This window comes from Amblyraja radiata, chromosome 24 (genome assembly GCF_010909765.2).
Source record: "Amblyraja radiata isolate CabotCenter1 chromosome 24, sAmbRad1.1.pri, whole genome shotgun sequence".
NCBI classification, from domain to species: Eukaryota; Metazoa; Chordata; class Chondrichthyes; order Rajiformes; family Rajidae; genus Amblyraja; species Amblyraja radiata.
The window spans coordinates 18356770-18571541 of NC_045979.1; the positions used below are offsets into that span (position 1 = coordinate 18356770).

The window sequence follows — 214772 nt, forward strand, 5'->3', positions numbered from 1 at the left end:
ACAATTCCTGCATCCAGTTTCCAAGCCTTTGGCTAGGATGACTATCAACAGCTGCCGTAGGGTCTTTTAAATGCATCCCTCCTGCAATAAATCACATGCAACAATTCCTGCAGTAAGTTTCCAAGCATCCGCCCGCAGCGTGGGAGAGGAGAGGATGATTGACAGGTCCCCCGGACCCTCTCGCAGGAGGCAATGCCAGGAAGCATGACGTAATCCCCGGAACTGCATGGGGGAGGGGGGAAACTGCCTGATGTCACTGCGGCAGAGGGAGGGTGACGGTCAATGGCGCGTGCGCAATGGCCTGACGTCACTACGGCCGCAAGAAGAGTAAGGTGGGGGGAGGCTCGAAAACCGGCGGTTGCGCATGCGCTGTTGGGGTAGGCATGGAATCGGTCACGCGGGCGCGGGACGCGCGCTGCCTGACGTCACGGGAGAGGGCAATGAGCTTGGAGTTGCAGCGCCGGCAGCTGCCTGTCGGGGGCGCGCTTTGCTGGGCGCGGGGACGCGCACCGCTTGACGTCAGGTGGGGAAGCTGGAGCGCGGGCGGCTGTCAGAGGCGCGCACGGGCGGGTTGCTGTCGTCGTCGCCGCTCCGGCGCGGCCGTCTCTCCCCTCCCTCAGCAACCATGGCGGAGCTCGGCTGCAGGTCGTGACTGGTGGCGCGCACTTAGCACTTGTTTTAAACAAGGCGAAAGGAAAAAAAGAATAAGCAACCTTTTCATTTATTCTCTACATTAATTATTTAGTTACCTCCCCCCTCCTTCGCTTGCTCGCTCGGCTGGGCCTGACCTCCGCCGCCCCGGGTCTCTGCACCATGTCAGGAGTCAGGCCGCACTACTACCGGCAGGAGTTGAACAAGACCATCTGGGAAGTGCCCGAGCGATACCAGAGCCTCTCGCCCGTCGGTTCCGGCGCCTATGGCTCCGTCTGGTACGTGTCTTCGCTTGCTTGTTTTAAACATTTATTTACTTCTCGCACTAGTTGCACAAGGAAGAAAGTTGTTCAAAAAAAACATTTTTTTGCAGCAGCAGTAGGTTCTACTTTGCAACCTCACTGGGCCCAGAAATGTGTCCTTACTGTTTGCATTTTTGACCCCCGAAATATGTCCTTAGTGTCTGTATTCGCCCTCTGAAATGTCCTTAGTGTTTGCATTTTGCCCCCCGAAATGTATCCTTAGTGTTTGTAGTTTGCCCACCCTAAAAATGTCCTCAGTGTTTGCATTTTTGCCCAAGAAATGTGTCGTTAGTCTTTGCATTTTGCACCCCCCGAATTATTTTGCATTGTACCCCCCCCCCCCCCCCCCCCCCCCCCCCCCGAAACGCCCTCGGTGTTTACATTTTGCCCCTGACATGCCCTCGGCGTTTGCAATTTTGGCCCCGAAATATTTCCTTAGTGTTTGCTTTTTTGGCGTGTTTAGATTTGTGCATGCTCTACACCAATGACAATTTTGCAAACAGTCATTGCATTAAGCGAAGGTTGTTATCAACTCCCTCCGTTCTAAATGAAAGAAGGTCGGAAGTAGGTTGCTCGGGAACATGTTGCAAAATAAATCGGGTTCTCCTGGTCTAATGACTGCTTCAAGTCATGTTGCAACAATAGCGCGAAGTAACCAGATGCTGGCCAGAGTATGTAGTTTCTTTCGTGATTGAATCAGAGATGTGATCCAAAAGCAGGTTAAACTTTCAAAGACAACACTACAAAGGTTTGTGATATTGCCCCGAACCCGGCTGCATTAATTTGGACAATCAAGCATTAATGTGATTTTATTTTTCCTTGTTACTTCTTGACACTCTTGACTCTATCAAGGCTTTATTTCTTAGTAGAATTGAATAGCATTAACATTTTCTTTCTTGGGAATCAAATTGTAATCTGCTGGTTATCAATGATTTAGCTTATTAAAATGTTTCCCCTTTTTTTGGGAAAGCACCTACATTGTTTGACGGTGGTTTGTAATTTGCTTGGTTTGTGTTTGGCAAGACTTGTTTTTGTACCTGGTGTTTTCTGTAGGTTTCTGCCAGATTGGTTGTGCTACCTGATAAATTGAACCTATGTTTTGAACAGGCAAAATTGGTTCACATAATTAAGTTTTACATTGAGGAATCCTGCTGATGCCAATGAATGCTGTGACAAAGTTGCACAAATGGTGTGACAAAGTTGCACAAATATATTATTATTTACATTAGTACATACCCTACAATACAGTTGGACAGTAGTCAAAGCAAAGTAAAACAGAATGGGAATGTGAAACAATGCTGACAAGTGCATGATAGGTGACGCAGCATCTGTGGAGATGGAAACGTTTGTTATTGCTTCTAGTCGGCGAGCTGTTCTGATGAAAGGTCTGTTTTTTCAGCAAAGATTTTGCCGGACCTGCTGAGTATTATATAATTGGACACATTTGTTCATTACAGTAATGAGTAGAAACACTTTAACAGGCTGGGTAATAAAATAAGATATGGAATGGCAATTGGGTGTGCTTTTAAAGCCTGTGATTTTTAAAGCTTTCAACTACTATTTGGAGGTTGTTCATCGGAAATGTGAAGTTGAGGTGAGAAGGTGCAAGTATGGAGAATAACCAATTCAGAAGATTTAAAAAATGTACACATTCAAGACCCTAAGTTTTATCAATTTGGATATTTGAGGAAGTTCTTAACCTCTGCAGTATTTCTAAATGTGAAATATTGAATCATGAAATATTTTAATTTACCAATGCTGCAGGGTTTAAGAATATAAACATTTATAAAACTTAAAATTGATGATAAAATATTGGTGGGCCATTCAATTTGCTTTATTTTTATGAACAAATTGTTTTGTATGCAAATTCATTTGTTTTGAATGCTTTTATCAAATGATTGAAGAAACATACCATAGTCAATGATTACTGCTGTTTATCACAGTAAGTAAATAAGCAGCAATTAATGGTCACGTTTTCACATAAGATAGTTGCAGTTTGTTTCCTGTGGCGTAATGTTAGTACACCAGATTTATGTATTCAATTCCAAAAAAATCACATGATCATGAGATAATCCAGTAAGACCCTATTTAAAAATTTGCAGTTGTTGGATTACGCAATACATCTGCTCGTGTTAATTCATTTTCATACTTGCTAACAAGCTGATGCCAGTCATTTCATAAACAATATTGAGATGGAATCTTTTTTCAGATGCTGCTAATAAGTCTTTCCAATTTATCCAATGTTATGACTATTAAAAAAAAATTCAATACTAAGAAAAAGTTATCTTAGTTTAAGCACCAATTTGCAATTTTTTTCCCCTGATTTTATATAATGGCTGTTATAATCCTCCAACTATAGTTCATGAGATGCAAGGAACTGAAGATGCTGGAATCTTAAGCAAAACACAAAGTGCTGGAGTAACAACAGATCAGGCAGCATCTGTGGAGGGAATGAAGAGGTGACGTTTCAGGCACCTTGTGCGATGCCAAACAGCTTTACATTTACACAGTGTCATTAAAGCAGGTGTTCCAATGTGTCATGTAAATAGAATACCAAAGCGCAGTGTAAATGGGGGCACTCGGAAAGATGAATTTTGGAGTGTATTTAAAAGTAAGGATGTGAACAGACTTGGCAGAGTATGAATGGCTCAAGGAATATTATCTTTGAATGAGAAGCAAAGAACAAATGGGAAAGTGCATGACAGAATGTAGCGCTGAGCTTTGGATGAGTTGGAAAAAAGTGGCGTATCAGAGACCAATATCGAAAACGTTAGTGGAGCCAAATCTGGAAATGCAAAAAGGATTTTTGGTAATGCCAAGTGTATACATTGAAGAAGGCTGGAAATAATTTAAAAAAAATTGCTAGGATACAAATTTGCTTCTGTGAATGGCAAAGTCTGCTTTGAACTGGTATATGAAACAAGCAAGTGAAATTTATATTAGCTTAATTGAATTGAATTGAATTGAATGCCTTTATTGTCATTCAGACCTTACGGTCTGAACGAAATTTCGTGCCTGCAGTCATACATACAATCATACAATAATAACAACAATAAACACAAATTAACACCACCACAGTGAGTCCTCCAAGCACCTCACTGTGGTGGAGGCAAAAATCTTAGGGCTGCAGTCTCTTCCCTCCTCTTCCCCCTCTGCGCTGAGGCGATACCCCACCGGGCGATGGTAAATCAGTCCCGCGGATCACCGAACCCCGCAACGGGTCGGCTCAAACACCGCGGCCCGGGGTGGTCGAAGCTGCCGCCCTCCAGTCCAGCGGACGCAGCCACTGGCCCGCAGCTGAACCCCGGACTCGGGTCACCGCCGCCAGAACGCCGTCCCAGCCACTGGAGCACCGTTCCAGCCCCGAGCCGGATCGCCCTCACGTGAGTGACGTTCCTCCCTCGGGCTGGGCCACTCCGACGGGAGTGCCGTTCCACCCTCGGGTTGGGCCACTCCGACGGGAGTGCCGTTCCACCCTCGGGCTGGGCCACTCCGACGGGAGTGCCGTTCCTCCCTCGGGCTGGGCCACTCCGACGGGTGTGCCGTTCCTCCCTCGGGCTGGGCCACTCCGACGGGAGTGCCACAGCCCCTCACGGGAGAGTCTCGGCCCCTCGCCAGGCCGTCCTCACGGGAGCGCAGTTCCAGCCCCGAGCTGGGCCGCCCTCACGGGAGCGAGCCCAGGGCGAGTCCTGACAGGCTGCCTCCGGAGTCCCGAGGTCGCCAGCTCCGCCATTAGGCCTCAGCGCAGACGGTTAAAGTTTCCATCGATGTGCTAATGGCACTCCTTGGACTTGTTATTAAAAAAAAGATTTTCCTGTTTCATCTGTTTATCCACACATCAAAAAGGATAATGATGCTTGTAGTGTTCAAGGTGATGGTCCTATTCCAGAGGCTACCATAGATTAGGCAGTTGCATTAATGCAATGCAGGGTGAATGCAGTACTACATTGATAGATGCTTTTTTTCCACGCTTATTGTGTGCTCAGCCTCTGCAGAATGATTTGGACAGTTTTTGTGAAAGTTCTCCCAGGTGAGTCAGTGTTGCCAATAGATTCTCTGATCATCTTCTTTACCTTGCGAGCTCTGATGTGGAAATGTGCCGTTACACTTCCTATATTGCATCAGTAATTATACTGCAGAAGTTTTGTTGAGTGTAAAGTGATTTGTGATGTCCTGACATCATGAAAAGTACAATGGAAGTGTAAGTACCTAATTAGTTTAAATTATTCTTAAATGTATATATTTGGATGACTGAAAATCTGTCTATTCGTGTAGGGCTGATTTGATTCACCTTTTTACCAATAAGAACCTGCATGATGTCAGTGCAGACCAATGTAATCCTGTTCTATCTGCAAATGAGTTTAGTTTAGTTTTTAGTTTAGAGATACAGCGTGGAAACAGGCCCTTTGGCCCACTGAATCTCCACCGACCAGCGATCCCCATACATTAACACAAGCGCGTGCACACACACACACACACACACACACACACACACTTTTGCATTTACGCTCAGCCAATTAACCTACAGACCTGTCCATGAGGTCACGGGGAGAATGTACAAACTCTGTACAGACAGCGCCCATCGCCAAATCGAACCCTGGTCTCTGGCACTACAAGCACTGTGCCGCCCGGTTAAACCTAGAGAATTCAGTTAAAACTATTCAAAACCATTTTTTTGGGTTGAACATTACATACGTCAGGCTGTTATCATTGACTACAGCTCCGAGTTCAGACCCATTATACTCTCTAAACGTAGCAAACGCAGGGAACTGAATCTTTGCTCATCCCTACGCAATTGTATCCTCGACTTCCTCTTCCGCAAACCTCAATCAGTACATAGAATAATAACTTCCTCAATGACTTATCAGCAAAGGGGTATCTTAAAGCTGCGTGCTTTCTTTATACCCATGACTGTGGCCAGACACTGCTCCAATGCCATCTTTCAGATCGTCGATGATACCATTGTTGTTAGAAGAGATAGAGGACAGGCGGGAGACTAATAATTTGATTGAATGGTACCACAACGTTAGCAAGACCAAGGAGCTGATTGTTGACTTCAGGAATGAAAAGCTGAGGATCCACTTCGAAGGCAGTTAATAAAAGCACTTATATTTAATTGGGCGAAATGACTGACCTTGATTTAATTCTCATCTTTTATGTCATCCTAGATTTTTGTGTGTAATAGGGGGGTTGCACGTAAGGTCACTGGGTCATAGGTTCTTGACGCACGGAGCCGCTCAATCCATCTGGGGGACATCCGTAACTGTGTGTTACTGGGGCACGTAACGTATGTGTTATTAATGCAAGAAACGCGTACTTTCCTACATGTTAAAAACCGCCAAAATGTTGAATTTTTGCGCTGTAAAAAAATTGTGGAAGTCGGGGTAAGTGAGAGACATGCATCCAACTTCAAAATTTCAAAAGTGAAGCGAAATGAAGGTAAAGAGAAGCGAGAGCTGAAGGGACTTCAACAGCTAAAGTGCTTGGCGAACATTGGCTGTGCAGATATCGGAATTAAAAATATTGGGAATTATCGCGTTTGCTCACTGCATTTCATCAACAGTAAGGCATTATTTGTGTTTTTTCTTGATTCCTTTGGTATCTAAAAAGTCTCAGAAGTGATAAATCTGGCTGTAAATTTTTCTTCAGATGCGTTTTCAATTCGTATGTAAAAACCCACTTGAGAACCATGGGCGATTTAAAAAATTTCAGCCGGATTTATCACTTCTGAGACTTTTTAGATACCAAAGGAATCGAGAAAAAACACAAATAATGCCCTAGTTGATGAAATGCAGTGAGCAAATGGCCAATGTTCGCTAAGCACTCTGGCTATTATTGTCCCTTCAGCACTCGCTTCTATCTACCGTCATTTCTCCTCACTTTTGGAATTCTGAAGTAGGCTAAATGTCTCTCAAATTATCCCGATTTCCATAATTATTTACAGCGCAAAAATCGACAATTTCGGCGTGTTTTAACGGGCCCGCTACGCTGGAAACAATGGTAAGTGCTTACCTGCAGTTCATCGCGTTTACTCCAGTTGGAGTAGCGTAGCAACAGTACGGGTCATGGGTCGTGACCCGACTGCCGTGAAACCTCCCTATTGGTAGCGAATCCACTGTACCCTCATCTGGATAAGAGTGTTGTGAACTGAAATCATATTTGACACACATAATGGATTTGTCCAGTAGACCCTGGTCACGTCCTGCTCTGCCATCCTCCAAACTTCATGTGTTCCTTTTGCTACATTGAGTATCTGGAAATAAATGCTACGGTTCATGGATTTATAGTGGAGGTAATAGCAGTGGTAGCCCTGGTATTTCACAACTGTGCTATTGTTACTCGTGTAATGTTGCTACAATGTGTTTTAGCTGCAGAATGGTCTGGGATAACACACAATTTTTACCTTTTTGGAAAAATAAACCTGTGCTTAGTTGTGAAGATTATAATTGGTCCATTTTAGTAACACTATCTACACGTAGAATTTAAATAAATCACATTTGCACCTTTTAGCATCTTGCATTTGAGTTTATACTTTCAAAGCACATGATCTCTTGACTCTCAAGCTTGTATTTTATGTCTTTAGCATAATAATATATCCATAGTTCTTTGGCACATTATCAAACATAATTTGCCTGTAAATCACACAATGATGTAAAAGGACAGGTGTGAGAGGCAAGTTTAAAAACAGAGGTAACTTCAGAGTTTGGCACCATATCAGCAGATAATTTGACTTTCAGTGGAACAGTAAAAGTCCGGAAGAAATAAAGACTGACATCTTAAAAAAAAAAAAAGTAGCACATGCTTTAAAAGGTTCCAAAGAGTTTTAAATCCATGGTATTCTTTGAAGTGGTCACTGGTGTAATGTAGGACTGAATATGGGCAATTTGTACACTGTAAGCAACTGTAACGAGTAACATGATGACTTTTTCCAAGTCATTAAAAATCGCTTGGAGTAATTTTCCTGCTTTCCTTCAAAGTAGTCTTTGGAATTTTTTTTGCAAGCAGTTGAGAGAGCAGACAATACTTGTAATAAATGTCTTAAATTATATGACTGCATGTTTGATAGTGTAGTACTCATTCAGAATATGTTGGCATTTTTAACAAAATGTTTTGAGATGACATGGAGAACAGGATTTGAAAGATCTTTGGTGGGGAGCGTTGTGGGTTGTTGTCAAACAGGAGTGGATTGAAAGTGTTGGGGATAAACTCGGGGTTCGAAAATAAGTTTATAAGAATTTTAAAATCAACTAATTGATAGACTCGATTTGTCAGCTGAAAATAGGTGAACAATACCGGTTGAAAGTCAGAATATAGCAATTATTGAACAATAAACATATTACGAGAGGTACTAGACAAGGCAGTATCTATGGAGGAAAATGGACCAGTGACATTTGTGTCAGGGTCCAGTCTGCATAGTTACAGTGAGGCGGCAGCTGGCGCAGGGAGACAAAGGTGAACATAGTGGGGTCTAACTTATGTGGTTGCCTGTGGGAGACACCTGCAGAGAATGAGAACTGAGTGGTGGCCGGGTGACGCGAGGGGTGAAGGTTCACGGGTCAATAATCGAGGAGTCTGTCGTAGGCCACCGGAGACCCTGAAGCAGCCTGTGGCTTGTTTAGATTGTGCATCGCTCCAGGGCGCCGAGCGTGGGGATCGGATACGGCCTGCAAGAACACGGACAGTGGAGGACGCCAACAACTTGGCTTAGCCAGGCCAAATCTGCAACACTGCCTGGACAGCGGGCTCTTATGGCCAAGTCGAGTACTTGATATTTGAAATTATATCTGGAGAAAAGGAATAGGTGATGTTTCGAGACGCAAAACATCATCTTTTCTTGTAATTAAATCCATGCTCTGTACCCCAGTCAGGTCATCCGAGTTGTTAATGCTCAGGAAGTTGAAGCAGTTGCCTCTTTCTCACTGAGTCACCAATGAAAACTGATTCAAGTCTCCTGACTTCCCCTTCTAAAGTTCTTTCATTCTTTAGGGAACAGGGATTCCCCTCTTCGACTATAGATGAGGCTCTCACCAGGGTCTCTACTATATCCCGTAGCTCCGCTCTCACTCCCCATCCCCCCACTCGTAACAAGGACAGAGTCTCCCTTGTCCTCACCTTCCACCCTACCAGCTGTCACATGCAACAGGTAATCCTCCGACATTTTCGCCACCTACTACGGGATCCCACAACTGACCACATCTTCCCATCTCCTCCTCTTTTGGCTTTCCGCAGAGACTGCTCCCTCCGTAACTCCCTGGTCAATTCGTTCCTTCCCACCCAAACCACCCCTCCCCTGGTACTTGCCCTTGCAACGGCAGGAAATGCTACACTTGTCGCTTTACCGCCCCCCTCGACCCCACCCAAGGACCCATGCAGTCTTTCCAGGTGAGGCAGAGGTTCATCTATTGCATCTGCTGCTCTAGGTGTCAACTGCTCTACATCGGTAAGACCAAGCGCAGGCTTGGCGATTGCTTTGCCCAACACCTCTGCTCAGTTCGCATTAACCAACCTGATCTCCTGGTGGCTCAGCAATTCAACTCCCCCTCCCATTCCGTATCCAACCTTTGTCCTGGGCCTCCTCCATGTCCAGAGTCCCGCCGCAAATTGGAGGAGCAGCACCTCATATTTTGCTTGGGCGGTTTACACCCCAGCGGTATGAACATTGACCTCCAATTTCAGGTGGTCCTTGCTTTCTCCCTCCTTCCCCTCCCCTTCCCAGCTCTCCCACAGCCCACTGTCTCCGCCTCTTCCTTTCTTCTTCCTGCCCCCCCCACCCCCACATCAGTCTGAAGAAGGGTCTCGACCCGAAATGTCACCTATTCCTTTGTTCCATCGATGCTGCCTCACCCGCTGAGTTTCTCCAGCATTTTTGTCTAACTTCAATTTTTCCAGCATCTGCAGTTCTTTCTTAAACACTCCCCTTCTAAAGTCAATGGTTAGTTCCTTGGTCTCCTATGTATACTTTTTCCAGGTGAAGGTTTTAGCAGTAGGGAGGGTGACTCGATGTTTAATGAAATGCGTAACATTCTAATATTGGAAGAGGAAGTAGGTTTCTCCCAAAGATATTCAAACACGGGACGACAGATGGCACAATGGGCTAAGTGTTCGGCTGGCAACCGGAAGGTAGCTGGTTCGAATCCCGCTTGGAGTGCATACTGTCGTTGTGACCTTGGGCAAGACACTTCACCCACCTTTGCCTGTGTGTGTCCTTGGGCAAGACACTTCACCCACCTTTGCCTGTGTGTGTCCTTGGGCAAGACACTTCACCCACCTTTGCCTGTGTGTGTGGATGTAATTATGTGAAGCACTTTGGGGTCAATGCAAGTTGACTAAAAATGTGCTATATAAATAAAATTAAAAAAAAAAAAAAAAAAAAAAAAAGTGCCTTGGATGTGAGAGTTGAGATGCGGGTCATTATATTCTCACTAGGGTGAGGGAACTAGTTTTACTGAAGTTAATGGTCCAACTTCAGAATTGGAGAATTTTTTATCAAAACTTGTCTTTTATATATCACCCCATCTTTCTTTGCAACAAGTTCACTCAAAAGCTTGTAAACCGCATGTGGTTAGTTGTTAATGAAGTGGCTGAGCATTTTCCTTTGACACTGACCACAAAAGTATATATGGCTTAACTAGCCTTCTGATTGTGTGGGTGTGGTGAAGAGAGAAGAGATGAGCCCATGGAGCAGAAGGATATTCTTTGCTTTCAAAACTGCTATAAAAACTTTGGCAAATAGTCCAAATATTACCGTGTGCCCGAGCTGGATTTCATTGTCGAGAAGCTGGAAGAAGATTGGACTTTATTGCCTTCCATCACAGTGAGGAATGTGGGGAATCCGCTGTGGTGGATGTTTGTGTTAACTTTTATGTAGTTGGGTGTCTTGTTGCTTTTTTTAGTATGGCTGTATGGTAATTCGAGTTTAACTGTACCTTAATTGGTACGCGTGACAATAAATTGACCTTTGAACCTTTATTTAAAATATTCACATTCATTCAGATTTATTTAAATATGGATGTTTTAAAGTTCAATTATTACTATTCAACAAATAAAATATAAAACATTTCAAACATTTACAATTTGAGAAAAAATTGAAATAAAAATGTAAAATTGCACACTTGATATCTTGTAGGTATGTTACAAATATGGCGAGTTTAATAGCCTGATGGCTGTGGGGAAGAAGCTGTTCCTGAACCTGGATGTACCAGATTTCAGGCTCCTTCCTGTACCTTCTGCCTGATGGCAGCGGAGAGATGAGTGTGTGGCCAGGATGGTGTCGGTCCTTGACGATGTTGGCAGCCTTTTTTGAGGCAGCGACTGTGATAAATCCCCTCGATGGTAGGGAGGTCAGAGTCGGTGATGGCCTGGGCAGTGTTTATAACTTTTTGCAGCCTTTTCCGGTCCTGGACTCTCAAGTTGCCGAACCAAGCCACGATGCAAACAGTCAGCATGCTCTCTACTGTGCACCTGTAGAAGTTCGAGAGAGTCCTCCTTGACATACCGACTCACCGTAATCTACTCGGGAAGTAGAGGTGCTGATGTGCTTTCTTTATAATTGCATCAGTGTGCTGGGACCAGGATAGATCTTCAGAAATATGCATGCCCAGGAATTTGAAGTGCTTGACCCTTTCCACCATCGACCCGTTGATATAAATGGGACTGTGGGTCCCCATCCTACCTGTTCCAAAGTCCACAATCAGTTCTTTGGTTTTGCTGATGTTGCGAGAGAGGTTATTGTGCTGGCACCATTTGGTCAATCGGTCGATATCACTTTATACTCTGATTCGTCCCCATCGGTGATACCTCCCACAACAGTGGTGTTGTCGGGGAATTTGATGATGGAGTTCGCACTATGTCTGGCTACGCAGTCATGAGTATAGAGTGAGTACAGCAGGGGGCTGAGCACACAGCCTTGAGGTGCTCCCGTGCTGATTGTTATCGAGGATGACACATTTACACCAATACGGACAGACTGTGGTCTGTGAATGAGGAAGTTGAGGATCCAATTGTAGAGGGATGCGCAGAGACCCAGCTCTGAGAACTTGGTAACCTGCTTGGAGGGGATGATGGTATTAAATGCCGAGCTGTAGTCAATGAATAACAGCCTGACATGAGTTTTTGTTGTCCAAGTGGTCCAGAGCGGAGTGGAGAGCCAGTGAGATTGCATCCACCGTTGATCTATTGTGGCGGTAAGCAAACTGCAGTGGCTCCAGGTTTTTGTCGAGGTATGAGTTGATTTGCACCATGATCAGCCTCTCAAAGCACTTTATCACCACAGACGTTAGTGCCACTGGTCGATAGTCATTGAGGCACATCACCTTGCTCTTCTTGGGCACCGGTATTATTGATGCCCTTTAAAGCAGGTGGGAACCTCAGACCTCAGAAGTGAGAGGTTGAAAATGTCTGTAAAAACTCTAGCGAGTTGGACCGCACAGGTTTTTAAAACAAGCCCGTGTATACCATCAGATCCAGGCGCTTTCCGAGGGTTCACCCCTCTGAAGGATCTTCTGACGTTGGCCTCTGTGACTGTACCGAAATACCATCATGGCGAATGGGGGCTCGGGAAGGCAGATCAGTGTTCTCCCTATCGAACCGTGCTTAGAATGCATTGAGCTCGTCAAGGGGTGATGCTTCGCTGTCATTTGAGCTGCCTCCTGATTTTGCCTTGTAGGAGGTGTTGGCATTCAAGCCCTGCCACAGTTGCCGAACATCCGTCTCATCCTCCAGAGCAGAAGTCCCTTTTGGCCTTTTTGATGGCCTTACCAAGGTCGTATCTAGACTTCTTGTAGACCTCTATCTCCAGACTTGAATGCCCGGGATCTGGTCTTCAGAAGAATGCGGATCTCATGGTTCATCCAAGGTCAGGAAGCACTCACTTGGGATGCAATCCTCCACACATTTCTTTATGAAGTCTGTAACGACTGTGGCGTATTCAGTCAGGTCCGTTGCAGAGTCCCTGAACATTGCCCAGTCTACAGACTCCAGACCTGGAGTTGTCCCTCTGTGCCCCCCCCCCCCCGTACAGTCTTCACCTCTGGGGGTGCGCTCTTCAATTGCTGCCTGTAGGCAGAAAGAAGCAGCAATTCCGTATGATTGGATTTACCGAAGGGCGAGGGATAGAGCGATAGGCGTCTTTGATGGTCGTGTAGCAGTAGCTGAGGGTGTTTGATCCTCTGGTGCAGCAGGAGACATATTGGTGGAAGTTAGGGAACGATTTCTTCAGGTTGGCTTTGTTGAAGTCTCCGACTATGGTGGTAAATGCCTGGGGTAAGTCGTGTGGTGCTTGTTGACCACGGCGTGCAGCTCTCCCAGTGCCAGATGGACATCTGCCTGGGGAGGGATATAGACCGCGGTCAGGATGATGGAGATGAATTCCCTCGGTAGGTAGGAGGGACGGCACTTCACAGCTAGGTGTTCCAGGTGTGGAGAGCGGGAGTTGGATAGGACTGCCACGTCTGAGCAACATGCAGAGTTGACCATGAGGCAGACGCCCCCTCCTCTCCCTTTCCCAGATGCCAGTACGGTCCATGCGATGGATGGAGAAACCTTCAGGTTGGATGGCTGTCTGGGGAGCTGGGTGTAAGCCATGTCTTTATGAAACAGAACACAGAGCATTCCCTCACCTCATTCATATTTGCGTGGTAACCAGGATGTTACTTACAATATAGGCAATATTTAGGGATTGAAACATCTGCAGTTTTTTACTTTTTAATTCCTTAATCTATTAGCCTGGTTCATAAGTGTGTGCCAATAAATTTAATCAATGTGTTTTATTAGCCTGATGTTAGTATGCATACCTCCTTTGGTATTTCAACAAGTATCAAATCCTGACCAAAATAATACCCAAGGCTCCAAAGTAATAATTGTCAAGATATGTGTTACTGCTAATTTAGCAGCAAATATTTTATTATTTATTGCCTATCCTATTGTACTTAATAAATCCATAAGTGAACACACCACATTACTAAGAAACCACACAACATGGTTAATAACTATTTTTGTAGTAATTTCTTTAATTTATTGCAGCCATGACTGTAATTATTTCATTTGTTGAAACAAATTCAGAACGATAGTTTGATAAGTTTTAAATGATTTGGAATTGTAAAATTTCTCAATTTTGATAATTTCATAAAGTTTATTGGACAATTAAAAAAAAAGTTAAGGAGTCCCTCTGGCCATTGCATTTATTTAATTACTTTGAGCAAAGAACCAAGGGTTGTACACTGTTACCCTGCTTATCGTTAATCTGCAAAATGTTCATTTGCTATGACGCTCTTGGTCCTAGTCCGAACACACAGATTAATTTAACCACTGCCCCGTCTCCACCGGATCGCTCATTAAAGCAGTCTTCAAATCTGGTGGTGTGTGCTGCTCTGCAGGCAAACTGACGTGAAATATTGCCTCGATTTGTGTTCCCTCAGCAATGAAATGGTGATGGTGTCGCCACATGGCATGATGACCACCAAGCTAATGTGCAGAATATGCTTGTGCCAACTGCTGTTTGGACAAGTGGTACAGCTGTTCATTGCTTAGGTGTGATGCCCGGGGCATAATCCTGGTCAATTTAGTAAGTATGGCCATTGTTGGGGACTGGAATTGGCTGTTCCATGTACAACCATGTTCTCTCACTGCCTCCTGATGGATATGATAGAAACTATTGTCTACCTCTTTGGCTGCACAGCTCTCCTGAGCCTCGGAATCTTGTTGGTAATATGCCCAGAAGGGGAGATGCCGTTTTTCATCACACCTCATAAGGATAAAAGGGACCTTGGGACCTGACAATCTGTCAGCACATGGAGCAGCCACTGCTAGTCCACAGCTAGTCTTTCTCTTCCCCTCCTTGCCACTCTCCCTTGGATAATGCAGATGGGGTAAATTGCTATTACACAATTTCTTTTGTGTACTGCATTAGGGGCTTGTTTGATAATTTGGAAGCCTTGTTTTAGAGACTTGCTAGGAAATGTTTAGTAAACACATTCAGAGAACTAATCAATATTGATACTCAATAAATGTACAGTAAAATCCTGATAATCTGTCTCTCCATTTCGGAAATTCAGATGATTAAGTATCTGGCTATCAAGGTGATGTTTCCTGTGCTCCCCTCCCATGCACTGTGGCCTGGCTCACATGCCTCCTTCACACAACCTGGTGTAAAGTAAAACTAAAATACTATGAAAAGAAGTGAATTGAATGCAGGTTGGATCAGAGAAATAACATTCACAAATCCAGAACATCTGCTGGTCTGGTGCCATCAAAGTCCAGTGTGTACTGCATTGAGTTTTACTTTAAAAGCATACATTTGGACAAATACTTTGTGCTTCTTGGTTGTCTTTCTGTCTTTGTCAGCTAAATCTTGGTTCTGTTTCCAATTGCTTGTGTATCAAGCTACTAAAACTGCTTGAGCATATTGGGTTTGCTCATTTGTCAAAGTAATTTGTTCATGAATGTCTGTGCATTTCCAGAATTAGATGCTCTTTGTTTATTAGAGAGCACTAATGACCAATTGCAAATTCTTTTGAAGTATAATTGACTAACTGTTTAATTACGCACACATTTTTATGAGGAGAGAGATAAGGAGCATGTTTAATTCCAGCTATAAACTGTAACCCCTTCTGGTTTACATGAAACCTATTGGCGTTTACATAATGTGTCTGTCCCGAGTTTCATGCACAAATCAATCTTATTTAGAATAAAGGTATATGGCCAATCTTTTGGGGATAAGAGCAATCGTGTGCTGTAATTTGCATCTTTCTATCCCTTTGGTAGCAACTTGTATTTAAGGTTAGTTTAGAGATACTGCAGGAAACAGGACCTGCGGTCCACCGAGTCCGCACCGACCAACGATCCCCGCACATTAACACCACCCTACATACACTAGGGACAATTTTACATTTCTACCAAGCCAATTAATCTTCAAACCTGTACGTCTTTGGAGTGTGAGGAAACCGATGATCTCAGAGGAAACATTCACATGTCACAGGGGGTACAAACATCATACAGACATGCACCCGTAGTCAGGATCGAACACTGGACTCTGGCGCTGTAAGGCAGCAGCTCTACTGCAGCTCTACTGCAGCTCTACTGCTATGTCACTGTGCCGCCCATATTTCTTTAAAATGTACTTGCTCTGTTTTCATGCAATGTTGAAACCAAACTTTATTGAGGTTTCATCATCAGAAGCATTATATTTAAATATACAATTCAATCCTAATGTTGATGTGAATTCATGTTATAGGAGCAGAAATATGTCATTTGGCCCATCAAGTCTACTCTGCCATTCAATCATGGCTTATCTGTCTTTCCCTCTCAACCTACCCCCCTCCCCCCCCCCCCTTCCCATTCAACTGCCTTCTCCCCTGACCCCCGTACTAATCTAGAACCCATCAATTGCCACCTTAAAAATATCCGTTGACTTGGCCTCCATGGCCTTCTATGGCAATGAATTCTACAGATTCACCACCCTCTGACTAAAGAAATTCCTCCCCATATCTTTTCTAATGGCATATCCTTTTATTTTGAGACTGTGGCCCTAGATTCTGCCACTAGTGGAAACATTCTCTCCAATTCACTCTATCCAGGCCTTTTGTGCTCTTAGAGTAAAGAGTATGCATTTGAGATCTGAAGTAAGGTTGAATATGGGCAAAAGATTGTTGCAGAATGGGTACTTTTTTGTGCCACTGACCCGTAATTTAAAAAAAAAAATTGTCAAATGGGTGACAATTTTTGCCCAAACTTAAAAGTTAAATTGTGGTTAATAAGCCTTTTGTTATTTTGTTATAAGCAAATTATTGCTGAGTACAGAATATTGTGCAGAGATCTTAATGGTTAAATTGTTAATATTTTTTATCATTTATATTGTCGTACAAATAGAGTTTTATTTGTATTTTTGTAGTTCTGCTTTTGACAATAAAGCTGGTGTTCGAGTGGCAGTAAAAAAACTTTCCAGACCATTTCAATCTATCATTCATGCAAAACGAACGTACAGAGAGCTGCGATTGTTGAAACATATGAAACATGAAAATGTAAGTATTTACAAAATGTATCAAATTAGATTCAAGATTCAATTTAATTGACATGTACCAATTAAGGTACAGTGAAATGTGTTACAAATTATATTCTGACATTTCAAAGTAACTGAAAAAGGAAACATTTATATTTGTGCATTTGATCAAACATCATGTTCATTGGTGCCATGGAAATGGCAACTTCATTGCTAAATGTAACTTTGTAAAACATTTATTTTTGAATTTGAAAATTTGTAGTCTTTAGTCAACTTTGTTCCAGTTAACATTGTGCCATAGCTTGTAATGGGGAGATTTGGGTGTTTACTGATACATAGTGAAATTGTTTGCAGTCACTGTAATATGAAACTGATAAAACAACTATGTAGTTAAATGCAGAAATCCAAGTGATTTCCTGCTCCTCCAAAGGTTCTGCTATTTTGCAAAGTTCTCTGGTGTAATTTTGAGAAATCATAAACTGAAAATAAATTTATAAACAACCTTGCTAGCATTCTCCTAAAGCACCGTAAAAATTATGGGGTTTTTTGCTTAAATTATGTGCAACTTTGTTATTTAATCTAAACAAAATTTAATTGAGTAGTCTATTTCGATAAGTATTTAAAATGCCCCAATCAAAATAAAACCCACAAGCAAAATGTTGCATATGCCAAATCGAACCTAAGATATTAACTTTCTCTTGCCAGACTTGCTGAATATTTTTTTAATTTTGGGTTTATTTTTAGCGTTTTAAATGTTTTCCTCCAAAGTTGATTTTCAGCTTCTACCTTTATTCATACCAATCTTTACTTCCTGCTTTGTAAAGTGATTAGTTAAATATTGTGCGATTTTCCCTCCTCTGTTTGCAGTCTGGTAATTCTTCACGGTGAATAACTGTTAAGCTTGTTTTGATGAGATCGCTATTTGAAACTAAAAGCGGTGCCTGACAGCCCCTGGCATTGGAAAATATCGAAATCCACACCAGAGGTCACTGGATCTATGCTTTTCAAGATCAACAGTGAACACTGCTGTTGATTACAAACTCAGGACTCATGGCTTGGCTGAAATTAACTTAATACAGATCATTGGGTTTAATTTAGTTGCTACATAATTGAGAACAGCTAATTTTTTAATATTGTGACTGTTACATGTTTGTATCTGAATCTTCTTCCTTGACCACCACCATCTACCCAAACTAACTTGATTGGCAAAATGTTATGGTGGCACCGATTTCCATAGTACAGGTGGTTAACTTAATCAAATATTTATAGAATCATGTCATTTTGATCGTTGTGCTCTTTCAATGAGCTCTTCAATTAATCCCACTGATGTACTCTTTCCCCAGAGAACAGCGGTTATTTCCTGCATGCACATCAACTTCTCTTTTTATATTTGCAATGGAATCTTATTTTCAACCCATTCAGTGCATTGCTGATCATGGCAAGTTTCTGCATTTATAAAAGCCTCCTAATTCTTATCAGTCACCTTAAATCTTAATGTTTGCTTCACAAATCGTACTCCCATCCATTGACTCCCTTTCTCCGCTCCTTTACTGTGGCATCCTTTCATCCCTACCTGTCCTCCATAGTTCCCACTATTCGGTAATGGTGTGCCTGAAATTGATTTATCTGATAATCTGTAAACCAATGATACCTAAAAATCCATACAACATAGAACCATACAGCACAGGAGCAGGCCTTTCATCCCACAATGTTTGTGCTGAACATGATGCCAAGTTAAAATGATCTCCTCTGTGTGCACCTGTTCATTATCCCTCCCTTCTTCATATCTGTATATCTATCTATTGCCTCGTGTATGCCCCTTTTGTATCTGCTTCCACCACCATTCCAGGCCGCGCATTCCAGTCACTCGCCACTCTATCCAAAGCACAATCTTGCCCTGCTCATCTCCTTTTCACTTTGCCCAGCTCACTTTAAAGCTATACCCTCTGGTATTTGGCATTTCCACTATTGGTGAAAGGTTCTCACTATACCATCTATGCCTCAGAATTTTATATACTTCTATTGGTTCTCCCTTCAAACTCTGATGCTCCAGAAAATCCAAGTTTGTCCAACCCCTCCTTGCAAATAATGCCATCGAATCCATGTCTTGCATATAATCCGTGATTGAGCATTTACAATTTTCCATGGTCAGATATTCAAAAAATTGTCTGTGCACAGAAATTGTTCATTACCTTGGTCTTAAATTTGAATCATTCTTCCTGATTGAAACATCTCGGGTTTAGTCCCTTGACCTAGTTTTAATTTTTTTTATATATAGGTGATCGGCCTGTTGGATGTGTTCACACCAGCTATGACTTTGGAAGAGTTTACAGATGTGTAATTATGCAACTTTATAAATTTGTCTTTTTGCATGGCTTTATACATTGTGAATGCTTTTACGTCATCCTCTTCCTGTTCCATCAATTGACAAAAGATTAATATCCATTATTTAAGAGTTACCAGAACTGTAAATAGAAGCTATTTCCTGTGTGGAATTAGCTCTGAGTAATCATCTAACAAATGAATAATATAAAATAATGGAAAACATTACTAAATTTTCCTTCTGATTTTATTTTTAGGGAGAATTGTATACGCCATTCTTATAATTAAAAACCACCGTAGTACTCTTGCAGCAGAATTCTGTTCACTCTTAACATAATTGATTTCAGAATTACAATTGATTGCATCCCAATAAAATGGTGGTTTGATCGCATTAGAATCAAGTGATGATAAATTGATTTTTGAATGTGTAAGCATTGTAAAGCAGAGTGATCCATCAGGAGAAAGGTAACATAACTGAAGCTTATTAAAATTGTTGTTCAAGCTGTCAAAACATTTGTTCAGATTATGAGCCATGAAGCCTTGTTTCGGTGGCAAAAAAAAATCACACATCTGAAGTGTAATGAAAAGTGAAGTGGGGGAATTTGACCTGGAGTTTACAGACTAGCTTGCTGTCAGCATTCTTCACTCACCCAGGTTCACTTTTATAAACCTCAGAAACACCAGCATTGACAATCTTAGAGACAATTGGCCAGGCCCATAGCGGAAGTAGGGACTGAACCATGTAATGGTGGCGTGTAAGTTGGTCAAATGTTCCAGAAGGCTTTTGACGACAAGCAAAGCCCACTGAGAGTCTGTCTGAAGAAGGGTCTCGACCTGAAACGTCACCTTTCCTTCGCTCCAGAGGACTGGAGCGAAGGAAAGGTCTGGGCCCTGCAGCATATGGCAGTTAAGTGATGTTCCTTTGAAGACTGCTCCACAGTTAAAGACCATTAAGGTTCCTTTCCTTGAGTGACACACCCCATGGTGAGGGATGTATCAGAGTTTTCCATCACTTTGATTCAGCTGGTCCACTGGTACCATTTCAGCATAACCATTGTCAATCATTTCTGCGAGGAAAGAGAAATTTCTTATTCTTGCCAAACCTGCGTTTCAGGCTCTGGATGAGCTGGTCTGCAATGCAACGATTATTTGGCATGCTGACGCTTTCTTGTTTGAAAGATAAGTCTAGACAATAGTGTCCATCTATCATCTTTGCTGAGTGATTCATAATATCCAAGAACTTTACATCTTCCCTGGATATTTGTTCTGTTTCCTCGCGGGTTCTTTCACTGAAGTCGTGATTGAACTGCGAGACCAGTAGCTCCTCTAGGTTTACAATGAATTTTCGATTGACAGCAGCAGCAGGGCAGCCATTTTCATCCCTGCTTTCGTTGTCTCTTCTCAGGGGATCATAGATGACCCATCCCGGTAGGGCCCTCACGGCGTACGGTCCATCGCCTTGGCTGTTGACCAGCTCCCAAGGTTCCAATACCTTTGAAGCATTTGTCCCAATAAGTAGGTCAATACCAGAGTCTATTTCAGGAATCTTGATATCCTTCAAGTAAGGCCATTGTATCAGGTCTTCCTGTCTGGGAATGTTTAGCTGGGAAACAGACATGGTCTTATGTGTGAACACCTCAGATAGTAGTTGTATTAAATCGTCTTTGTCCAGACTAGATCTTTCCAAACCTGAGATATGATGACTGATCACAGGCTTCATTGGGTTCATGGTACGCAAGATAATATTGGTCTTTTGTCCTGTAATGTTCAGCCTTCTCATCAAGCTCTGTGTGCAAAAGGTAGATGAACTTCCTTGATCCAAAAATGTGTATGTTTGCAACACTGTGTCCCCCTTGTGGCTCTTTACCTGTACTGGTACAATGGAGAAGATGCAGGTTTCGTCATCTGCCCCAATATGCCTACACACATGAGACGAGGGAACAGCATTACTCACAATTGGAGTCTCATTCTGTTCTGTACGCTCTGGCTTCTCTTTGTTCTTTTGTTCAATGTGCAGTATTTCAGGATGATTTTGGTTGCACACATCACGTCAAACGACTCTTGCAGTCTTTGCTCGTGTTCCTATCTTCAAACATCCAAAGCAGACTCCTTTCTCCTTGAAGAAGTCTATCAATAGACAATAGGTGCAGGAGTAGGCTATTCGGACCTTCAAGCCAGCATCTTGTGACTGAGCTTTAGCTTTGACCACAGTTCACTACCCCTTTAAGACTCGTTGACGTAAAAGCCTTATGCCGGTATTTCAAACAACTGATATCGTTCTGATTCTCAAGCTCACTTCTCAATTCTCCTTTTTAGTAGCTGTTTTCCAATACAGCTTATCAAATATAGCTTGTCCAATAAAACTTAATGCTGTACGTACTCACTCTCCCTGTGCTTTGGCTTTCGAGGATTCCAATCTCCGTTAGATTAGCGCAGGTGGCGATCTTGTCCTGTTGATCGGGAAAGGCGGTGTTACTCTTGTGAAATAAAACAATCCTTGTTCTGTTTGAATGATTCGCCAGCTCCAGTTTCACTCATAGACCTAGCTCTCACTTAAATATAATGGAAATTTCCGCTTCTTCCAGTGTCCAACTTTCCGTTGCCATTACTACACGGGTAAGTAGGAGTGTTCTTACGCTGACCAAATAGAACAGATTTTCCAGTTGTTATTTCCACTGGTTCTTTATTGAAGTAGTTGCACAGACAAAGAGATGAACATACCAGGTTTTCCTTTTCTGCACACAAGTTGTAGCTAGCTGTTCTCCCTGGTCTGATGAGAACTGTATGCTCTCCCTCCCTGTGCCTGGTCTGCCCCTCCCATCTGTGCATCTAATGGCTGCCCCCAAGTGTCCAAAATAATACTGCAAGATATATCCAGACAAAATAATATAATATGCCAACAGTAGCTAGCCTAAACATAAATGGCTCCTACAAACCCCATGAGATTTGAGATAGGCAGATTTTGTGACCTGCCACTGTGGGCTAAATATATGACTTCAGTGGTCAAATGAAGGATTTCCACCCATTCCAATCAGTTCTTAGATTTAATTCTAAGTGTTACAAAGTGTTTTTAGCTTTTAAAATAAATTATTCTTGAAATAGAGAAAAAATACGGATGAAAATAAGGTCTGTTTAAATATATTTAAGCTCATATATCCTTTGAATGCTTAATTGCCAGAGTGTGGGTATTTCTTTGTATTGTAGATTATAGCTTGAAATCATTTTTATTGTTGTACTTTGACTTCAATGTTTTGTTCACAGGTATTTGGTAACACATCTAATGGGAGCAGATCTAAACAATATTGTTAAATGTCAGAAACTCACAGATGACCATGTACAGTTTCTAATATATCAGATACTACGGGGCCTTAAGGTGAGTTCATCTCCACAATGAGTTTAGTTTATTGTCACATGTACCGAGGTACAGCGAAAAGCTTTTGTTGCGTGCTAACCAGTCAGCGGAAAGATCATGCATGATTACAATCGGGCCATCCACAATGTACAGGGAAGGGAACAACTTGAATAACATTTAATATTTGGTAAAGTCTGATCAAAGATAGTCCAATGGGCTCCAATGAGAGATAGTAGCTCAAGACTGCTCTCTAGTTGTTGGTAGGATACATGCATAGATACATAGACAATAGGTGCAGGATTTGGCCATTCGGCCCTTTGTGCCAGCACCGCCATTCAAAGTGATCATGACTATCATCCACAATCAGTACCCTGTTCCTGCCTTCTCCCCATATCCCTTGATTCTGTTAGCCCTAAGAGCTCTATCTAACTCTCTTTTGAATGCGTCCAGTGAATCGGCCTTCACTGCCTTCTGTGGCAGAGAATTTCACAAATTCACTACTCTCTGCGAAAAGGTTTTTCCTCATCTCACTTCTAAATGGTCTACCCCTTATTCTTAAACTGTGGTCCCTGGTTCTGGACTCCCCCAACATCAGAAACACGTTTCCTGCAACTAGCATGTCCAATTCCTTATTTTACATGTTTTTATAAGATGCCCTCTCATCCTTCTAAATTCCAGTGAATACAAACCCAGCCGCTCAATTCTTTCATCATATGACAGTCCCGCCATCCTGGGACCTCTTGAACCTACGCTGCACCCCCTCAATAGCAAGAATGTCCTTCCTCAAATTAGGAGACCAAAGCTGCACACAATATCCAGGTGTAGTCTCACCAGGGCCCTGTACAATTGCAGAAGGACCTATTTGCTCCTATACTCAACTCCCCTCATTATGAAAGCCAACATGCCATTAGCTTTCTTCACTGTCTGCTGTACCTGCATGCTTACTTTTAAGAATGGTTCAATTGCCTGATAACGCCTGGGGAAAAAACTGACACTGAATCTGGTGGTGTGCATTTTCATACTTCTATAAATTTGTCCAATGGGAGAGAGGAGCGGAGGGTGACCAGAGGGAAGATACGTCCTTGATTATGCTGGCATCGACATTGATTATGCTGGATTACAAGGCACCGTGATGTGTAAATGGAGTAGATGAAAGGGAAGATAGACATAAAAAGCTGGAGTAACTCAGCGGGACAGGCAGCATCTCTGGAGAGTAGGAATGGTTGACGTTTCAGGTCGAGACCCTTTTTGGAGGTTGGTTTGAGAGATGGTCTGGTCTACATCCAAAATTCTCTGCAATTTCTTGTGGCCTTGGATGAAGCTGTTCCCAAATAATGATGTGATGCATCCTGATAAAATGCATCATACGGTGGATGGTGTGGTATTCGTGCCTTTTGTCAATTTGATCCCACCATCTGCACTAACCATAAACATGCAAATCATCTTTAAGGGCCTGTCCCACTTGGCGATTTTTTCGGCGACTGCCGGCATAATTGACTAACGTATCGGGTCACCGAAGAAGTTGCGGCATGATACGGCGGTGACACGGCATGACGACGTATTGACGTGCGGCGTTTCCCCTAGTGTCACAACTTTTTTTTGTCGCCGCTGGTTTTTGAAATGTTCACAATCTTTCGGCGACCCTGATACGTCAGTCAATGATGCCGGCATTAGCCGAAAAAATCTCCAAGTGGGAAGGCCCATTTTGGGCACACCTTCTGCTGTTTGATTGAAAAAAACTGAAGTAAGTTGATGGTAAACAGTATAACCCAGGATCTGTTACTGTAAAATGGGACATTTATCCCTAGTGTGTCTATGCTGTCTGGTTAAATTGAACACTCAGTTTTCAGTCCAATTTTCCAGTTTTGGTTTGACTATTTTTTGTATCTGGCACAATCATTTAATTAGTAGATTGCAAACACTGTTGTTGAACAATATAGCAAAATAATTCCTAAAAAGAGTGGTTATGATCTCTAATATGGTTATGAGCCAACTAAAACAATATTCATGCTTTGGGGCTTATGTGATATGTATGTTACTTGCCACTTAATACAGACAAAAAGTCTCTATGTCAGTTCTTGACATTCATTGACATTATTAATCCTGGATCTCCCACTGATTTTGCAGCAAGTGACTTTTCTCCTGACTTTCTCAATGGTTTTTATCCTGTCTACAAAGTTTGAGTATGATGGAATATTGTTCACGTGCAAGGACAATAGTATTTGTAATGACATTAGAAACGGCGCAAGCAGTTCATTTCATTGATAGCCACCCTAAATGTTCACATTCTTCATCTTTTGCTCAAGATTCCATTATCTGCAGTTTCTTGTCTCAGCCCTCATCACTATTCTGGATCAAAATCTTCAAACCCTCCCTTTTCATCATCATGATAGTACGTTCACCATAAATTCTATCTAGAAAGCACCTTCTCACTGTCATTTGGGCATGAGTGTTAGTGTAAATGTTGTCCCTGCCAGTTTCATCCACATCCCGAGTATGAATCAACTTGGTTTAAAATTTTCAGTTGCATGGCTTTCACATCTCCAATTAACTAACACTAGTCCCTTTGAGAAAAGAAGTGAAAGCAAATGGTTGCTTGCTGCCTTTAAAATTATTATTACAAGTCTTCATTATAAATAATATCTTGTTTTAGTATTTAATGTGTAAAATATAGTTTGATTTTAAAACTTAAACAATACCTAATTTTGCTTCTTTACAGTATATTCATTCTGCAGGAATCATACACAGAGTAAGTAGTTTGTATTTTGAATGTATAGATTTGTGTTTACTGCATACTCTGGAAATATTATGAAAATAGAATCCTTAGTGCTTAAAATTTGGGAGTTCAATAGACTTGGTACGCTGGCATTTACAGTGTTTAAGGCGCTGAAATTTCCAGAATAAAACTTTTGCTTAAATTTAAGATCTAATAAATATCAGTTATACCAAAGTTCAAGGGATTGATAGTTATCATTTCATCTAACAATGCAGACTCGTTCTTGTGAATTTTGTTGTTATGCTTCTATGGAAAGTTGACGAGGGAAGATTCATCGCCAATTAGCCTTTTGATTAAACAAAACAAATGCCAATTGTAATTATAAATGTAAATCAGCCAAGGCATACTGAGAAGTTGTTTGAATAGCCACTATTAACCGAATTGTTGTAGTCTACATTAACATCTATGAACCAAACTTGCTGGGTGGAGGAGGGGGGGAATCTTCAGTTTTCCATCTCCTTACTGATGAACTAAACCAGAAAAATTGCCAGACTACGTTCTGTCCTTGAGGTTGATATTCATTGCCATTTCCAAGATATCCAAAGCTTGTATAGTGTCGTAATTACAAACAGGACATTATCCCACTATTAGGCCAGTTTGGCATTCATCAGTTGAAGCCCATTAATTAAACTGCCCCAAAATCTATACTCACCGATACATTTTCTGTGTATTCAGTTTGGAGTGCTTTTTTCCCCCCCCCAATGGAAATGTCTGGAAAGCTTTAAGTAATCTTTCTCAAACTGCATGTTCAATGCATGAATTCTGAATATTTTGAGCAATCTACAATGTAGCTGAATAATAGATTATTTGAAATTTGTTTTGTCTGATAGGATTTAAAACCCAGCAATCTTGCAGTGAATGAAGATTGTGAGCTGAAGGTAAAGAACTACAATATTTAACGTATTTCAATTATTGGAACCATAAAGTAGAGAATGTCTATATCTGTTTCTAAATGGATAATTGGATATAAGATTACTTGCGAAATGAAATTAAGTTATTTTGATTCCCTTGACCATAATGCAGAGATTTTTGTTGTTGTTTCCAAATGGATAATTGGAGATGTAATTACATGAGAACGGAAATTAAATGTTGATTAAAGAAAAACTCTTTGATTGCTTGGAATCTTTCTTACATTTTTTAGTGGATTTCACTCCAGAAGAATCATTTATGGAATAAATTGTTTTGATCAGCATGTGCTGCAAGACGCTTCTCCCACAACGAATGCTGCTGCAAACCTTCGTAGTAATGTTAAAACCTTTGCAATAGATCATCATATTAGTGATTTGGTTGTAATAACTTACTGCATTATACAAGTCATTTTTTATTTTATCCTTTCCACTCTTCCTCCATCTTCCGGAATATCCCAACCTTTCAACTAACTACAATGTCATTAGAAAAAAAATATTTTAAAATAATTATTTGGATTGTATACCGAGAACTTGCCTAACACTACCAGCCTCATTATCTTGTAATAATCTTGTAACATTAGGGTCACAGAAGCAGCCCTCCACAATCCTTCACCAACTTGTTAACGACTTGATCATGTGGGTTTTAATGTTTTGGACATATTTTCCACTTGTAGGGTCTTGTGAAAGGTCTACATTATGTATAAGTCTGCCCTTGTCAATGGGTTTATTTATTTTTCTCAAGAGAACTCTATGAAATTAATCAGACAAAATCTCCCAGCAAATACTACCTCTGATCCATTGCTGCCTTTCCAACTGTAGATTAGTCCTGCCCTTCAGTATTTTTCTGTTTTCCTATAACTGGCACTGGACTGGCTAGCCTATATTTACCTAGCTTTTCTCCTTTCTTTCTTGAATTGGCAGTAAAAAAAATGTTTACGCTTTTTACTAATTTATTGGTCTGCATAATACATCAAATTGGTAGATTCTGTATAAGTCTACAGAACCAAGCAGAGCCAAGCAGAGCCAAGCAGAGCCAAGCAGAGCCAAGCAGAGCCAAGCAGAGCCAAGCAGAGCCAAGCAGAGCCAAGCAGAGCCAAGCAGAGCCAAGCAGAGCCAAGCAGAGCCAAGCAGAGCCAAGCAGGAACCAAGCAGGAACCAAGCAGGGCCAAGCAGGAACTAGCCAAATTGGTTTAGTAGCTGATAACTGCTCTCCATCCCCAGGCAGTATAACACAAATTTCCCATTGTGGATGTATCAAATTACTACCTAAAACTGAGATGAAGAATAAAATTAGTTCTTACAGAATTAGCGGTGCGGGAAAAAAAAGATAAATTAATACAGTTTATCCTTACTGGACACAAATGCAAATGACATGGCTTCTGCCTTACTGAAAATCGCAATACAGATCAATTTCTAAGATTGCAATCTCATGACTCGCCAAACGTCCAATAACATTAGTATGAAGTATGACAAATCAGATTTTCTGAATGTCCTCTACCCTCTTCCTTGATCTTTTGAATGAAAACTTTAAACACACTTCAATCTGCTTTTTCGAGAGTTAAAGGCTTTCAGTACTCTTAATGAGTATGCCAATTATATGACTCCTATTCCTGGCAATTTGGGTGTGAGCCTAATTTCTCCAATTTTCCAGCACATGTTAAAGTAACTCATTTGGGTGTGAGCGTATTTTCTCCAATTTTCCAGCACATGTTAAACTAACTCATTGAAAGGGGGATAGTGCTTGTTGTAAGAAACTAAATGTTTTTCCAGCAAAAGCATTGGTAGATGATGAAATATTTATTTTAAACAAAATTATTTTATTCATTTTGTGTTAGATCAATTCTTTTTACATATGGTGCTCTCTAATATAAAAACATAGTTCAATGCTAACTCAATGCTAGCATATATTTCAAGAGGGCTAGTATACAAAAACAGGGATGTAATGTTGAGGCTCTGTAAGGCGTTGATAACGCCACATTTGGAATATTGTGAGCAATTTTGGCCACCATATCTGAGGAAGGAAACCTCCTCTTCCAAGAATGATCCCAGGAGTGAGTATGTTAACCTATGATGAGCATTTGTCGCACTGGGCCTGTACTCACTGGAGTTTAGAAGTATGAGGGGGGACCTCATTAAAATATACAGAATAGTGAAAGGCTTGGATAGAGTGGATGTGGAGAGGATGTTTCCACTAGTGGGAAAGTCTAGGACTGGTCATAGCCTCAGAATTAAAGGACGTTCTTGTAGGAGGGAGATGAGGACAGATTTCTTTAGTCAGAGGTGAATCTGCGGAATTGTTTGCCACAGAAAGTTGTGGATGCCAAGTGAATATTTTAAATTCAGAGATAGATTCTTGATTAGTGCAGGTGCCAGAGATTGTGGAGAGAAGGCAGGAGAATGGGGTTAGGAGGGACAGATAGATCAGCCATGATTGAATGGTGGAGTAGACTTGATGGACCAAATGGCTTAATTCTACTCCTATCCCTTATGGCCTTATAGTTCGATCAATTTTCCGAAGTTATTTTCTGATCTCATTTACATTGATTTTTTACTTCAGTTGATTACTTTCAAATGCTAAGATTTTTTAAACTTTTGCTATGAAATGACATGAGTCTGTATACACAATTTAGTTTTAGTTTTTAGTTTAGAGATACAGCGCGGAAACAGGTCCTTCAGCCCACCGAGTCCGCAGCGACCTGCGATCCCCGCACACTAACACTATCCTACACACTAGAGCCAATTTTACATTTATAACCAAGCCAATTAACCTCCAAACCTGTGCGTCTTTGAAGTATTTTGATTTCCAGAGTGGCTTCTTTGTGATTTTTTTCCCCTCCTTGGCCTTCTACAATTCAATAAAAAAAATCCTTTATTTTTGGTTCTTTAAAATTCTTATAAAATATATTCATTTTATCATTGTAGATTTTGGACTTTGGATTGGCTCGTCATACAGATGATGAAATGACTGGATATGTAGCCACAAGGTGGTATAGAGCACCAGAGATCATGCTAAATTGGATGCATTACAATCAAACTGGTATGTTGCATCAGTCTTCTTGCCAATTGGTTTCTATATTTCATTTTGTGTCGTTTCTAATAAACTGAAATAATGGACAGGGTTTTACCTCTTTCTCACAAGGGGAGAGGACTTTGAATTATCCATCTCCCACTTCTCGTTTATGTGAAACTACATTGCCTCTTTATCCCAGACAAAAAAACACTTACTATTTGTGTTAATTATTGAAACTGCTGGCAAGAGGCTTCTGACTACTTGTAAGATTAGTCTTTATTTTTGTAGAAGTATTTGGTTGCCAAACCAACCAAGTCATGTTTTAACAAGTCTGTAATTGCGGTTTTCTCCAGTGTGTTCGACATAACTCTTTGGAGCAGTAACCTTGTATTTTTCAAAAAGGGTTCACAATTTGGTCAATCAATACTGGTTTCAACCACATGGACCTGCATTGTAAGATGTTAAGTGTATTTTTAAACACTGAAAATCTGTTTAATTTTTTCTATGACTGATTTTTGCGACAGGTTTTTTGATGAATTTTGTTGATTGCTGACACTTGTTTTAGTTCCTTTGATAATTTTTCCACTATTGCCTAAAGCTTGTAACCACTTTTTTACTGTGCCAATTAAAATAAAACGTTATCAAATTAATTTAAGTTGTCAGACTGATTGGCATTAGACAAGCCTGGCACAGTTCAGAATCTGCACCAGTGACAGAACCTTACAGTTTTCAATGTAAAGGAAATACAAATTTAGAATATTAATTGAATTGAATAAATTTTATTAGCCAAGTATGTATACATACAAGGAATTTGCCTTGTGCTTTGCTTGCAAGTAACAACACGATATACAGTAGACAATTTAAAAAATGAAACATTATATAATGTAAACATGTGAAGAATTAAATAAAATACCAGAGCACAAGGAGGTTACAGACCGTTGAGTACAACCACTGCTCGTGGAAAAAAGCTGTTCTTATGTCTGGCTGTGGTGGCTTTGATAGTCCGGAGTCGCCTTCCAGAGGGAAGTGCTTCAAAGAATTTGTGGCCAGGGTGAGAGGGATCAAAGATGATCTTACGCACTCTCTTCCTGGCCTTTGCAGTGTACAGTTCGTCAATGGGGGGAAGGTTGCAGCCAACAACCTTCTCGGCTGATCGTATGATGCGCTGCAGCCTCCAGATGTTACGCTTGGTGGCTGAGCCAAACCAGACCATGATGGAGAAGGTGGGGACAGACTCTATGATGGCAGTATAAAACTGGACCATCATTGCCTGTGGCAGATTGTGATTTCTCAGTTGCCGCAGGAAGTACATCCTCTATTGGACCTTTTTGACTGAGTTGATTGTGGCCTCCCATTTAAGGTCCCTGGAGATAATGGTTCCAAGGAACTTAAATGACTCCACAGATGTGTCTGTGGTATTGTTGGTGAGGTTATATTACACAATATAAAGAATGTTTCCGTATAAAATATTTCTATATAAGAACCATTAAGCTTGGTTTCAAGTTGCATTTGTTGTACATGGAATCTAATATGGTAGAGGTTTTAAAAGTGAGGACTCGTGGATGGGCTGTGGATCAGGCAAAGGGGAACAGTGTGGGCTCCAAGGAGCATAAGTAGGGTGAGGGTGGGTTAGCAGGTACTAATTCTTTGCATTGACTTCAACTAACCAGTTTAATAACCTTTTTTCCACCTCCCCCCACTGTTGAAGGAGGTAGATTAAAATGTGAAGTATGGTAAAATGTGTTGTGTCCTTTTAATATGGTCTTCCATGGACCCAAATACTGAATGTCTTCTCTCTATCTCCAGTTGATATTTGGTCCGTTGGGTGCATTATGGCGGAGCTACTGACAGGGAAGACTCTATTTCCAGGCACTGACCGTATCCTTGTTTTATTTAAAAATATGCTTGATATTTTTGTGTATGGGCAGGACAAAGATTTATGCTTTGTTTTCATAAGATACAGGAGCAGAATTAAGCCATTTGGCCCATCAGGCCATCGAGTAAATGTATGTTATTCCCTCAGTAAAAGTGTTTTATTGAATATCTGCCCATTAAATTGTCAATAACTTGTCAATGTTGCATTTAATAATTGAACTATTTTCAAATGTGATTTAAATATTTATTTTACCATTGTGATCAAAGTTAATTTTAGCAAACAGAAATTTGTTTTCATGTTCCTCTGCATCCGAGTTTGAATCTTGATTTTAAAACAAATTTTCTCATTTCAAAATATTTCATATCATCCCCATGAAATGAGTTTCAGGTGCAATATTTATTTTAAAAGGGATGTTTTGGGAACTAAGTTACATCGTTGCTAACCTTTTGGTAATTACTCTGCTGAAACGAATTTTATAAATGCCGTTTCATGTGTACAAGACTAATGTTGACCTGCTCCAACATGGAAATACTATTGGAAAAGGTAGAAATCTTGTTGGAGACCCATCTGGCTAGTTGCACTCAAATTCCATCTAATCCAGAACTCAATTCAAAGTCAATTTTATTGGTCACATACACCTGAAGGTGCAGTGAAATGAATTTGCCAGCAGCGATACACATTAAAAATAACACACAATACACAATAAAATTGAACACAAACATCCACCACAGCATTCTTCACTGTGGTGGAAGGCAACAAAGTTCAGCCAGTCCTCCTTGTTCACCCGTGGTCGGGGCCATAACCCCTCCGAAGTCGCCGCTACAGACGGCCGGATGTACAGGCCCTCTCGTTGGGATGATTGCAACTCCGACGTCGGGACGGTCAAACACACTCCGTGGCTTGGAAGTCCTGAATCGGCACTTTCCTACCGGAAATGATATGATATCATGTATATCATGTCTGATTCTTGCCCGTTGTTAAAAGGCTGATCATCAACAGGAAATGTAATCTAGTATCCTCTGCCTTGTTTTCAAATTCATTTGACTCTTCCCTGTTCCTTTTTCCACCTGTAATTTCTGAAGTAGTGTTCTTAATCACAAAATATCACGCTCATTTGACAATTTTGAAAACATTTTGGCTTCTATTGGCGAACAGTTTAAAAAAAAATAGAATATGGCGATAAATCTTCACTTTTTTGATTGAAAATTGGTTTGCAATACCTTTCTAAACATGAATTTTTGTTAAGAATGGTATTAAGTTACTTTTTTCCAAATATAATACCCTTATAGTCGACTACTATCAAAACAAGCAAGCTAATAATGCTTTCCTGAATATTGGCTACTCCATTGGTTTTTATAAAACCTTTTGTCAATTTGTGCTAATGCCAAATATTTATGTTTTGAGCGAAGGTTGATGGAAAAAGGAAACTTTTTAAAAACTTGTGCGCAATTTGATAGTTTAAAAATGTGCAAAAATAGTTAATTTTGGCATGCACATTATCGAAAAAGTTATTTTATCGTGTTTTAAGCAGTTCTACCTCAAAGTACATTAAAAATATTTGAAATTATTTTAATTTTACTTTGGTTCTTATGGTGGTATAAGCTCCTTTCAATAAGGTTGTTAAATGGTTAACCCATGTGATTACTTTACAAATAATGGTAATTAATTATAGTTGATCTGTTCCTAAAAAAATATACTTCTTTTAATGTATATGTAACAATACAAATTGTTTCAGATGGAAGTTTTTTACTTCCATGTTGTACAAGATTTTTTCCAATCCAGACGGACCAAATTCAACAAATTCAATAATAGAGCTGTTTGCCAAATAAAACTAATCTGTGTTCAGTCATGATACCTAAAATTGTTTCAAAGAAAATGAAATTCCATTTCTAAGATTATCCTTTGTCTTGGTTCTGCCTTCTTGTAACTGCATTCTGTCTACTCCATTGGCTTAAATTACAGGTCTTGTACACTTTCGAGTGCAATAATAAACAAGTGACTTCAGTTCAGATTTCTATTGGAAAAATACGTTTCTGTGGGCATTGTTTGCTCATGAAAACTCTTTCATGCTTTCTTAACTCTAAATGCCTCTGAGCTTTTCAGCTTTTGACATTTTATATTTGAATTTCTTTACACAATTATAATATTTAGTATTTGCCTAGGAAACTGATCAGTTTGCGAGATTTTTTTAAGTGGGCAAGTTGTTCATAGTATATGGGGTACTTTTTCTCATTTTCTTGTTGTGATGGTGTGGTAATTACATATTTGCATTTAATCATATTTATCTTGATTATTGAATGATTCTATAAATTGCCTATCGATTAAATGATGTTTACATTATTCTGATAACAATTATTCAAATGTTTGAATTTCCTTTTATCAAACTGCTATATTTTTGTGTGCTGGAATTGTATTGAAATACTTTTCAGATGAGCTTTAATTTTTTTAATTTAAATGTTTGTTAACACTTTATGCATGAATCCATGCTTTGCTGCTTTGGAATGTTTTGCATGTAATTATTTTCTCAATGCACATTAATTCTTGATTTAATCTTTATTTGCTCAGAAGAAAGTTTGCAATTGCTGCTTCACCTGTGCAAGTCACAGAACTGTTAAAGGAAAGTGGCCTTGTATTATAACTCAGTGGTTATTTATACTTTGCATGAGCCCATAATTTCATCTGTTCCCACTCATGCTTTGTGTTTTGTCTTTACTAACCTAATCCTGCACAGACAAACATTTCAACTACTAGCTAGAACTCTTAATGCTTATACCCCAAGAAAATTAACAGCAGGTTACCTTTGAATGCAATTATAATCGAACTTGCATGTTGAAAGTAGTATTGAAGGGCTGAATTCAGGTTTAAAGTTTTATGAAGCAAAAATTAGGCAGGGTATGATAGTCTAACATTAAATGTCATAATTAAATTCACCAATAATGATCTTCATTTTTTTTGATAGTTCAATAAATTAGCTCACTTTTAAGATATTAAGGGTTAGAATTATATCAAATGAGTTGACTGCAAAGATGTTGCAGAGCATGTATTGAGGTGATTTATTTCCAAGTTCAGTTTTCAGTCTGAACACAGAGCTTTTCTCAGCAAAGATAATAGATCCAGTAATGCTGATGTCTGGTTGGAGAGGTGTGTTGGTTGGGGTTCTTGCTCTTCATCAAGCCGATATTGTAAATAGGTACACATACATGGAAATTAAATGGCAATGGTCAGGCACTAAAGATTGAAAAGAAGGCATGTTAAAAACTACCAAAGAATGGACAATAGTGCAAGTTATGTAAGCTAATCATGCTGAATGGAACTGTATGCTAACCCAAATGAGCACCTTAAACCTATTTTAGTGTGATTCTAACATTTAATGGAAGAAACAATTAATTCTGTAGTTCATAAAATAATACTAATAACAATGATCAAATTTTGAATTTTCTTGTTAAATCAAATGGGATTTAAAATTATGCCTCACAGATCCTCTTAACTTTTTTATGGGACACTTTTTGATAATCTACTACTTGCACTCTGCTTCTGTTTAGTAAAAATCTGGTTTGAATTCTTGATACATTGATTAATATTGTGACCTTGCTGCTTCACTAATGTGCACTTTCAATTCCTTTTCTGATGCTGCAGAATATAAGCCAATATAATGTTTTTTGTTTCAAATATTCAAAGGAAATGTACAGTAAACAGATCTATTTACTGATCATGGAGATTACTTCAAATAAATGTAGTAAATATACAATATTACATAATGTAAATATTACATTATATGTGAATAATGTAAATATAATATTTGGAGTGCAAACCTTAAGGATTTATTTTTGACGATTTCATTCAGTTATAAAATTCAAGGTAAACTGAAGTGTGCCTTAAACCATGTTTAATCTCATTTGAGACACCTGGAGTGTAATACTTAATAATTTCAACCTTATCACTGGAATGGATTTCCCAAAAGGCAAATATTAATAATATCTAGTTCTGTGTTAGTTTACTTTCCAGTAGTAAGATTTTACATTTCTCTGATATCCAGTTTGTGGTTGTTTCAAGAACATAAAGGTCCCCAGAAGGTAGGAAGGTGGAGAGAAATATGAGACTGGAGTAAAGTGTGTCTGAACAGGATATTTTTATTTTGCCTCTAGTTTAGAGTTGTATCGGTGATATGAAAATAATTCTACGATGAAACGGTCTTTCAAATCCTGCAAACATTTGTACGGGTTACCCACATTGGCTGTCACTTCTAATCAATATGGATAAATAAGGCAAAAATATTGGTTGATCAGTTTAAAGCCAAACTTCTACAAATAATTTAAAGCATTGGAAGAACCTGGAAATTCTATACTCGGAGAGGGATACTTCTGTCGTCATTAATCAGATCGGAAATCTTCAATGCATACTTTGAAATAACTTCATTGTTAAACTGTATGCATGTGAAACTTGACAAAAAAATAAAGGGCGGATCCAAAATCACGATCTGATCTGATTAGTAGATAATACCAACTGGTGTTAATTGAACTTACTCCTCTAACATGTTAATAACTAATATTGTTTTTAATTAAGTAGTTACTCCAGATAAGACTAAATTCTACTCGTAATTGAATTGTGCTCCTGCCAATACAATTTAAGAAAATCAAAACTTTCAAAAATTGACAAAGCATGAGCAAACAAATGTCACCTATGATGAGCAGGACATTGGCTGATGATGCCTTTAAACTCCATTATCGTTACAACTCTAAAGTACATGGGCCGTTTTTGTTATAACCTGTCCCCTATGTTTTCCTTTATGTTACAATGTTAGATATTGATCAGTTGAAGCTAATAATGCAGCTCGTCGGAACTCCAGGGCCAGAACTTTTGATGAAAATATCATCTGATTCTGTGAGTTGATGTATTGCCTGTACTTTCTGCTGGTGGTTATTGACCACTCCTGGTAAATTATTTCTTGCAGTGCTTCAAATAAAATCACCAAAGCACAGATTCACCAACATTGATTGGCACGGTTTGATTTACTTAGAGGTGTTTTTTTTGTTTGTTGATATGATTTTAGTTAATGCAGAAATAGTTTTGTAGGTGATGTTTTAACATATTCTATAACAAGCCAGAATTAACAAAACTTTTCGATTAATCTTCACTTTTGCTAAATGTGAGATTTGGTGACTCGTAGATTGTTTGTAATTTGCTTATTTGAAGTGCTCTTTACCCTTAAATACAGTAACATACATTCAACACTAACAAATCTAATGCCATAGCATGCCTCGTGGATATCACTGCTATCACCCTTCAGCCTTGCATGTTTATGTCTTTTATTTTCCTCTGCAACCTTTGTACATTCTAATGTAGCAACCAGCAGTACATGAATTTTGCTAAAATTGTTATTTAAGTGGATGAAAACAGTTTTCCAAACTTGAGTATCCTTTTGACAAATGGATAAACGCCTTGACCTGGGCGTTTAAGATATTAATCAGCTTCAGCAGATCATGAGATTGACAGGAACGCCTCCAGCATCCTTAATTAACAGGATGCCCGGCTATGAGGTGAGACAGACAGGCTGTCAAATGAGCTCCTTGTGGGGGAGGCATATTGATGTTGTGTATTTTCCTTGTGTAAATGGAGCACTTATCTAATGGTGTCAATGTAGTGATGAATAGATGCCAGTTATTTGTGTCTGGAATGATGTCGTCTATTTCCCTGTAAATTTGGGTAAAATGCTAAATTTGACTGAAGATTTTAATCTATCAACGATGCATAAGTTGTTTGTGGGCTGGAATATCCATGTGGGTTTTCTAAGGTCTAAGTAGTGTTCTACCATTTGACCAGTGTTCATGTTAAAGCGACTCTGAGAGTAGCGTGGCGGTTAGGTTTGCAACAACCAATTAGGTGTTTCAAATCGCTATTTTTATTTCTAACATCTTGGGCACACGAATAGCTATTATTCTACACTTTTGAAGCTAATTTGTGATAGAAAGAGCAATTTCGAGAGGAGGGCTTTTTCTGGCTGCTTTCAGTTTCAGGCATTTTGTTATTACAACCAAAAGTGTCATTTGAAGGAGGTGATTTTTCTCTGGTTTATGCTTCCTTGGGCATTGAGTATCTTTTGCTATGGAGGCAATAGTAAATCATTTAGTTTGTGTAGTCTAGTCGGTGCAACGCAGCTCTCGTCACCATTTTAAATGTCTTAGCATTTAGCCAGGGAAGTGTTTTGTATGAATATTTAAAATGTAACCCCTTTCAGAAACTGAACACAAGATATTTAATTTTAGAAAGACCATGTGCATCCAAGAATGAATGCAATAAACTTATCCACTATCCATAGTTCTTTGTAAATTTAAATATGCCAGGGAATAAAATTGTACATTTCTATTTTTACGTGCGGTGTCAATGTATTTAAATTCCTGTGATTAATTGCAATAATTAATCTATTAAACTTAGGCCCTGCTCACTAGAATGCTGCTCTGGCTACCAGATCTGCCAAAGCTAATAGTAATTGTGATTCTGTCAAAAATAACCAAGAAGTGTTTTTGACCAATTTGTACCATGATATTTATCAGTTCCTTCTTGCAGCATTAGAGCCAAACTTTATTCCCAAAAATGCTTTATTCCATTTATTTAGAAATGGGAGATGAAAATACTTGTATTGAAAGCAGGCGTAATCTGGATTTGGTTTGATCAAGATTAATTGAAAAGTTTGAGGAAATACTATTCATTGTCCTTTCGTCTGATTTAACAACTTTAATTTTATGTTCTCTTTGTAGTCTGAAATCCATCAGCGATAGATTGATTAGATCATATTCATGAAAATTCCTAAACTACCCGTGAGCCTTGTCCAGTTAGGAGTAGTAAAATATCTGCTTATCCCTAGTGCATACCACATGGATAATGGCTCTATCATTGTGACTAGACACCTGTAATCCCTCCCAATACAATATACTAGTACTGATGTAAATATCCCAATTGTTGATCAAGGGTGGAGGGGGTGGATGGAATATTTTGATGTAATCCCTCTTAATTCTTGGGTGTTTGAGACCATTTCCGAGTATCACCTTAACCAAGTGAAATCTAGAAAAGTGTTGCTTACTGTATAGTTGATCAGTTCTTGAACTGACACAGCTTTCTCATAGAAGCAGGCATTTAAAGACTAATTGATGTTTTAGTTTACTTTTTTTAAAGATGGAGCTAATTCAGTATATAAATATTGTGCATCTAAGTAATCATAGCCAATTAATCCGGCACTCAAATACACCTGGACTATTTCCGACACTTCCCTACCATTCCTTGACCTCACTATCACCATCGCAGGTGATAGACTTCTGACCGACATCCAATATAAACCTACTGACTCCCATGGCTATCTGGACTACACTTCTTCCCACCCTGCTTCCTGTAAGGACTCCATCCCGTACTCCCAATTCCTCCGTCTACATCGCATCTGCTCCCAGGATGAGGCTTCCACACCAGGGTATCTGAAATGTCCTCATTCTTCAGGGAACGGGGGCTCCCCTCCTCCACCATAGATGAGACTCGCACCAGGGTCTCTTCCATACCCCGCAACACTGCTCTCTCCCCATCCCCGCACTCGCAACAAGGGCAGAGTCCCCCTAGTCCTCACCTTTCACCCCACCAGCCGTCACATACAACAAGTAATCCTCCGTCAGTTTCGCCACCTCCAACGTGACCCCACCACTCGCCTCATCTTCCCATCTCCCCCCATGTCTGCTTTCCGCAAAGACCGCTCCCTCCGTAACTCCCTTGTCAATTCTTCCCTTCCCACCCGTACCACCCCCTCCCCGGGCACTTTCCGTTGCAACCGCAAGAGATCCAACACCTGTCCCTTTACCTCCCCCCTCGACTCCATTCAAGGACCCAATCATTCGTTCCAGGTGCGACAGAGGTTCACCTGCATCTCCTCCAACCTCATCTATTGCATCCGCTGCTCTAGATGTCAGCTGATCTACATCGGTGAGACTAAGCGGAGGCTGGTCGATCGTTTCGCCGAACACCTCCGCTCGGTCCGCAAGAACCAACCTGACCTCCCAGTGGCTCAGCACTTCAACTCCCCCTCCCATTCCCCCATCCGACCTCTCTGTCCTGGGTCTCCTCCATGCCCAGAGTGAGCAACACCGGAAATTGGAGGAACAGCACCTCATATTCCGCTTGGGGAGTGCATTCTGCGGGCATGAACATTGAATTCTCCCAATTTTGTTAGCCCTTGCTGTCTCCTCCCCTTCCTCAGCCCTCGGGCTGTCTTCTCCCATCCCTCAGCCCTCGGGCTCCTCCTCCTTTTTCCTTTCTTCTCCCCGCCACCCCCCATCAGTCTGAAGAAGGGTTTCGGCCCGAAACGTTGCCTATTTCCTTCGCTCCATAGATGCTGCTGCACCCGCTGAGTTTCTCCAGCATTTTTGTGTACCTAGCCAATTAATTGCTTGGCATGGCTTTTGATCCAGCACTTTTACCTTGTTTTACTCCACCTCCAAGAATTTATCCTTAGTCCCCACTTGTTTATCATCAAAAGATTGCTGCTAGAGTCACTATCCAAAATAGTGTCAGATCCCACTTGTACATTGACACATCCAGCTAATTTGACCCGCCTGGCTCTAACTTGTCACATTGCTTGTCTGGGAGAAAGTAGTGAATGAGCAGAAATGACCTCTGGAATACATGGAATATTGGAATACAGAAGAAATTTTCTTATGTCTGTAGATTGCATTCCTTGAGCATATTCTCCCTGCCACTGATAGAGGTTGAATGAAATCTTGCAGTCGCATTTATAAGTGTAATGACAGTTCACACTATCACTAAATCCATTGCCGTGCTATGCATCAACACATGACTGCATACCAAGTCCAGGTGTTACTGAAGACCTATTAAGTTATTTTGAAAAATTAAAACTCTGACTTCCTTTATTTTACTTTCTGTAAACTCGTGTTTTTGCAAATCTCTTGCCCAAGCCCAGTTTTGCTTGCTCCCATTTTCTCACTGGGTCACCAGGCGGCCACGAAAAGTGTTTTCTGTTTTAGAATTTTGGTCTTTGGTTTCTAATACATTTGTAGCCTTGACCTTCCCTAATGTCATGTTGCGCTACAGTTCTCAGATATTTGCTCTTTTCCAGTCCAAGCTTCTTGGGCATCCTTAGTTTAGATTCCCCATTGTGTGTATGCCTTCAGTTTCCAAGGGCATGAGCTCTGGAATAATGAATTTAAACATTTTTTGCCTTGCTCTCTTCCTTTAAGGTAATCTTTAAAACCTAACTCTTTAACCAACTTTAGTCATTCCACCCTAATGTCACGTTAATCGCCTTGGTGTCAAATTTTGCTCCAATGTCATTTTTTTTTAAAATGTCCTCCAGGCAAAAGGATTTGAGTATAGGAGCAGGGAGGTTCTACTGCAGTTGTACAGGGTCTTGGTGAGACCACACCTGGAGTATTGCGTACAATTTTGGTCTCCAGACTGATTCCTGGGGTGTCAGGACTTTCATATGAAGAAAGATTGGATAGACTTGGCTTGTACTCGCTAGAATTTAGAAGATTGAGGGGGGATCTTATAGAAACTTACATAATTCTTAAGGGGTTGGACAGGCTAGATGCAGGAAGATTGTTTCCGATGTTGGGGAAGTCCAGAACAAGGGGTCACAGTTTAAGGATAAGGAGGAAATCTTTTAGTACCGAGATGAGGAAAACATTTTTCACACAGAGAGTGGTTAATCTCTGGAATTCTCTGCCACAGAAGGTAGTTGAGGCCAGTTCATTGGCTATATTTAAGAGGGAGTTAGATGTGGCCCTTGTGGCTAAAGGGATCAGGGCGTATAGAGAGAAGGCAGGGATGGGATACTGAGTTGGATGATCAGCCATGATCATATTGAATGGTGGTGCAGGGCCGAATGGCCTACTCCTGCACCTATTTTCTATGTTTCTATGTAACACAGTAACTTGTTATATTAAAGATGAGCAGTGATTATGTTGTATGCATACACAAACTAAATGGAATGGCTGGTAAGGCGTTCCATTTAGTGTTAACTTTAAGCCAAAAATCATCAAAAGATTCAACATTATTGTCCCGTTACCCCCAGGGTAATTAAGCATATTGCCCTTTGGTAATTGTAAATGCATTAGACTGGAACAAATAAGACAAATATTAGCATAAATGTGTAATTATCCTGGAAAGTCTTTGTTTGCCAATGGCAATTTCATTTTTAATATTAGTAGATTTAATTAGTTTTCCCATGTAAATTTGTCACAACTTTAAAGAGATAGTTGGGGACAGCTGTTAATATGTCCCATGGTATATCTCAGTTGCATTATCAAACACAATCTTACACTGAGCCATTATGAGAAAGTAGGGAAAATAACTGGGATCCTGGTATGAATTTAGTAGCTGAAAGTACAGCTGCTACTGTTGGAGCAATTCAATTTGTGGATGATCAAGAGACCAGAATTGGAGGAGCACAGTAAACTCCAATTCAATGTATCTGAAGGAGATTAATGTTAGAGGGGCAACATCTTGGAAGAATTTAAAAGCAGACCTGGAAATAGTGACCCAAACTTTACTTAATGCAATGTAGGCCAGCAAGCACAATGGCGATAGATAAAAGGACCTTGAGCTGTAGGATTTCGGCAGCAAAGTTTTGGAAAGACCAGAAAATTAAGGCACGAAGGTTCAAAGGCACCTGGCCCGGAAGATTAACACGCAAAGGATCTGAGACTTGGTACCCTTTGCAATTTTACAAGGATGTGGCAAGAACAGAAAAATGATTGCAGTAAATGGAATGGAAGGACTGCTTAAAGTGAGAATAGGCTTGAGTAAATAGCATGCGAGACTCATGAGCAGATTAACCTCAAAGAGCATGAAAAAGATGAGGAAAAATCGGAAAGTTTGTCTAGGACAGAGGAGAACTTCATAATTTGGGCTAGTGGATAAGGGCATGACTCCAGATACCGAATCAAGAACTTTTTTGTGTATCTTTTCACCATTTTCCCTTTGACTCAAATTGAATGGGTACTCTAATCTTTGTATGCATGGTAACTTCTTGGCAGACTCTGGTTATGGTTGCCCATTTTACTTCTCTGCATTATCACCACCTTATCTCTTCAACTTTAAATTCCCAAACTTCCATATTGGGTTTTAAACTAATCTCTGGATCAATAGACCCAGAACTCCAGCAGCTACTCCACTATATTTACCAGTATGTTACTAAATTTAATTTTATTTACATATTTTGTGAAAAGTTGCTCCTTAAATTGATTTTATTACATTTTTTTTAGAAGCACAGCAGCTGAAAGGTATTAACCTACTCTTGGTATGTGACCTTCATGTGGGCAGCGAGGAAGAATTGTGAAATATAATCAAAGTCCTGGAACAAAGCGCGTTGTTGATCTGCATACATACCGCTTCAAAAAGCTCACCTCAAAAATTGTGTCTCCGTTTTTAAAACTAAGATATTCCCAGTTAGCATTTGGAAAATTGCAATCTCCCAGTACAATAATCCTATTTTTGTGTAGTTCTCTGATGTAAGCTTTTATATTTGTTTCTCTATCTCCTGTTGACTTGGGAGATCAATAAATTAACATTATCCCTTTGTTCGTAACAGATGAAGCATCTTTGAAAAGAGAAACACAAATTAACTTTTAAAAAGTGTAATAAGCAAAATAGATTAATTCATTGATTTAACATGTGGTTCTATGATATTGTTGCTATCGTTGCACTATGGATGAAGGACAGGCAGGACTAGTAACTCGGCATCCCAAGATGTAGAATTATCAGGCGAGAGCGTGGAGTAAAAGGGAAGGAGGTATGGCACTGTTGGCCAAAGATGGCATTAATTGAGTAATGAGGGAGGCAATCGACTTCACTTTACACTTTAGAGATACAGCGTGAAAACAGACCCTTCAGACCACTGAGTCCATGCCAACCAGCGAAGACTCCCCAACACTAGCACTATCCTGCACACAAGGAACAATTTACAATTTTACTGAAGCCAATTGGTCTACAAACCTGCATGTTCCTTGAGTGTGGGAGGAAACCGAAGTACCCGGGGAAAACCCATGTGGTCCCAGGGAGAACGTAAATACTCCATGCAGGCAGCACCCATAGTCAGGATCGAACCCGGGTCTCTGGCGCTACATCACTATGCTTCCAAGAACGCATTTCATGAGGCCATACGGGTAACGATTAAGAACAAAAGGGATATTGTTGCTATGTATTGATCTCCCATCAGTCAACAGGAGAGAGAGGAACAGATATATAGACTTATATTAACTGTCTGGCAATTGTACTATTGTACATGCAATTTCAATTTCCCGAATGTTAACGGGGATTATCTTGGTTTTAGTGCCTCGGAGGGGGGCAACAATGTTTAGGTGTGTTTAGGAGAGCTTTTCGAAGCAGTATGTAGATAGATGAACGGGGAAGGAGTATTACTAGACTCTACCTTGGGGAATGTAGATGGCCAAGTGGAGGGAGTGTTAGTTGAACTGCTGGAAATTTGGGCATTCCAGATTTTCTTGATAAATAACCATTTTAATGATTCCTAAATGTTTGAAATTTACTCTTTGTGAATACGGTATGATTTTTCAAGTTTTAAATATTTCACAAATTCAGAGCAAAATGAACAACATTGTGGTTTGATCTGCACAGATAGTTCTGATAGTTACATATTTGGTAGGTAACTACAAACTAATTGCTTTTCCTTTAATATAGAGTTTTGATTGTTTGCAAAGAGTGTGCAGTGCAGAAACTGTTCTGTCATGATCCAAGCATGATTTGTATGCCTGTAAAAGAACAGAAACAAATCTACAGTAGTGATGTATAGATTATTATTTATACCGAGATTAAATATTCACATTTTATGTCTTCAGGCAAGAAACTACATCCAATCTTTGCCGCACATGCCAAAACAATGCTTTGAAGATGTATTCATTGGAGCTAATCCTCAAGGTACATATATTTTTAATATCCATATATCCATATATTGAATCATTTTTGGGGATCTGGGCAATATTGGCATTTATTGGCCATTGTAAATTGCCTGGGGAAGGTGTGTATGATTGTAAGCTACAATTACTGGAGTCTTTTTGATGATCAATCTATGATGCTGCCAGGGAGGGAGTTTTAAGATTTAGTCCCTGCAACTCTAAAGGACCAATGACATATGATGGCTGCAGTCGTTGAAGGTGACAAGACGAGGATCACTACAACCTCATGTGGGGGGGATCAATAAAATCAGGATGCCATGCAGCTTGGAAGCGATACCTTATCTTGTACATCCACTGCACTTGCCCTTGAGGGTAGTGATTGAGTTTGGAAAATTCTGTTGGAATAGCACAAGAGAGTAATTGCATTTTATAATGCTACACACTTGGCTATGGTCCACCAGTAATAGAGAGAATGCATGTTTATGTTGGGTGATGGGATGCCAATTCTCTGTTGTGCCTCACGGGCATTGAAAAAGCTTTGGGCTGAGAGAAAGTGAGCCAGAAGGCACCCATGTACCTCTGACCTGCACTTGTAGTCATGGTATGTATGTACTTGGGCCAGTTGACTTTCTGGTGAATGGAAACCATCAGGATGTTGATTATAATTTTTTTTTTTTTTTAAACAGTCTGATGCTGGAGTAACTCAGCGTGTCAGGCAGCATCTCTGGAGAATATGGATAGGTTACATTTCAGGTTGGGACCCTTCTTCAGACTGATAGGATATTGCTGATGATATTAATGTCATTGGATGTAGGGTTGGCTGGCTAGATTCTCTCATGTTGCAAATTGTCAGCATATATTTTCGTATTCAACAGGGTTCTTCATTACAACATTTAAATAAATTGGAAGTAATTCCTGTTTTCCAGTATTGCCACATAGGAGGTGTAGAAAGAAAGTGTAAGAGTAAACTGGATCATCCCAAAGTTGCTGATGGTGACAGTTTTTAGTTTCTTTGCCATGGACAACAAATACTAGGTCCAGGAAGCATTGTTTAAGCAATGGCGTTACCTCATATCACTTCAATTGGCTTTACAATTTGTTAAAAAATACTGGGCTAATATTGAATGTGATTGATCCAACTCGGGTCCAGAGCTACCTTTTTGTTTAATTGTGTAGAAAAAAGTAATATCTGAGAAATATTTTTAATGGATAAGTAATGATTATTTTCCTTCTTCATCTATCACTACCATATGAGCAAAACACCACCAATAGATTTTACTTCAAAAAAAGATGATGCTGGAGCAACTCAGCTGGCCAGGAGACCATGGAGATGGCCCCGTCACTAAATGTCACATAGGTCCCAACCTGAAGCGTAACCTATCAATGTTCTCCAGAGATGCTGACTGACCCGCTGAGTTACTCTAGCACTGTCTTTTTTTGTAAACCAACAATTCATTGTTTCTAGATTTTACTTCAACTCTGGTGGTTTTCTGAGACAAATTTGATTTTTGGAAGCAGTGTTAACTTAATGGGTCTAGCACCTCACACCATTAACCACTAGTAGATGTAGTAAATTACAAGGAGAGTATTTTTTTAAGATTTAAAAAAATTCTTTCACCTACATGGTTCATCTTCAAGGAGAAGGCAATGAGAAGATTCAAATGATGTTAATGTATTTCACATGGGTGCTATTTCAATGGTAACATTTAGCTTGCTTTTGTTAAAAAATGTTCATGTAATGTAGCCATAATTCAATGATTCTTCATTGTCACATGTACCTAGGTGCAGTGAAATGCTATATTTTGAATTCAACCTGGTAAAGTCATACAGTAGACATCACCTGGGCAGCACACGAGTGCCACGTTTCTGGCACTGACCAGCATGAAGTGTGAATACTTAATTAAAATAACATGCCTGTAATGCTGCAAATGTGTCTTTTTCATTTGTTTTGCATACGTAGCTGTGGACCTCTTGGAGAAAATGCTTGTGCTGGACACAGATAAGAGAATCACAGCAGCAGAAGCCTTGGCTCATTCTTATTTCTCTCAGTATCATGACCCGGATGATGAGCCAGAAGCAGATCCTTACGATCAGTCTTTTGAAAGCCGCGAACTTGAAATAGAAGAATGGAAAAGTAAGTGCAACGGTTATTTTTAATGAAATGTTACTTGAAACATTATACTACACACTGAACATTTTTTCTCGTTTATTATATTGTTTACAGGGTATTATGTTCACATTTTCTGTTGAGCTGCTGCAAGTAACAATTTCATTGTTCTGGCTGGGATGTATGACAATAAAATACTCTTGAGATCATCAACTTTTATGAACAAAACAGTGCTGGAGTAGCACAGCGGATCACGTGTCATCTGTGGAGAGAAAGGATAGGTGTCGTTTTGGGTTGAGTGCTGTCGGACCAAAGGGTCCTGACCTGAAATGTTGCCTATTCATTCCCTCCACGGATGCTGCCTGACCCATTGTGTTACTCCAGCACTTTGTGCTTTGGTCAATATTCCTGCAGTTCCTCATGACAACTTTTGAGTTCCTCCAGAAGTTTGTTTTTTGTTCTGGATCAAAGCACTGCAGTTTTTTGTCAGAACCTTTATGCCGTCATTACTTCCTTTATTTGTTGCTTGTTAATTGGACGGATGAAAATCTGACTTTATTTTGAATTGGATTGCATCCAATAATGGAAAATCATATTGATCAATGAGCTCGAATAGGTAGGCCTAATGACTGACATACCATATTGTGTAATTTTCCTGGAAAAAGAGGCCATTCTTTGCCATGAATAGAATTGTGCTGAGATGCTCTAAGTTGTTGCAGGACTTGTGTACCTATGCAAACCACAAAATGCTGGTGGTACTCAGCAGGTCAGAAGGTATCTGGAGGAAATCGACCCAACATCGCCTGTCCATTTCCCTTCATGGATGTTGCAAGAACTGCTGAGTTTCACCAACATTTTGTTTCGCTCAATATGTCAGCATCTGTAGTGTCTTGTTTAAATGTGGCTAGTTTCAGAAAATGCAGACATGTTTCAAAGAAGGTATTGGGAAACTAAAAAATATATTTATGTGTGTGTTTAAAATCTGCACCCAATCATAGGCTTCACATGTGGAATAATATTTTCCTGGCATATAATACCAAATTGTTGCTGGATCGGTTGTCACCCCCTGGACTGCACTATTTAGTGCTGATATTTATATTTATCCAACAATGAAGTTCTTCCATGCTAACTGAAATGTCCAAAAATCCCTTAAATTGTTTGTCATTAAGATACTACGGGTGGGAGATACTGGCACGCAAAGTTGGCCGTGGAAGGCATCCATGGGAATGGGTCTGTCGGCTCCAGCCGGGCTGGAGTTCCAGAGACCTGGCTGCAGGGGGCAAATTTGACCCGCCGATCGGTGCAGAAGTCCTGATTAGGTCGAGATCTAGGCCCCACATTTGTGGGGGGGACCTCTGGGGGAATGGGTGGATTTTGTTTGGATTAAAGGGGGATCCGGACCACCAGTTGCTGCAATAGGATGATTTCACGAAAGGTCACTGGAGCGTAGATCCGCACCCACGTGACCGAAAATTTTAACTGGGGGACAAGCGTCACTTCCGGTACATGTTAGTGAATGGGAAAACACGCACTTTCAAACCCGTTAAAAACATCGAAAACGGCCAGTTTTTGAGCTGCAATTTACTGTGCCAGTCGGGGTGACCGTGAGGCACAGCTACCTAAATTTACAGTCCAAAAAAAAGGATAGACAATGTGCACAAGAACGCCATGCACGTGCAACAAGAAGAGAGTATTAAAGCAGATTTGGTTGCAGCTCAAGCATCTATCGCTCTGCAAGTTGATGGCGTTCTTGTGCACATTGTCTATCCTGCTCACAGTGGGTGCCCAATCAGGATTGTTGACATCATTCCATGCTGCAGGCTTGTCTGTTATTAGATGATAAATAAATAAATAAGTAGTTTGGGTGATTGTGCAGGCTTTAAACAAGAAACATTGAGAAATATATTTTGGCAAATAATAAAATGTCCTGCTTTTGTCCAACTAACAGCTGACAATTATCCCATTCTTTAGCTTGCATCTCAGTAAAATTTATTTCCAAACGCATTGATAGTTTACGATTATTTAAATGGTAAATGGAGCTTCAGAAGCGTTTTCATTTTGCATGTTAAAACCCACCTGAGAACCATGGGCGATTTTGCAATTTTACTGACGGATTTTTAACTTTTAATACTTTTCATATAACAAATGAATAAAGATAAAAAGTCAATAATGCCTTACTTTTGATGAAATGCAGCGAGCGAACGCGATAATTCCCGATATTTTGGATCTTTAAATCTCCACGGCAAATGTCCGCTAACAACTTCCGCTGTTTTTACACCTTCAGCTCCCTCTTGAATTTACCTTAGTTTCTATCTTTTTTTTGGACTGTAAATTTAGGTAGCTGTGCCTCACGGTCACCCCGACTGGTACAGTTAATTGCAGCTCAAAAACGGGCCGTTTTCGATGTTTTTAACGGGTGTGAAAGTGCGTGTTTTCCCATTCACTAACATGTACCGGAAGTGACGCTTGTCCCCCAGTTAAAATTTTCGGTCACGTGGGTGCGGATCTACGCTCCAGTGACCTTTCGTGAAATCACCCTATAATCAATGATATACCTTTCATTGATTATTTATGTGATATTATGATACCACATAAATATCCATTATTTCCTTTGAATGCTGGTTTCACAATCTAGGATCTGAATTTACACTAATGTCTGTTCTACTGGACAGTACAAAATATGAATCTTCATTCTGTTTTTGTTTGTGCTTCAAATTAATCTCAAGATATTTAAGATTATGCTCTTTCCTGTTCAGGACTAACCTTCGAAGACCTGATAAGCTTTGTGCCGCCGGAGCTAGTCTCTGAGAGTATGGAGTTGGAATCATGAAAACCTTTTACTACCATAGATTTTTTTTATCGCATCACTGTGAGGACTTGACCAGTTCCAACATTATCAAGTGCCTATCAGGGTCTTGATGACAGATTGTTTATGGGTGAGGGCAAAAATGAAACTTTCATAATAATTATTCTACATCCTGCATGTTTTGCTAAATCCTGGGCGACTGCCAACTGTTTGTATATTGCCATTTTATTCCACTGTGAACTCTGTTTGCTAACAAGAACTTTTGCAAGCACTGGTAAAAATTTATGTATTTGTATGCCTTATTTTCAGAATTGCATACTATTTTAAATGTTTAATTATATGTACAAAAGTCACACACACATCTAAAAACATGCAAGCAGTAATTGTTACATTTATATAAAGTACAAATGGGATGTACATTAATTCATAGATGTATTTGCTGTTAACAGCATAAGAGGCAATTGTTTTATTGTAATTTCATTTTTGAAACCTACTTGACTGTTCAGCAATACTATTACATACTAAAAGAGTGCATGTTTAATTGTTTATAAGGGATTTGGAATGGGAATGTCATGGCACAAATTCAAAGGTGTAGGTAAATATACATATTTGTATTAATATACTTCACCACTCTTGTACTAGGTTCAGTAGAATTATATGAAAAATATTTTCATAATTACTCCAGTTCTATGTACCTCAAGTTCTTGTTGTAATTGGGGCGTGACTTACCATGTGTGATATTGTAGTGAGACCATACAATAAACTATTCTGAAATAAATTCAAATGCTTTTTCAAAAATAAGTAGTTATTGTGTCTTGGAAACTGTAAAAATGTTTTCTTCATCCAAAGCAATGTAATTTTGATGAAAATGAAATGTGATTTGATTCAGTCATTTCATGGAAGATGTATGTTTTGAATAATATTGCTTAATATCATATGTTCATTATTGATGACAGCATTAGTCATTCCTTTTTTAATGATGTTCAGTATGTGTACAATACAAAGGTAAATTAAGAGTAGTCTTTCCACACCTAGATAAAATTTTAACTAATAATTCTCCTGTTCTCCATGATGAAACATCACCCAAATTCTTTTCTCCAGAAAAGTTGCCTGACCTGCAGATTTGCTCCCGCATTTCGTATCCATCTAAACCCATCATCGAAGGGATCTACGGTAACAGCTCCTCAAAAGGCAGCTAATATCATCAAAGATTAATCACTTTGGCCGCACTCATCTCGGTCCTACCATCAGGGAGAAGGTACAGGAGCCAAAGAACGGTTACCTTCAGATTCAAGAACAACTTCTTGCCATCAACTAGCAGGCTCTGGAACCACCTTACACAATGTTACCTCGGCACTAAACTACCATGGACTTTGTATGAGGTTATACTTATACAAAGTCCATGTACTTTGGCTTGCATTATTATGGGCTAGTTACCTAGTATAACTGGTAATTTATTGAATTGTTAATTGCATATTTATTTGTTGCTTTCAATGGTACTTTATTGTCACGTACCTAAGTACAGTGAAATTATTTGTTTTTGCATGCCATCTGGTAAAATCATACAGCAGACTTCACTTAGTCTGTACAGAGTCTGCCTCGGTCAAGGGTACCTGACCTGTGGTAAATTTACCCCCAGAGGGTAGATTTTGCCTACCCAAGAGGTAAATTTGTTGATTCTGGATTTGTACATATTTTTTCTGGTTGGCTGAATGTGTTTGGTTCTGGTATTTGTTCATCATTAGTTGTTCATAAATAAGTGAAATAACATTGTTACGTGCTATTAAAGTTGCCAGGGGTAGACGGGACGAAAAAGGTTGGGAACCCCTGGCTGAAGTGAAGTCTGGCACTGACAAAGTTACAAAAGGTTCTTCAAACAGTCTTGTCTCGCAGCAGGAAACCAGGTCCTTTGATCTCAACCCCCCCCCCCCCCCCGCACCAGGTCCCTCCATGATCTCAGCAGCTTGTGTCCCACTGTTGGTGGCCTGCTCGTTGGGTCGTTCGACTCCATGGCGCATCTTGGGAGCTTTTTGCTGCTGCGCAATGCATCTCGCATTCTGTGGTGCGAGAGCCAGACCTGCCGTTGGAAAGGTCCGTGGCTCGCCGATTCCTTTTGCAGCGCATGGCTCGACGGGATCTGTAAAGCCGTAGAGGTATGAATTTCATTGTTCCATACCAGGTGCATATGACAATGGAACATTCTTGATACTCAATTTCAAAATCTTCCTTCGTTCTTGAATCATCTGCCAATGTATACAGTTCCCTGCTGTCTAATCTGGTTATGAGTTCGTAAAATACTACAAAATGTTCTCTCAATATTTGATAACAATCCGTTCTGTCTAATCATGTTGCTGAAATTCCTCCTGCTAGAACTAGTCAAGTAAATTTGTTGTCATTCTCTCCATTGCCTTCCCTGCATATTATTCTCTACATTTATTTATAAATTCCACGTTTAGCTAATGCAGTCAATCTGCCTTGTAGATTGCAGGGTTTTCTCTGGGTGCTCTGGTTTTGTCTCACTCTATAGATGTGTGGGTTTGTAGGTTAACTGGCTTTGGTAAAATTGTCCCTAGTGTATAGGATAGTGCTAGTGCACAGGGTGATTGCTGGTCGGCATGGACTCTGTGGGCTGAAGGGCCTGTTTCTGCACTGAACACCTTAAAGTTTAAAGTAAAGTCTTGATCACTTCTGGCTGCACTGTATTAAACTTAATCTATTGCTTATTTACTCATTCTGCGAGCATATCTCTGCCACACACACTATTACCATTCTCTTTCTTGTTTACCACATTTCCTGCTATTTTGTCTTCTACATATTTGGGAAATGTTATCTTGCATTTACCATCTATAAATCATAAATGTAATCAATTCATAAAAGGACTAACCCCTGGGGAGCATCATATTCCAGTCTGGGAAAACAAATGTTTACGATTTAGTTTCTGCTTTCTGCCTTCAAACCTATTTCACATCCATGTGACCTTTTACAGTAATGTTTGGGACAAAGACCCATCATTTATTTATTTGACTCTGTACTCCACAATTTGAGATTTGTAATAGAAAAAATCATATGTGGTTAAAGTGCACATTGTCAGATTTTAATAAAGGCCATTTTAATACATTTTGGTTTCACCATGTAGAAATTGCAGCTGTGTTTATAATTTCAGGGCACCATAGTGTTTGGGACACAGCAATATCATGTAAATGAAAGTAGTCATGTTTAGTTTTTTGTTGCTTATCCTTTGCATGCAATGACTGCTTGAAGTCTGTGCTTCATGGACATCACCAGTTGCTGGATGTCTTTGGCGATGCTCTGCCAGGCCTGTATTGCAGCCATCTTCAGCTTATGCTTGTTTTGGGGGCTAGTCCCCTTCAGTTTTCTCTTCAGCATATAAAAGGCAAGCTCAATTGGGTTCATATCGGGTGATTGACTTGGCCACTCAAGAATTGACCAATTGTTGCTTAAGCAGTATGTTTGGGATCATTATCTTGCTATAGAATGAACCACTGGCCAATGAGTTTTGAGGCATTTGTTTGAACTTGAGCAGATAGAAACATAGAAAATAGGTGCAGGAGTAGGCCATTCGGCCCTTCGAGCCTGCACCGCCATTCAATATGATCATGGCTGATCATCCAACTCAGTATCCTGTACCTGCCTTCTCTCCATACCCCCTGATCCCTTTAGCCACAAGGGCCACATCTAACTCCCTCTTAAATATAGCCAATGAACTGGCCTCAACTACCTTCTGCGGGAGAGAATTCCACAGATTCACCACTCTGTGAAAAAAGTTTTCCTCATCTCGGTCCTAAAAGATTTCCCCTTTATCCTTAAACTGTGACCCCTTGTTCTGGACTTCCCCAACATCGGGAACAATCTTCCTGCATCTAGCATCTAACCCCTTAAGAATTTTGTACGTTTCTATAAGATCCCCCCTCAATCTTCTAAATTCTAGCGAGTACAAACCGAGTCTATCCAGTCTTTCTTCATATGAAAGTCCTGACATCCCAGGAATCAGTCTGGTGAACCTTCTCTGTACTCCCTCTATGGCAAGAATGTCTTTCCTATAGAATGTGTCTATACACTTCAGAATTAATTATGCTGCTACCATCAGCAGTTGTATCATCAATGAAGATAAGTGAGCCAGTACCTTCAGCAGCCATACATGCCCAGGCCATAACACCCCTACCCACAGTGTTTCACAGATGATGTGGTATGCTTTGGATCTTGAGCAGTTCCTTCTCTCCTCCATACATTGCTCTTGCCATCACCCTGATATAAGTTAATCTTTGTCTCATCTGTTCCCAAGACCTTTTTCCAGAATTGGTTGCTCTTTTAAGTACTTCTTGGTAAGCTGTAACCTGGCCATCCTATTTTTATGGCTAACCAGTGGTTTGCATCTTGCAGTGTAGCCTCTGTATTTCCGTTCATGAAGTCTCATGCGGACAGTGGTCATTGACAAATCCACACCTGACACCTGAAGCGTGTTTCTGATCTGTCAGACAGGTGTTTGGACATTTTTCTTAAGAATTATTCCGTCATCAGCTGTGGAGGTGTTCCTTGGCCTGCCAGTCTCTTTGCGAATAGTAAGCTCACCAGTAGACAATGCTGGAGAAACTCAGCGGGTGAGGCAGCAATTATGGAGCGAAGGAATAGGTGATGTTTCAGGTCGGAACCCTTCTTCAGACTGAAAATAAACCTGAAGAAGGGTTTTGACCCGAAACGTCACCTATTCCATTTCCCCAGAGATGCTGCCTCACCCGCTGAGTTTCTCCAGCATTTTTGTCTCTCTACGATTTTGCATCTGCAGTTCTTACTTAACCAGTAAGTTTACTAGTGCTCTCTTTCTTCTTAATGATCCAAACAGTTGATTTTGGTAAGTCTAAAGTTTGGCTGATGTATCTAACAGTTTTATTCTTGGTTCTCAGTCTCATAATGGCTTCTTTGACTTTCATCGACACAACTTTGGTCCTCATGTTGATAAACAGCAATAAAAGTTCCAAAGGTGAAGGAAAGATTAAGTGCTGAGAGCTCATATCTGCATTAAGGAGACATTTAAACACACCTCAGCAATTCCAAACACCTGTGAAGCCATGTGACCCAAACATGATGGTGCTGTGAAATGGGGGGACTATGTATAAACACAGCTGTAATTTCTACATGGTGAAACCAAAATGTATAAAAATACCCTTTAACAAAATCTGACTCTGCACTTTAACCACATGTGATTTTTTTTTTTCTATTACAAATCTCAAATTGTGGAGTACAGAAGCAAATAAATAAATTATGGGTCTTTGGCCCAAACATTATGGAGGGCACTAATTCCATGCAGCTGAATATACAAGGAAGGTGAAGAATTTAGCCTTAGGGTACAAGATACGGATATTTGAGCTGCAGTGGTAAGACTTGGATGCAATGCCAGCAAAAAATAGGCTGCTCTGGCAATAGTGGAAACGATGTGTCAGCAGTGTAGCCACTTGATGTGTAAGTAATGTGCTGAAGCCACAAATGGATGATGGAAATGCAAGGACATGTAGATGCATAAGCTGGGGTGCACAATAGATTTTGCCTCCAAGATTGGCCAGAGCTCTTTTCGGGACCCTTCTTCAGATAATGGAAATGCAACATGTTCATCATTCAATTGAAATCGTGGTTTTACTTGTCTTTAAGTGAAAAGCCAAAGCATGCAGTCTGAAGAAGGGTTTCAACCCGAAACGTTGCCTATTTCCTTTGCTCCATAGATGCTGCCTCACCCGCTGAGTTTCTCCAGCATTTTTGTCTGCATGCAATACTTGTTGCATTTGGCATTGAAGCTGAGCGCTTGCATGATGTAGGCTGTAGGGGATGCTCACACAGTTCTTGCTGTAGTGAATGCAGCCTCTTAAATATATATTGCAAGGTGCAAACATATCTGAAATGGCAGGATAATGTCATGTTTCTCTTTTTCAAGAAGATCCAATTACATGTTTATCAGGAAATAGCCTTGATCTAAAATATCAATCCTGCAAAAATGCAGGATTATCCAGGTTAACCTGATTAATGCCAACTTTTACGGTTAGTTTAGTTTATTGTCACGTGTACTGAGGTACAGTGAAAAGCTTTTGTTGCGTGCTAACCAGTTAGCGGAAAAACATTACATATTACAATTGAGCCGTCCAGTGTACAGATATAGGGAAAGGAGGACTAGGTCAATTCACTCAATGACTTCCCCATCACAATTCTCTGACATAGAAGGTTCCAAAGATTAATGACGGGGAGATTTTTTTCCTCATCTCCATCTGTAATGGGTGATCATTTATTCTGAAACACTAACTAGGGAATAAGCAGCTGAGAGGAGGAGCAGCAATGGAGACTCAAAACTGAATCTTTAATGTTCGGGAGTGACTGCTCCAGTGGGTATGATAGGAAGGCAGGTACGAGTGGAGCGGTTGTTTTGGGAGAAGCTGTGTTGAGGTGAAGTACTCTGAGGGTAATTGTTAAGGCTTTGACTTGAAGCGTTGATGAAGTGGATGTGTGGAGGTAGAAGGTAAGATAAGGTAATGTTTCATTTTCCCACCAGTTCTTTAGTCTTGGTCCAGTTGGAATTGCTGGGCATTGGTATGCTCCTGCAGGATGTGGGAGATCAGGGAGAGCTCCAGTGCCCCTGAGGACTACCTACACCTGTGGAAGATGCATTCAGCTGCAGCTCCTGGCTGACCGTGTACAAGATATTGGTGAGGCCACACTTGGATTGTGTTCAGTTTTAGCCAGCCTGTTGTTTAAAGGATATAATTAAGTTGGAAAGAGTACAGAGAATTTACGAGAATGTTGCCAAGACTAGAGGGCCTGAGCTATAGGGAAAGGTTCAGAGGGCTAGGACTCCATTCCTTGGAGTGCAGGAAGATGAGGTGATTTTAATGAGAAGTGTAAAATCATCAAGGGGATGGATAGGGTGAATGCAGTCTTTTACCCGGAGTAGGCGAATCAAGAACCAGAGGACATGGGTTTAAGCTGAGGGGGCAAGATTTAATAGGACACTGAGGGACAACTTTTTTACTCTGAGGGTGAAGGGAATATGGAATGAGCTGTTGGAGGCGGTAGTTGAGGCAGGTTCTATAACAACATTCAAAAGATTCTTGGACAGGTACATGGATAGGAAAGGTTTAGAGCTTAGATGGGGCATCTTGGTCGGCATAGACGATTTGGGCTGAAGGGCATGATTCTGTGCTGCATGACTATAACCTTTGAGATATAGGCAGACTGGTGGAGGCTATAAAGGATGGTGTAAGGAAAATTATTCCAGGTTGTATGTGTAATCAAAACTGTTCTAGACAGAAGTTAGTTATTCATCACATTTATGAGCAATAGGACAACTTTCCAGCCCTTTTTTGTTACGTTTTGTTGATGTAGATCATGCCAGCCAGCTGCATAGAGGGCCCCACAAAAAGCAATGAGATGGGCATTGGTCTATTGTCACATAGATATAGTGAAAAACTTTGTTTTGTGTGCTATCCAGGCATATACCACCATATAATGAATTCCTATGAGGACAATTGTGAAAAAAGGGTAAAATAATGAGTGCAGAATAGTGTTTACGCTAAAGAAAATGCTAAGTCTGCAACAATGAAAATTGGGTGATAGAGCTCCTTAGTTTATGAGAAGTTTAGTTAAAAGATACAGCGGAGAAACAGGCCCTTCGGCTCACCGACTCTGGGCCAACCAGTTATCCCTGTACACTAACGTTTAAGAAAGAACTCCAGATGCTGGAAACAAACTCAGCGGGTGCGGCAACATCTATGGAGAGAAGGAATAGGTGATGTTTTGGGTCGTGACCCTTCTTCAGACTGATGTGGGGGTGGGTGGGAAGAAGAAAGGAAGTGGTGGAGACAGTGGGCTGTGGGAGAGCTGGGAAGGGGATGGGAAGGAGGGAGAAACCAAGGACTACCTGAAATTGGAGAAGTCAATGTTCATACCGCTGGGGTGTAAACTACCCAAGCGAAATATGAGGTGTTGCTCCTCCAATTTGCGGTGAGACTCTGGCCATGGAGGAGGCCCAGGACAAAGGTCGGATTCGGATTGGGAGTTGAAGTACTGAGCCACCGGGAGATCATGTTGGTTAATGTGAACTGAGCGAAGGTGTTGGGCAAAGTGATCGCCAAGCCTGTGCTTGGTCTCAATGATGTAGAGCAGTTGACACCTAGAACAGCGGATGCAATAGATGAGGTTGGAGGAGGTGCAGGTGAACCTCTGCCTCACCTGGAACGACTGTTTGGGTTCTTGGATGGAGTCGGGGGGGGGGGGGGGGGGGGGGGGGTAAAGCGACAAGTGTAGCATTTCCTGCGGTTGCAAGGGAAAGTACCAGGGGAAGGGGTGGTTTGGGTGGGAAGGGATGAATTGACCAGGTGGTTATGGAGGGAGCGGTCTCTGTGGAAAGCCAAAGGGGAGGAGATGGGAAGATGTGGCCAGTGGTGGGATCTCGTTGGAGGTGGCAAAAAGGTTGGAGGATTATTTGTTGTATGTGACGGCTGGTGGGGTGGAAGGTGAGGACAAGGGGGACTCTGTCCTTGTTATGAGTGGGGGGATGGGGAGTGAGAGCGGAGCTACGGGATATGGGGTAGACCCTGGTGAGAGCCTCATCTATAGTCGAAGAGGGGAACCCCAGTTCCCTAAAGAATGAGGACATCTCCGATGCCCCGGTTTGGAACACCTCATCCTGGGTGCAGATGCGGCGTAGACGGAGGAATTGGGAGTAGGGGATAGAGTCCTTACGGGAAGCAGGGTGGGAAGAAGTGTAGTCCAGATAGCCATGGGAGTCAGTGGGTTTGTAGTAGATGTCGGTCAGTAGTCTGTTACCTGCGATGGGGATAGTGAGGTCTAGAAATGGTAGGGCGATGTCGGAAATGGTCCAGGTGTATTTGAGTGCCGGATGGAAGTTGGTGGTGAAATGGATGAAGTCAGTGAGTTCTACGTGGGTGCAGGAGGTGGCACCAATGCAGTCGTCAATGTAGCGGAGGTAGAGTTCGGGGATGGAGCCATGGTACGCCTCGAACAAAGATTGTTCGACGTACCCTACAAAGAGGCAGGCATAGCAGGGGCCCATGCTATGCCTTGGATTTGGAGGAAATGGGAGGAGTCAAAGGAAAAGTAATGTTATCCTACACACATTAGGGATAATTTACAAAAGGCAAATTAACCTACAAACATGTACGTCTGAGCACCTGGAGAAAACCCACTTGGTCACAGAGAGAACGTACAAACTCCGTACAGATAGCACCCTAGTCAAAATCAAACCCAGGTCTGATGTATTCAAATTAGATGAAGCTCTTAGGGCTAACGGAATCAAGGGATATAGGAAGAAAGCGGGAACTGGGTACTGATTTTGGATGATTAGCCATGATCATATATTAGAGGCTTTGCTGGCTCAAATGGCCTACTCCTGCACCTGGTTTCTGTCGCTGGTGCTGTAAGGCAGCAACTCTACCACTGTGCCGCTTGTTCAAAAGCCTGACAACAGCAAGGAAGAAGCAGTTCATGACGGTTTGTGCTTTCAGGCTTTTGAATTTTTTTGCCTTGTAGGAGAGTGGAGAAGGAGGTATGACTGTGGTGTGAGTAATCCTTGTTCATTAAGTGTGCTTTCCTATTACAGCATGAAGCAGAGGTAGAGTCGACGAGGGAGAGGCTGGTTTGTGTGGATGGACTGGGCCGTCTTCATATCTTTGCACTTTCTTGCGGTCTTGGGCCAGGCAGTTGTCATGCAGGCTGTGATTCATCTGATACGTTGCTTTCTACTCTGTCTGCAGAAATTGCTATGAGTCATTAGAGACATGCCAAATTTCCTTTGTCTTTTGAGGAAGTGGAGGTGTTGTGCTCTTTGGCTTTAGCATCTATGATTGGTACAGGGGAAATTGTTGGTGACATATACGCCAAGGAACTTGAGTTTCTCGCTCATCTCCACTTAAGCACCATTGATGCAATGATGGGCACTGTCTACACTGCTTCTTCAAGTCAAATGATCAAATAGTCTGTTTTAGTAATTCTGGCTAAGAGATCTGTGTGGCAGGGTAGCACCACCTTGTGCATTTGAAATTCAACCGAGACTTTGTCCTTGTTTCAGGAGTGGGTGTTCAACCTTGAACCCTTTCAATAGACAATAGGTGCAGGAGTAGACCATTCGGCCCTTTGAGCCAGCATCGCCATTCAATGTGATCATGGCTGATCATCCCCAATCAGTACCCTGTTCCTGCCTTCTCCCCATATCCCCTGACTCCGCTATTTTTAAGAGCCCTATCTAGCTCTCTTGAAAGTATCCAGAGAACTGGCCTCCACCACGCTCTGAGGCAGAGAATTCCACAGACTCACAACTCTCTGTGAGAAAAAAAGCGTTTCCTCGTCTCTGTTCTAAATGGCTTACCCCTTTATTCTTCTATCTGGATTTAAGAGGGAGTTAGATGTGGCCCTTGTGGCTAAAGGGATCAGAGGGTATGGAGAGAAGGCAGGTATGGGATATTGATTTGGATGATCAGCCATGGACTCCCCCAACATTGGGAACATGTTTCCTGCCTCTAGCATGTCCAAACCCTTAACAACCTTATGTTTTCATTCAGACGTGAGAGGTCTACCAGCTCACCACAGTTGGTTTGTGTGTTTCAGAGAAGAAGCACACCCCAGACCATCACACAAACCAACCCCTCTTGCATTGACTCCATAGAAACATAGAAATTAGGTGCAGGAGTAGGCCATTCGGCCCTTCGAGCCTGCACCGCCATTCGATATGATCATGGCTGATCATCCAACTCAGTATCCCGTACCTGCCTTCTCTCCATACCCTCTGATCCCCTTAGCCACAAGGGCCACATCTAACTCCCTCTTAAATATAGCCAATGAACTGGCCTCGACTACCCTCTGTGGCAGAGAGTTCCAGAGATTCATCACTCTCTGTGTGAAAAAAAGTTCTTCTCATCTCGGTTTTAAAGGATTTCCCCCTTATCCTTAAGCTGTGACCCCTTGTCCTGGACTTCCCCAACATCGGGAGCAATCTTCCTGCATCTAGCCTGTCCAACCCCTTAAGAATTTTATAAGTTTCTATAAGATCCCCTCTCAATCTCCTAAATTCTAGAGAGTATAAACCAAGTCTACCCAGTCTTTCTTCATAAGACAATCCTGACATCCCAGGAATCAGTCTGGTGAACCTTCTCTGCACTCCCTCTATGGCAATAATGTCCTTCCTCAGATTTGGAGACCAAAACTGTACGCAATACTCCAGGTGTGGTCTCACCAAGACCCTGTACAACTGCAGTAGAACCTCCCTGCTCCTATACTCAAATCCGTTTGCTATGAAAGCTAACATACCATTCACTTTCTTCACTGCCTGCTGCACCTGCATGCCTACTTTCAATGACTGGTGTACCATGACACCCAGGTCTCGCTGCATCTCCCCTTTTCCTAGTCGGCCACCATTTAGATTAGACTCCATCTACACTTCACACTGCCCTCGGCAAGGCCATCAGCATAATCAAGGACCAGTCACTCCCTCTTCTCCTCATCTCCCATCAGGCAAGAGGTGTAGAAGTTTGACAATGCATATCTCCAGATTCAGAGATAATTTATTCTCAACTGTTATCAGGCAGCTGAACCATCCTCTCGTGAGCTAGAGAGTGGTCCTGACCTCCCATCTACCTCCTTGGAGACTTGATCTATTTTTAATTGGACTTTATCTTGCACTAAACATTATACCATCTATCCTATACCTGTACTGTGAACGGCTTGATTATAATAATGTATAGTCTTTTCACTGACTGGATAGCTCACAATAAAAAGCTTTTCGCTGTACCTCAGTACTCGTGACAATAATAAACTAAAGCAGGAATTGGATGTGTGGAATAGTTTATTCATAGGCTGTGAGGTACAGGAGTTATTGCCCCCGAACTAAACCATTTCGGAGAGAATTTAATCATCAACCACACAGCTCTAGTCTACAGCCCAGACCAAGCATGTACGGCAAATGGTTATGAAGGACATGACTGAATCCGACTAGGGACAAAATTACAATTTGCAGAAGCCAATTAACCTACAAACCTGCAACCAAGACAATGTTGCAATTCATCAACTCGCTAAAAGTCATTGTAACTTAATCTGTATCAGTCCACCACGAGAGACCCTGTCAAATACTTTACTGAAGTCTACATAGATGACGGCTACTTCCTTGCCCTCATCAATCATCTTCGTCACTTCCTCAATACACTATCATACATTGGTGCTTTGTTGCAAATAATTTTGTTTAAGGCATTGATTGCGGATTTCTGAATCCAGGTGAGATGGTTCATCGCCCCGGTACAGTGCACATGTCAAAGGTAATGGGCTCTAATAGTTTTATATTAGTAGAAAGTAGTATTATAAGTTCCACAAATATTGTGGCAGCACCAGTCTTAAAATTGATGTCTAACTAAAGCTATGAACCAACCAGACAGTTAGTAGAAACTAAGAACTGTTGATGCTGGTGTATACCAAAGATAAACTCAGTGCTGGAGTAACTCAGGGGGTCGGGCGGCATCTCTGGAGAAAAAGGATGGGTGATGTTTCTGGTGGGGACCCTTCTTCAGACCCTCCTTCACCCACTACTTTCAGTCTGAAGAAGGGTCCCGATCTAAAACGTCACCCATCCTTTTTCTCCAGAGATCCTGCCCAGCCCACTGAGTTACTCCAGCACTTTGTTTTTACCTGTCGAGACGATTACATGGACATCACGTCATGTTCACATTTTAAAGTTTGTTCTTCCACGTGTAATACCCTTTATATATATACACACACACAGAAGTCTTCTGAACCTTTTCATTAAAAGGGAAAAGATATTGAAGTCAAGCCCAAGCACGATGAATAGGCGGGTGGGTGGAGTGGCTGAGGTGAGAAACTAAATGATTGTGTGTTTGGTGATGGTGAAATAAAAGCCAACCCTTGCAGGGTGGCGAGCCAAGAGAAGTAAAGTTACACAGATGGGATTGATGCTGGTTAAGAGGGCTTGTGTATTGCAGGTCATCTAACTGGGGGAGGTATAAATGTAGGGAGACACAGGAGAATATGAGAGAAAAGAGTGTTAGCACTGTAGGTTAGAGACGCATCGTGGAAACGGGCCTTTCTGCCCACCTAGTCCACGCTGGCCATCAAACACCTGCCTGCACTAGTTCTATGTTATCCACTTTCTCATCTACTCCTTACACACTAGGGGCAAATTTCCAAAGGCCAGTTAAACCTACCACCCTGCACGTCTTTAGGATGCGGGAGGGAATTGGAGCACCTAGAGGAAACTCATGATCGCAGGGAGAATATGCAAACTCCACACAGACAGTGCCCGAGGTCAGGATTGAACCCGGGTCTCCGGTGCTGTAAGGTAGCGGCTCTACCAGCTGCGCCACTGTGCTGTCCAGTTGCTGGAAGTCGTACATAGAAATGCACATTGAAACAAAATAAATAGGCCAGGCAGTGTCTGTGGAGAGCGAAAAACAGTGAAAATTGCAGCTTGATGACTTTTCAGTGGAACTGGTCAGTTGGGACACAAACTAGGAAGTTGATCAACTTAAATTGACGAATTCAGTATCGTGTCGTGTTAAGGGGTCAGAGTTTTAAGCATGTTTAATTGTCATATGCCTTGGAACTCAAAGAATGAAATTCTTGTAAATTGACTAAATGAATTTTACTCCAGATGTTGTCTTTTTTGGGGGGTATAAACAAGCAGTGTCTGCATTTCCTCATTACAGAATTAAATTCTTGTTGCATCTTTACAGGCACAGAAAATGCAAAAACACGGCAGGTAAATAAACAATACATTATCAGTGTTTAAGAAGGAACTGCAGATGCTGGAAAATCGCAGACAAAAATGCTGGAGAAACTCAGCGGGTGCAGCAGCATCTATGGAGCGAAGGAGATAGGCAACGTTTCGGGCCGAAACCCTTCTTCAGACTGATAGGGGGTGGGGGGAGGCGGGGAGAAGAAAGGGAAAAAGGAGGAGGAGCCCGAGGGCTGAGGGAGAGGTAGGAAGGGGAGGAGACCGCAAGGGTTAACAGAATTGTGATAATTTATCAGTTCTCCTAGGAAGCTAAACCATAAATGATCAGTTCTCCTAGGAAGGTAAACCAGCCAAAGTATACAATGCACCTTAGTGCAAAGTCCATGGTAGATCATTGCTGAGGTAGGGTTGTGGTTAGTGGTTCATAGCTCATAGTTGAGGGGAAGACGTCCTTGAACTTCTCGGGCTCCTGTGTCTCTTCCCGATGGTAGCAGTGAGATGAATGTGTGGCCATCATGACGCGATGTTTGATGATTGCCGTCTTCAGACAGCGCTGCCTGCAGGTTTTTTCAATGGCTGGGAGGTCGATATCGTCCTGTGATGGATTGGGCAACGTCTGACACTTTCTGTACTTTAGAGATACAGCGCGGAAAGTCTTGAGTCTGCAGCGACCAGCGATCACCCAGACTAACACTACCCTACACACTGGGGACAATTGACATTTTTTTTCTGAAGCCATTTGACCTACAAACCCACACGTCTTTGGAGTGTGGGAGGAAACCAGAGTACTCGGAGAAAACCCACACAGTCACGAGGAGAAAGTACAAACTCCGTACAGACAGCACCCGTAGTCAGGATCGAACCCGGCTCTCTGCCGCTGTAAGGAAGCAACTCTACTGTTGCGCCCCCATCCCGCCCGCTGGCTGTGAACACTGAATGCAATACATTAAAATAGAAGGTGGTAAGTGATTTGTACTTCACATGGAAGGTGTTTGGGTATCTGAGGGAAGAGATGAGTGGGCAGGTGTTGGGTCTTTATATAGAAACAAAGAACTGCAGATGCTGGTTTATACCAAAGAGCAGGCAGCATCTCTGGAGAAAAAGTATACGTGACGTTTTCGGTCCGATACGTCACCTATGCTTTTCCTCCAGAGATGCTGCCTGACCTGTTGGATCTTTATAGTTTGATTGAAAGATAAAGCATGGAAACAAGGCCCTTTGGTCCACGCCGACCATCGATCACCCGTTCACACTGGTTATACGCTATCCCACTTTCTCATCGACTCCCTACAAATCAGTTGCAATTTACAGAGACCAATTAACGTACGAGCCTGCACATCTTTGGATGTGGGAGGAAATGAAAGCACCCAGGGCAAACCCATGCGGCCACGGAGAACGAACAGACTCCACACAGACAGCACCCAAGGTCTGCATCGAACCCATGTCTCTAGTGCTGTGGGGCAGCAGCTGTGACAATGGGCGCTTGTTGTCATGATGTTCCATGATGAAATGATGTACACTGTGGACAGCTTGATTATAGTCATGTATAGTCTTCCCGTTGACTGGATAGTACGCAACAGAAAGTGTTGCACTGTATTGGTACGTGAACCATAAACAGCCACTCCCTCTTCTCCTCTCTCAGTTCAGGCAAGAGGTACAGAAATGTGAAAACCCACACCTCCAGATTCAGGGACAGTTTCTTCCCAGCTGTTATCAGGCAACCGAACCATCTTATCACCAGCTAGAGAGCAGTCCTGACCTCCCACCTGCCTCATTGGAGGCGTTCGAACAATCTTTAGTTGGACTTTATCTTGCACTAAACGCTACTTCCTTTATCCTGTATCTGTCCAGTGCAAAGTCACTTTCCGTTGACTGGATACCACGCAATTAAAACATATTTTTACTGTACCTCGGTACACGTGACAATAATAAACTAAACTAAACTCTGAGATGGAGGGGTGTCTAGATAAGTGTTAGTGGTGGATGTGGAGGGCAGACTGAAAATTGGCAGCAAAAGTACAGTACTGTACCAATTCGCTGTGAATATGAATCAGTTGCTGAATAATCATGTTGACTGAATAATCATTTCCTTCGCCAGGCTGTGTTGTTGATTTACCGCCTAACCTGTAGAGCCATGCCTTCGGTGTCTGGGAGCTGCGAACATGTTCTTTCAAATGCTTGCCTTACCTTGTGACACACAAAACACAACACACACCCAACCCCCGGGGCGGGTCACAGCTTCCCAGGCAGGAAGCGATTGTTCCCATTACTTTACCATCACAAAACCCTCCTTGGATTGCCACTCCACTGCTCAAGGAGGCGGCGGAGAGTTTGGCAGCTTTTAAAACATGTGTGCTGCCAGTTATAATATCGAGAACACGCTGTGGGAAGTGCGGGGGAGGTATGCGAATCTCTCTCCCATCGGTTCTGGAGCCTACGGGACCGTGTGGTAAGTGCGTTCAGTAGGTGTGTGTGTGTGTGTACAACATGTGAAGACTTTGGTCACTTTGTAAGCAATGCAGGTGCAAAAAAACTCGAGCTAGTGTCCTCTCTGTGTGCAAATGAAACGGCGAGTATCACCACATTGGGTGAAATATCAATATTTGTTTCAATCTGCATTTTAACCAACAGCTCGGCAACTGACAGGCGGACGGGACTCAAGGTCGCAATTAAGAAACTCCATCGCCCCTTCCAGAGCGAAACTTTCGCCAAAAGAGCGTACAGGGAACTCAAACTTCTCAAACACATGAAACATGAAAACGTAAGTTTGGCAGCGACCCATCCGTCTGGCCCTTCGGCCCTTCAGGAATTATATCTCCTCGGCATTCTTAAATAACAAGTAAAGTTACAGGGGAAAAAAACATCGAAGACAAAACGAGTTTCAAACATCACCAGAGTCTCCTAAAACAAATTCTAGATTGCATTGGTTTATTAATGTCCCGCCCCTGAGGTGCAATTAAAAGGTTTTGTTTGCATGCTATCCGATTAAATCAGATTGAACATATTGGACACCAGGACAATCAAGTCATATACAAGTACAAAGAGAAAAGTACCAGAGCACAGAATATAGTTTTATAGCTTTGTAGCGTTACAGAAACAGAGAAAAAGTCCAGTCAAGAATGGGGTAGGTTGGAAGATCGGGACCACATCCTAACTTGTTAGAGGACCCTCAGTAGTCTTTGGGTGTTGCTGGCATATGGTAGCGGAGACCTGGGTTTGATCCTGACTATGGGTGCTGTCTGTTCAGAGTTTATCCTTTCTCCCTGTGACCACGTGCTCCAGTTTCCTCCCACATTCCAAAGACATGCAGGTTAATTGGCTTCTGTAAATTGGCCCTGGTGTGTAGGGAGTGGATGAGAATGTGGGATGTACAGGCCACCTAACAGTAGTGGTGAAGTTGGAGATGGTATCAAACAGGAAATTAGAAATGCGTGCGACAAAGGCAAAACCGTTATAATGGGTGACTTCAAACTACATATAGATTGGGTGAATCTTCCTTTAGTACTCTGGGACTCACTAGGGTGCTGTACAACTGTAGAAGGACCTCTTTGCTCCTATACTCAACTTCTCTTGTTATGAAGGCCAACATGCCATTAGCTTTCTTCACTGCCTGCTATACCTGCATGCTTACTTTCAGTGACTAATGAACAAGGACTCCCAGATCTCGTCGTACTTCCCCTTTTCTCAACTTGACACCATTCAGATAATAATCTGCCTTCCTGTTTTTGCCACCAAAGTGGATAACCTCACATTTACCAACATTAAACTGCATCTGCCATGCATCTGCCCACTGACTCAACCTGACAAAGTCACCCTGCATCCTCACAGTTCACACTACCACCCAGCTTTGTGTCATCTGCAAATTTGCAAATGTTACTTTTAATCCCTTCATCCAAATCATTGATGTATATTGTAAATAGCTGCAGTCCCAGCACCGAACCTTGCGGTACCCCACTAGTCACTGCCTGCCATTCTGAAAGGCATGCGTTAATCCCTACTCTTTGTTTCCTGTCTGCCAATTTTCTATCCATGTCAGTACCCTACCCTCAATACCATGTGCTCTAATTTTGGCCACTAATCTCCTATTCGGGATCTTATCAAAGACTTTCTGAAAGTCCAGGTACACTACATCCATTGACTCTCCCTTGTCCATTTCCCGAGTTACACCCTCAAAAAAAGCATAAGATTAGTCAAAGCATGATTTCCCCTTCGTAAATCCATGCTGACTCGGACCAATCCTGTTACTGCTATCAAAATTCCCTGTTTTCTCTCTCCCGCATTTCTTAAAAAGTGGGATAACATTAGCTACCCTCCAATCCACAGGAACTGATCCTGAATCTATAGAACATTGGAAAATGATCACCAATGCATCCACGATTTCTAGAGCCACTTCCTTAAGTACCCTGGGATCCAGACCATCAGGTCCTGGGGATTTATCAGCCTTCAGTCCCATCAGTCTACCCAACACCATTTCTTGCCTAATGCATGCTATCCAATCGGATGAGATAATAGTTTAGTTTATTACCACGTGTACTGAGGTGGAGTGAAAAGTTTTTGTTGTGCTAACCAGTCAGTGGAACGACAATATGTGATTATCATCTAGCCATTCACAGTGTACAGATGGACGATAAAGAGAATAATATGAATAACGCATAGTGTAAGATAAAGACAATAAGGTCTGATCATAGATAGTCTGAGGGTCTCCAATGAGGTAGATAGTAGTTCAGGACTGCTCTCTAGTTGTGGTAGGATGGTTCAGTTGCCTGATAACAGCTGGGAAGAAACTGTCCCTGACACAGGAGATGTGCGTTTTTACGCTTCTATACCTTTTTCCTGATGGGAGGGTGGAGAAGAGGGAGTGGCCATGGTGCGACTTGTCCTTGATTAAACACGATACATAAATACAATCAAGGCAAAGGAGAAGATACAGAGTGCAGAATATAGTTTTCAGCATTGTAGCGCATTGAAGATAGACACAAAGTGCAGGAGTAACTCAGTGGGTCAGGCAGCATCTCTGAAGAAAAGGAATAGGTGACGTTTCAAGATGGAACCCTTCTTCAGACTGGAAGTAGAGGAAGGAGGGAGGACTGTCAGGTTTATGGGGAGAAAGCAGGAGAAGGGTTGGAACAGCTTGGGAAAAGGCATTTCGGCCCACTTAGCCCACGCCAACCAACGTTCATCCGTCTACACTAGTTCTATGTTATAGAAACATAGGAATTAGGTGCAGGAGTAGGCATTTCGGCCCTTCGAGCCTGAACCGCCATTCAATATGATCATGGCTGATCATCCAACTCAGTATCCCGTACCTGCCTTCTCTCCATACCCTCTGATCCCCTTAGCGACAAGGGCCACATCTAACTCCCTCTTAAATATAGCCAATGAACTGGCCTCGACTACCCTCTGTGGCAGGGAGTTCCAGAGATTCACCACTCTCTGTGTGAAAAAAGTTCTTCTCATCTCGGTTTTAAAGGATTTCCCCCTTATCCTTAAGCTGTGACCCCTTGTCCTGGACTTCCCCAACATCGGGAGCAATCTTCCTGCATCTAGCCTGTCCAACCCCTTAAGAATTTTGTAAGTTTCTATAAGATCCCCTCTCAATCTCCTAAATTCTAGAGAGTATAAACCAAGTCTATCCAGTCTTTCTTCATAAGACAGTCCTGACATCCCAGGAATCAGTCTGGTGAACCTTCTCTGCACTCCCTCTATGGCAATAATGTCCTTCCTCAGATTTGGAGACCAAAACTGTACGCAATACTCCAGGTGTGGTCTCACCAAGACCCTGTACAACTGCAGTAGAACCTCCCTGTTACTATACTCAAATCCTTTTGATATGAAAGCTAACATACCATTCGCTTTCTTCACTGCCTGCTGCACCTGCATGCCCACTTTCAATGACTGGTGTACCATGACACCCAGGTCTCGCTGCATCTCCCCTTTTCCTAGTCGGCCACCATTTAGATAATAGTCTGCTTTCCTGTTTTTTCCACCAAAATGGATAACCTCACATTTATCCACATTATACTGCATCTGCCAAACATTTGCCCACTCACCCAGCCTATCCAAGTCACCTTGCAGTCTCCTAGCATCCTCCTCACAGCTAACACTGCCCCCCAGCTTAGTGTCATCCGCAAACTTGGAGATATTGCCTTCAATTCCCTCATCCAGATCATTAATATATATTGTAAATAGCTGGGGTCCCAGCACTGAGCCTTGCGGTACCCCACTAGTCACTGCCTGCCATTGTGAAAAGGACCCGTTTAGTCCTACTCTTTGCTTCCTGTTTGCCAGCCAGTTCTCTATCCACATCAATACTGAACCCCCAATGCCGTGTGCTTTAAGTTTGTAAACTAATCTCTTATGTGGGACCTTGTCGAAAGCCTTCTGGAAGTCCAGATACACCACATCCACTGGTTCTCCCCTATCCACGCTACTAGTTACATCCTCGAAAAATTCTATAAGATTCGTCAGACATGATTTACCTTTTGTAAATCCATGCTGACTTTGTCCAGTGATTTCACCACTTTCCAAATGTGCTGCTATCCCATCTTTAATAACTGACTCTAGCAGTTTCCCCACTACCGATGTTAGACTAGCTGGTCTGTAATTCCCCGTTTTCTCTCTCCCTCCCTTCTTAAAAAGTGGGGTTACGTTTGCTACCCGCCAATTCTCAGGAACTACTTCAGAATCTAAAGAGTTTTGAAAGATTATTACTAATGCATCCACTATTTCTGGAGCTACTTCCTTTAGTACTCTGGGATGCAGCCTATCTGGCCCTGGGGATTTATCGGCCTTTAATCCATTTAATTTACCCAACACCACTTCCCGGCTAACCTGGATTTCACTCAATTCCTCCAACTCCTTTGACCCGCGGTCCCCTGCTATTTCCGGCAAATTATTTATGTCTTCCTTAGTGAAGACGGAACCAAAGTAGTTATTCAATTGGTCCGCCATATCCTTGTTCCCCATGATCAACTCACCTGTTTCTGACTGCAAGGGACCTACATTTGTTTTAACTAATCTCTTTCTTTTCACATATCTATAAAAACTTTTACAGTCAGTTTTTATGTTCCCTGACAGTTTTCTTTCATAATCTATTTTTCCTTTCCTAATTAAGCCCTTTGTCCTCCTCTGATGGTCTCTGAATTTCTCCCAGTCCTCCAGTATGCTGCTTTTTCTGGCTAATTTGTACGCATCATCCTTCGCTTTGATACTATCCCTGATTTCCCTTGTTATCCACGAATGCACTACCTTCCCTGATTTATTCTTTTGCCAAACTGGGATGAACAATTTTTGTAGTTCATCCATGCAGTCTATAAATGTCTTCAATTGCATATCCACCGTCAACCCTTTTAGAATTAATTGCCAGTCAATCTTGGCCAATTCACGTCTCATACCCTCAAAGTTACCTTTCTTTAAGTTCAGAACCATTGTTTCTGAATTTACAATGTCACTCTCCATCCTAATGAAGAACTCAACCATATTATGGTCACTCTTGCCCAAGGGGGCACGTACAACAAGACTGCTAACTAACCCTTCCTCATTACTCAATACCCAGTCTAAAATAGCCTGCTCTCTCGTTGGTTCCTCTACATGTTGATTTAGATAACTATCCCGCATACATTCCAAAAAATCCTCTTCCTCAGCACCCCTGCCAATTTGACCACACCTGGAGTATTGTGTGCAGTTTTGGTCTCCAAATTTGAGGAAGGACATTCTTGCTATTGAGGGACTGCAGCGTAGTTTCACGAGGTTAATTCCCGGGATGGCTGGACTGTCATATGTTGATAGAATGGAGCGGCTGGGCTTGTGTACTCTGGAATTTAGAAGGGCGAGAGGGGATCTTATTGAAACATAAGATTATTAAGCGATTGGACACGCTAGAGGCAGTAAACTTGTTCCCAATGTTGGGGAATCCAGAGCCAGGGCCCACAGTTTAAAAATAAGGGGTAGGCCATTTAGAACGGAGATGAGGAAAAACGTTTTCACCCAGAGAATTGTGAATCTGTGGAATTCTCTGCCTCAGAAGGCAGTGGAAGCCAATTCTCTGGATGCTTTCAAGAGACATTTAGATAGCGTTCTTAAAGATAGCTCTTAAAGAGTCATGGGATATGGCGAGAAGGCAGGAACGGGGTACTGAATGTGGATGATCAGCCATGATCATATTGAATGGCGGTGCTGGCTCGAAGAGCCAAATGTCCTACTCCTGCACCTATTGTCTATTGTCTATCTATTGTCTAAAACAATGCTGTTCACTGTAGCACCATGCACGTGACTATAATAAATCTAAACAACACCTAATTTCAATGCATTTAATTATTACTGAATTAAAACACAATCATCATGCCATTCCATGGGCACTCATCCTTCCCACTGGACTGCTGAATTCAAGAGTCAAGTCTGTTCTCTAATGTTAGGTAAACATTGCATTTTCCAATTTTAGGTAACTATAACACCCCCCCCCCTCCCTTCCTCCACCCCACCCCTTTCCCACCCCCTGTGTCCCACTTGTACCTATGTCTCCCCAGCCCCTCCCCTTCCACCTACATCCTTTCCTCTAGCTTCACAATTCACAACACTTCAATCCTTTTGTCTGACACCTGTCTTTGTCCAACCATCTGCCTATCACCCCCCCCCCCCCCCCCCCCCCCCACTTCACCCAGTAATGATCTATTGCCTGCCAGGCTTTATCCTGCCCTTCCTCTTTTCCAGCTTTCATCCCACCCCCCACCAGGCAATCCATCTGCAGAAGGGCCTTGATGTCAAACGTCAAGTATACATGTTCTCCAGGGATGTTGCCTGGACAACATGGTCCTGTTGAGTTACTCCAGCACTCTGCGCCCTTTTTCTCTCTAGTCAAGAGTGTATAATTGTTATATGTACTGTGAACAGAACAGACTGTAGCACAGCAGGCCTGTAAACACAATAGCAGGTTCAGTGCAGGCTCAGCAGAGAAATCCCATACATAGACACAAAATGCTGGAGTAACTCAGCGGGTCAGGCAGCATCTCTGGAGAAAAGGAATAGGTGATGTTTCGGGTCGGAACCCTTCTTCAGACTGCCACCCTGAGCTGTGGGAAATCTAAAGCAGTACGTGGCCTGGATCAGAAATTAACTGAGCAGGGAACTGATCTTAGCCACATGTAGTGAGCTGGTTATGTGTGTCTACTAGTAGAGAGATACAGCAGAGAGAATGGGGTTGAGGGGGACTGCCTAATTTTGCTCCTATAACTTATGAACTTACTAGAGGTAGGAAACTTTGTTCAGACTGAAAAGTCTGAATGACAATAAAGGATACTTTACTTTACTCAAAAGGCCAGAACAAATTGTAACGCATCAGTTCCCTGGACAAGCTTGATTTTTTTACATCATAATCGTGTGTGTTGTTGATGCTGTTTTTCCAATTGCTTGTTTCGAATGTGAATGCCAACGAAATATCCAAAGGGGCAATTTGGCCAACGGCTATCAGGATGCATCCCAACTTGGTTTGGGAACAGCTCCATCCAAGACAGAAATAAATTGCAGTGAATTGTGGACGTAGCCCAGAACATCATACAAGCCAACCTCGCTTCCATTGACTCCATTTATACTTCACGCTGCCTCGGCAAGACCAGCAGCATAAGCAAGGACGAGTCACACCCTGGTCACTCCCTCTTCTCCCCTCTCCCATCAGGCAAAACATATAGAAGTGTGAAAACACACACCTCCAGATTCAGGGACATTCCTCCCAGCTGTTATCAGGCAACTGAACCATCCTATCACCAACTAGAGAGCAGTGCTGAACTACTATTTACCTCATGGGGGATCTCTGATCGGACTTTACTGGCTTTACCTTGCACTAAACGTTATTCCCTTATCATGTATCTACCTATACACTGTGAATGGCTCTATTATGATCTTGTATAGTCTTTCCACTGAGTGGTTAACAGGCAACAAAAGCTTTTCACTGTACCTCGGTACACATGACAATAAACTAAAACTGAACTGTACTGAAACTGGCTTAGACTGACAGTGGGTCAGATCGACAAGGCATCTACAGCTGTCAGAACCTACCCCCCCCCCCCCCCCTCCTCCTTCCTCTGCCCCCAACCCAATCTTCAAAGTTCTTGTTGGCACAACAAACTGCAGATGCTGGCTTACAAAAAAAGCACATGAAGTACTGGAATAACTCAACAGGTCAGGCAGTACCTCTGGAGGACAGGGATAGGTGACGATTCAGGTTGAGACTCGTCTTCAGGTTGATTGTACTATGGGGAGAGAGAACACTGGAGGAGAGGTGGGGGTTGCGACAAAACCAGGCAAGTGATGAGCAGTGACATCCATGTTCTCCACAGATGCTGCCTGACCCTCTGAGTTACTCCAGCACTTTTGAACTTTTGTTCTTTTGGTTTGTTCGTTTCTATACCTTTCATTCATTTGTTCCTTGTACCTTTTCACAACTCTAGTTTCCCTCTCCCATGTCTCTCAGTCTGAAGAAGGGTCTTGACCCGAAACATCATCTATTCCTTTTCTCCAGAGATGCTGCCTGACATGCTCAGTTACTCCAGCATTTTGTTTCTTTTGAGGGCTCCATCTTGAATGAATGGCTGCAGACTGTAAATATAAATATCTGTACAGTGCTACCTGGAACAACCACAATTATTCAAAGACATAGATTAATGAACAGCTAGATCTACTTTGAGAATTCAAAATCTATTATTCTCAATGTTCTTCCACCATTTTGATGCTCAATATGTAAATTTGTTATAGAATCATTGAGTCTTATAAGCACAGCCACCAAGATGTCCTATTTACACTAGTTCCACCTGCCTGTGTTTGGCCAATATCCCTCTAAGCCTGTCGTATCCATGTACCTGTCTAAATGCTTCTTAAACATTGCAATAGTACCTGCCTCAACTACCTCCTCCGGTGGCTCATTCCATACACCCACCACACTTTGTGAAAATTTTCAACTCAATTTCTGTACCTGTTAAATTCTGACCACAGTTTGCCACAATTGTTCATGTGAAAAGTTAATTGCAAAACTGTTCCTGCAGATTGTAATATGTGCTGGACGGTTTGTTAGTTGTGAAACAAACTCGGGAAGTGAATTCTAGTTATGTACGTCACCTCCTGTCAGCTGATTAGCTCAATAAAATGCTTCACTTACTAATGTGGTTTTTATTCTTGTGTTAGAAATCTGATGTATTCGGAGTCATCTGCATCAGATAATGTGTGGTAATTACCTACTTGCTCGAGAAAATTGCAAATAATATAGAACCTATCTGTACAGCACAGGAACGGGCCCTTCGGCCCACAATGTTTGTGCCAAACATGATGCCAAGTTAAACTGGTCTCATGTGCCTGTACATAATTCATATTCCTCTATTCCCTGCACATCCATGTGACTATCTACAAGCCTCTTACACATCACTGTCATATCTGCCTCCGCCACCAGCCTTGACAATACGTTCCAGGCCAAAACCACTCTCTGTGTGAAAAAAAACTTGCCCCGCACATCTCCATTAAACCTACCCCCTCTCACATGCCCTCTAGTGTTGAACATATCCACCCTGGGGGAAAAAAGGTTCTGACTGTCTACCCTATCTATGCCTCTCATAATTTTATCTGCCTTTATCGAGTCCTCAACCTCTGACATTTCAGAGAAAACAATCCAAGTCTATCCAACCTTTCCCTGTATCTGAAACCCTCTAGTTCAGGCATTATTCTGGTAAAGCTCCTCTGCACCCTTTCCAAAGCCTCCACATCTTTGCTGTAATGTGGCGACCAGAACTGTACGCAATACTCAAACACGGCCTAACCAAAGTCCTATGAAGCTGGATCATGATTTCCTGACTCTTCTATTCAGTGCCCCTCACTTCTATTCAGTGCCCCAGGCCTTTACTACCCTATCTATTTGTCTCCTCTTTGATGCCTGGTCTGGTTTGCTAATTGGAGATGAAGAACGCAAGGTGCTGGAGCAACTCAGCGGGTCAGGCAGCATCATCGCAGAACACGGATAGGTGACGTTTAGTTTAGTTTTTTGTCACGTGTACCAAGATACAGTGAAAAGCTAACTTTGTGTGCTAATCAGTCAGCGGAAAGACAATGCGTGATTACAATCATGCCACCCACAATGTACAGATACATGATAAAGGGATTAATGTGAATAACTTTTAGTGCAAGATAAAGTCCTGAAAAGTCCAATTAAAGATAGTCTGAGGTTCTCCAAGAAGTCTCTGGGGAGGTCGATAGGCTGCAAGTCTTGATGGTTGCAGTAGGCCTCACCGGTCGGGCCCTCGTGGCGCCAAGAATTGTGTCAGGATCCTTCTCCAGACTGATTGTAGTGGTGTGGTGGGGGGGTGGGGGCTGGTGGGGGGAGAAAGCTGGAGAACACTTGTTCCTTGTGGCTGCAATTTGGATAGTTGAGAACCAAGTCACCTGACATCGGGTGAACGCTGACTGAAAGAAACAGCTGAGGCGAGGATTTTGAAATGGATTTTGACAGCCAACAAAACATTCAAGTGTTGAGCGGCAGAATATCGATATTCATGGTGAAAGATATATGCCCTACATTGTATGTTTATAAACAACGGTCTCTGATCACCTAGTAACCTCCTGCATTTTCCACACACTTTGCCAATCTCCTTATTTAGCATCAAGCACAATCTCCATTTCAGTCCCCTGGGACTTTGCTGAAACGCAAGGCAGAATAATAGTTATCCCTGAGAACAATTACATTATTTGGGCGCAATGTCTCTTTGTCAAAAGTTGCAGCAGGATCTTGGCCAGGTGGGCTGAGAAATGGTTGAAGGAATTTAATAGAGAGAAATGTGAGATGTTGCATTTTGGAAAGTCTAACATGGGCAGGACTTACATTGTGAATGGTCTGTGAATGACTCTGGGGAGTGTTGTGGAGCAGAGGGGTTTAGGAGTGCAGGTACATAGTTCCTTGAAGGTGGCATCACGGGTAGATAGGGTGGTCAAAAGGTTTTTTGGCACGTTGGCCTTCATTAGTCAGAGTATTGTGTATGGAGGTTGGAAGGTCATGTTACAGTTCTCATAAATCGGTGGTCTAACCGAGGGGATGGAGCTCTTACTGTTACCAATTGTAATATTCTACATTTTAGATCTAAAAATGAAAAAGAATAACAACAGATCCCTGGGGCACACATCCAGCCCAAAGCATTGACATCTATTCATTCCAGCTCCATTTATTTCAAGACTTTAATGACTTCAGCTTTCCGAGCCCCCACTCCCTCATCTTTACTATGGATGTTCAGTCACTCTACACCTCCATCCCCACCAGGAAGGCCTTAAAGCCCTCCATTTCTTCCTCGACCACAGAACCATCCAATTTCCCTCGACTAGCACTCCACCTAGCGGAGCCGGTCCTCACCCTTAACAACTTCTCCTTCGACTCCTCCCACTTCTTCCAAGTCCAAGGCGTAGCTATGGGCACCCGCATTGGCCCCAGCTGTGTAGGGTACATTGAACAATCCCTGTTCCAGGCGTACATTGGCCCTATCCCCAAACTCTATCTCTGTTACATTGATGGCTGCATCGGTGCTACCTCCTGCACCTATGCAGAAATCATGGACTTCATCAACTTCACCATCAATTTCCATCCAGCACTTAAATTTACTTGGACCATCTCCGACACCTCCCTCCTCTTTCTTGATCTCACAGTCTCCATCACAGGAAATAGATTATTGACTGGCGTCTATTACAAACCCATTGACTCCCATAACTATCTCGACTGCACTTTATCCCACCCTGCTTCCTGCAATGACTCTATCCCCTACTCCCAATTCCACTATCTATGCCACATCTGCGCCCATCCGAGATGTCCTAATTCTTTAGGGAACGGGGGTTCCCCTCTCCCATCATAGATGAGGCCCTCACTCATGTCTCCTCGGTACCCCACAGCTCCACCCTTACTCCCTCTCCCCCAAGTGTCAACAGAAACAGAGTCCCCCTGGTCCTTACATTTCACCCTAGCAGCCATCCCATACAATACATAATCCTCCAAATTTTTCGCCACCTCCAACGGGATCCCACCACCATCAACATTTTCCCATCTCCACCCCTTTCCCTCTTCCGCAGAGACCATTCCATCCGTAACTCCCTGGTTAACTCATCCCTTCCCACCCAAACCACCTCCTCCCCAGGTACCTTCCCCTGCAACCGCAGAAGATGCAACAACTGTCCCTATACCTCCTTCCTCGACTCTGTCCAGGGACCCCGACAGTCCTTTCAGGTTAGGCAGAGCTTCACTTGCACCTCCTCCAACCTCATCTACTGTATCCATTGTTCGAGATGTGGACTCTTATACATCGGCGAGACCAAGCACAGACTGGACGATCGTTTTGTTGAACACCTTTGCTCAGCCCACCTGAACCTGCCTGATCTCCCAGTTGCCAAACACTTTAATTCTCCTTCCCATTCATACCCAGACCTTTCTATCCTTGGTCTCCTCCATTGTCAGAGTGAGGCTAAATGCAAATTGAAGGAACAGCATCTCCTATTTCACTTGGGTAGCTTGCAGCCCTGTGGTATGAATATTGATTTCTCTCACTTCAGGTAGCCCCGGCATTCCCTCTCTCTCTCTATCCCTCCCCCACCCAAGTCGCACCAGCTTCTCGTTTTCACCCAACAAACAGCTAACAAAGGCCTGTTTCCTTCCTCATCGTTACTTTTTTGTATATCTTTCATTCATTGTTCTTTATCTCTCTAAATCATCGTCTATATCTCACGTTTCCCTTATCCCTAACCAGTTTGAAGATGGGTCTCGACACGAAACGTCACCCATTCCTTCTCTTCAGAGATGCTGCCAGAACCTGAGCTTTTTGGGTCTGTTTTCCATCTATTTCAAGACTTGTTTTGGATACATTCGCAGGGTTTTGCAATTTTCTCACAAGCCCCTTCTCTGGCACTTCATCAAACTTCTAAAAATACTTCAACAAACATTCCATTATTTTTCTCTGTATATTCTGCTGCAGCTTCAAAAAAAATTGCCCTTGGTCAAACATAAGCTTCTGCAGTGGAGGTTATTGCCAATTAATTTAGCTGTTTACAAATATTATTACAGATTATGAATTCTAGCAACTTGTCCATTATTCCTTTGTTAACTTGTTTCCTTTTTAACATCTTCCCTTTTCACAAGCGTACCAATTGCAGTCATTCCATTCTTTGGCACAATTCCTATTTCCAGATTTGGAGAATTTTCTACTTTCATCCTTGTTAAGTATTTCCATTTTTCTACTTGTCTTTTTTCTCCCCATATTATCCCAAAGACTTCTCTCCCCTCCATTTTATTCCCCATGTTAAACTGAGGTAATTTATTCGATATTTCTAGGCTTCACAGTATGGGTTAATTGGTCTCAGTAAATTGCCCCTAGTGTGCAGGGAATGGATGAGAATGTGGGATAGCATAGAACTAGTGTGAACGAGTGATCGATGGTTGGTGTGGACTCGGTGGGCTGAAGGGCCTGTTTCCATGCTATATCTCTAAATTACACTTGAAATTAAAGCTTATTCGGGCAGCAGAGTGGCCGCAGCAGTAGAGTTGCTGCCTTACAAAGCCGGAGACCTGGGTTCGATCCTGACTATGGGTGCTGCTGTGCGGAGTTTGTATGTTCTCTCCGTGACCGCATGGGTTTTCTCTGGGTGCTTCACTCTCCAAAAATGTGTCGGGTGGACACGTAGATTAAATGGAGTTGGTAAAATTGTCCCTAGTGTGGAAGATAGTGCTAGTATAAGTGGTGTTCATTGGTGGTTGCTGACTCAGTGGGCTGAAGGGCCTGCTTCTGCACTGTATCTCTAAAGTCTAAAGTTATGTTTAAATAATTTGCAGAATTAGGGAGGGTTTGATAACCTGGAGTCCAGCTAGTCCACGTCAGGAGAGTGCTGTGGTCAAGCTGATTCATTTACACTATGCTTTGCTATTACATTAGATTCCACTGCAAGAAATGTTCACAGCACCTCATTTATTTTAGTTGCAATGTACGTACATACACAAGCGGCCCTGTATGAAACACAAGGGACTCTGGAGGCACTCAGCGAGTCAGGCAACATCTTTAGAAGAAATGGATAGGTGACATTTTGGGCTGGGACCTGTCTTGAGATTGGGAGGAATGATCCACCCTCGCTGAGTCTATAGGTGTTGTGGGTCAAACACAGTACAGTGATGTCCCAACTTATATGTTTCTAAATATTTGTCTGATAACAATCGACAGAGAAAGTTTTCATAACTGTGAGGCTCAACTGAATTAAATACTTTAGAGAACAAATAGCTTTTTTTCCCTAACACTTGCCGTAAGAGTGTTTTTTATCAGTCCAGGTGTTGTGGAAAGGAAATGTTTGGTGAATGAATTTATTGAGAAATATTTGGCAAAGATGAAGTTTATCCTGGCTTGCTTTCTTGGGTTTCATTAGCTTCTATCCATTACCCGAGAATAAAGGACAGAGTTCATAAATTCATAAGTTCCAGGAGCAGATTAGGCCCATCAATTCTACTCTGCCATTGAATCATGGCTCATCTATCTTTCCCTCTCGACCCCATTCTCCTGCCTTCTCCCCATAACTCCTGACACCCGCACTGACCAAGAATCTGTCAATCTCCGCCTTACGAATACCCAATGACTTGGCCTTCACAGCCGTCTGTGGCAATGAATTCCAGATTCACCACCCTCTGATGAAAAAAAATCCTCCGTTTGGTGTTCTGAGAATCCTAACAACACTTTCTGTCAAGCAGTAATTCTTTTCCTCCCTCCGACTTAATATGGAACTTAGGATTGAAGTGGAGTTGGCGTACTTGCTTGCATCTGAAATATTTCACCTCTCGCAGGTAAATCAAACCTGTTGTCCAATCTCTTCTGCATTGTTGCTGACTTGCCAGTGTGTGCTCTGCTCACTCTCTCTGCACGCTGAGGCCTGCGCGGACGAAGCCTTCTCCATTCCGATGAGAAGCCGGAGAACTGTGTCGATCTCCATGGATACTCCCTGACTTGCTGTACACACCCAATGTCTAGTGTGTTAATTTCAGATCTCCGGTGGCCTGAGAAGTATATTTCAATAAACCAGTTCTTTGGGATTGAATGTGTAGGAAGGAACTGTAGATGCTGGTTTTAAACCGAAGATAGATACAAAAAGCTGGAGTAACTCAGCGGGTCAGACAGTTGCCTGACCTGCTGAGTTACTCCAGCTTTTTGTGCCTATCCTTGCGATTGAAGGTGACGTAGAACATCGAACAGTACAGCACAGAAACAGGCCCTTCGGCCCACAAAGACCGTGCCGGACATGGTGCCTGATCTCCTCTGCCTCACATGATCCATATCACTCCATTTCCCTGCATATCCATGAGCCTATCCAAAGCCTCTTAAATGCCACTATTGTATCTGCCTCCACCACCATCCCCGGCAGCATGTTCCAGGCATTCACTACTCTCTGTGTAAAATAATCCTGCCCCGCACATCTCCATTAAACAATGATTAATTAATACTTTATTATCACGTGACGTCACAGTGAAATTCTGTAGGGATTTTGCACCTTTTCGCAAGAGGGGCTTTGAGAACATTTCGGGATGACGTGGTGGCACAGCGGTAGACTTGCTGCCTTTACACGCCAGAGACCCAGGTTTGATCCTGATCCTGACTACGGGTGCTGTCTGTACAGAGTTTCTACGTTCACCCTGTGCCTGCATGGGTTTTCCCAGGTGCTCCAGTCTCCTCTCACAAACACCGGCAGGTGTAACTGGTATAGATGGGACATGTTGGTCTGCGTGGGCTAGTTGGGCTAAGGGCCTGTTTCCATGCTGTTGACTCTCGGCTATTTTGCCCTTGCTGTTGTATCTATCATTACTGTAGAGAAACATAGAAAATAGGTGCAGGACCTTCGACCAGTCAGACATTCAATATGATCATGGCTGATCATCCAAAATCAGTACCCCGTTCCAGCTTTTTCCCCATATCCCTCGATTCCCTTAGCCCAAAGAGCTAAATCTTCCAGCATCGGCAGTTCCTTCTTAAACATTAAATCTATGAGCTTCACATGAATAAGGAACTTCATTGCATCCTTGTGTATATGACAGTAAATTGATCTAAATGTCCACCAATGTCCTTGAGGCTGATTGCCATTATTATCACTGTTATTACTGTGAGGGAAATGGCTGATCCCAATGCAGCAATTGTGGTGAGAGTCTGCCCTCTCGTGGCAACAGACGTTAGTGCCGATTGATAATGTTTTTACCCATCAGTGAAATTACTCCTGTCATCTAAGTATTTCCTAAACAATACATCTTAAAGTGGACACAAAGAACTGCAGATTAAAAAAGCTTACAAAAAAAAAAGGCACAATGTGCTGGAGTAACTCAGCGGGTCAGGCAGCATCTCTGGAGAACATGGTTAGGTGACGTTTTGGGTCGGAACCCTCTTCAGATTGATCTTTTTTGGATAGCATGCAAAACGCCTGATACACGTGACAATAATAAACTTAAACCTTCCCGCTTCTGCTTTTTAGCCCGCAGGTCAACTTGCAGGTCAGTGAGTTTGTAGGTTTTTCCTCAAGTTTACGAAATGTAATTCCCCCCCCCCACTCATAATTTCATAGTGCGTGAAAGAGATGTGACTAGTTTTTTAGCAACAACAAATTAACTCATTCCTAACACAGAATGAATGCTGGTTTTTACAGGAAGTTGGTAGAAGCTGGTTATTGTGATGGAGAACTTGCCTGAATAGTTTATTATTCACTTGCAGGTCATCGGACTCATTGATGTCTTCACGCCCGCAGTCACATTGGATGAATTTCATGATTTGTAAGTGTTCTGGAAATATATAAAGCTCACAATATAGTGATCAAAACTGTAACGAACCTGGTGTTACATAAAATCCGCCAACAAAGAAAGATCATGGAGACAGAATCATAGTCATACAGCATGGCACCAGGCTCTTCAGCCAAAGTTGCCCACGCCGACCAATATGCCCCATCTGCACTAGTCCCACCTGCCCGTGTTTGGCCCATATCCCTCTAAACCAGAGCAAATGATTCTAGTTGAGATGGGGCATGTGGGTTGGTATGGACACTTGGGCCGAAGTGGCTGTTTCCACGCTGTATCACTCTGACTCTGTGACTCTAAGAGCTTGCCATGAAGATTAGCTTCTAAGTTATGGAGAGTGCTGCAGTGCAGTGATGCCCTGACCTAAGTTTCTAAACATCTGTGTGATGACAATGGGCAGAGAAAGTTTGTGAGACTCTACTGCATGAAATAATCAAGGGAACAAAGAAGATTTTTTTCTAACACTTGCAGTAAGAGTTTTAAAAAAATCATCCAACCCCTGATGTGGAAAGGAAATGCTTCAAAAGCTTCACTTTCCTGTCCATCTACCCGCCCAAATGTCTTTTAAAAGCTGCCTCAACTACCTCCTCTGGCAACTCGTTCCATACACCCACCACCCTCTGTGTGGAAAAAGTCACCCCTTGGGTTCCTATGACATCTTGTTCCCCCCCTCGCCTGAAACCTATGCCCTCTGGTGCGTGATTCTCCTGCCTTAGGTAAAAGACTCTGTGCATTCATGCTATCCATTCCCTTCGTGATCTTTTACACCTCTATAAGATCACCCCTCAGCCTCCTATGCTCCAAGATATACATTCCTCGCCTGGCCAAACTCTCCCTACAGCTCAGGCCCTTGAGTACTGGCAACATCCTTGTAAAAAATCAGTTACACTGTCAACATCAACTGAGAGTGTATTTGATAGTGTTTGTGTAGTACCAGTTGAGTAAATGTTAGGTCCTCACAATTCTGCTCAATTAGCCATTCCATCCCCCTCCACACCTGGGTTGTGTACAAAGTGTTTAGAAGTCTAGACAAGTTATAGTTCTGGCACCAATTTAACATTCAGTGCCTGGAACCAATCCAGGCACTTGATTAACAAATAGTATGTATTCTAAGAGGCAAAACCACCAACCTCCCCACAAACTATCGTCAACAGAGGGTTCTTGGGGTCCAAATCCACAGATCCCTAAAAGTAGCAACACAAGTAGTTTGAGTGGTAAAGGGGGCATATGGTACGCTTGCCTTCACTGCTTGTTGGAGCACTGCTTGGAAGAGTCAGGAAGTCATGTTGCAGCTTTATCAAACTTTGAGCAAAACACAAAGTAGTCAGCGGGTCAGGCAGCATCTTTGGAGGGAAATGATAGTTAACGTTTCAGGTCGGGACCCTTCATCAGACTGATCGTAGAAGGGGGAAGAAAGCAGTTCTGGTTGTCCCATTACAGACAGTATATGTAAGCTTTGGAGGGTTATGGGGGATGCAGGGAATGGAGAGAAGTGGCTCATGTGCAGGTAGCTTAACTTGGAGTCATGTTCGGCATGACATTGTGGGCTGAAGAGCCTGTTTCTGGGCGTCACTGCTCTATGTTCTTAACTTCAGTAACTTGTTTCTGTAGACGGGCGAGCAGCAGGAACAACAGATTCAGAATTAGACTGTTCTTGATTTTAAAAAGTTCACTTGGAGCAGGAAAAACTCATTGACAATCTGGCCTTCAGGTTAAGGTTCAGAGAATTCCAATTTAATTTGATTCAACTTTATTGTTATTGCACAAATACGAGTACAGGTACAAGGAAATGCAGTTTAGCATCTGGTCAGAGTGCAAGATAGTAAAAATAAAAATACTGGTTAAACAATATGTGCAATGTGGTACATAGGCAAATAAATATATACAGATAGGAGAGTCTAAAGATAGCTAGCGTCGGGATTGTGAGTTCAGCAGGGTAATGGTGTTTTGGAAGAAGCTGTTCCTCAGCCTGCTTGTGCGAGACCTGAGGCTCCTGTACCGCCTCCCTGATGGGAGGAGGGCAAATAGTCCATGGTTAGGGTGAGGGGGGTCGATGATTTTCCCGGCCCGACTCAGACACCGTTTGCGGTGGAGGGCATCCATGGCAGGGAGCGGGGCACCGATGATGTGATGGGCGGTTTTCACCACCTGTTGCAGTGCCTTCCTGTCAGCTGTGGTGCAGCTGCTGTACCATACCGTGAAGCAGGTGGTCAGGATGCTTTCTGTGGTACAGCGGTAGAGGTTGGACAGGATCTGAGGGGACAGGTGAACTTTCTTAAGCCTCCTCAGAAAGTAGAGGCGCTGCTGCGCCTGTTTGATCAGTTTGGCGGTATTGAGGGACCAGGACAGATCCTCTGAGATATGTACCCCGAGGAATTTGTAGTTGGAGACGTGCTCCACCTCAGTCCCGTTTATGTGGATGGGGGTATGTCTGCCACCTCTGGTCTTCCTGAAGTCAACGATGATTTCCTTCGTCTTCTTTGAGTTGAGGACATAAAAACATAGAAACATAGAAAATAGGTGCATGAGTAGGCCATTCGGCCCTTCGAGCCTGCACCGCCATTCAATATGATCATGGCTGATCATCCAACTCAGTATTCTGTACCTGCCTTCTCTCCATACCCCCTGATCCCTTTAGCCACAAGGGACACATCTAACTCCCTCTTAAATATAGCCAATGAACTGGCCTCAACTACCTTCTGCGGCAGAGAATTCCAGAGATTCACCACTCTGTGTGAAAAAAGTTTTCCTCATCTCGGTCCTAAAAGATTTCCCCCTTATCCTTAAACTGTGACCCCTTGTTCTGGACTTCTCCAATATCGGGAACAATCTTCCTGCATCTAGCCTGTCCAACCCCTTAAGAATTTTGTACGTTTCTATAAGATCCCCCCTCAATCTTCTAAATTCTAGCGAGTACAAACCGAGTCTATCCAGTCTTTCTTCATATGAAAGTCCTGACATCCCAGGAATCAGTCTGGTGAACCTTCTCTGTACTCTCTCTATGGCAAGAATGTCTTTCCTCAGATTAGGAGACCAAAACTGTACGCAATACTCCAGGTGTGGTCTCACCAAGACCCTGTACAACTGCAGTAGAACCTCCCTGCTCCTATACTCAAAGGTCGAGGTTGTTGTTGGTACACCAAGCTGCCAGGTTCTGGACCTCCTCCCTATAGGCTGATTCAGAATCGCATTCAGAATTCAGAATCGCACAGGAACGATGAGACTGCCCAGCGGAGGTTGCAAAGGAGATTCTCCAGAATGTAAAAAAAAGGCAAAGTGCTTGAGTTACTCAGCGGGGCAGGCGTGCTGGAAACATGAATAGGTGACGTTTCTGGTCGAGACTTTTCTTCAGTGATTGTGGGGGTGGGGGGGAAAGAATAAGGCTGGAAGAGAGGATGGGCAGGGCAAACCTGGCAAGTAATAGGTAGATACAGATGAAGGAGGCGGTTTTGATAAGGCAGATGGTTGGACAAAGGTCCGAGATGAAAGGACAGAAGCTGAGAGACAAAAAGATTGAAGTCGCAAATTGGGAAGCTAGAGGAAGGAATATAGGTGGTAGAGGAGGGGTGGAAAAATAAGTGTGAGTTTAGGTGGGGCACAAGGAAGTGGAGGGGGGTGGGGTTAAGGGGATGAATCTCTGGTGAATATGGATCAGATGACATTTTGGGTCGTGTCTGAAGAAGGGTCACGATCCGAAAAATCACCTATCCATTTTCTCCAGAGATGCTGCCTGATCTGCTCAGTTACTCCAGCACTTGGTGTCTTTTTTTGTAAACCAGCATCTGTAGTTCCTTGTGCACGTTAGTTATGAGGAGATTCTGGTCGGGCTGGGCTCGTTGCCGTGGAGTGGAGAAGGCTGAGTGGCAACCTAATATAACATTCTGATGGCGATACATAGGAGAGATGGTAAAAATCCTTTCCACAAGGTTGGGGTTATGGTGTCACGGAGTCTCACAGCACGGAAACAGGCCCTTCAGCTCAACTCATCCGTTCTGACCAAGATGCCCATTTATGCTAGTCCCATTAGCCTATCTTTGACCCAAATGCCTCCCAACCATTCTCTGTCCAGACGACAAGGGCAAGAGATCACAGGGCTGAGAACGGAGGTTTAGAGGGAATCTGGGAGATTTATTTCACAAAGGATCTCTGGAGTCTGGAATCTTTTGCCTGAAGAGATGATGGAGGCAGATACCCTCAACATTGAAGAGCCATCTAAACAAGTCCTTGAATGGTGAAGGTGTGGAAGGCTACAGAGCTGATGTGGGTGGAAAGGCAGTGGAAACGTGGTAATTGTGTACTGTTTCAGCCTAATGCATTTTTATCACACTCTTGCACTTAAGAATGGTGGAACATTTAGACAGAGCTGTATGTAACTAAGTAATTTTACTGCTACAGGTGCTGTCTGTATGGAGTTTGTACGTTCTCTCCGTGACCACGTGGGTTTTCTCCGAGATCTTCAGTTTCCTCCAGCACTCCAAAGACATACAGGCTTGTAGGTTAATTGGCTTGGTATAAGTGTAAATTGTCCCGAGTGTTTGTAGGATAGTGTTAATGTGCAGGGATCACTGGTCAGTGCAGACTCGGTGGGCCGAAGGGCCTGTTTCAGTGCTGTATCTCTAAGCTAACCTCAACTGTACCTAAGTACATGTGACAATAAAATGCCATTGAACTATTGGTACACAAGGGGTCGTATGGACAATGTGGTGTGAAGGGCCTGTTCCTGTGCTGTAACACTGTGACTCACATGTGAACCAGATAAACTGTGGAGAATGAGAACCGCACCCATTCAGTTGCTAAGGGATGAGTCGTCTCTCGGTAAGTTTTATAACTTGTTTTCAAGCTGTGAATCAGTTTTGCAACCTGCTACATTAGAAGGAAAATACTGAATACTGTTTTTGGGCCATCAAGCTGCTCACACAGAGAGTGGTGAATCTGTGGAATTCTCTGCCACAGAAGGTAGTTGAGGCCAGTTCATTGGCTATATTTAAGAGGGAGTTAGATGTGGCCCTTGTGGCTAAAGGGATCAGGGAGTATGGAGAGAAGGCAGGTACAGGATACCGAGTTGGATGAACAGCCATGATCATATTGAATGGCGGTGCAGGCTCGAAGGGCCGAATGGCCTACTCCTGCACCTATTTTCTATGTTTCTATGTTTCTCAGTGATTGCTATTGCTCAGATCTTTCTGATCAATGATAGAAACTGGTGCTTGACACCTGAAACCCCACAGAATTGGAGTGAAGGAGACTCCTTTTAACATTAGCAGAAAACAAAGTGTTAGAGGAACTCAGCAGGTCAGGTAGCATCACTGGGGGGAATGGACAGATGGTGTTTTAGGTCGAGCCCATCGTCAGATTGATGAAGGACCCTCCGCAGGTGCCGCCTACTCCAGCACTGGGTTTTGTTCAAGATTCCAGCATCTACAGTTCCTTGCGTCTCCTTTAACATTACTAGGCTATGTCATAGAGTCCGTGCTTCAAACAGTGTGGAAACAGGCCCTTCGGCCCAACTTGCTCACACTGGCCAACATGTCCCAGCTACACCAGCCCCATCTGCCCATGTTTGACCCATATCTCTCCAAACCTGTTGTGTCCATGTACCTATCTAACTGTTTCTTAAATAGGATAGTTCCTGCCTCAAGAATCTCCTCTGGCAGCTCATTCCATACACCCACCACCCTTTGTGTGAAAAAGTTACCTCTCAGATTCCTATTAAATTTTTTCCCCTTCACCTTAAACCTATGTCCTCTGGTCTGATTCACGAATTCTGGGCAAGAGACTCTGTGTCCTGTATTTATGCAGACAATAGATCAGTACAGCACAGTAACAGGCCCTTCAGCCCCACGATGTATGTGCCAAACATGATGCAAGTTAAACTAATCTCCTCCGCTGTACATGATCCATATACCTCTATTCCCTGCATACCCATGTGTACATCTAAAACCATCATAAATGCTGCTGTCATATCTCCCAAACAGCAATTCTGTTTATGACCAGGAGTTGGCTCAATAGATTTCCACAACTGTATGCAAGCTAATATTCCCAGTTGGTTTCAACTGTGCAGTGAAGGCTCAGTATACTTATCCCACACTCTTTTATTTTTAGCTACCTAGTTATGCCATTTATGGATGCAGATTTGAGTAAAATCATGGGAAAACTGACAGACGACAGAATTCAATATCTTTTATATCAGATGTTCAAAGGCCTTAAGGTAGGTAACATAAGGTAAAGTTAACATGTTAGAAGTTTTGGAAAATGTATTTGGAAGCAGTGTGATAAATTTATAACACATTAAATGTTTGGACTCTTGCGTTTTTTGCTGAAAACCTAAACCATGTAATTGTCAGAGTACATGAATGGTGGGATTGTGAATCTTGTGAGTGGTTTATCATTGCCACCAGTGTGATGTCATCATTGCCACCAGTGTGATGTCATAATTGCCACCGATGTGATGTCATCATTGTGATGTCACCATTGCCACCTGTGTGATGTCACCGTTGCCACCTGTGTGATGTCACCGTTGCCACCTATGTGACATCATCGTTGCCACCTGTATGATGTCAGTTGCCACCAGCATGATGTTACCATTGCCACCAGTGTGATGTCACGGTTGCCGCCAGTATAACAACATCATTGCTGCCAGTATGGTGTTGTTGTGATGTCATCTGCCCGGTGTCACTGTGATGTCATCTGCCCGGTGTCACTGTGATGTCATCAGCCCGTGACACCGTAATGTCATCAGGCTGAGTAGGCTGCTTATAATAGATTCTTTATTCATAGCAATAAGGAAATTTTAGCTAATATGTTAAACCCTTTACAGAAAATTATATAATGCTTGGAATATCTCATGAGTAAGGTCAGAGTGAGTGACATGTCACAAATAAAATTTTTATAAATATGAAATCCATTATTTTTTTAAATATCAATGTACTGGTATAAAATTATTTTCTATAGGTCGGGGAGTTTACTGTGCAGGATTGTTACACCATTTAACATCCTACAACACAGGGAAACATTTTGCCAAGGAATTTTGTGGAGATGCAAATGTATTATTACCTGTGTTCTGATCATTTCAACGACAGACTGTGATGATAATTGCCACAAGGCAGTTTTTGAAGAGGAGCTGAATCACTGACTTCAGGATTTTGGCACTAAATTATGTGGAACTGGGCACGAGTGCCAATAGTTAGATGTCATCTATACAATTGCAACAAATAGGAAATTAGTTTTCCAGCCAATGCAAACCATGACCCATGATCATGAGAAAATATATTCTACTTATGGTCTTGATGTGTTGATTCCTAGTGGAAATCAATTCGTTAAAGGCAAAAATGTTTTTAGTAATCAGTTAAACGGCAAACAATTCTGCCCATTAAAGCAATTTTCTTACCTTTGGTGTAGATACATAGAAAATAGGTGCAGGACCTTCGGCCCTTCGAGCCAGCACCACCATTCAATATGACCATGGCTGATCATCCAAAATCAGTACCCCATTCCTGCTTTTTCTCCATATCCATTGTATTCACTTGAATTCACATCCAATTCTCTTGAACTCCACAGATTTACAACTCTCTGGGTGTAAAGGTTTTTCCTCATCTCAGTCCTAAATGGCCTACTCTTTATTCTTAAACTGTGACCTCTGGTTTTGGACTCACCCAACATCGGGAACATTTTTCGTGGATCTAGTCTGTCCAATCCCTTAAGCATTTTGTATGTTTCTGTAAGATCTCATCTCATCCTTCTAAATTCCAGTGAATACAAGCCCAGTCGACCCATTCTTTCATCATATTCATCCCGCAATCCCAGTTGTGGATTGGTTAACAGGTATTATAGAAACAAAAAAGAAAATAAACACCTGAGAAACACACAATGACATTTTGGTTTAAACACACTTTGTTTCATCTTATTTGTTTAGAGTATTCGGCTGAAGGGAAATTCTTCCACTGGCCATTTAGATTCGGGAAGAGCGATGGAAAGAATTTTTTACCAGAATGCCTGCAGGGATGTTTATAGATTATACCCCTCTTCCAAGTACAGTCAATTAATTGTATTGAATTTCCAAATGTAATTAAATTATGCCTATTTCATCTCTCCTCCTCATTAGAGGCTTCTACAATATTCATTTTTGACAAAAGGTGAATATGGAAATTGACTTAAAAATTCCAGTCACTTTTTTAAGTTTAGTTTAGAAATACAATCGGAAACAGGCTCTTTGGCCCACCGAGTCCGCACCGACCAGCGATCCCCACATATTTACATTACCCTACACCCACTAGGAACATTATACAATTTTACTAATCCAATTAACCTACAAGCCTGTATGTCTTTGGAGTGTGGAAGAAAACCGAAGGTCTCGGAGAAAACCCAAACTCCGTACAGACAGCACCTGTAGCCGGGATCAAACCAGGGTCTCTAGAGCTGTAAGGCATCAACTCTGCTGCTGTGCCACCATGCCACCCACCGTGTGCTCGTTAGCAAAGAAGAAAACAATATAACTGTAACAAAGGTCTCATTACTCTATTGCTTTCTCCCTTCTAAAAGACTGAAGGAATGAGGAGTTCACAATATATCAGATTGTGATTATGTAATTACTATGTGACAGAGCATGTTAAAGTATCAAAGCACCATATCGCATGTCAGTGCGAAAGTACGCTTTCATTATGCCTATTTTAATACTATACGTGCTCTAATTTCACAGTTGTCGTTTCTCAGTTAATGAACGCTATAAATAAATTTTTTAAAAAATTAAATGCTACAACAATATTTACGATAAATACTACTCATTTTGTTTCAGTATCTGCATTCAACTGGAATTATCCACAGGGTAAGTTTTTTTAACAGCCTGATTTTGATGCTATTCAGAAGAATATGGAGAAGGGTGGTATCACGTGGGTGAGGACTACATTTAGGTGCGTTTACCATGAAGTGAGAAAGTAGAATCCACATGCCTATATGGGTTGTATATTTCCGCTTCAGTACTGGAGGTGAAATGTGGTGAAGTGTTGATTATATTTGATGCTGAATGCACGGGAGAGTATAAAGCCCACTTTACTGATGTTAATATGTTATTGAGCCAGTAACTGTCTGAGTCGTGTCTATAGATGTAGTCCTCTGACTACGGGGTCTTGCATAAAGAACTCCAGTGAGTTTTATTCAACCCGAGTGTGTATGTGGTTTTCTGAAATCAGAAAACTGAGAGCATCTTCAACCACGTTGACCTAGAAATGTTCTTGTGCCAGGAAAGTGCATTGAATTGGTGGTTTGAAAGGGAAACTGCGGATGCTGGAATCTTGAACAACATTTGCTGGAGAAACTCAGTAGATCGGGCAGCAACTGTGGAAGGAATGGACATTTGTATTTTCAACAGATTAATTTAATATACAAACGTATGAATTAGGAGCAGGAACAGGGCACTAGGATACGAGCATTTATTTATTTTGCTGCCAGTAGGTGTGGCCTTGCCAAAGCTGGCTGCACACAGAAGTGGTTCCTTCACTGTGTAATGCTTGGACATGCTGGAAGTATAGTTCTATATCATCCCACTTTCACATCCAATCCCTACACGCTAGAAGCAATTTTACAGAGGCCAATTGACCTACAAACCCACACGTCTTTGGGATGTGGGTTGAAACCGGAGCACCCGGATGAAAACCACCCGACCACAGGGAGAACGTGCAAACTCCAAAAGGACTGCACCGGAAGTCAGCATCGAACCTGGGTCTCTGTTCCTGGATGTTTCCACTAGTGGGAGAGTCTAGGATCAGAGAACACAGCCTCAGAATAAAAGGACGGAGCTTTAGAAAGGAGGAATAATTTCTTTAGGCAGAGGGTGGTGAACCTGTGGAATTCATTGCCATAGATTGCTGTGGAAGCCATTCATTGGGTACTTTTTCAGATGGAGATTGACAGATTCTTGATTCGTATGGGGGTCAAAGGTTACGGGAACAAGGTAGGAGAACTGGTTTGGAGAGAGAGATAGATCAGCCATAATTGAATGGCGGAGTAAATTTGATGGGCCGAATGGCCTAATTTGTTCCTATGCCTTATGAACTTCTGAACATATGACGGGCAGAGACTAAACCCTGACAGTGAAACGCCTCCAAAAAGCTTTTGGTCAGCCAATTCCAATCCAGGATGTGGTGGACATTTTAAAATTTTGCAGACTGCGATTGAAAGTAGGATTCACATTGAATGACATTGTCCTTGTGCAGCAACAAGACATCAATGTGACATTCGCCTGCTGGTGACCGGAACAGCGGGGATGGTTTCCAATAGCAACTGCCTTATGGGTTCCGAAGCATACAAGCAGAATTGTGCACTGATTAAGATTTAGTGCAAATTGGACCTGCCTATTAGATTATACCATTAAAATGATTTGCTTGAAAAAACAATTATCAACAACACAGAAAATGGTGGCGCAGTGGTAGATTTACTGCCTTACAGCACTTGCAGCACCAGAGACCCGGATTCGATCCCGACTACGGGTACTATCTGTACTTAATTTGTATGTTCTCCCCGTGACCGCGTTCTCAGAGTGCTCCGGTTTCCTCCCGCACTCCGAAGACGTACAGGATGTAGTTTAATTGGCTTGGTATAAGTGTAAATTGTCCCTAATGTGTGTAGGACAGTGTTAATGTGCGGGGATCGGCGCGGACTCGGTAGGCCAAAGAGCCTGTTTCTGCGCTGTATCTCTAAACTAAACACAAATTCGATTTATCACTGCAACTTTACTAAATGGAAAGGTCCCCATACAAAACACGTCTGTTCATTCCTTCACAGATGCTGCCTGACCCGTTGAGTTTCTCCAGCAATTTGTGTTTAGCTAAATATGATTTTTCCAAATATATTTAATTTTGCTGATTACACATCAAAAATTATTACTTATGAGGTTTGGAAAATGATAAATCAGTTAAAAAATTCATTAGTTGGAGTTTAAAAGAAAAACGGCCAATATATAAAACTTGAAATACTTGAATGTAATGAATAGCACTTTAAACGACATCCATCTGGACCGTGCTGATTTGAAGCTACTGTTCTGCAATAATCCAAAGCAATTTAAATTGACATTTTTTTACGTGACATTTTCTTTGGTTTTTGACATTTCCATCTGAAAATAGTACATCTGGTTTGAATGTTCAGGTATTTGCAGTTAAGTTTTCATCGCCAATTTAGATTCAAGAGGGTTCATGTTAGTGAAGAGCAAAATCACCATTCAGCTTGTCATAGCTTCCGAGAATGGCTTTCTAGTTATTATATTGATCTTTTAATGTTAATTGCTTCCCAAGGGCAAAATACACTTCACAGAGAATAATTTACAACAGTCACACTGAAATGGGCTTTTTGGTATTGAGCACTACATTTAACATTTCTACGTAATTGATCATGGTTTAAAATTGCATCACTGTTAAATGTTAACCTAATACAAAGTAAAGGTCGTAATTATTGTATTGGTTAATTTATTTGATGTCTAGAATTAATGCTCTTTTATTTTGGTTTCTTAGGATTTAAAACCTGGCAATTTGGCCATAAATAAAAATTGTGAATTGAAGGTAATACACCTATTTTAAATGTAGCAGGAGAGGTGGGTGAGGGATTAGATTTAAATACCAATGCATTTAATCTCAAAGTATTATACTGTTATATTTTAGACCGGATAATCAGATATCAATTATAATATGAAAACAAGCTATTATGATAATTCAGTCCATGTTGCTGTTGTTCTCCCAACGTGTAGCAAACCAGAGATAGACACAAAATGCTGGAGTAACTCAGTCGGGCAGACAGCATCTCTGGAGAGAAGGAATGGGTGACGTTTCGGGTCGAGACCCGTGACATTTCAGGTCGAGACACTTCTTCAGAAGAGTGTCTTGACCCAAAACATCACCCATTCCTTCTCTCCAGAGATGCTGTCTGTCCCGCAGAGTTACTCCAGCATTTTGTGTCTATCTTTGGTTTAAACCAGCATCGGCAGTTCCTTCCTACACAGGTAGCAAACCAAATATTGTTTCCTGTATTTCCCATACCATACCATTCTCATTCCCCCAATGACTTGTCTCACCTAATTTTAATTGTTGACATAGTCTCTGTTCAGTCATTAATTCTGCAAACACATTCCATAGTTAGTTTAGTTTATTGTCATGTGTACTGAGGTACTGTGATAAGCTTTTGTTGCGTGCTAACCAGTCAGCGGAAATACAATACATGGTTACAATTGAGCCATCCGCAGTCTCAATCTTCTGTGTCCAATAATTTTTTTTCTGCTTTCTGCCCTAGTCCTCTTAAGTACAGTTTACATCCATAATCTTGATTGATACGTCACTGATAAATAGCTTTCTTCAAAAATCTGGGAGGGTATGTACGACTGTTGGTCTGACTTTAGGCACAAAATGCCAGACTAATTCAGCGGGACAGGCAGCATCTCTGGATAGAAGGAATGGGTGCCTTCAGACAGAAGATGGTCTTGACCTGAAGCGCACCCATTTCCTCTATCCAGAGATCCCACTGAGTTACTCCACTATTTTGTATCTATCTTCGGTGTAAACTAGCATCTGCAGTTCCTTCCTACACATGTTGGTCTGACTAGAGGGGTGACGGTGGAATATGGGTGGTGGGGAGTGCAGGGAATCGGGAAGGCCGAGATGGAAGAACTGTCAGATTTAACGGGGAGAAAGTAATATTCGTTTCTCTGTTTTCCACAAGTTAATTATAGCTGCTGGATGCAATAAACTAGCACCATGAACCTACAGCTGTGGTCTAAGAAGTTCATGGCAATGGGGGCAGGTGATTTAAGATTAGGAACTTGCGAGGTGCAGCTATTGGAGAAGGGGGAGCAGAGGGAAGATGGGCGGAGGGGAAGAGGCGGTGATGGGCGATGATTGAAGTTGAGAGAGAGAGGGTATCAACGGCAGGAGTTCAGCTAAGCACCTGGTCTTTGTGCTATTGCTAAACATAGACATTCTCTCCTATCACGTGTCCCACCGTGAGGGCCAATATCAACCACCACTATCTGTTGCACCAAATCCAAAGAAACAAGAAAGGCAGAAATCTTAGAATAAATTGTGCACACTCCTATTCTGCCCCCGGGAAGAAACATAGAAACATAGAAATTAGGTGCAGGAGTAGGCTATTCGGCCCTTCGAGCCTGCACCGCCATTCAATATGATCATGGCTGATCATCCAACTCAGTACCCCGTACCTGCCTTCTCTCCATACCCTCTGATCCCCTTAGCCACAAGGGCCACATCTAACTCCCTCTTAAATATAGCCAATGAACTGGCCTCGACTACCCTCTGTGGCAGGGAGTTCCAGAGATTCACCACTCTCTGTGTGAAAAAAGCTCTTCTCATCTCGGTTTTAAAGGATTTCCCCCTTATCCTTAAGCTGTGACCCCTTGTCCTGGACTTCCCCAACATCGGGAGCAATCTTCCTGCATCTAGCCTGTCCAACCCCTTAAGAATTTTGTAAGTTGTAAGTTTCTATAAGAAGCTTCTTGCTGTCATTATCACGTATGATGTAATCACAAATTCCAGTCCTTTCCGAGGTAGTTTGGAAATCTTGATACTTGCCACCATCAGACACTTGTAGAAAGCATTTTATCGCGATGCATCACAGCCTGGTTTGGGAACAGCTCCATCCGAGGCCGCAAGAAATTGCAGAGAGTTGTGGACACAGCCCAGACCATCACGCAAACCAACCTCCCTTCCATTGACTCTATCTACACTTCACACTGCCTCGGCAAGGCCAGCATCATAATTAAAGACCAGTCACACCCCAGTCACTCCCTCTTCTCCCCTCTCCCATCAGGCAACTTGAATGTAAAAACACATACCTCCAGATTCGGAGACAGTTTCTACCCAGCTGTTAACCATCCTACCAGTAACTAGAGATCTGATCTACTACCTCTCTCAGGACCATTGAACTATCTTTAATTGGACTTTACTGGACTTTATCTTGCACTAAACATTATTCCTGTTACTCTGTACACTGTGGACAACTTGATTGTACAGTCTTTCTGCTGACTGGTTAACACGCAACAAGAAGCTTTTCACTGTACCTCAGTACATGTGGCAATAAACTAAACAACTTATTGCAATTTGGTGGAAAAGCAACTTCCATTTGTGGAACCCGCACAGAGATTTGTGGAAAGTATCACTCAGCCTACTGGGAAATTGCACTGTCAGTCCCAGAACAGAAATTGATGGAAAATTGACTAAAATTCATCCGTGCTAAACAGGTGCTGTGCCATTGACCAGCCATATCACTGTCCAGGTATTTGTTCCAAGTCAATGAACATGTTTTCAGTAGGGTATTTAACCTTTCCAATCCAAGACTTTTACAGAAGACTGCAGTTTAGATTTCTATCTTCAGAGAATTTGCAGATAGTGATTCACTTCCAGATCTTTGACAATCTAATCTTATTCTGCTCATTAAACTTATTTTCATTGGTATTACATGTATTGCACTTATTACTGCAGTGGAATTCAATCTTTTTAACGGGGGGGGGGGGGGGGGGGGGGGGGGGGTTTCACGCAACAGCAGAACTCAGTATTTTGACATAATATTTAAAAGTTATAATGAAAAATGGTCCGATCATACAATTTATATCAGCTGGTATATTTGCTACTTGCACTTTATCAAAATCTGGATAAAACAACTATTTTGCTGTATCTGTTAAATTTAAACTACTCGATATTTCTGTAAATGTTCGTACATTAGGCTTGCACTTTTGTTATTTGTAAATTGTGCAAGGAGTTCTAAACTATTCAAATAAGAAACCAAAAATCGTTGACATTTTTGATGCTGACTCATTGTACAAAATTGCACCTCACCAACTCCACTTTTTTTCTAGTCTCCTGTTATGAATGCAATGAATTGGGTTTTAAAGATACCTATAATCCACACTCTCCATATATCATTCATCCAATGAACCTAGGCTTGTTCTTCGTGTCATATCTTACTTGGTTTTCATCACAGACTTTGAATGGGAGGAAATACTGGGTGGAAGGAATTAACTAAATTCCTTAAGTCTATTAGACTTAAGGAATTTAATTTGACTTAAATTTGACTTGAATTGACGAATTTAATAGACTTAAGGAATTTGAAGGAATAAGGGCTTATTCTGTGCCACTATTGACCTGTGGTTGGTTTGGCATGTATGCATATCTAGGTTGGTCGGATCTCAATTGCAATAAACTGATGCTTGCTGCAACATGCAACCTAAAACTTTTGGCCAAAAAAGTTGGAGGACTTCCTTGCTTATTATTTATAAAAAATGAAGCTGGTGTATAGGAACTTGAGGGGTGAACCTTTTTCACTCAGTGGGTGTTGGGTATATGGAATAAGCTACCAGAGAAGGTAGTTGAGGCAAACAGGCAATTATGGCAATGTAGCAATTTTAATGCATTGCAATCAAACATAGAAACATAGAAACATAGAAATTAGGTGCAGGAGTAGGCCATTCGGCCCTTCGAGCCTGCACCGCCATTCAATATGATCATGGCTGATCATCCAACTCAGTATCCCGTACCTGCCTTCTCTCCATACCCTCTGATCCCCTTAGCCACAAGGGCCACATCTAACTCCCTCTTAAATATAGCCAATGAACTGGCCTCGACTACCCTTTGTGGCAGGGAGTTCCAGAGATTCACCACTCTCTGTGTGAAAAAAGTTCTTCTCATCTCGGTTTTAAAGGATTTCCCCCTTATCCTTAAGCTGTGACCCCTTGTCCTGGACTTCCCCAACATCGGGAGCAATCTTCCTGCATCTAGCCTGTCCAACCCCTTAAGAATTTTGTAAGTTTCTATAAGATCCCCTCTCAATCTCCTAAATTCTAGAGAGTATAAACCAAGTCTATCCAGTCTTTCTTCATAAGACAGTCCTGACATCCCAGGAATCAGTCTGGTGAACCTTCTCTGCACTCCCTCTATGGCAATAATGTCCTTCCTCAGATTTGGTGACCAAAACTGTACGCAATACTCCAGGTGTGGTCTCACCAAGACCCTGTACAACTGCAGTAGAACCTCCCTGCTCCTATACTCAAATCCTTTTGCTATGAAAGCTAACATATCATTCGCTTTCTTCACTGCCTGCTGCACCTGCATGCCCACTTTCAATGACTGGTGTACCATGACACCCAGGTCTCGCTGCATCTCCCCTTTTCCTAGTCGGCCACCATTTTGCTTAGTTTATTATTGTCACATGTACCGAGGTACATTGATAAGCTTTTTATGTTGTGTGCTATCCAGTTAGCGAAAATACTATACGTGATTACAATCAAGCCGTCCACAGTGCACAGATACAGGATAAATGGAATGGGTTTAGTGCAAGATAAAGTCCAGTAAAGTCTGATTAAAGATAGTCTGAGAGTCTCCAGTGAGGTAGATGGTAGGTCAGAATTGTTCTCTAGGTGGAGATAGGATGGTTTAGTTGCCTGATAACAGCTGGGAAGAAACTGTAGATAGACACAAAGGTGCTGGTTTATCTCAGCTGGTCAGACAGCATCTCCAGAGAAAAAGGATGGGTGATGTTTCTGGTCGGGACCCGTCTTCAGACTAAAGGTAGGGTCGGGGAGGTGGGGTGGAGTGAAGAGCCGGAAGTAAGAAAAGACCAGGACCAATCAGGGCTGGCCATAAATGACCTCAGGCAGGGTGGTGCCCTGGTAGGCCCATTGTTGGCGAGGGAAAGTGCAATCTCAAAACGGATACAATGTGGCAGACTCTGGAACTGGTTAAATGACTAGGGTGGAGCAAGAAACTATCCCTGAATCTTGACAGACACTAGTTGCTGGAGTAACTCAATGGGCCAAGCAGCATCTCTGGAGAAAAACGATGAGTGGCGTTTCAGGTTGGGACTCTTCTTAAGGCTCAGTCTGAAAAAGAGTCCTGATCCGAAAGGTCACCCATCCTTTTTCTTTGGAGATGCTGCCTGACCTGCTGAGTTACTCCAGCACTTTGTGTCTATCTTTGGTATAAACCAGCATCTCCAGTTCTTTGTTTTTACCTGAATCTTGATGTTTGACATCCAGTTTATCAATGTTTAAAATAAATTATCCAAGGATTATCCAGAACGAAACGTTTGAAATTGGATCTGCATATTTGTAGATCATCGACTTTGGTCTTGCCAGACAAACGGATTCAGAAATGACCGGCTACGTGGTTACAAGATGGTACCGTGCACCTGAAGTCATCTTGAATTGGAGGCATTACACTCAGACTGGTGAGTCCTCATCACATCCCGATCACACAAATCATTTGTTCTCAGGCAAAAATGTTTGTATCACAACGCGATTAAACATTTATACTAAATCAATGCTATCTGCATTAATATGGGAACTAAAAACGCAAACTGTTGAGAATACAGAAGTAAGCCAATATCTAGAAGAACAAAGGACAGTAAGCCTATATCTCGGACAGAAAATGTATTTTTTACTGTCAGTGTTTTCGTTTTCAGAATTTGAGTGTTGGTAGATTTTATTACATAATAGTAAAAGCTACTTGAAATTGTTATTGAATATTATTATCCTTTAGTTTATAATTATTGTCACATGTACCGACGTACAGTGAAAAGCTTTATGTTGTGTGCAATCCAGACTGTACATGATTACGACACAAGCCGTCCACAGTGTACAGAATAAAGGGTATAACGTTTAATGCAAGATAATGTCCAATATTATTGTGTTCAGTAATGGTACTAAAATGGTTTGAAAAATACTGCTTGGTCAGCTATTGCTGACTGAGCAAAGTAATTTATTAGCAAAATGAAGCCAATCCCAGTGAATACAAGGCAAGGTTTAGGTGAGATTTCAAACGTCCTACTAATAAAAATATTTTACAAGAACAGGCCATTAAACTGAGATTCAGCGGCTCAGTGTTGCCCACAGCAAAGATTTGCAGCACTTCAGTGTTTCTCACTTACTGGAATCCTTAGGCACTGTTACTGTCATCGACATTGAAAATTTAGTCCGTTTGTTTTAGATATGTTGTCTTTCTTCATTGCACCCTTTTTTAAAATCCATTTTATCCCATACTCTCTCTGATGGCTGGATAACATTCGCTGCAATTACAGGACTCCAAGTTATTAATCCAATGCAGACCTTTTATATACACAAGACCAATAATAAACCACTTGAGTAACTGCTTTTGTTAATCTGCTGCTCAAATCCTAAATGGCCAATCTATTTGGGTGGCACAGTGGTAGAATTGCTGCCTCACAACGCCAGAGAGCCTGGTTCGATCCTGACCATGGGTTCTGTCTCTGCGGAGTTTGCACGTTGTCCCTGTGACCGCCTGGGTTTCCTCCAGGTTCTCCGGTTTCCTCCCACATCCTGAAGACACGCAGGTTTGTGGGTTGATTGGCTTCTGTAAATTGCCCCTGCTGGGTAGGGTGCAAAATTGGGATAACATAGAACCTGCGTACGGGTGAACAATGGTCAGGGTGGACTCGGTGGGCTGAAGGGCCTGTTTCCACACTGTATCTCTAAACTAAACTGCCTCAAACTAAATTCTGTTGATATGGATATCAAGATATTTTATATTCATTTTTAAAAGTCTGATAGGAAGATGAAATAAACTAATACACAAATGTTACATTCCAGCTTTCTCTAGAGCTGTTTTAAATATCCTCTGGATGTAAGAGACACTAACAAGACTGCTTTTATTACACATCCCTTATTTAGAAGGGAATAGGCCAACTTGAGGGAATTTATTTTTATAACTGAACCCACCAATCTCCTATCTATCCAGAGGCAGCCAGTTCATAAAGGGACCAAGGGGACTGGACCTCACTGTGAATGGATGGTGTGATTTTCTGAAGGAAAATCGACCGATGGAAATAATTCACCTCAGCGAGGCAATGTAGTCGAACCTGAATCTGTTGACACCAGAGATCTATTCTTTATGTATGCATTAACAGCACACAACATCTGATTCAAAATTCAACACAACAATTTTGTCAATTTTACAATAATTTAACAGCTTTCTCTATTGGCTTTCAATTTCAGTTGATATTTGGTCCGTTGGCTGCATTTTTGCTGAAATGATCAATGGCAGGACATTGTTCAAAGGAAAAGACTGTATCCTTTTATCCAGTTTTGCTGAAGTAGTTCACGATTACTTGAATAATCCAAATTGTCTTAGCCTCCCCAATAAAATATCTTAACTATCGCATGAAGCAATATATGACAAATTGTGGTAGGTTATTTATTAATCTCATACATTACAAGTGATAATGATAGAATCTACAATGTAAGCTTCTTTTAAATGTTATTTACAGAAATATCATCTTGTTAAGTATATCAACATGGTTGAGGAAGGGTTAGTAATGTAATAGAGTTGAACAGATCAAAAGGGAAACCAGGTTCAAATCTCTTGTAGTGCAATCTGAAGTATTGCAAAAAAGAAAAATGTGCCTGTAGTGGGATAACTAATAATATTGTGTATAAGAGTATGTGGCAGCACCTCAGAGAAGGGTGTGTGAAAGAGGCGATTGGTACAGGAGTCTGATAGCGGTAGGGAATAAGTAGTTTTTGAAGTATTTTTGTCCAAGCTTGCAAACTTCTCTATGCTCTCCCAGAAGAGAGAAGCAGGAAAAAGGAAAGGCTAGGGTGGCTGACAGGCATCTTTGAAGATACTTTCAACCTTCCTGATGCAATGCACTGGATGGAAGGAAGTGACACTGACAAGCCTGTGATGGACTAGGTTGTGTTCACCACTCTCTGTAGGTTCAGGCAGCCAGAAGCAGAACTGTTGCCATGGCATTGTTTCGGAATAGTTTCAGTAACGCATCTACAGAAGTTTGAGAGAATCCTTGTGGACATGCTGAATCTTCCCAGACTCTGAAGAAAGAAAATATGCTGCTGTGCTTTCTTGATCACCTCATCAGTGTGAAGGGACCAGGTTAGGTTGCTGGTGAAAAGGATGCTGAGGAACTTGAAGTGGTCAACTATCTCTACAGCAGCTATGTTGTGTTGACCTGGTTCTTTAGGTTAATAACCAACCCTCTTGTCTTGTTGCGACAAGGGTCTCAATCTCTTTCCTGTACTTTGTCCCATAATTGTTGTAGATTTGTCCGACAACAATGGTATCATTGACAACTTAAAGGGTGAATTGGCGTGATCCTTGGCCTTACAATCACGGGAGTGCACAAACTTGAGGAGCACCAGTGTTGATGGTCAGGTTGGAGGAAATGTTATGGACAATTCTAACTGCCAGATGTCTGCCGGTCAAGAAGTCCAGAAGCCTGTTGCAAGTGGATGCCCCAAGGCCTGGGTCCATAAGTTTAGGTGGGAGGTTCTTCGATATAATGATGTTGAAAGCTGAGCTCTATCAATGAATGGCATCCTGCCATAAGTGTTCTTATTGTGAAGTAGATCAGGAGCTGGTTGTAGTTCAAAGGAAATGGAAGGTAGACACAAAATGCTGGAGTAACTCAGCGGGTGAGGCAGCATCTCTGTAGAGAAGGAATGGGCGATGTTTCTGGTCAAGACCCTTCTGGGAATGGTGTCCTCTGTGGACCTATTCTCCCTGTACACAAATTGTAGATCTAGAGATCTAGATTGTGCAGGAGACTGGCATTGATATACACCATTACCAATCTCTCTAAGTACTTCCTTATGGTCTATGCTAGAGCAGTTAGGTGTTAATTATTGACACAGATCGCTTTACTCGGTCAACTGTGGCAACTGTGCTGAATTACCACTGTGTATTCACTGACTGCTGGAAATTGGGATATTACTGTTTAACCTGATTGTATTACTAATTATGGCCAAACATTTTAATGGCAATAATTGATTCTTAACCAAAAGAACCAGATCTAGATCAACTAGCACAGATTATGAAGATTACGGGCACTCCTGGGACTGAATTCATTCATAAATTAGAAAGCATTGAGGTAATGCAGCATTATAGACTTTGCATGGTTCACATTGTTCTCAGTTTAATACCTTCTGCAATACTTATTGCTAGCCTTTAAAAATGTTGGATTTTTGTAAGAGTGCAACATAGTATTAATCATTAAGTGTAATGTGTAAAAGTCTTTAACAGATGATGGGATTTTCAGTGTACTTGCGTTAATGTTGAGTGCTATTGCAAGGCTAACCATTGCAAGGCTACACCCTACATTTCCAAACATTCCCTGATTTGATATAGTTGATAAAAACCATTATAAAATGTACTTGGGTAATGTGGAACACTGAAGATACCATCAGTAAATGGACCACACACTCACAATACCAGTACAATTCACTCAAAATCAGTTCACCCATCTCCAAACTCAGTAAAACTCTGTTACTTCACCTGCTCGGTACTTTGATCTTGGACTGGCAGATTTTCAGCACAATTGGATATTACTCCCACTAATATCATAACACAGAGTCCTTGGAAATTGCAGATGCTGGAATCTTGAGCAAAACCCAAGGGCTGGAGAACCTCAGTGGGTCAGCCAGCAGGACTTTATGCATTGGGGTGCAGGAGGATGTGAGGTGATCCTACAGTGGTGTATAAATAAGCTCATGAGAAGAAATGCACAGAGTTGTTTACTCAGAGTAGGGAAACCATACTTAGGTGCACTGATAAGGTTAAAGTTTTTTAAGTTTTAGTTTTAGAGATACAGCATGGAAACAGGCCCTTCGAGCCCATGCCGACCATCGATCACCCATTCATACTAGTTCTATGTTATCCCACTTTCACATCCACTCGCTACACACTCAGGACAATTTTACAGTGGCCTATAATCCTACAAATCCGCACATCTTTGGGGTGTGGGAGGAAACTGGAGCACCCAGAGGAGACCCAGGGGGGTCACAAGGAGAACGTGCAAATGGCACAGAAACAGCACCGGAAGTCATGATCGAACCTGGGTCTCTGACGCTGTGAGGCTGCAGTTCTACCAACTGATCCATGGAGTGTAGGAGATGTGACCTGGTGAGCCAGATGTCGACCCATCGAGATTTATAATGGAAGAGCATATTATCAGACTTTTATTGTGATGGAAAACTTCGAGTGCATATTGCATTCAGGGTAATTCTGTCATCTTTTACACAGAAAGCAAGCACTGCTTGCAAAATTGGCCTGTTTGTTCATTGCTCTGAATTCCAGCATCATTGTGTCTGTAGCTGTTATGAGCACTTGGTCTGCATCCATGGCTTTGTTGAACATTTCTATGTAACATTCTAAATACTTTTTTTAGTGACTTTAAAATTAGACCATTCACCCAGGCTGTGATGCATCCCGTCAGAATACTTTCGACAGTACATCTACAGAAGTTTGATAGAATCCTCTTGGACATGTTGAATTTTCTCCTATGACTAAGTAAATAAATACGCTGATGCTGTTTCTTGATCACCCCATTGTTCTAAAGGGACCAGATGACAGTCTCACAGTCATAGATTTCCAACTGGCTCCAGAATAACATAAAATTGCTAATTTATCAGGTTTTCCAACATTATTTAAGATGTTTGCTTTCATTTTTAGGCTCGAGAATATATTAGAACTCTCCCCTATATCAAGAAAACAGACTTCTCTTTCCTATTGCCCAACACCAAATCTATAGGTAAGTTAATATTTTTCTTTCATGAGTGATGTTTGTTTAATTTCACAGATTTTTCCCTTCAACTGAGACTAACCAGTTGAAATTGGTTTTTTTTTAAGTTTAAAGTTTTATGCTTTGGTGAAACTTTTATGGTCAAAAGGGATAAAAAAAAAGCAGTGCAGGGCTTGTTACATTTGTAGTCATGCAGCCTATATATTCAGTGTCAGTGCTTCTGTAGATTAGTGGTGTTAGCACATTTTTGTGTACATGGTACCATTACCACTCGCGTGGCTCTCTGGGGTGATACAAACTTTAGGTGTTTGAGGGGCCTCAGTGTCCAGTGGCTGGAGGACCTTGGACTGCAGTCCTTCCCCACAAAACCTTTCGTAGGCTGCATCAGTGTGTCCCTTGTCAGCATTCCCTTATGGATGTCTCATTGTACTGGAAGATTCAGGCAGGTGCAAAGAATATCTTTCACTGAGTTGATGAACTTGCAGCAGGAATTGTTTTAGAGTGAACGGGTGATTTATGGTAGGATTGGACTCGGTGGGCTGAAGGGCCTTATCCCATGCAATGGATTAATCAATGATAACATGGCTGATGAAAATATTAAGTGCATCTTAGTGAAACATAGTCAAAATAATTATACACAGATGAGTATTTTATCAGCAGAAATGTTTTAGAATTGTTGTTCAATCCTGTATTGCATGCAAGATTGGAAAATATCTATATTTAAAGGTACAGTTATACATTTTCTCAGTCAGTTACATTTATTAGTGAAAGTATTTGCAGTGGATGCAAGCCATTCTTGGTCGTACGGGACTGCCTCTGAAGAGAGGAAAAATATACTACATCAGCAATTTGAGATCACTGGCTTCCGCATATATCATTGTGGAATATGAATCACATCTAATGATAAATTGTGAGTCTGTTTACAAACCAGGATATGGGAACCGTACACAACATAATTATGCAGAGATTAAGAATGGATGCTTTGTTGTTCCATCAGCTATTTTTTCCTATTGGGACTGAATGAAGAGAGAGGGCATCAGCTTATAAAAATTACACATTCCACCTTTGCACTCCTGCTCCTGTACTCTACTTTTCTCATCAGTTGTGTATTAGTTCTACTATTTAGATTTCCAGCTCGGACTAAATCACCAATGGTGCTCAATAAGGTTTTAGAAGAAATTGCACTTTCCTCAACTCGTTACAAGTAGTCACTCAACTTGCAGTAAAGCAGCTTTATTCTCTTGTTATGCTTATTAAAGATTACTAATAGTAATTACTTCTTTGCATTGAAGTGCAATGTTGTGGATTGATAGAATCCTGAAAATTCAAAGGTTTTATAAATGTTCAGCCATGATCACAATGAATGGCGGTGCTGGCTCGAAGGGCCGAATGGCCTCCTCCTGCACCTATTTTCTATGTTTCTAATTTTGTCCAAATTTGTCAACATTAACATTGCAAACAATCTAAACGATTTTAAGCTTGCAGTCACAAAACGGTCCAGGTTATACTGGTTACTGGGCCTCTCTATAATTCTCATTGGCAGGTTTTCCATTGAGAGCTCTGAGCCAAACAGAAATCAACTCCCACATTCCAGAAACATTTTCTGGCTGGTTAGCCCAAGGCATACTTAAAGTTGTTACAGACCTCTCAGAGCAAGGATACGTGTCATCCTTTAATTTCCAGGGTACTGGATGAAGCAATATGTAACATATGAGCGAGACAAGGCTGCATATTGCCAGAGCTAATGTTAGAGGTGCAGTATGGTGGCGCATCGTTAGTGTTGCTGCCTTACAGTGCCAGAGATCTGGGTTCGATCCTGACTTTGGGTGCTTGTTTGTACAGAGTTTGTACGTTCTCCCTGTGACTTGCGTGGGTTTACTCTGGGAAGCTCCAGTTTTCTCTCACAATCCAAAGACGTACAGGATTGTCAGCTATTTGGCTTGAAATTGTCTCTCTAATGTGTAGGATAGTGTTAGTGTACGGAGATCGCTGGTCGGTGCAGACCCTAAGGGCCTGTTTCCGCCCTTTACCTCTAATCTAAACTAAAGGTGAGGTCAGGGAGGAAACTCATGACAGCAGTATTTTAAATCTTTTCTACCTTCTCAAATTCCCTTTAAGACCCCCCCCCCACTTGCCTCAAATCACTGCCCTCTAGTTTTAGACTTCTCTGCCTCCAGGACAGAGACTGTGACTATTTATTTTATCTACACCCATGTCATTTTAAGATCACCAAGTGCATCATGTGCCAGAGGGAATAAATGCAGTCTATCCAGTCTCTCCTAACTAACGTCTGCCATCCTGATGAATCTCTCCGCCACACTTTCTAATATTGCCACTTCTTCCTGCAGTGGGGTGACCAGAACTGTACAAAATTCTTGGTGTGTCCAAAAAATAAGTGTGGTTAACCAATGTTTGTACAGCTGCAACATGATGTTCAAACTCTTATGCTATGTGTCTTAGCTTCTAAAGGCAAGTATGCCCAATGCCTTCTTTGCTGCCCTGTCCCACTGTGTCACCATTTTCAGGGAACATTGAACTGAAAACCCCAATATCTTTATGTACATCAGCACTCTCAAGGTCTCTGCCATTTACTGTGTATGTCCTGCCAGATTTGATATCTCAAAATACATGACCTCATAAATGTCTGCATTAAATTCTATCTGCCAACAATTCATCTAACTTTCCAGCTTATCTATGCCTGACTGTATCCTTTTCTGCTGTCTGGGACTCCACTAATCTGCACGTTGTTAGCTTATTTACTAATTTTAGTTTTAAAGATACAGCGTGGAAACAGGCTCTTCAACCCATCGAGTCCATGCCGACCAATGATCACCTTATACACTAGTTCTGTCCAACTCACCGGGAACAATTTACAGAAGCCAATTAACCTACAAACCTGCACATATTTGGAGTGTGGAAGGAAAGTGGAGCACCCAGTGAAAACCCATGCATCACAGGGAGAATGTACAAACTCCATACAAACAGCACTCGTAGTCAGGATTGAACCCAGATCCCTGGAGCCGTAAGGCTGCCACTGTGCCACCATACAATTTGAGCTCCTAATTTCCATCTAAATAATTAATGTATATATGTGGCAAACAACAATGGTCTGCACCCAATCTTGTGGTACATCATGGTTTTAGACTTCCAATCAAAGAAAACAATTCTCCCCCACTACCCTCTGTATCCTGATACCAAGTCAATTTTTGGATCAAGTTTGTCAATACACCTCTGGTTCCATGTGGTTTAATCTTCTGATTAATCTGTTGTGTTGGACCTTGTCAAAATCCTTGCTAAAGTCTATGTAAATCATAAGTAGACAAAAATGCTGGAGAAACTCAGCGGGTGAGGCAGCATCTACGCAGCGAAGGAAATAGGCAACGTTTTCGGTTCAAAACCCTTCTTCAGACATTTTCTATGTAAATCAGTCTGCCAACTCACCATCAAAAATCTCGGTTGGACATGCAAGCGATTTCCCCTGCACAAACGATGCTGACTCTTCCAAATCAATCCCTACCTTCTAACAGATCATAATTTCTTTCCCTTAGAATTTTCTCCAGTAACTTCCCTACTACTGCTGCAAGGTTCTTTAGCCAGTAGTTTCATAGTTCATCCCTGCCATCCCTTTTGGAATAAGAAGACAACATTTGCTCTCCTCCAACGAGGCTAACGAAGATGTGTAAAATCTCGATAATCTCTTTCCCTTTCTTTTCATGGTATCCTGTAATAAATCCTGTCAGGGCCTTCATTCGACTCTTTGTATTCCAGTAGGAATTTACGAGGACTGGAAACTTCCCCAAATGACACTAACAATAATGCAAAGCTCAATATTCCTCTCTGGTATATTTAAATGTGCCACTTTGAAAAATCAGAAATCTTGCTTATTCACAGAACAATCATTTTATCCTGAAATAATGTTATTTGAAATGCTAACATTCAAAGAGAACCAGGGAAACCTACGCAAGTAGAGAAGTCCTAAGATGCTAGGAATTAATTCTTGGAATTTGTTTACCCATTTAGTGTGAGTCCAATGAATATCAGTCCTTCACACGTGGGCAAATGGATATATTCCAGTGGGCAACTTGGTCAGTGTAGACACGTTGAGGTGACAGTTTGCATTGCTGTTATACTCTATGACTTGAGATTGACAGCCAGAATTGTGCTAAAGAAATACAGCCATTGGAGGATAATATAAAGCAACAATCAGTGTACTGTTACATCACGGCAAAACAAATGTACAGATTCAATGGGTTTTTTTTTTTAGGAACTCACAATGTTTGTGTGTTCCTCAAAAAAAAAAGATGCCAAAGTAGCAACAAGGGAGAAAAATCTGCAGATATACTATGAACTTAAACAATTAGCTAAGTTTTACTATAATAAACAAAACAATTAAAAACAAAACTGTCACCCAGACCATCTAATGTGGATCATCTTACAAAAAGCATTATCCATCGAGTGCTTTTGAGAATTCACAATTTCCTTGAAAATACTCTGAAAGATTTGCACTTTGAGATGAAAAAAAACAAGCTTTTCATTAATCTGCTAGTTATTCATCGTTGACATCAATCTGACTCATGGGAGTGTGATCTGCATATTTCAATTATCCTTGTAACTACTGTGACCTCGGGCAGCTCCTGTGAGCATTCCTGACATTCTTAACAGTGCAGTACCGCAACTGCAGAGAAATTGTTTTTCGGAGACTCACTAAACTTTACTGAATTTAGTTGTTCCTTGTCAGAAAAAAATAGAAAGAAAGAAAGACAAAACTATTTAAATATTTTAATAGAAAGATTTATTGACTTGTGTTTTTGCATTTCAACTATTGCTTAATCAGAACGAAGCTATACATTTCAGATCAAATGGAAGCTCTGAATTACACTCTCGTAGAGCATGGCCACTGGCATGTGTCCATTTGCACCAAGAATGGGAGGGTATTTGACATGCACATACAGTACCAGAGTTTTGCAGCATTTATTTAACTATTTGAAAGAGTTGCTGTCTAGCTTTTAGCTCCAAGTGTCAATGGTTTGATTTCATTCAGCTATTGAATGGGATAGATTTGCCATCATGATATCTTCAGACCAGGTAAATGTTCATGAGAATAAGATTAGTTTAGTGAAACAATCTCTTTATATGTGGTATATCTTTCCTTACTGGCAAACTATTAATTGCTAGTGCTTGTGGAGGAACGGGGCACAATGAGAAATTTGCACTCTATCTGTTCCTGAATACAAATTGAGTAGAAATCCAGTTAATTCACTAACTCAGCATTGAGTAATAGAATTGACAACTTAAGACAAACAAGATTGAAAAAAAAATCATTATCAAGATCAAGATCAAGCATGTTTATTTATCATAAGCACAGGATTTGAATGGGAACAATGAGATTTTTACTTGCTGTAGCTTTAAAGGCTCATTAAATGCAACAGCATCAAAAATAAATATACAATAAATTAGTTATTATTCCATATAAACTAGATGAATATAGAGCAAAAAGCTAAGTATGTTGAATTGAATTCCTTTATTGTCATTCAGACCTTACGGTCTGAATGAAATTTCGTGCCTGCAGTCATACATACAATCATACAATAATAAACAACACTAAACACAAATTAACATCCACCAGTGTATCCTCCAAGCACCTCCTCACTGTGGTGGAGGCAAAAATCTTAGGGCTGCAGTCTCTTCCCTCCTCTTCTCCCTCTGCGCTGAGGCGATTTCCCACCGGGCGATGGCACAAACAGTCCCGCGGCTCACCGAACCCCGCAAATGGGCCGGCTCAAACACCGCGGCCCGGGGTGGTCGAAGTTGCCGCCCTCCAGTCCAGCGGACGCAGCCGCTGGCCCGCGGCTGAACCCAGGACTCAGGTCATAGCCGCCAGAACGCCGTCCCAGCCACCGGAGCACCGTTCCAGCCCCGAGCCGGATCGCCCTCACGTGAGTGCCGTTCCACCCTCGAGCTGGGCCGCTCCGACGGGAGTGCCGTTCCTCCCTCGAGCTGGGCCGCTCCGACGGGAGTGCCGTTCCACCCTCGAGCTGGGCCGCTCCGACGGGAGCGCCATTCCACCCTCGGGATGGGCCGCTCCGACGGGAGTGCCACAGCCCCTCACGGGAGAGTCTCAGCCCCTTGCCAGGCCTCCCTCACGGGAGCGTCACAAACCCTCACGGGAGCGCCGTTCCAGCCCCGAGCTGGGCCGCCCTCACGGGAGCGAGCCCAGGGTGAGTCCTGACTGGCTGCCTCCGGAGTCTCGAGGTCGCCAGCTCCGCCATTAGGCCTCAGCGCAGAGAAAGGGGATACGACAAAAAAGTCGCATTCCCCCGAAGGGAGAGACAGCAAGCCCCGTTTCAACCCCCCACACAAACACAACCTAAAAACCAAAAACTTAACTAGACAAAACGAAAAAAAACAACACACAAAAGTAAAGACAAACGAACTGCAGGCGAGCCGCAGCCGTTCACCAGCGCCGCCACTTCCGGAGCAACCATAGTGTAATGACCACGGTGATTTGGTGCTGAGGTTGGGTTGCGGTTAGGTTAGAGTTGTGCAGATTGGTTCAAGAATTTATGGTGATGGGAAGAAGCTGTTCTTGAACGTGAATGCTTAATCTCCTCAAACATTTGAGGAAGTAGACAGTGGAAAATCTTTCTATTTTGATGGCATCAATGTGTTGAACCCGTGACAGATCTTCAGAAATGTGTACACCCAGGAAATTGAAGTTGTTGACTCTCTCCACCACCACCCTACCAATGAAGAAAGGCACGTGACCCCTCGGTTTTCCTTTCCTGAAGTCAACTATTGGCTCCTTGGTCTTGCTAGTGTTGAGAGCAAGATTGCTGTGCTGGCACCTCTCAACCAAATTATAGATCTCCCATGTTGGACATAAGCTAATCACAAATCAGGAACTCTTATCACATTTAAAATATCAATTACTCTGGGAATATATTGCACAGTAGTAAATGAAGCTGTTTATCCTTGGGAGTATTCTGGATTAAATTGTCCAATTATTATCAAACTTCATTCTTCGTCTTGCCTATGGTGTGCACAGCCTAACAAAACACTACATCTATTTGTTTGTGCACGTCGGGTTGGTTGCATTAGTCGAAACAAGGTGGACCACGTGAAGGTTGAAATTTCCCACCCCTTCAACTTCATTTAAGTATAAGTATTAGATTCAGATTCAATTTTAATTGTCATTGTCAGTGTACAGTACAGAGACAACGAAATGCATTTAGCATCTCCCTGGATTAGGTAGTCTAACTGCATTAATTTTCAACATGGACAGCCTGGATAGGATTTAATTTAAAATTATATTTTCCTATTGCACAGAACTGGTTCTGAAGAAGAAGTCTGGGCCCAAAATGTTAACTTTTACTCTTTCTACTGATAGTGCCTGACCTCCTGAGTGTTTCCAACATTTTTTGTTTCCAGTATCTGCAGCTTTTAATTCTGATACCACTTGTCACAGTATTCCTTCTCTACAGCATGCTTTCTATTTGCTTTTCCCTTAAAGAAAATCTAAGTTTGTCCAAATATTTAACACTTTGTGGTGAGGTTGTGTTCCATGTCACTTAAGTGGATGGTATTGTAGATAGTGAAGATGGTTGTCAAAAATTGCAGCAGGATCTTCATCGGTTGGGCAGATGGCCTGAGGAATGGTTAACGGAGTTTAATATAGAAAAGTGAGACATTGCATTTTGGGAAGTCAAACCAGGGCAGGTAATTCACCTACACAGTGAATGGTAAGGCTCTGGGGTGTATTGTAGATCAGAGGGATCTGGAAGTGTAGGTAGATAATGTAGTCAAGAAATGTTTCGGCACATTGCCTTCATCAGTCAGAGTATTGAGTATAGAAGTTGGGAGATCATGTTACAGTTGTACAAGACATTGGTGAGATCACATTCAGAGTATTGTGTTCAGTTTTAGTCACCCTGTTATAGGAAATATGTGTTAAGCTGGAAAGGGTGCAGAAAAGATTCAGAGGATGTTGCCAGGACTCGAGGGCCTGAGCTATAGGATGAGGTTGAGCAGGCTAGGACTTTATTCTTTGGAGCGCAGGAGGATGAGGAGTGCTCTTACAGAGGTGTACAAGAGGAATAGATAGGGTAAATGCACACAGTCATTTGCCTAGAATAAGTAAAACTAGAGCAAATAGGTTTGTGAGGGGCAACTTTCTTTACACACATGGTGGTAAATGTATGGAATGAGCTGCCGGAGGAGGTAGTTCAGGCAGGAACTAGCACGTTTAAGAATCATTTAGACAGTTACATGGATAGGATGGGTTTAGAGCGATAAGGGCCAAACGCAGGCAGGTGGAATTAGTGTAGATGGGCATGTTGGTCGGCATGGGCAAGTTGAGCCGAAGGGCCTCTTTCAGTGCTGTATAAAGACCCTGTCTAGCATCAAACCAGTCTTCAAATTGCAGGCTGGAGTGTCTGGGCAGATCTTGCACCCCTCCAACATCAAGAGTGGATCTAAAGCAAAATATTGGAGAGATATTAACCACCTTCCACTCTTATGGTACCACCCGTGGCTGAAGATGATGTAAATATATCTGCTGGGGCTCCAAATATTAACAGAACTGACTCTTTATGCAGAGGATGTAATTTATGGATGCAATTTCACAGAAATATTGGTAGAATGCTATACATATATTTCTGATGGTAACTTTTGGATTAAGAAGAGTTGAAAGTTCTCTCTTCTTTTAAAATATCAATGATTTCTCTTAGCATTGGACCTCCTGGACAAAATGTTGGTGTTGGATGCTGACAAACGGTTATCAGCCACTGAGGCTCTGAGTCATCCTTATTTTGAACCATTCAGAGACGCAGAGGATGAGACCAAACCTGAGCCATTTGATGATTCTTTGGACCAGTTGAAATTATCAGTTGATATGTGGAAAAGTAAGTGATTGTTGAATAGTTAGTAAGTAAGCTGCATCACTTCTTTTCATGTTGAGAAAGTATTTTCTTTTCTAAAACATATGCTGAAATATTACTTGATTTGCAGATTAACAAAAGCAAAGGACTATTTATGGATTTGTTCATGTGCTGATTAATTTATGGGATACTAACAACCTTAAAAAATGTCAAGGAATTATTCACAGGATACACAGAATTGTTTTAAGCTTGTTATTAATTAATGAAGACTTTGCAAATATATAAATAAATCAAAACCCTTGGAGGTAAAATGTTAAATATCTGTATGTAAACCAGAAAAACATTTAATTGATTACTGTTATTTTCAGGACATGCATTTCAGGAGGTGATGAGGTTTGTTCCTTTTTCAAGTCTAAACAGGATTCCGAAGGAAACACCACTGTAGCTCTCTGACCACCACTGACCCAACTCGTGTGTTGAATTGAAAATCCTAAATAGTACATGCACATTTATAAATGACAGAATTTCATCCATTTTATCTTTTGAACATTTAAATCACATGTATATGTTAATATTAACTTTAGTCGAATGTTCTGTACAATCATTGACATTAAGAGTAATTGATAGGAAAACTAGATGTGAATATAATTATTTCTATAATTTTGCCAAGATGTCCAATAAACAATGTTCGATGTATGCTCAATGGATTAAGCTTTTGTTTCCTTTGAACTTATGCAGACATAGGCTAATTTTCTGTGGTGACTATGGATAAGTTGCTCACAAAAACTACATCTCCACCATCAACCACAATAAACTGTCATTCCCTCTAATATTCTGGGTTGGGTCAGAAGTGTGAAGAACTAAGTTCTTGGCATATTCTGCTATCTCTACCTTTCTCTTTGCTTTGACTATTGTACTTAAGTCTGAACTGATTGTATATATGTATGGTATGTGTGATGTGTTTAGATAACACACAAAACAAAGCTTTTCACATACCTCAGTACACGTGACAATAATAAACCTAAAACGTAATCCCTGTTTAGATTTGCAACAATGTGTAAGAAGGAACTGCAGATGCTGGTTTAAACCAAACATAGACACAAAAAGATGGAGTAACTCAGCGGGACAGGCAGCATCTCTGGAGAGAAGGAATGAGTGACGTTGAGTTACCCCAGCTATTTATGTCTATCTTAGATTAGCCACAATTGGGTCAATTTATACCAAGCAAACCCTTCTGCTCTTGAAGCAGACATAGTGTCAGATGCATACACCTAACACACCTATAGGTCCTGTTTAAATGTCAGCAGTGTCCTACCTGATTCAGAGATGGTCATAAATAAACTAAAAATGCTGAAAACAACTTGGCAATATACAATTTAATTTGTAGGCGTTTTTAAGTAGAAATTATTAACTTTCAATCTTCAGAGACATTTGGGTGGCTTCCTAAATCAATCAGAAAGTTTATAAGTAAAAGCAGCAAGCAGTTAGAAAGACGAGCTCTATGTTGCCCTTCATTGCAAGAGTGAAGAAGAGCCCATCCAACACATCGTTGTCTAATTCCCTCCACAGATGCTGGCTTGCCTCCTGAGTTGCTCCAACTGAGTTTGTATTAGTTTTGAATGAACTCTGTGACAGTGTTTCCACAGCCCTGAGAGGTAGATTTCCAAATATTCTCCACCGTATGAGTTAAGAAATTGTTCCTTTTCTCAGTTATAATTAGATTGTCCCTTGTTCTCAATATGTTCCCCCAATATGGTCTAGAGTCTTCAGTAAAAGGATACATCCTCTCTGCATCTAGTCCACCAAATCAATAGGTCTTGCCTCATACTACTGAACTCCATAGAATAGGTTAATTTATTATTGTCAGATATACCAAGATACAGGAAGGAAAAAAATTGGTTTGCATGCTATCGTGTCAAAGAAAATACTGTACATGAAAACAATCAAGTTGAATGGATGAATACTTTATTATCACATGTGACAAGTCAGTTAAATTTGCTTGCATACCCAAGGTATACCCATAAAGGGCACTTACAAAGTTACAAAGTACCCCCGTGCCATGTACCCCTTTGTCCCCCCAGCCCGGATCCTCCATTGTCCATTGTTCTTCCCCCTCCCACACTGGGTCCCCAAAGGTCCAACATTTAGTACAAAGATATAACATTGAAGTTTGACAAAGTTCAATATCCCACTCTACTTGCTCTTGCCTTGTACAGTAAACTCACCAGCTCTGGGTTCAGTCCTGTGAATCTTTGCTGCACGCAAGGAGGCAAGAAAGTAAAGTGTGGTTTTACCAAAGCTCTGTAGAATTGTGATAAATTTTCCCTTCTGCTGTAATCCTATACTCTCGCTATGAATACCATTTGTTTTCCTCATCACCTGCTGAATGTACATGTTGGTTTTCAGTTCCTTGTGTACAAGCACACCCACCTCCCAACATGTAGTTAAGGCAAACAGCATTTCACCCTTTATTGTGAAGGGGTTTGTTTAAAAATAGGAGGGGTTTGTTACATTATGTAGGGTATTAGTGATGCCATATTTAAAATACTCTGCAGATTTGGGCTCCTTACTAAAAAAAACACTGGAGACAGTATAAAGATTCAACTGGGATTAGAGAGTTGTTCTGTTAAGAGACTAGACAGTTTGCAACTGTGTTCCTTGGAATTTGGAACAATGAGGTGTGATCCTATTCAAACATGTTGACAAAACATTCTCAATAGTAGATTAAAAAAAGGACATAAAGTACTGGAGTAAGACAGCATCTCTGGATGGATAGGTGACGTTTCGGGTTGAGACCCTTCTTTGATAGATGTTGAGAGATTCTCACTGACAATCAAGAACACCGGGACAAGAACACAGGGAAAAATAAAGGGCCAGTGATGCCTAAGGATTTCTTTACTCAGAGGGCAGTGAATCTCCGGAATCCTCTGCCCCAAAGAAAGGTGGCCAGATCATTAGATATATTTAAGGTGGAGATAGGTAAATATTTGAAAGATCTAGAAATTGTGGATTATGAGGAACTGGTACACAAGAGGCAAGGCCAGCGTAGATTAGCCATGCTCATATTGATCTGGTGGCCTACTCAGATATTGCTATTTCCTTGTGATTTTGTGTATTCTTTGCACATCAACAGTGTCCAATCTCACATCTTTTAATAAATAATTAGCTTTTTTGTTAAGTTCATCAAAGTGGAGGATCTCTCGGTTTTCTGCATTATATCCCATGTGCCAGGTTCCGGTCCATTTATTTAGCCTAAATGCCTCACTAATGTACATGTGAAAACATTGACTGTCCTATTCTCATCAATCACCTTCTTGATAAACTCAATCAAGTTTGTAAGGCACGGACTAAGCCATGTCCTAATTATTCCATTCCTAATTATCCCATTCATTTCCAAATCTGTCTTGGTATTTTTGTTTTTGTTACCGTTGACATTAAATCCGGAAAACATCACAGCTCCGATTAACTAATTGTATTTCTTAATTATCTATTTAAGCAAAATGCAACAGTGTGTGGAAATATGTAAACTGAAGCTTGTAATGTTTTCTAAAGCGCCCGAGGCAACGGGAATCTCATGAAAGGATTATAACTCAAATTGTAAACAAAAATGAGAAACTTGAAAAATATTTAATCCCTGTTTACAACTTGAAATTTAAACTATACTTACAAGAGAGATGATGCAGTGGATCTTTTACTTCATTAGTTAATTAAATATACTCCATAATTATTATTAATCTGATTTAATTTGGATGGAATTTGGTAGAAATGATTTTCCCTAGCTAATAACATTTCAAGCTGCGCGATGCCTATGTGTTGACATGCCAGCCAGCTAAGCACACTTTCAGTGCAGAGGGGCCAAAATAATATTTTTAATTATTATTTAGCACAAAACCATTCGATGTGACAGTTTGAAAATCCAATTGTCTCAAGTATTCTGCAACTGGGTATATGGACACATCGAATTTGGATTTTTACACCGGCATTCGATCGAATTTTCACTTCAAAACGCAATAAGGCTGTGTGTCCCACGTTTTTTTAAAATCAGTTTACAGATCTGGATCAGTTCCGGTAATTTGATATTATGCAGTACGAATTATGCAATGTGTTAACGGAACTATCAATGAGCGCTATTTCTTTCGCTTTATTTTCAATGAGACGGGCAAAAGGACAGGTGTCATCACGTTTTAAAGTTCCACACCTTTTTCATGACATATTTTGAATAGTATTTATTTTCATTGAATAATAACAATGACTGAATACATTTAAACAAACGAAATCCTTGAGTGGAAAAGCACGTGACATAAACATTTGAAGGCCAAAGACAAAATCTGGATTCGAGTTGTGAATGTTTTGATTGAGATATAAGAGTCTGAAGAAGCTGGAACCTGGAGCAAAAGATAAACTGCAGGAAGAACTCAGCGGAGGCAAAAAAAAAGGGGAGGGGGGAATTGATATTTCGGGTCCAGATCCTGCCTGACCCGCCGTTCTTCCAACAGTTTGTTTTGTGAAGCTTTTCTTGCAAGTTACTAAGTTACATCCTTGTGGAAGGATCCGGAGATGCTTAGCAATTTACTCATCCAAATACAATTTATTTAGAACCTATCGCATTGGATTGAACTTTTGAATTCGCAATTATCGCTGCCAGCAGCGTTGCAATAATATTGAGTGCAATTGGTACCATAGATCTGTGATCTTTGATCATTGATCAGTGCCTCTGGTTTGAGAGGAGATATTGTTACTGGAATCTCGAGGGAAACACAAAATGCTGGTACAACTCAGCGGGCCAGGCAGCATCAGTGGAAGAGATGGACATACGTTTCAGGTTCAGAATTTTCTTCAGATTCCGAAGTCCGGAGAAGGGTCCAGACCCAAAACGTCTCCTACCCAGTTAGATGACCCACTGAGTTCTTCCAGCACTTTGTGTGTCCCTTAGATGTGAGAGGACACTGGCCAAGCTTAAAGCAGGGGAGCTGCTGCAATGTTGCAAACGTCTATTTAAAGTTCTTAACGGCCGTGCATTGATGTGACTAAAAAAGTGTTGGAAGAATTCTGCGAGTCGGGCAGCATCCGTGGAGGGAATGGACAGAATGGTCTCTACTTCACAATGAGTGTTCAGACCGGGGGGGGGGGGGGGGGGGGGACACAATTAAAACCACTCTTTTACATAAGTAATATTATTGTAGCCCGCCCAGCTCGTCTCCTCCGCTCAAAGGAATTCCGAGGTTCGGTGCAAGGGAAGCGATTCTTGCACAGGAAGAGTGGACTGGCGCCGTGCCTCCCACAACATTCGCCTTTCGCCACTGCCCTCCCCACGCTTCGCCACTGTCCCCCTCGCCCCGTCCTCTGTCGCCCCTCGCCGTTTGCCACTGTTCTCCGCCGTTCACTCTCACTGTCCTATCTTGTCGCTGCCCTCCCCTACATTCGCCCCTGACGTTCACCCGTCCCCTGCGGTTGCTGCCACCCTCCCCACCGTCGATCTCCCCGCCATTGCCCCCTCCTCCACTGCGCCCCCCCTCCACTGCCCTCTCTCTCTCCGTTGCTTTGCTCACCTCTCCCCTCCGCTGCTCCCTCTCCCCGTTGCTCTCCCCTCCACCCCCATTGCCCTCCCCTGCCCCCTCACCTCCGTTACCCTCCCCGTTGCTCTCCCCTCCACCCCCATTGCCCTCCCCTGCCCCCTCTCCACTCCCATTGCCCTCCCCTGCCCCCTCTCACCTCCGTTACCCTCCCCGTTGCTCTCCCCTCCACCCCCATTGGCCTCCCCTGCCCACTCTCCCCTCCACCCCCATTGCCCTCCCCTGCCCCCTCTCCCCTCCGCTGCCCCCTCTCCCCGGCCGGCGCACGGGGTTTCCCGTTCGCTCGGGTCATGCGCAGGGGCGTGTCGGGCCTGTGATTGAAAAGATCTTCCCCCTCCCCCACCCCTCCCCCCGCCAGCAGCGCCCAGCGCTCGCCTTCCTACCGCTATCTGACGCACTCAAATCTCCATTAAAGTCCGTCTTTTGTTGACGCCGGGCTCCCGCCGAACACCCTCGGGCGCGCCATGAAGCGCTCCGGCCGCAGCGGACGACATACGAGGCGGTGAACGACGGCGGGAAGCAGGCGCTGCCGCTGCCATTAATAATTATTGCGGCCCGCAGGAGGATTTCTTTCCTTCCCTCCCCTCCCCCTCCCCTTCCCCATCAGCGTACAAGGTAAATGGCGTTTGTTGTGCGCGGTTGTTTGCCTGTGGTTTGGGAAGGGGAGCTGCGAGGCTTTGTGACGGGCTCGGGTCGGCCGTTGGAGGTCTGTAATTAATATGCGTTGGGGGTCGCTTGTTGTGGAAAGAGCCGCCATCTTGTTCCACTGTACATTCTCTCCGTGCAACCCAACTTGCTGGCTGTTGGTCCCGCCCCCGCCTCACGCTCATTGGTTGCCAAGGGAGGACGCTCGCTCCTGATTCGGGCATTTTATTCCGCCCACTGGGTCTTCTCCGCCGCCCGTTGGTCGGCGCAGCTGCTCGTTAACCGTCCCCCGGCTCCCATTGGCTCGCAGCGCTGACCGTCATCGCGTCTGTCCGCCAGCAAGGTTGGTGGCGCCCTAGCGCGCTGGGGGAGGGGAGGGGAGGGGGGGTTGTTGGCTGAAGGGTAGAAATTCCTCCTCAGAGTAGGCCGGTGAGCCTCCTGTAAGTATTCCAATGGCGAATAATGGATCGTGGTGTGTGTTTGGGGGGCAGTCAATGTGGATTTCGTGCCGATATTTGGGCGGCTGCTTGCATCAGCAGCGGTTAAATTCAAATGCGCCCGGGAAAATGGTTTGCTGCAGTGACGTCAGCCACCTTTTGACCCCCGGTGGCCTCTACGTCATGGATCGGCTGAGCTTACCTTGCTGTGGATGCAGCCAACACCATGGTGCAAAAACACTGAGGAAGTCAAATAGTAAACAAAAGGCTGAGGGCCTTTTGTGGCCTATACATGTGTAGGAAGGAACTGCTGGTGCTTGTTTACACTGAAGATAGACCCAAAAGGCTGCAGTAACTCAACAGGACAGACAGCGTCTCTGGAGAGAAGGAATGGGTGACGTTTCAGGACAAGACTATACATGATTACAATCGAGCCATCCACCGTGTACAGATACATGGTGATGTTATTTTTAGATACAGTATGGAAACCTGCCCTTTTGATTCACGCGAGTTCTGTGTTATCTCAGTTTCTCATCCACTCCCTACACACCAGGGGCAGTTTACTAGGGGCAGTCTGAAGAAGGGTCTCGACCCGAAAAGTCACTCTTTACTTCTCTCCAGAGGTGCTGCCTGACCCGCTGAGTTACTCCAGCATTTTGTCTACCTTACGGAAATAACTAATCTTCAAACCCGCACGTCTTTGAGATTGATTGAAACGTTGAATATCTACTATCAATCATTCATTCACACTAGTTATCCCATTCTCTCATCTGCTCCCTGCTCACTAGTGGCAATTTAGAGGCCAATTAACCTGCAAATTTGCACGTCTCTGAGATTGATTGAAAGACGAGTATGGAACCACCCTTTGGCCTGTCGAGTCCATGCCAACCATCACCCTTTCACACTAGTTCTATGTTATCCTACTTTCTTATCCACTGCACACTAGGGGAAATTTAAATAGGGCAATTAACCTACAAACCTGCACATCTTTGAAGTTGATCGATTGAAATGGGGTTAGGAGGGAGATATAGATCAGCCATGATTGAATGGCGGAGTAGACGATAGGCCGAATGGCTTAATTCTGCTACTATCGTTTATGATATGTTTTCAAGAGAGAGTTAGATTTTGCTCTTAGGGCTAAGGGGTATGGGAACAGGGTACTGATTTTGGATGATCAGCCATGATCATATTGAATGGTGGTGCTTGCTCAAAGGGCTGAATGGCCTACTCCTGCACCTATTCTCTATGTTTCTATGACCTTAATCCACGCCGACTATTGATCACCCCATTCATAGTAGTTCGATGTTATCCCACATTTTCACTAAAGGCAATTTTACAGAAGCTAATGCACCTGCCTCTCTCAGATTGATTTAAAGATACAGCATGGCAACAGGCCCTTTGGCCCACCGAGTCCACGTTGACTTATCACTAGTTCACACTAGTTCTGTGTTATCTCACTTTTGCATTCACTCTCAAGATATTTGAGGCAATTTGCATATCTCAATGAACGTACGAAAATACCTTTGAAATTGATCGAAAGATATGCATGAAAACAGGCCCTTTGGTCCACTGAGCCCATGCTGACTATTGATCACGCATTAATATGTGTACTGTGTTCCACTTTCTCATCCGCTTCCTACACATTAGGACCAATTTTACAGAGGCCAATTAACCAACAACCCACACAACTTGTTGATATGGTAAGAAGCTGGAACATTTGGAGGAAACCCACACCATCATAGAGAGAATGCACAAAATCTATAAAGGCAACACCCAAGGTCAGGCCTGAATGGGTCTCTGGCGCAGTGAGGCAGCAGCTCTACCCGCTGTGCCGCTGTGCGCCCTGTTTGGACAAGCCTTGAAAACTAGACCATTTGAATTATGTACATGTCCTGTACGGCGGGGAATGTTTTATTCCTACCTTCATGGATAGTTAGTGAGCGCATTTTAATTTTGTAAGTGTGGATTTAGTGTCCAACTTTCCGAGCAAAATGCACGTTTATGCACGATACATTGTCGCAGGATGTCAGCAGCTTTAATTTATTTGTGGCCCTTCTGGGTGGAAAAAGAACCAAAATGCTTCACAGGAACATTGTCAAGCGCACTAAACGAATGAGGTTGAGGATATTTATGAACCAAACAACTGATTTAATTCTGGTGTCCGTTTTGGTATGCAGTATGTGTTACTTTGTTTAAACACTTCAGAGTTGGCAATTCATTGTACCCAACATTTTATTTCTATGTGGAAGTTTATGCAGGATGTAAATAACGATTCTTGTTGAAATAATAGCTTTCTAGCATTAAACCTAAATAATTTGTAACAATGTAAATGGGATTTTTTGAAGAAAACCTCTGAACTGCAATCATCATAGATTGCTAATGCTTACACAATGTGGAAAACAGAATATTATCCAAGGAATTTCAAATAGTATATACATTTAGTAGACAGTTTATAATTTGTCATCATTGAAATTGCCTGTGATGATAATATAATGTTGCCATTAACTTACACATACAGATTTATTTTGATCCAATGTAAAACACACCGATAATGATCCAATATTTGTGTGTGTTTGTCAGTCTGCAAGAATTTAAATTTAAATTTGTAAGGCCACCCATTGGGAAATGTTTTGCCAAAGCAGAGATGTTTTAATTCTTGCTTTTTAGATAGTTTGGAGTAAAAATATTTCAATTTTCACATGTGGATTTAGTGTTCCTTCTAGAGCAGAGAGTCAGAGCTGATATGCACTTTTCATAAAGCGGTGTAAAGTTAACATCCCATTCTGATCTAATGGCAATATTTTTAATGTTCCACTGACTTGATGTACTTCTGATTCAAAACTTTATTTGAGGAAGATCACTCGCTATAAAATAATATAATTTATATGTGTTTCCATATGTTTTCTTCAGAGGCAGCGAATCAAGCGTTTAGAAACATAGAAAATAGGTGCAGGAGTAGGCCATTCGGCCCTTCGAGCCTGCACCGCCATTCAATATGATCATGGCTGATCATCCAACTCAGTATCCTGTACCTGCCTTCTCTCCATACCCCCTGATCCCTTTAGCCACAAGGGCCACATCTAACTCCCTCTTAAATATAGCCAATGAACTGGCCTCAACTACCTTCTGCGGGAGAGAATTCCACAGATTCACCACTCTCTGTGTGAAAAAGGTTTTCCTCATCTCGGTCCTAAAAGATTTCCCCTTTATCCTTAAACTGTGACCCCTTGTTCTGGACTTCCCCAACATCGGGAATAATCTTCCTGCATCTAGCCTGTCCAACCCCTTAAGAACTTTGTAAGTTTCTATAAGATCCCCCCTCAATCTTCTAAATTCTAGCGAGTACAAACCGAGTCTATCCAGTCTTTCTTCATATGAAAGTCCTGACATCCCAGGAATCAGTCTGGTGAACCTTCTCTGTATTCCCTCTATGGCAAGAATGTCTTTCCTCAGATTAGGAGACCAAAACTGTACGCAATACTCCAGGTGTGGTCTCACCAAGACCCTGTACAACTGCAGTAGAACCTCCCTGCTCCTATACTCAAATCCTTTTGCTATGAATGCTAACATACCATTCGCCTTCTTCACTGCCTGCTGCACCTGCATGCCTACTTTTAATGACTGGTGTACCATGACACCCAGGTCTCGTTGCATCTCCCCCTTTCCTAATCGGCCACCATTCAGATAATAATCTACTTTCCTGTTTTTGCCATATGTACCGATCTCAGAACAATTAAATTATTGCTTGCTGCAGCTTTAATGCTTGTAAACAATAATACACAGTAAATATAATCAAAAAACAATAACCTAATGACATTAATACTAGTTAGCCATAAGGGTGAAAAAGTCCATGGTGCAACCAAAACCAAAGACTTTACCTAAATCTCCAAGTTCTAGATTTGTCATTGTGAGGTATTGAAACCAAAAGAATATGCAAGTCTTTTAATGATTTTTAAAATGAGATGGATTTTGTTTTATGCTCTTATCAAAGCAGAAGTCTTGCTGTCACTGAAACGTTCCCCTTTTTTTAAGCCAATTAACCTACAAACCTGTACGTCTTTAGAGTGTGGGAAGAAACCGAAGATCTCGGAGAAAACCCATGCAAGTCACAGGGAGAACGTACAAACTCCACACGGACAGCATCCGTAGACAGGATCGAACCCTGGTCTCCTCTTAGATGTTACTCTTTAGGTGCAGTGCTGGTGTAACTCAGCGGTTCAGGCAGCATCTCTGGAGAACATGGATAGGTGATGCTTGGGGTCATCGCCATTCCATGTTCTCCAAAGATGCTGCCTAAGCTGCTGAGTTACACCAGCACTGTGCCTAAAGAGTAATATCCATAATAACTTGAAAAGGAAAATAAATTGCAGTCTTCTTTGTTAATGTTTCAATCTGAAACATTAACTCTGTTTTACTCTCCTTAGATGCTGCCTGACCTGCTGTGTATCCCACCAACTTGTTTATGTTTCATATATCCATCAACCTTTTTGTACATATCTTGTTTTTTTTTTGCCATTTTTCTGTGCTAAAATTATTTAAAATTAGACAAATGTGAAAACAATGGTGCTATAATTCACTGAGATCTGTTTGTAATGACTGTAAAATAAATATCCATATATTTTGGTTCACCCAACACTTGGTGTTATTGAATTAATAGCATAAACATATACTTGAGGAAAGTGTGAAGTTTGATCTCCAGTTTGTTGTAGTTAGTCAGAAGTTGTAAGTGCCTAAGAATTGTCTTCAGTTTCCTGGATTAGCATGAGAAAGATTGATCAGGATTTTAATTCCTTGAACCAACACCGTGCCTCTGTGGACGCCAAATAAGGATTGGACTTGGCTGCTTGTTGTTGAATAACTTTTTGGTGCTTACTGTGGAAGTCTATTTTTGAATTAATGGTTACTGTTAAAGTCTAAACAAATAATCGATTTTTAGTTGAGGAACAATAGCATGCTGGAATTTCTGAATCAATAAATGCTCGAGACATTGAGAAAGTTGACAAGATGTGATAATGTGGTGCTGGGAGTATTTTCTGTAGGTAGGCAACAAAAGACCCTGCCACTTTCATTTTAGTGTAAATACGTTGCTAACGTTATGAGTATAGTCGTGACTTAACTATCTTAGGTCAGTTTACTATAAGGAGCGATGATTCATGCAAATGCGGAAAGAGATACTTTACAGTTGCAAATACAATGCTGCTGTCAATACTTAGCTTGTTTGTCAACACTTTGTTGTTTGGCAACGTTATGTATTCTTGAAATCCAGCATATTTAAAGAAAAGTTGAATGCTTGGAGCAGTAAAATTTGAATGGTTATATCCAGATTAATTTGATACAAGAAACTACAGATGCTCTAATCTTGAGTAAAGAAAAGTGACCATAAGACATAGGAGCAGAATTAGGCCACTCGGCCTATCAAGTCTGCTCTGCCATTCCATCATGGCTGATTTTTACCTCTCAACTCCATTCTCCTGCCTTCTCCCCATAACCTTTGACACCCTTAATAATCAAGAACCTATGAATCTCTGTTTCAAAAAATAACCTATGACTTGCCCGCCACCTCCATCTTGTACTGTTCATTGATAGTTGTCTGTTATTCAGTGAAGAAAAATGTGGATTAGAAACCTTAAGGTGTCTGGGATATTATATTACATGCATAGTCAAGAATTGTTGATTTATCCGTGAAAAGGGATGACATTACAATATCAGTAAATATTAACAAGTTTTCTCTTCATTTTGAAAGTAATATAAACACATCAAGGTTTTTCACAGCCATGGGGCTAGTCCCTAACTTCCTAATTTATATAGTTACATATACTGTTTGTTTGAACTTCTAATTGTCCAGCTATTACACTTATTGCAACAGGCCCTTCAACCCTCCATCGATCACTTGTACACTAGTTCTATGTTATCCCACTTTCTCATCCACTCCCTACACACTAGGGGCAATTTACAGGGGCCAATTAAACGACAAACCCGCATGTCTTTGGGATATGGGAGGAAACTGGGAGAATGTGCAAACTCCATACAGACAGCGCCTGAGGTTAGGATTGTACCCGGCTCTGTGAGGCAGTTACTCTACCACCCGTGCCATTGTGCTGTCCCAAACTTAGTCAAGAGTTTTGAATTCAGCAATAACCCAATTGCAGATTAATTGCATTTATCCACTTCACATTTCCACCAAAGTTATCAATCTGGATCAGGGAAGACTTGACTGAGTGGATATTATTAGTAAAACTGGATAGACTGCATGCACTTGCCACAACTGTGAAATATTGGTTTATACAGTCATTATCTAATTTCCCATATTTTTAGTTTGTAACTTAGTTTTAGGGATTCAGTGCGGAAACAGGCCCTTTGGCTCACCGTGTCCGAGCCGACCTGCCATCCCTGCTCGCCAACACCATCTACACATACTAGGGATAATTAAAAATTTTACCAAGCTAATTAGCCTACAAACCTGTACGTCACCTCGAGTATACGAGGCAACCGGTGCTCCCGGAGAAAACCCACGCATGTCACGGGGAGAACGTACAAGTGAACGTACAGACAGCAGCCGTAGTCAGGATCGAACCTGGGTCTCTGGCGCTGTGAGGTGGCAACTCTCGTGCTGTGGCACCGTGCCGCCCAGTGAATAAAATAAAATTTTGTGCTGATTGCCTGCCATTTGTTACAGCCACTCAGTCTTTTTGCCTTTGGCATTACTTCATGAACCGACAATGGAGGGAAGGCCACTGTGAAAACTTGCAAATGTATATGTTGAATGTGTTACAATTGTTCCTCTGTTTAGGAAACCTATATAATTTCATGTTTAAGTTTAATATATGTGTTGCTCGATACTCCCACACCCTTTCTTGTCTAATTCTGTTCGTACCACCTTCCCCTTCCATATCCCTTATGCTGACTTGATTTCCCTTTTATGTATTTATACTATTTGCTTCAATTGTCCCTTTATTTCTTGGAGACTACATTCATAACATTTAATTTGGTTATCCCTTTGCAAAAATGTTTTGCTTCAAAATCTAATAATTTTAAAGATATCCGACATTTGTCCATTCCGTCAGTGGTGTTTTTCTGAAAGGAACAGGTTAGCAGTTAAAAAAATTATTTTAAAAGATAGTTATGGATAGAATTAAATCGAGTTAAGATTGAGTTAAAATTCTAAATTGGGGCAAGGCCAACTTTGAAGGTGTTAGACAGGAACTCGCTCAAAGTGATTGGAGCAGGTTGTTTGAAGGAAACAAGACGTATGAGAAAATAGGATGTTTTAAAATTAAAATGTGTTCTGACAAGAGTCCAAGACATGCATGTTCTTATCAGAGTGAAGGGCAAGGCGTAAGGACGCTATGAGAATGAGAGAAATTGAGACTCTGGTCAAGATTAAGAAGGAGGTATGTGGCCGGTGTGGGCAGCTGGGATCAAGTGTATCCCGGGAGGAGTTTTGGGAACTGAGGAACTAGCTGAAAAAGGAAACCAGAAGGGCACAAAAGGGGTCAGGAGATTGCTCTGGCAGATAATTTTAAGGATAATCCCAAGAGATTTTATAAGGGAAAAAGTGTAACCAGAGAAAGAATATGACCCCTCAGGAATCAAAGTAGTCAACTCTGTGTAGAGCCACAGGAGATGGGCAAGGTCCTTAATGAGTATTTCTCCTCTGATTTTACAGTGGAGGAAGACATGAGGACCGGGGAACTTGGGGCTGTCAATGGAAGTGTCTTTTGGACAAAAGATTTAGAAGATTCCCAATGCCCAGGATGGATAAATCTTGAACGTGATTCTATGCAAGGGCTATCATTGGTTTCTATTCTAGGGGGCTTGTTACCTTTTACAATTACGAGATTGAATAAATATACGACTAATCCAATAATAAGACATACATTCCGAATATGGTTTCGATTTCGTAAGTTTTTTGGATTGAATGATTTAACTTATCGAGTCCCATCATATCTAATTTTTTCTTCCAACCTTCTAGTACTGATCAAGCCTTTCTGTTATGGAAGAGGAAGGGATTGGTAGCTTTTCGTGATTTGTTTTTGGATGGTTGTTTTATGTCTTTTGAACAACTCTCCAATAAATATAATTTACCTAACTCACATTTTTTTAGATATTTACAAATTAGACATTTTTTGAAGGCTACTCTACCCTTTTTTCTGTTACCACATCAAACCGAATTATTGGAAAAAATTTACATTTGAACCCTTATCAGAAAGCCTTAATGACGACTATTTATGAGTTGATTTTGAAATTACAAATAGATACATTTGATAAAATTAAGAATGATTGGGAAAGAGAACTTCAAATTTCTCTATCTATAGAGAAATGGGAGAGGATTCTTCAATTAGTTAATACTTCCTCAATGTGTGCAAGACACACTTTGATACAATTCAAGGTGGTTCACAGAGTTCATATGTCAAAAGATAAGTTAGCTTGTTTTTATGGTCATGTAAATCCTACCTGTGACAGATGTAACTCTGAAGTGGCCTCACTGACTCGTATGTTTTGGTCTTGCCCACTTTTGGAAAAATATTGGAAATAAATCTTTGATACTATTTCTGTAGTTTTAGGTATTGATTTACACCCTCATCCTATTACTGCAATTTTTGGGGTACCAATGTTAGATTCTATTAATTTGTCCCATTCCGCCCATTGGCTGATTGCTTTTACCACATTAATTGCAAGACGATCTATTTTATTTAAGTGGAAAGACTCTAACCCTCCGACCACACTCCATTGGTACTCTGAAACGATATATTGTTTAAATTTAGAAAAAATCAGGTGACATTGTTGAACCCTTGGTTAAATTTGATAGGACTTGGGGAAGATTTATTCAACATTTTCACATGACATAAATTGTCCCCTCTCCAACCGTTATAATAATAATTTTACCTTTATATGGTGGAACGGACTTGATGACAAACAGGGACTTAAATTGTTGATTCTGTTTTGCTTTTTTTTTCTAGTTTATGGGGGTTTTGTTTTTTCCTTTTTTCTCTTTTTTTAATATATGTTTTCTTTTAAACATTTAACTATATTTACATAGAGACCGTCTATATTCAATGTGTATTTTGACACTGGACTCATATTTAGGTTATACCTGTTATTAATGTAATCCTGATCCCTATGTATCAATATCATTGTTATGTTTATCATTATTCTTTTTTTTGTTGTTTTTGTTTTTGGAAAAAAACGAATAAAAAGATTTAAAAAGAAAGAAAGGAAGTGTCTTGAGGGCAGTCAGTGTTATGGTTGAGGAGGTGCTGATCAGATATACCGGAGGACATTGTGGGATGCTAGAGGAAATTGCAGGTGATTTGGCTAAAATTTATGAGTAGTCATTAAATACAGGTAAGGTGCCAGAAGACTGGAGTGTGGCAAATGTTGTACCTGCATTTAAGAAGGGCTGTAGGGACAAGCCTAGGAACAACAGGACAGTGAGCCTAACATCTGTGGTCGGAAAGTTACCAGAGAGTATTCTGAGGAACAAGATATACATGCATTTAGATGGACAGGGGCTGATTAGAGATAGTCAGCATGGTTTTGTATTGGGGAGATAATGTCTCACAATTATGATTGAGTTTTTTGAAGAGGTGAGCAAAAAGGTTGATGAGGGCAGCTGTAGACATTGTTTATATGGATTTCAGCAAGGCATTTAACAAGATTCTGTATGGTAGGTTGCTCTGGAAGGTTAGATCGCATGGGATCCACGGACAGATAGTCGACTGGTTAGAAAAATTGGCTTCATGCATGGAAGCAGAGGGTGATGGTGGAAGGTTACTTTTCCGACTGGAGGCCTGTGACTAGTGGTGTGCCTCAGGGTTACGTGCCGGGCCCATTGTTTGTCATTTATACTAATGATTAGGATTGGAACATACAAGGCATGATTAGCAAATCTGCAGATGACACGACAGTGGGTGGTATTATAGATGGTGAAGATGGTTGTCAAATTTTGCAGCAAGACCTTCATCGGTTGAGCAGGTGGGCTGAGGAATGATTAATGGAATTTAATACTGAGAAGTATGAGGTGTTGCTTTTTGGGCAGTTTAATAAGGGCAGCACCTATACAGTTAATGGCAGGGTTCTGGGGAGTGTTGTAGAGCAGGAGTGCAGGTACATAGTTCCTTGAAAGTGGCATCATGGGTAGATAGGGTGGTCAAGAAGGCTTTCGGCACATTGGCTTTCATCAGTATTGAGTAGAGAAGTTGGGAGGTCATGTTACAGTAGTATAAGACATTGATGAGGCCATGTTTAGAGTATTGCATTCAACTTTGGTTACTATGTTAGAGGAAAGATGTTGTCAGGCTGGAAAGGGTGCATTTGAGGATGACCTATAAAGAAAAGTTGTGCAGGCTAGGACTTTACTCTTTGGAGCACAGGAGGATGAGGGGTGATCTTATGGTGTACAAGATCATGAGAGGAATAGATCAGGTAAATGCACAAAGTCTTTTGTCTAGAGTAGGGGAATTGTGAACAAGAGGACATGGGTTTAAGGTGAAGGAGAAAAGATATAATAGGAACCCGAAGGTCAACTTTTTTTTTTTGACACAAAGGGTGGTGGGTAAACAGAATGAGCTGCCTGCCGGAGCAGGTAGTTGAGGCAGGTACTATCATAACATTTAAGAGACATTTGGGCAGATACATGGATAGGATAGGTTTAGAGGGTTATGGGCCAAGCACGAGCAAGTGGGATTAGTGTAGATGGGGCATGTTGGCCGACGTGAGCAAGTTAGGCTGAAGGGCCTTTTTTATGCTGTATCTTCCTCATGATCACTTTGCTTTCTATCCATTTAGATTCTTAATTTCCTGCCAAATAAAGTATGGCACACTTTTATTAAATAAATACATTACCTTGTATGTAGCTAAATTTATAATTAATTTGTCATTCCTTGCCCTTTCAAAAGTTTTTATTAATATCCTCATGTAACTGGTTGTGACGCTCCTCGAATCATTAATCCTTCCAATTTTGGTGTTGCCCAAGAGGTAGTCAAGATGAAAAACTTGATTGTATCCTATCCATTTGCCAGTTTTTGTCTCTGATTGGATTAAAAAATATAAAAGGAATAAATATCCAATGGGAAATAGTACACAAAGGTGACAAATGTTGAACTAATATTGTGCATTTTTTAGTTCATGCCACAAGCGATAAAATAAATGCAGTTCTAGTCTCTAGGATCGTTTAAAAGCAAGTGAAATGAGTAATAGAAATCTGATCTATACAACGCACGGAGGGTTGACTTATTGTTCGTGAAACTGATGTTTATATTTGCAAATGAACCATGCTGAAATTCAAGCAAGTTAGTGATTAGAAGTAATGGATTAAATTACCCAGCTACCTAAAATTCATTAGAGTCATACAGCACGGCCCTTCGGCCCAACTTCCGCCTGCTGACCCTGCCCCTGCTGACCAAGTTGCCCCATCTACACTAGTCCCACCTGCCCGTGTTTGGTCGATATCCCTCTAAGCCATTTCTATCCATGTACCTGTCCAAATGTATTATGAATAAGTTTATTGGCCAAGTATTCACATACAAGGAATTTGCCTTGGTGCTCTGCCCGCAAGTGACAACATGACATACAGTGACAGGAATGACACATAAAACATTAATAATAAAACATTATCGATTAAACATGTGAATTAAATAAAATACCAGAGCAAAAGGAGGTTATAGATTTTTGGATCTCAGCTCATTGGACTCATTACAAATGTTGTTTTGGTACCTACCTCAACTACGTCCTGTGGCAGCTTGTTCCATACACCTATCACCATATATATGTGAATATGTTTGCCGTCTGGACAATGCTTGGGTTAATAAAGAGTTTCCAAAAACTCAGTTGTAGAGTGAGTAGATTTTACCGCAACAAAAAACAGTGCTGGTGGAACTCAATGGGTCAGGCAGCATCTGTGGAGGGAAATGGACAGTTAACGATTTGGGTAAAGGCTTTTTATCTGGTTTGAAAGGGTAGAGGAAAGATGGCAAGTGTAAGGAGATGAAGAAAAATGGTGGGGCAAGAGCTGGCAAATGATAGGTGCTTCTAGGTGAGGAGGGGTTGATGGACAATCAGGAAAGGGTGTAGAAGGTGACTAAGGGTGGGAGGTGATAGTGGACATGATAAAGGCGTGCAGTTTATGGAATCTGATAAGAAAGGACGAGTGGAGCCAAGTTAAGGGTGGGGCGGAGAGAGGGAATGGAGGACCCGTGGGAAGAGTATGCAGGTGATGGGCAGGTGCAGTAGGCGAAAGAAACCTGGGGGTGGGGCTGGGTAGGAAGAACGGGGTGTGTGAGAGGACCTGGGCCGATCAGTAGGAGTGAGAAAGGGACAGAGGGGAGTGGGTTACCTATAAATGGGGAACTTATTGTTCCTCGGTTGTAGAGAGAATTTTTTGAAGATTCTGGAATTACCAGTAATGTAAAAGTCATCTTAATTCTTCAGTTTTGCCTACTCTGCACTGGACTTAGGTGCTACAATACATTTTTTAAATGACAGACGCTTTGATGCGAATCGAAGGTAGGCAAAATTGCTGGAGAAAACTTTCATGTAATTTTTTTCAACTGACCCACACTAATCTCCATTTGTGATATGTGAAGAATGAAGATGAATGGTGGGTTGCAGCAAAGGAATTTGGATGGAAAGTGTTCCCATTGCCACTTCCACCGTCCCAGTATTTTAAAGGGGAATTATAAATGGTTGGATGCTGAAATAAATATAGACTGGTGTTGAAAAATACACTTAACAAGGCTTTTCCTGGGCTCGGAAGGGCGCCATTAAAGAAAGGCAAAAAGACACAAAGTGCTGCAGTAACTGAGCAGGTCAGGCAACCTCTGTGGAGAACATGGATGGGTGACGATTTGGATTGGGGCCCTTCTTCTGGCTCCTATTCATGTCCTCCGCAGATGCTGCCTGACCCGCACTTTGTACCCTTTTGTGTAAACCAGCATCTGCGGATCCTTATTTCTACATTTAGAAAAGACAAAGTAGCCAGTACATTTTCTTTTAAACTAATAAGTACTAATAAACATGACTCCTAATAGACAAACTATTAATCTATATATTCAAGTGAATTTAGTTGTTTGGGTTCTGATGTTATATTTTTGGGTGGACGGTCTGTTTCTCTTTAATTGATGTAATAGGGGAATGGTGAACTTGTAGCGGAGTGGACTTTTTATTCTTTTGGAGACATACTATAGAAACAGGTGACTTTTCATGATATGTGTATTAAAGTACAGGTGCACAACCTTTTATCCGGAGTTCCGGAAACCGAAAAGCTCCGAAAACCGGACATTTTTTCCAGGATGTCGCCTGCACACCAAAGCTCGCGTTTGGCGCCAAACTTGACCCGAAAAGACACACTGTCAACCCAGGTCTATACTACTGTAGCGGCTGCCTCCTCCCCGGAGACCGGGGAGACAATTAAACATCTGTAAATCATTGCTTAAATGTTAGTCAGTTAGTTTGGAGGGCTTTTATGTGAGGGGGGGGGGTGAAGGGGGAAACGTTAATTCTTAGTCCCCTACCTGGTCGGAGAGGCGGGGAGCAGTCAATGCCTTACCGGGTCGCCGTGCAGTAAGCTCCGGAGCACTGTGGCTGCCGACTCCCAACATCGCGGAGCTGGGGGCTGCGGGCGTCTGGCCGCGGGCGGCGCCGGTTGTAGCTCCGACCCCGGCAACTCTACCCCTGGCTGCGCGGCGCTCCAAATCCAGCGCGGCCGGACGCCCGCAGCCCCAGCTCCGCGATGTGTGTCGGCGGCCACAGCGCTCGGGAGCTTACCGCACGGCGACCCGGTAAGGCATTGCCCGCCCCCCGCTGGTATCCCAGCGCTGCGACGCCGCCGACTCCCAACATCGCGGAGCTGGGGCTGCAGGCGTCCGGCCGCGGGCCGCTCTGGATTTGGAGCGCCGCGCAGCCAGGGGTAGAGTTGCCGGGGTCGGAGCTCCAACCGGCGCCGCCCGCAGCCCCCAGCTCCGCGATGTTGGGAGTCGGCGGCCACAGCGCTCCGGAGCTTACTGCACGGCGACCCGGTAAGGCATTGCCCGCTCCCCGCCTCTCTGACCAGGTAGGGGATTAAGAATTAAAGTTTCCCCCTTCACCCCCCCCACCACATAAAATCCCTCCAAACCAACTGACTAACATTTAAGCAATGATTTACAATGATTCCCCGGTCTCCGGGGAGGAGGCAGCCGCTCCAGACTTTTCAAGCCGCCCGCGCTACCTACCTAATCTACGCTAAAAATCTTCCATTCGGAAATCCGAAAAATTCCGAAATCCGAGATGTGTCTGGTCCCAAGGCTTTCGGATAAAACGTTGTGCACCTGTACTACCTTTCATATTAGGATCTGGTTTCCAATTTCAAGAACAGCCTCATCCCAACACCCACGAGGCTCTTGAACGCTACAACACCAACTAATCTATGAACTACCAACTGTGTGATTGCATTAAGGACTAATTATTTTGCTGTTTAATATTCAGGTTTTTACTTTTTTAAAGTTTATTGCAAGTACTGTGTTTACAAATCTGTTATGCTGCTGCAAGTAAGAATTTAATTGCTCTGTTTTTTGGTACATGTGACAATGAAACATTCTTGTCTTGACTCCTGGAGGTTGCAAACTGTTTGCAAATATTCATGCAAAATGGAAGGAATCTATGCACATTTGGCCAGGTATACTCGTCAGATAAGTGTGTTAGTGACATCTGTAGTCCGGACGAGTGTCTGTCATTTCAATCTGTGATCGTTTTTTTAAAGAAAGAACTGCAGATCCTGGTAAATCGAAGGCAGACACAAAATACTGGAGTAACTTATCAGGTGATTTTATATAAAGTCGGGGTTGCTGCAGAGTGAGCAGAGGGCTATATGTTCAGGGGGGAGAGGTTAGATTTTTTATAAAGATTATTTATATCACCCACTGTGTTACCTCAGCATTTTGTGTCATCGTTTTTTGTTATGAGAGAATGAAAATCCTTCCAACGATATGATCAGAGAAATACTGTCTTCCACCTGACTGGTTTCAATAAAACTATGGCATACTTTAAAAGACAATTAGGTATCTACAGTCATTATTAAAATTATACAGCTTTATATAAATCAAGGTCATGAATGAAATTGGAGGCTTTAGACTTTAGAGATACAGCGTGGAAACAGGCCCTTCGGCCTACTGAGTCAATGCCAACCAGCGATCACCCCATATAAATTAAACTCACTAAGGACAATTTTCCAACTTACCAAAACCAATTAACCTACAAACCTGTACGCCTTTAAAGAATCTACACAGTCACAGGAAAAACATACAAACTCCGTGCAGACAGCACCCATAGTTGGGATCGAACCCGGGTCTCTGGTGCTGTATGGTAGCAACTCTACCACTGCACCACTGTGGCTTTGTATCTCCAACACACTGCCTACCATTCTTGTTTACATTTCGTGCTTTTTTAAAACGCTAATTAAATTTATCATTTCAGTAAACATAATGGTACAGGTGAAACATGTTATGTCTACCTAAACATTTGGAGAACTACATGGATAAGAAAGGTTTAGAGGGAAATGGGACAAACACATGCAGATGGGATGGGGCATCTTGGTCAGCATGGGCAGGTTGGGCTGAAGGACCTGTCTCCATGCTGTATGATTCTATGACTCTAAACCAGAATACGGATATTTGAGTAATTATATTCTTATTCTTTCATACTAGTTTGTTTAATTTAGTTTAGTTTATCGTCACATGCACCGAGGTGCAGTGAAAAGCTTTTGTGACATGCTAACCAGTCAGTGGAAAGACCATACATGATTACAATCGAGCCATTCACTATGTACAGATACATGATTAAGGGAATAACATTTCATGCAATATAAAGTCCAGTAAACACTAATTATAGGTGGTCTGAAGGTCTCCGATGAGGTAAATAGTAGCCCAGGACTGCTCTCTAGTTGTTGATAGTTTATGCTTGGGTGAAAATATATTTTTTTGTAAAGCATTATAAAGGAGAGTTCTCCAGTGACAATTTTGTTCCTCATGCAATTTTATGTTCTTGCTTCATAGATTGTCTATAGGTGATGCAAGATCCACAACGAACGATGAGAAATAATTGTGGAAGTCGTCGTTCTCCATCTCCCTACGGACTTAAATGCTCACCAAGCAGAGAAACATTAACATACGCTCAAGCACAACGGATGGTGGAGGTGGACATTGATGGCAGGCTGCACAGGATTAGCATATTTGATTCCTTAAAGATTATCGCTGAGGATGATTTGACTGCTCAAGAGATTACAGAATGTAACAGTAATAAAGAAAACAGCGAACAACCTCTCTTTCCTTCCAAGTCCAAAAGAACAGTTTGCAAAGACAAGAGGAAGGAGACCACCTCAAAGCATTCAGCTGGAGCCAGTGCTGAATTACCTCAACCGTCTTTTAGGATTATTGATTACAAGCCCCCCGACGCCTCTCCCCTGCCACCCGCATATTACAGGTACATTGAAAAATCAGTGGAGGAACTGGACGGCGAGGTTGAATATGATATGGACGAGGAGGATTATGCGTGGCTAGAAATGATCAATGAAAAGCGTAAGAGTGATGTGCTTGGCATAGTATCTCAAGAGATATTTGAGTGCCTCATGGACAAACTGGAAAAAGAATCCTACTTTGAAAGCCGGAATAAAGGTGATCCTCAGTCCCTAATTGATGAAGATGCCGTTTGTTGCATTTGTATGGATGGTGAGTGTCAGAATAGCAATGTGATCTTATTTTGTGATATCTGCAATCTTGCTGTACATCAGGAATGCTACGGAGTACCGTATATTCCAGAGGGACAATGGCTCTGCCGCTGCTGTCTTCAATCTCCTTCTAGACCTGTGGATTGTGCTTTGTGTCCAAATAATGGTGGTGCGTTTAAACAGACAGACGATGGGCGATGGGCTCATGTGGTTTGTGCTCTATGGATACCAGAAGTTTGTTTTGCTAATACAGTGTTCCTGGAGCCAATAGACAGCATTGAGAACATTCCTTCTGCTAGGTGGAAGTTAGTATGCTATATTTGCAAACAAAAGGGTGCTGGTGCCTCTATTCAGTGTCACAAGGCCAATTGCTACACTGCCTTCCATGTGACCTGCGCTCAGCGGGCTGGATTATACATGAAGATGGAACCCATACGAGAAACTAGTGCCAACGGGATGACTTTCAGCGTCCGGAAGACTGCGTATTGCGACGTTCACTCCCCGCCGGGGTCAGTGAAAAAGATCCTCACTTTAGATGAGAACGAGGCGGAGGAAGATGAGGAAGAAAAAGTAGAAGGTGGGGAGAGTCCAAAGAAAGTGTCACCTAAAAAGACCAAAGCCAAATCAAAACAGAAAACAAAAAAAATAAAAAATTTCCTCGAAGAGCGACGAGCTGCAGTACCTGTGGTGACCGTGCCACAGATACCTACTCACAGGTGAGGCTTTTCAAAGTTTGAGACAGCATTGTTTTTGGCTAGCCACATCATAGATATGGTGATCTATCTTCATATCTCTTCTTCTGAGGCTGTGAGCAGAGGGCACACCTTCAGAATAAAAGGACAAACATTTTTAGAATGGAGATGAGGAGGGATTTCTTTAGCCAGAGGGTGGGTGAATCTGTTGAATTCATTGCCACAGACGGAGGTGGAGGCTAAGCCATTGGGTATTTTTAAAGCGGAGATGTGATAGGATTTGGTTAAGCAGGGCGTCAAAGGTTTTTTTAATTTTTATATATATTTTTAAAATTAAAAGCATTGTACATGCATCTTAATCATAATATGCAACATAATACATTTCGTGTACAACCTCTTTTTTTAAAACTTTAAGCTGTAATAGAAAAAGAGAAAAGAGAAAGAAGAGAAGTCAAAGGTTATGGGGGAAAAGACAGGAGAATGGGTCTGAGAGGGAAAAATAGATCAACCACGATTGAATGGCAGAGTGGACTTGATGGGACGAATGGCCTAATTCTGCTCTATGTCATATGAACTTTATTGTGGCATTTAGAAATTGCCTTCTGCTGTAGAGCTGCAACTGATTTAACTTGTAAAATAAATGCCTAGGGCATATCATAGCTCTCTTGGTGTGTGTCTCCTTTGTTGGGCTTATGCAATAAACAAATGTTGTGAAAGTTAAGTTCCTGAACAGGTCAAGTATAAAGACAAGGACTTCTCTCCAGATGGTTAGGACAAACTACGTCATTTTGGTTTGTAGCAGGCTCAAATGATCTCAACGTAGAACTCTCTGTTCACTACTGGATGGAGAATGATGTGTAGCTGGAGAAAGGGGCGAGAGTTGTTGGAGCTCAAAATGTGACAGAGCTTTGGGGGTTTATAAATACACCTTTCTCGAATGGGCTGAATAATCCTTGTCCTCCATACCAGGTAGAAGTATTTGTTCTAATTGTCTCTTCATAATAATTGAATTCTGGCCAGTCATTTTAGGGAAACATCCGTGAGGTTTACAACTATGAAATTTGATTCCTTGCAAACAGTTGCTTTGTCGAGCATCAACTTTTTTGACCATTTTTTAAACATATTGAACTATACTTTTGCACCAAATAAACAAAAGATCCATCCCCATCAGATTCAAATAATCAAGATGCTATATAATTTGTATTACAAGTTGCATGGCTAGGATCTTGCTCTTACAATTTTTTACGATGCCCTTGGGGTATTTTAAGCTATATGATGTTATAAAGTGTACCAACGGGAGTAATTTTAGAATATCCCACGCAGTGAATATTTTGAAGTCTGCGGGTTTCATTTCCTCATTTCCACAAAGTTGTAAATATATCATCGAACCAGTTGGCAATTCCTCTTCTGCCATGTAGAGTTTCCTTGTAAATATTTCAGTAGTTATACTTCTCTGTCAAAAATCTACTGTTCCACTGAGATTCTGTCAACAGTCCAAAAGCAAACTAGTGCAGATGCTGGAAAACTGAAATAAACAGTCATGCTTCACCTGTTGCAAAAGTAATGGAATTGATGTTTTCGGTCTGTAAGACTTTCATCAGTGTGATTGTCAACCTGAAATTGGCAGAGTTGAGACGGGAAGAGCCGGTGGAGTCAATGCAACAAGCATTGACACTTGCATTTTGAGCAATGCCAATGTGAAACTTGTGCGTGGATCTCATTTTGTTTAATTCGTATTAATTCCACAGCTGTTTGGAAGTTATTTAATGTATTTAGAATCATAATGTCACACGGCATGGAAACTGGCCCTTTGGCCCAACTTCCACACATCGACGAACAAGCTCCATTTACACTAGTCCCACCTGCCTTTGTTTGGCCCATATTCCCACCAAACATGTCCTATCTACGTACCTGTCTAAATGTTGGTTTGTACCTGCCTCAACTATCTCCTCCGGCAGCTCGTTCCATACACCCACCACCCTTTCTGTGGGGAAAAAGTTATCCCTTCCCCAAAACCATGTCCTGTTTGTCGTTTTCTTCTTGATCTGCCTTGTCCTCTCCATTTATATTTTTGACTGTTTTTGCAACTTTGCTTAGAAATTATTGTAAATCCCTCCTATTGATCTGTACATTTCCTGCTGCTAAACGTTTCTGTATGGCAGTACTTCTTTAAAATAAACAGCCACTTAAATGAACTATTTGGAAATTCATCAGTACCTCGTGCCGTGTTTTTCTAATCTGTACAATGTCATATTTTAATCTTATCCGTGTGGCATGGATGCCCATATTTGCTATGTAGCAGGAGTACTGACATTCACAGAAAGGACACAATTCTGCATACTGTTTGCAGTTCTGATTGTACAGCATCAAACCTTAATCTTCTGTGACATGTATGTATTTGGGGTATTAATTAGCTTTTGCTTTCTGACTGGAGCCAAATTTCTTCTCAGTTTTGTTCCCAGGCCTTTCTAAATGAGGTCCAGCTTTTTATGATGTACATTGGGGACTAGATTGTACTATACAGGCACCTCTCGTTTTATGCGTATTTGATTTACGCATTTTTAGAATAACGCACTTGTCTAATTAGTACTGAAATTTACTTTACACGCTCCTATTTTCGGAATGACACGCTCAAATCTATTCCTAAACTTGCACATCAGCTTTCAGAGTTATCTTGTAAGTTCAGTTTTGCTTAACAGAAAGAAAACTCAAATGATTGCCTGCAGCTATTAAGTTATATGTTTAAATGTATCTACCTTTGTGATATATTTTTCTAATGTACAGTGTCTGGCTTATGTTTGATTGGGCTCGGTTTAATAAGCCTGTAACCCCCATGTAAAATGCGAGTTGCCTGTATTAATATTTGCTACATGAACAAATTTTGGTGGAAAAATGATTTGCAAGATGTGAATGGAATGCAAAGTGGAAATGGCTTCTGTAAGTGGGCAAGAAATGGAAGATGGAATGTTATGATTATTTACTTTCATAAGAATGAACAGAATACTTTGTAAATGGAGAGTTCTTAAATGTTCAGAGATTATGTGACTCTTGCATGAATCATAGGAAATACGCAAATACAGCAAACAAATATGAAGGAAAATTGCATGTTGCCCGATATTGGGTTTCAGTGATTAGGAGATCTTTTCAGATTAATCAAAGCTTTGTTTTCAGGTTTGGTCTTTTACAGAAAGTCTATTTATTCCTTGGAAGCAGGAGAGTGAAGTTTAACATGTTTCCTGGAATAAGATAAACGAGGAAAAAATAAGCTCTCGAATTTTAGAGAAAATAAATCTTATTTTGAAACTTGAGGTTATGTCGAGAGTTGAGGATGCTAAGAAGTTTTCAACTGTCAAAGTCTAAAATTAGGAATGATAGTCTAAGAACAAGTTTAGGGGGAATCTATTTGCCTGGTGTCTAGAGCCTTAGGAATTATGTATCCCTGAGATTCACAGATATGAGATTAATATTAATTACAATATTCTATTATTATTTTATTCCATAGGTCTTTAATATTAAGTACAAGAATTGGATAGGAAAGTGGATTGAGGTGGTTTTGTCATAATCAAATTGAATGATGGAACAGGGTAAAGGCGTTACCTATTTTGTGAGCTTTTTTTTGAGTAGTTTTAACAATTTTTATTAATGGGAACACTATCTCAACATGGGGTGGGAATGTTATTCTACGTGAGAGTTTCTTTCTGCTCTGCTCTACCTCCGCCACTGCTACCAATGTGTTCCAGGCTCCCACCACATCTCTATTAAACTTTCCTCCTCTCACCTTATAGCTATGCCATCTGGTACTGGACATTTCCAATCTGGGGGATAAAGTTTTGGCTGTCTATCTATGCCTTCCATAATTCTATATACTCCTTATAGATCTATAAGCGCTTTGTTCTAATTAATCTAATTATGTCCATAGATTTTCCCTCCTAAACTGTCCGGTTTATAGTAACCAGGCTTAACATGCCCTTTTTAAGCATGAATAGAAAAAATGAAACTTCCCACTCATTGAGTACCATCTCTGAATTGGTTGACATTTGGAAGATTATGGGTAGACCTGTACTATTTCCCTCCTATAAGGCATCCATCAACACAACATTATTTAACCTTTCTTAATACATTTTCTTTACCAATTCCATGGCGCACTCAGAATTTCAATTACATCCTTTGTGGAGACTCCAGCTGGATTACACAAAGCCTCATCTCTCGTAGTTCTTTTCCGTGTTCACTTGCCTACAGAATATTTTGGGATTCCTTTTCATGAATACTGTCCCTATTATCCCATGCTCTTGCTTTGCCGGCATTGTTTTTTTTAACTTCACTAAACTTATTAGGAATCTGCCTAGTTCTCACTTGTGTTAACAATTTGGCATTTACTAGTTGTATTTTCTGTCTGCTCCCCCCCCCCTCCCACACACTCTTATTCATGAAGTTCTGGCAATTTCCTTCTCCCAGAGTAGTAGGCTGTAACTGAAACATTTCTACTTTAAAAGCCTTCTTTTCTTTAATTACAGTTTTGTGTGCCAGACTTTGTATGCCAGAGTTTGCATCTGTTTTCGTCCCATTGAAACTGGCTCTTCTCCAAATGATTATTTTTATCTTGGAGTCGTTCTGTGTCTTTTTCCACACCTATTCAAAAACGTATATGTAACGGGAAATGCTGAGGCACTCAGCAGGTCAGTCACATCTGTGGGAAGAAAAGCAGCATTTCAATCAAGGTGTCATTTGGCATGGAAACAGGGTCTTTTGTCCCACCTTCTCCATGCCAACCAAAATGCCCCATCTAAGCCAGTCCCATTTGCCTGTGTCTGACCCATATCTCTGAAACCCTTCCTATCCTTGTACTTGTCCAAATGTCTATAAATCTTGTTATTTTACCTGCCTCAACCACTCCCTCTGGCAGCTCTTTCCACTGCTCAGATTCCTATTCAATCTTTCCCCCTTCACCTTACACCTATGCCTTCAAGTTCTTGATTCCCCCACCCTGGAAAAAAACCTTGTGCATTCACCTATGCCTCTCATGAATTTATACACCTTAATAAGATCACCCCTCAGGTTCTTGCACTACAAGGAATATAGTCTTAGCTTGCCCAACCTCTCTATAATTCAGATCCTTGAGTCATGGCAACATTCTCGTAAAATTTTCTGCACTCTTTCCAGCTTAATGGCATCTTTCCTATAGCAAGCTGGGTGGTCAAAACTGAACACAATCTTGGAACTGCAGCTCACCAACTGTAACATAACATCCCAACTCCTGCGGTGCCTTGTCTGATTAAGGCCTTCATGTTCTTGACACCCTTTCTTTCCAGCATTGCAATATTCTTCCTCAGCCTTCCCTTTCCTTCCTTACCCTGTCCTATCTTTCCTGAGCACCTTGCACTCAGGAATATTCTGAACCTATTTCCGCCCTTCCTTTAGCCAGATCTCTGTGATTATCACCACATTATGGTCCCACATGGTTAATTGCACCAGTATCTTGCTAACCGTGTGTCATATGCTCCTTGCAATGCATATATAAAGTTACCGTAAACTTCCTAGTTCTGTCTAAAAACCTTCTATTTTATATTCTGCTGGTATATTTGTTATCCGATCCTGTATACTTTTTTTTTCTTTTAACAATCATCGTTCTATCAAATTAATTGAAACTACTTCGCAAATCACGTGAATCTTACGGAGTACACTGCCTACATCTCCTGAGGTCACAATCTGCGATTCTTCAAACCTAGCTCACATCTACTGTTCTTATCTCTGGTGCAGGAAGGAACTACAGATGCTGATTTACTCTGAAGATAGACTAAATGCTGGAGTAACTCAGTGGGACCGGCAGTGTCTCTGGGCTTTGTTTCAATCATCTGCTTGTCATAAAGAATCCCGCTTGCCTGTGTCGACCTATTACCTACCATGCCTTGTTCTGCCTCTCCCCTTTTCCAGCTTTTTTTCCTCTTCACACCCCCCCCCCCACTCCCAATCCACAATCAGTGAAGAAGGGTCTCAACCTGAAGTGCCACCTATTCTCATGTTCGCCAGAGATGCTGCCTGACCTGCTGAGTTACCCCAGCACCTTGTGTCCTTTTGAGGTGCAATTTGCCTTGTACTGGCTCCAGAGCATATGCTAATACCCTAAAAATCTAAAGACTCCTACACCCTTCAGCCATACATTTACCTGAGCTGTCCACGTATTTCTACATGTTCTGACATGTGGCAGGCAGCAGATGGGGTATAAAGAAGGAAATGGCTAGGCTTTTGTCTTATGATAAACCTGGAGAATGTGTGCCGTTCTACTACAATGCTGTGTATTCTGATTCAATCTCCGCTCTAAAAATGCCCAATGACGAGCCACCGACAGTGTCTGTGCAATCAATTCCACAGATTCACCACCCTGTAGCTCAAGGAATTCCTCATTTCCATTTAGAAGGTACGTCCTTTTATTCTGAGGCTGTGCCTTCTGATCCTAGACTCCTATTACTGGCAAAAAGGATAATCCAGAAAGGCTCTGGAACCGAGGGTGCCGGAAAATCTATGGTGGACCTATATTTTCAAACCTTCAAAACAGATAATAAGCATTGCACTAAATTTGTATCTGGACCTAAGCTTTCAATGGGAAGAATATTTATTCTGTTTATTCCAATATTGAATGAAAACCAGTTTGTCTGTGTATTGTACAAATCTGTATGGCTTCCAAAATCAATTTCATGACCTAGATTATTTGTTGAAATTAATTTAAGAATTTTGCACTTGATTCTTAAAACTTGTTTTTATGCAGTTCTGTATTATGCAGAGATGCTTCCACTAGGTTAAGTATGTGTAAAATCATGTACAGTGCTTTCCCCACTTGTGACAGTAGGTCGGGTAACAGAAATTTGCCTTCACAGAATTCATAAATTATCACCCAAAACGTGAGTCTAAATTAAAAAAAGATGTTGCTCCTATTGAATTTGTGTGAAAACATAATGTATAATGTTACTTCCTTGCAGTGATCAAATGGAGCCCATTCATCACCTCGATATACAAGATCAACAGTTCATAGAGGGTTAAAGCCATTTATGAGAGAAACTGGATGCTGGAATCTGGAATGTAAAACATACTGTTGGAGGAAGTCAGTGGGTCAGGCAGCATCTGCAGAGGAAAATGTGCAGACAATATTTCGGGACTGAAGAAAGCATCAGACACAAAATTTTGCCTGTCCATTTCCCTCCACAGATACTGTCCCACCCATTGAGTTCCTCCAACAATTTGGGTTTTTATTTTGACCACTTGAGCAAATTACTTTGGAAGCTGAGAAAGCAATTTCTTCTATTGATGCTATCTAGATAATTAAAACACCGATCCTTTCTCTTCTGCCTACATTCAATTTTGATTTCCTGTGAATTGGTCAAGCTGTTTAACTTAAATATTTGATATAGTTGTATCGTTTTAGCTTCCATGAAAATGTAGGTTGAGGCTTTTAATGAGAATTATATGGAATAGTGTTCACAGGATTTCAATTGTAGAGGTCATTTTCAAGAGGCAGTTTAATCTGCTGAAATAAACGAGCTTACAAGTGATATATGAACTCCAGTTTGTGTTTTAATTCAGAATTAGTGAGTTGCTGCATTTTCGATCAGTGTATATATTGTTTTAGGAATTAGCGTCGATTAGTTTAGATATACAACGCAGAAACAGGCCCTACTGCCGTCGAAGTCCTCGCCGATCACCGTACGCTAAAACTATTCACACACATTAGGGACAATTTACAATCTTTACTGAAGCCAATTAACCTACAAACCAGTACGTCTTTGAAGTATAGGATGAAACTGCAGCATCGGGAGAAAACCTATGCGGTCATTGGGAGAACGTACAAACTCTCCCCATTTTTGGGGACAGCACCTATAATCAGGATCGAACCTGGGTCTCTGGCGCTGTAAAGCAGCAACTCTATCGCTGTGCTACAGTGCCGTCGCTGGCTTTGATTTGCCAATCTAGATAAGTTGTGTTTCAGTAACACGAGACTTTCAATCTGCTTGTTTATAAACATCTGATCGGGAATTTAGATTTTTTTCATATTTGTGCTTTTTTTCCCCATTTCCTTCCTACCTACACTTTCCCTGTAGGGCGTAGGATGTGTTTTACAGAATAAATTACATTTCAATAAATTAAATTGAAACTGCGATTACTGCACAGGTGGGTTTGTTGTGTGTCCATTCTTTAACCAGAACAACACTTGGCTTGTTTTAATGTAACAAGATACTCGTAACAAGTGTACATGTTGAAATATAAATTTCCCATTCGCTTGGCTGAACATGCCCAGGAAAATAAAATAATTGCAAGTGTCTAGTTTCATAATTCCCTTGACTATAGACCACACATATTACTGTTGAGAGAAAAAAATATTCTTTAGGAATGCATCTCTAGTTAAAAAAAACGTGTGATCAATGGGATTAGTGTTATGGAAAATTGCAATACGGATGGATTTCTAGGAACGTTGCCACTCAACTTAAAGTAGTGGCCATCTGTAATGTGATTGGCTCTTTATGTAGAATGTTGTAAATTGTTTTCATTATTTAAGTTGAATGCGGTTTGGTTGAGCTTTAACTATGGATAAGATCTAATTTGTTGGCAGTGAAATTGGTGTTGCAACCGAACGGAATATTAATTCATAATTACAGCAGGGCTCTCACTTAACTTTTTTTCTCTGTTGCTACCGGGCAACCTAGGCAGGTTTTTAGGTTCCCAAATGACAGTTTAGGTGGTCATTTAAGACGGTTTGAATGACCCGTGCGATATGTACTCGGACGAAGTGCGTAGTTACCAGTCGGAATTATGATCAATGAAGCATTCACATATTATTTCTGCTTCAAATAAAGTCACAAACTAAACATATTCACCAATCAAGACATGATATATACCACAATGACATACAGCAAAGTTACAATACAGTATCTCAACTCTTTTTACACGTTGCAATGAATGCAATTTCTATTATATCTTTCCATTTCCAAACAAAAATGTGGTTGGATTATTCAGCGTATGATCAACCTCGTTGAGACCAAGTGCAGGCTTGGCGATCGCTTCGCACAACACTTCCACTCAGTTCGAAATAACGAACCTGATCTCCCAGCTCAGCACTTCAACTCACAGACCTTTCTGTCCTGGGCCTCCTCCATGGCGAGAGTGAGGCCCACCGCAAATTGGAGGAACAGCACCTTATATTTCGCTTGGGTAGTTTACATCGCAGTGGTATGAACATTGGCATCTCCAATTTCAGGTAGTCCTTGTAGATTGTTGAAAAAATGGTTGAGTTGCTTTTGGTCTTCATTTAGACCATCTAGACATTACTTGGTGTGTTGGTGAGTATTAGTGAGGAGTTAATGGGAGTGGAGGAAAGCTAAAATGGGCCGCTTGATGGACAGCAAAAGACAGTGCTGGAGGAACTCAGCAGGGTCAGGGCAGCATCAGCGTAGGGAAAAGACAATTGACTGGTAGCTCTGACATTCACCATCATGAAGTAATTTGAGAGGTTGGTCATGGCAAACATCAGCTCCAGCCTCCCAGATGGCCTTGATCCACTGCAGTTCACCTACTGCCACGACAGGTCCACGGCAGGAGCTCTACCCTCTTCCCTGGAACATCTGGATAACAAAGCCAACTGTATCAGACTCCCAGGTACACAAAAATGCTGGAGAAACTCAGCGGGTGCAGCAGCATCTATGGAGCGAAGGAAATAGGTGACTTTTCGGGCCGAAACCCTTCTTGTATCAGACTCCTGTTTATTGTCCAGAGCTTTGGCTTCAACTCCGTAATTCCAGCCCAACTCATCCCTAAACTCCTGAACCTCAGTCGCAGCATCCACCTCTGCAGCTGGATTCTTGACTTCCTGACCCATAAACCAAATCAGCAAGGACAGTCAACCAAATACTCTCCCCCGTTAATTCTCAACACTGGTGCCCCACAAGGCTGCAATTTCACCCCATTACTATACTTCCTATGCACTCAAGTCTGTGTGCCCATATTCAAATTCTTGCTTGATTTACAAGTTTGCAGAGGACACCATCTCAAACAATGGTGAGATACAGGAAGAAGATAGAGAGTTCTAGCATGGTGTCAAGACAACAACCTCTCCCTGAATGTTAGCAAAATAAAGGAGTTGTTTAGGAAGCAGGGAAATTATCGAGTATTTAACATTTCTGGGCATGAATAGCACCACCGATTTGTCCTTATCCACTCACGTAAAAGCTGTAGCCAGGAAGACACAGCAATTTCTTCTGAAGACTAAGAAAATTTGGAATGTCTCCAACGTCTCTTGCCAATTTCCACAGATGCACCATAGAAAGCATCCAACACTGATGCGTCACAGCTTTTTTTACATCTGTGCCTGCACTGTAGCTGTAACACTATTGTCTGCACTCTGTTTATTTTCTCTTTTGCACTTGTGTACGGCATGATTTGCCTGGATAACAAGCAAAACAAAGTTTTTCACTATCGTGGTACGTGCGGCAATAATAAACCAATACTAATAACACGGCTTGTGGAAAAAGAACCAATACGTGTTGAAAAATCATTAAATATTTAAAATGAATTGTGTAGCGTGAAACTTAGGGAATTTGAATAAGTCTGTGGGGCGCAGGGGCAATAATCCTCACAAAAAGTGGGTGATTGTCACCTGTTTCTGTACTGCATGACCCGACGTGCTGGGAAACTGAAAATTGAATTTAAACGTGGAAATAAAAGTGTAATTTGTATCTTCTTCATCCCATCAAGCTTTTGATATAGCTGATACCATTAAAGAATATGTATTATTGATGTATATGTATAATATAACCCATTAATCGATATGGTGTGTTTGTTTGATTCTGGAACAGGCCCTTCAGCCCACTGAGTCTGCGCCGACCAGCGATCCCTGTACACTAGCACTATCCTAGGGACAATTTGCAATCTTTACCGAAGCTAATTAACCTACAAGCCTGTACGTCTTTGGAGTGTGGGAGCAATCCGGAGTACCTGGGGAAAACCCTCACGGTCACGGGGGAACGTACAAATTCTGTACAGACAGCACCCATAGTTAAGATAGAACCCGGGTCTCTGGCGCTGCAAGGCAGCAAATCTACTGCTCAGCTACAGTGCCCCCTATGAAAATTTGGTTATTTCAAAAAAATTTACAGAGGGAGAAAAAAATGATAGATACATTGTCCCCAAAAGCATTTTGAGCCATTTCATTTAAATTACTTTCCTTTGATTGGCATCAGGCAATGAATCGAGGGCAGTTGATAACTTTGATGGTCATGTGAATGTGTTGCATATATAACAGCTGACCTTACAAGCAAATAAATGAAATAAAGGTTGGTGAGGCCAGGTAGGAGCTCTGAATAGAGATGCAGCATGGAAACAGACCCTTCGGCCCACTGAGGGCGGTGTGAATAGCAATCACCCGCACACCAGCACTATCCTACACACTAAGGACAATTTACAGAAGCCAATTAACCTACAAACCTGCACGTCTCTGAAATGTGGGAGGAAACCGGAATACCCAGGGAAAACTCAAGTGGTCACAGTGAGGACATTCAAAGTCTGTATAAGCAGCACCCATAGTCAGGATTGAACCCATATTACTAGCGCTGTAAGTACAGAAAGGCAAAATTTTAGTGCAAGAATACTTCACCGAGGCAGTACACAAAGGGTCGCCACCTTTCTGGCTCCATATTGTACCCTTCAAGTTTCCAGTTCTTAAAAGTATCTAGTCTTATCTTTGGTCTTAAAGACCCGTTGTCCTGGCAGTAGCACTGGGGCGGTGTTCTAGAGGTCGGCTTGGCTTGGCAAGGAGTAACACAGTGGGCCAGGCAGCATCTCTGGAGAAAAGGAATAGGTGACGTAGAAGGGTCTCGACGCAAAATGCCACCTATTCCTTTTCTCCAGAGAAGCTGCCTGACCCATTGAGTTACTCCAGTAGTTTGTGGCCACCTTCGCAAGAATCAGCAATACTAGCTAACCAGGCCATAATAATGCAAATCCAAAATTCGTAGTTCAACCAAAACAAAGTCTGTGGTAGATCATTGTTGCTGAGATAGGGCTGTGGGTAGTGTTGAGGAGAGGTTTCACAACATATCTCTTGTTGAGAAGCCAACCTCCTCTGGACCAGTCAGCATCTCTGGAGAAAATGGATCGGTGACATTTCAGGTGGGGGCCCTTCTTCAGGCAGTAACACAACCTCGCCTATCTATTTTCTGCAGAGATGCTGCCTGACCCACTGAGCCCAGCATGTTGTCTTTTTTTATAAACCAACATCTGCAGTTCTTTTCACCACACTGTGGTCTCCACATTTACGGAACTTTATACGTGTACCCTTTGGTCCCTCTGTTCTACAACACTTCCCAGCACCCTGCTATTTCCTGTAGAAACCCTGGTGTGTCTAACAAAAATGTGATACCTTGCATTTAGCAGAATTACATTCCAGGTCATGAATAAGTTATTTAAACAGCAAATATTTGGTACACCTTGGATGTATCCTGCACAATATGTTTTGGAGATATTGCTAGAAGAATCCTTTACATGACCACTGTTTGCTGGTTATTTTGGCTTGCATTGTGATGGTCAACATTACTGATGTAAACATTATGCCTTACTGAACTGTGAGAAGAAATGCTAGTTGCAGTCATATTGCTAACACTATTAATTATGATGCCTAACCATGACTATTAACCGTAGCTACTATTAACTATGCTTGGTTGAATTGCATGTGTGAACCTTGCCCCCAACACACAACAAATCTATTCTGGTCCTCATGGTAATTCTTTTGTCAAATGCAAGTAAAACAGTTGTGGTTCCAGCAAATAATTAAGTCCGGCATGGCAGATGTGAATATTAATATGTCATATTAAAATCTGAATATTAATATGTCAATATTTTTTACGTTCTATGCATGTTAATCCTAAGGTCATAGCACAACTGTTCTCTTCATAATACTCCTTCTCATCTTTTCTCATCTCTTCTTATTTATCTCTGATCTTTGTCCAAACCCTCTCACCTATATCCTTGCCAGGCTTTGTCCTGCCCCACCTCTTTTCTAAATGTCTCTACAATCAGTCTGAAGAAGGGTCCCGACCTGAAACATTAACTATCCATAATCCATGCCCTCCAGAGATGCTGCCTGACCTGCTGAGTTACTCCAGTCCTTTTTTATAAACCAACTTCTGTAGTTCCTTGTGTCAACAAAAATATGTATTTTATAATATGGTGGACCCAACATTGTTTATATTTGCTTGATAGACATCAGTCTTTCCTCTTAACCATCTTTATGAAAATTGGTGTACTTTCAGCTATTCCTGCATTTTCAAATTTATATGAACTCTGCATTTTTATTGACAGAATATTTTGATGTCCAGAAGTTCTTAATAATTCGAATAATGTAAAGATTGAGTTGATTATTTTGATACTCTGTTGCAATCTATCATTGATGTGAATTGAACTAATCTTTAAAGGCATACGATACGATAGAACTTTATTTATTCCAGGAGGGAAATTGATCTGCCAAGTCATTAAAAAATACGTAAAACATGAAATTAAAATTGTAATCAAAATATAAGCTATTTTGAAAGATGCTCCATTTGATCAGCTGTGTAGATCATTAATTCAGTGCTTTACTTGTTCTTATTATTTACTGTCAGAAATCCCTTGATATTTGGATATTTGTAATGGTCTTTCCTTAAATTTTCTGCACAGTAATCATGTATAAAGCTAGCATTTGATTGCAGTTTGTGCAAGTGTGCGTCTCTTGCATCATATTCTAAAAAAGGGTCCTGACCTGAAGCGTCACCTATCCATGTTTTCTAGAGATGCTTTCCTTTTATCTCATATTTTGTGTGCTGTATGTGGTATGTGTACAGCAAGTTGTGCATCAAATGAATCTTTTTTCACTCAAACTCAATTGCCAAGGCACTGAGTTCAACTAGAACGATTCCAAATGTTACATTATTGAAATATAATTGGCCAAGTTAAATAGTCAGCATTGGCATTCGCAGCAAAACGTATGCCAAATCAGATCAGTAATTCCTGCAGAGCTCTGTGCAGCAGTTTCATCCGATTGAGAGAAAAAACATAACATATAATCTTCATTATCCAGCTGCTATTGATTATCAAGGAAGTCAATGATGCAGCATGGAAACAGGCCCTGACGAGTCCACGCTGACCACCGATGACCCGTTCACACTGATTCTATATAATCCCACTTTCTCTGACGGTCTATGCTGTGTATATAGTTTATTCTAACACTACTCCCGTGATTGCATCGTAGTTTTTGCTTTCGAGATACAGCATGGAAGCAGGACCTTCATCCCACCGAGTCCACACAAACCATCTATCACCCATCATACTAGTTCTATGTTCTCTCACTTTCTTATCCACTTCCTACACACTTGGAAAGTTTACAGTGGACTAGTTAACCTACAAACCCACATGTGTTTGGGATGTGGGAGGAAACTGCAGCACCCGGAAGAAACCCACGCGGGTACAGAGAGAACGTGCAAACTCCACACACAGACATGATTGAATGGTGGAATAGACTTCATAAGCTGAATGGCCTAATTCTGCTCCTAGAATTTATGAACACAGACAAAGTATGTTGTAAAATAAAGTAATAGTAAAATGATCAGACCATTTTTAGACTCCAATTTGTAATTCTGAGAATTCCTGCTTTTAGGTTAAATAAACTATGCAGCCGGTTATCTATCCAGAGGAAAACCCAGTTCATGCAAAGGCTGCATAATTACTGGATGTTGAAAAGGCAGTCACGGAACGGTGTGCCCTTACTTCGGCGATTGCATTCACATTTACAAACTCAAAGAAATGCGGAACAGGTAAAGCATTCTTCGACTCACTTACTGACGTAACAGCTTTTGCATATATTGGAAACTTTTTGAAAAAATGCTGAGAAACTCTACCTTAGAAATAAGTGCATATAACATTACACACACACTATTTAAAAAACACACACACACACACACACACACACACATACACACACACACACACACACCATATAATATACATTCCATGCGTCTATCTATATTTTACTTTTACCGTCTGCATATAACAAGAATATTCCAAGGTTTCCTTGGTTTAAAAAAAAAATATCAATGTTACTATAAAGTTAGTTATTAATACAAATTGTCAACTTCTGAACAAAATGCTCATATTTTATTATTTTGCATTGTTTTGATGGTTTTACAACATTCTTCGGAATATATATATATTCTGAAGAATATGTTGTGAAACACACAACATATACACACACGTACATACAAACATACATACATACATATTTACATACATATAATGGTCCACTAGATTTTCTAGCAACTGGTGGTCTGGCCTCCCCTTTAACCTGGCCAAAATCCTCATCCGGAAATCCCCCTGAAAATGTGGTGCCTCGGCCGGGTGAGGCAGCCGATCTCAACCTCATTGGGACTTCTGCGCCAATTGGCAGGTCAAATTTGCCACCTGCGGCTGGTCCTGCAAAACAGATAATCAAGGGTGCTGGAAAATTGGTGGTGAACCTATATATGCAATTTTAACACAATATTGAATACACTTGTATTTGTGATTAACATTTGGTGGTTTCTGCTTTGCAGATTCCCTCACAGTTTCTTGCATTGACCTGCCATTCAACCACTTGCATTTCAGAATAGTGATGATCAATTGTTGGCTTTACCAATGTGCTCATGTATTTTGTTCACTTCGCAGAAAGAACAGGATGAAAAAACCAGTGCAGTAAAAGAGCAATTGAAATACTGGCAGAAACTGCGACATGATTTGGAAAGGGCTCGTCTGCTTGTCGAACTGATTCGCAAAAGAGAGAAGCTCAAGAGAGAAGAGGTGATTGATTTACTGTTGATACTGGGACACTGAAAATAACTAGTGAGCATAACAGCTAATTAATGTGGTGCGTAGGTTTTCACTGTGACTTTATTTACAACTATAATTATGGGATTGGTTCTTGGGCCCCAGCTGTTCGCAATGGATATCAACAATTTTGCCGAGGGACTTGAATTTCATATTTCCAAGTTTGTTAGTTGGTTTGATTTACTATTATTGCCTCGTGCACTGAGATAGTGAAAAGCTTTGTTTGCGTGCTATCCAGGCAAATAACACCCCATACATCAGTACATCAAGGTCGTGAAAAAGAGAAATAGAAACAAGAATGTAGTGTTACAACTGCGGAGGAAGAACAAATAAAAAAATGTTCAAGGGCGTAACGAGATCAGAGGTTCATCCTGAGCATTCAAGGGTCTGATAACAGCATGAAAGAAGCTGTTCATCAATCTGGTGGAAGGCTTTCTCAACCTTTTTGTATTTTCAGTCTGATGGGAGAGGGGAGAAGAGAGAATGACCAGAGTATAAGTGGTTCTTGATTATGTTGGCTGTTAAGCTGAGACAACGTGAAATGCACATGGAGTCAATAAGCGAGTTCGGTATTCTAACTGCGCAGGCCCAGGTCAAAGGTCACTCGCTATAACCAATCTCCGCAGCTGTGGTGCTGCTTTGTGTGCAGGCCTGCGTTTCGTCCGTGGTCGGAATCGGGCCTGGGTCTCCGGCGCTGTGGGCGCTGTTGAGTTGCTGCTGGGCCGTCCTCTCCCGGGTGTCCCGTCCCTGTCCGGGGTGGCGGCCCTGGACTTGCAGCCGGTGCGGGGTGGAAGCACTGGCTCCAGCTCAGCTCTGCCTGTACAGCTGGGTTGGCCAGCAGCCGGGGCGGGGGGGAGAGGCGCTGGCTGCCCGGTGGGCAGGCGGAGTTGAGCTGGGGTTGGCGCTTCTCCAGGCTGGCTGTGGGCCTGGGGGCCTCTGCTCTGGGCGGGGATAGGATACTCGGTGGGGGGGGTGAGAGAATGGGAACAGTCCAGTGGCGGTTCGGCAGCGCTTGCGGGTTCTCGGGTTCGATCCTGGCTGCGGATGAGGCACGGGTCTGTGTGTGTGCAGCTGCCGAGAATGTCTCTCCGTCGGTCCAGTCTCCACCCCCGTCTCCCACCCGCATCTGCCCCCTCTATCTCGCTGTTATACCCCGCTACCTGGCACCCCTGTTCCTCAGATTAAATTTTTTTTTACACAGAAATCATGAATAAAGATAGGAATTTATACACAGTTTATACAGTCAGTGTTTTGTTCGCTTTTTCTTTATAGCGAGTGACCTTTGACAAATCCCATGGATCCTTATGTTTTTCGGAATACTGAACTCGCTTATTAGGGAGAGTCTGGTTTGCGTAGTGGACTGGGCGATGTTCACAACTGCAATCTCTTTCGGTCTTGGCTAGAGCCGTTGCCAAACCAAGCTCTGATGCATCCCAAAAGGATGCTTTCTATAAGGCATAGTAGAAATTGTTAAGATCCATTGGAGACATGCTAAATTTCCTTAGCTTTCTGAGGAAGTAGTGTGAGAGAGCTTTCTTGATCGCAGCGTTAATGTGGTTGGACCAGGACAAATTGCCGGTACAAGTCCACCACTAATTTTCTGGCAACTGGTGGCCCGGCCCCCCTCTTTAATATAGACAAATTTCGTCCCCCCAAGAAGACCCCTGAAAATGTGCCCCCTAGGTGAGGCAGCTAATCTCAACCTCATAGAGGCTTCCTCGCAGATCAGTGGGTTGAATTTGCCCCCAGAGGCTGGGGTCCTGGAACTCCAGTCCGGCCAGAGCCGCAGACCCGTTCCCATAGCTGACTTCCGTGGCTGACTTTGTGGACCGGTATCTCGGTTCCACCAAGGCCGTGACCTCTGTTAGTCCGGCAAAACGGATAATCCAACAAGGCTCTGGAACCAAGGGTGCCGGAAAATCGGTGGTGGACCTGTAATATTTGCACCGAGGAACTAGAAAATGTAACCATCTCCACATCAGCACCATTGTTAAAGACTGGAGCATGTACTCTACCTTTGTTCCTGAAGTCAGTGACCAGTTCCTTCCGTTTGCAGACATTAAGGTAGAGGTTATTGCCTTTGACACCACACAACTAAGCTTCCTATACGTCGTTATTTGAGATCTGGGCCACTAGGGTGATGCCATCTGCAACCTATTAAATCCTATTTACCAAACACCAACTTGTCCAGATTCCTTTTTTTTAGTTGCTCATTTCCGAATTTTTCAATTTCTTTCCATGTTCTCTTTTGTCCTCAGCTCTAAATCGCTCACATGGAAATTTCTCCCCTCAATTTGAACCAAACGATAACTAGCTGGCGATCATTTGCCGTGTCAGCACAGTTTAGTTTGCAGTCAACTTTTGCCGCTGCTGACTTAGCAATTTTTAACGCACTTCCGAAGTTTGCCTTTTGTTCCACACCTTCCTGCCTCGGTGAGCCATTTGTTTGTGTACCACATTATTAGTAACTTTCTGATACAGAAAGTATGTTGTTGTTAAGATACGCAAAGAGTTGGCTTTAGTTGCTGTGCAGATTATTTTTTAGTCGAGTGCTTCTGAACCATGAGAATGATGGAATCCAGACTCCATATAACATCGATTTGTTCAGAATAACTGCCTTTGAAATGCAGTTTTCTTCTGTACATGTGAGAACACACCATATTCTGACGTTATAAAAAAAACTGGTGCCAATTCTTCTTTCTTCATTTTGACATTGAGTGGATTAACTTATTGGTTGACATTCCACAGGTCAAAGTTCAGCAAGTTGCGTTGGAATTACAACTTACACCATTTATTGTCTTCTTAAGACAAATTTTGGATCAACTTCAAGAAAGAGATCAAGCAAATATATTTGATCAACCTGTAAGCCTCAAAGAGGTAAGGCTTTGCCTGCTAGTATGTGGATCACATAATCTTATTACCTGAATAAATATCTATTTCTTGGAGCACAGGAGGATATGGGTGTTCAAACGTAGAAAATAGGTGCAGGAGGAGGCCATTCGGCCCTTCGAGCCAGCACCGCCATTCATTGTGATCATGGCTGATCGTCCCCTATCAATAACCAGCCTTCTCCCCATGTCCATTGACTTCACAAGCCCCTAGAGCTCTATCTAACTTCTCTTAAATCCATCCAGTGACTTGGATTCCACTATCCTCTGTGGCAGGGAATTCCATAAATTCACAAATCTCTGGGTGAAAAAGTTTTTTCTCACCTCAGTCTTAAATGACCTCCACTTTATTCTAAGACTGTGACCCCTGGTTCTGGACTCGCCCAACATTGGGAACATTTTTCCTGCATCTAGCTTGCCCAGTCCTTTTATAATTTTATGTTTCTATAAGATTACCCCCTCATCCTTCTAAACTCTAGTGAATACAAGCCTACTAAACTCCAGTGAATACAAGCCCAATAGAGGTCTAATAATGGTGTGCAAAATCAAGAGAGGAATAGCTTGGGTAAACGCACAGTCTCTTGCCTAGAGTAGGGAATCGAGAACCGGCAGACATAGGTTTAAGGTGAGGGGGAAACGATTTAATAGGAACATGAAGGGTAGTTTTTTCACACAAAGAGTGGTGGGTGTATGGAACTAACTGCCAGAAGAGGTAGTTAAGGCAAGCACGATTACAACATATAAGAAACATTTAGACAGGTACATGGTTAGGATAGGTTTAGAGGGATATGGGCCAAATGCAGGCAGGTGGGATTAGTGTAGATGGGGCAGATTAGGCCGGAGGGCTTGTTTCCACGTCTGACACTAAATAAATTGAATAACTTCCAAATGAGAGCAATTAATTTGCATTTTGTATATTTAAATTCTGCTTAATAATTTTGAATTAAATAAACTTAGATTGTGCTCCAATAACATATGAAGTATGGTGCCTCAATATCTCCTTTTCAATATTGACCTCTGGCACCATGCGTTGTGGTTGAACTGATATCCCTGAGAATATTGTAACAGGACCATTGTAAGTTTTTCTAATCAAGTTATTTGTATAGGGGCAGTCTGGGGGCAGCAAAGCGGTAGAGCTGTTGCCTCACAGCCGCAGAGATACTGATTCAATCTTGTGCTTAAGGGTGCTAATCTGTGCGGAGATTTATGATCTCCCTGTGACTGCGTGGGTTTTCTCCTGGTGCTCCACTTTCCTCCCACAATCCAAACCCATGCAGCTTTGTAGGGTAATTGGCATTTGTAAAATACCCGTAGTGTGTAGGATGAGAAAGTGGGATAACGTAGTGTACGGGTGATCAGTGGTAGGTGTGGACTCAGTGAGGCAAAGGCCCTGTTTCCGTGCTGCATCTCTCAACTAAACTAAACTGTCTGCAGAAAATTAACAAAAGCATAACGCCCAGAATCTAAAGGGCCTGTTCCACTTGGGCAACCTAGTCAGCGAGTTCTGGTGAGTTTGCCCTCGACTCATACTCGCAGCATGGTCGACATGAGGTCGTAGGAGGTCTTCGTAACTCTTCTTCATGCTCGAGAGTGGTCTCTGTGTACTCGAGGCCTCAGCTAGGTCGCGGCGTTTATTTCAATATGTTAAAAAATGCCCGCGAGTAAAAAACGGTCGCCATGGAAAAAAATCGACACTTTTTTTACTCATAGGTTTAGTCGTAGTAGGTCGGCATGTTAGTCATAGGTAATCGAGTGTAGTCTAAGGTAGTCGTAGATAGTCTTCATCATAGTCGAAGGGAGGTCGAAGGAGATCGATGGAGGTCGTTTTCACTCTCGGTGTCCAATTTTCCCGAAGTTAGTCGAAGCTGGTCTTCAACATAGTTGAAGGAGGTCTTCAACGTCATTTTTTCAAACTCTTCTAAACTCACCAATTAGGTCGCCTAAATGGGACAGCCCCTTAAAGCAAATCCTGGTAAGTTGGGGAAATAGAAAGGAAAGAACGGGTAGCAAAGAATTACATCAAGGGAATGTGGAAGAAACAAGCAGCGGATGTCAAAATCAATAAAAATACTTAATTGATTTAATTTATCAGCTGATCATTGCAAGGAACAAGGTGAGTCCCTTTATAATAGGTAACAATATGTTAAATGCAAATCAGAAAAGGGCTGAAGCGCTAAAGCAATGAATAAGTCCATGGCAGGAGTCAAATTTGTGGTCACTGATACTTTATCCAAAATGTAGAGGTGAGAAAGTGAGGTGTGAAATGGCGGAAAGCTCAGAATGTCTGTGATAGGGTACAGACCAAAGTTGTCATGGTAACGGTTACTATTAACAACTGACAAGTGGACGTAAAAGAGAAAAAAAATCTCTCCCCTGCAAGTTAAACATGGTTATTTCCTCACTTTTCCGGTCAGTCTTTGACCCGAAACACCAACTCTGTTTCTCCTCACAGATGTTGCCTGACTGGCTGAGTGCTAACAGCATTTTCTACTTTAGTCCTGCGCAAACCAGTGCTGTTTACCTTCGACTTCACAATGTTTACTGTTACTTAGGATTTCAAATTATTAAAGGCAACCAATGGGGCAGGGGTATAGCCCAAAACTAGATTTCTACTCCTATTTAGAAAACTATTTTAATTACACTTTATAGATGTTCGTTTTGACAAAATGAAGGAGTTTGCAGGTTTTCTGTGTTTTAACAAAAAAAGGTAGTGTGGGCACATTTGGAATCTGTGCTTAGGTAGATCTGAGTCTAGGTGTACAGTTCGCGAACTACTGGGGCTGCTAGTGATTGGAGATAGATACTCAACTTTGTTCCATCTGAAATAGTCATCAAATAAAAAATAGTAATCTCAGTGTTAGAGAACATAGATCAGCACAGCACAGGAACACACCCTTTGGCCCATTATCTCCATGCCAAGATAAACTAATCTCACCTGCCTGTACATGTACCGCTGTAACTATCCTTTCACTCCCTGCAAATCCATGTGCCTATGTAAAATCCTCTTCTTTGCCACGATCACATGTACATGTTATTCTGTTCATTCATTATAATCTGTGTCAATGAAGTAACTAATATTATTGAATGTATGGAACTTTGGATCTATTCATTTTTAAGGTCCTTCACCTGGTAATGAATTTAAGTCTGAAGAAGGGTCTCGCCTGAAACATCACCCATCCTTTTTCTCCAGAGATGCTGCCTGATCCGCTGAGTTGCTCCAGCACTTTGTGTCTATCTTCGGTATAAACCAGCATCTGCAGTTCCTTTCTACACAATAAATTTAACTTCATCTGATCAAGTTTAAAAAGAAATTGACAAGTAGACCATAAAGAATTTCATTATTAAGTGACTGTAAAGGGTGAGACTCTATAATTGATTGTATTGTTTTGGGAGAAGTGAACAAGATGTTATCCTTCCCTTTATTAAGGTTAATGAGATGTTAACTTATTATTGATTCTTTTGTTTCATAAGGTTCCAGATTATTTAGAGTTTATTGCACATCCTATGGACTTTTCCACCATGAGGAGAAAACTCGAAACTCACTGTTACAAAACCCTTGATGAGTTTGAAAAGGATTTCAATCTGGTTATAAACAATTGTATGAAGTATAATGCCAAGGAAACCATATTCTACCGAGCAGCAGTAAGATTGAGAGACATTGGAGGCTCCATATTAAGATGTGCACGTCGCCAAGCTGATAACACTGGGTATGACCATGACACTGGGATGCATCTACCCGAATCACCAAGTCTGGCAAACTTCTACCGTTTTTCTTGGGAGGAAGGTAGGTCTCATAACAGCATGGATTGGTGTGGAAACCTTTTATATTGCACGATATATTTCTAACCAAATACCAAGATTATTTTAATGAATTTAAAAAAATAGAAAATTGTCCCACTGTGCCATACTGATTATGCATTTGCATATAGCAATACAGTGCATTCAGAAACTATTCAGACCCCTTCACTTTTTCCACAATTTGTTACATTATTGCCTTATTCTAAAATGGATTAAATTAATATTTATTATCATCAATCTACACACAATACCCCATAATAAAAAAGTGAAAACAGGTGTTTAGAAATTTTTGCAAAGTAATTAAAAAGAAATAACTGAAATATCACATTTACATAAGTATTCAGACCCATTACTCAGTACTTTGTTGAGGCACCTTTCGCAGCGATTACAGCCTCAAGTCTTCTTGGGTATGAAGCTACAAGCTTGGCACACCTGTATTTGGGTAATATCTCCCATTCTCTGCAGATCCTCTCAAGCTCTATCAGGTTGGATGGGGAGCGTCGATGCACAGCTTTCTTCAGGTCCATTCAGAGATGTTCGATCGGGTTCAAGTCCGGGCTCTAGCTGGGCCACTCAAGGACATTCACAGACTTGTCAGGAAGCCACTCCTGCATTGTCTTGCTGTGTGCTTAGGGTCGTTGTCCTGTTGGAAGGTGAAGCTCCGCCCCAGTCTGAGGTCCAGAATGTTCTGGAGCAGGTTTTCAACAAGGATCTCTTTGTACTTTGCTCCGTTCATCTTTCCCTCGATCCGGACTAGTCTCCCAGTTCCTGCCGCTGAAAAACATCCCCACAGCATGATGCTGCCACCACCATGCTTCACCGTAGGTATGGTATTGGCCAGGTGATGAGCGGTGCCTGGTTTTCTCCAGACATGACGCTTGGCATTCAAGCCTAAGAGTTCAATCTTGGTATCATCAGACCAGAGAATCTTGTTTCTCGGTCTGAGAGTCCTTTAAGTGCCTTTTGGCAAACTCCAAGTAGGCTATCATGTGCCTTTTACTGAGGAGTGGCTTCCATCTGGCCACTCTGCCATAAAGGACTGATTGGTGGAGTGCTGCAGATATAGTTGTCCTTCTGGAAGGTTCTCCCATCTCCACAGAGGAACTCTGGAGCTCTGTCAGAGTAACCATCGGGTTCTTGGTCTCCTCCCTACCTAGGCCCTTCTCCCCCGATTGCTCAGTTTGATCGGGCGGCCAGCTCTATGAAGGGTCCTGGTGGTTCCAAAATTCCTCCATTTAAGAATGACGGAGGCCACTGTGCTCTTCGGGACCTGCAATGCTGCTGAAATTGTTTTATACCCTTCCCCGGCACAATCCTGTCTCGGAGGTCTATGGACAATTCCTTCGTCATCATGGCTTGGTTTTTGCTCAGACATGCTCTTCTACTTCTTCTTCTTGTAGGATTCCGGCAGTGTAGATGCTGCTAAGCGTATTACTGCCCTCCACAGGTCAAAGTTTGAACTAAATTCTTACATACAGTCCTGTAACTTGCAGGAATTGAAGAACAGCCCTGGATATCAGTTGATGTTTCTCACTGTGTCCAAACAGAGATAAAACAGAAAAAGCCTCAACTCCAAGTCCTGTCAGTCTAACAAACAATACTTTTCTTTCTACCCTATACTTTTTACATTCTAGGAAAACATGCTTAACTGTCTCCAGACATGCTCTGTCAACAGTGGGACCTTAAACCCCCTTTTCACGGGGCGAGTTGACGCAAGATGTCACCAGAGTGAAGAGGTCGTGGTCCAGCACGAGTCTCGCACGATATAACGGCAGTAGATAAAGAGTTCCCACGGTACTCGGCATTTATGTTATTCGTGCGAGTTACTTGGCCGTTTCCCGAGCAGTCGCGTTAAATCTTGAATGAACATCGTGAACTACACGTGACACAAATGATGTAACTTTTTTTTTCACACACTATATATATCCTCCCTTGGTTGAATCGGCTCATTCCTGCCCTCATGCATAATTCTTTTTATGGCTCTTTAAACTTCAAACACAGAGGGTGTAAAAGCTGTCTGCGACTTTTTTACTTTGCAGCTGCAGGGCAGACAGACAGACTTATAAGAGAAGTTTAAGTTTACTGCAAACACAGAACTTTTACATCAATAGCAATGTATGTTTTAAAATCTTGGATAACATTAAATGGTTCTCCTCTTGATGAACTTATATATCGTTATATAAACTCATATGAGCACTCGGGAAACTCGGCAGCCTTCGTCTCCAGCAGGTTCCTTTTCCTCTCCCTGTTTCTATAATCCTCTCTGGATTTATCGTACAGAATCTCGTTAAATTGGAACCATTCTACAAGTTCCCCCTCTTGTTCCCTGGTGAAGTTATATGGCTTTACCTTCTGCCATCTTCCCTTTACATAAGCGTCTGTAGAGGCTATTCCTACAACGGCTACTGGGGAGGCAATCTGAATTGCACCTTGCTCACCCTCTCCCTGCTCCAAGGAGCCCACAGGCAGTGTTATCTGTGGCATCTCCTGTTGCCTCTCCACCTGTCTCTCTTGCTGCGTCTCCTCCTCATTCTCCTGCATGGCAAAAACATCTCTGACCCGCTTTTCCCCCTTCCTTTGAGATTTTCTGGGAGCCATCTCTGCAAGTGTTCCTGTTAAAAAGATTATCCAACAATGACAATTAGGTGGGACGTCCTCGAAGGACACATGTTCCCATGTGTCCTTTTGAGACCACCTTTTTTAATCACCTTCTGTCCCCTCTGTCCAGCTTCCGGGTTCACCGTTCGCAGGAGTTCCCACGGTACCCGCAAGAGTTATTACGGATATCGCACGGATATCGCACTGGCCACTACGTTCATATAATGTTGCAATACTCAACCACAAGTGTACAAGTCACTCTTGGAGAAATTCCAATTTTCTTGAATTTTCTCCCGAGTGACCAAGTTACACGATGACCTGCCGTTAGCGCTACGGTGGTCCACGGTGGTCCACGAATGCCGCACTGTTATCGCACGAGGTTCCCACGATGTTGAACTCTGGTTAACTCTTGCGTCAAGTCGCCCCGTGTAAAAGCCGCATTATATAGACAGGTGTGTGCCTTCCCAAATCATGGCCAATCAATTTAATTTACCATTGGTGGACTCCAATCAAGTTGTAGAAACATCTCAAGGATAATCAATGGAAACAGGATGAACCTAAGCTCAATTTTGAGTGTTATACCAAAGGGTCTGAATACTTATGTATTCAGTTATTTATTTTTAATTATTTTGCAAAAATTTCTCAACACCTGTTTTCACTTCTTCATTCTGGGATATTGTGTGTAGATTGATGATTAAAAAAAAAAAGAGAATGTAATCCATTTTAAAATAAGGCTGAAACGTAACAACATGTGGAAAAAGTGAAGGGGTGCGAATACTTTCTGAATGCACTGTAAGTCATACATTATATTGAGTTTAGTTTATTTATTATTGTCACATGTACCGAGGTACAGCGGTAAGCTTTTGTTTATGTGCTAGCAAGTCAAAGAAGTATGAGTTGAATGCATGAGTAGCAACAATCCAGAACTGGATGGTTCCTTAAACACGGTGGCAGGATGCTGATAAGCCTCGGATAAGAATCACAAAAAAATTTTTTTTTAGAAATTTCCATGAACAAATAAATGGAAATGCCAAGTTAAGAGATGAGAATTTTGGGGTACAGTAGTTGAAATAACAATGACAGAAACATTTAATATTTTGGGTTGCATGTAAAATAGTTCTCTATTGAGATAAATGCATTAAAGGTATTCTATTTCTAATTTTTTTTAAGCAGCACTGTGGCACAGCTGGTAGAGCTGCTGCCTCACATCGCCAGAGACCCAGGTTTGATCCTGACTTTAGGTGCTGTCTGTGTGGACTTTGCATGCTCTCCCTGTGACCTTGTGGGATTCCATTAGGTGATCTAGTCCCCCCCCCCCCACCCCCATATCCTAAGGACAAATCTTTGTAGGTTAATTTGCCTCTTAAAATTGCCTCATGTGTGTAGGAAGTGGATGCGAAAGTGGGATAACATAGAACTAGTGTGAACAGGTGATTGATGATCTCGGTGGACTCGGTGGGCCGAAGGGCCTGTTTACATGCTGTATCTCTAAACTCTAAACTCAGTGAAGAAATGTCCTGAAATGTTACATATCCATGTCTTCCAGAGATGGTGTCTGACCCACTGAGTTACTCCAGCACTTTGTGCTTTTTTGTTGTTGTAAACCAGCACCTGAAGTTTCTTTTGAAACTAAGTGCATTGGAGCAAGATGAGATAGGCTTTCACTTCATTTATGTATCATAGGGTAAATATAATTGAGTCACGCTAATATGGTATATAAAGGGAAGAGGTCAGAAACAAAAACAGGCCCTTCGGTCCACCATGTCCATGCCAACAATAAAGAATATCTATATTATTCCCATTTACCAGCACTTGGTAATATTATATTTTAAAATACTAATTCAGACCATCTTTTAAATTTTCAGGAAAATGTCAATTTTGAGTCTGAAGTGCATTTGTATCAATGATATATATTGTGTATAATGCTGTTAAATATTTATGTTACCTCGCGTTTCGACAGTAGGTTATTTTTTATAATCATCGAATTTGAAATTGCAGTTCATCGGATTTGAAATTTCAGTTTAATTAGCATTGTAGTGTGACTACACGGGGTAGTATTCTACTTTTTACCAATATTTAATTAATCTTACCTGATTTTTCACAATTGGCAAATGTCCACAAAATATGCATTTTATGAATTATTTTCATGATTATAGTGGCTTTAATGTGATGCTTAAAGTAATTTCATTTTATGTTTAATTCTTAAGTTAAAAGCAATATCTACTGTTGATCGCCAGTAATTGTGGGATCATTTTTGGTGCGGTATGTTTTTCAGTGGACAACATGCTGATGCCGGAGAACAGAGCCCACTTGTCACTAGAGGACCAGCTGAAGGGGTTGCTGGATAAGTTGGACATAACATGCACCATGAAGTCGAGTGGAGCGCGGTCAAAACGAGTGAGATTGCTGAGGAGAGAGATCAACAGCATCAGGCATAAACTGGCCCAGCAGCGACATCTGCATAACGGCAACTACTCTGAATTGTCGAAGGAGGATAATGAGAAGCCACTGGTTGAAGGCCATGAGGAATGCACTGAAAGAGGTGTGGTGCATTCTCTTTACATACGTAAACTTGGCTCTTTTAAGAGTCAGACTTGCCAAAAGCTCACATGCACACCAATGCCAAGAATTATACTCTGCACTCTATCTTCCCCATTGTTCTATCCATTGTATGGGTTTGGCTTGATTTTATTTATGTATGGTATATTTATATCTACTATCATCCAATACAATCACTCTTTTAAATCTTTCTTCAACCGGTAAGTATAGAACCCCCTTACTCTTTATCTAATGTAGCTGAGTTTGGCTTGATTGTATTTTTTGTATGGTATATCTGATCAAATTGGTTAGCATGTAAAACAAAATTTTTCACTGTACCCCAGTACATGTGACAATGATGAATGTAAACCTAAGCTTAAAGTGTACCATTTTCAGGGATTTTCCTGAACATCTAGTCGGCAAATAACTTAGATTTTCATCAGTATTGACTTCCTTTGATTGAAGTGGAGAAGGTTGCAGAGTCGGTGGAGATACTGAAACACTGCCTGTTTGTTTGGAATTTCTGTAACAAATCTCCCATGCACAGAAATCCTGAAATCCCTTTCAGAATATAAGGAGGGAAAATTCAAATGGCTGTCATCTCTTGTCGGACCCTTCTTCAGACTGGGTCTAAAGGTTCAAAGGTTCAAAGGTTATTTTATTGGTCACATACACCTAGGTGTAGTGAAATGCTTTTTGCCAATGCAGCACATAAAGAAAGAATACAGACAACATTAATAAGAGATTTAAACATAAAAACATCCCCCCACAATGGTTCCCATTATGAGGGAAGGCACAAAGTCCAGTCCCCATCCCATGTTCACCCATAGTCGGGCCTATTGAGGCCTCCACAGTTGCCTTTACGGAGGCCCGATGTTCCAGGCCATTCTCGCCGGGTGATGGTGCTCCTGCTTCGGGGGAATCCTCTCAGCGGCATGGTAACCCTGGAACGGCCGCTTCCCTTACCAGAGACCGCGGCTTCCGAAGCCAACAAGGCCGCGCCGGACGGAGCTCCACCACTGGCGATCTCGGCGAGAGATCCCAGGCTCCCGATGTAAAGTTCAGCGCCGCTGCCCGCGGCTGGCCGCTCCACAGACCCGCAGCTCCGTGATGTTTTTCTCGGCGGTCTCAGCATACCGGAGTTCCAGCGCGGCGACCCGGGCAAGGCATCGCCCGCTCCGCAAAAGCGCTCCAGCGCTGTGCCGCCACCGAAGCTGAGGTACTGGGCGATCCCCTCAGGAAACGCCGCTCCAGGCCCGCTGGTAGGCCGCGAGGACGGGTCGAAAGTGCAGCCCGGAGAAAAGCTGCCTCTCCGACCAGGTAGGGACCCTGAAAAGTAGTTTCCCCCTTCCCCCCCCCCCCACCCCCCACATAAAAAAGACGAACTCCAAAAACAAAACACTAAAACTCACTAAAAATTAAAAAAAGAGTGAAAGACGAACAGCTGCAGGCTGGGCAGCCATGCCACACAGGATGGCGCCCCCTAAAGAAGAGTCCCGATCCGAAACGTCATCTATCCTTTTTCTCCAGAGATGCTGCCTGATCCGCTGAGATATTCCAGCACTTTATCTTTGACATAAACCAGTATCTGCAATTCTTTGTTTCTACAGAATACCATTGATAATGCCTGGAATTGACTTCTGAGTAAGCAACAATAGTTCTGGAGTAATGTTTGAAACAAAAACTTAGTCCATTCATTTTAGATTCTTTCTTTGCAGTGGAACGAGGTAGGGTTAGGTGTAGGTTTAGTATTGTCACATGTACCAGGTAGAGTGAAAAGCTTTGTTTTGCATGCTATCCTAACAGATCATATAATACAATACATAAATATAATCAAGTCAAACTCGAGTACAATAGGTAGAGCAAAGGGGAAGATACACCATGCATTTTTCAAAAGCAAATGAGTAGGGTATTCAACCACTATACCGAGATTTCTGGATCTATATGTGCTTAGTTTACTTGTTGAACAGCTTTGGAATAGAGACAATGTGATCTGTGCTTTTGATTCATGTTGGAGCAACAAATAGTTCTTAATCATTATAAATAGATGCACTTAAAAATAATACTTTAATAAATATATATTAAAGACCGGCTCTTTAATGTCAGTAATAGTAATAGTGAAGGGTAAGAAATAACTAACACTTAACCTAAGTAATCGGGCATTTTTAAAGTGGAGATGGACAGGTTCTTGATTAGTAAGGGTGTCAAGGGTTATGGGGAGAAGGCAGGAGAATGGAGTTGAGAGGGAAAGATGGATCAACCGTGATTGAATGACGGAATAGACTTGATGGGCCGAATGGCCTAATTCTGCTCCTGTAACACATGATTTGATTTGATGTCAAGATCAAGATAGGAAATATCTTAAGAGTTAGGTAAGGAAAGAAAGAAGCATGAAGACAATAAATTGGTAGAAGCAAGAGCTTTGTGGATTTTAAATTGTAGTTAGCCTGCAAGTAAAAGGAAGCCTAAGGTGTTCATTTCTACCTTCTATAATGAGCAAACTACCATGGCTGTTTGGCATTTCAAGTGTCAAGTTAAACATATTTCTATGATACAGGAGGGACATGGTTATATTTTGAAGTTTGCAATGCCTGTAAACAGCAGCCTGGCATATGCATAGTTGTCTTTTCTGCGCAAATTATAGAAAATACTTCGTCCGAAAGGAACATTTCTGAATTTTAAGTATTACTAGATATATATTTTTTGGTCCACTATTATATATTTTTCTTTAATTCTTGTTACTGATATCAGGGTTATTTTGATAATATTTGGAAAATATCCCTGATAATATAAACAAATGCAAATATTTAAAGTATTTAAGAAGGAACTGCAGATGCTGGAAAATCGAAGGTACACAAAAAAGCTGGAGAAGGGTTTCGGCCCGAAACGTTGCCTATTTCCTTCGCTCCATAGATGCTGCTGCACCCGCTGAGTTTCTCCAGCTTTTTTGTGTACCTGCAAATATTTAAAGATTGACTAAACTTGAGAAAGTTGACACAAACAACTACAGATGCTGATTTCACAAAAAGAGACACGAAAGTGCTGGATTGACTCAGCAGATCAGGCAGCATCTCTGGAAGACATGCGTAGGTGACGATTCGGGTGGTTCCCATTCTTCAGACTGATTGTAGATTGGGGGAAAACAGCTGGAATGGAGGTGTGGGGGTGGGACATGGTCTTTCAAGTGATAGGTGGATACAGGTGAGGGACATTTTTTATTAAATAGTTGAACAAAGACCAGATATGCAAAGACAAAAGGTCTCGCATGTCATAAGAGTAGAATGAGGCCATTCGACTCTCGAGTCTACTCCACCATTCAAACATGGTTGATTAATCTTTTCCTCTCAACCTCATTGTCCTGTCCACTCCCCAGAAAGAATGAGAGAAGATGCGTGAAATGTGAAGCCAGAGGAAGGAATATAGGTGGGAGGGGACAGGGTGAAGGGGAGAAACGGGACATGGCGGAAAAGGGGGGGAAACAGTAGGAGGGGGAGGGATGTGTTGTAGAGAGTTAACTAAAATTGGAGAATTCAATGTTCACACTGTTGGGTTGTAAACTACCCAAGTGGAATATGTAGTGTTTTTAGACTTTAAACTTTAGAGACACAGGCCCTTTGGCCCACCGAATCCACGCCGACCAGCGACAGACACCCCATAAACAACGCTTTACTACACACTAGGGACAATTTTACAACTTATCAAAGCCAATTAACCTACAAACCTGTACATCTTTGCAATGTGGGAGGAAACCAGAGCACCTGGAGAAACATACCCGGTCACAGGGAGAATGTACAAACTCCCGGTGACCGTGTGGGTTTTTCCCAGGTACATACAACACCCGTAGTCACTGCTGCACCACTGGGCCATCCTGTTTTTTCAGTTTGCATGTTTATACTCTTATTCTTCTCCTTCCTACAGAGGATTCGAAATCTTCACTCCCACCAACATTGGAGCCTACAGGGCCGGCACCTTTACCCTCAGACTCTGAAACCCACACGGACCCTCCTACCCTCAAACCCGTGAGCGAGAGCAGGGTACAAAGCAGACTGCACAAACGGATTAAATCCGACAGTGATGTTCTGAGCAGAAAAACACTACAAAACGAAGCCCTTGGTGCTCACACTCTGCAGCGGCTGCTGAGCGATAGCGGAGTGAACGGTCTCGCTCTTCCTACCTCAGACACTTCGACGCAGTCCGTCAACGAAGTGGGCAGGCGCACGTCCGTCCTCTTCCGGAAGGCCAAAAACGGAGCAAAGTTACAGAAGGGCTGCGGCCAGCCCTTGGAGAACGGAGACAGTCAGCACCAAGCAGAACAATTGGCACTGAATACTGCACCGGGGACACTATCAAAACTGCAGAGTTTGCGCAAGTCAAGAAAACGACCCCAAAGCTTGAGCTGCAGTTCGGACAGTGAGAGTGAGAAATCTCCCTGCACTCCAGCAGAGCTAGGTAAACCCTCTTCATGGTCTTTTACACGATCAACGTTCTTTGTCAACAGATCACAAGATGTAAGAGCAGAATTAGCCATTTGACCCATCGGGTCTGCTCTGCCACTCACAGCTGATCCATTTTTTGCTCTCAAACCCATTCTCACGCCTTTACCCGGCAACCTTTGACGCCCTTACTATTCAAGAACCTATCACTCTTCGCGTTAAAAATATCCATTGACTTGGCCTCCACAGTTGCCTGTGGCAATGAATTCCACGGATTCACCACCCTCTGGCTAAAGAAATTCCTCCTCATCCTTATTCTAAAGGAATATCTTTTTATTCTGGTTGATACGATATTGGCGTTTAAGAGGCTTTCAAATAGGTTCTTGGAAATGCAGGGAATAGAGAGATATGGATCATGAACAGGCAGATGAGATCAGTACTTGGCATCAGGTCTTTGGCACACTGGGCCGAAGGACCCATTCCTTGGCTGTACTGTTCATAATTAGGCCATTCGGCCCATCAAGTCTACTTTGCCATTCAATCATGGCTGATCTATCTTTCCCTCTTAACCCCATTCTCCCCATAACCCCTGATATCTGTACTAATCGAGAATTTGACAATCTCTGCCGTTAACAAAACCATTGACTAGACCTCCACAGCCTTCTGTGACAATGAAGTCCACAGATTCACCGCTCTAAAGAAATTACTTTCATGACTAAAGAAATCCCTCCTCATCTCCTTTCTAAAGATATGCCCTTTTATTCTGAGGCTATGGCTTCTGATCCTAGACTCTCCCACTCCTGGAAACACCCTCTCCACATCCATGCTATCTAGGCCTTTCATTATGCGATAGGTTTCAATGAGATACACCCTCATCGTTCTAAGCTCCAGCGTGCACAGGCCCACAGCTAAACCTTCTCTTGATGGTGACTGGCTGATTTCTTTGTAGCCACGATCGATGTTGCCCTGTGGTCAGTGAAAAGCTGCTCTTTAACAGGGAGAAGTCAATCTGAAGAGTTCTTATTTAGACAATAGACAATAGGTGCAGGAGTAGGCCATTCGGCCCTTCGAGCCAGCACTACCATTCCATGTGATCATGGCTGATCATCTACAATCAGTACCCTGATACTGCCTTCTCCCCATATCCCTTGACTCCGCTATCTTTAAGAGCTCTGTCGCTCTCTCTTGAAAGTATCCAGAGATTTCTCTGAGGCAGAGAATTCCACACTCACAACTCTCTGTGTGAAAAAGTTTTCCTTCATCTCCGTTCTAAATGACTTGCCCCTTATTCTTAAACTGTGGCCCCTGGTACTGGACTCCCCCAACATTGGGAACATGTTTCCTGTCTCTAGCGTGTCCAAACCCTTAATAATCTTATATGCTTCAATAAGATTCCCTCTCATCCTTCTAAATTCCAGAGTATACAAGCCCAGCCACTCCATTCTCTCAGCATATGACAGTCTCGCCATCCCGGGAATTAACCTGGTGAACTTACGCTGCACTCCCTCAATAGCAAGAATGTCTTTCCTCAAATTGGGAGACCAAAACTGCACACAATACTGCAGGTGTGGTCTCACTAGGGCCCTGTACACCTGCAGAAGGACCTCTTTGCTCCTATACTCAACTCTTCAAAATGTTTCAAAATAAATGTTTTGCACAAGGGGACTGTTTGGTTGAAACTTTGTTTTGTGCGCAGGGCTTTCTAATGGTTTCGGAAAACACGCTCAATTGTCAAACGCAGAGAGCTACTCGGATTCAGAATGTGGTTCCAGTCTTGGGAGTAATGGGGCTTTCGATAGTAACAGGTACTTATTAAGATTTTAAAGTTCTGTAGAATTATCCTGTCTTGTGCGTAATGAACTGTATAGTCTACAAACTATTTAAGTTGTAGATCAATGAGCTAGAAGGTGTTCTTTCCATATCACAAATTGAAATCTCTCTTTAAAGCATTTGTTCCCCCCCCCACCCCCAACATGATATAATTGTCAAATTTAAATTGGCTTTCAGATATTGTAAGAATTGCTGATGCAAGAAATTAAAATGCTACTCTTGTACATTTTTTGCTGGAAAACATATTGGGACATTGAACAGGCACCTAAATCGTGGTTTTATTGGAGAGAGACTAATGTTGAAGATAAACTGTGCTTCATGTGTAAGAAGGAACTGCAGATGCTGGTTTAAACTGAAGATAGACACAAAAAGCTGGAGCAACTCAGTGAGACAGGCAGCATCTCTGGAGAGAAGGAATGGGTGATGTGTCGGGTTTGAAGAAGGGTTTCGACCCGAAACGCCTCCCATTCCTTCTCTCCAGAGATGCTGCCTGTCCCGCTGAGTTACTCCAGCTTTTTGTGTCTATAAACTGTGCTACATCTTGTGCTGCCAAAACTAGTTGTAGCATGTTTGAAAAATCTTTTGTCATCCCAACCACAATATTACTGACTAAAAGAGTATTAAAGACAACTCGCAGCACAGTGGCACAGGGTAGAGTTGCTGCCTTACAGGGCAAGAGACCTGGGTTTGATCCTAACTACGGGTGCTGTCTGTATGCTCTCCCTGTGACCACGTGGTTTTCTCCAGACGCTCCAGTTTCCTCCCACACTTCAAAGAAGTGTGGGTTTGTAGGTTAATTGTCTTCTGTAAATTGTTCCCAGTGTTTCGGATAGTGCTAGTGTGCGGGGTGTTCAGTGCGGACTCAGTGAGTCGATCTCTAAAGTCTAAAGTTAATAATATATATTAAAATAATATAGCACGTGTGTATATACTTCTGACACAGAAGGCAATTCTCACCCTATTCTGCACCTGGCTTTTGGATAGAGTGGCCCACAAATATAAATATGCTTCATTTCTTATGTTTTCCTATTCCCAGCTGAGTAATACTGAGAATCTGACGCCTCATAATGACAAAATCAGACACTCTTTTTGATAAAGGACAGATATGGCATTGTATTCTGATACTGAAGTTGTTTCTACAGTTTCAACAGTAGGCAGTCAGATATTCTGGAGTGAACACTTCACAGCAATTGTGTTCGTTTTGATCTGCGTACTGAAAATATTAAAAAACTTTCAACTTTTTAAACTTGATTGAATAGAAGGTTGTTTTGGAAAGCACCGATAATTTGAAAATTGAATTCAGTGCTTTAAAAATGGACGAAAACCATAGACATTTAAACAAAAATGTTTTGCATAAGCGGTGATGCAACGGTAGAGTTGCTGCCTTACAGCGCCAGAGAACCGGGTTCGATCCTGACTACAGATGCTGTCTGTATGGAGTTTGTACTTTCACCCGTGAACGCGTGGGTTTTCTCCGGGTGCTCTGGTTTCCTCCCACATTCCAAAGACATACAGATTTGTAGGTTAATTTGACATTGGTAAAGATTGTAAATTGGCTCTAGTGTATAGGATAGTGCTAGTGTACAGAGAATGGTCAGCACGGACTTGTTGGGCCGAAGGGCCTGTTTTCACGCTGTATCTAAAACTGAGTGGCTTAGTGGATTCCAATTTTAATAAAATATAATATCCTTTATTGCATATTTTAAATAAACCCTCTTTTAATACACTTACATTTGAAACAATCAAATTTGCATCACCCCTTTCTTAAGCAAATTATATATTACAGAAGTATTTTAAACCAACATTTAGATCAGGTTTCTACAATGCAGTAAATTTAGTGAACCCATATTAAGATGTCTTTTGTCAATCTCTTATTTTAGCTTTTTTATTTTTTCGTGCATATAAGGCAAAGCAACCTTCTCCTTATACAATAGAGAAAAATTAAGAATATTAATTCTCCCACTGATCCAATGTCATGAAACAATAGGTTAATACATAAGCAATGTACTAGAGCATATTTGTATGCTATTAATGAACCAGTTGGTTGCCTTGTGCTTTCTTAAACACAAAGTTCCTTAAACTGAAATACTACAAAATTATCTGGGTATAGACCTTGTCAAACATTTTTCGTTTATTGATATTAATTTGCAAGTTTTGAGCTAGTATCCAAAAGCAAAATATTATATGGAGAGTAAAAAGAGACAAAGTGCTGGAGTATTTCAGCAGGTTAGACAACATCTCCGGAGAACATGAATAGGTGACGTTTCAGGTTGGGACCCTTCCTCCGACTGATGTACAATACTCTGGCTTATCATAGTTGTCCCAACACTCAAAAGATGTACTTACATTACACAGGAGTTAGCAAGGAAAATGTTTTCTGTCCCCAGTGTGTAGGTTATTATTTAAACCACAGGAGGTGAAACATGTATTCCACATTGCTTAGCAAAATGAACTTTCATTTTATCGTTGAATGGACCCCTCCCAGTTGACTACTATTGTATGCTATGTCATATTTGTTGACTTGAGTTCCTTTGATATTGGTCCTCAAGGTGGGAACAAGGAAATGGAGATGCAAAAGGATACAAAGTGCTGGAGGATCTCAGCAGGTCAGCAGCATCTCTGGAGAACATGGATGGGTGACATTTCAGGTGGGGGGGACCCTTTGGGTCCGAAGCAGGGTCCCGACATGAACTCACATATTCATGTTCTCCGGAGGTGCTGCCTGACCCTCTGTGTTACTCCAGCACTTTGTGTCCTCATGGTAGGCTTGTGCCCATTACTTTCATAATTGATCAATGTTGCTTTTCCTCTTTTAGTGGCTTGTCTCCACCCAAACGTAGCCGAGGGAAGCCAGCTCTTGCACGCGCCCATTGTCTTGATGATGGCAATGGGGATGTATCCTGTGGAGATTACAGCACATCAGGTATAGTGCATAGCAATAAGCACTTTAAGCTACAAATTAATTGACTGTAAGAATAAAGTTGTAAGAAATAGGTGGCTGTGAAATTACTGTTGCTAATGAGGCATTGGAAAGCATGCCAGAAGAATAAGTGATGCTTGCTTTTATAATTCTACCAACGTTCAGCTCTTCTTGTTAGAATTCTTGGCAAGGCATCTCAATGAGGAAAAATGTGATTTGGGAAAGACAGAAAGACCCTATTTAATTTTTTTAATATTTCATTCATGATGTGCTATGAAGTGTTTTAATGTGATTCACATCACTGATTGTGGAATTTGCAAACTATAGTTTTTCATGAAAATGATCGTTGCGGTATGGAATTAATTAATTTTCTACTGGAGATACTTATATCTGTTTTACGGTCGCCTTACTTAGCTTTTATGAAGAAAATGTTAAAAGGTCCAAAACATTAAAATTATTTATTTAATGGATATCTAATTGTACATCTTTCTCGTCCTGATTGTTTTGTCAACGGAACGTATTTTTGGTAGAAAAAAGGATTCTAAGCGCAGGAATCACTCAGCGGGTCAGACAACATCTCTGGTGTACATGGATAGGTGACGTCTCAGGTTGGGAACCTTCTTCGGACATCCCAACCCGAAACGTCACCTATCCATATTCTCCAGAGATGTTGCTTGATTTGCTGAGTTACTCCAGCATTATTTGCTCCAGTGTCTTATTTTTGATAGATTTAAAATACAGTAAAAATAGATGCCGTTTTATTTAAAATAGGGATGTTATATTACAAAAGAACAGTGGAAATAAATGAAATTAATGCCAATGTAATTTTTTTTATTGAAGGGGAAGGTATATCAACATTTATCTGAGGAGCTTTTTATTGTTGTGACATGTGTTATTTCAATCTACAATATGTGAAATTGTAAGATAATATATACTACTGTTGTTTTTGTCCTTACATATTTATAGGGAGGGGAGTCTGGATACCTTTTGAAAATGATGCTATCTTAGAACCTCTGGAACTAGTTTGGGCCAAATGCAGAGGGTACCCTTCTTATCCAGCACTGGTAAGTCAAAATCTGTCTTTTCATTAAAATATATTACCCCACATGAAGCAATATTGCTACTAATGTGCGGCAGTCAAAAATAAGAAGCCCAGAATGAATATAGAAGTTGAGTATAACAGTTGGGATGTTGTGTTACAGTCATACAAGATATAGTTGAGGCCACATTTGGAGTATTGTGTTCCGTTTTGGTCATCCTGCTATAAGAAAGATGTTAGATACACAAAAATGCTGGAGAAACTCAGCGGGTGCAGCAGCATCTATGGAGCGAAGGAAATAGGCAACGTTTTGGGCCGAAACCCTTCTTCAGTTTGAAGAAGGGTTTCGGCCCGACACGTTGCCTTCGATTTTCTAGCATCTGCAGTTCCTTCTTAAACACATAGGAAAGATGTTGTTAAGTTGGAAAGAGTGCCGAGACGATTCACGAGGATGTTGCCAGGACTTGAGTGTTCCAGTTATAGGGGGAGGTTGGGCAGGACAGGACTTTCTTCCTGGGAGCATAGTAGGATAAGGGGTGATCTTATACATGTATATAAGATCATGAGGGGGATACATAGGGTTGATGCACAGGATCTTTTATCCACAGTAGGTAATCAAGAACCTCTGGACACAGGTTTAAGGTGAGAGAGTACATTTCCATGGTATTGACTGCTGGAAGGGCTGTATTTCAGATGTGACTTTGGACTTTGGCATTGTGCGCTCTCCAGTCGGTGTAAAAAGAGATTGACAAGGCAGCACAGTGGCACAGCAGGTAGAGATGATGTCTCACCATGCCAAAGACCAGAGTTCTATCCTATCCTCGGCTGCTGTCTGTGTGGAGTTTGCACGTTCTTCCTGTTACCATGTGGGTTTCCTCCGGGTGCTCCGTCTCCACCCATTTCCATAGATATGTGGGGTTTTCTAGGTTAATTGGCCTCTAAATTATCCTGACTGTGTGGGAAGTGGATGCAAATGTGGGTTAACACAGAACCAGTGTGAACGGGTGATCAATGGTTGGCGTTGACTCAGTGGGCTGAAAGGCCCGTTTCCATGCTGTATCCACTAAAACAGTAGTTTCAAAGACTAAAAGATATCTATTTACCAGCATTGTGAAAAGAATATGAATTGGCGATTGATTGAATTGGTCGGACTACGCCATGTATATACTATATTCATATAATGATACGGCATGGAAACAGGTCCATCAGCCCACCGAGTCCATACCGACCACAGATTACCCATTAACACGAGTTCTATGATATCACACTTTCTCATCCATTCCCTTCACACTAGTTGCAATTTACAGAGGCCAATTAACCTACAAACCCGCACATCTTTGGAATGTGGGAGGAAACCGAAGCACCCTGAGGAAACCCACGCGGTCACAGGGAGAACGTGCATACTCCTCACAGCATAGGTAGTCAGGATTGAACTCGGGTCTCTGACGCTGTGAGGCAGCAGCTCTTCCAGCTGTGCACTGTGTCGCCCTCTGAAGTATTGATTGGGGATGAAGAGACTGACCCAGAGCTCATGTCTGGCATTGTACAAATACAAAATATTGTTTCCTTATATTCTGTAATGTTTTACTTCGTAGATCATAGATTCGAATATGCCTCGAGATGGTTTATATCACAACGGTGTCCCCATACCTGTACCTCCACTGGATGTCATCAAACTAGGAGAACAAATGCACGCTGAAGCTGGAGAGAAATTATATCTTGTTTTATTTTTTGACAACAAAAGAACATGGTAAGTATTTTTAACTGTATTTTTGCTGGTTTATGAAATAAAAAGAAGCAGAATGCCTGAGTAAGCATGTCAGACAGAATCTTGAAGAATATGGAAAGGTGACTTTTCGGGTCTGAAGAAGGGTACTGACACAAAACGCCATCTTATCCATTTCAGTCCATAGATGCTGAGTTCCACCATCATTATGTTTTTTGCTCAAGGTTTCAGCATCTGCAGTCTCTTGTATATGATGTCAACGGTTGCAGCTTTGACAACCTTCTAAACCTTCTCCTAAGGTCCTGATTTAATATGATATAAAATAGTTGTATCTGATGTCTTGCTCTGTTATGAAGTGTCCTCAACTCCGTTCTATACCCTTGCATTAACCAGCTTCCACATGTCATTGCCCGGCTAATGATGAACAATGACGTGGAAGATCAATAGACAATAGGCGCAGGAGTAGGCCATTCGGCCCTTCGAGCCAGCACCGCCATTCAATGTGATCATGGCTGATCATCCACAATCAGTACCCCGTTCCTGCCTTCTCCCCATCTCCCCTGACACTGCTATTTTTAAGAGCCCTATTTAGCTCTCTCTTGAAAGTATCCAGAGAACTATGTTTTGAGGCAGAGAATCAAAAAGAAATTTGGTCAATTACAGGTCCACCACTGATTTTTGGGCACCTGGTGGTCTGGCACCTCATATAATCTGGACAAAATTATGAGAGCGCGCTTAAGTCCCCCCCCCCCCCCCCCCCCCCAACATGCGATGCCTAGGCTGGGTGCGGCGTCCGGATTCTAACTCATCGGGACTTTCGTGCCGATTGACGGGGTCGAATTAGCCTCTTGCGGCCGATGCTGTGTAACTCTGGCCCGGCTGGAGCTGGCAGATCCGTTCCCATTGCCGACCTCCAGGGATGCTTCCTGACCCGCTGAGTTTCTCCAGCACTTTGTGTCCTTTTCATTTATTCCTGTCCAATTTGTTTTGGAACCTTTCTAATCTCCCGTTGTATCTATTAACAGGCAGTGGCTTCCTCGATCAAAGTTGCTTCCTCTTGGCATTGACGACACAGTGGACAAATTGAAAATGATGGAAGGGCGTAAATCAAGCATCCGAAAATCTGTTCAAATTGCATACGACCGAGCCATGATCCATTTGAGCAGAGTACGCGGGGATCATGGGTTCCTCACCTCAAACTACATGTGACTGAGATAAAAACATAACCAAAGTTGCAAAAGGAGATTGTACGATGTGACATCTGGCATCAAAGACCTTAATTTCTGCTCATTTGTAAAAACTAAATACACTTTCTTTATTTTTTCATACTTTTAAGCAGATCGACACAGAGCCTTTGGCACCGCCAATTCTTATATGACCTTTCTTTGACTTGTTCTTGTCACGTTTACTTCATTTAAACATAAATCATGCTTTAAACTTACGAATACAGATCCTGTTGATAGTGTTTATAATGCCTTTGTGTCGACGTCGAGGGGAAGAGAAAACATGTACATAATTGTATTATATTGTTATACACTAAATTATTCAAGGCTGCAAATATGAATCTTTTGCTTCTCTGTGATGGTAATGGGTTTTGTACGCACACACTGTAATTTATTTGAGAAACAATACCATTTGACGTTTGAAAGTATTTGTTCTGTTAAATGCAGTGGACTTGTGACCTGTGTATACTGTGTAGTACAACTTTAAAACACTTTTTATTGCATTTTTGATTTTGGTTTTTAATGTATTCGGGCTATTATATCAATGACGTTGACATATCTAGGGACCTAAAATTAGCTGCGTGTCCACTGTGCTACACAGGATGTTCATGTATTTATTGTAGAAAGTAAGATTATTTGCTTTCTAGTACTGTTTATAAGAACTGTAATGGTTCAGGAAAAAGAAAGAGAATTGACACTTGCAAAACTGTACTTTTACCTCTGATCTATTACAATCCAACTGTCTGAGGCTATATTTTCTCTTGAGAATTAAATGTGGTGATCTAGAAATGAAGACGTTCTAATTTTAATGGCTCCACTCAGTATGTCAGTGTTCAATAGGCCACTCTCATTGCTGCCCCTCTTTGGTTGCGCAGATGTATTTCAGTGCATTTAAAGTCATCGAGGAGAATCTCTTTTGTAAAATCTATTTAAAAAAAAAGTAAACTTAGGCCTGTACCAGCATTTTCATGAAGAAATATCTAGGTAAGTCAAGAGACCAGACAGTTTAATTGTCATGTGTACTGGTTATAGAACAAATAGATTCTTCCATGCAAAGAAGGACACAAAGTGCTGGTGTAACTTAGCAGGTCAGACAGTATCTCTGGAGAACATGGATAAGTGACATTTTGGGTCGGTACCCTTCTCGCTAGCTTAGCTAGCCCGTTAATACAATAATGCCCAAATGAATGTACGATAATAAAATAAATTAAGGACCGTAATACTAGGTAACCAGGATTCAAGTATATAGTGCAACTAAAGATACAGTCCATAGAAGTTCATCGTTGCTGAGGTGGTGAATAGTGTTTAGACTTTAGAGATACAGCGCACACAGTCCCTTCAGCCCACCGAGTCCATGCCGACCGTTGATCACCCCGTACACTGGCACTATCCTACATGCTAGGGATTATAATTTTACCGAAGCCAATTAGCCTGTACGTCTTTGGCGTGTCGGAGGAAACCGGAGCACCCGGAGAAAACCCATGCAATCACAGGGAGAACGTACAAACAACGTACTGACAGCATCCGTAGTCAGGATCGAATCCGGGTATCTGGCACTGAACGGCAGCAACTCTACCACTGCCGCCCCTAATCCTTGGGGAAAATAATCCCTTTCCTTCCTTCACTTCAGCCTGAGAGCTGAAACATAATTCATGACCTACCTGCCCGAAGAAGCATCACCACAGTTATAAACACCCTCAGAATATTAGCTGTTTTAATGCGATCATTTATTATTAACATCGAAAATAGGTGCAGGAGGAGGCCATTCGGCCCTTCGAGCCAGCACCGCAATTTGTGATGAATCTAACAGAATCCTCTGCTCAATCTTTTCTCAGGACAACGTGCATCATCTCTGTAATGTATCTCGTTAATATTTTCTGCACTGTCTTGAAGGCAAACATGTTCCTTAAATGAGATCAAAAGAGCTTACTAGGCCAAGTTAGGTCTCTTCAAATTGTACACCAGGAGTTTTAATCAGGAGTGGCAAAGTAGTTGGTTTTGGGTGTAGTGTTTAGTTTAGAGATACAGCACAAAAACAGGCGCTTTGGCCACTGAGTGCTCATCGATCATGTGTAGAAAGCAACTGCAGATGCTGGTTTATTCCAAATGTAGATACAGCCTGAAGAAGGGTCTCGACCAGAAACGTCACCTATCCGTTTTCTCCTGAGATGCTGCCTGACCCACTGAGTTACTCCAGTACTTTGTGTCTTATCCACATTAATTCTATGTTATCCCACGTTCTTCTCCACTCCTTACACGGTAGGGGTAATTAACCTACAAAAGCTTACGCCAGTTAACCTACAAACCCTTACGGCTCTGCGACGTGGGAGGAAGCCGGAGGAAATTCACGCCATCACAGGGAGAACGCGCAAACTCCACACACAGGCAGCACCTGAGGTCAGGATCGAACCCGGGTCTAGCGCCGTGAGGCAGCAGCTCCATCAGCTACCCCACTGTGCCACCCAGTGGCGGGAAAAGGTGGTGACGGGGATATTGTGGAGGTAAGTGTGAGCTGCAACTGGCAGGGTACTGCCCAATTTCTCTCCACCCCACTGCAGATATTGAATTTGGTCTCTGGAACGAGTGCATTACAATGCTGAGAACTACATTCTGCACTCTGTATCTTCCCCTTTGCTCTACCTATTGTCCTTGAATTTTGACTATTATTTATCTGATCTGATTGGATAACATGCAAAACAAAGCTTTTCACTGTTTAGTTTATTATTGTCTATCTCTAACAATGCCTGAAATTCTGTACACGTGACAATAATAAACAACCTAAATCTTAAACCAAGGGTAGACATAAAGTGCTGAAGCAACTCAGCGGGGTTAGGCTGCATCTCGTGAAGAAAAGGAACAGGAGCCCTTCATCCGCCTCCTTCTTCCGAACTCTTCTTAAACCAAGACATGTGAATACAAGATAGATTTGGGGGGGATGCTCAGAACCTTTTTCCCTTGGTGGAAATATTAAAGACTAGAGGGCACAGCTTTAAGGTGAGTGGGACAAAATTGAAAGGGGATGTGCAGGGCAAGTTTATTTTATACAGAGAGTGGTGAAATCTTGGTACGTGCTGCTGGGGGTGGTTGTTGGGGAAGATATGATAGTGGCGCTTAAAAGGCTTTTAGATAGGCACATGGGTATGCAGGAAATAGAAGGATATGAATCATGTGCAGGCAGAGGAGAATGGTTCATCTTGGCATCATGTTTGACATGAACCTTGTGGGCCAAAGCTGCTATTCCTGTGCTGTGATGTTCCGTGTTCTAGATGAGGTTAATTTGATGACATCATACCCTGATACTGGGTTAAGTTGATTGGCTTGGAAGCTTCAGTTTTTAAAGACACAATTTTGAGAATCACCATACATAACATTGTTCAAGGTGAGGGGGGGGGGGGCAAGATTTAATACGAACCTGAGGGGAAACTTTTTCACTCAGAGCGTGGTGGATATATGCAACGAGTTGCCAGAGGAGGTAGTTGAGGCAGGTATTGTAACAGTATTTTAAAGACATTTAGACAGGTTCTTGTATAGGAAAGGTTTAGAGAAATAAGTGCCAAATGGCAGCAAATGGGGCCAGCTTAGATGGAGCATCTTGGTTGGCATGGACGAATAGGGCCGAGGGGCTTGTTTCCATGCTGTATGACACGAAGAATAGCTATAAGTAAGTGTTTTTACCTCCTGGAAATACTGAGGGCAACTCTAGATAAATCAGGACAAATTAGCAAGGCATCTTAAAACGTGAAGGGCCAGGACCTGCATCTGGAGAAGGAATTGTCCATTCCTTCTCCAGATGCAGCCTGACATGCTTTCCCCATTTTCACCTCGTTCCCCACTCCCCCTTCAATTGTTCCATCTTGTTTGGTCCATAATTTTGTTATCTTATTGAACCTGTACATCTCTCTTCCGGGCTTTCATAAGTTCATGTCATAGGAGCAGAAATAGGCCATTTGGCACATTTAGTCTATTCCGCCATTCAATCATGGCTGATCTATCTTTCCCTCCCAATGCCACTCTCTTGCCTTTTCCCCATAACCCTTGACATCTCAAGTACATGCCAGTCTCCACCTTAAAAATACCTAATGACTTGGCCTCCACAGCCGTATATGCAAAAGAATTCCACAGATTCACCACCCTTTGACTAAAGAAAGTCCTCCTCATCTCCTTTCTAAAGGTTTCTCCCCCCTCCCCCCACACTGACCCACCAGAATCTGTCTGAAGAAGGGTCCCGACCCGAAACATTGCCTATCCATGTTCTCCAGGGATGCTGTCTGACTGTTGAGTTACTCCAACACTGTGTTTGCTCAAGTGTTTGTTCCAGCATCTCTTGTGTCTACCTCTGAAACCATTGGTTCTCAGGGTGATATGTTCTTGGCATATCTTTAAATATAGTTTAGTTCTATTAGTTTATTTCACATGTTCTGAGGTACAGTGAAAAGCTTTTATGGTTGTGTGCCATCCAGTCAGCGGTATGACTAGTGCATTATTACATTTGAGCCGTGTACAGATACAGGATAAAGGGAATAACATTCAGTGCAAGATAAAGTCCAGTAAAGTCCGATTAAAGATAGTCTGAGGGTGGGAGGTCAGGACTGCTCTCTAGTTGTTGATGGCGTGGTTTGTTGTCTGATAACAACTGGGAAGAAACTGCCCCTGAATCTGGAGGTGTGCGTTTTTACACTTCTGTACCTCTTGCCTGACGGGGGAGAGGAAAAAAGAGGGTGACCAGGGTGAAACTCTGATAACTGATTATCTGATAACTTTTAAGTTAAAAGCTAACCTGCTTACACATGGTTTTCTTGAACAGTAAGTCGATGGATGCTGATGTTTGATTCCTGGTGATTGTATACCTCAGCCCTTCCTGACCCTTCTGTTTCTGTAGCCGGGCGTCTGTTTATTTAAGGTCACGTTGTCACCTTCCGCTCAGCTAACAATTAACCATTCTACATTTATTTATCATCATTGGCTTTGACCTGTTGTTTTCACACCATACACTTCGATTTCTCTGGACTCCCTCTTCGCTAACTCTCAGTCTGAAGAAGGGTCTTCTCTCCAGTTATGCTGATTGGCCCACTGAGTTACTCCAGCATTTTATGTCTATCCAAGATCAATCTCTCTTGGCCAAAATCGTTTGCCTCCAGAACTTCCCTTTGTTTTCCACTCTCATTAATATGGCCTTGCAGATAAATTGTGTGCTGTCATCTCAGCAACAGGCTGTATATCCTGCTCTCACAGCCTGGTCTTCAGTAAGCAAGAATTCAGCTTGAACAATTTTATTTATGTGTTTGACTCACATTTGCCTTGCTACAATTTTCATTGATCACAAACCTACAATAACGTTACATTTCATGTTTTGGTTAGTTTATTGTCATGTGCAATGAAAAGTTTTTGTTGCATGGTAACCAGTCAGCGGAAAGGCATGATTACAATTGTGCTGTCCACAGGTACAACAGATTAATGATAAAGGGAATAACATTAGCATTGTTAAAATAAGAAATGCTGCTGTTAGAGTAGCGGTTTAAAAGAGTGGAGTGATTGTAATGCATGATTGCAGTTCCAATTCTATGACCAGCACACACGAGTCGCCTGGTTTGGACTCCATCTTTCCATGTTACAAAATACAATCGGTTACTCCACATGCCTTCCTGCATGCAACCATTTTCAACTCTTTTCCCCATTCCCCTTTCAAGTAACTGTTCCAACTTGTTTGTTTTAATTTGGTCATCTTAATGAAACAGTACATCTCCTGAGTTTGAGCTTAGTTTATTGTCACATTTACCGAGGTACAGTGAAAAGCTTTTGTTGCGTGCTATCCAGTCAGCAGAAAGACAATACATGATTACAAACACATATAATCATGCACAAATATAATCTTCAACAAAAATACAAGCATACAAAAATATATTCCTCTCTTCAAACTTCCTCACCCCACCACAATCAGTCCAAAGAAGTGCCCTGACCCAAAACATCAGAGACGGGTTTGATCCTGACTATGGGTGCTGTCTGTGTGAAGTTTGTACATTCTCCCTATGACCGCATGGGTTTTCTTCATGCAGCATCACTAAAGTCTAAAGACACACATCTTAGTCATTCCACACTCTACTATTCACATATTCCAAATATGTCTCCTAAGTTTCTATGCACCCCACGGATGAACCCAGAGTATAAAAATAGAACAAAAGAGAAATTCATGGTGGAAATTTTGAAATAGCAATTTTCCTTTCAATTGGAAGTGCTTTATGTAAAAGCTACTTATTAAAAGATTACAGATGACAGAACGAATGATCGCTGATACAAATAGAATAGCAAGAGTATAAAGATCAAAATAATATTTAAAATATTTCTGATCCTTAAATTAACGTGTTGCAGTTAGCTTTCAGTTCACAGTGTTATTCCGATTTAACATTAATATTGTGATTTGGATTTTTCTTCCACCATTATTTATGTACACTTTATGAACACTGGAGTTTTACAAGGTAAAATCTATATCTAATCGCTTTTCTAGTGCATCAGCCTAGAAATTCAGCAGGCAAAATATTACTATTTAATGAGCAGTTAGTTTGAACTATTGAACAATTTGTCAGAAAGAACAGACAGCTTTGATAATATCCTCAACAAACTATATATAAATGTTGCTTCTATTGAAACAACGTTTTCCTTTTCATTTAGTGGGGTGTTTCGTTGTCAGTCCTCTAAAATGTTAATCTGCACAGCTAATCTTATTTCTCCTCACAGTCAAGGCTTAGGAAATTCGGCATGTCCCCAACAACTCTCACAAACTTCTACAGATGAGCCCTAGAAGGAATTTTATCGGGAAGCATCAGAGCATGGTTTGGGAACAGCATCCAAGACCGCAATAAATCGCAGATAATTGTGACGCAGCCCAGACCATCACACAAACTAACCTCCCGTCCATTAACTCCAGTTACACTTCACACTGACTCGGCAAGGCCACCAGCATAATCAAGGACCAGTCTCACCCTGGTCACTCCCTCTTCCATCGGGCAAGAGATACAGAAGTGCGAAAACACGTACCTCCAGATTCAGGGACAGTTTCTTCCCAGCTGTTATCAGGCAATGGAACCATCCTACCAACAACTAGAGAGAAGTCCTGAGCGACTATTTTTGGAGACCCTCGGACTATCTTTGATCAGACTTTACTGGAATTTAACTTGCACTAAATGTTATTTGCATTATTCCCTTTTATCATTTACCTGTATGCTGTGGATGGCTCGAATGTAATCGTGTATTGTCTTTCCATTGACTGGTTAGTACGCAATAACATTTTTTCACTCTACCTCGGCACTAAACAATAAACTAAATTCAAACAAACTCAAAAGTGACTGGTATATAAAACAACTACCATAATTTTCTATACCACAAAAATATTTCCAGTTGCTAAAAAAACAATATTATGCTGTCCTTGTTATCAATCGGTCATGGAATGCTAAAGCATGGAAACATGATCTTTGGATCCACATCCATAGTAAGTACATTTTATTCTCCTCACATTCCCATTAACCTCCTCCAGAATCTTCAAATTTATTACAAACTAGAGTCAAATAATAGTGTAGATACAAAGAACTACAGATGCTGGTTTACAGCACACTGGAGGTGTGAATGAAGAAGGGCCCTGACCCGAAACAACACCTCTCCCTGTTCTCCATTGACGCTGCCTGACCCGCTGAGTTAAGCGCCTGTCCCACGAACATGCGACTGCATGCGGCAAGCACGACCTACCGTGGTCGCTTGAGCCGCACGGCCTCGCGGGGCCGGTCCCACTTCGATCGCCGGTTCCGTATGGAGTTGTGCGGAGCTGGTCCCGACACCGCGCGGGGCTCCGAAAAACTGACACTGTCCAAAAATTCTGCGCGGCAACGGCCTACCGGCCTGCAGCCGCATTGAGACCGTACGCACCACCTCGACGGGCGTGGGCAGCGTCTCGACGGCGTACGCAGTGTCTTGACGCCGTACGTCACGCGCGAACTTCGCTCGAACTTCACGTCAACTCGTACGGGATCACTCGACCTCCGCGTGGCCCCGCTTTCGGTTTGGTTGCGCTCGCCGCATGCAGTCGCATGCTGGTGGGTCAGGCCCTGTACGGGGATTACTAGACCTCCGCGCGGCCCCCGTTTCCGGTTTGGTCGCGTTGCCGCTGAACATATATAAACTCACACTAGACTGCGTTAAAAGTCAGTCAAACACTCAACCTGTATACATTAGAATGTTGGATGACTGGTGATCCTATTTGTCACCAGAAGATGGCTATGTTGTCCTGTGACAAGCGTAATGAAATAATTCAAGATTTCAACACTATATTCTTCATTTAAAAAATACACAATAAGTATTTCCCAAGTAAAGTGAATACAGAATGGACATCTCAATTTATGAAAATATAGAATAGATTGCTATTGACAATGAGTAGAGTGATTTTTTTCAGTTTTTATTTTTGATTCCAGTCAGTTGTGTTCTTCCAATGTTACTGACGTTTGCAAAAATCAGAGCTGCTGCCTCACAGCGCCAGATATCTGGGTTCAATCCTTTGCATGTTCTCCCTGTGACCACGTGGGTTTCCTCCGGGTGCTCCGGTTTCTTCCCACATCCCAAAGACGTGCGGGTTTGTAGGTGAATTGGCCTCTGCACTTCACGTTGCCTCAGCAAGGCCACCAGCAAAATCAAGGACCAGTCTCACCCTGGTCAATCCCTCTTCTCCCCTCTCCCATCAGGCAAGAGGTACAGAAATTTGAAAATGCACACCTCCAGATTCAGGGACAGTTTATTCCCAGCTGTTATCAGGCAACTGAACCATCCTTTCACTAACTAGAGAGTGGTCCCGATCTCCCACCTACCTCATTGGAGGCCTTCGTATTATTTTTAATTGGATTTTATCTTGCACTAAACATTATTCCTTTTATCCTTTATCTTTATGCTATAGATGGCTTGATTGTAATCATGTATAGTCTTTTCGCAGGCTGGATAGCACAGAACAAAAAGCTTTTCACTGTACCTCAGTATACGTGACAATAATAAACTAAACGGTACTGAATTTTGTACAATTGCCCCTAGTGTGTTGTGAATGGATGAGATAGTGGGATAACATAGAACTTGTTGAATGGGTGATCGATGGTCGGTGTAATGGAAAATTTCTGACTCTTCCAGTGTCCAACTTTCCGTTGCCATTACTACACAGGTAAGCAGGAGTGATCTTACGCTGACCAAATAGAACAGAATTTCCAGTTTAATTTAAAGAAGCAGTTGTACAAACAAAGAGATGAACATACCAGGTTTTCCTTATTCTGCGTACAAGTTGCAGCTAGCTGTTTATATTTATATATATACACACACACACACACACACATTATTATCTATCTATCTGTCTGTCTGTCTGTCTGTCTGTCTGTCTGTCTGTCTGTCTGTCTGTCTGTCTGTCTGTCTGTCTGTCTGTCTGTCTGTTCTTGACCGGTTTTGGCCTTCTGTGCTGCGATTTCCGAGAGAACGCCGCCACCTACGGCCGTCATTTATGGCCACCTTACTCAGAGCCCCCCTCTGCCGTATGTGTGCCGAGGATTTTTCCCGTCGATGAAAAATGACAGATATTAATGATTTTACAAAATTCCCCATTCTCTCTGCTGCCCCTGCTGGCGGCAGGGGGGAGGGACTATAAAACCAGGAAGTGGTGTGCCTCAATCAGTGTCTGCAAGCTGGAGGAAGGCAGAGGGTCATGTTTCTCTGAGCTGTGAATAATACTGAACACATGTCTACTCAAATGTAAGTGTCCTTAGTGGTTCTAAAACGCTTGCAGAATGTGTCTATTGGTTCTAAAATGTTTGCAAAAAGTGTTTATTGGCTCTAAAATGTTTGCAAAAAGTGTCTCTTGGTTCTGCAATGCTTGCAGAATGTGTCTTTTTTGGTTCTAAAATGTTTTTTAGGTTCTCCCCTACCCCTTTCCTCTCCCCCCCCCCTTTCCTCTCCCCCCCCCTTCCTCTCCCCCCCCCTTCCTCTTCCCCCCCTTCCTCTCCCCCCCCTCTCCTTCCCCCCCTCTCCTTCCCCCCTCTCCTTCCTCCCCCCTCTCCTCCCCCCCTCTCCTCCCCTCCCCTCCCCTCTCCTCCCCCCTCCTCCCCTCTCCCCCCCCCCCCCCTCCTCTCCCCTCCTCTCTCCCCCTCTCCTCCCCCTCCCCTCTCCTCTCCTCTCCTCTCCTTCCGCTCCTCCCCTCTCCTCTCCTCCACCCCCCTCTCCCCCCCCTCTCCTCCCCCCCTCTCCTCCCCCCCTCCTCCCCCCCTCTCCTCCCCCCTCTCCTCCCCCCCTCTCCTCCCCCCCTCTCCTCCCCCCCTCTCCTCCCCCCTCTCCTCCCCCCTCTCCTCCCCCCTCTCCTCCCCCCCTCTCCTCCCCCCTCTCCTCCCCCCCTCTCCTCTCCCCCTTCTCTCCCCCCCCTTTCCTCTCCCCCCCTCTCCTTCCCCCCTCTCCTCCCCCCCTCTCCTCTCCCCCCTCTCCTCGCTCCTCTCCCCCTCTCCTCTCTCCTCTCGTTCCTCTCCCCCCTCTCCTCTCCCCCCTCTCGTTCCTCTCCTCCCCCCCCCTCCTCTCCCCCCTCCCTCTCCCCCCCTCTCCTCTCCCCCCTCTCCTCTCCCCCCTCTCCTCTCCTCCCCCCTCCTCTCTCTCCCCCCTCCTCTCTCTCCCCCCCTCCTCCTCTCCCCCCTCTCCTCTCCCCCCCTCTCCTCTCTCCCGCCCCCTCTCCTCTCCCCCCCCCCTCTCTCACCTCCACCCCCCTCTGCCCCCCCCCTCGTCCCCCCCCCCCTCTCCCCCCGCCCACCCCTCCCCCTCCCACCTCATCCTCTCCCCCGTCTCCTCTCCCCCCCTCTCCTCTCCCCGCCTCCTCCTCTCCGGCCCCCCTCTCACATCTCCCCCCCTCTCCTCTCCCACCCCTCGATTCCTCGTCCCCCCCGTCTCTCTTCCCCCCCTCTCCTGATCCTGGCCCCACGCCCGTCCTGCCTGTCCCTCCCCTCCCTTGCTGCCCCACCTCACCCCCCTCTCAGGCACCCCCTCTCTCGTCCCCTCACATCTACACCCTCGCAATCTCATCCTCCCGCATTCCTCCCCCAGCTTTTGCCCCCTCACAGCAGGCCACCCCCCTCTTACTTATCCTCCTCTCCACCCCCCTATCCCTCTTGCCCCTCTCTCTCTCTCCCTCTCTGCCCCTTCTCTCTCGGCCCTCACTCTCTACCCCCCCCCCCCCCCCCCCCCTCTCTAGATGTGACTGCAAGTTGGGGGCTATGCGTCAGTAGATAGGGTGGTTATGGGGTAAAAGGAGCAAATTAATAATATTAATATAATATCAAGGGGGTAACTAGCGTGAGTGCGGGGGGGGGGATAGTTAGTGTGTGACACTGCATGCTGCCTCCCCCACCCCACAACCGCACGTTGGGGGAACAGACCCAACGGGTCTGCACTTGGTCTAGTATATATTACTAAAATTCTGATCTTGACCACTTCCTGTTGTTCTGTATATTGATTTTAGAAAAAACACTGCCACATACGGCTGTGATTTCTGGCCATCTTACTCAGAGTCCCCCTCCGCTGCGCAGGACAAGTGAATTTTTCCCATCGATGAAAAATAAAAGAGTTATTAGTGTTAAAAAATCTTGAGATTCTCTCTCCTGAAGGCCACGCCCCTTCCGGAGGGACTATAAAACCCAGAAGTGTTGAGTGTCTCAGTTAGTCTCTGCAAGATGGGGGGAGCGAGAGGGTCATGTCTCTCAGTCTGAGCTATGAATAACACTGAACACATGTCTCATAAACTGTGAGTGGTTTTACTGACCTGTCAGTGCCCTTAATTTGGTTTGAAAATATAGTTTGGAAATGCGAAAGCTGTGTTGTCTTTGGTTTGGAAATGCTAAAGCTGTGTTGCCTTTGATTTGGAAATGCTAAAGCTGTGTTGTCTTTGGTTTGGAAATGCTAAAGCTGTGTTGCCTTTGGTTTGGAAATGCTAAAGCTGTGTTGCCTTTGGTTTGGAAATGCTAAAGCTGTGTTGCCTTTGGTTTGGAAATGCTAAAGCTGTGTTGCCTAATTAAAGTTGCCTTGCCTAATTAAAGTTGCCTGGCCCAATTAAAGTTGCCTTGCCTAATTAAAGTTGCCTTGCCTTCTATATAATAAAAAGTCTAATCTTGACCACTTCTTGTTTGTGCTTTATATTGATTTTAGAAAAAATGCTACCACGTATGGCTGTGATTTTTGGCCATTTTACTCAGAGTCCTCCACCGCTCATCAGGTGCTGAGGATCTTTCCCATCGATGAAAAATAAAAGAGTTATTAGTGTTTAAAATGTTTTAAGATTCTCTCTCCTGTCAATCACGCCATGAAGGCCACGCCCCTTCTGGTGGAAGGGGGGGAGGGACTATAAAACCCAAAAGTGTGGGCGTGGCTCAGTCTTTGCAAGATGGAGGAGGGAGAGGTCACAACTCGCTGTCTTTAGTGGCCTTGCACCATGCTTGAAATGGTATGAAACTGCACTTGAATTTGGTGGCCTTGCACCCTGCTTGAAGTGGTAAGAAACTGCACTTGAATTTGGTGGCCTTGCACCCTGCGTGAAATGGAATTTGAAGGAATAGCCGTAAGTCAACTGCCAGCCTACCAGCCATGAGTGAGTGAGCTGCCAGCACAACAGGCTCGAGTGACTGAGCCGCCAGCCCAAGAATCCAGCCCTCCCGTGTGATGCTGGGACCCAACAGGTCCCACTTAGTCTAGTATATATATACGCCCCTCTGTGCATCTAATGACCGCCCCCAAGTGTCCAAAATAATACTGCAAGATTTATCTAGGCAAAATAATATAATATGCCAACAGTAGCTAGCCTAAACATGAATGACTCCTACAGTCAACAAGGCCAGAAAGGATTATTTCCATGCTGTATCTTTAAACTAAATTAGATTAGATTGCTAACAAATTAATCATCATTGCTTACAGCTGTGTCAAATCTCATAGAACATGTGGAACTGTTTGAATTGAAGAAAAGTTTGGAAAATTAGACCATAATTTCAAGATTCCACCTGCAAAAGTGCTGTAAAATTCAACTGTATAATATAATGTCGGGACCCTTTTTTAGGCTGGTGGGCTGTTTCCCCTCCCATTGCCCTGGAAGCAGGTAAAGTGGATTAAGTTGTGAAATGACTTTTTGAATATGTGACTGCTTGTATTATAAGTGAATTACTATCTGAATAAAACTGGAAGAATTGCCCCTCTGTAAAGGGACATATTGGGGCAAGGCAGACAGTGGGTTAAAGTGGAGAGTGGGCCAAGGCTAGAGACAAAGTGCTGGAGTAACTCAGCGGGTCAGGCAGTCTATGGGGAAAAAAAGGACGTTTGTGGTCGGGAACCTTCTTCACACTGAAAGTAACAAAGGGAAGGGTTGGTGAAGAGATGAAGGTGAAAAAAGAGTGGGTGTTACAGAACTCCTGTTGGAGAGAGGAGGAGAACTTATTCAAAGGAGACATGCCTTAAGGAGATATTGCAGTGTAGCAGACATAATGTAGAAACAAAGAACTGCAGATACTGGTTTACACCAAAGATAGACACAAAATGCTGGAGTAACTTAACAGATCAGGCAGCGTCTCTGGAGGATGTGGAAAGGTGATATTTCAAGTTGAGACCCTTCTTCATACTCTGTAATTTGTCTGTTATTTGGACTCGATGGGTCTAGTATAGATGGTTAGGTTTAGTTTATTGTCACATATTCCAAGGTACAGTGAAAAGGTTTTTGTTGTGTGCTAGTCAGTCAGCGGAAAGACTATACATCAGTACAATCGAGCCATCCACAATGTACAGATTAAGGGAATAATGTTTAAAGCAAGGTAAAGTCCGATTAAAGATAGTCCAAGAATCACCAATGGGGTAGATAGTAGTTCAGGAGCGTTATCCAGTTATTGATTGGATGGGGTATTGTTGTCTATTGATAGTAGATGGGGGCATTTTGGTCAGCATGGACAAGTTGGGCCGAAGGGCCTGTTTCCGTGTTGTATGACTGACTCTATGACATCATACTGAGCATAAACTAAATTTATTTTGTGTTAATAATCATTAATAATCAAAAGTAGAATGCAAATATTTGCTTTGTATAGTGCTGGGTAGTATTTTATCTTGCACTTTACACAATATCAGAGTGGGCTGTTGATTAGTTTGTGAATTTGAAAGAAGGTGCAAATCAGTTATGTTGATTGATCACACTGATATGTACGTATGATTATAGCATTATGTATATTCTCTAACTCAACGGACACCTTTAAATCAGTTATTTTTGGGGGGGGGGGGGTGGCAATATTGTCCATTATTACCAATTGTATGCTATACCCCGAGTAAAGACCATTGTGTAAGTAGAAACAAGCATCTGCGGTTGATGTTTATTACACAAAAGGACACAAAGTGCTGGAGTAACTCAGCGGTTTAGGCAGAATCTCTGGAAAACATGGATGGGTGACACTTTGAGTGGAGACCTTTCTTCAGACTCATGGTCCGGACCGAGGCCTGGAATCCGGGTGAGGCCTGGGTGAGGCCTGGAAGAGGCCGAGAAAGCCGGCGGTGGAATCAGCAGTCGACGGTAGGCCCATCCGCTATAGCCAAAATCCATTATAAAGAGATCCATTAAAACAAGCGTTTACTGTGCATCTATTCTTCCGGTGATGTCCATTTTAAACAAATTTATTTTTATCATTGTTGAACAATTTTATTTTCTTGCACTGTTTTATACTTTTTGAGGAACTCCTTTGATAATAATGCAGTTATTAAATTTGTCTACGTGGTCAAGTGAAGAATTGGAATTTTGGCACAGCACCAGGAGTGTAAAGTGTCTTTAAATCAATCTTATTGCAATCTTATTGGTTACGAGGAAGCATTGCAGCTTTCAAATCAATTTATTTTTTTGACTTCCCCCATTTAACTTCAATAAGCAGCTTAAGAAACACCGGAAACAGAACAGATGTAACACAGCAGACAGGAGGAATATTGTACATTCTCTCGTGGGTTCCAAACTTGACGTCTCGTTAATGCAAAACATCGCACGTTGACAAGCAATGGTGGGGAAACTCCAACAATTATTAGGCAATGTTGAAACTATACTGAAAAATAAAGACAGTGCTGGAATCACTCAGCGCATCAGGCAGCATCTCTGGAGAACGTGTATACGAGACGTTTTGAGTCAGAATGGCAGAGGGTCTCACAAAATTCCTGTCAGAGAGAGGAGGAGAACTTCTTCAAAGTGGGCAAACCTTGAGGATCTAGCAGTAGGGCAATCAAAATGTAGAACCAAGGAACGGCAGATGCTAATTTACACAAAAGGACACAAAGTGCTGGATTAACTCTGCAGCTCAGGCAGCATTTCTGGCGAACGTGGATACCTGTAGGTGACATTTTAGGACTGAAGAAGGTTCCCAATCTGAAAACAGCACCTATCCATGTTCTCTAGGGATGCTGCCTGACCTGTTGAGTTACTCCAGTCCTTTGTGTGTTTTTTTTTGTAATTGAGCATCTGCAATTCCTTGTTTCTACATAGAACATAAAATTATTTGCTTTACACTTTCCAATTACAGATACCTCAAAAATTTCAGGGACTTCAATTTTTTTTTAAATGTTCATTGTTCGTTTGGTAATAATCATTTGTATATAATAAATCACAAAGTGCTGGAAGAACTCAGCTGGTCAGCCAGCATCTGTGGAGGGAATGGTCAGGTGACGTTTTGGATCGGGACACTTCCTTTTCTACAATTCAGTGTTCTTGGTCTTCACAGCCATTTGGGATTTAGGAAGAATCCCAAACCGAAATGTCACCTGTCCATCAGTCTGAGGAAGGATCCCAACCTACCCATTTCCCTCCCCAGATGCTGCTTGAGTCACTGAGTTCCTCCAGCACTTTGGGTTTTGCTCAAGATTCCAGCATCTGCAGTTGCTTTGTGTTTTGCTTGGGTTTCTTTAAGGTTTGGAGCAAGAACGTTTTATCTTCTTGCTTTTTCTCAGTATGCATAACTTACAGGAATAAAATATAAAAAGTCCCATGGTAAGAAGAGCTACTGGAAAGGCAAAATTGCCAGTGATTATAAAAGACAGGATTAATTGGATATCCATGACTTCTTCGATCGTGGAGGGGAAAAGGCTTATCTATTAATCAGCTTTTCCTCATAATGAAAGCTTTGGGAACCTAAACAAGTCAATGAATGTAATCTGAAGCACACTGTTAGAGATTTCCCCCCCTGCTTAACACAGTGGGGTGTAATTCTGCAGTACGGTGCTTTTGAATGGAAACGGGTCATTAAAGTTCTGTGGCAACATGATTTAATTCAATACTGCCTTTACTCTTTGCATTGTGCAAGAGGAAATGTGTTTAAAAATCAAAATCAAAACTTTGAATAATGTTTAGTTTAGTTTCGAGTTACATCGTAGAAACAGGCCCTGCGGGCAAAGATACAATAGTAACATTTAAGGAACTGCAGATGCAGGAAAAGTCGAAAGTAGACAAAAAATGCTGGAGAAACTCAGCGGGTGAGGCAGCATCTATGGAGAAAAGGAGTAGGCGACGTTTCGGGTCGAGACCCTTCTTCAGACATTCAGAGATAGTAACATTTAAGAGGCTTTTAGACAGACTTGTGGATATGGTTCATGTGCAAGCAGATGCGTTAGTTGATCATGTTCGGAACTGTCATTTTGGGCAGAATGGCTTGTTCCTGTGCTGCATATACACCCTTATACGACCCGTTATTGTGTCTGTGCTCCGTAGTACATGCGTTTTAGTTTAAACTATTCCTTATCATTCTCTCTGAGTTCTTGGCTCATAATTGAACTTTTTCTATTTCCTGGCAGATTCAATGAGATAGGCACAAGAGTCAGTCATACAGCGTGAAAACAGGCCCTTCGGCCCTACTTGCCCACGCAGCCCAACATACCCCATCTACGCTGGTCCCACATGCCTGCATTTGACCCATATCCCACTAAACCTGTCCTATCCATGTACCTGTCCAAATGTTTCTTAAATGTGATAGTACCTGCCTCAACAACCCTCTCCAGGTAGTTTATTCGTTCCCTGCACCCGCCACCCTTTGCGTGTTTATAAAAAAAGTTGCTCCTTGGGTTCCAATTAAATAGTTTCCCTCCCCCCTCACCTTAAGCCCATGTCCCCTGCTTCTTAGTTCCTCTACTCTGGGTAAAGGACTGTGCAGTCACCATCTCTATTCCCCTCATGATTTTGTACACCACTGTGCATTTACCTTATCTATTCCCCTCATGATCTTGTACACCTCTATAAGATCACTCCTCATTCTCCTGCACTCCAAGGAGTAAAGTCCTACCTGCTCAACCGCCCCCTATAGCTCAGGCCCTCGAGTACTGGCAAGTTCCTTGTAAATCTTCTCTGCACCCTTTCCAGCTTGATTTGAATTAATGTTGGATATTGCAGACTTGTGCACTCTGGCCTTCTCCACTTGTACCCTGTGAGTATTGTCTTTAAGAGGTTCAGTTCTTCCTACTTTCTCTGTAATTATTGAGTCACTGGACCTACGCCGACTTCCTATGGTACAAATTGGTATTTAAGTGGCACTCTCTAATCGCCTTCGAGGGTTTGCATTGTGTCACGTGATTGTGAGGTGAGGAGCGGAAACCCCCCCCCCCCCCCCCCCCCGCCAAATTAGATCTGTTCCCTGTGTTTTATTTCAGAAGTTGAAAATCCTAACAGCTATTCTTTAAGTGAAATAAACCTGCTTACCCTGACTTTGAGGTCATTTAATGCACTTTAGCCAATGAGACAGAAGCAAATTGATTGGCTTGCCAGTTGTAATACAGCCGACAGATTAAATGTCTGGGAGTTTTGCTCGAGCTTTCACACAAAAGTTAATCGAGGTCAGGCTAAATTATCACTGCAAAATAAAACCAGGGAGCACATGGATACCTCTGGAAAACAACTTTATTTCACAAAACAATCTGTTCAATCAGGAATTCATGTTGATTAATCTACCTGTGGAATTCTTGGCCACAGACGGCTCTGGAAACCAAATCAATGGATATTTTTAAGGCAGAGATAGATTAGTACAGGTGTCAGGGGTTATGGAGAGAAGGCAGGAGAATGGGGTTAGGAGGGAGAGATAGATCAGCCATGATTGAATGGCGGAGTAGACCTTATGGGCTGAGTGGCCTAATTCTGCTCCCATCACTTATGACATGACCTACCCAATAGGGAAACAGAAACAACAATTTCAGGGATTACAAAATATCAAGAATCGCATGTGTTGAATTATTTTCTGCACCGATTACAGAACAATGGAAGGGCCTGTCTGACTTGGCCATCATTAGCGCGCAATTTACGCATCACGACGCACGTGATCCGCGCATGTGCGTCATGAAATAGGCAGTGATGCGCGGTCGCGCGCGGCTCCCCAGGATTTTGGTGTGTACAAAATCTATGCGTGCCATCTGCGTGACGTGCAAATGACGGCCAAGTGGTACAGGCCCTTTACTTGCTGCAGCTTAACCGGCCCTATTAACGCAATAACACATGGATAATATATAATCAAAAACTCAATTAATTAATCACTGTAAAATGAGCATAATAGTGCAAAAAGAAAAGAAGTCCATAGTGCAACTCGAGCCACAGTCCATGAAGATCATAGTTGTTGAGGTTAGTATTGTGTAGTGTGGTGTTCACGAGCCTAATGATGTTGTGAAGAAGCTGTTCTTGAACCTGGAGATCACGGTTTTCAGACTCCTGTATCTTCTTCCCAATTCAAACACCCAGGAACATTACAAGAAACGATGGACTGCATAATGTTGGATTTTTAAATGCATCTTTTTTTTTGTTTATTTTCTTATGCCGCTGCAAGTAAGAATATAATTATTTTGTTTTTTGTATCCGACAATTAAACACTCTTCACTCTGTACCGCTGTACCGGTGGGCAAACATAATGTCGGACTGGTAGCGGTAGGATTTGAACCCACGCCTCTGAAGGGACTGGAGCCTAAATCCTGCGCCTTAGACCACTCGGCCATACTACCAAGACACTTTCAGTATCTCTTTATTGAGTGATATCTAGTAATTGAATCTAAAATTGCAGGAAATGAAGGCCCCGTCCTTGGCTCTTTGACAAAACATCTGGAATCTGCCACATAAATGGAATTTGTTGTCTATACTATTACTAAAACTCAAATCTTGACCACTTCCGGTCTGCGTTGTAATTAAATTTGTGCAAAAACGATCCCCCATAGCGCTACAAATTTTCACCACCTTACTCACCATTCTCCTAAGTTTTGTTCCAATCGGTGAATTCGTACAAAAGTTATGAAGGTTTAAAAAAGAGGTAAAAACCTCTCCTTCCGGAACCTACTGTCAATAACGTGGCGAGGAGAATAAAAAGCTGAAGGGGCGCAGTGTGTTGAGCAGCTCGCGGGGAGTCAGCGGCTCGCGGGCTGCTTCTGCGGCGACCAGCACGACCAGCCGGAAGCTGCTGAGTTGAACCGGAAGCCTCTGAGTGAAACTGGAGTGGGACCGGGATCTCCTGCATAAGGCCGAAAGCAGAAGGTGCGGGGTGAGCAGAGTGCGAGCCCCCTCCTCCCCCACACCCCCTCCCCCCACCCCCCTCCCTCCCCCTTCCCCACACACCCTCCCACCTCCACACACCCCCCACACACAGCCCCTCCCCCACACACACACACCCTCCCCCACACACCCCCCCTCCCCCACGCACACCCCTCCCCACGCACCCCCCCTCCCCCACGCACCCCCCCTCCCCCACGCACACCCCCTCCCCCACCCCCCTCGATGGTCGGCATGGACACGGTGGGGCGAAGGTCCTGCTTCCTGGCTGTATCTCTTAATTAATCTAATGAGGGTATTTACAATGGCCACTCTCTTATTAAATGGAATAAGTGGCAAAAGTGGAAATCTTGATAAGGGCCACCTTTGTGGTAACTCGTAGATTCCCTAACATGTAAAGCCAGAAAGCTTTAGAAATAAGTAACCCATTGGTAGGGAGGAACTTCTGATTGATCTAAAACAGAAGGGATCTTGCTTCAGTGGGAGATCTTAAAAAAGGACGGCACAGGAGCAGAGGAGTTGCTGCCTTCCAGCGCCAGAGACCCAGGTTCGATCCTAACTACGGGTACTGCCTGTATGGAGTTTGTACATTCTCCCTTTGACCGCGTGGGTTTCCTCCCACACTCCAAAGACATACAGTTTGGTAGGTTAATTGGCTTTGATTGAAAATTATAGATTGTCCCTTGTGAGTGGGGCAGTGCTAATGCACAGGGTAATCGCTGGTCAGTGTTGACTCGGTGGGCCGAAGGGCCTCTTTCTGTGCTGTACCTCTAAAGTAGAACTTTGTTTTCTGAAATATTCGCTGAGGAAAAAAATCTGCAGAGGGGTCCTGACCATAAACATCACCTATCCACGTTCTTCAGAGATGCTGCCTGATCCACTGAGTTACTCCAGAACTTTGTGTCTTTCCTTGGTAAGCCAGCACCTGCAGTTCCTTGTTTTTGCAGAAATAAATGCTGCTAATATATTTAGGTTGATGAGATGTCATGAATTCAAACCTCGCTGTATCAACTATGTGAAACGTTTCCGCTTAATATGACAACTACTTAGAAATTTCACTAAAATGATACAGATCAACGGGTCATTTTTCATACAACTGTGTTTCTTTGCTGTTTGGCAGGAGCAGGCAGCAGGCTTTGTGAATTTAATGGAATTCAATCCTTGGAGATAGAGGGCAGACCAGTCTTGAATGTAACTGCCTTGTTATTTTTGACACTGAAACTGCTGAATTTGAACTTTGTTGTCCACCACAGAATTTCATTGTGTCCTTACCAATTTTTTTTTCTCCCAGAGATTATGGCTGCTGAATATGGAATTAGGAAAAATATGAAAGTAACAAGAAAAATCCAATGATGATAAAATGTGTGTTCAATTATGAAAGGCAATGTGCTGAATCCATTGGTTAGCTTACTACCCGACGGAATTAATGTTGAATTCTCCAATTTTAGGTAACTGACCATCTGTCTCTGGACTCTCGTTAATCGGGCTTTACAGGGCCTTATCTTGCGCTATTCCCTTTATCCTGTATCTGTACACTATGAACAGCTTGATTGTAATCATGTATAGGACAGCACATGGCACAGTGGTAGAGTTGCTGCCTTACAGCACCAGACACCCGGGTTTGATCCTGACTACGGGTGCTGTCTGCATGGAGTTTGTACGTTCTCCCTGTGACTATGTGGATTTTCACCGGGTACTCTGGTTTCCTCCCACATCGCAAAGACGAGTAAATTAATTCGCTGTTGTAAACTGTCCCTAGTGTGTAGGATAGAGATTCATCACACAGAGAGTGGTGAATCTCTGGAACTCTCTGCCACAGAAGGTAGTTGAAGCCAGTTCATTGGCTATATTTAAGAGGGAGTTAGATGTGGCCCTTGTGGCTAAAGGGATCGGGGGTATGGAGAGAAGGCAGGTACAGGATACTGAGTTGGATGATCAACCATGATCATATTGAATGGCGGTGCAGGCTCGAAGGGCCGAATGGCCTACTCCTGCACCTATTTTCAATGTTTCTATGTCTATGATATATCTCGGGACAGCGTGGGCTGAAGAACCTATTTCCATTTTGCATAACTAAAACTAAAATGAAACAATTGATTTTGGTCAGTTCTAAAATATGCATTGTAAACATAGAAACATAGACAATAGGTGCTGGAGTGTGCCATTCGGGTCCTTCAAGCCAGCACCACCATTCAATATGATCATGGCTGATCATCCAAAATCAACATCCCGTTCCTGCTCTCTCCCCATACCCCTTGGGGATAGGTTTTAATGAACTCCCCTTCCTGTAAAGAAGTTTTGGCCTCCTCTCCCCTGAAACCTTCCACCTATATCCCTCCCTCTGGCTTTACATTTCTCTCTCTTCCTCTCCTTATCTGACACCCATTTGTCTTCTTTCATCTCTAGGCTTTGTCCACCCATCAGACAATTGAAGGCCCCTCATCTGTATCCACCTATCACTTGCCAAGGTCTGCCCCGCCTCCACATCTTTTCCTGCTTCCTCCCCCCCTCCCTTCCTTGCACTACAATCAGTGTGAAGAAGGGTCTCGACACACAACATCACCTATCCATGTTACTCCACCACATTTTGTAAACCAACATCTGCAGTTTCTTTTGTCCAAACTAAGTGCATTGGAGCAAGATGAGAAAGGCTTTCATTTCATTTATGTATCAGTCAGAGGTATTTTTTATTACCAGTTAATTAGTAGGAACGGAGGTGACATTAGAACGAGGCCACGGGAGGGGCGGCTGAATCAATCTACATAACTTTAAATTAATTTTGTTTTATATTAACTCAAAGTCTAGGGACATTATTACCAAATTCAGCTCTCAGATAGAACTAGCTAAGCGGGCTAAATATCAATAGAGAGTGATGTGACAAAATCACCATACATTTCAAAAAGCAAAGGTCTACTTTAGAGATACAGCATGGATTCTTCGTCTTCCGCCCACCGAGTCCACGTCGACTAGCGATCAATTAGCACTGTCCTCCTATACACTAGAGACAATTTACAATTTTAATCAAAGCCAATTAACCTACAAACCTGCACGTGTTTGGAGTGTGGGAGGAAACCGGAGCACCTGAAGAAAGCCCACGCAGGTCATGGGGAGCACGTGCACACTCTTTACAGACGACACTCGTAGTCGGGGTCGAACCAGGGCCTCGGGCACTAAGGCAGCAACTCTACCGCTGCGCCACAGTGCTACCCTCTCTGGAAGGAATGAATAAGGAGATGTTTTGGGACATTACCCTTTCTCAGAGCAGAATGATCATTTACTTTGCGATATTTATTGAACTTTCAAACTACTTTGGGGATTTGCTTTAAAAAATAAACAGATAAATTTTTTCTGAATTACCGGTGACAAAAATAATGATGACATTCGAACTTTTAATTGCTTGTTTGAACATCGATTAGAGTTTAGAGATACGACGCAGAAACAGGTTCTTCGGCCCACCGAGTCCGCACCAACCAGTGATCCCCACACACTTACACTATCCTACACACACTAGGGACAATTTACAATGATACCAAACCAATTAGCCTACAAACTTGTATGTCTTTGGAGTGTGGGTGTAATCCCTTGAAAACCCACGGGGTCAACGGGGAGAATGTACAAACTCCATACCGACAGCACCCGTAGTCAGGACCAAACCTGGGTCTCGGGCGCAGTAAGGCAGCAGCTCTACCGCTGCACCACCATGCTGCCCCTTACCGTGAAAGCTAATTATTCTCTGTTTGAAGCCGTGTGAAATTTAATTGCATTTAAACCACCTATGAAGTAAGAGTCTAGAAAATAAACGTATAATGCGACTGAATTAGATTGAAAGAACCAACCTGACTGATAAGTAATGATTACTGTTTAAGAGTAAATAAGAAATCGTTAACCATCTGGGATCCTATGGTTTGAGCAGCTGGAGTGAGTGATTATCTGCACATAATTAGATCCGCCAACTTCCATGGAATTCTCTTTTTGTCTTCTCCTGAACTTTCATAGCTGGAGCTCATCAATAATGGCGTGATCTGTATAAAATACTGTTGTGGTATTTACCTCACTAAATAAGTAGCTTGTTGCCTGTTCTGCATCACTATTAAACCTATCAACCGTTGTCAGGCAATACGTTTGTCATCTTTAGACTTTAGAGATACAGCACAGAAACGAACGCTTCGGCCCACCGGGTCAGCGCCAACTACCCCGTACAGTAGCTCTATCCTCCATGCTCGGGACAATTTACAATTTCTACCAAAACCAATTAACCTACAAACCTGCATGTCGTTGGAGTGTGGGAAGAAACCGGAGCACCCAGAGAAAACCCATTCAGGGAGAACATACAAACTCCGTACAGTCAGGACCGGACCCTGGTCTCTGGCCCTGTGAGGTAGCAACTCTACCGCTGCCCCACTGTGCCGCCCTCTGTTCCACAAAATACAAAATAATTGTAAATGAATCCACACACTTAACACTGGATGTTAATATCAGTTGTCTCCTTGCATCTTTCAAGCCTTTAAATATACCGTCTGAAATATTTTCAAATTAGCCATATTTCTATTTCTCCGTAAGATAGCCTCATCAGCCTGTCACAGGACCCAGCTCTTACAGACTTAGTTTAGTTTAGAGATGCAGCATGAACACATGCCCTTCAGCCCACTGAGTCCATGCTGACCATCGATCACCCGATCACATTAGTTCTCTGTTAGACAAAAATGCTGGAGAAACTCAGCGGGTGAGGCAGCATCTATGGAGCAAAATAAATAGGCCAAGTTTCGGATCGAGACCCATCTTCGGACTGATGTGAGGGTGAGGAGGGGGGGGGGGGGGGGGGGGGGGGGGGGTTGGGAATAAGAAAAGAAGAGGTGGAGACAGTGGGCTGAGGGAGAGCTGAGAAGGGGGGGGGAGAAAGTAAGGACTACCTGAAATTAGAGAAGTCATTGCTCATACCGCTGGGGTGCAAACTGCCCAAGCGAAATATGAGGTGCTGCTCCTCCAATTTACGGTCCTCACTTTCTCATTCCTTACACAATAGGAGCAATTTAGACGCCAATTAACCTACAAATCTGCACATCTTTGGATGTGCGAGGAAATCGGAGCACCTGGAGGATACTTATGCTGTCACACGGAGAACTTTCAAATTCAAGATGAGGATCTGTTGTAAGGGAAATAATGTTTAGGGTTAATAACTAGTAAATAGGGATGTGGATTTTGCTTTTGTGGGGACAGGGAACCACCGACAAAGCCTAAAAGTAGAGACATAGAAGGCAGCAATGATGACACCCATGTTTCAGGAATTTAATTGATTATGTTACAGTGTTCACCCATCGTTGTAACAGAAAATTGGGTCTCCTGTCAACTAAGTTAGACTTGTGGATAATCATTTTATTCTGCTTGTTACCTAATGTATCTGTATCATTGCAGATCATACCCAGATGCTCAAACATGATTTATCTTCATATGATTAAAAAGGTAAATGCACTGAGTATTTAGCCCAGTGAAGGGGAATTAAGAGCTCGAGGGCATAGATTTGAGGAACAGTGGTGCAGCTGGTAGAGCTGCTTCCTTATGCCCCTGTCCCACTTAGGAAACCTGAACGGAAACCTCTGGAGACTTTGTGCCCCACCCAAGGTTTCCGTGCGGTTCCCGGAGGTTGCAGGTGGTTGCCGGAGGTTGCAGGTAGTGGAAGCAGGTAGGGAGACTGACAAAAACCTCTGGGAACTTCCGGGGACCGCACGGAAACCTTGGGTGGGGCGCAAAGTCTCCAGAGGTTTCCGTTCAGGTTTCCTAAGTGGGACGGGGGCATTACTGTGCCAGAGACCTGGGTTTGATTCTGACCTTGGGTAGTGCATGTGTGGAGTTTGTACGATCCCTGTGTGACTGCGTAGGTTTCTTCCGGGTGCTCTAGTTTCCTCTCACATCTCAAGGACGTGCGGGTTTGTAGGTTCATTGGCCTCAATAAAAATTGCTTCTCATGAGCAGGGAGTGGATGAGAAAGTGGGATAATGTAGAACTAGTGCGAACTGGTGACCAATGATTGGCACGGACTCAGTGGGCCGAAGGGCCTGTTTCCTTGCTGTATCTTTCAATCGATCAAACTGAGAGGGGGAATATTTAACATGAATCCAAGAGGCAACTTCTTCATGGTATGAAACAAGGAGATAGTTGAGGCAGACACAATAACAACGTTTGAAAGGCATTTGGACTTCAGCTAGAAATCAGTTCACCTGAATGGAAAACCATACAGAAAATTAGCTAAGGGCCAATAACAAAGTTTAAAAGACACTTGGACAGGTACATGGATAGGAAAGGTTTGGAGGGATGTGAGCCAAATGCGGGCAAATTGGACTAACTTGGATGGAGCATCTTGGCCAGCATGGAGGAATTGGGCTGAAGGGCCTGTTTCCGTGCTGTATGACGATATGGTTCTTTGAACTACACAGTAAAGTAGCAGCAGCTGTCTCACAATCTCCATCTTCTGATCGGCTTCTGCTCATGCTTCACCCCCCCCTTCCCCCACCCCCTCCATCATTCACCGTACTTGCTTGATTGGGGGGGGGGGGGGGGAGAGAAGGGGTGGAGTGGGGGGGGGGGGTGGGTCAGCAATAATCAATCCAATAACACTTTTAATTCAAATGTAATAATTTTTATTTTTATTTCAAAAAGGTTTGATTCATTCCTGGCACTGGTCCCACCCCTGGCACCGGTCCCACCCCTGGCACCGGTCCCACCCCTGGCACTGGTCCCACCCCTGGCACTGGTCCCACCCCTGGCACTGGTCCCACCCCTGGCACTGGTCCCACCCCTGGCACCCGCCACCCTCTGTAAACTGCCGAAAGGTGCAACGTTTAAAGATGGTGTATTTTGCATGCTTTCTTTACGACTGAGGGTGGTGGGTGCCTGGAACATGCTGCCAGGGGTGGTAGTGGTAGCTGATGAGTTAGTGGCATTTCAGCAGGTTTTAGATTAACATGGACATGGAGGGCTATGGACCACGTGGAGGCAGAGGGGAGGGGGTGGAGAGAAATAGTCATAAGTCCCAATGGGGCACATGGTGGGGGAAGGAAGAAGGGGGGATGTGGGGAATTCAACGGGTTAAATGTTTTATTCCTACATAGAACCACGTTGTAAATGTCTTGAATATGACGCTCATGAACTGTGGGATTTTCTGAGTATCACCTGACTTTACCCAGGTGTTTGTGCAAGGGAATAAGGCAAATCCATAATTCAATGCACGACAGAAAAATGAAGGCATGTGCTACAACCAAAGATCTGATTATCTCCGATCGCTGAAGGAAAACTATGCCTGCATAAAGATTTGCAGCAATTTATTTATTGATCTTTACTGCTGATTTGCCATTCTGGTTTAATTTACTTCAATGGTTAATAGTTTATTTTATTGTCATGTACACCGTGGTCTGGCGATAAGCTTTACCGCCCGTGATTATATGTTAATTCCAATAGACATACGTTTTTCATGTCTTTTCTAGTCCTTTTATTTTATTTTAGAGATACAGTGCAGAAACAGGCCCTTTGGCCCACCGATGCCCCACTGACCAGTGACCACCCCGTACACTAGCACTATCCTACACACTAGGGACAATTTACAATCTTTACCGAAGCCAATTAACGTACAAACCTGTACGTCTTTGGAGTGTGGGAGGAAACTGGAGCACCCGGGGAAAACCCACGTGGTCACATGGAGAATGTCCAAACTCCATACAGACAGCACCCGTAGTTGGGATGGAACCCGGGTCTCTGGCGCTGGAAGACAGCAACTCTACCACTACGCCACTGTGCCGGCCATCTGCCTCTCCAATGTACTGCTAGTGACAGATTATAACAGCCAATACAGTTACACAATAGAAATTGAAACTGATACGGTATTTTAATGCTTTTGCAATTAACAGTTTTGTTTCCCTTTCCCCTCTCTGCTTCCTGATTGGTGTCTATGGCATGATCTATCCCATAATAGAAAGACACAAAGTGCTGGAGTAACTCATCAGGTGAGGCAGCATCTCTGGAGAACACGGATAGGTGACGTTTCAGGTTGGGATCTTCTTCTGACAAGAAACATGTTCTCCATAGATGCAACCTGATCCGCCGAGTTACTCCAGCACTGTGCCCTTTTTTTAAATTGTAAAACAGTATCTGCAGTTCCTTGTGTCTCTGATCGACTTGATATTTAATTACATGAGTGAGGTGTGGACTTTGGTTGCTGGTTGACTAAGGAAGGTGATGGCTAGAGGCCCGCAGCAGCCTGGACCTTGCCTGAATCGGGCACCGCTGGAGCGTGGACTGGCCTTGGAAAACGGCGCCAGAACATGGCGCCTTTTGCATGTAGGCTCAGTGATATACAATTGCTTCGGTATGGCAAAACTCTATTGGATTGGAATGGAATTCTGGAATAGAATGTATAACTAGTGACAAGGTACAGTGAAATTATTTGCTTGCATACCCAAGGTATGAAAATAGTCGCCACATAAACAGCACTGAGAAAGTTACAAAATATCCCACACTGGCTCCTCCTTTGTTCTCTCCCCCCCTCCTTCCCTCCCCCCCCCCCCCCACCTCCCGCGCCGAGTCCTCCATTGTCATTCCCCCTCCCTCACAGCGATCTCCCCATGGCAGGTCCTCCTTTGACCCCCCCTTCACGGCAGTTCCCCCACTGCACCGCTGCTTCACCCGTGAGGCTCCACCGCCGTCGAGGCTCCACCGCCGCCGAGGCTCCACCACTGCCGAGGCTCCACTGACCCTGGCAGGCTTTGCCACCTGGCTTCTCTGCGGCCTCCAGGGATGTGTCTGCTGCCGCGACCTCATGGCAGGCGGGAGGACTGTTCATAAGAAATGAATTACATTGTGCATTTGCACTTTGCACATTTGACAATACGTTACGATACGATAGAACTTTATTTCATTCACATGTTTAAACTGTAATGTTTTATTCTTAATGTTTTAATGTTTTATGTTTTATTCTTAATTGTTTACTGTCTGTCGTGTTGTTACTTGCGAGAGGGGCATCAAGGCAAATTACTTGTATGTGTACATACTTGGCCAATAAACTTATTCATTCATTTATCCCAGGAGGGAAATTGATCTGCCAACAGTCATAAAACACAAGATACATGAAATTAAAGTGACAAGTGGAAAGGATTGGGGATGTGCAAAGATTGGGGGGGAGGAGGGGGAGAGAGGAGGGGGAGGGCTGGTGGGGGGAGGGGGGATGGGAGTCAGTCTACCCCACGACAGAAGGGGGAGGAGTTGTACAGTTTGATAGCCACAGGGAAGAAGGATCTCCTGTGGCATTCTGTACCGTAAAGCACCATTGAACCATGGCAGTCGATTCAAATTTTATTCTTTGCTGTGTGTGCATGTGTAGAGGAGCAGAGGTACAGACACATGTGATTGAAGTCGCAAGGCCTGGTTTCTTTTTCCCCACCTTTCTATACAGCGTTACCGAGGGTGATTGTAGCTCTTATACCATCTCCATGGCAACAATCAGCAAACATGTCATGGCCCGAACATTGAACCTTAGACCTTCTTGATGTATAAGGGTTGGTTGCTGACTGATACGTCTGTTCAAACCAGTGGGACACAATTTTTTTCTATTATTCTTGTAATCTCGCTGCGAATACCCCGAGGTAAATTTTAAGGCCGTCAGTGCATTTCTTGTTAATCAGTCTCATGGGTAACAAGTTTATCCCTGTGGTAAAACTGTCAGAATTTTCTATGATCATGCCTGTTTATGATTGACAGTCAAGTGCTCATTTACGCTTGGAACTGAACCCTGAATGTGTCTGAAGTTTTAACATGTTGTCGAAAAATGTATTCAGTTTTTCACCTTTTGCTTTTTTCCTCCCAACATATGTCATTTTCAGCACCCAATTGGCCAGCATACACTTATTACTGAAAAAACATCTGGCCTTCGCAGTGGCACAGTGATTCAGTTGCTGCCGCACAGCATCAGAGACGTGGGTTTGATCCTGACTACTACGGGAGCTGTCTGTACAAATTTTGTACGTTCTCCCCGTGATCGCCTGGGTTTTCTCCAGGTGCTCTAGTTTCCTTCCACATTGCAAAGACGCGCGGGTTTGTAGATTAAATGGCTTCTGTAAACTGTCCCTAGTGCTTAGGATAGAACTAGTGTACGGGTGAGCGCTGGTCAGCATGAACTCGGTGGGCCAAAGGGCCTGTTTCCATGTTGTATCTTTAAACTAAACTCATAGTGGTCAGAAAGGTCTGAAATAATGAAAGTTTTATTCATTCGAGCGTACTTGAAATCAATCAATTAATCAATCAATCAATCAATCAGAGTTATTCATCACATACAGAATAAAGTGCAGTGAAATGAATTTGCCAGTAGCGGTACTATCAAAAAGAACACACAATACACAATAAAAATTTAACACAAACATCCACCACAGTATTTAAGAAGGAACTGCAGATGCTGGAAAATCAAAGGTACACAAAAATGCTGGAGAAACTCAGCGGCTGCAGCGGATTGGAGCGAAGGAAATAGGCAACGTTTAGGGCCGAAACCCTTCTTTTGAAGATGGGTTTCGGCCCGAAACGTTGCCTATTTCCTTCGCTCCATAGATGCTGCTGCACCCGCTGAGTTTCTCCAGCATTTTTGCGTACCTTCCACCACAGTATTCTTCACTGTGGTAGAAGGCAAAAAGTATAGTCAGTCCTCCTCCATTTTCCCCTGTGGTCGGGGCCATAACCTCCGCAGTCGCCGCTGCGGGCGGCCAGATGACAGGCCCTCTCGTCTGGAAGGTAAGTCCAGAATCGGTGCCTCCCGACCGGAGACCGCGGCTTCAGGATGACGTAGGCCGGCGGTCGGAGCTCTCCAGGGATTCCTGGAGGGATCCTGCTCCGCATGGTAAGTAAGTCCCCGCCGCGCCCACGGCTAGAAGCTCCGCAGACGGTGGCTTCAAGATGTTGAAGGCCACGGGCCGGCGGGTCGGAGCTCTTCTCCTCCGGGGGTCCCCAACGAGGGATCCCAGGCTCCGGTCGCCGTGCCCGCGGCTAGAAGCTCCACAGTCCGCAGCTTCATGGTGTTGTAGGCCGGCGTGTCGGAGCTCTTCTTCTCCGGGGGTTCCCAACAAGGGATCCCAGGCTCTGGACGCCGTGCCTGCGGCTAGAAGCTCCGCAGTCCACGGCTAGAAGCTCAGCAGTCCGCGGCTTCAGACTGAACTGGCCAGCGATTGGAAAAGTTCACGCTGCGCCCGCTGCTGAAACTCCGGACCCGACTCTGGGAAAGGCCGCACCAATCCTTTCACCAGGCCACAATGGAGGTGACATGGAAAAAGTCGCCTCTCCGTGGAGGAGGCGACCAAAAACGGTTTCCCCCTTATCCCCCCCCCCACACAGAAGACACACCGAGAGACATTAAAACACACATTAGGACATACTACAAAAAACAAAAAAAATAACTAACATGCTGCTGGCAGGGCAACCATCTCGCAGCGCCCCCATTGGGTTGCAGTGACTGAAACTCAAAAATCCCAATCAAAATCAAAATTAGAACACTTTTTGTTATGTGAAAACTGAATTAGGGCTGCCGCCGTTAACCATTGTTCAGTGATATTTTGGCATGTTTAGGTTGAAATCTGAGGGGAAAAGTTTAATGGAGATGTGTGGGGCAAGCTTTTTTTTTTATAGAGTGTGATGCGGGTCTGGAACTTACTGCCATCAAAAGTGTAATTGCGGGACCCTGGTGCTGTAAGGCTGCAACTCTACCGTTGCGCCACTTTACCTCTCCTTATCAGAATATGTTTAGAGGGATATTGGCCAAACGCAGGCAGGTGAGACAAGTGTAGATGGGGCATCGAAGATAGACACAACGATGGAGTAACTCAGCGGGTCAGGCAGCATCTCTGTAGAAAAAGGATGGATGATGTTTTGGGTCAAGACTCTTCTTTAGAATTGAAATGTCACCTATTCCTTTCCTCCAGAGGTAATGCCTCACTTGACTTGGAAACATGGTTGGATGTATTTCTCTCTACTAAATGCACAGCTGATAGTGCTCGGTTTGCATTTCACTAACATTCGAACAAAAGTTAGCAAGAATTGCAGGAATAGCAATGGCCCAAAGTCTGAAGAAGGGTCCTGACCAGAAACGTCACCCATCCCTTTTCTCCAGAGATGCTGCCTGACCCGCTGAGATACTCCAGAACTTTGCGTCTATCTTCAGTATATACCAGCATTTGCAGTTTCTTTTTATACAATGGACTAAAAGGAGTGATTGGAATTTGTGACCTGTATCAGGTAATTAAAATGAGGCTTGATTTTTACACCACGGACAAAGCATTTTTGCGATTTTCCAATGTGCACATTTCAGCCAAAAAAATAATTGCATTGAAATGCAAATAATTAATAAATAAAACTTTCAATTCATGTGTTTCACACGGTAGTTAGTATTGGGAGTGGAAACAGGCCAGCTTGCCCATACCGACCAACAAGCCCCATCTACATGTGTAGGAAGGAAATGCAGATGCTGGTTTACACTGAAGATAGACACAAAGTAATGGAGTGGGTTTCTGAAGAAGGGTTTCGGCCCGAAACGTCGCCTATTTCCTTCGCTCCATAGATGCTGCTGCACCCGCTGAGTTTCCCCAGCAATTTTGTGTACCTTCGATATTCCAGCATCTGCAGTTCCCTTTTGAACATAATGCCTCACTTGCTGAGTTACTCCATTACTTTGTGTCTATCTTCAGTGTAAACCAGCATCTGCATTTCCTTCCTACACATTTAGATGGGGCATGTTGGTCGGTATGGGCAAGTTGGCCTGTTTCCACCCCCAATACTACTACCGTGTGAAACCCATGAATTGAAAGTTTTATTTATTGATTATTTGCATTTCAATGCAATTATTTTTTTGGCTGAAATGTGCACATTGGAAAATCGCAAAAATGCTTTGTCCGTGGTGTAAAAATCAAGCCTCATTTTAATTACCTGATACAGGTCACAAATTCCAATCACTCCTTTTAGTCCATTGTATAAAAAGAAACTGCAAATGCTGGTATATACTGAAGATAGACGCAAAGTTCTGGAGTATCTCAGTGGGTCAGGCAGCATCTCTGGAGAAAAGGGATGGGTGACGTTTCTGGTCAGGACCCTTCTTCAGACTTTGGGCCATTGCTATTCTCTGCAATTCTTGCTAACTTTTGTTCGAATGTTAGTGAAATGCAAACGAGCACTATCAGCTGTGCATTTAGTAGAGAGAAATACATCCAACCATGTTTCCACATTGTTCCATTAAACCTTTTCAGTTAGCCACAGGGTAATATGTTCATAATGCCCTCTATGAGCATTTTAAATGCAGTTCAGCAGGGAAGTCAAGAGAGAATTGGCAGCCCTTTTTAGAATTTGACAGAATGTAAGGTTGAGTTTGACTTTCTTCTGCAGAACAAGTCAACCCTCATGTTCCAGCCTCCAGCAGTTGACTCTTATGGATTTAAGGGTCACTTGTGAATTAGTACATAAGATCAATATTCTGTATAGCAGAAAATTAAGAGCTGAAATTTGCCGAAGGCATATATGTGAGGTTGCACAAAAGAGAAAGAAGACTATGTGTTTTTGCAAGTTGGCGGCTGCATGCAGATTGTTAACTTGTAAAGCTTCATTACGCATCTAACGGCAACGCGTAAAAGGGCTTAACTAATTACTCATGGGTTTGTAGGGATGTTGGCCTTGGTATGGAAATACCTCACCGTAATAGTCTACAACCAGATGAATGTGATGAGTCATAAGTTCATGTTATAGGAGCAGAATTAGGCCATTCGGCCCATTCAATCATGGCTGACCTATCTTTCCCTCTCAACCCCATTCTCCTGCCTTCTTCCCATTACCCAACACCCCAACTAATCAAGAATCCGTCAATCTCCGCCTTTAAAATATCTAGAAAAATGAACTCTTTCCATTTCCACAGATGCTGCTTGACCTGCGGAGTAGTCAAAATCCAGAATTTTGTGATTTTTGTCTTAGATTTGCAGCATCGGCAGGTTTTTGATTTTGTTTGACCAGATCTTCAATCAACCTTCTCTTCTTCTTGCGTATGGCGTGCACAGCTTAAAGTTGTTGGACAACTTGTTGTATTGGATCTTATACACTCTGCCCTGACCCACCTGGACAACAACAACTCCTACATCAGGTTGCTGTTCATTGATTTCAGCTCTGCCTTTAACACTGTCATCCCCGCCAGCTTGATCACCAAACTCAGCGGACTTGGCATCTCCACCTCCCTCTGCAACTGGACACTGGATTTCCTCACCAACAGACCACAGTCGGTTAGGGTCAACAACCTCACCTCCTCCACTATAACACTGAACACCGGCGTGCCACAGGGCTGTGTGCTCAGCCCTCTCCTCTACTCACTCTTCACCCACGACTGCATCCCTAAGTACGGATCCAACGCCATCATTAAGTTTGCTGACGACACCACGGTGGTAGGACTGGTCAGTGACAACGATGAGTCAGCCTACAGAGAGGAGGTCCAGCACCTGACAACCGGGTGTGCCAACAATAACCTCGTCCTCAACTCCAAGAAGACGAAGGAAATTATTGTCGACTTCAGGAAGGTCAGAGGAGGCAGTCATACCCCCATCCATATAAACGGGACTGAGGTGGAGCGCGTCTCCAGCTACAAATTCCTCGGGGTACATATCTCGGAGGATTTGTCCTGGTCCCTCAACACCTCCAAGCTGATCAAAAAGGCACAGCAGCGCCTTTACTTCCTGAGGAGGCTCAAGAAAGCCCACCTGTCCCCCCAGATACTGACCAACTTCTACCGCTGTACCATCGAGAGCATCCTGACCACCTGCTTCATGGTATGGTACAGCAGCTGCACTGTTGCGGACAGGAAGGCACTACAACGGGTGGTGAAAACCGCGCAGCACATCATCGGTGCCCCGCTCCCTGCCATGGATGCCCTCCACCGAAAACGGTGTCTGAGACGGGCTGGGAAGATCATTAAAGACCCCTCCCACCCCAACCATGGACTGTTTGCCCTCCTCCCATCAGGGAGACGGTACAGGAGCCTCAGGCCTCGTACCAGCAGGATGAGGAACAGCTTCTACAATTATACCATCACATTGCTGAACTCGGAGTCCCGCCGATAGATTTCTCCGGTCCCTCCGTCCCCATTGTTTAATTATTCTGTATTTTTGATTATTCTGTATCTTCTTTTTTTTTAAATTTCTATATGCACTACTACTACGGACTGACGCAAAACTGCATTTCGTTGTACCCATACTCAGTATTTGTGCAATGACATTAAAGTTGAATTGAATTTGATTGTGCACGCCAGGTTGATTGCATTCGTCGAAACAGGGCAGACCACGTGAAGGTTGCAATCTCCCACCCCAACCTCTCAATACAGAAGACTAGATTTAAAAATAACTTTCCTCATTGTTTATTCAACACATTGATATAGAAAGCCATCTCTTATGTTCCACAAATTTAATATTGTGGATAATAATTCTGCTAATTTAATTTGCCCAGTTTCTATGGGGATTGAAATAAACCCATGATTATCTGTGGTGACCCAAGGAACTGCAGATGGTGGAATCTTGAGCAAAATACAACCCACTCAGTGGGTCAGGCAGCATCTGTGGTGGAAATGAATAGGCGCCGTTTCAGGACCTGAAACTTTGCTTGTCCATTTCCCTCCACATTAGGGCGGCAAAGTGGCGCAGTGGAAGAGTTGCTGCCCTACAATGCCAGAGACCCAGGGTTCAATCCGGGTCTCTGGCACTGTAATGCCCCTGTCTCACTTCGGAAACCTGAACGGAAACCTCTGGAGACTTTGCGCCCCACCCAAGGTTCCCGTACGGTTCCCGGAGGTTGCAGGTGGTTGCCGGAGGTTGCAGGTAGTGGAAGCAGGTAGGGAGACTGACAAGAACCTCCGGGAACCACACGGAAACCTTGGGTCTGTACAGAGTTTGTACGTTCTCACTGTGACCACGTGGGTTTCCTCCACATATCCTGGTTTCCTCCCATACTCCAAAGATATACAGGTTTGCATATTAATTGGCTTCAGAAAAGTTGTAAATTGTTCCTAGGTGTACGAGAGTGCTAGTGTATGGGGTGATCGCTGGTTGGCGCGTATCTCCTTAAGAAGATGCTGCACGACCCGCTGCATTACTCCAGCACTTTGTGCTCTGTGGCTGTCTGGAGATTTTCAATAACAAAACCTCTCTTCTCCTTATTTGTGGTTCTGCAAGCAAGATATCTTTACAGGCCAGACCTTTTTAACCTCGAAACACACAGCCGCCGCCTTCTGCTAGGCTCAGCTCTCCTTTAAAACTTGAACTCAACCACATTTATATTTTTATAATCCTGTTTACTAGATTGCAATCTTATTTACAGTCCATTAATGAATAATAACTGAATTCCTATAGATTATCTTGAGCTGGCCCAGGACCTTGGGATCTTGTGTTTATTGGATTTGAGGATTAAATACAATGGGATCAGCAATGGAATGGAGCCAAGGTCTAGAAGTTAAATGGTTAGTCCCTGATGGGAGAGTGCATGCAATGAAACACAACAACAGGACAAGTAGGGTTGTCCTGTTTTACAACGTCAGAGACCTGGGTTCGATCCTGACTACGGTTGCTGTCTGTATGGAGTTTGCACGTTCTCCCCATGACCACGTAGGTGGTTTTCTGTGGGTGCCCCGGTTTCCTCACACATTCCAAAGACGCAAAGGTTTGCAGGTTAATTTGCTTCAGTAATTTGGATTGTGTTAGTATCTGGGATAATTGCTGGTTGGCGTGGACTAGATGGGCCAAAGGGGCTGTTTCCACACTGTATCTCTAAACTATAAATCAATAGGAAGGAAGGCAAATTCAATGCTAGCATTTATGTCATGATGACTGGAATACAAAACAGAGATGTAATGGTGAGGCTCTATAAGATGCTCGATAGACCGCATTGGCGTATTGTAAGCAAATTTGGGGCCCATATCTGAGGAAGGATGTGCTGGCTCTGGAGGTCCAGAGGAGGTTTACAAGAATGATTCCAGCCCCCAGGACCTGGCTGAACCGACTCGACCAGCTGTGACCTGCGCCAGATACTGGCAGAACGACATCTGAGATTGCAACGGACTCGAAGAAGAAGATTCCACGAATGAGTGGGTTAGCATATGATGAGCGTTTGACAGCACTGGGCCTCTACTCCCTAGAGTTTAGAAGGTTGAGGGGGAACCTCATTTAAACTTACAGAGTAATGAAAGGCACAGATAGAGTGGATGTAGAAAGGATGTTTCCACTGGTGGGAGAGTCTAGGACCAGAGATCATAGCTTCAGAATTAACTGGCTCTTTTTTTAAAAAGAGG

General features: G+C 42.4%; 3 protein-coding genes across 6 annotated transcripts; all 3 read left to right on the forward strand.

Moving 5' to 3' along the window:
• The first annotated feature begins 499 nt into the window (after window positions 1-499).
• LOC116986814 (mitogen-activated protein kinase 14) lies at window positions 500-49810 on the forward strand. Of its 3 annotated transcripts, none has more exons than XM_033042534.1 (12): window positions 500-929; window positions 16840-16969; window positions 19226-19284; window positions 22531-22642; window positions 25341-25370; window positions 26228-26275; window positions 29228-29342; window positions 31122-31193; window positions 36649-36728; window positions 44043-44121; window positions 46060-46233; window positions 48963-49796. In XM_033042534.1, exons 1-12 carry the CDS (start codon window positions 814-816, stop codon window positions 49034-49036), a joined length of 1089 nt encoding a protein of 362 aa, XP_032898425.1. In that variant the 5' UTR covers window positions 500-813; the 3' UTR covers window positions 49037-49796. The 3 variants fall into 3 exon arrangements, with proteins under 3 accessions (XP_032898425.1, XP_032898428.1, XP_032898424.1); XM_033042537.1 differs by lacking the exons at window positions 36649-36728; window positions 48963-49796 and adding exons at window positions 35993-36072; window positions 46872-47618 and having other exon boundaries at window positions 522-929; window positions 46060-46245; XM_033042533.1 differs by lacking the exon at window positions 36649-36728 and adding an exon at window positions 35993-36072 and having other exon boundaries at window positions 523-929; window positions 48963-49810.
• A 15166-nt stretch (window positions 49811-64976) lies between these two features.
• Window positions 64977-113688, forward strand: LOC116986815 (mitogen-activated protein kinase 12-like). 2 transcript variants are annotated; one of them, XM_033042538.1, is made up of 12 exons: window positions 64977-65214; window positions 65397-65526; window positions 81497-81555; window positions 87679-87784; window positions 90368-90397; window positions 93075-93122; window positions 98673-98787; window positions 100571-100642; window positions 102380-102459; window positions 104040-104118; window positions 112836-113009; window positions 113354-113688. In XM_033042538.1, exons 1-12 carry the CDS (start codon window positions 65114-65116, stop codon window positions 113428-113430), a joined length of 1071 nt encoding a protein of 356 aa, XP_032898429.1. In that variant the 5' UTR covers window positions 64977-65113; the 3' UTR covers window positions 113431-113688. The 2 variants fall into 2 exon arrangements, with proteins under 2 accessions (XP_032898429.1, XP_032898430.1); XM_033042539.1 differs by lacking the exons at window positions 64977-65214; window positions 65397-65526 and adding an exon at window positions 79542-79590.
• Window positions 113689-118861: 5173 nt separating this feature from the next.
• brpf3 (bromodomain and PHD finger containing 3) lies at window positions 118862-178687 on the forward strand. Its single transcript, XM_033042540.1, has 13 exons — window positions 118862-119173; window positions 135669-137055; window positions 151700-151856; window positions 152743-152874; window positions 155650-155778; window positions 159261-159573; window positions 164461-164727; window positions 168642-169172; window positions 170853-170961; window positions 173803-173909; window positions 174873-174970; window positions 176541-176695; window positions 177697-178687. Exons 2-13 carry the CDS (start codon window positions 135683-135685, stop codon window positions 177878-177880), a joined length of 3555 nt encoding a protein of 1184 aa, XP_032898431.1. The 5' UTR covers window positions 118862-119173; window positions 135669-135682; the 3' UTR covers window positions 177881-178687.
• Window positions 178688-214772: the final 36085 nt, after the last annotated feature.

Excerpts from the sequence above, each read along its gene's own strand:
- LOC116986814 (XM_033042534.1), top strand. The coding sequence starts at position 814 with ATGTCAGGAGTCAGGCCGCACTACTACCGGCAGGAGTTGAACAAGACC. Across the intron at positions 29,343-31,121 it reads GATGCATTACAATCAAACTG|TTGATATTTGGTCCGTTGGG; the intron begins GTATGTTGCATC and ends CTCTATCTCCAG. Across the intron at positions 44,122-46,059 it reads CATTGGAGCTAATCCTCAAG|CTGTGGACCTCTTGGAGAAA; the intron begins GTACATATATTT and ends TTGCATACGTAG.
- LOC116986815 (XM_033042538.1), top strand. The coding sequence starts at position 65,114 with ATGTGTGCTGCCAGTTATAATATCGAGAACACGCTGTGGGAAGTGCGG. Across the intron at positions 93,123-98,672 it reads ATAAAAATTGTGAATTGAAG|ATCATCGACTTTGGTCTTGC; the intron begins GTAATACACCTA and ends GCATATTTGTAG. Across the intron at positions 113,010-113,353 it reads ATCAGTTGATATGTGGAAAA|GACATGCATTTCAGGAGGTG; the intron begins GTAAGTGATTGT and ends TGTTATTTTCAG.
- brpf3 (XM_033042540.1), top strand. The coding sequence starts at position 135,683 with ATGCAAGATCCACAACGAACGATGAGAAATAATTGTGGAAGTCGTCGT. Across the intron at positions 151,857-152,742 it reads CTCAAAGAAATGCGGAACAG|AAAGAACAGGATGAAAAAAC; the intron begins GTAAAGCATTCT and ends TTCACTTCGCAG. Across the intron at positions 159,574-164,460 it reads CCGTTTTTCTTGGGAGGAAG|TGGACAACATGCTGATGCCG; the intron begins GTAGGTCTCATA and ends TATGTTTTTCAG.